Source organism: Urocitellus parryii, chromosome 16, assembly GCF_045843805.1.
Source record: "Urocitellus parryii isolate mUroPar1 chromosome 16, mUroPar1.hap1, whole genome shotgun sequence".
NCBI lineage: Eukaryota > Metazoa > Chordata > Mammalia > Rodentia > Sciuridae > Urocitellus > Urocitellus parryii.
The window spans coordinates 21,410,797-21,676,344 of record NC_135546.1 but is presented as its reverse complement, the minus strand read 5'-3'; the positions used below and the strand labels follow the sequence as shown (position 1 = coordinate 21,676,344).

Sequence of the window (265,548 nt, the reverse complement as noted above, 5' to 3'; positions counted from 1 at the left end):
CCTCCCCCCACCCCATTATCCCTCCTCCAAAACTCCTACTTTCTCATCTCCACCCTCCTCCATCTCATCACTCCTCCTCCTCCATCTCCTCCTTCATATACTCCCCTATTCTCCTCTTCCTCCTCCTTATCCTCATCCTCCTCCTTTTCCTCCATCTCTTCCTCCATCTCCATGTCTTCTGTCTTTTTCTACTCCTTCCTCTCCTTTTCCTTCCTCCTCCTTCTCTTCTTATCCCCTCATCCATCTCCTCTTTCTCCTCCTCCCTCTCTTCTTCCATCTTCTCTCTCTCCTTCTCTTCCTTCTCCACCCTTCCTTCTTTCCTCTTCCATCTCTTCCTTCTCCCTCTCCATTTCTCCTCTCCTTCTCTCTCTCCTCTTCCTCCTCCTCATCTCTCCTCTTCCTTCTCCTCTTCCTCAACATCTCTCCTCCTCCTCTTCCATCTCCATCTCCTCCAACTCCTCCACTTTCTCCTCATCCCTCCTCCTCCTCCTTCTCATCATCATCTTTCCCTCCATCTCCTCCTTGTCCTCGTCATTCTCTTCCCCCTTCTCCTCCTCTTCCTGCTCCTTCTTCTCCTCCTACATCTCCTCCTCCTCCTCTTGCTCCTTCTTCTCCTGCTAATCTCTTTCCTCCCCTCCTTATTCATCTCTTACTCCTCCTTTTTCTCCTCCTCTTCCTCCATCTACTCCTCCTCCTTCTCTTACTCCTCCTCTTCCTGCTTTCTCCCTTTTCTCCTCCTTCTCCATCTCCTCCTCCTTCTCCTCCTTTTTCTTTTCTCTTTCCTTCTCATCCTTCTCCTCCTCCCCCTCTCCTCCTCCTCCTCTATCTTCTCCTCCATCTCCTCATCATTCTCCTTTCCCTCTTCCTCATCTCTCCTACTCCTCCTTTTCATCATTTTCTCTCCTCCATCTCCTTTTCCTTCACCTCCTCCTTCTTCTCTGACTCCTCTGTCACTTTGTCTTCCTTCTCCTTCTCCTCCCTCTTCTCCTCCTCATCTTTCCTCCTCCTCTGCATCATCTTCATCTTTTCTCCATCTCCTCCTCCTCCTCCTCCTCCTCCTCCTCCTCCTCCTCCTCCTTCTCCATTTTTTCCTCCTATTCCTCCTCCTTCTCTTCCCCCTACTTCTCCATCTTTTCCTTCTCCTATTCCTCCTTCTCCTCCACCTCCATCTCCTCCTCCTCCTCCTCCTCCTCCTCCTCAGCCTCCTTTTTCTGCTCTTCCATCTCCTTCTTCTTCTTCTCCTCCCTCTCCTCCTCCTCCTCATCTCTCCTCTTCTTCCTCCTCTTCATCTCTCCTGCATCTCCTCCTCCTTCATCTCCTCCTCCTTCATCTCCTCCTCCTTTTATTCCTCCTCCTCCTCTTCTTCCTCCTCCTTCTTCCCCTCCTTCTCCTCTCCCCTACCACCTCCTCCTCCACATTCTCTTCCTCTTTCTCGTCCTCCTTTTCTCTTCCTTTTCCTCTTCCCCATCCTTTTTTCCCTCCTTCTCCTCCTCCTCCATCTCCTCCTCCTCCTCCTCCCTCTCCTCCTCCTCATCTCTCCTCTTCCTCCTCATCATCAACATCATCTCTTCACCTACTCCTCCTCTTCCTCCTTGTCTTTCTTTTTCATTTCCTTTCCTCCTCTTTTGTCTCTTCCTCCTCCTTCATTTTCTTTTCCTCCTTCTCCTCCTCCATCTCTTCCTCCACCTCTGTCTCTTCCTCCTCCTCTTCATCATCATCCCCCCCACCTCCTCCGTAGTCTCCATGCTCTGGGACCTCCGATGCGGACTCCTTTGGCTCCCTGTCTCTGTCCCTCCCCGTGGCTAGCCCCTCACCTCTGTAGATCCCGTTGCACCTCCCCAGCTGCTGGTGTTCATCTGTGGCCTCCAGTAACCCTCCATGATCAGAGTCCTAATAGGTGATCGATCATGGAGTTCTTCAGACAGTTCTAATCAAGGGTTTGGAGGGCTTTAACTGTGGAGAAGGTGGAAGGTGTCAGAGAGAGCACCCACACGGGTATCAGCTGGGGGCATGCGCTTCCCATTTTATGCATAAGCCACCTTGTATTGGACCGTCACAGAAAGAGCCCCCTGCCCAGAGACCACAGGGACATGTGTGATCACGGTGCTGAGACTGTCGTGCCCAGGTCTGCTTAGCACCGCGTCACCTCGAAAATCAGGAGAGACTTGCAAAGAAATATCCAGGACGTCGTCAGCAGGCATGGTTTTGATGTGCAGTGCCGGTGGGGTCAAGTGCCCTAATAAAAAGGTGAGAGGGTGGCCGGGGCGGGGAAAAGCCATGACAGATTCCAGCCCACATGGAAGGAACCACAACCAATAGCAGGAAAATTTATGATGGCCATGATTAGCAGAGCAGGGGACACCTGCAAACCCAGCAGTATCGCCCTGCACCGTGGAGACCAGCAGTCCTTCTTACCCCTGAAGGCACAGAGGCCAATTCACGAGGGATGTGAGCTGCTGTCCTCCTTGGGGACATCTGCCTCTCACATAGTTCAGATGTCAGGATATTCGTGCAAGGACATGTCACCTGACCAGTGAGGGCTTCCACGTCTCCAGGAAACCCTCGAAGATGGAAGAGTCTGCAAGTTCTTGCTTCTCTCTAGCCTGTCCCCAAGCCCCGAAAGCAGAGCCCTTTTCCTTCACGATGCTGAAAGCTAACGTTGTCTCTCTGCTTCCTGTAACCACTAAGGGTGACGCTGAATGACAGCTTCTCACAAAACTGAGTGCTAACGAAATGATTTTTTTTGTGCAAAATTAGACTATCACTGGAAAGAAATGAACAAACAAGTGACACGAGTGGGGTGTACTCTCCCCTGTTCTTGATCTTGACTTACCTACAAACCACTCCATCCCCTCCACGTTGTCTCTGTATAAACCATGGCGGCTTCTCCTGAGGAAGGCTTTCAAGGTCACCAGAGGAGTGTGGATGTGCAGCTGGGACACAAAGAGGAGAAAGGGCCTGTCCTTATTTGTGAAATTAGAAAATCACTGGAATTATGGACGGGAGATGATGGTGTCCACAGTGGACCTTGAGTGTGCTGCGTCTGTGACCTGGGTTCACCTGCTGGGATTTCACTGTGAGGGGTCCCCTCAAAAACTCATGAGTGAGACCATGCAAGAAAGTTCACAGGTAAAATTATTAGATTATGAGAGGTTTGACCTAAAAGTGGATTAATCCACTTGGATGAACTCACTAGGTGGTGACTGTAGCACGTGGGGTGTGGCTGGAGGAGGGGATCCCTGGGCTGTGCCTTTGGGGTCTCTATCCTGTCCCTGGTGAGCAGAGCTCTCTCTGCTTCCTGGTGCCCTGTCCTGAGCTGCTCTCCTCCTCCAGGCCCTTCTGCCATTTTGTTCTGCTCCCCTTGGGCCAGAGCCATGGAGTCAGTCGGCCAACCATGGACTGAACCTTGGAAACAATGAGCCCCAAATAAACTCTTCCTCCTCCAAATGTTCTTCTTGGGATCTTTGTTCACAGTGGCAATTTTGTCTGAGTAAAACAATATCCACGGTCAGTATACTACAGGAAGATATTTTGAGAGGGAGGGATGGGACACCCCACCCACCCACCCTGTGTTACAGAACATTGCCATCATTATTATTTTATTATTAGGTGCTGCTAATTTCTGACTTTCCCTAATTTATAAATTAAATATCTTCATAGGTATGTACGCATAGGGAAATAGCTATATATTGTAGTATATGTATGAATATTTATTTATTACTTATATATGAATGGTTGGGTACTCTCTCTGGGGTTTCAGGCATTCCCTGGGCCTTTGAAGGAATCCCTGATGCACGACCACTACTTGGATACTTTCCAGTGCAACCCGGTAACTCAACACAGAGATCCGAGTGTGGAAACCAATTCATACAAAGAGGTTGGACCTTTCCTTTTTCTTCTTCTTTTTTTTTTTTTAGCACCAGAGATGGAACCCAGGGGTGCTTCACCACTGAGTCCCTTCCCCAGTCCTTTTGATATTTTATTTACAGACAGAGTCTCACTGAGTCTCTTATGGCATCTCTCAGTTGCTGAGGCTGGCCTCCCACTTGCCATCCTCCTGCCTCAGCCTCCCCAGCTGCTAGGATGACAGACGTGGGCAAAGTGACTCCATAAAGAAATCCTTCAGCATATACACTGTGGAATACTATGTAGCCATGAAGAAGGATAGCTTCCTTTCATTTGTGAATGAAGTGTGAGTTTGGAACTTTTCAATGCACCTGCTGCTATGGGACCCCAGGGTAGCTCATGGCTCAAAAACTGCCCCCCCACCCCGGATCGTGAGGGTCCCCACCTTTGAATGTAGGCCGAGGCTTCCTGCAGCATCTGTCTGGTGGTGCTCCCCACATCCATGGGCTGCTCGGTGACCTGGTGGTTCCGCATGAGCACACAGTTTTCCAGAGTCGCAGGAACCCACAGCTAGAGAACCACGTGGTGAAGACGATGCTGGCCGTGCGCCTGAACTGCGGTCTAGGGATCCGAGAGGAGGCCACTGAATTTGGCAGCCAAGAGCCTCAGGATGCCCAGAGCCAGGATTCGAGTGTAGCAGCTGAACCGGGCAGCCACTGTGACCCCCAGCTCTGGGGGCCTGTCAGGGTCGCAGTTGTTGATCAGGTTGAAGGGCAGTCCATAGAAGTAGTGGAAGCTGTAGTTCAGCGGGTGGTGGCAGTGGTCACCGCGGGACGTGCAGCTCACGCCCTGGTGCCACTTTCCTGCGAGTGGGGGTAGGTGGTCAGCCACACAAAGGGTGCACGCTGTTGCCTGGGACAAAGAACCTGGGTCCATTTGGATGCGGTCAGGGGAAAGAAAACCTCCAAAGAGCAGATCCTGAATCAGCAGAGGCTATGAGTGACCTCAACCAAGACTTGCTTTTGGTTTTGGGTACCAGGGATTGAACTCAGGGCCACTCAACCCCCGAGCCCCATCCCCGACCCTTTTTGTGTTTTATTTAGAGACAGAGTCTCGCTGAGTTACTTGGGGCCTCGCTAAACTGCTGAGGTGGGCCTCTAACTTGCGGTCCTCCTGCCTCAGCCTCCCAAGCTACTGGAATTACAGGTGGTGGAGCCAGGCTCTGAAGAGCTTTCTGATTTCTTGGGGCTGAAGAAGATAGACAGGTACATAGAAGGAAAGAAGGCAAAATATATATCAAAGAACCCCAAACCTCTGCAATGAGGAGAACTTCTGAACTGAAAACCATCCGAGAGGGCCGGAGTGGAGCCAGATACCAACTCAGGAGGTGGAGAAGGATGAAAGTTTTTTTTTTTTTCCTCTAGAGGAAATTGGTCCCTTGACAATTGGATGGGAGGGGAATCAGGTGTTCAAATACTTACAAGGCTGGTGGCATAGCCTTGCTCCTTTGGGATTTTTGCAAAAGTGGTTTCGTTGGCAGGAAGCCTGCCTGAGCCTGCATTCCAGCAGAGGACCAGGTACTCATCGTTGTCCATTCCTGCGGATCCCACGGCAGAGCAAGGTTTATGTTCCCTTTGCCAGGAATAGGTCTTAGCAAAGGGATTCTGGCCACCAGAGGACAGTGGGCAAGAATCTGGCTGTCAGCACTTGGGGAAGGTGGGGAGGTGGTGCTCTGGGTAGGGAGTGGGTGCAGATCAGAGAGGTTGTTGAATGTGCTATTGTGCACAGCATGACCCCACCACTGAGCATCATCTGCCCCAATGTCAGCTGCATAAGTTGGACACACCTTGCCTATCATGAGGACCAACCCAGTATATCTATCTATCTATCTATCTATCTATCTATCTATCTATCTATCTATCATTACCTATCATCCAGGTACCATTACGTTGCATCTATCCCCTTTCTATCCACACATCATTTATCTGTCACCTGTATGTGCATTATGCATCTGTCACCTCCATATACCTCTATAACCCATCATTAGCTATCACCTATTCCTCTATTATCTATTGACAGGGTTGCTATCAATTGAGCATCATTAATCCATCTTCCTTCATTGATGGTATCACCATCATCATTTATGGAGCATTGTATCTCACTTGTCAATCACCGTATTTCTGCTTCTCATCTACCAATGATGGTGGTCATCCCGTCCCAGAAAGCTTCCTCTGCACAGCCTACCAAGGGCACCTACCTGGCAATTTGATGAGACAAGAGCTGGTACGTGGAAAATACCAGAAGGAAAAGAACCTTTCTCCTGTACTAGACATGCACAGACATTTGTGTTGGGTGTTTTTTCCCTGAGCATTTTTTTTCTCTGAGTATCAGCACGATTCCAGCAGAACCTGCAGCGTGCTGTGTGTCCCAGATCAGCTAGGGACGATCTAGACCTCAAGAAGAGGTGTGTGGTTATCTGTGACTCCCATTTGATTAACCCAGGGGTACCTAACCCCTGAGCCCCCTCTGTAGCCCTATTTTGCATTTTACTTAGAGACAGTGTCTCATTGAGTTGCTTAGGGCCTCCTTTTGGCTGAGGCTGGCTTTGAACTCGTGATCCTCCTGCCTCAGCCTCCCAACTGCTGGGATGACAGGCATGCGCCACCATGCCCGGTATTGTGCGTGGGTTTTAACGCCCACGGGGGCTGAGGGTCATGAAGGGTGAGGGCATACGAGGTCCTGTTTGGAGCACACACTGCAGGAAGGAGACAGGAGGGCACATTAGCTTTCAATTTTCCAGTCTCTGCGGGATCCCTACCCAGCCAGAGCAGTGATGGGTCCAGGCTGCAGCAGGGAGCTGCTGTCCACAGTCCCTGAGACACCCACCTGATTGGAGTGACTCTGTTCCGGGTACAAAGGGGGCGGGGGGGGCCGCCAGGTGCTGGGTGAGTCTCACGCCCTCCTTCTTCAGCCGGTCGATATTGTGAGTCCTGAGAAAATCAGATGAATGTAACTTGGGAAAGGTTTGGGAATGCTCTGGGCTTCAGAAGAGGCCTGCATGGAACTTCCCGGGGCTGTGTGGCACCTGTCTTAGTGCGCCCACTTCTCTGACTTTGCAAAGGACAGATGAGGCTCACCCTGGGCGGTTCCTCCTACAGCCCTCCCCCCACCTCAGCTGTTGCCAAAGCTACAAAGGGCACCCCAGATTTTGAATTTTGGCTTTGGCCTGGGAGGCTGGCACAGAGACACCTTGGCCGTTTCACTTTCTGGGAGTCATGAATGACAGATGTTGCACAGTGATTATAAACACGGGCTGTGAGAGACACTTTTGTCCAGCTGGGGAATGATGTGGGTTCTGAGCCCAGGCAGTCTGGGCTCAGCCAGGACCTTAGGTGGGTTCGGGATACAAAATGCACATCTGCATGGTGTCATTCTCCTCTTAGGGTGGGTTATGGGGGACCCCTTGTCACAATAACTCTGTGGTTACATCGCAGGGCTTCTTATAGGAAGATGGACCCCACAAAATTACATTTGAAGGAAGAGATGACCGATATCACACACAAAGGCAAAGTTTTTGGCTTTTTCTTATTTTGGAGGGGGTATGCAACCCAGGGGTCTTGTATGCTTTAAATATCCCATCAGCATCCACGAAGGGTGCACCCTGAGTTTCCTACCAGGTTTCTCAGGTGCAAAATTCAAAGAGAAGATAAAACACTTCACCTAAGAGCTTTTGCAGTCAGACGTGCAAAAATAGATTGAGAATCTTACTGTGGATAAGAATCCCAAAGGCAGTGACCCAGCCCCTAGAGCTCAAGGAATTCCCCACGGACTGTCAGATGACAGGTGCTACTCTCTTCCCTTCTCCCTTGGAGGAGGCTGCATCTGGTGGGAGCTAATCTATAAAAGCTCAGACTTTGTTCTTCATGCGCCTAAAGCTGACCTCTCAGTGACCTCCCATAAGAAAAGTTTTGCTCCCCTGAGGACAACTGGAAAAGTGCAGAGACACTGGAGGTGTCCCACTTTGAGATGTGGTGCTATTGGTGAGCAGCAGGTGGAGACCAGAAATGTAGGTCAACATCCTACAATGCACAGGATGGGCCCATCACACAGAGTGATCTGGGTCACTGTACCAGTAGGACCAAGGCTAAAGAAACTTGTCAGTCCTTCCATCCATCCATCCACTCACCCACCCACCCATTCATCCACCATTCAACCATCCATACATACATACACCCATTCACCCATTTGCCCATCCACCCACCCATCTGCCCACCCATCCACCCACTCATCCATCCATCCACCCACCAAGCCACCCATCCATCCACTCATCCACCGATCTATCCATCCATCCACTCACCCACCTATCCACCCATCCACCCATCTATCCATCTATCCGTCCACCCACCCACCTATCCACCCATCCACCCATCTATCCATCCACCGACCCACCCACCCACCATCCACCCATCCATCCATCCATCCATCCATCCATCCATCCATCCAGGCAACCATCCATCCATCCATCCATCCATCTATCCATCCACCCATCTATCCATCCATCCATCCATCCAGGCAATCATCTATCCATCTACCCATCTATCCATCCACCCACCCACCCACCATCCACCCATCTATCCATCCATCTATCCACCCACCCATTCATCTATCCACCTATGGTGGATGGGCAAATAGACAAATGGATGATGCCTGGATGAAAACATGGACAGATGGGTGGGTGGAGGAATGGCTCATTCATAAATGGATACCTAAGATTCAGGCTGATGGATTTGGGGTAAAATTCTAGTGATTTGCTAACCCTGAGAATAAAGGACTCAGAACTGAGTACAAATTTACAAGCCTGTGTGTAACCCTCTACCCAGTTTAGACAAAATAAGAAAATACCCCACACTCTCTAAGATCCTCTGGCCTCCAAATACCCCCATTCAGACCTTCTCCTGGACACCATTTTGGCCCTGGGTCCCCCCGCACCCCACTAAGACATGCGTTTTGCCCTAGTCCCCAGTCATACTGGGGATCAGGGTTTCTGTGAACACAGGATATGTGAGTATCTTTTGGACTCACTGCTTTCAAATCCTTTGGGTCTGAACTCAGCAGTGGCATTGCTGGGTCATATTGTGATTCAATCTTAAGCTTTTGAGGGGCCACTATATTGTTCTGCCAGGGGCCACCTGGAGCCCCAGGAGCTGGAGAGGCAGGAGGAGCCTCCCTGGAGCCCATGGAGGGAGCTCAGCCTGGGACTCTGGTCTCAGCCTCCGCCTCCAGGGCTGGGGGAGGGGTGGTGGTGCCTGGATTACATTTAAGTCTCTGTGTTTTTGGTTATTTATTACAGCAGCCCCAGAAAAACCGTTACACATCCAGCAGGGCTCTCACCTCGTTTGAGTGGGCTAAGACCCTATTTTTACTGTTGGAAAATAATCATTTTTGGTGCTGAGTTCTGCAGCACTAAGAAATTTCATTTGCACTGGATTTTAAGTGAATTATTCCACGAAACTGCACACAAGGCAGCACCCCACCACCCAAACCACACTCTACCTCAGTGTAAGGTTCCCATAGCAACCAACATCCCTGATGCCCAGAGCATCTGCCAAGTCCAGCAGGATGTTTGGCTTCAGTGATTTCTGCTCACAGGTCTGCAGAAGCCAAAATACAAGGAGGAGAAGCAGAGTGGAGTCCCTGCAGAGGAAATAAATGTACAGGATTTGGCATGCAAAGTTTACACCATGCATATGTAGAGGTCAGGGGTCTGGTGAGGGATTGAACCAAGCTCCTATGACGCCAACTGAGCCCCAAGAGAATTATCCAGTTGTGGGAAGCCTCTGGTTTTGCAGGGAATCCAGCAGCCCAAAGATAACCAGGGTGGAGTCCCTACTGCTAATGGCTAATCAAGACCAAAGCTGAGAGAGGTCCATTTCCCCCCTGCACCCAAACTGGAGATTCTCAGCAAGCAATAAGACACTGAGGCCTCCTAATAACAAAGTTCCCTCCACTTTTTTTTTAATATTTATTTTTTAGTTTTCCGCGGACACAACATCTTTGTTGGTATGTGGTGCTGGGGATCGAACCCGGGACACACGCTTGCCAGGCGAGCGCGCTACCGCTTGAGCCACATCCCCAGCCCCAAGTTCCCTCCACTTTAACCTCATGCAAACAGCAGAGGTCCCCTCTTTATCCTCTGGGGACACATTCCAAAAATCTCAGAGGATGTTGAAAGTTCAGTTAGTACCTAACGCTATATAGACTATACTTTTCAAGTATATATAGATGCCTGTCATTACATATAATTTATAATCTAGGCAGGGCACTAGCAGGACCAGACTCACAGGGACACTAGGATTTTAAACCACAGATGGGGGATTCAAAGCAACCCCAGAGACGCAGTGCAGCCGGCAGAGAAGAGAGTCCCTGAGCCTCTGAACAGGGGGCCAGGCGCCCCACCGCCCCAGCGACTACTAGGAGCTTCACTGACGGGTCCTGGGCTCCACCCGCCCCAGAACCCAGAGGGACTCAGCTATCCAGGACGCGCTGGGGGTGGGGCAACCGGGGAGAGCAGGTGGGCGGAGTCACTATGACGTCACAATGTGGGGGGAGGGTAGCCAGAGGAAAGGGGCTGGGGCTGGCATAGAACTTGTGCGCCCTGGGGCAGGGGGACTGGAGGAGGCCGGTCCCACTGCTGGAGGATCAGGCCACGCGAGGGCGCAGTGGGCAGACTGGAAGACCCAGAGCAGGACTGGCGTGTCCTAGCGTGGGGGGGTGGGCAGCTGTGGCGGGGGGCGGGGATGAGGGAAAGTCAAGGGTCCGCACCCTGTGGTTTTTAGTGGGCGGTGGGGGAGGGTCATAAGGCCATGCACAGCTGCGCTGCGGCGGGATGGGGGACTTAGGGGCCAGGAGCAGGGCGGGGCGTGTCCTAAAGTGGGGGTTTGGGCGTGCTGGGGGTGGGCCAGGGACGGGCCTGAGCGTTGGGCACCCTGGAGCTGGGACTGGGAGGGGGACGCGCCCAGGAGCTGGATGGGGCATTCCTAGGGGGACACAGGGTGGAGGGTGGTGCCGGGGCGTGTTCTAAAGTGCCCAATGGACTGCAGGGGGAGGAGCAAGGGGCGTCTCCTAGAGGGGGATGTGCTGGGGGTGGAGCAAGGGGCGTGCCTCAGTGTGAGCGGGCAACACACAGCTGAGGCTGGGAGGGGACGTGCCCAGGAGCCCACCAGGGCCTGTCTAGGGGAAGACTAGGCCTTAAGGTGGGGTGGCGCAAGAGGTGTGCCCTAGGATGGGGGACTGGAATGCTGGGGGCGGGCCTTAGTGTTGGGCACCGTGGAGCTGCCTCAGGGTGGACACTTGGTCCCAGGAGCGAAGTGGGGAGTGACTTAGGAGGGGAAGGGGCGGCGCAGGGGTCCAGTGGCTGCCCTAGTGTTGAAGGGACCATCAGTGCTAGGGGGGAAGGGAGAGAGGCCCAGGAGCAGGACAGCAGTGGCTTACACTGTTCCTGGGGACTCCCCAGCAGCATCAGGGAGGGGGCGCGGGGTGTGCGGGGGGGGGACTCAAGCCGAGCCCAAGTGGTATTTGGGGAGTGATAGGGCCAGATGGCCATATGGGGAGGGGACCGGACAGGAGTCTCAGCCAGGGTCAAGACCCTGTTGGGGGAGGGACAGGATTTTGTCTTAGAATGTGTGACAGGCCATGGCTGGGGGTGGGGACCAGGACGCGACAGGAAGATTTCGAATTTATTGGGGAGACACGGGCATCGGGCTGCGTGTCTTTAAAAATGTGTATGTGGAGGGTGTCACAGCTGTGTCAGGGTGGGGCAGGGGACTTGCCTTATAGAGATTGTGGGACTTGGCCCTGGGGAGGGGTCCTGGCTCCGAATGGGAGGGGGCAGAGCGGGTCTTAGTGGGGGGACACTGCAGCGCATCTTTGCCGACCTGGTGTGGGGGACACAGGCCATGAGGGGGCAGGGAGCGGGTCTTGGAGGCGTTCCGAGGCCCGAGGGTCTCAGCGTGGGGAGATGTGTCACCCCCTACGACCCGGGAGCAGCCCCGCTTTAGTCGCAGGCGCAGTTTCCACGGCTCAACCAGGGCCCCGCCTCCTGCTCAGCCTGCGCCCCCTCCTCCTGCTCGCCCCCTACTCCTGCTCGGCCCCCCCACCTCCTTCTGAGCCCCACCCCAGCGCTGCTCTCTGGGCCGCACAGAGAATGCGCCTGGGGCTGGGTTTTGGTTACTCGCCATTTCGGAGCACCTCGGCTTCCTTCCCAGGGTCTCGCGCTCTTCCCCTCCCCAGGCCTGAGTGGCTCAGTCCCAGGGTCCCGAGCACCTGGCGGTGGCCTAGGCACGTCCCCTGGGCCTGGGAGCGCACCTCTGCATAGATCCCATGGCTGTGCGCTGGCACCAGGGAAGGACTTTGACCCCAGATCTGGGCGCAATCCTGCCTGGGCTGGTGTCTCCGCCTACCGGGCTGGTGGGCGCGCTCCTGGACCCCGATGGGTCACTTCATCTGATTAACCTCCCAACTCTGGGCCTGGGGAGTGGCGCCTGGAAACAGATTCTCCAGGGTCCCCACCTCTTGGTGAAGCTGGGGCTTCTGGAACTGCTTATTCTGGATGGGGCACAAGCAGGGTGACTCCCCAGGCAGCCAGGGCAGCTTAGGGAACACCCCCCCCCTTTTTTTATTCCTTCCAAGGGTCTTGGGACAGCCACTCCCCCCTCATAGAATTGGTGGGAATTCAGCTCCACCAGGTTCCACATTTGGAATATCTAGGGGGCTGGACTCTTGCTCCTTTGTGCACGCAGGGCCTGGGGTGAAGCCAGAATTAAACCAGTCAGTCTAGACAGGGAAAAGGGGTGAGGCCAATTTTGCTGAGCCTGGCAAGTTGGAGACTGTTCCCTGAGGGATTGAAATGTCAATTCCTTCAGTGCCCTTCCTCCACCCTTATGGGGAACCTGCCCTTGAGCCAATCTGCTGTTAAGATAGCTTGTCCCTGGAATTGCCCCCTCCCTACAGGAAGCTACAAGGTTTTTGATTACTGTGTCCTGGGCTGCTCCATACTGTCCTTCCCCCTTCAGCTCTTCTCCTTCCCACCTTTTGAGCAGCTCAGGAGCATCCCTGGGCCTAACAAGCTCTTAATGCTTAAGTGCAGTTAGTGCAGCTGCCACTCTTCAAGACTGGGGTGAAAGGCTTCCTGGCCTAGGCAGCTCTCAATCACCTGTTCAGTACAGAGCAGGCATGTTGGGTTCTGCTGAAGCGACTTCCCAGTTCTTTTTTTTTTTTTTAATTAAATTTATATTTTTTTTTCCTGGGGTTCTTTCACAATCAGGCGTTGGTGAAGGGGTTCCTGTCATCTGCTGTCTGACAGAGTCACAGTGTGGGGGATGCTGTGGCAGGGCCACACCATCTGGAAACCAAAACCATGGGGGATGTTAAGTGTTTGGTTCATGATCCTCCTGATATGCAGAACAGGGCATCCGTCAATCAATAATAAAAGTATGTCAATCAATAATAAAAGTACGTCAATCAATAATAAAAGTACGTGTTCCCTGAGAATGCAGGAAAATTCCCAGAATGAGACAAAGGACACAATTGAGCCAGGCCCCAAGGTATGTTTCAATATCTCTCAGGATGCAAACAATAGTGTTATTCCTTAAGAAATTCACAGGGAAAAGATTACCAATCAAAGTTGCTGAGAAAAGCCTAATCCACAAGAAATGTTTATCCCAGGGTTAACAATGTACACTAATGTCCCCTTCCCTTCCAAAGCCACAACCTGTACAATAGAGTAGTTACAGAAAAACAATCACTGTGCCAACAAGGACCACCCTATGTAACTTGCTAATTAAAGGAAGATTATAGTATTCCCCTCAAGGACAAGAGGCTCATAAAAATACATTCCCCCCATTAACACCCCCTCCTCTGCCTCACACAGGAATTCATGATGAAAGTGGAAAACACAGAGTTAATATTAATGGCAAATGGGTTGAGGTGCAGAACCTGCCCTTTAGTTAAAAGATTAAAAAGACATGAGATTTGGTGGGCTTTGACCAAGGATCAAGGAAACTTTAAGAAAAGAGTTAAATAGGTCATATGAAAAAAAAAAGGAAATTACTTGGGAAATTCAAAATAGAATAATGTAAAATTAATATAGATATATTTTAGAGTCACTTGGAATAATAGGCTTTCACTATTTTAAGTGTGTTTCACTATTTGAAGTGTGTTTTACTGGGACTTTAGATTAAAAGTAAGAAAGCTTACTAATAATTATAGGTGTGCTTTAAAGTTAAAAGTTAATGAAATAATTTATGTATGATTTAAAGTTAAAAGTTAATAATAGAACAGGAGACATGTAGTAGAGTTGTGTAGTATAGTGTTATGGGCCAGGTTATATGGGCAATGACCAAACAGACTCCAATTTACCCTGAGACTTAATATCATGTAAGAAATGCTTCTCTCCTGCTCAGGCTTGGGGGTATTCCTTGTAGAGACAGTTATGGGTCCTGCAGGGAGCTGTCCCTGGCTGGCCAGCTAAATTCTGTCCATTTGTACAGAACAGGGAGTTGGTGTGTTTTCTGAGTGACCTGCTCCACAACAGTGTGCACCTAGTGATTAAGGTGAGAATGTACAAGTTTAATCTTGATTGGCAAAGGTTACAGGAAAATATTCTAAATCATGTCCTCAATATATCTTAGGTAATCAATATGTCAGAAAAGATTGTGACTCCTGAAAAGTATGGACATCAAATAAGTTTTGGGCTTTGAGACTATTTATTAACTACCTGGAAAGATATCTACAAAAATGATATAAAAATAAAGGTCCTCCTAAGGGCAGCAGATTCCTTTTGAAGACTGCTCAGAACTTGCAACCTGCTGTCCTTCAGCACCACATAAAAATGAATAAAAATTAAATAAAGGTATTGTGTCCAACGACACCTAAAAAAAATTAAAAATAGGGACAGAGTAATATACTGAGACAATATCAGTGAATATGTTTGTTTCTTTGTGCACCATGTCGCCCCTTGACATGTGCTGAAAACTTTTCAATATATTGCTGAACCTCACTCCTCAACCTGGGCCCAGGGCTGTTTTGTGTCACGGATGAGGCCTCCTTGGTCCAGGTCCCAGAAACACCCTTCATGAATAAAAGCAAATTATTGGCTTCAGCCCACAGGTGAAGGGAGAGTGTCCCAAGTCTCCACGAAGTTTCCTAAAATGTGAGGATGAAGAGGAGCAAGGAAGAGGTACATGTGCTTGAAAAAGAGTCAAGAAGTTCAAAAAAACCCAGAAAGTGACTTGTTCATTGGACACGGGTTAGCAAGGCAGTGAGATTTGAGTGTGGGGGTAATTAAATATATTTAAGCCATTTCCATGTTTATATCATTCTTCATGTGGAAGGAGAATTGTTTTCTTCAGGAATAGATCTGAAGTGGAACTTGAGGACAAGTGATTAAATGTTAGTCACAGCATTCAGCAGAAATCCTGGGGCAGGAAACTCAGAAAATAGGAAGAGTTTGCAGCCCATTCAGAAATGCACCCTGTGGCTGGGCAGAGAGACGCAGTGCTTTGACGGATAGCTGAACTCCCAGAGTCCAAGTTCACATTAAGGATGTGATTCCTATTTCCTACTTGGATTCTGAATTATTTTCTTTCTGTTATTATTGTTTTCTACATTAAATTTGCTCTGAGTGATGATTGATTCAAGACTCCCATTATAATCTTAACTGCTTTCTGCTTGCTAAATGACCTTCTATGAATCTTCATTATTTCATTTAAATACTTGGGAATTATTTCCCAAGTACTCGATACTGTTTTTATACAAAAATGTACAATGAACTTTTGAAAAGTTTTTTATTGATTCTAATTAATTACACAGGACAGCAGAATCATTTGGTCATCGCATTCTACATAGGTGGATTATACCTCCTCATTCTTCTGGTTGCACATGATATAGAGTTACACTGGTCATGAAGTCATATATGTACAGAGGGTAATGACATCTGATTTATTTTACTTTCAATCTGCCTCCATAACCCCTCCCCTTTTTTCACTTCCCTCTGTCTAATCCAAAATTCTTTTATTCTTCCCAAGAACCTCTCCCTTATTGTGAATTAGATATGCATATCTATGAAGACATCTGGCCTCTGATTTATTGGGACTGGCTTATTTCTCTTAACATACTATTCTCCATTTCCTTGTATTTGCTGGCAAATGCCATCATTTCATTCTTCATTTAGGCTGCGTAGTATTCTATTCTGTATATATACTAAAATTTCTTTATCCATTCATCTGTTGTAGGGCACAGAGATCAGAGATCCTCCATCCTTTGTTACAAAAATGCCATTGAGTCTGAAAAACCAGTCTGCACCTCAGAGCAAAGCCTGTCAAAGGAAGGGGGCATGACCCTTGTCCTTGAGAAGACCCAGGGAGCACTCTTAGGCATAAATGCACCCTGCTGAGTTGTTTGTCTGCAAATAACAGGAGATATCCACTGTGCCAGGTGTCCCTGACTCAATCGAGGTGGGGACCCATAGTAACCCCCTAGCAGCCACCAATCAGCATGAGACACGGAAACTACCTGGGATGCCAGATGACCCCCCAGTAGTTTATGGTGTTTGATAACATGTTGGGAAACCACGTAGTTCAGCACATACAACCCTCATGGCCTAAACCAACCAGTTCAAGTGAATCCCCCTCTGTACTAATCAATCACCCCTACCCAACTTGTTCCCACCAGTGAATGTGCTAATCATGTGTTAGAGTTGTTTTATGATTTTCCTGCTGTGAGTGATGATTTGCCAAGAGATGCTATGATGTATGTGGGGATCCCTGCCTTCCCCAAAGAGTTATAAAACTGCTGCAAACCCTGGGCTAGGGGCCTCTCAGCATCACCAGTTGCTGGGTGCACATGGAGGCCCGAGCTAGCTCCCAATAAACACTTCTTTGCTGCTTACATGGATCTTGGTCTCTGGTGGTCTTTTGGGGGTCCTGAATTTGAGCCTAACAAGTCTAGGAAAGATTATTGTATTAAACTTCAATTGGGCTTGAATTTTGTTAAATCTTTGTGAATTCTATAATTGTTTTGTAGAAGTCAGATAAATTTTTATAAATATATTTTTAAATTTCCAAAAAAGTAAAACAAAACAGTGCACCACAAATTGACATAAGGATTCAGTGTATTCTCCACAGTTGGAGAGAAATTGACAAGTTCCGTAAAACCCACATCAATTTGTAAAGAAAATCACAACTCTGACCCACTCTTTCAAATACATGACAAAACTCTGTGGTTCAGCACAGTGAAATCAATTCTTACTGAAAAACTACAGTGAACAAACCACAAAGTTCTAGCCTGAGATTGGATTCTTATAAACCTATGGGAGTATTTGAAGATGGAATGATCCACACAATTGTGAACAATTCATTATAGTAAATGGACTGAGAACTTCAATGAGGATAGAAGTGTTTCTAAAATGATTCTAGAAAACTCAAAAGTTGTCCTGCAGAATGATGAAGCTGCAGCCCCAGCACCAGTCACACACTAAACATAAAGTCATCCATGGTTAACAAATATATGGAAAAAAAAGTTCCATATCTCTAGCAATTAGAGAAATGTAAGTTAAAACTATTCCCTCTCACTCCAGTCAGGAGGGCCATTCTCAGGAATACAAGTATCATTAAATATTGGTGAGTAGGTGGGGAAAAGTTTCACTCACCCATTGTTGGTGGGACTGCAGATTGGTGCAACCACTCTGGAAAGCAGTATGGAGATTCCTTAGAAAACTTGAAATGGAACCACCATTTGACCCAGCTGTGCCACTTCTCGATTTATATCCAAAGGACTTAAAAATCAGCACACTACAGTGACTCAGCCACAAAAATGTTTACAGCAACTCAATTCACAATAACTCAACTATGCAATCAGCCTAGTTGCCCTTCAACAGATGAATGGATAAAGAAAATGTGATACACACACACACACACACACACACACACACACAGGGAGGTTGAGGAGGGAAAAAATAAAAGTGTATTGGATTAGATAAAGGGAAATTATGGAAAGGGAGGGGTATGGTATAGGAAAGAGAGTAAACTGAATGGGACACATTTTTATGTTCATATGTAACTACAGACCAGGGTAACTCCACATCATGTACAAGTAAAAGACTGGGATCCTAATCAGAAATAGTTACACTGTATGTATATATAATGTGTCAAAATATACTCTAGTGTCATGGAACACAGAGAAATGCAAATACCGAAATTACTCGAATTATCAGGGTGAAAAACAAGAGGGAATTTTGGTGATCTTGAGAGAGGAAAGTGTCTTAGAATTATACTGAAGGTACAATCAGGAAGCACTTTTAAACATTTTTTATTTTATTTTCTTGGTAGGGAGGATTGAAACTATGGGCACTTAACCACTGATCCACATGCCCAGCTCTTCTTTATATTTTATTTAGTGACAGGATCTCACTGAGTTGCTTCAGGCCTCACTAAGTTGCCAATGTTGGTTGGGAATAATGTGAAAACAGTCTCTAGATTGAAGCATTCCAAAATCTAGGCATACATCAATATAACATTATTTTACTAATTAATGTTTTAAGTTATAACAATACAAATAATTCTAATGTGAAAATACTTTAAAAAAAAAGCTGATGAACAGGGAGACACTATTTCCCATTACATATTTGATTAGTTTCTTTCTAGTGTCTAGATTATAGTGAACTCTAGTGAGTTCATAATTAAATGGTGGTTGATCAATTAAAAAAATCAGTTCAGAATCATGAAACGCTGAATATGGCTATTGGTTTGATGGTGTTCCCTGAGGATGAAATTCAAAATGATAATTGGCAACCTTCGGTCATGAGCATGGGGATGATCCTACAGTAAGGCTGCCCCTGTCCTGGATGAGAACAGAGTTTCTGCAGTGTTATTTTAACTCACCAAAGGTTATTGATATGCTCTGTGCAAATACCCCCATCTCTAAAATCTGGGGGATCTTAGAGTATGTCTCCACTTGCTGCTCAGTGACACAATCTGAGGCTAACAGGGACCCTAAGAACTCTGCAGCTGTGTGTTCCTGCAAGAGTCCTACTCCTTTGCCCCATTTGGGATAGAATTTTCCATGGAAACTACCTTTGGGTGTGGCCTTCCTAGATATCAGTCAACCTGCTGACAACAGACATCAGGAAGCTAGACTCAGCCCCCTGAAACCTGACCCCTGGCCTCATTTGAATGGCTTCTCCTCAATTAAAGGGTTCAGCCTATGTGTGTGTGTGTGTGTGTGTGTGTGTGTGTGTGTGTGTGTGTGTTTGTGTGTGTGTTTTCTGAATCTCCTACTAGATCACATGGCTGTGACTCGGGGATGCATTTGCTTATCATAGAAACAAAGCCATCCATGTTCCTGGGATGACCCCCAAAATCCTTCTTCTTGTTCCTGATTATATAATTACAAGAAAGAAATGAATGTATACACAAGGATCATCAGCTACATCATGTGACGTCACATGCAGGCGTGCACTCTTAGTTAAAAACAAATTGAAATGGATCCAAAATATCTTAAGAACCACGTGGTTACATAAAGTTAATCAATTATACTGTGTTAATTATAGGTTATGCCCTTGTCTACAGAAATATTCAAGGACATTAACTATATTTTCATTGATATTTCTTTTCTTTTTTTTTTAATATATTTTTTTAAGTTGTTGATGGGCCTTTACTTTTTTTTTTTTATTTGTATGTGGTGCCAAGAATCGAACCCAGTGCCTCATTCATGCCAGGCAAGCGGGCTACCACTGAACTCCAACCCCAACCCTCATTGATATTTCTTTTTATCAAGGTACAAAGATAATTATTTTTCAGATATTATTTTCAGAAATTATTTCAAAGTGTAACCAGGAAAAATTCTAAAAGGAATTACAACAGAGGAGAAGCACACACATTGGAGGTCCTAAGAAGAAAGAAATCATCTTTAGGTAAACCAAGATCTTTATATTCTAGATTTTTCTGATAAAATATTTTCCTAAATAGAAATATTTTTTATAATATTAATTAGACAGATAATATAGAAATGTAAAAAAAAAAGACTTATATGTACTTGACTAAAAGTTTTAACTGATTAATTCAAGGATATTTCACGCTATTTCCCTGATTTTACTCTCTATGCTGATACTGAGCTAATATTTCTGTTCATATTTTGACATGATAAAGAGCTATTAAAATATTAAGTTTAATTCCTTTAAGCAAGGTCTTTATTGCCTAATTATTCTTATTGTTTAAGGCAAGGAGTAATTTGGGTGAATAAATTCACATCCTTGATTAAACACTAAATACATTAAACTGCTGACTTAGATTCTATTTTTTCTACAATTCTCCTTGGAGACTAAATTTGATTGATTCAGACTGTCCATTCTTGCATATTTTTTTTTTTGTTGAATCATTTTGAGATCTGAGAATTTTATTAGGACTGAGGTTCTCCAAATTAAAGTTGTATGTTAGTTTTGAGCAATAAAAGTTGCAAACCTTTTTGAAAATTCATGGACATGATAGAAGTTCTCTGACTGGACTATTATCCATAAAAATATGTTAGGATTTATATAATGCTTAATGACATTTTTTAAAAAGACAATTGAGAGACACCAATTTAAAGGATAATATTCTGAGACATAAAGATATTTTGAGACCTTCTCTCAGAAAGAGATTGAGGATTCCTTTTAAATTGTTAGGATGGATAAACTAGCATATATATTGGGAAATTACAATAATCAATACAAGATAAATCTGATCATTTAAATACTTGTACTACTATCTATAACTTAAACTGATAATACTATGGTTTATACTAAGTCTTTACTCAATTTTATTAAAGAAAAGGGGGAACACAGGACCCCAGAGGCACACACTAGATCTTACAAAATATTTATTTATTTTTTTAATTGTAATATTGAGAATCTCAGGGGATATAGCTCAGTTGTTAGGGTGCTTTGCTCACATGCACAAGGCCCTGGGTTCAATCCCCAGCACCATCAAAAAAATAAAAAATAAAAACTGAGACTGCTGCTGAATTTACTGAATCATGTTCACAGCTGCTGAATATGATTCAGTAAATTAAATCAGACTTGAAAAGATAGAATTTAAGCCTGTCATCATGGAAATGACTCAAAAACCTGACACAAGAGGTAAATCTTCTAGCTGCAGAGTTTACAACCACACAGCTACATGAGCTTGTCAGGTAAGTAAAAATTATGAAAAGACTTCTATGGACCCATTCCCAGATCTATTTTTTTTAATTTGTTTTTTTTTTTTACTTGTAGATGGAAACAATCCCTTTATTTTGTTTATTTTCTCTTGTCGTGCTGAGGATCAAACCCAGGGCCTCGCACGTGCTAGGAGAGCGCTCCACCACCGAGCCACCACCCCAGCCCTCAGATCCATTTTTAATGTGCATTGTAGTGTGGACTGGAAAGTCCACCCATGAAACTAGATTCATCTTACCGACTGTAGTGGTCAGTTATTTGTTGATTTTATGGCAAACAGGTTGTCTGGGTTTCTATTTAAGGAACAGACACCTAACGAGAAACCTAAACCAGACAATCATGCTGCCCTTAGAAATTAAGACTTCTTATCTGGACCATTGTCCAAATAGAAACATTGTTGAAATAGAATTTTTCTCTACAGGCCAGTTATTTACATAAGGTATCCACCAATGTAGGGTTGCCCTGATCATTCTACAATAGAAATGGGCGCCTTTCCTAAGTATTATTCCTGAGTATTCTTGAGTATTATGCAAATGTCTAGTCAGTACCACACAAGAGTTCTAGAAATAGTGCATGCATTTTAGGCTGGTCTCCTAGAAATAGTGGATGCATTTAGGCTGGTCTCCTAGAATGGACAAGAACAATTACAGGAGGATGCCTGTCACCTGGAGGTTTTATTGGTAATACCCTAATACTCAGTGAGATAGCACCCAAAAGGATATTAGGATGTTTGTCTTTTGCCTTCAGAATATCTACATCACTGACAGACCTAACAGACTTCTTAAATGTGAGAATTAAGAGAAAGGATGATGACTATCCTGTAGCCTGTATGAATACAGCTCATCTTAGTTATTATCAGCTGATGTTTCAGAGCTACACTCTGCTGAAGTTAAGGTTCAGGTCTGAAACAGGTGCATGCCAGTTAACCAGATCTAGGCCAGCTCCTGGTCTCATGATCTTTGAAGTCCTTGCTTCTATGATACAGTCTTTATGGCTCTGATTCAAACTTACGACATAGGGATTCTCTTAATGTTGGACTTAAATTACTTCCAAGAGCTTTCATAGTCAGATAAATGCTGATGGAAAAATCAGAACTGATTTAAAATGCTCTAAAAAGCCACTGTAATAAATATTGTGACTGAACCCTCTGCTCCGTGGTTTGTGGAGAGGCTGAAGCATCATACCAAATGAAAATGTCTGTGTTACCACTGCCAAGTGCAAGGCTTCCCAATAAAATCGAGAAAAGATGAAGATCCTTCTGATGAATGTTTGGCAGAATAATAATAATAATAATCATCATCATCATCATCATCATCATCTGGATCTTCCAAGTTGGTTATGTCCCAGAGATAGTATGTTTTCTACTAATGCCTTTTTTGTTTCAATAGTAGATCATTAGTAGTAGGCTCTTGGCTTGGCCCTTCTGCTGGAAGAAGAGCCCACCTCAAACCCCAAGCCCTTTGTGGCTATCCTGACCAAGGGGAACCTGGTCTCTCGCAGGGCTTCCCCATACCTCTTTGGGTCTCCCCTTCCTGATCAGAGTCTTGTTGGAAGCCAGATCCCCAACCTGCATTCACTCAGGCAGCCAGGAGGGAGATCTGGGGCAAAGATGGGACTAGTTTGCTCATTACATTTCCTGATCTGGGTCTCAGGTGCGTAGAATTGGACATTGTTTTATTTTTAGTTTTTCTGATGACTTCTACCTTTGAATAGGATTGCTCAGTCAATTCCCATATAATGTCACTGTTGATGTCCTTAGATTTATATCTGCCCTTTAACATTCTATTTTCTTATGTCTTTTTTGAGGGGGGTGGGGACTGGGGATTGAACACAGGGGCACTCAACCACTGAGCCCCATCCCCAGCCACATTTTGTATTTTATTTAGAGAAAGGGTCTCGCCAAATTGCTTAGGACCTCACAATGGCTGAGGCTGGCTTTGAACTCATGGTCCTCCTGCCTCAGCCTCACAAGCTGCTGTGACTTGAAGTGTGTGCCACCATGCCGGGCCTCTGAACTACATCTCTATTGCAAGCTTTATTTTGAGATAGAGTGAAGCTAAATTGTGGAGGCTGCTCTAGCAGGTTACTAGTCTGCTGAGGAATGGGACATCTCCTGTGCACTTACTCCAGGCAGAGTTGCAGGTAAATTGCTTTTTGGAAAAGAATGCATGTGCAGGTCAGCACGGTGGGCCCATTTTACAGGATTATTCTCTTAACCGTCTGTTCCCACCATTCTTGCCTGTGTCCCCTAAAAGACTAAGAGACACAGGTACAGAAAAAGCACAGCTTTTGCTGACAGTGTTACAGGATGGAACATCTGGGTAAGCAGGCAAGTTGCAGTCAGCATTTTATCCTCTGGTTCACAAGGGTCCCCGCTTCCCACCCAAGTTCCTCTTTGGCAAAGTACTATGGGGTGCACCAACTTCCAGATCTTTATCTGCATTTCCCTGTGTCCCACTGGGCTGTTTAAAGAAGTACGCTGCAGGGCAGAGTGGCACATGCCTTAAATCCCAGTGGTTTGGGAGGTTAATGCAGGAAAACTGCAAGTTGGAAGCCAGCCTCTGCAGCTTAGGGAGGCCCTAAGCCACTTAGCCAGACCCTGTGTAAAAGTAAAAGAGAGCTGGAAGTTTGGCTCAGTGGTTAGGCAGCGCTCAGTCAAATTCCTGGTATCAACCCCCCCACACACATATTTTTATATAAAGCAATACACCCTTAGTTGTCCCCAACTCCCTTTGTCCTTTTGTGCCAGGAAAGTCTTCTTGGATTGAGTGCATCTTAGACCTAGATACTTTTGCCTTTACCTAAATCAACACTGTTCCTTTCTCTCTTGGTCAGGGTGACCCCTCCCCTACCTCCTGTGTGGGTCCAGGGTGGTTCAGGTGCATGGACTCGGGATCTGCCACATGGACAGTCTGGGGCTGTACACGTGACTCTCCATTTTGCTCTACTTGCCCTCAGGCTGCCTTTCTTATGTCTCAATTGTACATGTAAGGCAAAATACTATATTCTCATACCCAGCCATATTTGGTATTTGATTTAGAGTCAGGCTCTCATTGAGTTGCTTAGCACCTCATTTTTGCTGATGGCTAGATTCAAACTAGCCATCCTTCTGTCTCAGCCTCCTGAGCCTCTGGGATTACAGACATGAACAACCATGCTTGGCCTCACCCTCTGATTTGTCAACTTCTTCATTGGATTGATAGTAGGTTGGAGTCAACATCTGGAGTTATTCTCTCAGGCCCATTACAGTTATGCTCACACCCACCTTCTTTGAACCACAATAAAAGGAATGCTCAGTGGCAAAGTCCCCCTGCCCTCAATTCAATCTCTACCATGGGGGACAATAAAGGCACCTGGAATTCAATTCTCAGCCCTGGGCAGCTATGTGTCCACTTTTCCACACCTGTGGGAATATGACTTTTTATACAATAGCCCCCCCCCTTGCCTTGGGCAATATTGTTAGGTAGAATGAACTTGCGCCAGTGAACAGGATGTGATAGACTTCACAACGCCCAACTTAAGAGTTGAGAATAAAGTTGTACTTAATTTCCAAGACGGGGATAGACATGACAGGCAGTATTGGCCCTAAGTGGCAATATTTTATGGTTTATATGCAGGGTTAATGGGCCCAGCTGAGCAGGGTTTTGGTTTCTTTCTGATTGGACTATCAGTTCAAACCCAGGATGCTGAGAGTGCTGGGTCAGCTACTGGGGGTATGTTGCTTCCTAGGGCTTGTGGCTTTTCTTGAAGACCTTGACATGGAAAGAATACACAGGAGGCGGACTTCCTCCTGACAAAGTGAGGTCAGTCTTTGCAATAGAGTGACATGTGTCAAGGGGGCAAGTGAGTGTGAGCTCACAGACAAGTTATAAGACCACAGATGCCTGAAGCTTAAATCCTACAGATAATACTGAATCCTAGATACGAGTTCCTCTATCCATGCATGCCTATGCTTACCCTTTCTATAAAATCTCAAAGTCCTTGTCAGCATCTGAAGACAGGGTAAGGACAGGGTTTCCTTGTCTTCCTGGTGTAGCTGCACTGGTCAAAGTTTCTTTCCTGCTTTGCATTATAACGTTTTCTGTTTGGTTTTGGCTGAACACCTGACCAGACCTGCTGGGTCACCAGAGTCACATCTCTGCAGAAGGCTTCCTAACAGTCAAAGTAGAACATCTACACTAAGCCCAAAGCACCCATTTTATTTCCATGGCACATTGCTGCCCTAGAGGATCGCCCTCCTTCCTCCCCCACACTTTCTGCTGGGGATGGAACCTTGAGTATCAGAGCAAACCCCAATTGCTTCCTTTCATAGATCAGGAGCCTCCTCAAAGCAACAGAGGCCAGGAGGTGAGGAGAATTACTAAATAGTTTTCATTTTTAGATATTATATATGGGTCATATATATGATATCTTTAAATAGTGTTTCAAATTTTGGAGACCCGTGTCTTTCTAAGTCGCTTGAGGTTGCGCATCAGCTGGGGGGAAAAAAAATATATATAATATATATATATATATATTTTATAGATATGTTATATATAATATATATTATATATAAAATATATATTTTATATAAAAAATATAAATATATTATACAAAATATCTATTTTATATATAGAATATTATATATAATACATATTTTATATATAAAATATATAATATATACTATATATTTTATAAAAAAAATATATTTCATATATACAAAATGTATATAAAATATATGTATATATATATATATATATATATATATATATATATATATATATATATTAAAATATCGCTCTTTCTTTTTTAAGGTACTGGGGAATAAACCCAAAGGGGATTGACCCTGACCTCTGAGCTCCATCACCACCTTTTCATATTTTAAGAGAGGGTCTCACTCTTTGCAGATGCTGACCTGACCTTAGGCTCCTCCAGCCTCAGCCTCCTGGAGAAGCTGTGCTTTGTTTTTGTGTTGAGGTTAAACCCAGGTCCTCGCCATGCTCGGAAAGCACTCTATGGCTGAAGCCTAGCTCAGCGCCAAGTGTCACCTCTGTCCCAGAGGCTAAGCCAAAGCTTCCCACCTGGATTTGTTCCCAGCACAGCCCAGAAGCTCCTCCTGAAAGGGGTTGGGGCCAAGAATCTGTCACTCTACCCAATTTCAGCCAGTGATTGGATGATGTTAGCTGTCATTCACGATCCAGAGGCGGGCTTGGAGGCCATACATCCGGGTTGTTGGGGGGGAATTGTCCAATCAGTGCGCAGAGGCAGGGGAAGGGCGGGCTTCCGCAACTTCGCGGCTTTTCTTCCTCACCGACTGGGCTACTCCTGCTCCAGGCCCCCTGTTCTCTGCTCCTGGGACCCAGATGACTCTGCGCTGCCCGTGTTCCCGGAGATCTTGGGTGCCCAGAGGTTCCTCCAGAGGATGCCAGGTCACCAGAGAAGCCAAAAATGGTGAGTTCGCTGAAGGTAGGCGGTCAGCACCTGCCTCGGGGCGGCGCGCGGGTGAGCTGCCGAGTGCCCCGGAGTCCCCACTGTTGGGTGGCCCTTGGCTCCGTCTCCTGGTTTCCTGGGTTTGGAAGTGTGGCTCAGGTCCCAGGTGTCCCCTTTGCTCCCTACTGGTGGCCCTCACTCACTTTTCCTAACGTGTAGGAAGCAGTGCCACAAATGCACCTTCCTTCTCCCAGTGGAGCTCCACCCAGTGGAGGTCCTCCAAATTGCAGGCGCCTCTTGCCTTCTAAAATGCCACCTTCCCTCCACCTCACAGCTCGGTCAGACATTCTTCTTCCCACTCGTTTCAAATGGACACCTTCTGCTAATTGTCATTATCGCTTAGTGAAATATTGGAAAGAATCAATCTCCCATCCCCCCTCCCTTCCCCTTCACTTCCCTCCTCCCTTCCCTCCTCCCTTCCTCCCTCCCTTCCTCCCTCCCTTCCTCCCTCCCTTCCTCCCTCCCTTCCTCCCTCCCTTCCTCCCTTCCCTGTGTTTTGGAATCTAGGCTGGCCTCCAACTTGTGATCCTCCTGCTTCAGCCTCCCGTGTATCTGGGATTACAGCCCTGTGCCAATGTCCCTGGCAAGAAGAACACTTTTGAAAGCATTTGTTTTCTATTTGTGAATATTATCCTTGAGGGGAAAGAATGATCACTTAACACTTCCTTGTGTTTGGTCAAAATAACTGCTTTAAAGGGAATAAGGATGTTGTTTATAGATCCCAGGGATATAGAATTCTGGGCTACATCACTAGAGTATAACTGCTCCCTTTTCTGATAGTCCATGATTTTCAGAAGGGATCCGGCTATGGTGCCTGGCCTGAAAGTTGTGATCCTCCTGCCTCAGCTTCCCAATCTGTTGGGATTAAAGGCATCGACAACCCTAGCTACAGAAAATAGTTCATTTTAACCCAGATATTAATTATCATGCTAAGGAACATGGATTCAAGTTACCATGAATGATGTGTGTGACCCTGCTTGGAAGAGATTACATCCATCCATCCATTCTTTCTTTTCTTTTCTTTTCTTTTCTTTTCTTTTCTTTCTTTCTTTCTTTCTTTCTTTCTTTCTTTCTTTCTTTTCTTTTCTTTTCTTTCTTTCTTTCTTTCATTCTTTTTTTTTTCCTTTTTAATATACCAGGGATTGAACCCAGGGGAACTTAAACACTGAGCCACATTCCCAGCCCTTTTTATATTGTATTTTCAGACATGATGTCACTAAGTTCCTGATGGTCTCACTAAGCTGCTGAATCTGGCTTTGAATTTAGCAATCCTCCTATCTTAGCCTTAGCCTCTCAAGCTGCTGGGATTACAGTTTTGTGCCACTGTGCCTGTCCTCCATGAACTTTTATAAAAGAAACTGTGTATCACTGCATTAACCAATTGCATTGGTAGGAACATCAGATTGGTGGGGTACAAAAAATAATTAAAGAAAATTTCTTCTGTGTGTCTGTTACTGCACTCTGAGCTTTGGTAGATATTGGAGACGTCTAGTAAGGTCAGTGATATATTCTGAGAAGTTTTGAGATTGTGGTCTGATACAGAAATCAAGATGATTGGCTATTAAAAGGCTTAAAATAGCCCAAGATAATGTTTGATCTCCATACAGAACCCTGCCTTTCCACCCTCATGGTGGTCTAGTTAGCCAAAGTCAAGTACTCTGAAGGTTCTTTGATGTAGATGCAATTGTATAGAGAACTTGAGTTCACAGCTGTAAAAATCTTGTGCTTCTCCTTTTATCTTCCTTAGGTGTAGGCACCATGTCAGATTTCTTGGGCAGAGGTTCCCTTTGGACACCTCCCAGAGTCCCATATCCTCAGCCACTATCCTCTCCTGGAGCTGCCACAGAGTGCACACAGCTGCCCTGAGCCTTGCAGGGTGAACAGAATTTCAGGCCCTGGGTCAGCTCCTCCTAGAGGGCAGCCCGAGGTGTGGGGTGCAGCCTCTCAGGGAAGCTGCTGGGGGCCCTGGGCTGAGGAATCTCCTGGAAAAGGCCTCATCTAAACAGCTACTTCCTTGGGACCTTGTTTTCCCCAAGCTCTGTTCCCATTCCTTGGAGACAGGTGGACAGTCAGCCTGTGGATGCTGGTGCTGAGGGGCCAGGTCAGCAGTGACTCCTGCCCTTTTAGTCTCTCATGGTGTGAAGGAGCAAAACCTCTCCCAGAGCATAAGGACCACCCACCCCAGTGCAGAGCTGTGCAAACCTGAAACTCCTCATAGACTGGAGTCATGGTCCAGGTGCCTGGGAGTGTGATCCTGAATGCTTTCCATGAGCAAGACCAGGAGGAAGCATGTCCTGCAGTCAGGGACCTTCCCTGCCCCTTGAGCCTGACACATCTGTGCTCCCTCAGCACCAAAGCTTTCTGTGTATCACTTTGAAATGATGTGCTCACCTATCTGAGGCCCAGGTTTATTTATTCAGAGCCAAATGGGATGGACTATTATTAAAGAGGCAAGAGAGAGGTGGATTAAAGTCCACCTTTTTGTTGTTGTTGTTAAAAATCCCAACTTATAGCCAGCCAGATACAGTGGTGCACTTATGATCCTTCCTGCACCAGAGGCTGAGACAGGATTGTTGCAAATTTGAGGACAGCCTTAGCAACTTAGCCGGGCCTTATGCAACCTGGTGAGACTGCGTCTCAAAATAAAATATAAAAATGACTGGGGATGTGGCTCAGTAGTAAAATATCTCTCGGTTTAATCTTGGGGGCATCAAAGAAAAAAGAAAAAAAGAAAAAGAAAACATCTAATTACCTAATTACCTTTTGCTACCCCTGAGTATGTATAGAAAGTTTGTAAGATTCAGATTTGTCTTTTCAGTGGTTTCAAATTGAAATCCAACCCTAGATTCCAAAATACCATGTAAGATACAGAGAAACTCTGTCTTGCATTATTGCTGCAGAATTTGAGTCCAATTCTACAAAAAATAGTGGTGGATAAATTTATGAATGTGATTTCATGAAAACTTGTATCTGTCCTTCACAAGGTGATGAATTTGACAAAGGATGACAGTTTTTCACTGTTGTCTGGACTTGGCAGGTTCATGTTAACTGTGTGGTTTTTTTGTATTCAGCAATGGAACCCAGAGGTGCTTAACCACCAGCCCCTTTTAGATTCTTTGTTTTGAGACAGAGTCTTGCTATATCGCCTAGGGCCCCAGACTCCTGAACTGCTGGGGTTACAGGTGTGCACCATCACACCGGTCTTCATTGTAAATTTTAAGGACAATTTTGGCAATACCTTGAATACCCAACTGTAATCATTTAATCACTGAATATCAGTGAAAGTGTAAATGACATCTGTTTTCTGCAAAGGAGAGATCCATGTGTCTAAATAAGGGTGTTGATCCCCTCATCATGTCACCTAGTTCCTGTTCCCTCCCAACTGCCTCCTCATAGGGCCACCCCTTTTGGAGCTAGCCTTTTAGCTTATGAAACTTGGGAGTAACATAAATGCTCTCTCTATTCTCTCTGTCCTGTACAACATTTTGGCTGGTCTTAGATACAGTTTACTATTTCCAGTTTTTTGAAAAGTATTTTTTGTTGTTGCTGTAGCTGGACACAATACCTATTTATTTATTTATTTTATTTTTTTTAATATTTTATTTACATTTTGGTTTTTTTTGGACACAACATCTTTGTTTGTATGTGGTGCTGAGGATCGAACCCGGGCCGCACCTATGCCAGGGGAGCACGTTACCGCTTGAGCCACATCCCCAGCCCCTATTTATTTATTTTTATGTGGTGCTGAGGATCAAACCTAGGGCCTCTCATGTGCTAGGCAAGCACTCTACTGCTGAGCCAGAATCCCAACCCTACTATTTCCATTTTTAGATATAGTTTTTCTTAAGTTTACCTCCAAAATACAGTAAACCATGCCCTAAATTTCACAGAATTTACTGAAATGCTCAGTGTTTTTTTCAGAGTTTAGATCATGGGAACATTCAGTCTTCTTTGTGTCTTTCCACTGATTTGTTCTGTTTTTATGCCTCTAATTGTGTATCTTTTGTATCATAATCATTTTTATCTCTCATTACATATATTTTACCAAGCTACTCTCCAGCCCAAGAGAATTAGTATTTTAGACTGTTGTTTATTTATTTGCTTACTTATTGAGTGCTGGGAATTTATGCCATGGGCTTGCTCATGCTTAGTTATCTTCCAGAAATAAATTTCAATTTGTGAGCAACGTTCTGGAGGTGGGCAAGTGTTTTACTGTGGAATAAACCTACAGGCACTTGACCACTGAGCACATCCTCAGCCCTTCTTATTATTTATTTTTTCTTTTTCTTTTTTTCTATATTTTGTATAGTTGTAGATGGACAGACTACCTTTATTTTATTTATTTTTCTGTGCTGAGGATCATACCCAGTGCTTCACACATGTTAGCAAGTGGTCTGCCACTCAGCTACAGTCCCAGACCCCCTTTTTATTTTTGATAAAGACCAGTCTCACTAAATTTCTGAGTGTCTTGCTATGTTGCCGAGACAGGCTTCAAACTTTTGCCATTTCCCTGCCTTGACCTCCCTAGTGGCTGAAATTACAGGTGCACACCACTACACCAGCAGTTGGAATGAGTTTTGAAGACTTATCATCCGATTTCTTTCCAGATGAAAATAGTATTGAAAATCAGTTTTCTTGCTTTTGTTCATACTTTTGAAATTTGTAACTATGACTCTTCCTCTTTGCTTTATTTTTTGCATTATTATGAAAAAGGTATTTAGCATATAATATTGTTTCTTATGTATACATTTTTAAAACTTCATGGCTTGACAGTTTATTTACTTCTTTATTAGATAAACTTTGTTTTTCTGAGCAATTTTAGGCTTACATAGTTCATTAGTCAGTGTTCTTTAGAGGAAAAGTATCAAGAGGAAGTGTGACTTTTCAAAGGGGATTCATTAGATTGGTGCTTCCTAGCTTAAGGAGGTTCTCCAGTTTGGCTCACTATCCCATATGCCAATCATTTGTAGACATACCCTCAAGCTCATTAATCATTGGCATATTTTAATCCAATCAAGATGACAATTAAATGTGCCATTACACATAGTATCAAATACCCCTTCTCTCCAGCTGATAGTCACCACTGTTTTCAACATATTGCATTGGTGTAGGTTGTTAGTTATTAAACCAGTGTCGAACATTTGATAAAGAGAATGGATGAAGCAACATGTTAGGATAAGCCAAAGTTCATCCTTTACCTTAGGGCTCCTTGTCTGTGTGATGTGATTGTGTGTGTCACATCGTATACAAGATAATGTCATACAGAAGAGTTTCACTGCTCTGGGAATCCTGTGTTCCACCTGTTCATCACTCCTCCTCATTCCTTCCTCCCTCTCTGCTCCCTAAGTCCCTGGCACCCATCAGTTCTGCTAGTGCATCTATAATATTGTCTTTTCCAGAATGTTCTTGACTTGGAATCTTACTGCACTTGGCCATTTCAAACTGACTTCTCTCACTTACCAGTCTGCCTTTAAGGGTGCTGTATCTTTCCAGGCTGCAGAGCTCATTTTCTGGGTGATGCTCTTTGGTGTGGTTAAACTGCAGCTTGTCCATTCAGTATTGAAAGGTGCATCTTCCTTGCATCTAGCTTTGGGCAGTTCTGGATTTGGCTGCTGTAGTCACTGCAGTGAGGGTTCCTGTGCCCATAATTTTCACATCATTTGCATAGACACCTGGAGTGTGATGACTTAATTGTACATTTTTTTGCATTTATGATTAAATTTTGCATTTATGATTATGAGCATCATTCATAGTCTTCTTTTTAATACTTTTCCTTATTTATTTAGTTTGGATAATATCTTAACTTATGCCTCATAAAGACCTAGGAGGTGTTAACTCAGCTTCTATGTTCTGGAAAAAAAGTAGAAAATTGGTGAAAGAGCCTTGCCTTGCCTTTTTGGGAAGTAATTAGTTACTGAGTGTGTTTTTTTCAGCAGCCATGGGCTCATCTATTTTGTGTATTTCCCCTTGTGTATAAGATGTAGGAGATTGTCTCTCTCAAAGAAATGGTCCAGTTTCTGCAAGTTGTCTAATTTGTATCAAGCACATTTATAATAATCTTGAAGTCCCAATGCATTGTTGACGATGACACTTGTAAATCTGTTAGTAGGTTTTCAGTCCTTGTTGTTTTTTTCTTTAATATTATTGTACATTTTACACTTTTTATTTCTTTCTTTTTATGTGGCAGTGAGGATTGAACCCAGTTTCTCCCAAGCACTAGGCAAGCCACAACCCCAGTCCCTGTCCTTTTGTCAGTTAATCAGTGATGCTGATGTTCATGAAGAACTTGATTTTGCAGACTGTGGATTTCCTGATTGTGGTTTCTTCCACACTTTTTCTGTTACCTACCTGTGGTTAATTTAGGTTTACCTTGCTCTTCTTTCTCTGGTTTTCTGAAGCGGCAGATTCATTGGTTGCTTTTAGCTCTTCTTTTCTGGAATGTGTGTTGGATGACTTAGATACAAATACAGCGCCACCTCTGGTGTTCTCTATGAATTCCCTATGATGGACTTTTACATTTTTTTTCTTTCAAAATGGTCACCTTTTCTCTTGAGTCACCTCTTTGTCCTGTGTCTGTTCAGAGCCCTGTGTTTCATGTCCCCTTCCCTGGAGGCTTTTCAGTTTCTTCTGATCTGATTTCTGCTTTAGCTCTCATGTTCTTTGAGCATACATGGGATTTCACTGGTGGTGCACTTGTAGGGGTATGGTTTATGTCTTGAGGAGTGTTGCTGTGACCCTGAGACCTCAGTGTGCTTCCTGTTTGGTTGAAGGTCCATGAAGCCCTCCTGTCTGCATCATTGTCCTGACAGAGTTGGGCTGATGTCTCTGAGGGTAATTGTGGGTTCTTCATTGTTTGGGGTGGTTCTGTATGGTTTCAGTCCTTGAGTTTGCTTCTGTGTAAGTGTCAGGGACATTTCCTTTTTGTCTGTTCCATCACTGTGCAGACATCATAGAATGCTTACAGATGTGAATGGTGACCTCTTTCACACCCAGACTGTGTGGGATAGTTCAGAATTCTGGGCTACAAACTTGTTGCTTTACCACACTCTGGAAGAGCTTCTGCCTTAGGTTTGTTTGTACCACCATTGCTATAGGCACAATGAATCTGTTTCACCACAGACAACCATTGCATATGTTGCTCAACCTTGATCAAAATGTCCTTGAGCAGAACATTGGTATGTGTCTCATGACTGTATATTATGGTAGTGAACCGGCTGCTGTTAAGAAGAGTTTGACAATCATTGGACATTCATTGTTGCAGTGAGACTTAGAAAAGTAGTGCCTGCTGTTTATTAAGAAGATTGTTTTGAGAGTTATAAAAGTTTGTAAGGTTGTTGTTTGGACAAGGTGACATTTTTGTGTTTTTTTTTTAGAGAGAGAAGAGAATTTTTTAAATATTTATTTTTTAGTATTTGGCGGACACAACATCTTTCTTTGTATGTGGTGCTGAGGATTGAACCCGGGCCGCAAGCATGCCAGGCGAACGCGCTACCGCTTGAGCCACATCTCCAGCCCATGGTGACATTTTTATTTTTAGGTCATTGAGTTTTTTCTTTCTTTTTTTTTTTTCATTTTTTTTATTGGTTGTTCAAAACATTACAAAGCTCTTGACATATCATATTTCATACATTAGATTCAAGTGGATTATGAACTCCCATTTTTATCCCATTTACAGATTGCAGAATCACATCGGTTACACATCCACGTTTTTACATGATGCCATATTAGTGACTGCTGTATTTTGCTACCTTTCCTATCCTCTACTATCCCTCCTCCCATTCCCTCCCATCTTCTCTCTCTAACCCATCTACTACAATTCATTTCTCTCCTTGTTTTTTTTTTTTCCAATCCCCTTACAACCTCTTATATGTAATTTTGTATAACAATGAGGGTCTCCTTCCATTTCCATGCAATTTCCCTTTTCTCTCCCTTTCCCTCCCACCTCATGTCTCTGTTTAATGTTAGTCTTTTCCTCCTGCTCTTCCTCCCTGCTCTGTTCTTAGTTGCTCTCTTTATATCTCTTTATATCAAAGAAGACATTTGGCATTTGTTTTTTAGGGATTGGCTAGCTTCACTTAGCATAATCTGCTCTAATGCCATCCATTTCCCTGCAAATTCCATGATTTTGTCATTTTTTAGTGCTGCGTAATACTCCATTATGTATAAATGCCACATTTTTTTTTATCCCTTCATCTATTGAAGGGCATCTGGGTTGGTTCCAAAGTCTAGCTATTGTGAATTGTGCTGCTATGAACATCGATGTGGCAGTATCCCTGTAGTATGCTCTTTTAAGGTCCTCAGGGAATAGTCCAAGAAGGGCAATAGCTGAGTCAAATGGTGGTTCCATTCCCAGCTTTCCCAGGAATCTCCATACAGCTTTCCAAATTGGCCGCACCAATTTGCAGTTGCACCAGCAATGTACAAGTGTACCCTTTTCCCCACATTCTTGCCAGCACTTGTTGTTGTTTGCCTTCATAATGGCTGCGAATCTTACTGGAGTGAGATGGTATCTTAGGGTGTTTTTGATTTGTATTTCTCTGACTGCTAGAGATGGTGAGCATTTTTTCATGTACTTGTTGATTGATTGTATGTCCTCCTCTGAGAAGTGTCTGTTCAGGTCCTTGGACCATTTGTTGCTCCCCGGATCTCTGGTAGCTAGGGCTTGAGCTAAACAATAGAGTTTTAATCTTTTTTTTTAAATTTAATGTTGAGTTTGTTTATGGGCTGTATTGAATTATATAAATAAAATCTGTGATTTGTGCTCATATTCTCATAGTACCCCATACCAATGGAGGGGGTAGACATCATAATCCTACCACTATGCTCAAGGCAAAATTACAAATAAGTGTGTTTTTAATTGCTTATACTCCAGAGTCTGGGATACTGACAGATCTAGAGATCTAGCGCACTCCATCTTTTTTTCCTTTTTATCGTTAATACTAGAAACTTTGAATTTTATTTTTGCCTCATTTTTTTAAGGAAGTAGAAACATTGCTGCCTCAAGAAATTACTTATGAGTAGAAATATCAGGCTATTTTCTCATAAGACCATAGAACACAAGTATTAAGTAAAATTATAAAATTGCGATATTTCTTTTTTATAAAAATATATACATACATATGTATTCATAAATTGATTTAACCTAATATACAGTGATAAATTTACATGCATTTCTGTCTGAGCTGGGTCTATATACTGGGAGAAAATACTGCCATGATCTGATTCCATCCTGAGACACTTAATGCAATTCACAGCAAATTAAATAAAAGATTCCAGGGCTGTGGAACATTATTGTTATATCAGTTAGTTGAAAATCAACCTCAGGAGAATTTGAGACCCTGTCCCAGAAATCAATCTATCTATCAATGTTTCAATCTGTCCATCAATTTATCCATCAATCTGTGGTCATGGGGCTCTGTAGTAAGTACCCATGCTCAGAATCCCTGTTTTTTTTTTTTTTTTTTTTTTTTTGGTGTGTGTGTGTGTGTGTGTGTGTGTGTTTTGCTATTGGGGATTTAACTCAGAGCCACATGACTACTGAGCCACATCCCAGCCATATTTGTATTTTATTTAGAGAGAGTGTCTCATTGAATTTCTTTTTTTCTTTCTTTTTTTTTTTTTAGAGAAAGAATTTTTAATATTTATTTTTTAGTTTTTGGCGGACACAACATCTTTGTTTGTATGTGGTGCTGAGGATCGAACCCAGGCCGCACGCATGCCAGGCGAGCACTCTACCTCTTGAGCCACATCCCCAGCCCATCATTGAATTTCTTAATGCCTAATCATTTGTGAAGCTGTCTTTGAACTTGCAATCCTCCTTCCTCAGCCTCTCCAGTTGCTGGGATTACAGGCATGCATCCCGGCACATGGTTGATCCTCATTCTTTTATCAACAAAAAAGAGCAGCCAACAACCTGTCTTCCTGACATTATTTGTTTCTGGGTTGGATCCAATTTATTGTCACTCAAACAATTGGCCTACTAGGCTCTGTTTAGGGGAAGTGCCTGAAGTCCTTTCCAATCTGTGTCTTAGGTGAGAACTGTCCAATCCCCAGCAGCCAGTGATGAGGGGGTGGGCTTGTACAATCTTCTGTTCCTTTTGTTTATGGAGCCTGCATTCTTTGAATCCATTTCTATGCTTCCAGTCCTAGATCAGCCCCAGGTTTCTGCTCTATGCACAAGCTGGAAAAAACTATCAAGGGGAAAGAATGTAAGCATACTGAAAACTAAGAAATGGTAAGTGTGTGTTTGCATTTTGAGACTGGGTGGGTAGTCTATTTGAAGCCAGTGGGACTGGCGATGTCAAGAAATGGAATTGGTGGTCAGGGACTCATCAGAGTTCTCTCCAGAGTCTGGTGGCCAGAAGGTCTCTCTGTGGCAATTCAGTCTTCAGTTTGCTCTGACTAGTCTAGTGGAGCTTAGATCAGCATTTGAGATACCTCTGGTATTCTTTTCCATCATTGTGTGGTGTTTTAAGGGCCTTTCTAAATTCCTATGTGGGAATCTGTGTGCCATTAGCCTGGCATGACCCCAGATTGTGTGGTGAAGACTGAGATAATCATCAAGAGAGACTCTCCACTCCATTGGCTGTGTTCCTGCATGAGAGAAGCTGTGGTTTTTAAGAACCCCTAGTTTTGCTCCTCCTGAAGTTTGTTGTTGTTGTTGTTGTTCATGTTTCTTTGTTACCAGGAATTTATTCCAGAAATATTTATTTACTGATTCACAATCACAGTCATTTTTTAAATATTTTTATTTAGAGACAAGGTCACACTGGGTTGCTTAGGGCCCCTGTATGTTGTAAGGCTAGCTTTGAACTTGCCATTCTCATGCTTCTTGAGCTTTATAAATGTAGGGTTAGCAGTATCTCAAATCCAGAACAGCTATCTGATATCCAGAACTCCAGTTTAGCTATACTTAGGTCTGAGAATAAATCTCTAAATTTCCAGCTCTCACTTCAAATTCCCAAAACCATGATTCCAAAATGACCAGGCTGCTGTATAATGTAGAGCTTTCTCCCACACCTGGAGGCTAATGAATAGATATGTTAATGAGCACCATTAAGGCCTATTTCAAATGTAAAGCACATTGAGACTCATTTGAGGGAATACCTTCCACCAAATTATTTGTCCCTGGGGTGAATCCAGATGAAAGTTTCAGGAAGCAGAATGGGATTCAGAAAGAACAGATGTAAACCGAGGTGGTAGCCTGGATGCTTTTTAAAATATTTATTTTAAGTAGATTTTGTCTCATGCTCTTTCCAAACCACACATATACTCCAAAGCTGGCACTGAAAAACCAGCCTCTATCTCAGAGCAAAGCCTGTCCAAGGAAGGGGCATGACCTTTGTCCTTGGAAAGACCCACAGAGCACTCCTAGGCACACACCCACCTTGTTGAGTTGTTTATCTACAAATAATAGGAGAGATCTCCTGTGCCTGGTATCTCTGACTCAGTCAGGCTAGGTGGGGACCCTAGCAGCCACCAATCAGCATGAGAAAGGGAAATACCTGGGATGCCAGATGACCCTCCCAGTAGTTTATGGTGGCTGATTACTTGTTGGGAAACCATGAAGTTCAGCATGTACTCCCCTCCTGGTTTAAACCAGTCAGTTAAAAGAAACCCCCCTCTTGTACTAACCAATCACCTTTACCCAATTGTTCCCACTAGTGAATGTGCTAATCATGTTTTAGAGTTGTTTTGTGATTTGCTTAGAGATGCTATGATGTATGTGAAGTCTTTGCCTTCCCCAAAGAGTGTATAAAACTGCTGTAAACCCTAGGCTCGGGCCTCTCAGCTTCACCAGTTGTTGTGTGCATGCAGAGGACCCAGCTAGCTTCCAATGAACACCTCTTTGCAGCTTACATTGATCTGGGTCTCTGGTGGTCTTTTGGGGGTTCTGAATTTGAGCATAACAACACACCAAAATGGGTTTTTCTTCTATTATGCCCTTTCCCATGTCATGGAGTTCTATTTTTTCTTGCTAAAATAAATTTTATTGTTTTTACTCTTACCTTCCCTGAGTGTCCATAGATTTTATTCTTCAAAATTTGTGATACAGGATCCCAGTGAAAATTGCTTAAATGGGAAATTTTAGTTTCATCTCAACACTCCAGTTTTAACATGATTAATTACTTTTTCCCATGTTTAATTTTGAAGGGATGCCTTATTTGTAATTTTTATCTCCAAAAACTGAGGGCTGTTTTAAAAGATTTTGCTTTATCTATGTGAGTCTTTCACATAAAAAGAAGAAAAAATTAAAAAATTAGGTGACATTAAAAATAATGATTCTTTTCTAAATAAAATACTATAGTTAATATGTCCTAATTAAATATTTTCCCCATATATTTGAGACCATTTTATAAAAATGACCTGTAGAATCATTCTGAACATTCCAGCTAATATCTTTGTGGTGGTGTGGAAGAAAAGAGTAATGAGACTAGACTTATTATTAACCAGGAAAGGGCTACAGTACACAGTGACTTTGAAGGATAAAAGCCATGTAAATATCCTGGTACACTTTAATAACCTGTTGTTACTTCTGTTTACCAGTGAGTAGTCCTTGCCTCCCTGAATGCTGAAATATAACACTAGAGAAGCATGCCTAGGCAAGTGTAGAGTGGAAAGTGTAAGGCTTTATTAAATAATAGCTTAAAAGATTTCCTCACAGAGAAGGGACTCAAAAGGTGGATTCCATGGAAGGGATTGGTCTTTTCTTTTTTGTAGTTAAAGTCTTCCTTTAGTTCTTTCACATTCCTGTCCTTTGTTTTCCCTGTATCCTGCAGGGATAGAATGCTACTTTGAAGGCCAAAAGAGGGGAGATAGGTGGGCTGGTGGAGTAATATGGGCAGGAAGTGCATGGGGTGGTTTGATCACAACTTCCCTGTTTGCTGGGAGCTATGTCATTAACAGTGCTTTAGGTTGGGTTCAGGGCCTTGGGAACATTAACATTTCCATATCCGCAGGTGGTGTTCTAGTTTCCTGGACCCCATTCTCAACAATGGTCTCCACTTTCTTTATCTTATTCAATATTAGACCCATTTAACTTACTACACTAGCTACCTATCTTTTGATCTGGCTTCAGTGGTTTACATTAATATTAACTAGTAACTTTAATACTTTTTCAATAACTGTTTAGATTGAATCAATAACCCAGGAATCAGTGAAGCAGAGAATCTAGTTTTATCTGAATGTGGTTTCAGTTATCACAGTGAATGAGTTAAGATTCCCCATTGAAGAGTTTACTGTGTGTTGTGCTCTCATTCCAACCTTCAATATTTGTTCAGTCTTTTGTTTTAGAACAATCTGAAAAAGGTGCCCACAGATACCAAAGTCTCTTGGCCTACATAGAAGTATCAGTTTCTGAGTCTTGCCTTCTAGAGATCAGTTTGAACTGTCAGTGTGTAGCCTCTAAGGGGAGTAGTTGGATATTGTGCAGATGGAAGGAATCTACTGATGTTCCTTTCATCTAAAAGGAAGTTCATTTGGGGGGGGACCAAACCAGGAATTCAACTCAGAGATATCCAACCACTTAGCCACATCAACAATCCTATTTTACATTTTATTTAGAAACAGTTTGTTAGTGCCTCACTATTGCTGAGGGTGATTTGAGCTCTCCATCCTCCTGCCTCAGAATCCCAAGTCCTTGGGATTATAAGCATTCCCACCATGCCTGACTGAAAGTTCTTTTTTCTTTTATTAAATACTGTGAATTGAGCTGCAATGGAAATGGAACTACTGTTATTTCTTTGAGAAATAATGGATTTTATGTCATTTTAAACCCAGTTTGATTATTATTTTAATTGATTTAGATACTAGAGATTAACCCTTGGGCATTTTGTCACTGTGCTATAGCCCTATCTGTTCCCCTTTTTTGAGACAGTGTCACTCATTTGCTTAGGACCTTGCCAAATTGCTGAGACTGGTCTTGAACTTAGGAGCATCTCTACTTATCCTCCTGAGCCACTGGGACCACAGGCATATGCAGCCTTACTCTGCTACCTCAAAATTATTATTAGTGGATTATATTTCATTTTTTTTTTAAAGAGAGAGAGAGTGGGGGGGAGGAGGGGGAGAATTTCAATATTTATTTTTTAGTTTTCGGCATACACAACATCTTTGTGGTGCTGAGGATCAAACCCGGGCCGCACGCATGACAGGTGAGTGCCCTACCGCTTGAGCCACATCCCCAGCCCTATATGTTATTTTTTATCTTAAGGTTTTGAAAAACCTTAACAATTTTTCAAGAATATATTTATTAATTTTTTATTTCCCCAATATTTTTCATGTATATGTACTCTGGCATCCCTGTAATCTTTCATGTATTTGTTTGCTTTGGTTTGGTTTGGTACTAGTAGCTAAACCCAGGACGGCTTTCCACAGAGCAACATCCCCAGTCCTTTTTATGTTTTATTTTGAGAAAAGGTTTTACTAAGCTGCTTAGAGTCTTGCTAAGATGTAGAGACTGTGTTTCAAATCACAATTCTAAACCTCTGAGATTAGTTCTCTCAGATTTTTTCTAAAGCTATTCTAAGAGCCCTGAAGAGGTGTAGGAAATCTATTGAACTCTTGTCTTAAATGCTCCAGGCAAGTTTATGTGAAGTAGCCAGTGTAGGAGTGTTCTGCAAAGATTTGTTTGAGTAAACAGGGATTTCTTGTTTCTAATGCCTATTCTGAACCACTATAGGGTATCATAGTCCACAAAGGTACTAGAAAAACAATGTAAACTCATTGGTTTTCAATCCTTTTATTTGCTTATGCTCAGTCACCTTTGCTTCCAGAACTTAGAACTTCAGGACATAGTAACTTAAACAACATATGTTCAAGTTGAGAAACTCAGTGTACAAGCAAACTCCTTTTAGGAGCAATTTATAGTTCTCGCCTTATTACTAGGGTGAGCAGGTTTTGGCCTGGGCTCATGAAGTGCTAAAATCTCACTCAGGGTATCAGTGATTTATTGTGTTCCCTTCTGTTACACCCACAATACAAACTAGAGAGAATCTCCTTTGAGAGCAATAGCAACTGGGAAAATATGTTGGCAAATGTCTTCTTGAAATAAACTTAAAGCTTTGGTATTTGGCTATTTCTCTGCCTTGAACCCAGATGATAAAACACTTGCAGAGCCCTTCATGGTCCCTAGAAGTCATCATATTTTCTGTGGCTTGGACCCTTGTGTATCACTTCTCCTACATTTTTGTTTACTGTGGGTGACGCTGGCCATTGGGGATTTGGTCCCTAATGCAGTGCTTTGCTTAAGAAAGGACTAATATTCAGTGTACCCCCATTTTTTCATTCTGATTGAAGGTAGATATTTTCTAAATTGTTGAATGTATTTAAGTTTCTCTACTCATTTATAACTTGGTCAAAGCGACACTCAGAACATGAGTAACATTTTTATTAACTGATGGAGAGCCCAGCATTTTAATATTCTGCTTTATTATCAACATAATTCCCCCCCTTGCCTTAACATCTGCCTTTTATTGTGTTTCTAATTTTGGAACCAAGTACATTCTGCACACACACTTTACTAGTGAGCTGTGCTACCAGTCCCAAATTCCAACATCAGATTGGATAATTTCACCATTCATGTCTAATATTAATTTTCATATGGATGTTTTCATTTGGGCCTTTCTATTGCTCTTAACAATGCCAAAAAATGACATATATGTATGGATTCAGATTTGAATAATTTATGATTCATTTGTCTGTATTATTGCCATATAGTTTCATAATAAACATTAATGTTACATAACAATAGCAAGTTTATTTGATCTTCAAAATTGAAGGTTTGGGACTATTTTACATATTTTTTACCTAGACAAATTTCAGAAAAACAACATAAACATACTAAAATTTTAATGGAAGAATATTATACATTAAACTCTGATAAATAGATTTTTTTGTAATTATGAGTTTTATTTACACACATAGTATTTAAAATGGAGTATTTTATGTCCTCTGTAAATTTTTGTTTTTTTATAAGTTGCACATATTGTCCTTGAAAGCCTCTATATATGTGTTGTGTTACACAAATATTACTTGATATGTTATACAGATATCACTTGATGTGTTACAGGGATATCACTCCTATACTGGATATATGTTTGTGAGAAACTAATAAGGGGGTGTCCAGCACCTGGAGTGCTGATTTGTTGATAGTTCATAAGGTATGCCTCAGCAAGTAGTAAAACACCTTATCCAAGTACCTTTACACTTTTTCAAGGCTACAAGCTGTCTTTCACAATTCTAGTCACATTACATCTTTATACTTTTTAGTTATCCATTCATTCATTCATTCCATTGTTTATTTGTTTCTTTATTCATTCACTTTTTCTTTAGTTGTCATTATTTAGAAATTCCTGGTGATTATATAATGATATAAATATCCTCAATGTAAACTTCTGTAATATTACTGTGTGTGTTTGTTTATATAGTTACTTGTTATTTAAATGTTTTTTTTTCATTTTCCAAACCTGATTTATATTAGATCTTAATCTTGCTTTATGAATACTTGATAAAAACACATTATTTCAGACAGATTAAGGATCTATCACCTGGGCATAACTCCAATTTCCAACTAAAGTGGTCTCTGGGTCAACTAAAAGCTGTGCCAAAACTCCTCTTTGTTCCTATAAACACCTTAAAATAGGATTCCTCTCCCACTTTTATATGAGAGCAAACTAACTTCTCAAAGCAGCAGTTAATAAACCTAGATGTGTTTCCATTGACTAAGCCACTATTGTTTTTAAATTGTTTAAATTATTGACCCTGAAAATGTCACTGATTACCTTTTTTAATATTCTCTCTCCCTCTCCCTCTATCCCTCTCTCTCTCTCTCTCTCTCTCTCTCTCTCTCTCTCTCTTTCCCTCTCTCCCTCTCTTCCTCTCTCCCATATTCCAGATTGAACCAAGAAATGCTTTTCTGCTAAGACACATCTTCAGCTTTTTATAAAATATTTTATATAGAAAAAGGGTTCTGCTGAGTTTCTTAGAGCCTCACTAAGTTGCTGGGGATGGCTGGCTTTGAGATAATGATCTTACACCCACAGCCTCAGAAGATTCCAGGAATATAGACATGCATCATTGCACACAGCTTTTGATACTCTCTTTAAAATAATCAGTCACAACTCTAAAAGTTGAAATTGCATTTATAAGACTCTTTTCTAATGCAGTAAGATATTATAAACTGAAATATTTTTGAAACAAATTTAATTAATGACTACTATTTGATTCCCAGAGTTTACTTTTTACCTCTTTACAACTTGGTGAATGGTCTTCTTCCTTGTTTTTAGAATATAGGTGTATTCTGTTATCAAATGAGTCTAGGGTAAATATGTTGAAAATTATAATTCTAAACTTATCACCAATCCCCATATTTATAAGAGTTTTGAGGGCAGAAAAAGAATGATATTCGTAACTAATGAATCAATTTCAGTAAATGAAATTCAAGTAATTCAGTAAATGAGTTCAAGGTGGAATTCAATTAAGATGCTTCATGGTAATGTGATGTCTGAACCACCATCCTAAAAATTTAGGAACTTCTGAAGCACCATGTAAGACTTGGAAAGCAGTCATTTCTTTGATTTACTCATTTTAACTTCTTGAATTTACACCTAGAATTAATTTAACCATATTATATTTTATTTCTGTTTAAAATGGTTCAAGGAGTCTACATTATTTTCACAAATGAATTTCCTAAGCTTACATTTTCACCAACAGTATGCAAGCATTTTAGTTTTCACATATCCATAGTTTCTTCACCCTTTTTGGTTATTAGTTTGTTGACAAATTTATTCTCTCTCTTTTGGTGGGGGGTAGGCACTGATGATTGAACTCAGGGGCACTCAACTACTTAGCCACACCCCAAGCCCTAGTTTGCATTTTATCTAGAAACTTGGTCTCACTGAGTTGCTTAGTGCCTCACTTTTTCTGAGGCTGGGCATTTAACTCAAGGTCCTCTTGCCTCCACTTTCCAAACTGCTAGGATCACAGTCATGTGCAACCATTTCTGGTGACAAAAGCTACTCTAACACCTGTGCTCAGTATACAAGTGTCCACATTTTGACTTGTGCATCAAATCTGTCATGGAAGATTATAGAGTCCAGTCTGTTAAATAGCCACAGAGAGAGTGTGTGGAAACCTTTTCTGGGAATTAACAACTGTATATGCTTTCTAACCCTTGCTTAGGATTTTAGCAGCTCATTGAGATGCTTAACAACCAATGGAAAACCAATAGTTTGTGATCTAGGGAAGACTTGCATATCATCAGTCAGCTTTATTCCCAGAACTTGAGCATTTGGAATGGCTTTCTGTTTGAGGTCCTCCTGCCTAAGCCTTCTACATTTCTTTTGCAGAGTGTTTTGCTATATGTGAGATAATTAGTTTCTTCCATTGACTAGAAGATGTTAAGAGATTAACAACCTTTGGTGGAAAAACCCAAAATCTTGCTGGGAAATATTGGCTGTCATGGAATCGTTAGAGGAGGAAGCTGGAGACTGGAGCTCTTTGTGTGATGAACACCCATAAATGCATAAACCACATTATTTGTGATTTAACTTCTCTCTCCTGATCCCAGGATTTGAAGACCATGGATTCCCTTTCATGAATATAAATAACTATTACTTTTTTTGTGTTCTTAACACTTACATATGTGAAAATCCTTCTTTAGCACAAACAAAATTAAGATCTAAAGCACAGAAAATTATTTAGAGGTAGGGTGTTATATATATGGTCCCAATCTTGCTCTTCTCGGGGTGACACTGGCTGTTGGTAACTCTGTTCCAATTACAAAGTATATTGCCTAAGGCTGGAATAAACCCCAAATCTACCCTAGCTTTTTGAAATCATCAAGTGACAGATATTTTCCCAGTTGTTCAGTTTATATAAATCTCTCAAGTCATTTTTTTACTTTACCTAAGAGGAACTTGAAACATAACATTTACATTTAACATATCCATGGTTAGAGAGAAAGTCAGTAGCTTTTATTCATTTATATTCCACGCATTGCCCACACTTAAAATATGCCTTGTATCTTTTGGCTTTACAGATTGTATAAACAAACTATACAAGTGAATTCTGCCCCCTAGTCAATCATTCCTTAGATTTGGCCATGTCAACCATTCATTTGTGATGCTGTTCTTGAGGCATTTAAGTTTATGTTGGATATTCAATTTCTATTAAATATACATAAAGTGTTATACACATATACATTTATCTATGGATTTTCTTTTGTATTATGATTCTTTGTATTTTATTGTTGTAAAATAATTCTTCTTTTAATTCAGAATTTGAGGGCTGAAAATCATGTATAACATATAACATTCCAAATTAATTTTACAATATTTGCACTGGTAACTTCTTCCATTAAAGTAATATTTGCTAACATTTTAATGAGGTGATGTTTTAGATTTAAGGGAAATTTTACATCTTGGAAATGATGATTTTTATCATGTACACAAGTCTTTTATGTTCTTTTGTATAGTTTTATTTTCTCATACTCCATATTTTTAAACATGCATGCATGCAAAATATTATGTTTGTGACATTTATATAGAATTATGTAACGACTGACATTTATCAAACTAGATATATTTTGATAAAAATGGGTCCTGGAAATTATTTTTCTCTCCCTAATCTCTGTCTTTCACACCCTATTCTCTTTATATCCTTCTGATGTACATTGCCTTTTCTGCATGTCATGGATTTTATCTGTTTGGACAAATATTGCCATACCCTTATATGTTATCGGGGTTCAGATATGCAGTAATTTTTATAAGCATATGCTTCTACTGGGGAATGAACATGTATTTTCAATAGTTAGTTTCTTAAAAGAAATAACAAATTATACTCTCTCTTTTTTTCATAAGAATTTATTTGCTCCATGTGTTTGCTGATACTATTTAATTTTGTCTCACAGATATGATTTTATTTGTCATTTTCAAATTGAGCTAATTTATAATTATTGAACACTTATGTTTCCTATTGAAAGATGGTATTGAAGTCTATTCCCTTCCTTTTATTACTACCAGGGATTAAATCCAGAGGCACTTTACCACTAAATAACATTCTAGATTTTTTTAAAATTATCTTTTGATATATGGTTTTACTTAATTGCTTTTTACCTCAATAAATTCCTGAGACTGAGATTGAGCTCACAATTCTTATTTCTGAGTATCCCAAGGTGCTGGAAGTATAGAAATGTACCAACATGAATAGTACTTACCTTCTCTTTTTTTTTTTTTTTTTGAGTCTCTGTGTTTGACACTTTCTTTTTAATTTTTTTTTACTTTTTTGGTACCCAGTTTTAAAATCAGGCATGCTTAACTGCTGTGCAACATACCCTGCTCTTTTTATTTTAATTTTCCTCCTTTTTCATATGTGAGATATACATTTTGTCCTACATGAGGCAATTAGTTTTTCCCAATTGGTTACTTCAGTTTGTACCCTTCAATAATATGGTATCATAAATATAAATTGCATTTAAATATTTTTCTGTTTTGTTATAAAGGTATCATGTAACTTTTAAAACAAACAGGCATAATTCTCTCTATTATTATTATTATTATTATTATTATTATTATATTTTAGATGATTAAACTAAAATGTACTGTACTACTCCACAACATTTACAGTTTCTAAAGTATATTTTGAGTAAGCATCTCACTAACCTGCTTAAGCTCATCTTGATTTTGCAATTTTTTCTTCCTTTTCCTTCCAAGTTTCTAGTTTTATAGTCACCCACCACTAGATACACTGTATAAATCTCTTTGTTGTAAAAACTTTGCATATCTTATATTTTTCTTTTCTATTAAATTATGATTTTTGCCATTGAATGCTTTATTAAGTCATACCAGTAAATGATACAATGGAATTTTTTGTGATTCAGATACTGCATTTTTTTTGTGCAGCTTTCTTTGGAAAGTTTGTCATTTTTTTTTCCCCTTTATGGTAGTTCAGTTTCTGTGTTTTATCATTATCTAAATGGCCAGAGTCTTTTTAAGTATTCTGTCTTTAGTTCCACGGGGCTGATTATTCATCTCATTTATGAGATCTATATTGATTGCTATAATGTTAAATCCCATAGTCATATGTGGCACAATGTGTTCATTAATGAGGGACTTTATGTACTCCAATGGCTAAATAATAACCTAGGTATATAGTAGTCTATACCATCTAGAATTATGTGAGTACTCTGCATCATTAGCAAAATAACAGAACCACCTTACGATGCATTTTTCAGAATGCATACACATCATTAAATGAAGCATTATTATACATACCATACACTTTACAAGTATATATAAATAATATAAAATGTTACTTCTGAAATTTACCAGTGTTCTGTTAATTTTACTTGTATTCTCAATGTAAAATTTGAATTACTGATACTGTCTATGCTATATTCACTATTAATATGTTTAAATATTACTTCTTTGTTAGTATTTTCCCTCTATTCTCTACCTATACAAATTTCGTGTCTCAAAATATTGAGATGAATATTTAGCTAATGAGTTCTTAGTTTTATTTTTAATTAATCATTTAATAGTGTAATTTCTTTTTAACCATAACTTAGATATATTTTTCAGGTTTATTAATATAGTTACTGTACCTTTTTGTTGTTGTTCTTGGAATTGAACCCAGGGTCTTGTGCATGTGAGGCAAGCACTCTACCACAATTGAGCGCTAATTACTAACACCCTAATTACTATACCTATTTAAGGTGTATAATTTTAGCATTTGACATACAAACACATACTAAAAAAACAGCTCAATAATTAATTGATTCATCCATTACCCCAAATATTTTCAAGTATTATTCTATTATTCTATTCCCCACCACCTATTGTGAAATTAATTTGATCTTATTTAACAATGCAAGTACATTACCAGCATCAAAACTACAGATCAATGAATTATGACAAGTGGAACACACAATGTAACTACTATTTCTATTAAGAAATAGACCTAGGTACACTTAAGCACTGAGCCATATCCTGAGCTCCCATGCAGTTTTTATATTTTTATTAGAGACAGTGTTTTGCTGAGTGACTTAGAGCCTTGCAAAAAACAGAGTCAATATTTGTATTTGTGATCCTCTTTCTTCATCCTCTCAAGTCACTGGAATTATAGGTGTGTGCCACCATGGCTAGCATATATTATTAAGCTTATGATTGATGCTCCTTTCTCTTCATTTTATAATAATTAATGATTATTTGTACAAAAATCATAGAGTGTATTTTGAGATGTATAATATGTACATAAACATTTATAGTAGTTGCACAAAGTGTACAAGAAAATAAACAGTCTGTGGTAATTTTGTATTATTAATTTTATATTTATTAAACACATATAATATTGACTCTAATTAAATTGAAATGATAAGATGGAAATTAAAATTTTTATACCAACCAGCAAAAATAAAATATAGTGTCACTGAAATTTTAGGAAGAAATAAGCTTAGTGGAATAATTATTTGTTTAAAATTATTGATGTTCCCACTCATCCTAAAGGCCCCAAAAAGGAAATACCTCAAATGTTTTTTTAATGTTGATATGAATAATTTGTAGTGCATCCATAAAATACAAAAGCAGTCATCAATATAAAGTAACACTTTACTGATGCACACATGCTTATTGGATCTCACAGATACTGTATAGCTCAGCAGCTATATTTAAATTATATTGCATGATGTGAGGATAATTAAAATTGTCATTTTATAATCCATTACAGTAAGATCCTTCTGGGAACAAAAAGTTGCCTGTAAAAGAGAATGGTTATTTTGAGGGGATGATGTAAATATTCTATGCTTAAAAACAGTGAAGATTCTTATTATTCTATTTGTTAAAACTATATAATGTTTATTAGTTGATTATCACAGGTATTTCATCTCACTGGTGGAAATCTAACACACTGACACATACAGTGTTGATAAGGTTATTGGCTACTTGCACACTTGTGAATTTATCTGTAACTTTTCTACGTTTTAGGATTAAAGCTAATATTGTCATGACTTGATCCCTGTGAGGGATACTATTCCATATATATAATTTATAATAGACCTCACGGGAGGGTTTAGTGGGTCTCTACACTCCATCAACTGCTGGGTTCTTTTAGAACAGAGTCAATGACTTACATCTCTGTGAATTCTGAGTCTACCTACCTTTAGTCTATCTATCTCTTTATCTTCTCCCTCTGTCTGTGTCTTTTAGTCTGTCAATAACAAGGATTGAACTGAACACAAGGCCTTGTGCATGCTACACAAGTACTGCACCACTGAACTACATACACAGCTCTTTTGAAGTTTTTACTTTAAGACAGGGTCTCTATAAGTTGCCCAGGCTGGCCTCAAACTTGCCATCCTCCTGCCTCAAGCTCCCAAGTTGCTGAGATTGCAAACATGCACCACCATGCCCAGCCATTTGTAGACTATCAATAAAGGAATAATCTATAATTACTTGAAAATGCATGTATGGGGCTGGGGATGTGGCTCAAGCGGTAGCTTGCTCGCTTGGCATGCGTGCGGCCCGGGTTCGATCCTCAGCACCACATACAAACAAAGATGTTGTGTTCGCTGAGAACTAAAAAAAAATAAATATTAAAATTCTCTCTCTCTCTCTCTTTCTCTCCTCTCTCACTATCTCTTTAAAAAAAAAAAAAAGAAAATGCATGTATGGAGCTGGGGGTATAGTTCAGTGGTAAAGCCTTTGCCTAGCTTGTGTAGGGCCATGGATTCAATCTTCAGCACCACATAAACAATATGTAAAATAAAGGTATAGTGTCCATCTACAACTAAAAAAAATTTTTAAAAAGAAAATGTATGTAAATACACTTAAAATATTATTTTACATTTGAGTTATTACTTTATTTATTTATTGAGAGAGAGAGAGAGAGAGAGAGAGAGAGAATTTTTTTTTAATATCTATTTTTTTTTTAAGTTTTTGGAGGACACAACGTCTTTGTTGGTAAGTGGTGCGGAGGATCCAACTGGTCTGCAAGCATGCCAGGCGAATGCGCTACCACTTGAGCCATTTCCCTAGCTCTGAGTTATCATTATAATCATTTCAAGTAATAATTTCTTTTAACTGCTCTGGGTGTATAAAGCAACATAGATATTATGGATTAAAAGACAGTTCACAATGGAAAAAAAAAAACTATATAATGTTTTTCTATGACATTCAAGATGCATATTACCTCAACAAAAAGTAAATATACAAGGAAAGGGGCTGGCCTATGTTGGGAAATGGGTAGAAGCATAGAAAAAATTAAAAGTCAGTATTTAATCCAGGTATTAAATATAGGTAACTCGTAAAATATTCACTTTATTTTTATACGTTTTACATTTATACAATAAAACATCCCCATGGTAATTATTAAGAACCTCTTTGGTTTTTGGGACTGTAGATGAAAAAACTGATTTAGTCTGTCCTGAGCAAGGCTGATTCAAAATGTGTTTAGTTTTGAATAATTCATGAGTCTCTACATAAATGCTTTATGTGTTTTTATATGTCCATCATATTTTAATAGAAATTATAAAAGTTATGTTTGTAAAATAATTATGTATCTCAGAATAATAGCAAGATTTTGCAATTCAGTACAAATCTCAAATTGGTTCACTTTCTATTTTAATATTTAATTATTTTCAGACATTTAACCATGTTCTAACACTTGGACATAAGTTTATTTCTTTCTTTCTTTATTTTTGAGCAACAATTTGGTAAATATTTTTTCAGTACAGGGGACAGTAGGAAATATTGCTTTACCACTGATATATACATATATATATATATATATATATATATATTTTTTTTTTTTTTTTGAAATGATACTATACTATGTTACCAAGCCTATCATTGAAGTTGCAATCCATCCATAGCAGAAAGCTGCCGGGTTTCTGTTCTGGCGACTAAAAGGCTCAGGGCTCACTCTAGTTAAACTGGGCTAACTGGGCTGCATGAAATAACCACACAAGAGACATGAATACCTTTTTCTTTGGGGTCGATGTGATGGCTCCTCTGACCTTAAGGGTCTGCAGAAAGAGAGAGCTCGAGAGCACGCACTGACCCCTTTTATTGAGGAAAAGCTATTCAAATGAGGCAAGGGGTCAGGTTTCAGGGGGCTGAGTCTATCTTCATGATGTCCATTGTCAGCAGGTTGACTGACACCTGGGTAGGCCACACCCAAGGGCACAGTAAGAGAAGGGGACACACACAAGGCACTTCCATGGAAGATTCTATCCTAAACAGAGCAAGGGGTTAGATTACAAAGGAACAGATGAGCATAGCTTCACCCATGGGGCTGTAGCAAGACACACCCATTTCTGTGACTGAGCTCCTCAACACCCCGCAGGGGAGTGTAACTTAGTCACCCATAAGGTTTCTCCCACAGAAAGCTTCAACAGAAAGCTTCATCGTAGGATTATTTGCATCCAACTAAACCCATGTCTTTTTTTTTGTAAAGAGGGAGGGAGGGAGGGAGGGAGGGAGGGAGAGAGAGAGAGAGAGAGAGAGAGAATTTTTTTTGTAGATGGACACAACACAATGCCTTTATTTTTATGTGGTGCTGAAAATCGAACCCAGATCATGCCCTTGCTAGGTGAGCACTCTACTGCTGAGCCACAATCTCAGCCCACAAACCATGTCTTAACACATTTTTTAAATATTTTTTTCCCAATTAAATTATTTTATAAAATGATGTGGTTCATGATGAAGGCACTTAGAACTGTGTCCTGTGCCTGGTGTATTCTCAGTAATTTTTAACTGAGTTGAAAAGGCAAAACTGACTCTCAAATATCAGTGTATGCAAAAGATATCAATAATACAATACTGGTGCTCTGGTTTGGATAACTGCCCCAATGGTCCATGTATTAGAGGTTTGTTCCCAAGGTTGTTTGATTTAGTGGAAACTTTACAAGAATAAAGCATTTTGGGAATTGTTTAGTTCATTGTAGAGTATGGACTTGAAATAATTTGTTGACACCTGGTGCTTTTTTATACCGTATGCTTCTGCCATAATGTGCTCACTCACTTCAAACATAAAGCTGTAATACCAAGCACTTATCAACAAGAATCTCCAGAACTTTCATTAAAAATTAGATTTTTCTATTTGTTAGTTGATTATCACAAGTATTTTTCATAGCTAAAAACAAAACAAGACAAAGAAAACCCCAAAACTGCCAAATTGGGTGGCCAAAGTTATGAGCACATAACATATGTCTCTTTGAAGCTCATTCATTAAAAGATGTTAATTTAAAGTATTGTTTTTTAGTTTTATTAAGCATGATAGTTTCTTTCCAATCTTTCAAAAACACTGATGCCTGGCTTTCTCTCCAGGGATATGAATTCCATGAATATGGATTACATTGTTTTAATGATTTTTTTTTTAATTAAAGAGCCCTTAGGGTGACCATACACTTAAGTCAGAACTGGGAACCACTGAATCACAGTTGAAAATACATTAGCTCATGTGGTTTTTTTTTGTGTGCTGTGTGGATTTGTCCACTTAAGCCTTTCATGTGTGAGTTTATAGAGAACAGGTTTTCCATGATGAAAAAACTAAAATGATCTTCTTAAATCTTCAGGTGTTTAGTCAAACTGCTGGTGGAGGAAGTACTTTTTCAGTATATGTATCTTGTTCTCTTGCTTTCATACTAAGAAAGTATTTTATGAAAAGAATATCTAGGTTTAGTCTAGGTTAAAAATCATAAGTAGACTACAAACACCAAAGAAAAACATAAACTAAGTTGAAGATATACTGTGTGTTAAGCACATTCTTAAAATTATCTCATGGTGAGAAATAAAAATGAAGCATTTAGCTTTATTTTCAAACATAGTCCAAATTGATTTACCCAAATTATACCCTATTAAAAAAAATTGAGTGTTCTTGAAAGTATTTGAATAGTTAAAAACTAGTAAATTATATGAAGCTTAAAAAATATGCTTCTATAACAGAGGTGTAATTCTTCAGTTCCTAAATTCCTAGAAAATTTTATGAATTTTTTTGGTGCTGGGGATTCATCCCAGGGTCTTTTGCATTCAAGCCAAGCACTATATCAATTGAACTATATCAAGAGCCCAAGTTACCAACTTTACTTCATTGTAATAGTAGGCAGGGGGAGGAAAGAAAGGGGAGGAGAAGTTCTCCTTGTCTCAGGTGTTGTCCTTGAAGTGGTAACATGCACATACTAGTAAAGAATAAAGCTGCTTTTATGTGAACTTCTGCAGACTGTGAAATTCTGTGCCACTGCCTTTACATGCTGGGTATAAAACTCTGAAACTCCCTCAATTCGGGGTTCAGGGGATTAATTGATTACAGAAAAACCTGTGCCCTCTGAACATGGCTGCAGCCAAATAAAACTGTTTCCTGCTGTCTTTTGTGCCTTGCCTCCTTTGTCCCTACAACAGAAGGTGGGTCTTCCTGCCCTCTGAAGTCTTTAGCTACTACTTACTTGAAACTCCACCTCCACTGGCATTCCAAGTGCCTGGGGAAATTCCAATGCCTGTGCAAAGATGTCATGGAATTTCTAGGACCTTACATTCTTATGACACCTAGGGTTCAATTTGTCTTGGCTGACGTCTTGTTGATCCTCTGAGTCCTGTGACTTTTTATGTGAATATAAGGAGACCTAATTTCAGGTGAGGGTATATTTTTTTACAGCTCCTTCCAATGGTTTATTTTTTCTGCCTCTTGCACACCTTCTGTTTTCTGCTTAATTCAGGGCAGCTCCTAAAGAACTGGACTGTGTCATGTCCATCTGTTCTTTGTTTGGATCTCCAACACACACACACACACACACACACACACACAAACACAAGACATACAGGCTCAGACAAACATATGCACTCACAGATGCACTCTTATAGGTAGACCCAAACACATAAAAATAAAGACACACAAATGCACACACACAAACATGGACTGTCTCACAGACACACAAAAGCATAGAATTATAGACATACATACTTGTAGACACTGAAATACTTATACATACATACACATACAAATTGATAAACGCACAGAGCCCCATGGACACTCAAACCAGGCCTGTGTGTGCCACAGACTTTAAAAGGGTCTGGGAATCTGGAAGAAATTTTCGATGCAAACAACTTATATAAATGTTAGCAATATTCCTTCAAAGCTCCCTTAACATTTGCCCCTTTCCAACTTTTATATTCCCTTCCCCTCCCCAATATTCTCCTCCACTTTGTCCCTTATCAGAACAATTCTTTTATTTTCAACTCCCTAATTTCAAAGGCTGCTCTGGACTTCCCTTTGCATCTTGCTCTTCTGATGATCGAACTCTGCTGAGAAATACCCTCTGATTTGGTCTCCTGTGCTCACATCAGATTTTGCAAGGGTAAAAGGGCAGCAGAGAGATTTATTTGTCCACTGATGTGAAGTATGTCACACACCCTCACAGAGACCTAACATAAAATGCTGGTGGGGAGCTCACCACTTGGTTACTACACTTATTAATGAAGGGTTTTGACCTGGTGCTGTTGGAAGTTTCCTTCCCCCTCTGCAAAACCACAGAATATTCCCATATTTCTTTTACCCAGTTTCCTCTAATATTGACTCTTAAAAAATTAAATAGCATGGGCACAATGGTGCATGCCTGTAATCCCAGCAACTCAGGATGCTAAGGCAGGAGGATTGCAAGCTTAAGGCCAGCCTCAGCAAGTAAACAAGGCCCTAAACAACTTAGCAAGACCCTGTCTCATAATTAAAAAAAAAATAATTGGAATGTCTCTCAGTGGCCAAGCACCCCTGGCTTCAATCCCCAATATAAATACATAAACAAATAACTATAGTGTAATGATAAAAAAAAAAAAAAGACATCAACCTGGGTACAAAACTATCAACTAACCTATAGACTTTATTTGAATTTTACCAATTTTCACCATACATAAACACCAAACCTAAGGTCTCTCCTCTTGGGTTTGGTGTTTACTTATGACTGGGCCAGGTTATGGATTTTGTAGGGAGATGCCACAGAGGTGAGAGGTCCTTATGGGATTATTGGGTAGGAAGGTGGATACATCATCAAGGCTGGTAAGGAGTGATGTTAATTCCAATCATTTGATTAATGTGATGCTTCTTGGATTTCTTACAATAAACTTACTATCTCTCCCTTTGTGATTAATACATATCTTGGGGGAGATATTTTGAGAATATCTTATTTCTCTTCCATTTTTTACTCACTTAGCAGATGTGGCTCAGTGGTAGAACACTGGCCTGTCATGGGTGAGACCCCCCCATACTAGAGGGAAAAAAAAAACAAAAAACTTTGCTTTTGCTCACTTAAATATTGACATCCATTCATAGATCTTACCCATAAATATTATTATTATGGTCTCCTAAAGGTGATTTGATTTTCATTTCCCTCATTCTTTCTTTATTTATAAACTGTAATTCTCTTTAAGAAAACAAATCTCTCTTTCTCTATTCTTTCCTTTCTTATTATTTTCTATTCATATAGGTTCATGGTTTTCTGTTAAATTCTATCACTTATAATCCAATACTATCATTATTTAGTTGTTCAAACTGTTCCAACTTTGACTGTTGGGAACTCTTTCAGATTGGATCCTGTATCCTTTCAATAAGCCTCTATCATATTGACGAAGTTATGCTGCATGCATTACAAATATGTCTCAATGAATCCTCCTGAGATATATAATTATAATGTATCAATTATTTAAAAAAATAAGCCCCTATCCCTTATTAAGCAGCTCTCTATCTTCTGGCACCTCAAGGTGTTCTAGGATTATTTTACATTTTTCCTGTTCTGGCTCTGGGAGCAACCATTTCTTCAAGAGCCCTGGTCTCTTTTATTGGAGAATGGTATTTAGAAGCCAGATCTGGGTGGAGAGGTGTCCTGCTGATTTCTATGGAATAAGAGTTCTAAGTCCTCTTAGTGTTCAGAATTTGGAACTATGTTATGTCTATAAATGCATGCGTACATGTACATCTCTTTTTCTTTATTTTCTTTTTTCTTTCATCAAAAATCTTTAGTTCATAATGATACTACTGATTTCAATTCATCACCACAGTGTTCATCCTAATGCCATATTTTTTCTTTTTCTTTTTTTGTAGAGGGGACAATACTCAGAGGTAATCTACCACTGGGCTACATTGCCAGCCCTTTTTATTTTATTTTGGGACAGGGTCCCACTAAGTTGCCTCAGATTTTCTATCTTGCTGCCTCAGCTTCCTGAGTAGTTAGAATCACAGGCCTGCACTTTCACACCTAGCTAGTGTCCTCTTTCCTTACTTGTAACTGTGGAATTTGTTCTTCCTTTTCTTTTTCTTTCTTTTTTTTTAAATTAAAAGGCTGTTGCTTACATATTGCTAAATTGTGAAAAATGTTCCTTGATCATGCCACCCCAACTTTTTTTCTCCCCTATAAATGGCTGATATGAGAACATAAGATAGGTTGCTAGATATTGCTGTGCGAAGCTACACAAAAGAGAAGCCAACTGATTTAATGGTCCTTCTTTATGCAAAAAGAACTAATCACACTCTTTATGGTTTATTGGCAGTGGGGTGCAGGAGGTTCAGCCCAGGCTGTAGAATGTAAGCTTATTGTTCCAGCCAAATGAGTCAGATGAGATGCGAATAAAAATTTATTTAAGCAGTTGTGTGTCTACATGATTCTGGAAAAAAAGGCTATTTCTTGCTCCAGCTCTCTGGGGAAACTTCCCACTCTGATGTCCTCTTACTTTTGCCACTGGCTTCCCTGGAGGCAATGTGCCTCTTGGGCTACTCTTTATCTCTTCATTTATTTCTAGTCTCTTCTCATTCCAACAATCTCAACATACCTGCCACTTCCTTTTCTTCCTACAAATGGGAGTCTCTTTCTTTTTCCACAGACCCCCTGAGTGTTCATCTCAGTGTGAGGTCTCATCAAACACTGCTCAATGAACTTGGGTCCTCAGAATCTTTTTAATCAGAAAAGGCAAACTTACATTTTCTATTTTGTGGCTTGAGCTTTGGTTTCCCTCATAGGTTGCCTGTTCTGATGACATTTGGAGTGTGGGGAAATGATCTGTTTTCCTGTCCTTTTATAACAGCCCAGACTCATTCAACAGGCAACCTCAACTGGAATGCTTCACCAAAACCCCAATTTTGCCTACTGTGTTTCAGATATGTGAAAGATGAGGAGGGAAGGGAAACAAGATTAGATCACTCTAAGGGCATTATAATTCCCAACTGAAATCCCCATTCTTTGAGTTCCTTCTAGTAAGAAAGAAAATGAGCTTGGTGTAGGTATTATTCCTTTTAGAGTTATAAATGATTCCAGAAGCCCACAGGCCTGTTTGACTGCCATCCTGACCCTCCCACAGGGAGAGGTGGGGGTCACCTCCAAAGTGCCTGGACTGACCATAAATGAATTGGAAACACCCATAGTAGGGAGAATGTCAGTGAAAGTGGGAGCCTAAGGAGAACCCGTGTTCTCTTAGCCATATCAAAAGAGCCTGAATAGAACTGTTTAGCAGCCACAGACTTCCTGAGGATGCACTGTGCAGCTTCCTGGAGGTACCAGGGAGATAATTCATGATTGGGACACCGAACCATCACAAGACTGTGAAGAACTCATTTTGAGGATTCTGAAAATACTATACATTCTAGGAAGGAATGTTTAGCACAGTAACAGACTTGGTTGGATGTATGAGTGATAATATTAATGATTATGTCTTTGGGGCATGTTGAGTAGGGATAATAGCAGTGGTTTAATAAGAAGATACTCATAACAACCAAGATGGTTGGGATTTAGTTCATGTCTCCCTTATGAACCAGGCAAGACACATAAGTTTACATCTTAATAAATTCTCACAACCATGAGGCAGGTACTCCATTTAGTTCATTTTATACCTGACAACTGAGATTGACAAAGGTGGAGAATTGTACAGCAGTCACAAAACTACAAGAAAACAAAGGCCTTTCATAAATATTTCACTGTGCTCTTGTTGGAAGGATCTGTCTTGTGGGTTGTAGGGATTTGATTTAGCTGAGGTAAGAATTGATGGGGCCATGGCTGGTGCTTTAACACAGTGTTCCCAATGGTAGTTACATGTCTCAGAGAAAGGAAACTGAGACCCAACTACAATCTAATGATGGAAGTGTTCAGTCAGCCAGTAAAGGAATGTGCTGTTGGGGGCAGTCATAGCACCAAGGATGGGGCCATCCAACCAAGTATTCAATGTCATGGCTGGGGTTCAGAAACAAAGTTGTGAGGATTGAAGTAAGGCACTCCAGACAGACATAACAGCAGGAGCCAAAGCACTGTAGTGTACAGTAAGTAGCATGGTGTGAGCCTGCAGTGATAGACAGTTAATGCAGCAAGAATACATGGTTCAAGGTAAAGGGGAAAAAAGAGAAAACTGGAAGAGAAGCAGGGGCCTTAAATGAATCAGCCAAGGCCTTGCTCCCTAGATAGATAAAAGCCTGGATCTGGAGTTCAATTCAGCCATGTGCTAACTATTTTGACCCTGGGCCACATCTTTAGAGGTTTTCTAAGCTTTGTTTTACATAACTGGAAGCATAGTGACAGATAATAGTCTACATGTTAAACTGACAGCTTGGGTTCTTGGTGTGGGGTCACAGAGTTTATGAATGGATTTCCCAAGAAGCATATCTACTTTCTATTACATGTGTTGAATGGATTTGCCATGAAGCATATCTACTTTCTATTACATGTAAAACTTTATTGTTCATCAATTGCTTATATATTCCTACTTATTTTTACATATTTCAGATCATTTACCCTGTTAGTAGTGTAGTTTTTCTGGCTCTGGGCTTGTTCTCCCAATCCAGGTAACCCTAAAAGGTAGGCACCATATTTTAATCTATCATCACAAGATGTAGCCATGCAAAAATCTCAGTGTTGCTAGACCATTAGAATCACTTGGGAGTACCAGACAGCTGCACAGGTGTGTTCCCCATCCCAAATCTATTAAACTAGGACCTTCAGGACTGTGGCTTGTGCTTTTACTCTCGAGCAGCTGGGCAGAAAAATGTTTGAATCAATGAGTAAACAATCATAATTTATGTACAGTTGTCCCTCGGTATCCTTGAGAGTCTGGTTTTAGGACCTCTCCTGGACTTCAAAATCCATGGATGTTCAACTCTTGATACAAAGTGGCATAATATTTGTATAACCTATACATATTTTGGTACATTTTGAATCACCTCTAAATTACTTATAAGCGTAGTACAATGTACATTCTTTGAAAATAGTTGTTATACTGTATTGTTTAGGAAATAGTGACACGAAGAAATATCTATACATGTTCAGTATATATGCAGTTTTTAAAATATTTTTAGTTACATATGGACACAATACCTTTATTTTCTTTGTTTTATCTAATTTTTTAAAATGTGGAACTGAGGATCAAACGCAGTGCCTCACATATGCTCAGCAAGTGCTCTACCACTTTGCCACCACCCCATCCCATAGATGCAGGTTTTTTTAAATTATTTTTTTATTTTTATAGTTGTTGATGAACAGCATGCCTTTATTGTATTTGTTTATTTTTATGCAGTATAGGGATCAAACCCTGTGCCTCACACATGCTAGGCAAGCACTCTGCCACTGAGCTATAGCCCCAGGCCTCAAAGCAGTTTTTTTAAAGAAAGTTTTTGATCCTCAACTGGCTGAACTATGGATATAGGAGGCCAGCTGAATCAGTCAGGATAGACTACAGCATGCCATGATATTTATTAACCTCCAAATTTCAATGGCTTAAAATCAAAAAGGTCTCTGTTTTGCTCACATTATGCAACCATGATACTTTGGTTGAGGGCTCTGTTCAATGGAGAAAACACCATCAAGGGCATTATTGTTTTACCTATCAGAGAGACATACCTCAGGCTCATCTCTTACTAGCATTAAATGCTCCACCCAGAAATGGCAAAAACTCCTTCTGAGCACACTCTTTGGTCATGACTAGTCACGTGACATGGAAGTGCAATCCTTCAGGTTCCCAGAAGGTGGAAAGCCAGAAGTTATTGGTGAGCAGTGCAAAAGACTACCAGGCTCTACAAAATTGGCACCATCAACTTTATTTCACAGCAATACTTACGAGGTGTGTTCATGGCCAAATAGAAAATATGGAGTGGAATTTGAGATTTTTTCTTTTTTTTTTTTTGGTTTGCTTAGGGCACTATTTTTTTTTGTTTGTTTTGCTTTTTTTTTTCTTAATTTAATGAGGCTAGATGGCATATGGCTTTAAATTTGGTGGTTAAAAGCCTGGAATCTGGATGGTGTCGAGACCTTCAGCTCTGCCACTAACCTCATGTATGAGCTGGGCAAATAAAAGACCATTTATAACCATCAAAAAGATAATCAAAGGATGTGAGAGCCCAAGGAAGGAGGTTTTTTCTCAAATCGAGTGCTTAGAACCAGACAGCACTTACCTGAGTAGGACTGATGGGGAGAGGGCTACTTTAGGAGGTTGTACAGGAATTGTGGTGGCCCCAGGTGGCAGAAAGGATGCATGTTTATCCCCCATAAATTGCTGCCTTCCTGCCTGACCCAGTGTGAATATTTGGGCTGTAAGAAACAGAAGACAAGTAGAGTTGGTTTAACCACATGAATTAGCTAAGGAAAGGGGATGTACTGGCTTCCTGCAGGTTTTCTCTATCTATCTATCTATCTATCTATCTATCTATCTATCTATCTATCTATCTATCCATCCATCCATCCATCCATCTATCTACCTACCTACCTACCTACCTGCCTACCTATCATCATTTTGCAGTAGGGGATTGAACCAGGAACTTGCCTGTGCACTCTACCACTAAGCTATATCCCCACCCCTTTTGAAAAGCATTTATATTGAGATATGGTCTCACTAAGTTGCATAGGCTAACTTTAAACTTGCCATCCTCCTAGCCAAGCCTTCCAAGTAGCTGGGGATACAGACAGGTGCCACCTCATCTGCCCAGGGCTCTCTCTTAAAGCAGATAAATTTTCTCTTAACACTGTCTCTAGCAAGCTTCCCCAAAATATTTTGTGCTCTAATGGGCTTTGGCTTATCAGAGGCCAGTGTTCTTGGGTAGAAATACTAGCTGCTATAAGTGGAAAGGGTAGAGCATTAGAGGATGTCAGGCATCCCAAAGAATCATCACTGGGGCTGGAGAAATGAACTTGAGGCTAAGCTTCAAAGAAAAATGCCCCAAACCACATGTAGGCTTTGCCAGATGAGCTAATAACCACCTCTCCCTTGCTTCCCTGGAGCGAAGGTGCCAGGATCCTACCCTTGCTTCAATTCCTGCTGCTGTCAGCCCAGTGTTGCTTGTGTTAACTGATATAGTATTATCAGACTAAATGAGTTAGTCAGTGGACAGCACTTGGAGCTGTTCTAGGCACCTTGTAGCTGCTCCATTGATGTGATTTTGCTTCCTTACCCACTCCTTCAACTGGTGGATTGGGCTGGGTTGATATGTAGAAGGGGATTCATATGCTTTGGATCATAGAGCAGAATTATTTCCTGAAGAGTGGAAAATCTTGGAGAGTGAGTGGACTTGCATTTTCTAACAGACATAACTATCATGTAAGCTGCTGTAGCCCAGGATGACCCCAGCAAATGGGTAAACTGACCTTAGAGGCTCATGATTTTACAGAACCTGACCCAGAAGAAGTAGACTATACTGTCTTGTGGAACAGGATCAAACTCAGACTCAGGTTCAAATTCTGACTAACTATGAACACTTATGCTAGTTTTTTCATCTCCAGGACTGGAAGAATGTATGCTTTCAATAAATGTTAGCTCCTCTTCTTTAGAAACAATTATTACGATTTCCCCTGGGAAGAAGTTCCATGTATCTTCTCCCAAATATCATGTATATATTCTATGTTCTGTATGCCATTCCTTTGTACTTTATTTCAGCAAAATGACACCCAAGAGGACTACAGAATTCAATACAGTCTCATCATTTTCTAGGTCCTGCCCAAGAAATGTCACAGTGAGGCCTTAGGAAATTCATGCAATGAAGTTGAAACATTTTATTCATAAAAATTTTATCAAGACCAGCAGTATTGTAGCAGATGACCTCCTGGGCATGACTCTTTTCACCTTGGTGAATATTGGGGCCAGGGATGGGGTGGGGAGTGAAGACTGAGGCTAAGAGGCAGTCCCCTTGGTGCAAGCAGGGACAGGGCCTGGGGGTTGTCATGGAGGGCACTGGTTTGGGCATCAGAGGAGCCCAGATTCCAATGTGGGCTCTGGCCACTTCCTAGCTGTGTGACTTGGAGCACATTGCTTAATCTTGCCAAGCCAATTTTTTTTTCTCTGTGAAATAGGGAGGATGGTAATACTCTCTTAGGGCAGTTGTGAGGACACAAGGGGTGTTGCCTAGCACCTGGGTTTTAAACCTTTGGGGTCAAGGAGTGGGTGGAGTGAATTTAGGGGCGGGGATATGAATAGAAGGTCAAAGGAGTTACTAGTCCTCACTGTCGGGCAAGGTGGGTGGTTTAAAGGGGAGGGACCAAGCTAGTTCCAGGCCAGGTTTGGGAAGAGGTGAGGGCGGAGTAGTAAAGGCACAGGAGGCAGCATGTGAGGTGTGTGGCAGGCTGTGGGCTTGGTGTTGGCCCCTGGGGGGTGAGAAGGGTGAGAGAAGGCAGAGACCAAGGCCTGTGCGAGGGAGGCGGGGGTGGTGAGAGGGGAGGCCAGTGTCATTGGAGGCAGTCCAGCATGCCTCACGGCTGCAGCTTTGCCACCAGCCCCAGCCACCCAGGATTGCTCAGGGTGGCTGGGCTGTAGGCCAGACCTCGCCCTCAGTGGGACCCCGGTCCCGCCTCAATCTCCCAGGGCCTAGGTGTTGGCACTGTTGGGCATGGCCACTCCACTTTGCTGTTTGCCAGGGGCTTAACTTGTGCACTTCATGCTCTGGCTGCACAGAGAGGTGCGGTGCCCTGCCCAAAGTTGCACTGCTGGGACGTGATGGGATGGGGCTTCCACCGCCCACCCAGGCCTGTGCCCCTTTCTTGCCTCTGGTCCTTCTCCCAGCGCTTGTATCTGGTTTCCTGGGGTCCTGGTGGGACTTCAGAGGGTGTGTCTGAGACCCACTCTGAAATTGGATGCAGCATGGTATGTGAGTTCTTTGGGACAGGCTTTTTCCATGCCTTTTGTCTGATTCCTGGAAGGACTTTCCACCCCTGAACTATCATTTGGCCCTGAGTGAGAGAGTAGAGGTGGGCTTAGAGTGACCTTTGTACACTAGGGGTGGGGTCAGTAGCCCATGGCTTGCCTCAGGCAAAGGAAAGTTTGATTCCCATTGAAGCACGTTATTCTAGCCTGGAACAGTTGGTTATCACCCACAGAACCAAGGCCTCTCTCTTTGTTGTTGAGCGTTTGTTGAGCCCACTTTTAGTACTGAGGAGTGAGGTTGGTAAATAACAGAACCTACCTACACACATAAGTGAAAGTGGGTATGATACTTTCACTTACATATAAAAGAAAAATAAAGGGAGAACTGTAAGGGGGTCCTGCGGAACGTCGGAGGGAGAGACCACACAAGAGACTTACTCCATGCAATTGGCAAAAAGGGGATTTATTGGGGATCCATTGTAGCGCGCTGGGACTCTGTGCTCACTCAAGAAGGGAGAGCAGCCCAGAGCCCTGAGCAAAGGTTGAGCAGAGCTTAAGTACACTTTTTGGAGAGGGCAGTGGGCTTTGCATACATCAGAACAAATCATCTTGAGGCGCGGGGAAATGGAACAACAACTCTTGAGACGTGATTGGCACATTCATTGGTGGGAACAGATGGGGGGGGGTGATTGGTCATTAGTAAGCGGGTTACACATTCAAACTGATTGGTCCAGCCCTGTGACGAACTGCACAGGGCCCTAGGCTAAATGGCCAATAGGGTGTTGTCTTAACTATCTCAGGAATCTGGGTGTAACAGAGGAACTTAATAATACCTAATCTTTTACATTCAAGCTTTCCAGCTTAGAAACTTTACCCTTTCAGAACAATGTATGATATGCAGTGCTGTCTCACTTATAACCAGAACTTTCAGCTGTGGTGGAAGACAGCATGCATTCAAGTGCTTGCACCTACTGCTAAAGAAGGAGTTTGAGTAGGTTTAAAAAAAAAAAGTATTAGGATCTACTTTAAACAAGAAAATCAAAGAGGGAGAGGAAGATGGAAACTATGGAGAAAACAGTGTTGGGATAACCTTATTTAATAAAACAGGAGAGGTTAGATTGAAGTAGGGCTTATCAGATCAGGTGAGGTGGGCAGCAACCAAAGGAGGCAGATTTAAAAGGACCACTGAACAAGGCTTTATTGAGATATCTCCCCCACACGGAACTTGGTAAGACCCACAGAGTGGACAGGAGAAGGTTCTGAGGTGGAAGCTCAAATGGACTGGACTTTTATGGGGATTACAGCAGGAAGGGAAAGGCTTGGGACAGGAAAAGGTGTTTTTAGGGCCCTTGCCCCTTTGGAGTTGGTCAGGGGAGTTGGCTGAACTCCAGGATTGGCCAGGGAGTCCTGCTGATTGACAGACATTAGTCAGAAGATCTGGTGATTGACAGGCATTTCCACTGGCATCTGATTGATGTTCCTTTCCCGCATGGGCTGCTTTGTTCTAAGTCGCTACTAAGTCGCCACCACTGACATAACAGGGATGACATGCCAAGGTAAGTTACAGGCTGCCTCAGTCTACCCACAGGACAGGTCATACTATGGCCCTTCCATGGATCCCTTTTCACACCATGTTGCAGCACATCCATTGTGTCTTGTGCTTTGAGGTACTGCTACTTGAAGGAACACTAATGAATTCCTTCAGTTGCTAGTAATAACAGTAAAATATTAACAAGATTGAAATTTTTGGATTCATTATGGTGAGATGTATATGCCATCTCATACTGTTAGGAAATATACTAATCTATGTGTACTTTTTATAATTTTAAATTTATGTTGAGTTAATGTGTAATGTGAAGAAATGAGCACGGATTTTCAGTTTCTTTATTCTCCTGAAGCATCCGTTATTACTTTGTCTTACATAATTAGAGGCAAGCTGTGGGGTTTCCTATAAAAACTTTTAAATATTGTGTCTTATTAGAAATGCTCATTTAAAGTGGGCTAGATTAAACCATTTTAAGATCAAAATTCTTGTGACCAGGATGAATCTTAATGATACAGATTCATCCCACATTCATTGTGTGAAGCCTAGATCCTGGCCCCTAAACACTAAATGCCCCAGGGTGTCCCCCAACCTCTTTGATAACTAAAAAAATTTTAAGGACATTTCTGCCTCTTTGAGAATACTATTAAGAACATATCCATTATCTACTTAATTTTAACAAGAAAGGGGTGACAAACAACTTTTTTTATGGGAAAATTATCTTTTTTTCTAAAGTGTCTGACATATAACAAAGACATGGTCTTGGTTAGTGACACTTTTGTCAATTATTCTAGAATCCTGGGAGGCAAGATTATTTCCTGTCACAAAATTTTGTCTGTGTTTGATAGGAATTCACATTAGAAATGTTGACCACTAAACACTAGAATCATTTTAGCAGTTTCATGTGAGAAAAGAGTTGGAAAATGACAGCAGTGTGTACTATAGCAGGTCTGGGTTGAGTAGAATATACATTCATGTTATCACTTAGGGGCTGGGTTACTTATAGGGATTGGATTGAACCCATAGGCACTTTTCCACTGAGTTCCAGCCCTTTTTCCCCTTCTTGAAATGGGATCTTCTGAAGCTGTTGAAGTAATCTCAAACTTCGGATCCTCCTGCTTCAGCCTTCCAAATTATTGGGATTACAAGTAAGCAGCACCACACCCAGCTGTAATCACTTTTAAAATAACCTTTTTACTTACTGGTGTTCATATTAGCAAATTTGGAAAATGTAGATAAATCTACATATGTCAGTCTTCATGGTATGACTCATTATGTATCTTTTCATTTGAAACACTCTTAGTTATGATAGAGAAAAAATTAAAATAAAGTTTAGCTTAAACTAGCTACAGTGTAACAAAAATTACTTCAACTTGTTTAACACTACAAAGAATATTTATTTTGATTTTTAAAAAATCTTGTATGGTGTTTGTTGCTTATTACTTTTCAAACATGTTGTGAAAACAAACATGTAAGTAAAGACGTCTTGGAAGAGGATATATCTTCAATTCTCTAGTGATATATTGAATCTCTTTGACATGAGAAGTCAGCCAAGTTGAAAATAATTAATTTTTATTATTTTGAGCAAGTAAAATGTTCCAGAGTAAAAGAGGTCAGTACTGTTAAAAATCATTACTTTTTTTCATATTCACATGTCCCTAAGTAAACTAAATAAATAACAAATTACAGTGATTTTGAAAATGTTTCAGTTTCTAAGCAGAGAGGATATGTTTTCAATGGACAAAACATGCATGCCTTTATGGTGTTTTACATTTGACAGACATAAGAGTTAGCTAGGAGGAAAACAAATAATTTACCATACAATTCTGTGGTTTATAATTAAGGCATTTTATTGATTTTTAAGACTCACAACTGAGATTGATGGAATCTTAAAATTGGCATGTTGTAACCACATGGCAGTTTTTCTTCTGAGTGGTACATAGAATAAGAATGTTCTAGTGTCTTACAGGTGATGGCATCTCAAAGGCAATGAAATAGGAAATATATAAAAATGTCACTTCATTGATTAATTTTTAGCACCAAAAGCTATTCAAAGGTGACTTGCAAAATAAAGATATACATTTCTTTATCCTTTTTTTGGGGGGGAGGAGGGGTGGTAAGTACCAGGGATTGAAATCAGGGGCACAGAGGCATACCCAGCCCTATTTTATATTTTATTTAGAGATAGGGTCTCACTGAGTTGCTTAGTGCCTCACTGTTGCTGAGGCTGGCTTTGAATTTGAGATCCTCTTGTTTCAGCCTTCAGAGATGTTGGGATTATAGGCATGTGCCACTACATTTGACTTCTAAATACTTCTGTCTAAACTAGAATTCTTTATTCAGAAGATTTCTATAGAGATCTTTCTCTTCATGTAAAACAAATGGAAGACCAGCGTTCATAAACATGAGTACCTTTTTTTTGAAAAGGGTTTGAGGGAAACAAACTTCTTGGTGCTTTTTCATGGAGAGCACATTTTGGGCAGTTAATGCATTTGAGGTTGAGTTGTTCAGAAAACACAAGCAGAATTTATGAAATATGGATTATTTTTGTTTCTTTCTCCTATTTCTTAAAGCTTTTAGGTCCACTTATACTTTTTATCAAAAGATCCTTGAGTTGAATTTTGATGATTCATAGTTGTTATTGTTTTTATAAGAATATATTTGAAAACATTTACTCTCTATGTACATAGTTTATGTGGGGAAGTAGCTCCATGATATATTGGCTAGGAAGCCTATAAAAGGACTTTTTTCATTTGATACTGAGGACCGATTTCATAGGAAACTCAACCATATGAAGGTTACATACCTTTTTCCCCCAGGAGAACTTCAGCTTTACTTATCCAAGTGTGGTCCTAGATCCTGGAGCTTGTTTGAAATGCAGACTGGTGCTGTTATGAACCTGTGGAAAGAACCAGACAACATATGTGACTCTCAGGCTTGAGGGTATTACCAGGATTGCTGGACTAGTACAAAGTTTCTGATTCAGTAGTCTGGGTGTGAGCCTGAGAATTTTAATTTTAACAAATTATCACATCATGCTGATGCTACTGGTACAGGAACCACACATGAAGAACCATTATACTAGAGTGTCCTCATTGTACATTTCTCTCCTCTTTTCTAATTTTTTACTCCTTCAAATAGCTTTTTAAAAACAGATTATCATATCCTTTAACTTGATTGAAAGAGGAAAAAAGCATTTTTTTTTTGCAATGACCATACAAAGATTACTTTTCAGCATCAAATTTCAGAACAAAAAAATCTCTTTAAAGCTTGGTTTTAAGTCTTATTTATAGATGTCTCTTTCTCTTCTTTCTTTAAGTATTCTTTTTAATGTTTAAAAATTCTTTTAATATAGATAACATATTTTTATGGTTCAAAAGTTAAAATGACACAGGCATGCTTGGGAAAATCTGAATTCCAACTGCTTCTCCCCCCCTTCACTCCTCTTAGATAACCTCTTTTAATGTATTTCTCATAGATGTCAATTGTTTCCTTTTATAGTAGGAGAAATGCCAGTATACTATATTCTTTTTATATAAAATGTAGCATACTATGTAACTAATTCTGTTCCATCGCTTTTTCTTTATATGCTTTTGAGATATTTTTCTTTTAGTATTTATTTAGATAGAATATAATATTTGTTTATAGAAAACACTTTTTTTTTTTAAAAAAAACAGCTTTGTTTAAACAGTATCTATTAAGTTCCTTGTTTATTTAACCAGCTCCCTTGGTGGGTATTTTGGTCATCTCTATGTTTATCACAAACCATACTGTGGTGAAACAGCTTGTATATGCATCATTTTATACATGTGCAGGTACATCTGTGGGATACATTCCTAGAAGTGGGATCACTGCACTAGTGGGCATTGCATTTATAATTTTGTTAAATACTTTCTTTCTTAAGTATTGTACCATTTTGAACTCCCACAAGTACAGTTTCTCCTGTTATCCATGGAGGATTGGTTGTTTGTGGATACTGAAATTCAAGGATGCTTGAGTCTCTTTTATAAAAAGGCTTAACTTATGCACATCCTCCACATACTTTTAAATTATCTTTTGATTTCATAGAATACCTAATACAATGTAAATGCCATGTAAATAGTTGTTATTGTTTAGGGACTAATCACAAGGAAAAAATTTGGTATGTGTTCAGTATGACAATTTTTTAAAAAATATTTTCACCTCTGATTGTTGAATCCAGTCTGGATACCACAGATATAAGAGGGCAGATTGCAGTGTATGAGAGAGTTTGTATTTTTCTGGCACCTTTCCAATGTACTATGTTTACAGCCCTTGAATTTGTTAACAGTTTGATAGATGAGAATTATCAATATAGAGTAGATTTAATGTGCATTGCTATCATTATTAATGAGGCTGAGCATTAAAAACTAGTTGTATTTCTTTTTCTGTGAATTCTCTGTTCATGTGTTTTGCACATTTTTGTTTTGGATTCCTTTTTTTCCCTTCTCAATTTCTAGAAATTTATAAATTGGAGAGATTAGTCTTGTGTGATATAAATTGTAGTTTTCCCCAGATTTTCACTTATTTTTCATTTACCTTCACATATTTTAATATACAGAAGTCTTACATTTTTTTTCTTTTAATTTCACAGTTTATATTACTTATTTTTTTAAAGAGAGAGGGAGAGAGAGAGAAAGAGAGAGAGAGAGAGAGAATTTTTAATATTTATTTTTTAGTTCTTGGCGGACACAACATCTTTGTTGGTATGTGGTTCTGAGGATCGAACCCAGGCCGCACGCATGCCAGGTGAGCGCGCTACGGCTTGAGCCACATCCCCAGCCCCTATATTACTTATTATGGTATCTGGATTTTAAGTCACTGAAACGCTTCCAAGATTTTTAGAATTTGCCCATGGTTTCTTTTAGTACTTTCATGGCATCAATTTTACATTTAAATGTTCAAACTAGGATTTATTCTGGTTTCAGAATGATGTGTAGGTTCAAATTTATCTTTTTCTCTGTGTGCCTGTTATTTTCATCTGTTGGTTTTAGAGCCCTTCTTTGAACACTCTTATTGCATTGTTAACTTTTGGATGTACTGGAGTGTCTCTGGGTTTGTATGTTATTAGTCTTTTTCTTCATATACCACTATCACATTATTGGTTTTATAAAAGTTTTAATATCTTTTAAAACTAACTAGTTTCCCCTTCTTGCTTTTCATGTTACTGGCACTTCTTGCTTGTTTACCTTTTCATGAGTAGTTTAGAACTGTTTTTTTCTAATTCCAGAAAAACAAAAACCTAAAAGAAATAAAAATCAGATTAAATGTATACATTTAAAATCTATTTAACTTCTCCAAACTTCAGCTTCCTAATCTGTGAGAAGAACAATAATGTCTTTATAAGAATTTTGGGAAAATTAAAGGCAAAAATGTGTGGAACTCATCACTGTCTCTTCCACCACCACCATGTGCTGAGGGGGTGGTTCTTTTTCCTGCTTGTACTTCTCTCACTTTTAAAGAGAGAAAGAAAAGAAAGACAATAAAAAGATATTGGAGTTGAAGTTAAAGCTAAGATTTTTCTCAGTTTTCAGTTTGAAGATAATCAGTGCATTTCAGAAAGGAAACAAACAGTCTTGTCTGCAAGGCCCTCCTGTTTATTGCTCTCTTGTGTGCACCCTAATAACAGTGCTAATCAGCATTCTCCAAAGGCCCCATGTGTCCTATGATGCCATCCTTTCCACCCAGAATCTTCCACACCTAATTCTGCCACTTAAGATATGTTATACCCCCAGCCCAGGAAAAACCAGTGTCTGTCACTTCAAGCAGCTTTCCTGTGTTGTGGTGTGAGCCTTGGTAGATAGGACACTTCTTGCGAGAAACTGGGTCTGTTCTGTATAGGAGAGAATTGCAGAACCCAGCAAAATACCTGACAAAGTTTACATTGAGATGTTTGTTAAACAAACAAATGAAGACTTCACTTTGGACTTTCTTTCGCCTTACATGTCTGGGTAGCTCATCTCACCCATTACACTTTTTCTTTTTTTTTTTTTTAAAGAGGGAGTGAGAGAGGAGAGAGAGAGAGAATTTTTAATACACTTTTTCAATAAGAGTTATAAGAAACACAATAAATAATAGGGGTAGATGTGGTAAGTGGCAGAGTTTTTAATTACATGGGAGGCTATAAGAGTTAAAACATTGAAAGTTTGTTCTAAGAACATACTTTAGAGCCTCTGATGTGGATTAATCCTTATATTACTTAGAAATCTTCCTTATGGGCATTGTTATTATGCATATAAGGAACAGGCTCAAAGAGGGGGGCTGACATGACTTGCCTTTAGTCACAGGCAAGTGGGAGAGGCGGGGTCCAGGTGCAGGTCATGAGCCTGCCATGGTACCCCAGACACATGCACTGAATGTAATCATTTACATAGGTTAGATTTGTAATAGTGCCCAACTTTACTTCCCAATTGTCCTATTCTGTTAACTTCTGTTTTGTTCTGATGGATCTCAGATGTTCATATCCTCCAGGAGGCTTTCTCTAACTGCCTTTAATGCTGACATGTGTTTGATAGAAAATAATCTTTTCTTTTCTTTTTTCAGGTTCCTAATGAAGGTGATAAGAAAGAATGTAAGGCAGGAAAATAATTAAATACTTTTTTACTGTGGTAAGTGTTTTATGATTTTACATTTTAAAAAATCTTTAATTATTATTTGTTTAGTCTGGTTCATTAAGGTGTAAAAGGGATATTGTTTTAGGAGTGTTTGAGTTCATAGAACCTATGGGTGGTAAGGTGAATGCCAGGAATATGGGCTGTTTGAATAATGATGTTTGACTTTCTCTTTCTCTTTGACTCTAATATTTTATTTTCTATTATCTTGTCATTTTTAAAGTGTGGTTTTGAGAAGGAGAACCTGTGTTACATCTCCTTGCAATATTCAATGAATTCTTTTCTTTTAAAGAGGAAGTTGAAAAGATTTGAAGTAATTTTGGTGATATAGAGACACTTCTTTATCTTAAAACCTTGTTGTGATTTTTTATTATAATAATTAGAAAAATTTCTACCCATATAAAACAACATAATGACAAAAGTAAGTCCTCATCTCCTACACAAAGAAATGGCCACCATTAACACACTTTTGGAAACTTATTGATGGATATAAAGGTATATATAAGACTTTAAACAAACATCAGTCTCTCTCTATATATGAAACTATGTGGTCATTTTTAATGTGTTTTATATATCTCTATTTGTGAGTTGAAACTGATTTGCAAAATCATGGGTGATCATTTAACTGGCTGCCTAGTTTTTCAAAAATTTTTTTTAGTTGTCAGTGGATCTTCATTTACACATGTGGTGCTGAGAATTAAACCCTGTGCTTCACACATGCCAGGAAAGTGCCCTACCACTGAGCTACAAGCCTATCTCTGGCTGTCCATCATTTAGAGCCATCATACTTTATGTATCTACTCCTTTGATAACCATTTAGATTGTTACTTGTTTTTTCTTTCTTGTGAATAGTGGTATGTTGATGATAGTATACTTATTCATTTATGTTCTTAGAGGTATAGCTGCCAGGTCAAATATTATACAATTTAAATATTGATAAATATGGCTAAGCTGTTATCTGTAAAAACTACCCCCCCTCAATGTTCATAAGAATACTATTTTCAAAACCCTTGCTCATACCAAGTTTTGTTAATTTTTTTAACCTTTGCTAATCCAATAGGAAAAAAAGAACATTTTTGAGGTAACATTTTTTTATTGGTACTGGGGATTGAACCCAGTGGCACTTCACCAGTAAATTAGATCCCCAGAACCTTTTATTTTATTTTATTTTGAGACAGGGCCTGGCTAACTTGCTGAGGCTGTCCTAGAACTTTTGATCGTCCTGCCTCAGTCTCCTGAGTTGCTGGGATTACAGGTGTGTTCCACTGTACCCAACTGTTGAAGAAAACATCGAGTTATTCAAAGACTTCTTTTATTCAATATTCCTATTAACATAAAGAATTCTCTTCCTTAAGAACATACTTGTGATCCTTATGTGTGAGATATTCTTAGGCATTAAATGTAATGAAAATATTTAAACATATTGAGTTGTTTTTAGGTCTTTTGCCTTGATTTTAACTTATTATAATATTTGAAAACTTGATTGTTGGGGATGTGGCTCAAGTCATAGCATGCTAGCCTGGCATGTATGAGGCACAAGGTTTGATCCTCAGCAACACATAAGAATAAAATAAAGGTATTGTGTCCACCTTAATCTTTTATTCTTTATTTCTCCTGTTAACTTCATTTGTTAAAATTTTTATACTACATTTAAATAGACATTAAGACATAATTACAGGGCTGGGATTATGGCTCAGTGGTAGAGTAACTGCTTGGCATGTGTGAGGCACTGGGTTAGGTCCTCAGCACTGAAAGAAAGAAAGAAAGAAAGAAAGAAAGAAAGAAAGAAAGAAAGAGAGAGAGAGAAGAGAGAAAGAGAGAGAGAAAGAGAGAGAGAAAGAGAGAGAGAAAGAAAGAGAGAAAGAAAAGAAAGAAAGAAAGCTATTATGTCCATCTACAACTACCAATAAAAGACTTTATTACATATTAAGTGGGTTGAATTTTGTGTATTCGAAACAGTTTATTCATATATTAGGCAAAAAGCTTACTTTAGACTGGCATAGCAAGTGATCATTTGATTGAAAAGTTGGGTAGATAGAGAAGTTCAGTCTTCCTGTGCACAATTTGAGAATTTGTACTCTTTGAGATGAAACAGCTTTGCAATCAGGGTGATAGTACTGAGCTGCAGTGGGAGGAGTGATGCCAAGTGCTGATATACAGTGTAGATGAGAGCCGCTCAGGTCTTCCTTCTGTAAACTCTGCAACTGACCAGGTCTCCCCCAGGGTCACTGTTAACTCAAAGTCTTATGGGTGAAGTTTTAGAAAAGGGAGGGAAGAGCAGTAGCTTTGGGGCACAAGGTCCATAATGAGCTCAGAGTTTAGTGAAACTCCTTAGGGATATCCCAAAGTTCTGAGAAATTGCCATCCTTCTAAGAAATTTTTTCTCTTCTAACACTAAAAGTTTTTTTCCAGTGTGTGGCATGATGCAAATTTGTGTGGAGCTAGGCAGAGAGAGTCTATTCCTACAGAGTCTAGATGATGTCTTTAAATAGACATCAAGCAAGGGAATATGGCTGAAAACCACTATCCCCTTCCCCACACCTTATCTATAGAAGTGCAATTGAAATTTCACACAAGCTTTTCCTTCCTTGGTTTGTTTAGAGACGACACCTAGGTAAAGCTTGTGCTTGTGTATGTTAAACCCCATGTGTTTTGTTTTAGATATATTTCAGTCTGCTCTAATATAAGAAAGTTTTTCAGTCTGAACATTCTAGCAGCCATCACTCAAACATTAATTGCTGTCAATGGGAAAGGATATCTTCCCACATCTTCTCTTGGTGCTTGAAACCATCCCACTTCCATTTTCGTTTACCTTAAGAACAGATAACTGACACTTGGGAATTATAATGAGATTGCATCTGTCTTTATGAAAAGGTTACCAATTATCAAACTGCAAAATAGCCATTTCTTTATAATAGAGAGTGTTTCTCTCCATGTCTCTCTTTCTCTCTCTCTCTCAGTTCAGTGCTCTCAAAATACCTGTTATGTGAATGAATGCTTTGTGTCATGCCCTGATTTAATATGTTTAAATGAGACTTTATTAACAGCTTTTTCAAAAACCCATGTGGGAGGTGGATGAAGGAGAAAGATTATTCATTCAATGTGAAATCTTCATAGATCTTTAGATGTCCACAAGGTAGAAGGATGGCCAGTGTTAATCATCCCTACTCTGATATAAGTCCTGAAATGAGTATTTGCTGTGAAGAGTTGTGAACAGTGAGGATATTTGTGGTGGGCTGTGGATTGAGCATTGCACTGTGCTCTTTGTGTGCATTACTTCATTTTGTTCTCAATACAACAAGGATTCAGTAAAATTGTGAAGTTTGTCCTTGGGTATGTAGCAAGCATGTTTAAAAAAATAAAAACAAACAAACAAAAAAGTATCACTTGAATTCAGTTCTCTCTATCTCTAAGGTCCAGTGCTTTCTTATGCATACAGAAAAGGGTATTGGTAGAATCTTAGAAAGTTCTATGTGACTTCAGAGGTTGCAACAGGGAGATAGAGAGTAAAAAGTCAGTTTCAGCAACTTAGTGAGACCTTGTATTAAAATAAAAAGGTCTGGGGATGTAGCCCAGAGGTAGTACATGTCTGTGTGGTTCAATCCACAGTTCCACAAAAAAAGAAGAAAAAAAGTAGAAAGTTGTTTGAATGTTTCCATGGTTGTAGACTAGATAATGGAAGTGTTGAAAAGACTGACAATAACTTTATTCTGTCATCACCACTGCCATTATTAATAGTATCCTCTTTATTTTTAATGTACTCCAGCACCAACTAATGAAGTGTAGGAGCATGCCAGGGTGTCTGGCTCATTGTGTTCAATACAACATAGGCTTGTTTAATTTAGCAGCACTCCAAAATGAAAGGTTCATGCTGCCAAGTACAAACAGACATTCTGTGGATTGTTAATTTGGTTATAGGAGAGAATGCTTATTTTTCCTTGCTATGCGCTAATAAAGAATCTGGAAGATTTTCTTATAAATGTAAAGGATTTTGACTTGTTTAAATCCATGTAATTGAAAAGAAATTGGCAGTCCTAATAAACATTTTTTCTTTTGTAGTGTTTGGTTAGTTTCATTCTGTAACCTGCCAGCTAATTGGGAATTGCATGCTCTTTTGTTCTTTGCTCTTTTTACTTTGGATCTGGTTTTATGATTGGTTGCAATAGGGATTTATTGGTAGGAAAATAGATTATTTCCCCCGTTTTAACAGATTGTGTGTTTTTATGACAGAATATTCTGTCACAGGCAGAGTGATTCAATGAGACCCTTATGCAGAAGGGTTACTATATGACTTTGTGCAACCATTTTAAAAAATAACAGTTTTATTGATATATAATTCATATTACCATCAAGATCACTCCTGAAAAGTGCAATTCACTGAGTTTTAGTATATTTACATAGTTGTGTGCCTATCTTGCTCTCTAATTCTGAAACACTTTTGTCATCTCCAAAGAAAACCCATACCCTTTAGCTGTCACTCTCCACTCACTCTTGCTTCATGTAGCTATGAATCTCCTTTTTCTCTTTGTGGATTTACTTGTTCTGGATTTGTTATACAAATGAAATCATTCAAAATATGGCCCCTTGTGTCTGGCTTCTTAGCCTATTTTGAGGTACCACATATCAGAACTTTATTCCTTTATTATTGCTAAATAGTGTTCTGTTATATGGATACCCTGCAGTTTATTTATCCATTTATCAGTTGATGGATATTTGGGTGACTTGCACTTTGTGGTTCTTATGATCATGCTGCTGTGAATATTTGTGTTTTTTAGTTGACTTATGTTTCCTTTAGGTAGATATTTAGGTGTGAAATTTATGGACCATAAGTAACTGTGCTAGACTGTTTTATAAAGTGACTCTACCATTTTACATTCCCATCAGCAATGTTTGAAGATTTCATTTCTCCATATCCTTGCCAACAGTTTGCCATGGTATTTTTCCATAGTAGTCATCCTAATGGGTATGAAGTGGCATCTCATTGTGGTTTTGACTTGCATTTCCCTGATAACTGATATTGAATATCTTCATGTATATTTTAGCCATTATTTATGTTTGTTAGACAAATGCCTATTCAGATTCTTTGCCCATTTTAAAAATGAGCTGTCCTCTTCTTGTTCATTTGTAGTAGTTCTTACGTATTCTGGATATACACAAATGTACTCTTATGAGATATATGAAGTATAAGATTTTTCTTACTATATTATAGTCTTTTCACTTCTTATGAAGCAAATAGATTTGCTGTTGGAGTCCAATTTACCAGTTTTTTGACTGCTTATGCAGTTTTCTCTGAAATTTTCTATAAGTTAAAAAAAACAGACCTTATTTCTCAACATCTCCTATTAATTTTTTTTTCTACAGAAACAATGATCATTTCTTTAACTATAAAATAGGTTAGAGATATTAGAAAATATTTTGTGTTTTCAAATATTTTCTTCAAATTTAATGGGTGAAGCCCAAGTTTTCAAACCTGATATCCAGTGTACTTTTTTTTAAAATCAGAAAATTTCTTTGAGTGTTCTGCTTAGCTCAGAATGTACATATTCTGTAAACATTTATAAATGTCTAATGTATTCTAAGAACTTGACTGGGCTTGGAGATCCAGGGATGCTGGGAACATGGTCCTGTCCTTAAAAAACAAGAGGTCATGTGCCAGGCTACAGATTTCTACTGAGTGTAGTGGCTCCAGTGGAGGAGGAGGGACACTGTCTGGGTGAGAAAGCCTCACAGGGAGTCAGTGTTGGTACTCTGTCTGCAGAGATGTGTGGGTGATCAGAACCTTTAGTTATAGTATATGATTCTTTCTTTCAGACAATTGCTGTTGTGTGTTGTATACCTTGGCGCCAGTTACCTATAACAGCAATATTTAGGGATATTGATGTAATGAAATGTAAATATCAATGTGATGACTTTGATACCTAGAGGAAAGCATGAAGAAAGCCACTTTTCTTTGACTTCTCCAGGTTTTCAAGAATGGGAACTTCCTACTTACTAATTAATTCAGTGTGGTGTATGTGTGTATCTGAGTTCCAGCCCAAACCCAGGAAGTTCTGGGTAATCAGAGCTAAAATGTGAGTCAAGGAGGAACAGCTTTGGCTGGAGAGAAGATTGTATATAGAGAGTGGGGTGAGTCCTTTTTAGGAATTTAGATCTCTCTTTAATAATGGAGAGCCATTGATGAGTTTGGGTGTATGTGAGGAACATGGTCTCTCCTGTTAACTGTATCACAGATGATGGTTGTGAGGACTAGAGATAGGAGAATTCTGGGGCTGTTGGACTACTCCAGATGAGAACCAATGAGGACCTGAGCTAAGGCACCGATGATAGAGGTGGATACACAGTCTGGAAATGTTTAGAAGGTGCAAGTTGGGATGCTTGGTTGAATCAACCTTCGTAAATTAAAATGAGGATTAGTGAAGAAGGAAGATTTCTGAAGAAGGATTAAAGGAATGAAATGCCACAGAAGCCAGCATGATTTTAGGCCCTTGGGGGTAAACAGTGACAGAGCAGGGGGTCATTTTCAGGCTCTCCCACAAGAGGGAGGAAAGAGAGTCTCCTCCCAGCTGTGCTTTTTAAAATCCCAAGAGCACTCTTAAAAATATATATATATATATACATATATATATATATATATATACACACACACACACACACACACACATTATTTTCTTTACTTGTTGATGAACTGTATTTTTTTAACTTTTATGTGATGCTGAGAATCAAACCCAGTGCCTTATACATGCTAAGCAAGTGCTCTAACACTGAGCCAAAACAACAGCACTCAAGAGCACTCTTAGCCTTGGGTATTGTGGCCCCTGCTCAGGCAGAAGCTTTGCTGGGAGTTCCTGCCATCATCACTGGCATTCCAAGAAGAGGGGAAGGATTGTGGAGCAGAACCATCTGTTTCTCTTTGGTAATTCAAGCTGGCTTGGGCAATTGTTGAGATCTGAAGAGGAAAGTTGAGAATACTTCAGAAGTTTGTGACGTGAATAGCCCATGATGACAGCATTTCTGTGCAAGAACAAGGTTCACAAGTGAGTAGACTAGAATGCAGAAAGTAAACAGAGTTCACCTTTAGACCAGCTTTGTTTGGGATGTGACTGTCCAGATGTTATGTTTTTGTGACTATTCCCCTCTAGAGACTGGTTATTTTCTTTGCTATGACTTTCCAGCATGGATTTTCAGAGGTACCCTTATCAGCTCCTAGAAAAAGTAATTAAAATTCATTTTATACAGTGTAGCTTATTGAGTTTTTTGTTTTCTGCCTATTTTTGTACTAGGAATTGAGCCCACAGTGCTCAACCACTGAGCCACATCCCCAACTTTTTTTTTTCTTTTTTCTTCAGACAGAGTTTTGTTAAGTTGCTTAGAGCCACACTAAATTGCTAAGGCTGGGTTTGAACTTGCAGTCCTCCTGTTTCAGGTTTACAAGCCATTGGGATTACAGGTGTGTTCCACCAACCTGGTTGAACAATCTTTCTTAATGGACAAAGAACAGTAGATGCTGTTCTTGCTCCTATGCTAGTGAAGTGTGAATTTAAATTTCTTTATGCATCTCAAAGAGAACACAATATTGTACAGCAATTCTAAAAGGGTGGAAGTTATGTGGTTTCTGTAAACTACTTTTCTTGATGTTATCCATGAAACATCAGTGTGTTTAGCAGTTAAATAAAAATTTTTGTCACAGGACATTTGTCAGGCTGGACTGGCACTACACTGTTAAGCCAACAGCATCATTCAAAAACAAGCATTCTTGGCTGGGGATGTGGCTTCCCTCACATGTGTGAGGCTTTGGGTTTAATACTCAGTTCCACAAACAAATCACTGTTCTATGTTTTCATTAATGAAATACAAAGTCATTTTTAGAGGAATGAAGTATAAACTACTCATTTATGTATCTTATTTGTTATAACATGGCACGAATCATTTGCTTATGTGATAAAAACTGCTACAGTTAAGATCAGCATTGTCTTGAATATTTAATGCCACTTTAAACATGGTCAGGATTAATAATAATACTGCTGGTAAGGCCACTCTATAATGTCATTTTACTAAGGATCTTGATCTTGCCTATCTTTCCTAGATATAACAATAAAGGCTAGCTGAAAGCCAAAACTTGGAAGATAAATTGTTGCACACACCCAGCTCTGCCACTATGTTGTTTCTCCTCCATGCCAAGACAGATGGTCAGATTAAGGTGAATTAGAGAAAAATAACTGTACTGAGATTAAATGGGAGTTACTCATGATGGGATTGATCCAATTTCTCTGGCAGGTTTTGTCCAATTTGGGGCCCTCTTGTTAAAAGGTTTAAGATATACTCTGTGTTGTCAGTAATGGGAAGTAGCTCAGTGACCCTGGACAGGTTATTTAAGGTCAGTTACATTCTACCTTTCTAAAATATTCTCCATTGTAGCATTGTTTTGAGGATGAGCACAGCTGCTGCATATAAACTTGTAAGCACAGTGCCAAGCACATTACAAATTACAAGTAGATCTTACTTCATGAAACAGTGTTTTTCTTCAAGGTAAAATGCAACAGGAGGGCAGTAATTGACATTGGATGTATCTTGAAGAACCACAAATTGTCTCTTAGCTTCAATGGAACTCAAGCTGTAGCAGGTATTATTTTACAATTTTAATTAAAATCAGTTTCAGAGGTGAGATATAAAGTTTCATAATTTTAATTAAAAGTGGTTAAATGTCTTTGCTTTTTTCACCAATTTACCTAAAACAAACCATTTGCATTTCTAAAACTCCAAAAATCAATAAATAGAAGATGCAATAACTGAATATTATGGTTTGTTTCATCTTTTGTTTAGTGGATACTGCTTCTCCATGAAGATGAGAATACTTGGATATTGTGCTTTCAGAACTCGTGTTCTGCATTCCATGGTTACTGAACACTCAGGATTAGTAGTGTTTAATGTAGATATGAATTTGGGTAGGATGTGTTTAGAACACATGCAGAGGAATCATGTCAGTCAAAATTTACTAAAAGCTTATTGTTTAGCAAAACTCTATCTTTGAGAACACAAAACATGACAGTTCTGAAAAACCTGAAGAATTTTAGAAGAAGAATGACTTTCTAAGTGAATCAGAAGCACATGCCATCCATAGTTATTGCTAAGAAGGGATTTTTATAGATTTTTGTGTACCTGGCATGGGTTCATTGGATTCTTTTTTAAATTATTCATTAGTTATGATCAGTTATACATGACAGTAGAAAATGCTTAAATTCCTTGTATACAAGTGGAGCAGATGTTGGGTTCTTTTAGAGAAACAACCTTAAAGGATAGTATCATTTCAAGAGAAAAAGATAGTGGAAAGTTTACAAATGGACTCCCTTGCTAAGCTGTAAAATGTCTTGTATATTGTGGCAGAGCTATGGATGATTTTATTTGTGATCAATAATTAAGCTTGTATCTTCTATAAGATATAGTAATTTCCATTCTTGGTCCAGTTAACTGAACTCAGTAATGAAGAATATGCTTCTACAGAGTATTATCTTTGATAACAGCTGTTAGAGAATTCACTTAAAACTTCCTATTTGTTATTGGTATAAAAAAATCATTTGGGGTCTGTCTTTTCACATCCTTTCATATTTCTAAGCCAGAATGACCTCTTAGAGCTGGCAGACTTCATACTCACTGTGTGAGGAAGTAATTTGTAATCTTTGTTCTGAGTTCACTTAAGATATGAGAAATGCTTGTAATGTTGGAATTAAGCTGTTAGGATACAATTCTTCAGTCATATTATCATTGAAATTTATTATTTTAACCTTTAATTAGGAGAGTCACTGTTCTTGGCTGTGTGTGGCCTGTTTCCATTGCTATTCTTTCATCATGTGATTTAAGTGTTTCTAAATCTTACATATTATTCCAAAAGAAGACATGGAATAACTTTGTAGTTTGGTACTGTCCATTCTGCATGAAATCCAGCCCTTTCAACAGTGGCATACAGAGAGCACATGTGCATTAAACATTTATTTGAATTAATGAATTGTTTTAGGGCAGCTTGCAAAAGTAGTGTTTTCAGTATTCAGTGACTGAGGCTTCAGTACTGGTAGTTCAGCTAAACATTCAGACTTCATTTGAAGCCAGTAAACAGACAACTGTGCACTCCAGGGAGACCAATTTGTTAACATTTCTATCCAATAGTAATTTACTTTTTTTTTTAAGAGTGGGGAGAGAGAGAGAGAGAGAGAGAGAGAGAGAGAGAGAGAGAGAGAGAGAGATAGAGAGAGAATTCTTTTAATATTTATTGTTTAGTTTTTGGTGGACACAATATCTTTATTTTATTTTTATGTGGTGCTGAGGATTGAACCCAGTGCCCTGAGCATGCCTGGCAAGCCTGTTACCGCTTGAGCCACATCCCCAGCCAGTAATTTACTTTTACAATTGTGTTTATGTGGAGTAAATGTCAAAAGAAAAGGTGTATTTGAAGCAGTTACATGAGTAAGTTTGCTACAGTGAAAGATTTTTGGTATGCTGATGGAAAAGGGACAATTTAAAATTGATATTGTAAAATTCAGGTAGCTCTTTTTAAAGAAAGTTTTATTGAAGTCTAATTGACATCCAAAAAACTTCATGTTCAAAGTGTATGATTTAATCAGTTCTGAGACATGTGCACACCCAAGAAACCATCATCACAATGAGGAGAATGAACAGATCCATCACCACCCCAAATTTCTTTGTTCTTCTATCCTCAAGGTCCTCTGTCCCTTTCTCCAGGCAACCACCAACCTACTGATCTGCTATCACTGTAGGTTAATTAGCTTATTCTAGGGTTTTATGTAAATGGAATTATAAAACATGTTCTCTCTCTCTCTCTCTCTCTCTCTCTCTCTCTGCTCTTTCACTCAGTGTAATTATTTTGAGATTTGTCTCTGTTTCTGATTATATCAGTAGTTTGTTCCTTTAAGTGCTCAAAGTATTCCACTGTATGGATGTGCCTGTTCACCACTGACAGCCATTTGAGTGTTTCCAGCATTTGGCTCTTAGAACTAAAACCCATCTGAACAACTGTATTACAGATCTTTGTGTGGACTTAGGCTCTCTTTTCTCTTTGGTAAATACCCAGAAGTGAAATGAGTAGATCATGTGCTAGGTGTATTTTTAGTTTTTTAAACTGCCAGACTGTATTCCAAGTTGTTGTTTCCTTTTACATTCCTACCAGCAGTGAATGAGAAATCAGTTGCTCCAAGTCTCTATCTTAAATATTACTATGGTAGTCTTCTTAAATTTTAGTCATTTAAAAGATACATAGTATTACCTCAATGTGATTTTTTTAAAAAAAATTTATTTGGATATATACACAATGCCATTATTTTATTTATTTATTTTTATGCAGTTTTAAGGATTGAACCCAGTAACTTATATGTGCAAGGCAAGTGCTATGCCACTGAGTCACAACCAACCCCAGCCTCTCATTGTGATTTTAATTTGCATTTTCCTATTGGCTTAGTATGATGTTGAGCATATTTTCATGTGCTTATTTGCCATTCCTTTTTAAAGAATCAAATTTTATGTTATTATTTATTGAGGTATTTGATTTTCTTATTAAGTTTTAAGAGTTCTTTATATATTCTAGATACAAATTTTTTATTAGATTTATGATATTTTGTCCCAGTCTGACATGTTTTACATTCCCCTAGCAGTGTCTTTCAAAGAACAGATGTTCTTAATTTTGATGAAATTCAATTTATGAATTTAATAAATTTATGAATTTAATAAATTTCTTTAATGCACTTTTGGTATCATATCTAAGAACTCTTTGCCTAACCCCAAGTCACAGAAGTTAGCTCCTGTTTCCTTGAGGAGGTTTATTGTTTTTGGTTTTACACCTAGGTATATGACCCATTTTGAGTTAACTTCTGTATGTGGTGCAAGGCAGGGGTCAAAATTCATAAGTTTTTGTATATGGGTATTTAGTTCCAGCACCATTTGTTAAAAAGGGACATTGTCTCGTTGCTGAATTGCCTTTATACCATTGCCAAAAATCAGTTTTCTGTGTACATGGGTCTATTTTGGCCTCTATTTTGTATCATGATCTACTTGTTTATCTTTATATCAGTACCACATTGTCTGAATTACTTTACCTTTGTAATAGTGTTTTTATTCCAGATTTTTTCTTTTGCAAAGTTTTTTTGGACTGCCCTGGGTCCTTTGTATATGCATTGGAAGTTTATAATCAGCTTACCTGTTTATACAAAACAACCTTCTGGGATTCTGAGATATTGGATCTATGAATCAACTTGGGGAGAATTGACTTCTTAACATCATCGAGTCTTGCAAATTTGTCTTAAATATTTGACATTTTTGGTGTTATTATAGTATGTTTAAAAAATTCAATATAAAATTTTTCATTACTAACATAGAACAACAATTCAGTTTTGTATCTAGCTCTTGTATCATGCACCTTTGCCAAATTCACCTTCTAGCAGTAGCTTTTTGGGGAGCATATTTCATCAGATTTTTCTATATAGATAATCTCATCATCTAAAAAATATAGTTTGAATTCTTCCTTTCTCACTTGAATGTCAATTTTTTCTTGCCTCTTTAATCTAAGCAGAATCTCTGGTATATTGTTGGATAGAAATGATGGGAGTGGTCATCCTTGTCTTGTTCCTTATATTAAAAGTAAAACATTCTATCTTTTTTATTATGCGTGCTGTCAACTGTAGGTTTTTTTTTTTTTTTTTTTGGATTCCTTTTATCAGAATGAGACTGTTCCATTCCTAAGGTTTTTATTGTTCTTGTTTTTGAACTAAGAATGGGTATTGGATTGTTATTATTTGTTTGCTAATATAATGATGTGCATTGTGTTTTGAATGGCAAACCAGCTTTGTAATATTAGCATAAATCTCATTTAGTCATGAGGTATTATTCATTTTATATATTATTATAATTAATTCATTAAAATTTTGCTGGGGATTTGGATGTGGTGGCATACACTTATAATCCCAGCTACTCTGGGGCAGGAGGGTCACAAGTTCAAGCTTAGGCTGGGTAACTCAGTGAGATCCTGTATCAAAATAAAAAGGACTGAGGATGTGGCATTAGCCTAGCCACATTAGAGCATTAGCTTAGCATGTGTGAAGCCCTGGGTTCTAAGCCTTTTTACAACCACCCACCACCCTCACAATTTTGTGTAGGATTTTGCACCTGTGTTCATGAGGGGTATCCCAACCTCTTGTAATGTCATTATCTGGCTTTGATAGCAGGTTAATGCTGGCCTCAGAATAAGTTAGGAAGTATTTCCTCCTATTCAGTTTTCTTATTGAATTTGTATAATTTTTTTTTCCCTACATGTTTGTTGGAATTTTCCAGTGAAGCTATCTGGATCTGAAAAAAAAATTAAGAGAAGATTTTTAAGCTACAAATTTTCTTAAATATAAACCTGTGACTATTCAATTCAGGTTTTCATTGTAGGTGAGTTTGGTGGTATCTTTCTAGAAAATTTGTTCTCTTCATTTAGGTTGATGGATTTATTGGCATATATCCTTTTCATATCTCTACAAACTATGGTGATATCATCTTTTCTTTCTTGATTTTAGTAATATGTATATTCTCTCTTTTTTTCTCTCATTAGCCCAACTGGAGATTTCCACTTTTTTTCTGTCTTCTCAAAGAACCAGTGGTTGTTTTTTGTTTTTTGTTTATTTATTTTTGTTTTTGTTTTTGTTTTTTTTTAGGGGGGGCTTGGGATCAAGACAGGGCCTTACACATGGTAAGCACACACTGTACTATTGAGTTATACCCCAGCCCAAGAACCAGCATTTAATTAGTTTATTTTCTCTATTTTTTATGTTGTTTATTTATTGATCTTTCTGCTCTTTCTTCATTACTTCTCTTCCTCATTTGCTCTCTACATGTGATTTAATTATTTCTTTTGCCATGTTTTAAATTTTTATACATAAAATATGGTTCTTTGAAGATCAAGATTTAAATTGTTTCCTCCCTGAGAAATAAAGATATTGAGGCACAGAGAAGTGTGCTGTAGCTCAGTGGTAGAGTGCTTTCCTCACACATATGAGGCACTAGGTTTGATCCTTAGCACCACATAAAAATAAATAAATAAAGATTAAAAATAAACAAATAAAGATTAAAAAAAGAGAAACTAGGAGAAACTAATGTCTGAGGTACCTTACTTTGTTGAAATCTGTGGAAAAATTTCTGAGAGCAAATCCTAAGTGTTACTTTTTTTGTCACTTTCTTTTGCTTTTTTGCAGTGGCAGGCATTGAACTCAGAGATGCTCTGCCACTGAACTACATCCCCAGACCTTTTTATTTTGGGGCAGGGTCTCAGTTGCTGAAGTTGGCCTTGAACTTATGATTCTACTGCCTCTGTCTCCCGAGCAGCTGGGATTATAGGTTTGCACCTGTGTGCCCAGTTTTCCGGTGTTACGTTTTTTTTTGTTGTTTTTGTTTTTTTTTTTTAGATGGAAGCAATAGCTTTAATTTATTTATTTTTATGTGGTGCTGAGGATCTACACAAGAAGAACATGGCTCTCTGAAGACTGGAAGGTAAATAAAATTTGTGATTTCAAAGCAGTTTCCTGGAATTAGTGAAAATAGTAATTAAACCACATCTAATGAAAAGGTGGCATAGCACATTTGAAAGGAACCCTCTTTTATGATTTTTATCTCCAGAATATGATGTCTATTAGATACTGCCTTTGCCTTATTGAGAGATTTGCATCCCCATGCAACTTTATTCTGGCAAGGGTGACACTGACATAGCTCAGTGGTAGACTAGCTTTGTTTTCAACATGTAGTAATATAAATAAATAGGCCCAACATGTTGACCCCATGCTTTATTTTCCAAGATAATTCTGGCTTAACTGGACAGGATATGTTACATTCCTTAACAAACTGTTATCTGCTGAAGAAATGCAGTTTCAAAATAATGTTTATAAGAGCAACTTAAGTTACCCTGAAGTGAAGAGTTTTGTGACCCTGCTATAGACCAGATTCTGGAACTCAGAGAAATAAAGATAATTCTTACTAACCATAAAATTTGTGAGAGTTTATGCTTAAGAATTCAATCAGAAATGGTGAACATGAGCGTAATTAACCTAAAGTTGTCATGGCAGAGGATACTTGAGAGTTTGATGTTATCCTGCTGTCAGTCCATAGTCAAGAAGTGTACCTGGTCAGGAATCTTTGGGATCTTGTTATAGATCTTCAAAAAAACTGAAGTTCAAGAGAGCTATGCTATTATCTTTTCAGGGAGAACACACTTTCTTCTGTCAGAGTGTCACCCTGTTCTTCCTTCACATCACTTCTAATAAACTCATTGCCTGCCACTCCGATTGATAAGTTTGGAAAGTTATGTCTTGATTGAAAAAAAAAAGTTTGCATTTAAAGGGAGTGGTCTTCATTCTACCTCAATTTTTCAGAGTGTCCCAGCCCTGTATCACTAAAAGATCCTTGCCAGCTGAAGGGCTATCAGAGACTCCTTGGAGTGTCTTCACTTCATAGTTTATACTGCTCTCTAGAGGGAGTAGACCAAGGGAATGATATTCACTAGACACTCCAAAAGAATTTAGACATGGTGGAGAGACCCAGGAATGATATTCACTAGGCACTTCAAAGGAGTTTAGACATGGTGGCTCTTCAAACCTTTTGTTAAGCAGTTATGAAACTCACAAGTAGGACAATATAGGAGGTTAGAATGAGGACACATCACACAGGAAAATCTTAAAGGAGGAATTTCAAATCAGATATTGTGATAAGGTGTCTGTACCTGGGAAGACAGAGAGCAGAGAAAAAATGTTCTTATTTTTCAAACTGTCAAGTTACACTTGTCTGCTTTTCTCTAATGTGAAATGCTCACAAAGAGAAACCAAAATCTTTAATCAGTCATCCAGTTCTTGGAGAAAAATTAGAAATACTGCATTCATTTGAAATGTAAAATAGAAAAAAGAAAACAGTTGAAAAGACAAAGAGGGAATGCTGGCATTAAATATATGAACATAGCCAAATGCAATGGTGCACTTCTGTAATCCCAGTATCTTGGAAGGCTGAAGCAGGAAGATTATGAGTTCAATTTTAGCTTCAGCAAAGATGAGGTGTTAAGCAACTCAGTGAGAATCTTTCTCTAAATAAAATACAAAATAGGGCTGGGGATTTGTCTCAGGGGTCCAGTGAGTGAATACATTTTAGAATGACTTGTTAACCAATGACAGATAACTAATCCACTCATTATTGACTGGATTCCATGATTCAATCAGAAGATACCAACTAGTTTCTATGTGGAAAATAGCTGGTATCTTATAGACAGTGTGGTGAAGATGTTCCTACAACTCCTGTCTGACAGGGTCACAGTGTGGGGGATTCTGTGGCAGGGCTGCACCACCTGGAACCCAGAACCATCTAGAATGTTAAGTGTTTTGTTTATGATAATCATGAGATAGATAATAGGGCATACAACAATCAATAATAAAAGTACATGTTTCCTGAGATTGCAGGAAATATCCCAGAATGAGATTATGGATACAAATAAGATATGTCCTGAGATGTATTTTAGTATCATTGACAACACAAACAATAGTGTTTTTTCTTAAGAAATTCACAGGGAAAAGATTGCAAATCAAGGTTCCTGAGAAAAGCTTCACAATTTACACTAAGCCCCTCATTCTAAAGCCACAACCTGTGCAACATAACATTCCCTTTACTAACAGAGCCTTCTTTGCCCTACACGGGAATTCATGATGAAAATAGGAAACACATAGTCAATACTAATAGCAAATGAGTTGAAGTACAGAGCCTGCTCTTTAATTAAAAATTATAAAGACATAAGAATTCATAGTCTGATGAAGGATCAAAGAAACTCTTTTAAAAAGCAGTTAAATATGTCATGTGAAAAAAGAAAATTACTTTGGAAAAACAGAATAATGTAAAACTTTATATAGATATATTTTAGAGTCATTTCAGAGGAGTAGGCTTTTAAGTAATAGGCTTTCACTGTTTTAAGTGTGTATTATTAGGACTTTAGTTTAGAAGCAAAAAAGCTTACCAATAATCATACATGTGCTTTAAAATAAAAAGTTAATAGGTCATGATACAGGTAGTCAAGTTGCATAGTCTAGTACTTAGTGATTGAAGTGAAAATGTAAAAGCTTAATCATGATTGGCAAAGGTTACAGGAACATATTTTAAATGATGTGTTCAATATCTTATGAAGTTAATATATGTCAGAAAAGATTGCAACTCTTGAAAATTATGTAAATGTAAAACGTTTTGGGCTTTGATGCTATTTAAACTATATGAATTAATACCTTTACAAAAGGTATAAAGATAAAGGTCCCTCTATGGGCATCAGATCCTTCTGAAGGCCGCTTGTAATTTGCAACCTATCATCTTGTCTCCTCTTCTTTTGCTGAGGCCACATATCCATCAGTACCCAATGCCATTCATACTTCAGGACCCCTGGATTCCAGCTAGGGCTGGACCCTGGCAATAATAATTAAAGTTTTCTTCAGTTAAATTAGAAGTTGACTCTTTTGATGGGCTGTATTGAATTGTAGAAAATATATATATATATATATATATATATATATATATAGACATAATGCCTGTGATTTGTGCTAATATTCTCATAGTACCCCATACCAAAGAAAATACAGACATCATAATTCTATTATTATGCTCAAGGCAAAATTGCAAATAATTTATTTTTTAATTCCTTATACTCTAGGTTCTGGAATACTGAGAGATCTAGAGACCTGGCACCATTCACCTCTTGTTTATTTTATTAAACTAGAAACTTTAAAATTTTATTTTTGCCCTATTTTTTGTAGGGGAGTAGGGACAATGCTGCCTCAGGGAATTACTTATGAGTTGAAGTCTCAAGCTCTTTTCTCATAAGGCCAGAGAACAGAAATATTAAATAAAATTTTAAAGTAATTGTGATATTTAACTTTTATATAAATGCACTTCTGTCTGGGCTAGATTTAAATATTGGGAGGAAACTCTGCCATGAAATAATTTTATCCTGAGTCACTTAATGCAATTCACAGAAAAAAAATAAAAAAATAAATAAAATAAAAAGATTCCAAGGCTGTGGAGCAGTCCTGTAATATTGTAATATCAGTTACTTGAAAAGCCATCAGAGGAGAATTTGTGACCCTTCCCCAGGACTCTATCTATGTTTCTATCAATTCATCAATCTGTGGTCCTGGGACTCTGTAGTTAATAATACCCATGGGTCTGATCTCCAGTATTTTTTTTTTCTACTGGCAATTGAACTCAGGGGCACATGACCACTGAGACTACATTCACAGCCCTATTTTTATTTTATTTAAACACATCATCTCAGTGAGGTTCTTAGTGCCTTGCCATTGCTGAGGGTGGCTTTGAACTCACTGTCCTCCTGCCTCAGCCTCTCCAGTTGCTTGGATTATAGGCATGCACCCCTGCATGTGGTAGATCCCCCGTGTTTGAGCAACAAAAACAGAGCAGACAAAACCTTTATTTGTGTCCTTATTTGATTCTGATGTGGATGAAATTTACTATTACTCAAACAGTAGGCCTACTGAATTAGACAGGCAGTCAGTGTAGATAGGTAAATCGAGTCAGGTTGAATCTAGGAAGCCAATTTTGAGTGAATCTGGGAAGTTGGAGACTGTCCCCTGAGGGATATTATCAAGAACTTGCCCCTGCTCCAACCTGTTGCCAAGGTAACCTGTCAAAGGAATTTCCCCTCCATACAGAGAGCTATAAGATTGTTAATGTGTGCTTCTGCTCCATCCTGCCCTTCCCCCTTAAACCCACCTATTTTGCAACTTTAGGCCATTCCACCAAGCATTTTTGGGCCTAGATATGTCCTCAAGAAGAAGAAAGATATGGGGGGAAAGGCAGGAGAACAAAGGAAGCCTAGGACATATTAAAAAGGGCAGAACACCTTGCTTCTTAGGATACCCAGATACCAACTATGGCCCCATTCTTCCTTGTGGGAGAAGTCTCTTAACCCTTTTCTAAATAAACCCTGCTTCATATGCTTCCCTCAGCATGCTTCTCTAATGTTCAGACTTCAACATGTGGAAAACTGAGACTTGTCACCAATAACCAGTGGTATCTCTACCAGGCTCAATTTGGAGGAAGTTCCTGAAGCCCTTTCCAATCTGTCTCTTGGGTGAGAACTGTCCAATCAAGATACAGCCAGTGATGAGGGTACGGACTTCCACAGTCTTCTATTCCTTTTGTTTTTGGAGCCTGTGATTCATTGAATCCATTTCTCTGTTTCCAGGTTTTTGTGCTACACTGGAGCTGAAAAAAAAAAAAATATAAGGGGAACACTAAGCATCCTGAAATCCAGAAAATGGTAAGTGTGCTTATTTTGAGACTGGGTAGGGAGGCTGTTGGAAGCCAGTGGGATTGGCAATGGTGGCTGGAAACTCCTCATAATTGTCTCCAGAGTCTGGTGGATAGAGGGTCTCTCCTTGGCAGCTTAGCCTTTAGTTTTCTCTGACTAGTATAGTGGAGCTTAGATCAGTATTTTAGACCTCAAGTCTTTTGTTCCATAATTGAATGGTGTTTTCAGGGCCTTCCTGAATTCCTATGTGGGGATCTGTGTGCCATTAGCTCAGCATGTCCACAGAATGTGTGGTGAAGACTGGGATAATCATCAGAAGAGGACCCCAACTTCATTAGTTGTGTTCCTGTGTTAGAGAAGCTGTGGATTTTTTAGGGACCCCTGTTCTTGTTCCTCCTAAGTTTTTATTTTTGTTGTTTTTATGTTTGTTTATTTTAGACCATGAATTATTCCCCTGGGTCTTTATCTACTGACCCACATTATCAACCTTTTTCTATATACTTTTGTAGAGACAAAGTCTCACTGAGTTTCTTAGAACCTCACTAAGTTGCTCAAACTGGTTTTGAACTCAACATCCTTATTCCTCCTGAGCTTTCTAAATGTTGACTAAGAAGTATCTCAAATCCAGAATAGTTATCTGATAGTTTAGCTATTTATAGGTCTGAGATTAAATCCCAAATTTCCAGCTCCCTTCACATTCTCAAAGGCAGGGTTCTTGCTCAACTTGAGAAAAAATAAAATAAAATAGATAATAAAATTCAAGGCAGCTGTATAATGGACATCTTATTTAACCATACCTGAATATTAAGGGATAATATGTTAATGAGCACAATTAAGGCCTATTCAAATTAAAAAAAAAAAAAAAAAAAAAACACTTGAGACTCACTTATGGGAATACCTTCAACCAAATTCTTTTTCCTTGGGGTGAACCCAGTTGGAAGTCACTGGAAGGAGGATGGGATACATTAAGGACAAACTTGAACCTAGTTGGTAATAAAAATGCCTTTTTCAATACTCATTTTAAGTAGATATTAACCAATGCTCTGCCAAAAACCATATTTAAACTTTGAAATTGACACACACCAAAAATGTGTTCTTCTGCTATCATGCTCTCTACCACATTTTGGGAGTTGTATTTTTTCTTGCTAAAATAAATCCTATTCTTTTTCCTATTACTTTCCCTGAGTGTCCATAGATTTTATTCTTCAAAACTTGTGAGACAAGATCCCAGAGAAAATTGGTTCAATGGGAAATTTAGTTTCATCTCAAAACTTCAGTTTCAACATAATTGTGTTTTCCCATATTTTGTTTTAAAGGCATGCTTTATTTGTATTTTTTCTCCAAGAACTGGATGGCAGTTTTAAAAGATTTTGCTTTATCCTTGTGAGACTTTCACTTAAGAAAAAAAGCAGGAAAAAAATTAGATGACATTAAAAATAATGACTTTTTTCTTAATAAAATAATATAGTCAATGTGTCCCAGTTGCCAGGGGCAAGATTGCGACATATGCAGCCAAGGAGAGAAATAAAAAATGTCCAAATGCTTCTGCCCCTTTTAATGCTTTATTCATTCAAATTGCTCAATGCAATTATACTCTATAGGTTCTTACTCAAGAAAATAAAAATCCTGAATGCTAGGCACTGTAATAGAGATAATCCATTCACAGCAAAAAAAGGTTGATTTTTTTACAGCTATATGACAGGCTAATGACAGACATTCCCACTGTGTACTAAGTTTAAATGTCAGAACAAAATTCTTAAGCTTTAGGCCTTTAGTCTAGCAGATGCACACTCACTCAGACCATGGTGACCAGGTCCGGAACCAAGGCAGGCTTCTCCTCCCTTGGAGTGGACAACAGGTTGAGGAGAGAACCTATGAAGAAGTTGTGGCTTTCGCCAAAGTTCAGATGAAGTGGTAGAGTTTGAGAGATGAGAAAATCATGCAGAGGATCAGAAGAACAATGACAAGTGATGGGATGTAAGGTCCTCATCAGGCTCTTCAGCTTGAGTGCATGCTAGTTTCTGCTGGCTAAATCTCTGCTCATTAGCTCTATTATTTATACTAAATTTGGGGGCTTTTAACCTCTCTTTCAATTCTTCTTAGCTATCATGGGATTTCTCCATGACATCATTTACCCTGGGGTCAGAAACTTCTGGTCTTGTGGTCTCAACTCTGATTTTCTTGTCTTTCTCTCTTATCAGGCAAGTATATCCTGCCAGATATTTCACTCTGTTTATCAAGTTAAGGGGAAGTAACTTTTTTTTTTTTTAGGCCATACTGGAGGACTCTGTGAGTGTGCCTGGTGCCACTGCATGTTTCAAACTGGAGTTTTTAAAATGGAGTTGTTTAAGCTCAGGGCTAAGGCCATCCTCACAGTCCCAATTAAACACTTTTAAAAAATGTAATGGGACCTTAGTTGAGGTTTTTCCCTCCATATATGTAAGACCACTTTATTAAAATGACCTGTAGAAGCATTCCAAACATTTACAGGAAACATCTTTGTCCTCTTGTGGAGGAAAATAAAGATGGTACTGGACTTGATTTAAAGTATAAGGAAGTTTAATCACAAAGGCTATAGTACATAGTGAATCTGAACATCAAAAACATAACTGCCGCAGTCTGGCTGGGTTGTTTGAGAATGTGAATTTATAAGAAGGGTCAATGGTTAAAAAAGAGATATAAAAAGATTCAAGATGTAGAAATATATTTTAATATAAAAGGTTAAAGGAAAAAGAAATGTTTCTAGATGAGATAATCTCTGTGTGGTAAAGTAAAAAGTTGTAAAATGCCATTTAAAAAGATTTTGAGGAAACTAGACTTACTTTAAAAGCTTGAGAAAGGAAGAAAGAAAAAAAAGGTATTTGTACATGGCAGATTGAGACAAAGCTTCTTAATGGAGTATATGAAAATAAAATGCCTTTAGTTGAAGGGCAGCCATGTAAACTAACATTAAGTGATTTAAACAGAATCTAATCCTCATTTAAAAGAGTGAAGCTGTAGGTGGTGAAAAAGTACATTTAAAAGTACAGTATAGATGATAATTGCAAGGCTTTAAAAGGTTAAATTGAAGGTGGTCGAGATACCTTCATGGTGGAAAAAAGATTGCTTTACTCTTCAAACTATTAAAATGTACTTATTCAACCAAAAAGAGGGAGATGAGATAATCTTTGTGTGGTAAAGTAAAAAGTTGTAAAATGTCTAAATAAGTTGTAAAAGGCTTTAAAAGGTTAAATTGAAGGTGGTTAAGATGCCTTCATGATGGAGGAAAAAAAAAACCATGAAAATGGGAAGATAATAAGATAAAAGATATTTAGATAAAGAAGATTAATAATTTGAAGTGAAAAACTTTTAAGACAGAAGTATAGAAAGTTAAAAAGAAAAAAGATAAAGAAGATGTAGACAGATAAAAAAGATGTAGGAAGACAAGAATTTTAAAACCACAAAATAGGAAACAAAAGAAAACTAAGAGAGGAAAAAAAGCAACTAAGGGTAAATGTACAAACCTTAGAAAAAAACTAAAAGATAGAAATAAGATAGAAAATGGTTGAAAATGTCAAGTAAAGGTATTTCAGATAGAAAATGCAAAAAGCTAAGACAACTATTAGATACAGACATTCAAGATAGAAAAAGGTAGTAGAGAGAAGTTTAAAGTGAAATATTGGATAAAATAAAAGAACAAGGAGATTATAAGTAATTTTTTTCAAAAGCCCATCAACTTTAATTTCTGATGGTGCAGAAATTAGAAGTCTTAGATGAGGGTGTTAAAATTTATAAACAAGAGCAAATTTAGAAAACATTAAAACAGAAGGAAATTGGTTTAAAACCACATCAAAAAATTTAAAGAACTAAAGTAATTCTAAAAAACTAAGGCAGAATGCTTTTGAAAGACTTAAATTTAAAAGGATCTTAAAGGGGTATATATCCCTCAAAGATAAACTTAAAATAACCCTTTTTACTCTAAACTTTTAAAATTTGGATTCATCAGGACTTAGTGCTGCAGAAAGGCATATATATCCAAAAAATGTACATAAGCCTAAGGTACTTTGGAAATATATTCTAACAGGACAATGGAAAGGTCCTGACCCAGTGATTGTCTGGAGTCGGGGTTCTGTGTGTGTGTTTCCACAGGGAGAACAGCAGCCGATTTGGATTCCAGAGAGATTAACCAAAGCAATTTCTACAGACCAAAAAGAAGATGATTTGACTCAAATCCACAACAGCTGATATCCAGAGCTCCAGCTTGGCTATTCTTACATCTGCAACAGTGATTAACCAGGGTGCTTTTTTCAATATCTATTTTATTATTGCATTTTTCCCACATCATAAAGTTCTATTTTATTTTTGAGCTCATACAAACCTAGGTTAATGTTTTTCTGATCAGTTTTATTTTTTGACTGTGGAGTTTTTAAACATTGCAATGGAGATTTCACCTAGGTAAAGCTACAAGGCCTTTACTATTGTCTTATGTGTTGTATGTTATGTGTGCACACTTCTGTTTTGTGTTGTATGTCTCTATGTGCGTATGTCCATTTTTCATATATGAGGAGTGCTCATGAAAAAATGGATCCGAATTTTTTTTTTATTCACGTGATTTAAATGGTTTAATTTAAATTAGGTAAACAGCTGTTAAGGATTGTTTTTAAAGGAGGTTAACAGAGCTGTTTGTTTACTTTCACCTTTCCTTTTCATTATATTTAATAATTCTGTTCAGGATAATGTCTCTTTAGTATCTTTGCCAGAATTCCCTTCTCCATCCCAGTGCTGGTGAAGACTAAGATAAAACCAAACTACAGCTTCTATGATAGCTATCACAGTAAACTGTATAAACTGATGCATCAATAAATATAACTCAACAAGTAATGCTCAATCAAGGACTCGATTTACTTTGGGAGGAAATAGACATATTGATAGACTCCTCTGCTTTGAACTGCTTGCAGAACTTGCCTGGACTATATATTACTTGTATGCATTGTGAACTATTGTGTGGTGCAGCGAATTGTGGTAGTGCTGGCATATTGTTGCTGATGGTGTCACCAGTGATGCAATTTTTCCTTGCCAGTGCACCCCATGTTAATTTTTGATTTTGGGTAATATAATACTGTAATTGAAACCCAACTGAAACTTCTTATACTCTTTGTATATAAATTACACCTGATAGAATCTTAACTCTTAGTAACCTTGTTTCAGCAAAGACACAGCCTAAAGCAATATTAACCTTTTTTTTCTATTTACCAATTTATGAAAACACACATAATGTTTAAATATATTACCTTATGTAACTTAATAAGTAAAGAGTACTTGATTTTATATTTAGTAGTTGATATTTTAACACTTTAGCTTTGTAAATTAATCAGATGTCTGTAAAAACCAAGATCTTAGACAAATATAGTAAACAGAACTAGCCATCTCTTTCTTGTTGAAGAAAAATCCTTCTACAGGATAGCATGATGGTCCCATTGATATACTTAATAACTCATCTTTATAAAGCCATGGGATACATTTTTATATAGTATCAACATATGCCTTAACCTTTCTTGGTCTTACTGGGGTGCTTCCTTCCTCTAACAATTTCTCTTCCTTGGAGGCGAACAACTTCAAACCTTGAGTCAACCATTTTCCCCAGTTTGCCTGAGAAAGTTCTAAGAACAGGCAACTTGAAATAAAAACAAAATGAATCAAAACAAGAACATATTGTTTTTTGAAATGGGCACCCATTCTTTTGCTCTTCCTCAGGGGCGAGCAATTTCACTTACCTTCTTTTCAGATGTTCCACGTAAGGACCACCAAATGCCACAGTCTGGCTGGGCACAAGATCACGAGCCACTCACAGCTTTGTAGATTCAAACAGCAATTCTTTATTCCCGAACTCATACCGGCCTCTACACACGTTCTGGGGAAATCCCAGTTCTGCCCACAATTCACGTCCCAAATACTTTCTGAATTCCACGAGAACTCAAAGGGAACTCAGGCAGCAGGATACACCCTATTCCCAGCAGGAATAACCTTAAACCTGGAACTGCCTTAAACTCAGATTATCCTAAACCGGGAACACCCTAAACCCAAGGAGCAGCATACTTCCTAAAACCTGCAGGATACACCCTAAACCTGGATCCACCCTGGTCCTTGAGCAGGGTCACCTTCTCAAACATACATGCGATGTCACAGCGAATGTCCAAGGCAAGTCCATTTCCACGAGTCCTTCCTCTAAGCAACATGGGGTACGCTGGCAAGGAAATTTTGTTGCCTCATTCCTACTTGGCAATGGCCCTCAGCACTTAACTGTGTGTTGTGTTCTCATTCCAACGTCCCTTATTTGCCCAGTCCTTAGTTTTAGAACAGTCTGACATAAGGTGTCCACAGATATCAATGTCTCTTAGCCTATTTAGAAAATATCATTATCTGAGTCTTCTCTTCTAGACATCAGTTTGAACTATAAGTGTGTAGCATCTAAGGGGAGTAGTTCAGTGCTGTGAAGCTGGAAGAAATCTTTTGATATTCCTTTCATCTAAAAGGATGTGTTTTTTGTTGTTTTTTTTTTTGGGGGGGGAGGTGCATACCAGGAATTAAACTCAGAGGCACTCCACGACTTAGGCTCATCCCGAGCCCTATTTTACATTTTATTTTTTTTTGGAAAGAGTTGCTTAGTGCCTTACCATTGCTGAGGCTGCTTTGAACTCTCCATTCTCTGCCTCAAACTCCCATCCCCTGGGATTAGAGGCATTTCCCACCATGCCTGACTGGCATTTCATATTTTTTATTAGATACTGTGAATAAAGCTAAAATAAAAATGGAATTGCAGATATTTCTTTGAGAAAAGTTTTCCAATTCATTTAGATGTATGGCCAGAAATATATATATTTTTTAAGAGAGAGTGAGAGAGGAGAGAGAGAGAGAGAGAGAGAGAGAGAGAGAGAGAGAATTTTTAATATTTATTTTTTAGTTCTCGGCGGACACAACATCTTTGTTTGTATGTGGTGCTGAGGATCGAACCCGGACCGCACGCATGCCAGGAGAGCGCGCTACTGCTTGAGCCACATCCCCAGCCCCGCCCAGAAATATTATTACTGGATTGTATGGCACTTTTTTGCCAGATTTATTATTATTTTTATTTATTGAGTCACTATAGATTAACCCATGGGCACTTTGTAACTGTGCTATACACCAACTTGTATCCCTTTTTTGAGACAGCATCTCACTCATTTGGTTACAACCTTGCCAAATTGCTGAGACTGGTCTTGAACTTGAGATTCTCCCTTGTTATACTCCTGAGCCACTGGAGCATAAGCATGTGCAGCCTTGCTTTGCTACCCCAAATTATTATTAGTGGATGATGTTTCATTTTTTTTTTTAAAGAGAGAGTGAGAGAGGAGAGAGAGAGAGAGAGAGAGAGAGAGAGAGAGAGAGAGAGAGAGAGAATTTTTAATATTTATTTTTTAGTTCTCGGCAGACACAACATCTTTGTTGGTATGTGGTGCTGAGGATCGAACCCGGGCCGCACGCATGCCAGGAGAGCGCGCTACCCCTTGAGCCACATCCCCAGCCATGATGTTTCATTTTTATCTTGAGCTTTGGAAGGACCTTAACACTTTTTTCCAAAAAAAAATATTTATTAATTTTTAAATTTTCACTAATATTTTTACATGTATATGTACACTGGCATAATTGTAATCTTTCAGAAATTGTTCACCTTAGTTGGTTTGGCACTGGGAGATAAACCCAGGAGTGCTAACCACAGAGCCACATCCCCAGTCTTTTTTATGTTTTATTTTGAAACAATGTGGAGAAAACAGGAGCCAATTCAATGAAACTAAAAATGTGTCTGATCCCAAGAAAGCAATTTTTTCAAACTATAGCATTTATTTCATTTTGAATGTACCTCCTCTTTTCACCTACTTTTCTGGTTTCAACAGCATGGACAAATATATCTGTAGCCTTATGCTATCATATAACTACATATTATCAGGATCAGAAACACAGTATTTTATATAGGCTTTGCTACTGTTTGAGGAGTATCATATATATTAAATAAACACTTTACACAAAATATAATAGCAATTTATATTCTTTCTCTAATTTAAGAGAAATTATTTCTTGTCATCAATACTGTGAATTTTTTTTGGCATCTGATGTTAGCTTGCATTTTTATAATTTGTTAATATATTAAGAGGTTTTAATTTTTGACCATTTCTCCTACCATAAGTGTCATTTTCTTTTTTATTAAATATTCTTAACTTTTATGAGAGCTCATGAGTTCTCCCACTTCTCTTTATACCTTTTCTTAAAATTATGTTATTATTTAGTTGTGGCTGGACATAATACCCTTCTGTTGCTTAATTATTGTTATGTGGTGTTGAGGATGGAGCCAAGGGCCTCACATGTGCCAGGTGAGTGATCTGCTACTGATCCAGAACTCCAGCCCATTTTTGTACAACTTAATGAAAAAAAGTTTATGTATTAATATTGCCCAATTTATAATTTTTTAACATATTTATGTAACTTTCTAAAAATAAATAACTGCTCTGTTTTGTGGTTCTTGAGATTTTAACCAAAGTTGCCATTACACTCATCAACAACCCCAGGTATTTTTTAAAAATCTTTATATAGAGACAGGTTGTTGGCAAGTGGCCAAGGTAACCTTGAAATTTTAAGCTTTCTGCCTTAGTCTTCCAAATAGATGGCATTAGAGGCCAGTAATATGCATTTTCAATATAAATCCCTTTTATTCATGCTGGGCATTGAATGCAGGGGCAACTGACAAATGAATCACATTCCCAGGATTATTTTATATATTATGTAGTGATAGGGTCTCACTGAGCTTTTTAGTGACTCTTTTTATTGTGGCTGGCATTGAACTCACAACCCTCCTACCTCAGTCTTCAGAGTTTTGGAATTGCAGGCTTGTGCCACCATACCTAACATAAATTCCTTGTTATAGTAACTTTTGACAGATATACATGGGTTATTAAATCTAGGGGTGGCATACCCTTAAGCCACAGCTATATACCCAGGCCATTCAATATTTTATTTTGAGGCAGAAACTTCCTCATGGTGGTCATGGCCTTCCTGTGTTGACGAGGCTTTCTTTGAACTTTTGGTTCTTCAACCTCTACCTTCCAAGTCATTGAGATTATTTGTGTAATACCATCCACAACTCTATTTTATTTTTATATTGAAGTATATAATACTTCTGAAAATGAGTTTCTTCCGGTATTAAGAAAGAATATAATATAGTTTTCCCAAAAAATAATTTCTTGTCCCAATGATTTTTTTGGAAAGTATGTCATATTTCTATTTCTGCAAAACACTTCAAACTTTCTCTAAATTTCAAGTTTCTTGTTGTTTGTTTTGTTTTGTTTCATTTTCTTTTTATTAATAAAGGTTCTGTGTTACTTACACACATCTATTTATTCATATTATTATAAGGTATGTAATTATTTCTATAAGTTCATATTGTACAACAATGTGTGGTAAAATCCATGTGTTGTTCAGTGATGTACTTCAAGTAAATGTAATATGTAGCCTGAACATTTGGCAATACAAAATTCTAGATGTCAGTATTCACTATGACATATAAAAAATAAATCAGATAAATTTTTAAAAAAAGTTAAAAAAGTTTAGAGTTCATTTCTTTCAATGTATACCTATTATTAAATGAGGCATATTTGGTACAGGTACATATATATTATTATGTATAATTAATATTTTATTGCTACATCTCTAATTAATCATATCTTTCAATTTAATTTGTCTTCTGGAAGCACCCATGCATGACACTCTATGCAGATGTACATTTTTTGTGTCGTGAAAATTTTGCTTTTGCTGGTATGTTCTGCCCTTTACTCTCCTTTTTATGAAATTGTCATTTCAAAATTATTCATTTTACCTTTTGTTTTAACTAGTGAAGTCTGTAGATTTTCTTTTTATCTGCAGCTTTAGGTGCATCCCACTATATAACGTTTTAATGTTGTGTAATTGACCTGTAATATTCTGTCAAAATTTACCCCCAATTCTGAGCACTCTGGACTATTGATGTCTGAATGAAAAAAATCTAAAAATTATTTATGCAAAAAGCAGGAAATGGATGGATCAGAATGTAAGACTGGTGGATGGTAAGTATGTAGGTGACATTATTTTTTTTTTAAAGTATTGGTGGAGGGGCTGGGCTCAGCTCCAGATTTCTGACCTGTCACATAAGAGGCCCTGTGTTTGATCATCAGCACCACATAAAAATAAATAAATAAAATAAAGATATTGTGTCCAACTACAACTGAAAATAAAGACATTAAAAATTGTGGAATATATGGGGGTAGGTAGAAAAAGATCAATGAAAAAAAAAAAACTTGAACAGCAGAAGGGTTCAGATGCAACAAGTCTACAATGGCATCATGAGGATAGAGAGGTAGTGTTCTTGGAAGCAGAAATAAAATTTGGGAAGAAAGAAAAAGGTAACTGTTACACTATTCCCAAGTGAGAGAGCCAGTTGAGTGGGTTCTATTTTTAACTTTTCCCATTTATAAGTGGAATTGACAGTTCATGAGGTATGCCCCAGTAAGTAGTAGAACACCATATCAAAGTACCTTTACACATTTTCAAGGCTACAAGCTCTCTTTTACAATTGCAGTCACATTAAATCTTTGTGCTTTTTAGTTATTCATTCATTCATTCACTTATTTATTTGTTTCTTTATTTACCCACTTTTTCTTTTCATTGTTTTTACATTACTAGTGATTATATAATGGCATAAATATCCCCAATGTTAACTTCTCTAATATTGGTTTATGTGTTTATGTATATACTTATTATTTGAACAATTTCCCCCTTGCCAAGCTTGATTTATATTAGATCTTAATCTTGTTTTATAAATACTTGATAAAAACACATTATTTTAAACAATTTAAAGATCTATCTTCTGAACATAATTCCAATCGCAAACTAAATTGGGCATCTGAGTCAATTAAAAGCTGTGTCAAATATTTTCTTTGTTCCTATTTATACCTTACAATAGGACTCCTCTCTCACTTGTATATGTTTGAGAACATTCTAATTTCTGAATGTAGCATTTATAAATATAGATGAGTTTTCATCAAAAAAACCACTATTGTTTTTAAATTGATTAAATCCTTGACCCTGAAAGTTTCACTGATTACCCCCCCCCCACCTTCTCTCTCTCTTTCATATTACAGATTGAACCCAGGAATGCTTTTCTGCTAAGAAACATCCTCCGCCCTTTATAAAATATTTTATATAGAAAAAGGGTTTTGTTGAGTTTCTTAGAGCCTCACTAAGTTGCTGAGGATGGCTGGCTTTGAACTAGTGATCTTTCACCCACAACCTCAGAAGACTCCAGAATTACAGGCATGCACCACTGCACACAGCTTTTGATACTCTCTTTAAAATAATCAGTCACAACTCTAATAACTGAAATTGCATTTACATCACTCTTTTCTAATGCAGTAATATATTACCATCTAAAATATTTTTTGAAACAAATTTATTAGATGACTACTATTTTATTCCCAGAGTTTATTCTGTTACCTCTTTAGGATTGATAAATGGTCTTCTTTCTCTTCTTTCTTCTTCTTAGATATGTGTGGTCTCTTGTTGTCAAATGGGTCTATGATAAGTGTGTTGAAAATTTTGATTCTAAACCTATCATAAATCCCAACATTTCCAAGAGTATTGAGAGCAGAAAAGGAATAATATTCATAACTAATGAATCACTTTCAGTGGAAGCATAGTACCAGTGTCCAAGGTGGAATGCAATCAAGATGCTTCAGTGGTAAGGTGGTGTCAAGGGTAAATTCAGTGTACATGAGTTGTATGTACAAGGTAATATAACAGCATGAGTTGTATGTACAAGGTAATGATGACACCTAAAAGATGAAGAAAGTAGTAATTGAGGTGATTCAGAACTCTATAATTGTGGGGAATAATAAAAAAAATTTTAATAAAAATAGACACTGTTATATCCGTTTGGGTATGCCTCTTTCCTCTGCTGTTCATCTGAATTTGATTTTCTCAAATAAGCTTATGTGGGTAAAGTGCTTTCTGAATTTTTGTTTTCAGGATTTTGTCAGCTAAGTCTTGTAATGCCCAGTCCTGAAATCACTTTTGTTGCTTTTTTACAACTTATTCTCATCTGCAGAGGCACAAATCCACTTCACTCATTTTGTTCAACTAACTGACTTTTTTATATCTTTGCAAACAATGTTTGGAATAGTCAGCCTACAGGAGGGTCTTCCATATCATATAATATGGTTCTCAGACCCTGTGGGAATTGAGGGTAGTTCCCTGCTGTTTTCCTATCTTCCCTGTGAGAAGGCTTATCTATCTTCTATATTCCACCAACTCAGAAGAGAAGTGTTTGTGGTCACAAGCTAAAGAACACTAGAAGCTATAAGATTTGAGAAAATGCAAGAAATAATTTTCTCTTAGACTTTTATAGGAAGTATGGCTATTTCATCAATTGATAAAAATTTATATACTCACAGTCATTCACACTGTGAAAGTCATGTATTTAAATAATCCATAATTGTAAGAAATAATTTCTGGTTATTTTATTTCAATAAGTGACTCAATTTTTTAGCCATATTAAAATCAGAAATTGCTGAAAATTAAATCTATGTATTCAAATTTCCATCATGATAATGTGATCAGAATCAAGTAGGAATTAAGAACATTGAACAAAGTTGCTATAAAACATGATTGAAACTTCCCTGCCTTTTCTGAGTGTAAGAAACAGGTTGATAAAGCAACGTTAAATTTCTGAATAGTATGTAAGTTTAATTGTGATTCATTTTTCAGTACTAGTTTTCGGGGCTGAGGATATAGCTCAGTTGGTAGAGTGCTTGCCTTGCCTGCATAAGGCACTAGGTTCAATCCCTAGCACGAGAGAGAGAGAGAGAGAGAGAGAGAGAGAGAGAGAGAGAGAGAGAGAGAGAAGAGAACTGTTTCTTTGTGATGTAACTTACTGGAGTTCTTTGCTAAACCATTCTCTTCATGTTAGATACTCACATGTTCTCTTTGCTTTTAGTTACGTCTGATAACTTCTGCCTTAACTATTATTTTCTTATGAACCTAATAGGGATACATTTTATTATTTTGGAACTAAAAAACTGATTTTCACAAAAGGAGGTTTTCTACTGTATATATATATATATAAATATTTTCTGATCATTCTTGTTTTATATTTTGGAGATTGGCTGTTACATTTTCAGCTATTTAACTACTCAATTTAAACTTGGTCAATTTGTTGGACAGTTTCCTATCATTTGTTTCATGAAGTGAATGTAATTTGATCAATTTTATGGTCCCATTCTGTACTTTTCTACCTCATTGATATTGGTTTCTTCAAAGTTTCCCATCAATGTCTCTGATTGGTGGTGGGAATAAGTATAAACTAAGCTGAGGGCTACTGGAGTACTGAGCCTCATACCCAGACCTTTTTTGTATTTGATTCAGTGGCAGGGCCTCACAGATTTGCTTAGTGCCTTGTTGCTGAGGATAGCTTTGAAGTTGAAATCCTCCCTCCCTCAGTCTCCAGAGCTACTGGGATTCTAGGCTTAAGCCACCTTACCCAGCTAGATCTTGCAAGTTTTAATTTGATGTCATTTTAAACTTGCAAATACAACCATGTTGCACTTACAGAAATATATTTCCATTCATTATGCAACTATTATTGTGGTAGCAATTTTTTTGGGGGAGTAATGTTTATATTTTTTCTGTTGTGCTTATTAAATTAAGTATATATCATGTTAATGTCATGTTATTGACAGTGTTTCACAACATTTAATATTTTTGTAGCTTTGTAGTAACTAAAAATGAATAAGCTCATATTTTTTCAATCTTATATGACCCCAATGTAGCTAGTTTCAGACACACTTTTTACTGTTTGTACTCAAATTTGTCATTTTATGATGAGTAGGCCAATGACAAAATTTAGTTTCATTCAAAAATAAATATTTAATTGTATTTATTCAGGTTATCATCACTTCTGATAAGCCTATAAAGAAAATAGTAGTGTGACTACTTCATAGGTGATTGTGGGTTGTTTTAATAATTAATATGTTACCACAATGTGTCCATTAGAAACAGCTCATAATTTACTCAGTGTGCATTCATTAAAATATGATATTTTGAGAGATCTTTAGCATGACAGCATGAAGATATTCATGAAAGGTTAGCCCAGCAGAACTAGTGAACAGGAAAAGCAATTCCAACTATTTATAATTGCTGGTCCAGAAAAGTAGCTCAAGAAAATAGACAAGTAATGGTACAAACAAAAGTATAAAAGCCAATAGAAATACATATTTTCTACTTTCTTAATGGATATTGAAAACAACATATAAAACTGCATATTTAGAATATATGTCCCTAGTTCCTCAAAAACCCTAACCTGAAAAATAAAAACAAAAACAACAACAAAAAATACCTCTTACTATGTGGTAAGCATTCCTAGTATTCTTCTTTATATTGTTTGACACATATTTGGAGGTTTCTAAAGAAAAACATGTAGAGTGTCTTCAGACTGAAGTGTGTCACGTTTTTCTTCATCACCCACCCACATACATTTGGCTTGGTACAAAAATCCTTGTTTAATTTTACTAATTTGCACTTTTTTTTCAGAGTGCAACCAAAAGTTTCAGGATGTGTATCTTCTAGTCTAGCATGTACTTAGTGCCACATTAGTTATTCACCAATGGAAATAAGTCCTCAAAAGGCACTGATTAATTAATTAATTAATTTTTAATTTTACTGTGGAATTGACTTAAGTAAATGTGTGGCTCTTTATTTTATTCTACTTATTTTTGTTCTTCTTTGTACTGGGGAAAAAATCTAGCAGTGCTTTATAATTGAGCAAAATCATCTCTGCCTAAGTTGCCCAATTAGTTTTGTACTTTATTAGTATCAGGAATTAAACCCAGAGGAACTTAACCCCTGAGTTACATGAAAAACTTTTTTTTTTTTTTTTGGTTAAATTTCTGAGGTTGCCTTTAACCTTGAGAATTACCCGCTTTTTCCTTCTGAGCTACTGGTATTACAGAAGTTCACCATCATAACAAGGAATCTTGTACTTATTTGGTTGGCCTCACCATCACAACTTACTAAAATTATAGATGTACACCATCATGCCTGGTGCTTGCTGAGCAAGTTTGAGGTACTGGGTTCAATTCTAAGCATCACATATACATAAATAAATAAAAATTAAAAGTCCATCCACAACAAGATACATACTTCACATTTGTTTTTTATTTTATTACTAAATTAATATTTGTTAATAAAACTGGTCATTAAACCCATACTATTATAATTAGGCTTTATGAAACTGGATAATGAACTAGAAGTAATGTATATGTCCTGGTCTCAGGAGATTACAGTTCATCAGTTATTTACAATATATATCATGTTCCTTTGATTTGCAACTGTAAGTTATCTCCTTCAAATAGAAATTACAGTAGAGGCTAAAAAACTTGTAGGCCATATTTGTTTCACCTAAGTGCTAATTTTGTAATTTAAAGAACTATTAGATGATTAATTCATTTTTAGTAAATTTCAGGTATTATTTATTTTAAGGGTTTTGGTGATTGACCCCATTGACACAGCCTGAGAATTTTCAATTTTAAGACATGGTCTCTCTATGTTGCATAGGACCTCACTACGTTGTTGAAGTTGGACTCCAACTTGTAATCCTCCTGACTCAAACTTCAACATTTCTGTGATTACAGTAGTGTTCCACTGCCCCCTAAAGTTATTAGATTTTAAGAGAGCATAATTGGAAATAGAATGACCTTGCTTAGTTTGTTTGTATTTGTAATCCTCTGACCTCAGCCTCCAAAATTGCCAGTTTTACCAATGTATGATAAATTGTGTAATTTGCATCTTTGTGAATTACTCATATAACTTATGTGTAAATAACATGTCAGGAAACTTTATGCTCAGGATCTTATTTCTCAGGTTTCATTTTGTCTTTTAGTAAATGCCTTGTGACTTCTTTTTCATAAATCTGACTGTCCCTATGCATAGTTTCTTCTGTCTGAAAACATGGCTATGAGTTATAGATGATTTTTGTTTGTTTTAATGAAGACTTGTTCCTTGCTATGTTAGAGTAAGAACCATGACATATGCAAGAGCATAGGTAAGAGAGATTGCCGACACTGAACTAGAGCAAAAGCAGGAGTGAGGAGCCTGAGGAGCCCAGAGAACTGAGGATTGTGTGAGACTGAGCACACTAATCAGCAGGGAGATCAAGTTTATATTTTACATAAAATAAATAGGCAATACAAGAAAGCATATTTGTGAAGTATTAGAAGATACTAGTTAATCATGTGAGCTTTTTATTCACTCATAAAACAGCAACAACAATCAATAGAGTATTAGCAGAATGTTAATTAGAACATAATAAATGTTCACATTTGCAATAAGAAATATATATAATACAGTTGAAAATTGCCATTAGATATGTTTTCAAAAAGAGATAAATAGGCAGATATAGCAAGACATGCCTGTAATCCCAGGACTGAGGGCTGAGGCAGGAGGATTATGAATTAGAAGCCAGCCTAATACACTTAGGAAAACTCTCTTCCAAAAAATTTAAAAGGACTAGGGATGTAGTTCAGTGGTAAATTACCCCAGGGTGCCATCTGTGTCCAAAAATACAAAACAGAGAGAATGAGAGAAAGAGAGTGAGGGGCTAAGAGAGAGAGAAAGAGAGACAGAAAGAAAGGGGGAGAGAAAGAGAGAGAGAGAACCAAGATTAAAAATATACATTTTACATGGGTTGTGGCAAAACAGTCAAACACCTGCCATGCTTGTGCAAGATCTTGGGTTTGATCTCCATTGGTGCATGCACACACACACTCACAAAAAATGAATATTAATTCATATAAGAATATTAAAAACTTGACAACTTTACAATAGTGGTTGATGTATAGACATAGTTTTCTTATATACTTATTACAAATTATAAAGTAAAAATGAAAATTAAAAAAGTCACAGTATATTCACATAAATGTAAGTGGATCTCATAATGAAAGCTCAGTGTTTTTTTTTAACTGTAATAAGTTACATTTTTATTTCCCTATTTTGCAGGCTTTAATTTTGGCTGCTTTATTAATTCCATAAATTATTTATCTTTTCATTCCTAGAAAGCACATGTGAACTTAAAATTAACTTTATAAATATTTTCAGGGTGTAATTCTTTATCATTTAGTATATTCACATGTTTACCATCCCCAGCATTTAGCTTCAGAAACTATTTTAGATGAAAAGAAATTACTGCCCACTACAAGTTTTTCCATTGTTATTTTTGACATAGCTCTAGGCAATGACTTATATGTCTTTTGGATTCATGAATTTACTTGTGCAAAAAATTAAATATAATATTAATTGTAAATCACATTATAGTTTCTCTGCTTACTTTCAATTAGCTTTTCCTTGTACATATTTATTGTAACATTTAGTGCTCTCATGAATCCTACTTGCTCAATATGGCTGGGATAATAACTCAGAGTTAGGGTGCTTTCCTAGCCTGTGTTAGGCCCAGAGTTCAATTTCTAGGAACACAAATATAATATTCCTGAGTAACAGTCTACTATTAGGATATACATGTTTCCATTTGTCTATTTACCTTGCATTGATTTTACATATTGGTTCTTATGTATAGTTCAGTAATATATATTCCTATATGAATGACAGTCTCAATACATTTCCAGTTTCTTTTGGTATATTTCAGAAATAAATGCTTCTTCATCTAGTATTTCTTTATTTTACCAAGAAACCATCAATGTAATTTTACTTTTGTATCAGAGAGGCATGGAATTTTTCAATATTCTGCATATTTACATTTTTTTTCTTTACCACATTGTTTTATTTTAGGGTATTTGGCAAATATTTATAATTTTTATTTACATAATATAAAACAGTTGCTTTGGATAGGCAAAAGGACCAAAAGAATAATGTCAAAAATAAACACATAGTTGTTCATTCAATGGTATAACAAAGACATATTAGAACTGTGGTATCAGTTCTATGTAATCTGTACTATATACTATGTACTATGAAGTCATCTAGATTTTAGGAATTATCATTGACTTAACAGCTTAAAAAATTTGGGGTCTCTGGGATGTATAACATTTTTTTCAATGGTTTAGTCCCTTATTGTTGGGTAATTATGAAGGGTTCATTTTGGCACTGGAGTATGAGAGCCTAAAAAGGTAATTATTTGTGCTCTGGGCTCAATCAGCCTCTCAGTAAGGAGAAATGACTGCCCTCTAGCCAAGGCTAAAAACTTGGAAAAGATAGGTCTTTGAAAACAAAAAGGAAAACTTGATTATTATGTCTTCACTTTCATGGTGAGGTTATTTTTTGTACAGCAGTTTTTTCAAGTCCAATTTCTTATTTCTTATTTTTACTTTGGAAGCATGAGGAAGACTCCACAGCTGAATCTGATTTATAAATATGTAATTGTTTTCTTCTTAATTTTTTATAGTTTTAGTTCTTATATTCTAGTGTAAAACACATTTTATGTTAAATATTGTACATAATCTCATGTAAAATCCAATAACATTACTTGAAACAGAAACATGCATTTATATCAGTCTACATTAATGAAGAGACTACTTATTCTCCATTTAATTTTTCTGACAAAATTGTCAAAATTAAATTGACCAGAGGTATGGAGTTTACTTATAGACTTCTAGTTTTCTTCATTGTTGTGTTGTTCAATCTTATTTGTATAAATACTACCTGAATATTCAAATAATTATAATGATTAAGGTAATAGGATATGTCAATGTCAGTAAGATATAATATGTAATGACAACATTTTTACTTAATTTTATGAGACATTAACAAGAACAACTAGTGAAAAAAATTGAAGCACAACATTTTTATAAAAAAAAAAACAAAACACTTTTTTTTGTTTTTACCTTGGATTTAACCAGAAGCACTTCACCACTAATCCACATCCCCATACCTTTTCATATTTTTTTAGAGACAGAACCCCTCAAAGTTGCTTAGAGCCTCACTAAGTTGCTAATGATAACTTTAAATTTATTATTTTTCTACCTTTACCTCTTGAGACACTGGGATTTTAGATATGTGCCACCATGTTTTGTTAGTTTTTGTATTTTATAAAGATGAAATATTGTTAACTTGCATTATTGAAAATCATTCTCACTTATTAACCGAAGTGTTAATAATCAGAAAACTTTATGATAAATGTGGCCTCTTTAGTTAATAACTGGAACTGAATTTTTATCTGTATACCAGGGATTACTCTTGTGACAGAGGGGGGGTTTACGTACCTCAGGTTTCTTTTAGAATTGATTTTTATTTAAATTATTATTTGTTTTCTATTCATTTATATTTATTTTTTTACTCTAACTCATATATGGATTTCTCTTATGATATTTAAAATAATTCTTGCAATTAAATTTAAAATAGTGCTCTATCAATGCATATTTATCATAATCATGGAATGCATTTCCCAATTATGTCTATTTCAAATGCTTTTGTATTGAAACAAGTTCCATGTAGCTTTATGTTCTAATATAGAAAGGTACAGATAATAATCCCATCAGGGAATTCTAGTGTATTCTGTAGTATCTTTTTAAAGGTGCTGTGTTCTTCTACACTCTTTTATGGGTTTTTAAATTTTCATTTTTAGCACTTCTGGGACACAGATGATGTATTCTTTTTCTAAAATTTCCATAGAATATTTTAATGCCAAGCCTGTGGGATGCATTGCAGCATTTTTATATTTCTCACATGGTAAGAAATTAAGAATATATTGTTGATTACTGATTTTTTTTTTAAATTGAGACATCAGCCATTACTCAAAATTATTCCAAGTTCTTTTTAGAAGGCTCAGAAGAACACTCTTGAGTATATTATCTCCACTGGTAATGTACACAATATGGTTACATATCCTGCTCTTTTTGGTATGTCTCTGTCCAAAACCTCAGAGAGTAAGCAAATTTGCATGTAGTATGTGGTTTAGTGGAAATCTTTGGGATTTGGAGTCATGCATAGTTGATTCTGAATTGTACCTGGTCCGCTTAATAGCTGTGGATATACAAACACATTTTTTCCTTCAAATCATTATAGAAGCTTCATGTATAAAATAGGGTTGAATGATATAGAGTGCTTGATATCAGCAATTCTTCCTTATTTTCTGCCTTTATAAACTACGTATTGTGTTTTTCATCTTCACCTCTTAAAATGTAGAATCTATTCCTAAGTTTATCTAATATTTATTTCATTTTTTCTTTCTTTTTTTTTTTATTGGAGTGGGGGTGGAGTACTGGGAATTGATGTCAGTGGCACTTGGCTTTTGAGCCACATCCCCAGCCCTATTTTGTATTTTATTATAGACAGGGTCTCGCTGAGTTTCTTAGTTTCTCAACATTGCTGAGGCTCAGTTTAAAGAATGTTTTTAAGGATTCTCCTGCCACAGTCTCCTGAGACACTTGTATTATGTTCAGGCACCCACCACTGTTATTTGCATTTTTTAATTTATTGTGGCTCATAGGAACCAGTAAAGATGAAAGTGAATAGTATAGTACCTACACTCAGAAGATCTTGATTTCTTTTGATTTTACTTTTCAAATCTTGTTGTGTCCAAAATAACAAGCCTACATTAGTGGAGGAATTATCAAAGCAGAGAATCAAGGTGCTGCTTGTGAGGATGATAGCTAACCCTCTGAAGTTCACCAGCCATCAGCTATTTTTTTCTACCAGAATAACCAAGATGAGCCCAGCTTGAATTAATAAAGCAGCCCACTCAAAATCTAATAAGCTTTAGAGTGAATCATTCATCATTTATAATTAGAAGCCAAGATTCTGTCACATACTTGGAGAAAATTCTGTGGAAAACAGCAGTTGCCTTATTGGTACTGTTTTCCTTTTTCCCTGAGTTAAGTCTGGACCATTATTGAGGTGCTATTAGCTTATGCAGACATGTATACATCAGATTGATGCAAAAACTGTCACAATACCTCATACAAACTGAGGAAACAATATCACAGCCTAGGTAGGCATTAGGTCAAAGGCTAAGTTACAAAATAATATGTTTGTCTTTAATATATTTAAGTTTTAGAGTCAAGGCTGTGAAAAGATATACCAAAATGAGACATCCAACTCTTGGAACTCTCTGTTATGCTATCTGACATCTGAAATGGGAATGAGTCTGTGTCCAGCATCAAATAGAAAAAAAAAATCATTATCTTTTATACCTTGTCTTTTGGTCTTACTTCTCTTTCTGAGGGCAGTGCCACTACTGCTGTTTGGTTTTGTGGAAAAGCATTTATTAGAAAGTGTATTCTCATATCTCTTGTTTGGAATGCAGGGGTCCAGGCACTTTGACTCCCCAAGTACAGGGAAGCCATATTCTCAAAATGGAATGTGATCATTATGAATTAATTTGTGCTAGAGCATTAAAATTGAGGGAGTTGTGAGGATGGAGTTCTAAATACATATATATTCTTTATTAGTAATTTTATATTTGTCTCATAATAAGAATACTCTAGATATGTTCAGTTTTGTGATTAAAATAAATTTCAACTATGTCTTTTTTTAAATTTTATATACTAAAATAGTTAAATCTACACCTGTGCCTAACATATTATTTGTAGTTGGAGATTAGGGGAGTGCTTCCCAGTTGAGAGCTCTAACTGTCTTCTTAGAAATTAGATCAAGAGATTTTAATAAAAAAATTATTGCCCATTATATAGTTTTCAGTAATTAACAATATGTGTGCATTTAGTTCATACATTGATATTATCCTATATAAAAGGCTTAAATATCCTATTGCCAGGCTAGACTCCATAACTTTTGGATAAACTTGCCTTTTAAAAAAGCTGCTGTCTGTACTCAATTATAATCACCTTTAAAAAATGAAGTAAATGCACACAAGAACATGCCTATCTTGACTCATTCTGGCCTCATTCATTCATGGAGTTGATGCCATCTACTGTTATTAGATAATAGGCTCAGTGGATTCAGACTAGAAGAGAAGCAGTTTCCAATCAGGTGCTCTTGGATGATAATTGTTTAATCCAACATATGATAAGTACAAAAGCTATGACTTACACTATCTGATCGAGTTTTAATTTCTGGAGCTTGTCATTCTTTCAGATTCATTTCTAGGCTTTCTTCACAGTGCCCAGGAGACTGAGGTTCTGCTTCCACCTAGATAATAAAAAAAATCTATTGGGAAAATGCAAGTCACCCTGAAAGCCAGGCAATAGTTACTGTTCAGGGTATTGAGTCCGTATGTGTACACTGGAAAGGGAGAAGCACTCAGAAATGTTGTGTGGAGATTATCTGGAGAGTAGTTGGATGCCCTGCACCTGAAATAAATCTCCTGAGACTCCCTTCACTTAAGTCTTTTTTTTTTTTCTTTGACTATTGGCAATACTGCTACATGATAATGGGCATGCAGTCATTTCTTTTACTTACTCATTTAAACTCCTTGAATTTATATCCAGAATTAATTTAACCATGTTTTATGTTATTTCTGTCTTAAATACTTCAAGGAGTTTACATTATTTTCACAAGTGACTTTTTTAAACTTACATTTTCACCAACAGAGTGCAAGGGTTTTCTTTTTTTCCATATCCATTGTTTCTTGACTCTTTGTTTGATATTAGATTATTGACAAAACTATTCTCTTTTTTGGGAGGTAGGCACTTGGGATTTAACTCAGATGCACATCCCAGCCCTATTTTGTATTTTATTTAGAGACAGCATCTAACTGAGTTGCTTAGTGCCTCACTTTTTCTGAGTCTGGGCATTGAACTCGAGGGCTTCCTGCCTCAACTTTCCAAGCTGCCAGGGTAACAGGCATGTGCAACTGTTACTGGTGATGAAAGCTACTCTAACACCTGTGTTCAGTATACAATTGTCCACTATTTGACTTTCTTATCAAATATGTCAGGGAAGATTGTGGAGTCCAGTTTGTCAAGTATCCACAGAGAGAGTGTGTGGAAACCTTCTCTGGGAATTAACAAATATATGTGCTTTATAACCCCTTATCTGAACTACTGCTTGGGATTTTAGAAGCCCATTTAGATGCTTGCAAATCAATAGTAAAAAAAATATTTTGTTATCTAGGGGAGATTTGCCTATGATCAGTGAGCTTCATTCCCAGAACTTGAGCATATGGAATGGCTTTTTATTTGGGGTCCTCTGCCTAAGTCTCCTACTTTTCTTTCTCTAGAGTGTTTTCTTATATGTGAGGTAACTAGTTTCTTCTATTGAATGGAAGATGTTGAGATATTACATCAGTCAATAAAGAAAAAAATTCCTGCTGGGAAAAATTGGCTGTCATGGAAGTTTTAGAGGGGCAAGCTGAAGACTGGAGCTCTTTGTGTACTGAACACCCATAAATGCATAAACCAAGTTATTTGTGATTTAACTTCTCTGTCCCAATCTCAGTGTCTTAAGCCCATGGAAGCCCTTGGAAGAACATAGATAACTATTTTTTTTTCTGTATTCTTAGTGGTATTAATGTGAGAATCCTTTTTCAGCACAAGCAAAATTAAGATCTAAAGCACAGAAAACAGTTTAGAGGTAGGGTGTTATATATATATGGTCCCAATATTCCTCTTCTTGGGGTTTCACTAGTTGGTGGTAATTCTGTTGCAATTACATAGCACATTGCCTAAGGCTGGACTGAGATCCCAGCCTACCCTAGCTTTTTAAGATCATCAAAGGGTAGACATTTTCCAAGTTGTACAGTTTATATAAATTTTTAAACTCATTTTTTTACTTTGCCTAAGAGGAACTTGAAATATAATATTTCCATTTAATGTATTCATTAATGGAAAGTAAGTCAGGAGCTACTACTTATTTATATTCCGAACATTGCCCTCACTTAATGTATGCCTTTTATCATTGTTCTATTATTGTAATCGTGTGTTTTGCAGATTGTACACAAACTATACCAGTGAATTCTGCTCCCAAGTCGATCTTTCTCCAGGTTGGCCATGTCAACCATTTACATGTGATGTTGTTTTTGAGGTGTTTAGATTTATGTTGACCTTTCAATTCCTATTAAGTATACATAATGTTTTACATACATACACATTCATCTATGGATTTTGTTTTTCATTATTGTAAAATAAGTTCTTCTTTAAATTCAGAATTTGGGGGTTGCTGGTTTCATATATAACATATAACATTCCAGATGAATTTTAGAAATTTTTTCTTTGGTCACTTCTCTCATTAAAAGTAAAATATGCTAATATTTTAATGAAGTGATATTGTAGATTTAGGGGAAATTTTGCATCTTGGTAATGATCAGTTTTACCATGTACACAATGATGTGTATGATAAAGTCTTTTATGTTCTTTTGTATATTTTTATTTTCTCAAACTCTACATATGTTTATACATGCATGAATGCAAAATAACACATGTATGTGACATCTACATAAAATTATGTGATGACTCACATATTTGTCAAACTGGATGTATTATGATGATAATGGGTTTTGAAAATCATTTTTCTCACTGTATTCCCTTTGCCTTTCTAACCCTATTCTTGTTATATCTTTCTCAATGTACATTGCTTTTTCTCCATGTCCTGGATTTCAGCTGTTTGGACCAATACGGCCATATCCGTATATGTTATCATGGTTCAGATATGCAGTAATTTTAATAAACATATGCTTCTGCTGGGGAATAAACATGTATTTTCAATAGCCATTTCTTAAAAGAAATAAAAATTTTTACTCTATCTTTAGTTCCTGAGAATTTACTTGCTCCATGTTTTTACTTATACTATTTAATTTTTGTGCCACAGATATGATTTTAATTGCCATTTTCAAATTTCTAAAGCTATTGAGCTATTTTTATATTTATTGAACACTATGTTTCCTTTTAAAAGGTGGCTATTGAAGTCTCTTCCCTTTCTTTTATTGGCACTGAGGATTGAATTCAGAGGCACTTAACCCCTGAACAACATCCTAGATTTTTAAAAATATTTTCTTTTGATACATGGTCTCACTTGATTGCTTAGGCCCTTACTAAACTTCTGAGACTGGGTTTGGACTCACAATCTCTTTCCTGAGTATCTTGAGCTGCTGGGAGTATAAAAATCTGCCACCAATCATAGCTCTTACTTTCTCTATTTTGGAGTCTCTGTGTTTGATATTCTTTTTATTTTTATTTTCTATTTTGGTGCCCAGTTTTAAAATCAGGGATTCTTAACTACTGTGCAACATCCCCTAATATTTTTATTTTATTTTTTAAGTTTTAGCCAGGGTGTCTAATTTGCTTATGGGCTTGTATGTGTTGCTAAGGCTTGGGATCCTTTTGCCTTAGTTTCTGTTACTCCTTTTTCATATGTGAGGCATACATTTTGTCATATGTGAGGCAATTAGTTTTTTCAACAAATTTGTTACTTCAGATTTTTCCCTTTAATGGTATCATATTATAAATATGATTTGAATTTAAGTATTTTCCCGTTTTGTTATAAAGGTATCATTTAGGGGCTGGGGATGTGGCTGAAGTCATAGCGTGCTCACCTGGCATCCATGGGGTGCTGGGGTTGATCTTAAGCACCACATAAAAAAATAAAATAAAGACGTTGTGTCCTTCAAAAACTGAAAAATAAATATTAAAAAAATTCTCTCTCTCTCAAAAAAAAATAAAGTTGTCATTTAACTTTGAAAATAAAAATAAAACATATTTCTGTCTCTTAATGTTATTATTATTTTATTATTCTTCATGATTTAAAAAAAGATGTGTCATACTACTCAGACACATTCACAGCCATTTCTAAAGTTTATTTTGAGTAAGCATCTCACTAAGATGCTTAAGCTGATCTTACTTTTGCAATATTTCTTTCTTTTTCTTCCAAGTAGCTGGTATTACATTCACCAACTATTATGTACACTGTATAAATTTCTTGCTTGTAAAAACTTTGGCATAAATCATATTTTTCTTTTATATTAAGGTATATTTTACCAGTGAGTGATTTATTAAGTAATATCAGGAAATGATACAATGGCATTTTTTTTTATGCACATACTCCGTTATTTAAGCAGATTTTTTTTGGAAAGTTTATCTTTTTTTTCTCTTTTATGGTAGTTCTGTTTCTGTTTTATATCATTGTCTAAATGGCCAGAGTCTTCTTAAGTATTCTGTCTTTAGTTCCACAGGGCTAATAACTCACCTCATCATGATATCTATATTGATTGCTATAATGTTAAATCCAATAGTCATATGTAGCACAATGTTTTCATTAATGATGGGCTTTATGTACTCTAATGGCTAAATTATAACCTAGGTGTGTAGTGGTATATACCATGTAGAATTATGTAAGTACCCTGCATCATTCACCTTATGGTACATTTTCTATAATGTATCCAAATAATTAAATGAGGCATCATTATACATACCATATGTTTTACAAGTATATAATATATAAATAATATGAAAATTTTACTTATAAAATTTACCAGAGCTCTTTTAATTTTTGTTGTGTTCTCAATGCAACATTTGGAATTACTGATACTTTCTATGCTATATTCACAGTTAATATGTTCAAGTATGACTCCTTTGTTAGTATTTTCCCTATACTCTCTACCTATAAAAATTGCCTTTCTCAAAATATTGAGACTGATATTAAGTGAATGAATTCTTACTTTTATTTTGAATTAATCATTTTAATAGTGTAATTTCTGGAACCCTAATTTTTTAGTCTCCCTTATGCTCTTCCCCACCAACTTTTATAAAATTAATTTGATTATATTTAACAATGCAAATACTTGATCAGCATCGCACTCTACCAATCAATGAATTATTACAAGTGGAACATACTATGTGACTGCCGCAGGCTTCTCTCAGCCCGGGCCGAGCGAGCTGGCTGAGCCCCGTTCCTGCCGCTGCTATCTCTGAGCACTGCCTGCGGCACCCCTGCTGAGCGATTCCCTGCTGAGCTGTCAGTGCACGCGGGCTTGCAATCTTGCAACCCGGTTGGGCACAAAAACACAAGCCAGTCAAACTGAGACAAAGTTTTATTTTGAGAGAGGCCGTGTGCGTCCCCTAACAAGTGGGTCCACCACGTGTGTTCTACCTGAGCCGGGGGGCTTCCACTTCCCCAGGAACACCCTCCTATCATCCTTTCCCAACCAATGGGAACTCTCCCATTACAAGAGTGACATGAGTAACCTGAGTCCTGAAATGGGCCCAGCTAAACAGCATGAGTCCAATTACCATATGAATGTGAATTGCTGGCTGGCAGTCATTAAATCCAAAGGTGCCTGTATCAATATTTTTGCTCTGGCTCCTAACATGTGACTACTATTTCTATTAAGAAATAGAACATTAATGATGCTGTAGAGAACAGCTTCGTGTCCTCTTGCCTTCACTATACACTCCAGTCACCCTAGTGGTAACTTCAGCATTTTTGTTTCAACTAGTTATTTTAAAGTATTTTTCTTTAAACAAACAAAGAAATAAACAAAAAACAAGTGGGACCATTTATTTATTTTATTAATTGTACAAGAAATGAGTAAAATATGTTTCTCATTGTGTAGGAAACAAAATCTTACACCAATTATGCCTGAAGCTTTTTCTTGGTGGAGCAAATAGGAGGGTAATCCAGGAGTCATAAAAAAGAGGGGTAGCTTAAAATGTCAGGGATGGAGCATTAACAGTTCAGTTCTGAGAGGTTACCTGAGTATAAGGATTGGTGGGATGATTCGAAGAAAAAGAAAAAAAAAAAAAAGATTAGGTATCAGTTACTGGAGTCAATCTGAGGGAGCTCAGATGGAACAGGTTCAGAAGTAGAGGACCAGCAGATTTAAGTTGGATGAGCAGTGCCTGGAGAGGGATAAATTCAAAGTCTTGAAAAAAATGAGAGTGACATTTCTGGTAAAGCTCTAAGAGCAGGAAGCCAGGTGTGTGGCATAATTGTTTGATTACAGCATTCTGGTTTTCAGGAATGTCCAAATATGATGCCACTGGGGTAAGTATCTGTCTCAATAGTCATTATTTATACTCCTTTTTGTAAATTTACATAATGGTTTAATATTTCCTCTTTTAATTAAGTGAATTTAGAAATATTTTGACTGTAACATAGTCTTTTGGTATGCCTTCTTTTCCTCACAAATATAAACCACTTTCATTCTGTCATATCAACTTTTTGCTACATATATACTTTGGAAGTATTTTCTCTCACTTTATATTTCAGCTTGGATACCTGAGTGTTCCTCATCTACAATATTAAAAATTAGCCTTCACATAAATCCATGAAAATAAACAGGAACTGGTCTTAAAAATTGAGTAATATATGTCACTGATATAGTTTCTCTTTTCCCAGTATTCAAATAAGTACCATACACATTCATTTTAAGAGGATGACCAAGGACAGGCAGAAAGTATAAATAGTGTATTAGTTGGAATAATCCAAAGCTCCATGTAATTGAGTGGGTTTACAGGGTTGCAAGAAAAAATAAATAAGACTTCCATTCTGTACACAGCTCTGTCCTCTGCTCTGCATCTGGAGACAGCATATGATGTCACATTTTAATCTGTCATAGTCAGTTTTGTGCATAATTAACCTGTCTTGCTACATTCTCCTGGATCAGTGTCCACTCTCTTCCTTCATCCACTGTGCATGAAATTTTATTTTTTGTCATCCTGTCAAATACTCTGTGCAAGAATACAAATAAGCTTAATGGAGGATCTAACATCTATGTTGCTATAGTTTTCAGATTCTATGAGGCTTGAATGTTGTAACTTGTTATGACAGCACGATTCTCTCTCTCTCTCTCTCTCTCTCTCTCTCTCTCTCTCTCTCTCTGTGTGTGTGTGTGTGTGTGTGTGTGGTCTCACTTTATTCTTTTGAAGGCTGCATCACTACTAGGAGAAGGGAAACATTTGTAACTACAGAAAAAATACAATAGCCATTAAAAGCTGGAATGATTTTCTTCCAGAGTTTCTGAAGGAGTTTGTCTTTGCTAAAATTTGTTATTAATCCTCTGTTTTGATAATAAAAACATCCATAACTATAAAAGAATGAGTTTTTTTTATTATTTTCAGCTGTTATATTTGTGATTATTTCTTTTAGTAGCAATAGGAATCTAGGGATTTTTTTGCAAGTTTAATTGACAATGTAACCAAACTGAATCCTCTTAAAGTGGTAGGTATCAAATATAAATACTGGTTGTTCAGGTTGTTTATATATATTTGCAAGTTTAATTGAAAGCTGCCTAGCATATTTTCAGAAACAGAATGAGCTTGGTAAGGGAAATTCTTCAGTATTTCATTTATTTATTTATTTAATATCTTACCTGCTGCTTACTGCAGATGTGACTATCTTTTATATAACTTCTCATTACTTATTCTTTATAAAATATTTTGTTCTAAAATACTTTTTAATATATTTTATTTTCAAAATTTTCAAAAGTGTAGGGCTGATTCTGACAAACTTCCTGAAAATATGTTTTTATTTTTAAAAATTGGAGGAATTCTTCATTGCTTCTGTCACCTACTTAATTGAGAACAGAAAATTTACTGGTTCATGTATCTTTCATTTCTTTCACTGAATGGATGTATTTGTGTCTCTTTGGTGGTCTTGGTTTTTTGTTTGTTTGTTTGTTTGTTTTGTTTTGTTTCTGAATTGTAGATTTTTGAGATTCAAATCAACGTTTTTAATATGGTAAAAGTAAGGAATATACCAAGTACCTTACTTGTGTCTCTTGCTATTTAATTTTGTTTTTTTCCCTAAATGAGTTATAAAAGAGCTAAAAAAAAAGTAGATATTTTCAAGGTCACCATAAATGAAGTGTATAAAAATAGAAAAAAATTAGATAAAATGGAAAAATCAACAAAGCATATGCACTTGGGCTTCTGACTAATGTGGTGAATTTCTGGCTGAATGTTACCTAAAGTGTGCTGTCATTGTGTACCTAAAAATTTGAGAGCAAAGACTTAAATTCAGAATGGTCACATAGAACTGTTTTTCATCTCTAATGTGTCTTAGAGTTTTTACCAGGGGTATTAAAGGATCTCTATACTCCTTATTGTGTAGTGTTCAGTGACTTTGAAACCGTTTATGAATTCACTTTCCTGAAAACATTAAAAAGCTGAGAAAAAGTGTCTTGTAAAACATAAAACAATCAATATAAAAGAATACTATATTTTGTTGTTTAAATGGTACCTCAACCTATAAATAGTGACATTAAAAATGTATACTTACAAATATGTGCACATAGCAAAGAAAATTTACCAAATACTACATACCTATTAATATTGCAGCCAGAATTTCACTAATAACATTTTATAATTTCTCAGTATTATCTATTACATTCTGTATGTGCTGTATTATTGTCAAAGTTTTACCACACTGCCTAAATTTTGTAATATATTAGAAATCTTTTTTTTTTTTTTTGGTACCATTGATTGAACCTAGGTACACTTAAGCACTAGGACAAATCCTGTGCTCCCATGCCCTTTTTATATTTTTATTAGAGACAGTGTTTTGCTGAGTGACTTAGAGCCTTGCTAAATAGCAGAGGCACTATTTGTCCTTGTGATCATCCTGCTTCATCCTCCCAAGTCACTGGAATTATAGGTGTATACCACCATGGCTAACATATATTACTAACCTTAAGATTGACACTTGTTTCTTTCTGTTTTATAATAACTGATGGTTATTTTGTACAAAAATTATGCAATGTATTTTGGGATGTATAATGTGTACATAAATATTTATAGTACATGCACAAAGGGTACAAGAAAATAAAGAGTCTGTGGTAAGGTTTTTATTTTGTATTTAGTAAACTCATATAATATTGGCTCTAATTAAATGGGAATGATAAAATGGAAATTATAATTTTCTTAGCAAGCAGTACAAATAAAATATATTCTCATTGAAATACTAGGAAAGAATAAGCTGCGTGGAATAATTATTTGTTTAAAAGTATTGATGGCCCCACTCATCCTAATGGTCCAAAATAAGAAATAACTCAAATGTTCTTGAATGTTGAAATGAACAATTTGTAGTGCATCCATAAAATACAAAATCAGTCATCAATATAAAGGAACACTTTACTGATGTACACATGCTTATTGACACAGCAGCTGTATTTAAGTTATATTGCATTACACCAGGCAAAATAAAATTATAGTTTTTATAATAAATTACAGTAACATCATTCTGGGGAAAACAATGTTACATGTAAAAGAAAATGTTTTTTTTTTTTTGGGGGGGGAAAGGGGGGGAGCAATGATATACTCTTTGCCTAAAAGCAGTGAAGGTTTTAACATTCTAATTTGTTAAAACTGTATAATGTATTTCTATGACATTCAAGATATGTACATATGACTTCACCAAAAAATAAATATACAAGGAGGATGGCTGGCCTATGTTGTGAAATGGATAGAAGCATAGAAAAAAAAATGGCATATAATACACAGGTATTAAATCTGGGTAAGTGGTAAAGTATTTACTTTTTTAAGACACATTTTTACATTTATGTAATAATACATTTTACATTCATGTAATAAAACATTCCCATGCTAGTTATTAAGAACCTTTTTGCTCTTTGGGATAGTAGATGAAAAAACTGATTTCAACTGTCCTGAGTGAGGCTGATTCAAATGTGTTTACTTTTGAATAACTTCTGAATCTTTACATAAATGCCTTATGTGGTTTTATATGTGCATCATAGTTTAATGAAAATTTTAAAAGTTATGTTTCTGAAATAATTATGTTTCTTAGAATACTAGTAACAATTTATGATTTGGTATAAATCTCAATTGTTTTTTTTTTTTTCATTTTAATATTTCATCATTCTCAAGCATTTTTTCATGTTCTAACACTTGGTTGTAACTTTATTTATTTATTTAATTCAGCACCCATTTGGTAAACATTATTTTTTTATTCACTTTTTTCCCTCAGTACAGAGGATGGAAGTAAGTATCACCAAATACACACACACACACACACACATACACACACACACACACACACCCCAGTGGAAAATATATATATATTTTCACTGGTAAAATATTCACTTTGTGAATATAATTTTTTTTTCTTTGAAATGACACCATACTATGTTATGAATTCTGTCATTGAACTTGCAATCCAAAAGCATAAGGCACATTTATTGCTAGGATTATTGCCATGCAGCACAACACATAGCTTAACACATTTTTAAAATAATTTTCTCCAGTTAAATTATTTGTTTTTTTTTTGAAAGTTTATTTATTTATTTTTTTTTATTGGTCGTTCATAACATTACGTAGTTCTTAATACATCATATTACACGGTTTGATTCAAGTGGATTATGAACTCCCGCTTTTACCCCGTATACAAATTGTGTATCACATCAGTTACCCTTCCATTGATTGACATATTGCCTTTCTAGTGTCTGATGTATTCTGCTGTCTGTCCTATTGTCTACTATCCCCCCTCCCCTCCCCTCCCCTCCCCTCCCCTTTTCTCTCTCTACCCCTTCTACTGTAAATCATTTCTTCCATTTGTATTCTCTTGTCTTACCCCTCCTTTCCTCTTATATGACATTTTGTATAACCCTGAGGATCGCCTTCCATTTCCATGCAATTTCCCTTCTCACTCCCTTTCCCTCCCACCTCTCATCCCTGTTTACTGTAAATATTCTTCTCAAGCTCTTCGTCCCTACCCTGTCCTTGTTTACACCCCTTATATCAAAGGAGTCATTTGGTATTTGTTTTTTAAAGATTGACTAGCTTCACTTAGCATAATCTGCTCCAATGCCATCCATTTCCCTCCAAATTCTATGATTTTGTCATTTTTTAATGCAGAGTAATACTCCATAGTGTATAAATGCCACATTTTTTTTATCCATTCATCTATTGAAGGGCATCTAGGCTGGTTCCACAGTCTTACTATCGTGAATTGAGCTGCTATGAACATCGATGTAGCAGTGTCCCTGTAGCATGCTCTTGTTAGGGCTTTAGGGAATAGACCGAGAAGGGGAATAGCTGGGTCCATTCCCAGCTTTCCAAGAAATCTCCATCTGCTTTCCAAATTGGCTGCACCAATTTGCAGTCCCACCAGCAATGAACAAGAGTGCCCTTTTCCCCGCATCCTCTCCAGCACTTATTGTTGTTTGACTTCCTAATGGCTGCCAGTCTTACTGGAGTGAGATGGTATCTTAGGGTAGTTTTGATTTGCATTTCTCTGACTGCTAGCGATGGTGAGCATTGTTTCATGTACTTGTTGATTGATTGTATGTCCTCCTCTGAGAAGTGTCTGTTCAGGTCCTTGGCCCATTTATTGATTGGGTTATTTGTTATCTTATTGTCTAATTTTTTGAGTTCTTTGTATATTCTGGTTATTAGGGCTCTATCTGAAGTGTGTGGAGTAAAGATTTGTTCCCAGGATGTAGGCTCCCTGTTTATCTCTCTTATTGTTTCTTTTGCTGAGAAAAAACTTTTTAGTTTGAGTAAGTCCCATTTGTTGATTCTATTTGTTAACTCTAGCGCTATGGGTGTCCTATTGAGGAATTTGGAGCCCGATCCCACAGCGTGTAGATCATAACCAACTTTTTCTTCTATCAGATGCCGTGTCTCTGATTTAATATCAAGCTCCTTGATCCATTTTGAGTTAACTTTTGTGCACGGCGAGAGATAGGGATTCAGATTCATTTTGGTGCAAATGGATTTCCAGTTTTCCCAGCACCATTTGTTGAAGATGCTATCCTTCCTCCATTGCATGCTTTTAGCCCCTTTATCAAATATAAGATAGTTGTAGTTTTGTGGATTGGTTACTGTGTCCTCTATTCTGTACCATTGGTCCACCTGCCTGTTTTGGTACCAGTACCATGCTGTTTTTGTTACTATTGCTCTGTAGTATAGTTTGAAGTCTGGTATCGCTATACCGCCTGATTCACACTTCCTGCTTAGTATTGTTTTTGCTATTCTGGGTCTTTTATTATTCCATATGAATTTCATGATTCTTTTATCTATTTCTACAAGATATGCTGTTGGGATTTTGATTGGCATTGCATTGAACTTATAGAGAACTTTTGGTAATATCGCCATTTTGATGATGTTAGTTCTGCCTATCCAAGAGCAGGGTATGTTTTTCCATCTTCTAAGGTCTTCTTCTATGTCTTTCTTTAGGGTTCTGTAATTTTCATTGTATAAATCTTTCACCTCTTTTGTTAGGTTGATTCCCAAGTATTTTATTTTATGGGGGGATATTGTGAATGGAGTAGTTGTCCTCATTTCCGTTTCAGAGGATTTGTCGCTGATATACAGGAATGCCTTTGATTTATGCGTGTTGATCTTATATCCTGCCACTTTGCTGAATTCATTTATTAGCTCTAATAGCTTCTTTGTAGACCCTTTTGGGTCTGCTAGGTATAGAATCATATCATCTGCAAATAGTGATAATTTAAGTTCTTCTTTTCCTATTTTTATGCCTTTAATTTCTTTTGACTGTCTAATTGCTCTGGCCAGTGTTTCGAGGACTATGTTGAACAGAAGTGGTGAGAGAGGGCATCCCTGTCTTGTACCAGATCTTAGAGGGAATGCCTTCAATTTTTCTCCATTCAGAATGATGCTGGCCTGTGGCTTATCATAGATTGCTTTTACAATGTTGAGGTATGATCCTGTTATCCCTAATTTTTCTAGCGTTTTGAACATAAAGGGATGCTGTACTTTGTCGAATGCTTTTTCTGCATCTATTGAGATGATCATATGGTTCTTATTTTTAAGTCTATTGATGTGGTGAATAACATTTATTGATTTCCGTATATTAAACCAGCCTTGCATCCCAGGGATGAATCCTACTTGATCATGATGTATAATTTTTTTGATATGTATTTGAATCCGATTCGCCAGAATTTTATTGAGGATTTTTGCGTCAAGGTTCATTAGAGAAATTGGTCTGTAGTTTTCCTTCTTTGATGTGTCTTTGTCTGGTTTCGGAATCAGGGTGATGTTGGCCTCGTAGAATGAATTTGGAAGTTCTCCCTCTTTTTCTATTTCCTGAAATAGCTTGAAAAGTATTTGTGTTAGTTCCTCTTTAAAGGTTTTGTAAAACTCTGCTGTATACCCATCCGGTCCTGGGCTTTGCTTAGTTGGTAGTCTTTTGATGGTTTCTTCTATTTCCTCTATTGTTATTGGTCTGTTTAGGTTGTCTATATCCTCCTGGCTCAATCTGGGCAGATCATAGGACTCAAGGAATTTATCTATGCCTTCACTATCTTCTATTTTATTGGAGTATAAGGATTCAAAGTAATTTCTGATTATCTTCTGTATTTCTGAAGTGTCTGTTGTGATATTGCCTTTTTCATCCCGTATGCTAGTAATTTGGGTTCTCTCTCTTCTTCTCTTCGTTAGCATGGCTAAGGGTCTGTCAATTTTATTTATTTTTTCAAAGAACCAGCTTTTAGTTTTGTCAATTTTTTCAATTGTTTCTTTTGTTTCAATTTCATTAATTTCAGCTCTGATTTTAATTATTTCTTGCCTTCTACTTCTTTTGGTGTTGTTTTGCTCTTCTTTTTCTAGGATTTTGAGATGAAGTATGAGATCATTTATTTGTTGGTTTTTTCTTTTTTTGAGGAATGAACTCCAAGCAATGAATTTTCCTCTTAGAACTGCTTTCAATGTGTCCCATAGATTCCGATATGTTGTGTCTGTGTTTTCATTTAACTCTAGGAATTTTTTAATTTCCTCCTTGATGTCTTCTAAAACCCATTGATCACTCAGCAAGCTATTGTTCATTCTCCAGGTGATGCTTGATTTTTCCTTTCTTCTTTTCTCATTGATTTTCAGTTTCATTCCATTATGATCAGATAAGATGCATGGTATTATCTCTACCCCTTTGTATTGTCTAAGAGTTGCCCTGTGACATAGTATATGGTCTATTTTTGAGAAGGTTCCATGTGCTGCTGAGAAAAAAGTGTAGCTACTTGATGTTGGGTGGTATAGTCTATATATGTCAATTAAGTCTAGGTTGTTAATTGTGTTATTGAGTTCTATAGTTTCCTTATTTAACTTTTGTTTGGAAGATCTGTCCAGTGGTGAGAGAGGTGTGTTGAAGTCTCCCATGATTATTGTATGGTGGTCTATTAGACTCTTGAACTTGAGAAGAGTTTGCTTGATGAACACAGCTGCACCATTATTTGGGGCATATATATTTATGATTGTTATGTCTTGTTGGTGTATGGTTCCCTTGAGCAGTATGAAGTGTCCTTCTATATCCCTTTTGATTAGCTTTGGCTTGAAATCTATTTTATTAGATATGAGTATGGACACTCCTGCTTGTTTCCGCGGTCCATATGAGTGATATGATTTTTCCCAACCTTTCACCTTCAGTCTATGTATATCTTTTCCTATCAAATGCGTCTCCTGTAGACAGCATATTGTTGGGTCTTGTTTTTTGATCCATTCTACTAGCCTGTGTCTCTTAATTGGTGAGTTTAAGCCATTAACATTTAGGGTTATTATTGAGATATGGTTTGTTCTTCTATCCATATTTGTTTATTGATGTTACTAAACCTGATTTGTTATCCTCTTTGACTACTTTCCCCCCTTTACTGTCCTACCTCCCATTGTTGTTTTTCAATGTTATTTTCCATTTCCTCTTCCTGTAATGTTTTGCCAAGGATTTTTTGAAGAGATGGTTTTCTAGCTGCGAATTCTTTTAACTTTTGTTTATTGTGGAAGGTTTTAATTTCATCTTCTAACCTGAAGCTTAATTTCGCCGGATACACGATTCTTGGTTGGAGCCCATTGTCTTTCAGTGTTTGAAATATGTTATTCCAGGATCTTCTAGCTTTCAGAGTCTGTGTTGAGAGATCAGCTGTTATCCTGATTGGTTTACCCCTAAATGTAATCTGCTTTCTTTCTCTTGCAGCTTTTAAAATTCTCTCCTTATTCTGTATGTTGGACATCTTCATTATAATGTGTCTAGGTGTGAATCTCTTATGATTTTGCACATTCGGCGTCCTGTAGGCTTCTAGGATTTGGGATTCTGTCTCAATCTTCAATTCTGGGAAGTTTTCTTGTATTATTTCACTGAATAGACTGTTTATTCCTTTGGAATGGAGCTCTGTGCCTTCCTGTATCCCAATGACTCTTAAATTTGGTCTTTTGATATTGTCCCATAATTCTTGGATGTTCTGCTCATGGTTTCTTAGCAGACTTGCTGAGCTGTCTATGTTCTTTTCCAGTTGAAATACTTTGTCTTCATTGTCTGATGTTCTCTCTTCTAAGTGATCTACTCTGCTGGTAGTATTCTCAATTGAGTTTTTAAGTTGGTTTATTGTTTTCTGCATTTCTAGAATTTCAATTTGTTTGTTTTTTATTACCTCTATCTCCCTGTGAAATTGATCTTTTACTTCCTGGATTTGTTTGTCAATGTGATCTTTCATTGTCTGATTTTGCTGTCTCAAGTCTTCCTTGAGACTCCAGATCATCTGAAGCATATATATCCTGAACTCTTTATCTGATATTCCATCTGTTGCAGCTATTACCTCTTCTAAAGTTGAGTTGACCTGCATTGCTTGTGGTCCTTTCTTTCCTTGTCTTTTCATACTGCTCGCGTTTCTTTCTGCTTGGTGCAACTGTTGTGTTTTGAAATTTACCCCCTATTTATTTATGTTGCTCTTGTATACTTGAAAAGTCTCCCTTGCAGGTGCAGGCGGCGGCTGTGCCCCTACTCCAATTGGGGTGACGTGTCTACCACGCTGGCGGCTCTCTGGGCCTGTTCCGGGAGTGGAAGGCGGCTCTGCTCTGTCCCTATTCCAATTGGGGTGTCGTGACTACAATGCTGGCAGGTCGCTGGGCCTGTTCCAGGCGTGGGCGGTGGGCTTGGCTGGCGGGATTCCACCTAATGGCAGTCCCTAACTACCCTGCTTGCTAATTAATGGCTTCTCTGAGGCGCCACGCCTTCTGTAGCTGCGGGGCAGGCCGCGCGAATCAGTTGGCCTGGATCTCCAGGGTCCTGCTGCTGGCTGTTTTGATGTTGCAAGCTGTTGGAGAGTGGTGGTGTATTCTTCAGCTTTCCCGGATGGTGGCCGCTGACTGCCTGGATGGAGTGTCCGCTGTTTTGATGTTGCACTCTGAAGGAGAGTGGCGGTGTATCCTTCAGCTTTCCCGGATGGTGGCCGCTGACTGCCTCGGTGGAGTGTCCACTGTGGGGGATGGGACTGTACCGCTTCCTTCCCCTTCTGAGATCCCGTGCTCGGTCCAAGGGTCCGTGTGGGCTTGGCTGGTGGGATTCCACCTAATGGCCTTCCCTAACCTCCCTGCTTGCTAATTAATGGCTTCACTGAGGCGCCACGCCTTCTGTAGCCGCAGGGCAGGCCACGCGAATCAGTTGGCCTGGATCTCCGGGGCCCTGCTGCAGGCTGCTGGGATCCCTGGCACTCTATCACTTTGATTTTTTCTGCTTGCCCCTCCCCCAGCGCTGGCTAGCCAGGTTTAGTTTTGGCTGCCACTGGGAGGAGGGGTTGGAGGTCAGGTGTCTCTGGTTTCCCCCTAGTCTTTATGGAGGCTCAGCTTGATACTCCCTCTCCCGGCAAGCCTAGGAGAGATTTTATGCGAATTCCCGCTGTCTGAGGGGTGAGCTGAATGACACCGACCTGTTTTGATGTTGCACTCTGAAGGAGAGTGGCGGTGTATCCTTCAGCTTTCCCGGATGGTGGCCGCTGACTGCCTCCCAGTTAAATTATTTGAAAAAATGATTTGGTTCATAATCAAGGCACTTAAAACTGTGCCTGGTGTATTCCCAGTAATTTTTAACTTGAGTTGAATTGGCAAAATTAATATCAATGTTCAGTGTGTGCAAAGGATATCAATAATATAATACAGGCACTCTGGTTTGAATAATTGTCCTATAATAGTCCATATATTTAAGGTTTATTTTCAAGGGTGTTTTATTTAGTGAAAACTTTGCAAAAATAAATCATATTTGGAATTGTTTACTTCATTGTAGAGTATGTACTTGAAAGGAATTGTTGACATATGGTTATTCTGTTTGCCATTGGCTTCTGCCATAATGTGCTCATGCACCTCAAACATAAAGGAATGACACCAAGCATTTATCAACAATAAACTCCAAAAATTTGATTTAAAAATAAGATTTTTTATTTGTTAGTTGTTTATCACAAGTGTATTTCATAGCTAAAAAAAACACAAACAAAAAAATACTGAGAAATTGGGTGGCCAAAGTCATGAGCACATATCTTATATGTCTTTGCAACTCATTCATCAAAAGATGTTAATTTAAAGTAGTAGTTTTTTGTATTTACTACACATGGTAATTTATTTCATATCTTTCAAAAAGACACACATGCCTGGGTTTCTCTCCAGGGATATGGATTACATTGTTTTAATGCAATATTTATTTATTTTTATTTTTGGAAATTAAGGAGCCCTTCAGGTGATTGTACAGTTTAGCCAGAACTAGGAACCTTTGGTTCATAGTTGAAAACACATTAGCTCTGTGTGGTTTCCTTGTGTGTTGTGTGGAGTTGTCCACTTCAGCCTTTCATGTGGGGGTATATAGAGAATAGATTTGCCATGTTGAAAAAAAATCAAAAATTTTTTTAATATCTCCAGGTGTGTAGTCAAACTCCTTGTGGAGGAAATATTTTTTTCAGTATACCTATCTTGTTCTCTTGCTTTTATATTAAGGAAATTTTTTATAAAAAAAAAATATCTAAGGTTATTCTAGGTTAAAAATCATAAGTAGACTATGAACACCAAAAAAAAGAGATTAAACTAAGTTGAAGATAAATTGTGTGTTATGCACATTTTTACTATTATCTCATGATGAAAAATAAAAATGAATCATTTAGCTTTATTTTCAAAACATAGTCCAAATTGATTTACCCAAATTATTCCCTATTAAACACACACACACACACACACACACACAAACTTGAATGTTCTTAAAAGTGTTTGAATAGGAAAAAAATAGTAAAGGATATTGTGCTTCTATACCATAGGTGTAATTCTTCAGTTTCTTAATTCTTAGAAAATTTTTTATGATTATTTTTTGGTGCTGGGAATTAAACCCACAGTCTTTTGCATTCAATTGAACTATATCAATAGCCCTAGAAAAGTTTCATGATTATTGTGTCCTGGGGAAAATCTGAATTCTTAAGGCAGGCTGTTGTGATTCTAAGTTTAAAACCTGAATAACCTTTTAGTACCTGTGGCATTGTAAAATTTTATTAATTTAGAAAAAAAATAAAAATCGTTCTCTGAAAGAAAAGAAAAAAAAGCATAAAATGCAAAAATATCTCCAGTTCCATATCCTTCCCTGTATCTCAGCAATTGGCAATACTCTTTTATAACTGTCCTTATGAAGAGGCAGTATCTCTTTGCCAATATGTGAATTTAAAAATGGCTACTATATTACACCAAGTAGAAGAGAGAGAATATGCAAATGTACTGGTATTGTGCTTAGATCTAAAGTGTCTTGAATTCTTCCTGTTTTTGTCTTTGTAAACCTCATCATGTTGAGAAGAATAAACTCATATTAGGCTTATGAAGGAGAAGAGGCTATGTGGATGAGAATGAAAAGACCAGAGTGGACAGCCATCTCTCTTCCAGAAACAGGGTAACCATGTCAAATAGCTGAGCTTACACTTGTAAAGTATCTGCTGAAATCAGAATAGCCCTGATAAACCCAGTCCAAATTTGGCTTGCTCATAAACTGCTCATTTGAATCATGAATTAGTTTGCTGGTAGTTTGTGATACTTAACAGCTTTGTAATATTTAATAGCTTAAATGCATTTAATAGAAACAGGAACCAGAATTCAAAACATGCTAATTTCAAGTTAACTGCATAGATTTAGGCTTGGAAAAAGCCCTGAATTTATTTTTCTTGATTTAATGTTGAAAGTCCTATAAAATTATATTGAGTAATGCCAAAATTCATGTAGACATGAAAATTTTATTAGTACTTTAACTCAGAGCATAATCTGCAACAAATATAAACCAGACAACCATAGCTGGATCACTAGGATGAAGGCCCAATGGCAAAACAAAGAAAAAATTGATCTTTTTTTTCACAACTAAATTTCAGTTTCAAGGTGTAGACAGATATGAAGACACGAGGACACTTTTCCCTGGATTTGCATCATTCTTTGTTTTCTGTCTAATATATGAAAAGGCTACTGACCTTAACAGTTTTCAGTTTGGAAGAATGGCCTGCCTTAGGCAACTCTCACCTTATAGCACACTCCTGGGTCTAAAAATACCATTTCTTTCTCATTTGGTTTAAAGGAGAAATATTGTTAAGGAAGACGTATTTCCTCACCTCTGATAAGAAAGGAGGGTTTTAGTCATTCAATTATCTGCAGTCCAGAGAATCACAGCATATCAGATATACACTTGTAATGTGACAGCCATTTGTCACATGTGCTAATGAGTTCTAGGAATGTGGTTGATCTTCATTGAGAAGTATTAGAAGTAGAAAGAAGTGTGAGATTTGAAAAATTAATAAAAAATACATGTAGTTAACTAACAATTTTCATTGTTTCTATATTGGAATGATAAAATTATGGATATTTGGGTTAAAAATATTTTAAAAAATTACTTAGAAATTATAAGCATGATTTTATTATATAATGTAATGTTTAATTATTTTATAACTTAAATTATTATAAAGTACCAATTATTTGTAACAACCTATAAGTTATAAGATTTTATAGGAATTTATTTATACATTCTTATAATTATTTATTTTATTTGTTTTCCTTACAAACTCTAAAAGTTCAGTTACACATATACTTATCATTTTATTTCTTCCAACTATGATGCTGTAGAAGATTGTCTACTTTTTCTAAAATCTAGTTGCTTCAAAATTTCTGAACATGAGCTGGGTGTGTTGTTGCATACCTGTAATGCTGGTGAATCAGGATACTAAAGAAAGATAATCATAAGCTTAGGGAAAGCCTGAAAGACTTAGTGAGATTCTGGCAAAAAAAAAAAAAAAAATAGAAAAGAACTGGAGATGTTCCTCAGTAATGCATCCCTGGGGTCTATCTCTGGAACAAAAGCAAACAAACAAACAAACAAACAAAAAGCCTTATTTAGCCAGAGTATGAAGGTTATGAAATCCAAAAATGTAAAGTAATTCTTACTCTATTATTTGCATTTGTGAATCTGTCATTGGTATTACTGTCATTGATAATTTATATAAAATTATATTCGACATTAAATACTTATGTCCCCTTAAATGGCCAGGTGTTCTTGCACATAGAAAGCTCTGAGAAGGAATATAATTAATGTTTTGTTATTTTTGGGTCCTACAGCCTGAATTGAAATTACTCACCTTACACTCTCAGGCACAGGGGTCTAAGCATGGTATTTTTCTATTCAGGTACAAAATTATAAAATAAAAATGATTGAGGTGATAATTATTGAATCAGAGGAACAACCAAAGAAAAGAGGTAAGGCTTCAAAATCTGGGAAACAATTCATCTCTGTCTCAGGCAAATCTCTTGATCCATCTCCAGGTTTTTGGATGCCTGGGTGGCTCTGTAATGGGCCCTTTCCTTCTGACTTTCAGGGTCTAGAGTATTTAAAAATAAGAAGACTTCAGGGCTGGGCATTATAAAATAAAAACAAATGGGCTGAGTAAAAGTATTCATAACTAATTGTGAGAACCTGCACTTTCCTGAGGTCACCTTTGTAATCTTTTCACCCTAGTCTAAATTTGATAGAGCTCCATATACTGCCACATCTGTCCCTAAGAATGGGGTTGACAGTCAGGATTCTACCTTTTGTCCTCTGAATGGTGACCTCTGACTGGCCTGAAACCAGCTCTGTACTTTCTTACCTACACCCCTTCAGAGTGGTTATTAAATACAGGATAAGGACATGAGAATTTTGACTCATATAAATAATTCATATTTGAGAGGAGTTGTGGTCCAAGGAGTTTTCAGTTTCTCTTTCCTTATCAGGGGGCACCCACTTTTTTAAGTGCATCTTCCAATGTAGGCAAGCATGATTTTCCTAAATGCCATATTTTCTCTGGTATATATTATGAAGTATTGTTCCCTGGAATATTTCAAATTACACAGAGTTTTAATTCATTTTTTTCTCTTAGTTTTGTGTGGAATTTTAAAAAGTGAGTGTGTGTGTCTGTGCATTTGTGTGGTTGTACTTTTACATGAGAGGAACATGTTATTATAACATGAAACTCTTTAAAAATTATTTGTACCTAATGTCAGGTGTGAAGATGCAAGTTCATAATCTCAGCATTTTAATATGCTGATGTGAGAGAATTAACATTTTGAGAATAAAAAATATAAAGGGGAGGTGAATGATGCTCAGTGTGTAGGCACTGCTGAGTTTAATCATTGATATTAAAATAAAAAAATCTTTGAACTTTTGTTTATTTGTCTTTCATAAGCATAGACAGCAAGTTTAGGTCCCCATTAAGAAAGTTTAGAGTGTGATGTCTCTTCAGTATCTGCCATGTCTTTGAGTGGCTATGGGGTAAAAATTACATGAAGTTGACCCAAGGTGTCCACAGGTTCCATATTTGTTGAATTACCTAGAGAATGCTAACCTGTTTGTAATCCTCTCTTCCTACAGAGCAGCTTGTGGTCAGGGAATGGAACACCTTGTTGGACTAGCTGGATACTCTAGATACTCTAGAGATTACAGGAATATCCTTTATAGGTTTCATCTAAATAATTCAGATATTGGAATATTAATATTATTTTCCCCAAAACTTAGGTTCAGCTCCCCAGAAACACATTACTGCTCAGATCTATTGATTCTGTAACTGAAAAGAAAGGGAAATATGATTTTGGTCCTCCTTTTTCTTAATGATGTAGGGAAGATTGAGTATACAGGGCCAGAATTTGAAATGAGAATAATTATTCTGTAGCAAGGATTTAGGAAAAAAAAAAAAAAACTAGTGTGTTTGTGCAAACGTCTTCAAGGAAAAACTCAGTATATGCTAATTGGAAGACATAATGTAATGCCTCAAGTTTGGGGTGGTAACTAAATATTTAAATAAAAAGGATGGTGGGTTTAGGATGTCTCACTTAGTCTAATATTTTTATTTCCTATAAAATGCAATTCATCACTAATATTTGAAAGATTAAGAAAAGTTGCCAAAGAGAAAAGATAGAGGCAAATTTCAAATAAAATTGTATTCAAACTAAGGTAATTTTTTGAGCCTGAAAAAGAACATCATTGAAGGTTAAGTGAGATCTTAGTTGTATCTGTGGCTATAATTTTTATTGCTGTGGAGCTATTTCTAGAATGTCAGATTGGAAAAAATTCAGAGATAGGTAATAAACAGCTTTTGTTTTTTTAAATCTATTTTGCAATACTTCAAATTTATCAAATATAAGATATGGATGCATCCAAAATCTTAGGCTGTCAAGGGTTTCTTTTTAGAAGAAATAGCAAATAAATAAGGTGAAATGAAAATGGACCAAAGGAAGTTAGAGCATTCATATCTTTCTGGGCATATTGTGACATGCTAGTAATCACAACAACCTGGAGGTTGAGGAAGAAAGATCAAAGCTGAAGCTTAGTGTAGCAACTTAGTGAGAGACTGTCTCAAAAAAAAAAATAAAAATAAAAGGTCTAGAATATATCTTAGTTGTAGAATACCCCTATACCAAAAAAAAAAAAAAATTAAAATTCCAAATGAAGTATCCTTTTCCCTGAAGCCAATGAATACTTAGGAGTTTTAAGAAAATTGTGTGTATGTTGGTTTGGGCTGCCATGAGACAGCTTAGTATTCTTAGAGTTTCATACAAAGGAAATTATCTAAAGAATACCAACCTGTTTTTTAACAAATATTTTGTTCTTACCCCTGAATGTAAAAGTGTTCAATTAAATATTATTTTATGTAAAACAATGGGAATATTCAGAATGAGTATCTGAATGAGCATATTTAAAATAGTGAGGATCTTCTAAATCTTATTGGGAAAGGGGCTCTTCTATGGCAGAACATAAAAATTGGAGGTAATATCTTCAACCACTTATTTCCTCAAATGGCCTATATAGTGTCCCATTTTCCTCTGACATTTTTTTTAAATTCTATGCAATGTTTCAATTGTCAACTTCCAGATTTATATAATTTATAACAAGCTGGTATACATAAGTGTTCTTTTTTATCAGAATAAGTAACTTGAGTGAGTAAATGTATAGACCCCTAATTTATAGGAAATTAATTATAAATATGAATATTTTTCTGTTCTAGGGCTTCAAACTGGCGCCTAAATTAGTAAAATTTGATAGTAGCGAACACCAAACTTGTGGGATCTGTACTAGATGGTATCAGAACTGAATTATTGGACTACTAGTTGTTGAAATATTGGTTATTGTGCAAGTTTGCACATTTGGTATCAAAAGTGGTTGCAGAGTCAGGAAAGGTGGCACAAACCTGTAATTATAGTGATGTGGAAAAATGAGGTAGGATAAAAGTAAATATGATTCAAGACTCAGTAATTCAGAGACCCTAAGCAACATTGTAAGCCCATTTATCACAATAAAAAAAATCAAAACTTCTTGAAATGCATTTCAGGGGTAGAGTGCCCCTGGATTAAATCTCTAAATTAAAAAAAAATAATGCTGAATCAGAAGAAAGGCTTCACAGATCAGAATGTTATACTAATTTCATGTATGAGTTTGTTCACTAGTGATAACTGAGACCCTGGTAAAAGGAGTATTTCCAAGCTGTCAGAGAGGCATTTAGGGTGCAAGAGCCTTTAAGAATTTTTTTCTTAACTGCTTAGTATTCTCTCAATTTCTACTTTGAAATGAGCCAAGTGAGGATACAGTTTCACAGTGAGAGTGGTTTTACAAATCTGGGAATGTTACACCTGATATGTCAGTTTCCTTATGAACTGAGAGATTAATAGTCTATTCACTTAATTTGCTTTTTTTATTTTTATTTTTTGTTATAACTTTGTGCCATGTGATTCAAGTTGACCCAAGTACCTAAGTGTTTTGTAATAGTTTGATAGTTAAAAATTTTATTCTTTTGTTTTAGAAGTGAGTTGTGATGTTGTAAATGTAATTTTTAAAATACAGTATAGATTTATGGTATATTTAAATAATGAGAAGATAGACAACTTTGGAGATAAACATTCAAATAATTATGTGGACTGTTGAAAGTTTTGGTGTGTCTTTAGTGATCTCTTATGTCTTCTACACACTAAGGTGACCACTGTCATATGAGTATAGTTATTACTTACAATTTTGCTATGCAATTTTGCTATGCATATCTCAAGTATCATTGATTTGTTTGGTGGTTCTTCTTTTGAATATTCAATAACTAATTGCAACTATTACTTATCCTTTGAAATTATGTTGGATTTTTTCCACTTTTTTTGCTTCAGTGTTTTGCTTTACATGTGCTGCTGGCTGGGTTTCATTATACCAAAATTATCCACCAATTTTACTGCTTAAAATGAATTATAGGAGCTGGGGATATAGCTCAGTTGGTAGAGTGCTTGCCTTTCATGCAAAAACCCTTGAGTTCAGTCCCAGGCACCACAAAAAATGTATCTTATTGAATGGTTGACATCACTACCATTTGTGAAAGCCACCTCTTTTAACTCTCATTAAAATTTGTATGAAATTAAATACTATGTCATTAATCACATGGTTTATGTGTTATGTATTTCTTCATTTTTATTTCAGGAACCATTGACATTAAGGGATGTGGTCATTGAATTTTCGGAAGAGGAATGGAAATTCCTGGACCCTTCTCAGCAGACTTTATATGGAGATGTGATGTTAGAGATCTGTAAAAACCTACTCTTTATTGGTGAGCCTAAATTTCAATCAGAAATTTTAATTAAAAACCAATATTTATTTTTTAACTTTATGCAGTATGTTATGGTAGCTTCTATTCTGCATTAAAAAGTTTGTTTCTTGTTTTTAGTACAAAGATTGGGCATTTGTTTATGTAGAAAAGAAAATGTTAAAGATTTTTTTCTTTTTAGGTGTAACTTATCTTTTCTAAGTAGTGATTACAATGTAGAGAATGAAAATGGTTTCAAAGTATTTTAGTGTTTTTGTCTAGAAAAAAATGTTTGAGAAAATAATTTTGTAGACTCTCATAGGATATTTTCTCTTTCTTTTTTTCTAATGAGGGTAATGTTAAAAAGACTTCTTTAGTTACCAAGAAAATAACAAAATGTGACATATTCCATCAAAAAAAATATTGATGTCTTTATGTAATCTTGGGTCACCACTTGGTCTCCAATGAAATAACCTTGGGATTTGAAGAGAAAAGTGACAGTAGACATATCAAATTGGGTAGAAATCAATGAAGCATAGAATACAGATAAGAGACCCAAAATTAAAGAGGAATTCACATTTAAAAATGTTAATTGATAAGCTAAAATCTGACAGAAAATATTTTTTCAAGCCAAGGTTTTATTCAGTTGCAATCATTAAAGAGCATTTCATACTCTCTGTTTACCATGCATATCAATTATTTAAGCTCCTTCTTGTTCTTCAGTGATCTCCCTACATTTCAATTAACAAAATATTGTAGGAAAATCAAAAGAAGAGGGGCTGGGGATGTGGCTCAAGTGGTAGCTCGGTTTCCTGGCAGGCATGCAGCCTGGGTTCGATCCTCAGCACCACATACAAACAAAGATGTTGTGTCCACCGAAAAAAAATAAATATTAAAATTCTCTCTCTCTCTCTCTCTCTCTCTCTCTCTCTCTCTCTCTCTCTCTCTCTCTCTCACTCCCACTCCCACTCCCACTCTCTCTTTCTTTTTTTAAAAAAAGAAAATCAATAGAAGACACAGATAAGTGACAGGAAATGTGGCATAGTGACAGAGAGGCCAAACTGCCAAGCTTTATTTATATCAACAGGTTAATTTAGGTCATTGGCATCACTAGTACATACTGTTCACTTTATTACTAGGCAGATTACAAACTTAGCAACATTATGCAGCTTATTTATCAGTTATATACTAAGTTGCAATGTGCAGTGTTAGGAGTTTTGTGTAGCTCTCAAGAAAGTCCATTGTATAAACTTACTGTTTTATGGACAGGTTTAGACTCAGTGAACCATTGTGCTTGTCTAAAAAGAGTTTCTTTATTCCAAGGAGTTGTGTGCCAGAGATTATGTTTCAGGCTGTTAATACTCTAGTGCAGAGCCTTTTCAAGTAGGGCACTGCCATAGCAGCTTTACATTGTACATGTATTTAATTACTTGACTAGTTCCTAGGGAAAATTACAGGGCATTCTAAGGCAGGGAAACAAAGTCTTGTCACCCCTACAAATTATTCCACAATGACTGTGAGGATATGCATAACCTGACATTTATTTGCATTTGGAGACTGCCTAGAAAATCTGCTCATTTCCAAATATCTCTAGGCAAACCGTTGTAAGATATTAATATTACAGGAGAGTTTCTTTAATATAATTTAAATATTTATTCATTCAAATTTTTCTCATCAGAACTTTATTTGAATGCTTATATTGAGTATTCTGTAAAGTTTTTCTGCCATGTAATGAATAGCAATATTTCACAATACCTGCTCCTAGTGGTTCTGTAAGTATAGCTGATCAATGTGGTTTGAAGAAGAATATTCAGGACTTGGGCTGTAGTTTAGTGGCAGAGGGCTTGCCTCACACATGTGAGGCATTGTGTTTTATCTTTAGGACTACATAAAAATAAATGGATGAAATAAATGCATTCTATCCATCTATAGCTACAAAAATTAAAAAAAAGATTTCTATTGTAATACAATTATTCATAATATTGTAGGTAACATTTCTCTAATTCTTGTGTCTTTTTTGACTCTCACTCTTTAGAGAGCTTCAGTGTTGTTCATTATGTTTTCTCACATTAGTGATACTGTTTTTGTTTTTATATCTATATACAATAATTGAATAGAAATTATCATGACTTGTCACTTTAGGACAACATTAGGTAAAATTAAACTGCATGTGACCCATATGCCAATTTTCAATCAAGTTTTCTATGCTTTTACTTACAAGTACAAATATTACCCGTGTTTTATATATGATTGTATATTGCCTTGATTATTTACTCTGCTTTTGTGCTTAATCATGTAATGTATCTAACATTTGCATGTGTGTATATGTGTGTGTGTATATATATATATATATATATACACACATACACACACACATACATACATACACATACACACATACACACATACACATACAGCAGATTGAACACAGAGGTTCTTTTAATATTGAGCTACATCATCACCCCCTTTTGACTTTTAGTTTGAAATAGACTCTTGCTACGTGGCAAAAGTTGGAATTGTATTTCCATGTTTCAGCCTTCCAAGTAGCTAGAATTAATGGCATATTCATCATCTCTACATACATAAATCTGTTCTTTTGTCTAGGAATAAGACATTAGCTTTTAAAATGTACCATAAAGATGTTTACAATTCTTTTATCTTTTATATATTTGTCAAATATGTAATTGTGGTCAAAACTGTATATCTTTGCTGAACGTATTATCTTATATATTTTAAATTTACTGGTCAGTTCTGTTCATTCAAAATTTTTTGTAACATTTTTTTTCTAGAAAATTTATATCACATTTTTTCTTCAAACAAGTTCTCCTTTTCCTTACTTTTTCATCCCTAATGCCATTCATTTTGGTAGATATCTCTCAGAAGTAGAATTACCTGGTATTTTTGTTGGGGGGGTGAATTACTATTTTACTTAACATACTCTCCTGAATGTTGATCATTGTAGATATTATATAGCTTATTATCTTTGAAAAGATTTCTAACATTTTCATTCCAAATTGCCTTCATGTAGTCATTTGAAATGATATTTGATTTGCTTGCCACATTGGTCTCTTTTGAATGTTGTTTAATGAGGTCTGTAAATATATTTTGATTTGACCATCAAGTTGAGTGCTAATTGATATACTTTCAATTTTATTACCCATGGCTTTCTCATTTAACCTCATTCCATTGAATATTGTAACTTTTATTATTTTATATCAGGAATTACTATTTAAATTTTTTTAGTCTGTGCAGTTATTGATGTACCAAGAATATTCTAAAGAATAGTTCAAATAACTTATTTTGTTTACACAAAAATAATATTGATTGTTTGGTATTACATAGTCTTCTTAGATTTTTGGGGGTGCTACTGGCACTTTTTTTTTTTTAGAACAGGTGCTTAACCACTGAGCCACATCAACAGCTCTTTTGGGGGAAGGGTACTAGGGATTGACCTCAGGGGCACTTGTCCACTGAGCTACATCTAAAGCCCCATTTTTTTATTTTACATAGAATCATGGTCTCCTTGATTTGCTTAGCATCTTGCTGTTTATGCGGCTGGCTTTGAACTCACAATCCTGCTGTTTCAGTCTCCCAAGCTGCTTGAATTACAGGTGTATATTACTGTGCCTAGCTGGCAGCTGTTTTTATATTTTATTTTGTGACAGTGCCTAGGTAAGTTGCTTAGGGCCTTGCTTAATTGCTGAATTTGGCTTTAAACTCATATTCATAAATTTTGAATATCACTTTCACTTTTGCTTTCCAACTTATTATTTTATGTTACAAAGCAACTTCAATATTTTAATATATTTAACATTTGTCTTGTATTTTTAACCTGATCTCTTTGGAACAATATTCCATACACTATAAAGAAGATTGCCTCTGTAAACCTAATTAGTTTTTAATGCTTTTTGAAGTTTTTTCATTCCTGAGTACTAATGCAATGATTTTTTTTAATTTACATCAACTGGGGATTGATGTATCCTACTATTACTGTGTTGCTTTTTATGCTGTTGAATTTTTTTCTGTGATTTCATTCTATATATAAAAAATATGATTGGAGTTACAAATATTTTGATTATGATTGTATTCCAGTGATTAGTCGTATTTATCTTTATATGATATTGTACTTTGTCTCTCATTTATATAATTATTATCACCTTTGCAATTTTGAATGTAATATTTGTTATAACTTTTTGTTTTTAGACTTTTGTGACCTTATATCTTAAGAAAACATTATGTAGATTTGCATCTGACATAGTTTGTTAAGGTCTGTAAACAAGTCAGGATGGCGCCTGGCATTTTGCCAGAGAAATGTTAAGAGTGCATAAACAAGCCTGGATGGTGCCTGGCAAAATGCCAGAGGGAGTGGTTTGAGAAGTAACAAAAGCAAGCCATTAAGTGTGGAGATTCCTTATTGATTGACTGATGTATTTAGCTTATGCTAATTAAGATAAGCTGTGTAAAATATATAAATACCTCTGTTGTCCTACAATAAATGGCTCCTACTCCTGCTGCATCAATCTACACAAGTTGTTCGTCACCCCCCAGTTATTTTGCTGCAGCCGGACTGCGGCAGAAGATTTGCATCTGACATAGTTAATATATTTTTAGGTTTAATCTTGTTAATCACATTGTTTTCTGTTTAGTTTTTTACAAATTAGTTTATTTCTACTTAAATTCCTGATGAGAAAGAACTTATTTCTGTAGATTTCAAATTTTTTTGATTATTTATAAATTTTTCTACTATAAAAAAACTGCCTTAATTTGTATTTCATAGATTTTATGGTGATTATTTTATTTTATTACCTTCAATGTTTATTTTATCATTACTTTGGAATTATATTAAAGTACATAGGATCTCACTGAGGTGCTTAGTGCCTCACCATTGCTGAGTCTGTCTTTGAACTTATGGTGCTCCTGCATCAGTCTCCCAAGATACTGGGATTACAGTCATGTACCACATCTTCCAGCAGTACCTGTGTATTTTAATTAATTCTAGCCTTTGATATATTTTCTTCCTCAAATTTCTAATTCATGAGACTGTGTGTGTGTGTGTGTGTGTGTGTGTGTGTGTGTGTGTGGTGCTGGGGATTAAGCCCATCCCTTTGCATGTGAGGCAAGAATTCAAACATGTGAGCTGTGTCCCCAGCCTGATACATTGTTTTTAAAAGAATATTTTTAGTATATAATTTCTAACTTTTCTGTTGCTATTTTTTCTAATTTTTTTCAATTTTCTACATTGATATTTAGTTTATTAAATACGTTTAAGGTGGTTTTCTGGCATTACTTAGATAATTAACAACATCAATTTTTGAACTCTCAATTACTAGTATTACATTGTTTGCTTTAGTTGATTATACTTTTTATTGTGTGAGCTATTATTTTCATTGGGATATTTCTATTCAAAATCTGTTCAATTAGATCATTATAGTCATTTTGGAAAATATTTGGAAGTTACAAAGTAAACAAAAAAAAAGGTGATGTGCAATGATATATAAATTTAATTCCATATAACTGGAAAGCTGAGACAGTGGAATGCCATTTTAAAATAAATTTCAGCATCTTTTTCATAAACTGTCTTTAAAAAAATATATAGATATAGAAATGCCTGTGGATCTAGTTTGGTGTTAGAATACCCCTGTGTTCTCTTATGAAATAATCCCCCAAACATAAAAATATAAATAAACAAATAAGAGATATTCATTTCCTGAAACATTTGAGTCATTGGTGGATTCTGAATATGTTGAACTGAAGGGATATGATTTGACATTGTTGTAGTAATATTAGTCAGTTTGCATTTTGTCCTCATCTATGGTGCTATAATTTCTTAAGATAATTTTCAAAATTCTCAAAGCTTTTGTCATCATGTTGTAGTAAATTCTATGTATTTCTTGAGTAATAATCACCTTGAATCATACTGTTCTGCGGCTATTCCCCCCCACTTTGATAAAGTTTTATATAATTTCAGAGTTATTCACCATAGTAAGTGAAATAACTTCCTATTATTTTTTTAGGTATGTCTCCTAATCAAAACCAAGAATTTTCAGGAGAGCAAGAAATACAATATTTTTTGCAAAACTTGAAAAAGCAAAGGTATGGAAAGCAGGACAGTTAATACTTGGTTTTAAACAAGAAATTGAAATTGAAAGAGAGGGAAGTTCAGAATTTGTCTTAATGAATGGAAAAAACATGAAAATTATTTATTCAAAAAATTACAAGTTCATCAGGTTATATTATTACAAAAATCTCAGAAGACTGACTGCTCACCTAGTGCCATTCAGTTTTTCTTTCATTAAAACTTTAAATTGCACTATTGTAATTGTAAAAGTTTTACTACTCAGTATTTTTCGTAAAACCACTTGCAATACACAATACTTTAAATTGCAAAAACATGTATCAAATTACATTTACACAATGTTTACAGGGCATTATGAAGCTGTATCTTAAAAATACCTTTAGGATAATAAAGACTCAACCAGTTTGCTCAGCTTTAGAAATAGAATTAGAATAGAAATAGGCATTTTAATGAAAAAAAAACTCAAAAAGTTATAAAATGCTTATAGTCAGTTATGTTTTTAAAACTTTTAATAATCTCTACATAAGCGCAGGTTAGAGAAAAGTGTATAGATCATTAAAGTTGCAGCATTCTAATCTGTCTTTTTTATAAAGTAAGGAAAAGAGATTTTCTACACAGTATAGACAAATTGTCTAATTTAAACACATGCATACTATTTGTACTTAAAAGAAATACATGCAGATTAAGGAAATGCTGAAACAAGCCTTAGTAAGACATTTCTGTTGAAAAGAACAATTCAGTAATTAAATGTGCTTACAGTGAAAGTTTGGTAGGTATTGCTTTTAAATGCAATAATAATTAAGCAAAAAAAAAAGAGAAGCAGTTGAATCTTTCTAAAACACATCAAATAAGCATACAGCTCATCTGTCATGTATGACAATCCAAACACAGGAAAGTCCCAGGAAATTTCAGCACAGTCTCCCAGAAAGCCCACAGCCCAAATGGCTTGCAGGAATCACACCCACAGCCCAAATGGCTTGCAGGAATCACACCCCAAAAGCAGACATGAGGGTCTTGTGAGAATTTTTAAAGGCTTCTGACACTTTTCTGGGATCTTGCTAAGAGGTATAAAACAAGCCTGAGATAGAAATAGTAGGGATGGTGTGGGGCAAATGAAGAACAATGAAGGGCTTAAGCTAATAATTGTATAACCCTTTGAGAAAAGTAAAGCAGCCACAGTGGTGATTTAAGACAACCTTTGAATGAGGAATGGCTTACCATTAAACTTCTCCTCTGTAAGAAAAAAAAAAAAAGATCTATAATGTCTTTGTCATTTCATGATTCTGTCTACCATTGCAGAAGCCCACTTTTGTAGAACCTTCTCCCTGAAACTTGATAGTTTGAGTCAAAGGTGCTTGTAAATATTTATTTATAATTTCAATTCAAACTGAAGCAGTCTTTGTGTAGTTACCAATGTATTTATGGCTCATAAGTTAGCATAATTACTCCATGTCATGGGACATCAAGCATCCCACCTGAGTAATTTCTTTTTTGGAAGGTGATGAGGCATCTGAAAAAAAAATAAATATCTGAAATAATTAGTAAAGGAATATAAGACCAGGCAAGAACTTATGTTAAAAGCGGTAAAACATCTTATAGATTCTCTAGACCACATAAGTTCTGCTAGATAATTTTTCCAGTTCTTTATTTAAGGGAGTGTGCATCAAAGTAGGAATAAGATTTCAACAGGAAGAGTCTTTCTTGAGACAGGTTGATTGGCATTCTGACATGTCTTACCCATCTTTGTGATGCTAAGTGGCTATATGGCTCCAATGGATGATACCATCTCCAGTGCCATGCTTAATTTAGACAAAACTAGGTAATATATAACATGTACTGGATAGTCTCAAACCAGCTGGATTTCAACTGTGAGTTCCCAGATACTAGACTTTTTTCCCTAAAGGCTTCCATGCTTTTTTTTTTTAATTTCATGCACAGTTTATAGATATCTTTCAGCAGCTCCATCTGACATGCACTGCTTCATCTTTCATATCAACAGGGATTTTGACCAGATTCCAAGTGAATATCCCAAAAGATTTATGCATTTTTGTGGTTTTGGGTGGAATGAGAAAAACTTTCCAAGTGTGAGAAACAGAGACTTCTTGGATCCTATACATGTCCCTAATGAACTAAATCCTGTTGCCACTTGATTTTTCTGAGGCCTTAGGACTACTTATCTGAATCTCAAGGAATATGTTTTCAACAAATCAAAAGTATTCTCTAACTTATTTCAGTGAGCTAGTTACATAGAAAGAATTTTAAAAACACCCTCAGTGATAGATATTTTTGCTGGAAAGTTGAGCAGCCCAGCTCAGATGAAGTTTGCTCTTTGGCTTAATGAAGAATGTTCTGGCACATCAGGGTAATAATATGTCCCAGTGCCTGCAGGACTCCCCACAAATTAAAACTAGACAATAGTGTGTTGGAGGAAAGGTGGAACTGTAGGGATGTGGGGCATTGGCTAAGCTGGAGAGAGACAAGAACACATATGGCATTCATATTTCAGGACCTGTGTGTGCTTTCAAGTATATTTGAACAGCATTCCTCTAAAAAATGAAAAATTTGCAATGGAGTCTATTTCATGCTTTAGTTAGTCACTGGAATAATTTAAAATTCACAATTGAGTAAATATACACAAATATTTCTTTAGACAAGATTGAAGAAAAAGAAGGACAAGGAAAAGAAGAAATTTCTGAGTTTTAGTAGTCTCTCTGACTGTTACTTTACAAAAATGATGAAATGAACAGTTTCTCCTTGTGGCAATGCATGGAAGTATAATGAATGGGGGAGTATTTGTACTTACCTAGTATTGCTTAATTTAAAAGTAGAAAGAATTTTAAAAACACCCTCAGTGATACTCAGAGAGACCTATATTTATGATAAATCTTTTAGGAACTGTAGACAGTCTCTACCCTAAGTAATTCACAGCATAATAGATTTGGTGTAAAACAATGTAAATTCTGTGAAAGTCATTAAAATTTTCTTCTTTTTTTAAATCCTAGAAATCACCCATGTGATCGTTCAAAAGAGCTTTTCAATGAGAAAAGTGAAAAAGTTTTTAATCCATACCCAAAATTTATTTATCCAAGCTTTTATAATCAAGAGACAAATTACAGCTATAAAGTACGTGAAATCATTTTTAATAAAACTACAAGAATTTCTGAACTCCAGAGAATTAATATTGGTTGGAAGCTCTACAAGTTAAAAAAAAATGTAAAAGCATTTAAAAATTTCTCAATTCTTCATCAGAGCAGTGAAAAATCCTCCATAAGTAAAGAATGTGAAAAATATTTTACTCAAATTCTATGTGTTACTAAAAACAATAGGCTTTGCAATGGAGATAAACCTTACAAATTGAAGAAATGTGAAAATGTATTGAAGTGTTGCTCAAACCTCTTTAAACACTATAGTAATCATACTGGAGAGAAAATCTGGAAATGTAAAGAAATTGTCAAAGCTTTCAATAAAAAATCACACCTTCCTGAACACCAGAAAATTTATACTGGAGAAAAGCCATACAAATGTAAAGAATGTAGCAAAGCTTTTAATAAAAAATCATGCCTTACTCAACACCAGAGAATTCATACTGGAGAAAAGCCATACAAATGTGAAGAATGTGGCAAAGCTTTTAATCAAAAATCATGCCTTACTCAACACCAGAAAATTCATACTGGAGTAAAGCCATACAATTGTGAAGAATGTGGAAAAGCTTTTAATAAAAAATCATGCCTCACTCAACACCAGAGAATTCATACTGGAGAAAAGCCATACAAGTGTGAAGAATGTGGCAAAGCTTTTAAACAAAAATCATGCCTTACTCAACACCAGAGAATTCATACTGGAGAAAAGCCATACAAATGTAAAGAATGTGAAAAAGCTTTTAATCAAAAATCACGCCTGGCTGAACACCAGAGAGTTCATACTGGAGAAAAGCCATACAAATGTAAAAAATGTGGCAACGCTTTTAATCAAAAATCAAAACTTACTCAACATCAGAGAGTTCATACTGGAGAAATGCCATACAAATGTGAAGAATGTGGGAAAGCTTTCAATAAAAAATCATACCTTATTCGACACCAGAAAATTCATACTGGAGAAAAGTCATACAAATGTAAAGAATGTGGCAAAGCTTTTTATCAAAAATCAAACCTTACTCAACACCAGAGAATTCATACTGGAGAAAAGCCATACAAATGTGAAGAATGTGGCAAAGCTTTTCATCAAAAATCATGCCTTACTCAACACCAGAGAATTCATACTGGAGAAAAGCCATACAAATGTGAAGAATGTGGCAAAGCTTTTAATCAAATATCAAAACTTACTCAACACCAGAGAATTCATACTGGAGAAAAGCCATACAAATGTGAAGAATGTGGCAAAGCTTTTAATAAAAAATCATGCCTTACTCAACACCAGAGAATTCATACTGGAGAAAAGCCATACAATTGTGAAGAATGTGGCAAAGCTTTTAAACAAAAATCATGCCTTACTCAACACCAGAGAATTCATACTGGAGAAAAGCCATACAAATGTAAAGAATGTGAAAAAGCTTTTAATCGAAAATCACACCTGACTGAACACCAGAGTGTTCATACTGGAGAAAAGCCATACAAATGTAAAAAAATGTGGCAAAGCTTTTAATCAAAAGTCAGAATTTACTCGACACCAGATAGTTCATACTGGAGAAAAGCCATACAAATGTGAAAAAAAAGTGACAAAGCTTTTAATAAAAAAATCACACCTTTTTTGACACCGGAGGCTTCATAGTGGAAAAATGCCATACAAATGTAAAACATGTGGCAAAGCTTTTAATCAAAAATCATGCCTTACTCAACACCAGAGTATTGATACTAGGGAGAAACCATACAACTATCTATAGTGTAGCAAGTCTTCTAATTGAAGGTCACTTCTTAGTCAACACCAGAGACTTATTATGGGAGAAAAGCCATACAAATTTGAAATTGTGGCAAAGATTAATCAAATATAACTTATTTGACACCAGAGAATTAATATTAGGAAAAAGCCATACAAGTTTAAAGAATGTGGCAAAGCTCTTAATCAAAGATCACACATTTCTCAACACCAGAAAATTCATACTGGGGAGAAAACATACAAATGCAAAGAATGTGGCAAAGCTATTCTATTAGATAAAGTATTGTTGTTCACCAAATATTTATACTGGATGAGAACCATGTAAATGTTAAGAATGTGGCAAATTTTAAGTATGCTTCAAGTGTTAACAAGAAACAGGTCATTCATACTTGCAACAATTCTCACAAATCCATAGACTGTAAAAGTCATTTCCTGTAAGATCAAACCTCATTGGTCACCAGAAACTTCATACTGGGAAGAACAATTACAATTGCCCAGAGATAGCTCCACAGCACTGACTCCATAAAATTCCAACCCTTGCCCAACTGGCCATTATTCATTAGCCAATGGAAGTGGGCAGGAAGCACGATTGGATGCTCCGGCTTCTTTTCTCCTGTGGACCTCTCTAGGTTCACTTGTCATTTCCTCAGTTTCTCTGTATTGATTGAATTCAAATCATCTTTTTTTTTTCAAAAGCAATATTTGGACTTAAAGGCCTATTTATACCAAACCAACACATTAATAAAATTATCTTATGCCTGAAGTTTATGATCACATCTATGGTTTTCCCATAATCTCAGCTGGACAGAATAGTCCTATGTCAATGTCTTATTTATTTTATTTTGGGTGTATACTGAGGATTAAATTCAGGTGCACTCATCCACTAAGCCACATCCCAGCCCTACTTTGTATTTATGTAGAGACACAATTTTACTGAGTTGCTTAGGGTATCACTTTTACTACTAAGACTGGATTTGAACTTGTGGTTCTCCTGCCTCAGCCTCCTGCACTACTTGGATGCAAGGCATGCATCCCTGAACCCAGAAATCCATGTCTTTGCTTTGTAGTTAATTAAGAAACTTTACTCAGGATTTCATGTCCATAAAAAGCATTCAAAAGATGGTTTTTTCACACTTCAGGCATCAGATTCTGGCTTTTAAAATGTCCTGCATGATACATCTTAGCTTTCTACATCAAATGTAGAGTTCAAAAGTTTGAAACCAGGTGGCTGAGAAACAAAGATATAGAACAGCAAAATGCAACACATGTTGTGGTTAAATCCACACATGTAGTGGGTATAAATGCTCACACTAAGTAGACATCAAGAGGCCTGTACATGACCCCTGAGGGTCCTGAGCCTCCATTCAGACTTTGAGCCCCTGAGAATTCAGAGGGTCTGCACAAATGAGAAAGAAGCATACTACCTTTTCCAACCCCTAAACATACTATAGCGTTTACTAGACAGACCAGAAGAAGAACTGTGTGTCTTTGTACCAAAGTGTGGTTCTACTTGCATATATATGACATCTGTTTTAGAGAACACTGGGACAGTACCTGATGAAACATAGTTGCTTTTTTTTCTCTTAATAGAAAACCACAGCCCTGCACATTTTTTAAAACAATTTTGTTACAGTTGAAAAAAAATAAGAATGGTTAAAAAATGGTGTCAATGAAAAGCATTTGAACTGATGAGTCCATCCTTCCAGTAGCACTTACAAGGAAGGATACAGTTGTGTCACCCAGAAAAAGGCAGGTCTGTCCCAAGCCACACTGTGAAAGCTCAGAAAGTTATATCTTTCCCTGGACCCATCCTCAGCTCTTCAAGTTGCTTTACCATGTGAATGATGTTTTTAACAGTTAATAAAGTATGAGGAAATCTCTTCTACTGCAGTACTTCAGGTTCTTTCAGGATTCTGGAAGACTCAAACTTTAGCTGGGCACACTGGTACACACTTTTCATCCAAGCAGCAGGGGAGTTCAAGGAAGGAGAATCACAATTTCAAAACCAACCTCAGCAATTTCACATGAATCTAAGCAAACTTAGGAAGATCCTAACTCTAAATAAAAAGATTTTGGGATGTGTCTTAGTGGTAGAGAGCACTTTGGTTTGATCCCTAGTACAAAAAAAAAAAAAAAGACAAAGAGGCTCAGGTTTTGTGGTCATCAGACTCAGTTTATGCTGTACATAATTCTGAACAATTGCATTATTTAAAAACTTTTTTTAAAAAAATTATACTAGCTATAGTTACTTAGTGATTACCATAGTGCTATAAAGCACAGATACCTCCACTAACTTTTACTGTCACATAAATACCTCCATAATAATCCCACAATATTAAGATGATGCCTCTGTTGATGGAGGGATTCATTTGGTAGCCTCTGTTCAATTACTCTCTCACAACAGGTGTGCACTTAACCCCTGAAAGTTTCAGTAATTCAGACTCAAAAATCATGCCTTACTCAACACCAGGGAATTCATACTGGAGAAAACCCATATAAATGTAAAAAAGGTGGCAAAGCTTTTAAGAAAAGATTATGCCTTATTCAACACCAGAGAACTCATACTGGCAGTGGTTACACACAGTGGACATTGGGCATTCTAGAGACAGTTTTATTTTCAAGTAGGGAATAGGATTACTAAACATCATCATGATGGGCAAGCCTCTTACCAAAAACAAGCCTTTCGTCTCTAAGTTTTACCATGCTGAGGCTCAGGGTAGATCATACATGCTGAAAAAAAACTGGTATTTTTCTAATTTATTTTTTCTCCCAGTGCTTTAAGCACAATGATTGTCTCCCAGTAGTGAGGAAGGGAGGAAAGAAACAAGAGAAGGAACAGAAGGAGACACACAGCATATTATTGGAAGAAACCTAAAGCCTTCAGGCAGGAGAATTATTAATTTGGGCCTGATTGTGGTGCTACTAACTCTGTCAAAGAGTTCTACCAGTCTTCCCAAACTTACCAGTCTTGGGTCACTTGTCACTATCAAGCCAGATGCCCCTACTTGAAAAACATGCAAGATTCTTCCTTAGCAGAAACCCCATTGAGTAAGCAGTCTTTCCACCTCTTCTTTTCCAAGAATTAATAGTGAGTCATTGAGGACTTCACCTGCATTTTTGTGCATGTACGTGCGCACGCGCACGCGCGCACACACACACACACAAATTAATATTCAGGCCATCAGAATCTGCAACCCCATGCTGGAGCTGGTGACCTGGGACATTATCTTGCCATCTCCAAGAAAAACCTTTGACTTCTGATCCTGCACATTCCAGAATTTTCTGTGCAGTGTTTCACTTTCCCTTTCCAAGATGCCATCTGAGAGAAAAAAAGCTACAGTGAGATTCAAAGCCTTTTCACTGCCATCTTCTCTGTATCTGAGTAGTCTTTCCTTGTCCCATACATCCTGAGTTTGTGCCAGGCAGTTATCACCTGGTGTCAAATTGAGGATAAAAGGACAGAGGAGAGATTGTTGAAAGGCATCAGAATTCTCTGCTCTGCTGGCCAAGATTCATGGCTCACTGGAAGACACTCTATTAAAACAAAGAGTCCTGTTGCTCTGCAGTCACTCACAAGGCTTCATAGGGTCCATTAAAAAATGATCACAAACAGCGTCCCTTGCCTGAGGGAGCAGAGAGCAAGCCTCAAGAAGAACCTACAGAGTCATTTTCTTTTTTTTTTTCTGGAAATACAAAGCACTTGTGTTACCAAGGCCTTTTACAGTTGTGACTCTCTTCTTTGACAATGGAGCTTTTCTTACCATCAAGGGGATAAATTCTTAAACTGTGTATGTGTGTGTATTTTGGGGGCAGATGAAGTTACTGTGGATTTAACTCAAAAGCATTTTACAGCTGTTCTACTATACCTGAAGAAGATCCCTAGATGTGTTTTTGAATTCTACTGTGAGCCAGATCTCACTAAATTGCTCAGGCTGACCTTGAACTTATAATCCACCAGCTTCAGGCCCTTGAATCACTTGATTTATAGGCATGGACCACCTCACCCAGGCATGCATCATTTCACCCAGTCATGACCTTCTGGAGAGAGCTAGTTTTTACAGACTGTCAGCCATTTTCCCAAGTTGTTCATGTCAAAATTAACTAATATAATTATCATACTACAAATATCCTTCTAATTTTGCTCCCAGCATCCAAAGTCAGTCTTTGTGTGATATAATAATGGCATGTCCAGTTACCAGAATAACAGAGATGGCTCATGCCCCCTAAAGCTCACTGAAAATATAATAACATAATAACCCTAAATCCACTTATGCTGTATCATCTTTTCTTCCTGTGCAAATAGAAGAAAGTCTCTTTTACATGTTCTCCATCACCTCCCACACCCCTATTTCCTGACCAACCCTGGAGCTTCCCAAATGGCTCTTCACTACTGCTTATAGAAAGCTGTAGCTCTCTGTGACAGTGCATGTGTTCATGTGCATCTCCTATATATGATTAAAACAAACCCTAAGGACTCTTACGACAATGGCAAATCTATAAATCTCCTCAAAAGGGCCAGAACAACTGCATCTGTGACTTGTACCACTTAGACTTGGTCATAGGGAGGCACCGAAGCCCCTGCTTGCTGTTAGGCCTTCCCCATCTTAGTGCTGGGGAACACAAAAGGCTTCCAGAGGTGGGAGGAAAGGAAGGGCTCTGCACCTGGAATGTGGGAATTGTGCAGGCACTGTTCCTGTTGCATACAGTCTCTTCCAGCATTGTTGTAAATGTGGGTTGCAGAAGAGGTACATTAGCAGATAATGTCCACAATAGTCTGGAGTAGAGCTAGGCTTAGATTCAAATTCGAGATGTCTTCCCACCTTCTCAGTTACCTTCCTTATAAACACTTTAAAGCACCACAAAAAGGCAGGCCATATGTTCTGGGTGTTCCTAAAACAGAGTATACCTTTCAGGAGAAGAAAATATTGTCTCTACTTTTCTCTTCCAAATTGGTATTATTAGGGCCTATGACCATATCTCTGCCACTATCAGGACTTCAGGCTGTGGGCAAATAGTCAGCCTTTCCTGTATGAGGAGGAGGACCTGCACCATTTTAAATAAATTTCCTGCTACAGTACTATAGTAGTAGTACTGTGGTTGAAGGTCTTAATGAGGTCATTGCAACAGTATTCCATGAACATCTCAGCAGTAGAGATCCATGCACCCAGGCCCTTGGATCTCAGGGTCTGTCAGCCAGGGATGGAACTAGAAAATTTTGGGTGCAGGTCATTAAGGTGTAAGTTAGTGAGGTCATAATAACTTTTTTTTTTGTAAAGTGGTGAAAAAAATTGTTCTGGGAGGAGAGACCAAATCAGGGCACAGAGTGTAAGCCCCAACCATGCAACTGAATGGATCACAAATATTAAGATTTGTGAGCCACTCTGAGTCTCATATAATAAAGTTGAGCTGCAACCTGAGAACCCACATTTCTATCCAGTTCTCTGGTAAAACTGATGTTTGTCTGGGGCCCAATCTTTGGAACATAGGATCAACAACAGTATGATTTAGGATAAACTACTTCTTGCTAAATGATAGGGGACAGATGTGAGTGGTGAGAGCATGAGGTTCAGAGAATAATTCTATAAAGTGGGGGTCACTGTGCTGACCCCCACATGCTTTTCTCTTCATGAAGAAATTAACCTGCTACCCTGCCTTCCTTAAGTGGACATGGTAGATCACATTTATCAGTAAACTGTTATCTTCAGGAGAAAGTCAGGTATAAAATAAATGTCCATAAGAGGAAGACATGTTACCCTAAGAAGGGAACTTTTGTGACTCTTTCCACATACCAGATTCTGAAACCCAGAGAGATAAAAATATTTTTCCTAGCTCTAAAATCTACAAGAATTTATGGTTAAGAATCCAATTAGAATCAGTTGCATTGGCCAAGGTCACCAAAAGTTATCATAGCAATGGGGACTTGACAGTGGGATGCCATCCAGCAGTCAGTTCAAAGTTAAGTAGTAGGCCTGTGTGGGACTCTTTGGAAACTTCTCTGGGATATCCAACAAAAGTGGATTGTATGAAAGGCACACTGTCTTTCTCCCCTCTCAGAGGACCCATTATCTACCATGAGAGTGTCATTTTTTCCTTGTTTATCTATTCAATAAATTCATGCCTGTTATTCTGAGTGAAATGTCTGAAATCTTTCTGACTTAGATATAAGAATTAGAGTTTGAAAGGGGGCCTTCTTACTCTCTCAGTTTATATGAAGTCACCAACCTTGTATCATTAAACATTTACAAAGGTCTCATGATCTACATTAAGCTTGCTCCAGCTACACTTTCAAGATTTACAAAGTTGTAGTTTCCAGCTCTTTCAGGAAAAGTCAAAAGATAGAGCTAAGATCAGCTAAGATAAAGCTAAATGGTGTGACTGTCTTTTTCCTCATACTCTAGTGGTTAGGACCACCAGGAGATAAGGTTGAGCCCAGTTCCTGGGCAGCAAAGACCTTTGTTTCCCACTTCTGCATCCAAATTACCAATGAAGTTAGAATGGTCATCATCCACAGTATGTGAGGCCAGATATGAGATGTTTTCAAAAGATACATGTGCATTTTCATCACTTTCAAATACAGATTTGCATGTGAGGTGTTTTATGCTAGAAACTCACCAAAACAAATGGTAAGCCTGTACACTGGACAACCAGAAGAATTTCATCAGAGGATCAGTTCCATCCTGTATCTCCAGCATAAGGGGCTCTGGTAAATGCTTGGCTCAATAAACCACTCTTAGTTTAGAAATAAGCAATAATCTGATCTCCACCCACAAATTCTGTTCAGCCTATTCAAACCACTAGTACATGTAGCCAATCAGAAGTTATCCCTGTTCAAGGGACACTCAAGAAACTGGAATCCATAACCTGGCTTTACCTGTTCAAGAAATGTATCTCAGTTGATATGGTTTTTAGTATGCATTGCAGAACTAGTAAAAAAAAAAAATAATGTGCCTGAAACTAGGAACAAATTATTGGTTATAAATATACAACAGTAAAACAAACAAACAAACAAAAAACAACACTTTTAGAGTTAGTTTATCCACTGAGCAACATCCCAGCCCCATTTTTTATTTTATTTAGAGACAGGGTTGCTTAATACCTTGTTATTGCTGAGGCTGGCATTGAACTCAGGATGCTCCTTTCTCAGCCTCCAGAGCCTCTCGGATTACAGGCATGTGCTATTGCACCTGGCCCCAAATTTGTTTTCTTTTACATGTAAAATATATGTGGATAGTTGTGACTGAGGCACATCTGACTTCAGGAATCATTGTTTTTTCATCTCTCACTTTCCATTTTATTTTCTAGCCTCCCCTGTAGTCATAGTTGGCAATAAACTTTTCATGCTCACTTTCTATTTTTATTGGTGGCCCTCTGGAAGAGTATGTTCAGACCAGCTCAAACCCCCTTTGCAGGTTATGAGTCTCTTGTTCAGGGGGCTTCATGCTATGAATTCCTGGTCTGGGTAACGTGTCTGACTCACCCCACATGGAGTGGAAAGCAGAAGGGGATTCCCAGGAAAAAAAATACAAGCAACTTCTGGAAGAAGAGAAAAGAGATACTGGTGATAAATAACACATCAGACTCCATTCTGATATCCAGGGAAGCCATTGTCTATACAGTAAATCTGAGAATCTATGTTAGTTCATGACACTGTCCAAGCACTCAGGGCTCAGAACATCTCCACTTTATAGATGAGGAGACTAGCGCTCACAGGGAGTTTAAACTTCCTGTCAAAAGCCATTGGCCTTGAAAGTGGTAGACCTGTATATGAAGACAAATCCAGACTGTTTTGAATCAGTGTTGACCTCCCAGCTCAAGGCTACTCTCCATCAAGTACAAGAAGATTATCATTGACATAGAGGAGGAAGAGGGGAGGCAGGAAAGATAAATATCCCCTGATAGAACTTCACATAGACTCCGTACTGGTAAGTTTGTTCCTGAGTTTGGGGGGTTTCCTGCCTACTAATATCTTCTAGTGGTTGATAAACATATATATTTCCACATCACCTTTCTAATTTTGGCATTCATATTGTTTTTTTGTTTACTTATTTTTCTTAAGTCAACTTCCCTGGTATACTTACAGAAATGTCCTCAAAATCTTAAGTGTTTGTGGCAGTTTTAAACCCAAATGAGTAATGCTTGCCTCAAATAAAAATTACCTTAAAATTATATGAAAGAATTTAATAAAAGGCTAGCCATCTGTTCGCCATTTAATATCATCCCACAACTAAGGTAGGGTCTTCTGAATCAATTTGAATAATTAGAGCTACCAGGTCACAGAAGAACACAAATGACCACTATGCTTCTTCTCCACATGCGGTTTTCCATTCCTGTAATTTCCTCTGCACTCTAAGAGCAAGTCAAAGGAATTACCAGGTCCTCTAAACCAGGATTCCAGGTTATCCTACCCCAAATGTGGCCAAGTCTCCACACCTTTCCTAAGGCACTAGATCCTGGCCACTGCACCCCTAGTTTCTGAACACATACTTTTATAGGTGTATAAATTTATTTAGGGGCCTTGGTTTCTTCCAGCACTATTTTGTGTGAACACTGCATCATGTTGTAACTCCTATTTTACCTTTAGTGTGATTATTGCTTTAAGTGCCATTGGAAGAAGTCAACAGGATTGCATTGTGTATCCAGGAAGCCAGGCAGTGCTAGGCCTTGCACATCTTTTCCCACTTCTGCCTATCTGCTTCACAAATGTCTGACTTAGACCAATTTTCAGGGGGAAGACACAGAGGACACCAAACCCAGAATAAAAAAGGGCCTTTGAGAGTAAGAACAAATACCAGTCACTGTGAAGAGAAAAAAGTCAGTCCTCAGGGACCTGGTCTAACTATCTTGCACAAACAGCTAGGACAGAGCTTTTTTGATCAATATTTCCTGATTCCTTGCACAAAGTTTTCTTTTATTCAACTGAGATTATTTCTATCACAAATGACATTGATCTCCTTTCTCTAAGGACAGAGTGTGCAAACTTCTCATTCTAAAATTGTCTAGTCTGTGAAACAGCCATGTAGTCACAATGACTTTCTCTCACCTAGGAGATGAACCACGTGACCTCCTAGAAGCTAATGATCCTATAGAAATAGAAAAAAAAACTTGGAAAAACAAAAGGATATAGAGAGCCCCACCACACCTTGCCTTCATCCTGAAGACTCCAAGACATTTCATCCTGTGGATGGAGAAGGCTTCATGTGATTGCATAAACCAGAAGGTTGCACATAAAGTAATTTCCTCTGTCTCAGAAAGCAATATGAAGTCGTTGTGGCTTGAATTCTTTTCTCTCACAGTTGGCCACTCAGCTCCCTTCTGCTCAGCCCTGTTTCACAACTGGGTTTCAGTCTGGCTCCTCTCTCAGTGCTGGTAAGGGTCATCCTTAGGAGGTCAATGCATCCCACCTGCTCAAAACCTGTACAGCTACACCAGAAAGATACCAGAGTATGGGTGAGAGACACAAAGAGTCTACGAGTTGAGGTCCCAACAATTTAAGGACAGATATTATCCCCAAAGCCTATACTTCCAAGAAAGTGTGGTCCTGTGAAAAGGGAAGGGAGAGGAAAGAAATCATTCCTTAATCAAGAATACTTCCTCTACACTCACTTCTTGTTTTATTATTTAGTGTAAGATGTTTATTATGATTATTTTTAGAATGGCTAAAAACTATAAGAAACCCAATCACCCAATATAGCAATATGGCTGGGTATCTATGGTGCAACTATTCTATGAGCTCTTCTGCAGACCTAAGAATGATGGTTTAAAAGTATGGATGGTTTATTTCAGATAATGTTCATATGTAAAAACAAATTGTTAATTGCATGTGTGATGAGATTACTACTGTGCTGGTTGATGCTGAATTTCTTGAGCAAAATGTTTCGATGCATATACAACTATAGTGGTCCTAGTGAACTTCTTGCTAGTGCATACAAATATAGAAATACATGACTGAAGTATAATCCCTGTTTCCACTCAGTGCCTCAGAGTGGCCTGGGATACTCAACTCTGGCCTGCATGCCCTGTACAGCTGTCCCTAAGAATTTATGCTAGGAAGCTCATCCAGGTACCAAACCTGTCCTGCTTCATAGAAGGTGCCACACCAAGAAGAATGACACTGTATTTTTCAGAGTGCATGTGGTCTTTAGGAAAAGTTTTTAAAAATTTAAGGCTTGGAATGGACATTCCTATGAGAATGAATGTGTCAGTGTTGCTTGGGGGTTGAGCCCTGACCCTAACCTCAGGGGGTTTACAATTCAGGATGACTATTCACAGGTCTTGCTCCTTCTCCAGTATTGTAAGAGAACTCAAGGTCACTAGTACCTGTCAAGTACCATGACCACAGTTCTCTGTGTCTGTTTCTCTGTCTCTCTTCTTGCTGCCCATTTTTTTTTCAGCAGGATCCCACAGGGAGTTCCTTCATCAGCACTGTGTAAAGCCATATTTGGCATGCTTCTTGTTAACACTGGGATGAAACTAGAGCTTCCTTGTTGGGGCTGCTACCTCTACTGGTTAGAAAATACAAGGGGAGTGTGGGTCATGTCTGCCATTACCAAGAGTCTGTGCCAGCATTAATCTCAGCTCTTGGACCAATGTGCCCAAAAGGGGTGTGTGCATTAATTAAACCTTGAAAATTCATGAGGATACTTACCTCAAGTTGTGACTTCCACAGATACATTTCACACCATAGCTGGGAGCATCTTGGGCACATTGCTACCAGTCTCAGCTTGGCTTAGCTAAGGAACCGGTCTTTGGAGAAATGGCCCATCCCTCTCCTAAACATCTGAGGACCAGGCCTGGTTTGGATTCACTTACACTTAATTGAGGAAGGTGTATTTTTTGTCCCCAATATGTTTCATTTCTTTCTTGCTCCCTATTTGTTTTCCCTCTTCTCACCCTATATTTATTTTTTCCATAATCATGATCATGACAACAGTGTTAAAGTCATCCATGGACTCATGGTCATGTGTATTAAGCTTCAGAGTCATTCCTTCAAGTGAAATCTTGTCCACACTTCATAAATAAAGCAAAACTGGTTCCCAAAATGCCATAGATGCTGCTACCAAGAAGCAAAAGTCAAAAACACTGAAGGCAGCACCTCTAGCAATTAGAGAAATGCAAATTAAAACTACACTGAGCTACCATTTCATTCCAATTATAATGCCAATTATCAGGAATATAAGTAAAAGCAAATTTTGGTGAGGATGTGGAAAAAAAAAAGAAACACTCAAACATTGTGGTGAGACTGCAAATTTGTGTATCCTCTCTGGAATGCATTGTGGAGATTCAAAAAAAGAAAAATCTAGTATTGAATGCCCCCCCACTTTGAACCAATTATCACTTTCTTCAATATTATATATATATATATATAATATGTATTATATATTGTAAGAGAACATATATGTTTATTTTATATATATATATATATATATATATATATATATACACACACACACACACACATATATGACTTGGTATCAGCATAATACAGTGTGACAAAGTCACATCAATGTTTATAGCAAAACGATTCACAAGAGTTGAGCTATGGGACAAAGCTAGATGCTTATCAACTGATAAATGGATAGAGAAATTGTTGTATATATAAGCAATAAAATACTACTTACCCATAAAGAAGAATGACTCTATTACATATCCCAGTAATTAAATGGATATGGAGACTCTCATTGTGAATGAAACAAGAAAAAAATAAACAAACAAACAAAAAAAACAAAACAAATGTGGAATGCTTTTGCTGATATGTGGAGGCTAAATCACAATAAATGAGAGAGGAAAATGGGAGAAGTTCTGTAGATTATCCAAAGAAACCTTCTAGAAAGGTAGAATAGATAGGAATAGGAAAGACATTAGAATGAATAATTAGAATATTTATGAATTATTGTTTTAACGGCAAAATATCATTATTTATTTTTCTGGTGCTGAGGATAGAACCATATCTTTACATGTGAGGCAAGCACTTTACCAATGTACTATATTCCCAGCTCAAAATAATTATGAATTATAAATAAGAGTTTCTATGCTTGTATAATTTTATCAAAATGGATTCTATGCCATTAAACTTAAGAATAACAACTAAAATAAATTAAAAATAGGGAATAGGAACATGAAACAAAATTGATAGAATAAAAGTCTGATGATTAAATGTCTTTAGGTTTGTTTCAAAATTTTTTGAATCTCTCCCTATGTGGAGTCTGCCAAAGGTATTCAGGCCTGAAAAGACAAGAAGAAGGGACTGCACCCCTTCTGCATTGATATACAGGTGAAGGGATCCAAATGAGAAGATAATCTCAAGGTCCCCCATGTTTAACTAGGGCAGAGAGGAGCAAGGTGCTTGATTATATATTTATTTAATGGCACATACATGGAGATATATATAGAATTATAAAAATCTGGAATTAGTTTCCTGGATTTACAATGAAAGCCAAATGTTTTTTTTTCCTTGAAGAAAGAAATCCTTGACCCTCTTTTAACAATAAGTCTCCTCTGTATTATATGACTTTTTGCACCCCTGATATTTGGGGAGCAAGATACAGAGCTCTCTTTTGAATCGTATCAAAACAAGCAGGCAGAGGTGAGAAGTAAGTAATGCTGTTTTTTTTTTTTCTTTGTAAAGTACAGAGTGTCCATCTACAATTACGGATGCACCCTTTGGCAGGGCTTTTTTGACTGTTGTAGGAAGGCAGGTGAGAACCCAGGTCCCAGGATCCAGGTGAGTGGCGGGAGCCAGAAAGATTACCCAGGTTTGCCTTGTTCTGTGGAAAGCTGCCATCATGTGGACACCATAGGTATTTCTTTCAAAAAATGTCTCACCAGTGACCAAGGGAGCCCAGGGACAGCTGGATTTTACACGTCTGTGCTCTCTGATGTCTCTTCTGTGCTAATCTTCTTATTCTGCCTCCAGATTAAACCACTTAGAGAAAAATCAGGCTCTAATGCGTACATCCACATCCAAGTCTACTACAGGGCACCTGCCAAGCCTGCTGGAAGCACTCACCAATGTGGGCAAAAGGCAATGTGTTTATTTGGCACTGAATATTTCTTTTCTGTTTCTACTGTTTTTGTTTTAGCTACCTGCCCCAGGTAGCCCATGTATCAGTCAACTCTGCTGGCCTTCCAGTACATTTACAAGATGTATTGACAACTTTCCAACAAACTGAAAGGCCATATTCATTTGCATATGTTTAAATATGTAAAAGATAAAAAGTCAGCACTCCAAAGAATGCTTTGTGATAGTCTTATTATAGGAAGTGGCCCAGGTAATGAAGCTTTGAAATCAACCTCAATTTTTTAGCATTAGAACCAAATAGAACTTAGAAGTCTGGTAACCAGGCACACACATTCCATAGAGGGTGCATTATTCATCTCATTTAAAGGGAGATGCACATGATAAAGAGATGTTTTCATGGTGTATTCAAACCTTCCAGGGTTCTAGGCACAAATATGTCCAGAGCACATTTGCATGTTGGCTCAGCCTTCACACCAGGACCTATGACTATTTATCAGAAGGCATTTATGGGTAAAAGAGAGCAGTTTAGAGAAGACCAATCCAGGCAAGTCCTCATCTGGGATCAGAGCTGGAATGTTTTTTGACATTCCCCTTCTGTGTGTGTGTGGGGAGGGAAGTAATTGAGGGGCACCTTCAATGGCAGAATTAGGACATGGGTGGTAAGGTGGATATTTAAATATTGGACTCTAGTTTTTTTACTAAAATTACTATCCAAAGATCTTATTCTGTAATCCAATGTGTGGAGGTCTATGCATATATTTCATCTATTTCTAATCTGTGTATAAAATTTTTCAGTGGGAATGTTATCTTTGGAAACAGCCAGTATTAATTATTGTCCTACATGTAAATCAAAATTTTTGCCAAGTTCCTTGCAGACCATAGTAAAGCTACTTGTTAATTCTGTCTCCTGGGGAAAGAGGAAGTGCACCAGAAAATTCACAGTGATATCTGTGTTGTAAGGTTAGCTAAGCCTTCTGGAAAATTGTCTCTTCAAGAGAAAAAAAGCTGGAGATTTCCAGAATATGCAGAACAAATACCCAAGATGAGGAATCTCCTAAACTCTAAGAATTTCACCACTTGAATCATCTACATGGCCATTCCAAAAGAATTCTAGATTGTATTATTCTCCCTGACAACATAATACATGTAAATCTTCATATTATATATGTGGAGAAATAACAGAGAAATCATTTTCACTTTGTTGTCAGTATTTATTGGGCACTTATATTTCTTTTCTGTTGCTACTGTTTTTGTTTTAACTACCTGCCCCAGGTAGCCCATGTACCAGCCAACTCCACTGGCCTTCTAGTCCTTTATGAGACTTATATATGAACATCCTTACTAAGAAAGTTTTGACACAAAGAGAAGTGGGAGTTACATAAACAAAGGAGGTAAATGTAGTCTATATTGTTTTATGGACGTGCCATACCAGAAAACAAGTCTCTATAGCCCCATCTGGTAAGAAGCTATGTCCTTGAATGCCTTTAGAATATTCTAGTAAGAAATTTATTTATTTATTTATTGTTGTAGCAGGTCAGCCTTTCAATGCTATTGGAATGTGATTTGATCCAATTGTACATTCATTCAACCAAGGGGCAGGGACAGTATATGTGTATTCTAATGGGCTGCATCAGTGTCACAGGGATCTCATAAGACAATGAATAGACTGAGTTACACAGGTATTTATTTGTCCTAATTCTTGAATTTTTACATTAAGATACTTGCTGGAATTATTTCCTTTGAGACCCACTCTTTGAGATGTAGATTGCCATCTTCTATCTCCATGTTTGCAAGACATTTTTCTGGGCTTCTCTGTGCTCTAAACATTAAAGCTTCAAATACAATTGATTTACCTCCTGGCACTATTTGCATATTAAGTGAACCAATTAAAATTACCAATAATTTGAAAAGAATATCCTCATTTAAGAGTCCTAACTCAGTCTTTAATGAAGAGCTAATTTGAGAATTGCTTGGTTATTTTTCAGCCAGTGCCCATGTAACATTATTCTTTGCAGCTCATAGTTCCGTTCTTCAATAGATGTTTAGGTGTCACTCTTACACCTGAATTGTGTCTAGCTTCTAGTATTAATTTGGCCAGGCCTGTTGTTTACTAGTACAGCTGTGGGCTTTCCCTCGTTTTTTTATTGTGCTGTGTTTGATATTACTTTCTCTAATGATAAATCAGTAATCACTGCTTATTTTTCTTTATTCTTTTATAAATTTTATTTATTTTTGTCTAATTAGAGGTAATCTATTACAGAATAGTCACTTTGTGATTGGTTAAGCATTATTTCAAGGTTTTCTTGTCTATCTCTAATTCAAGATATTTTTATAATGCCAGACAGGTTTTCTTTATTTCGAGATTTAAGTTGTTAACAAGAATATTTGGTATACATTTTAAAAGATTGTATTTTTAATCTAAAGACAATATTCTGAATATTAAGGTTTTAAAAATAATAATTTTCCAAAGAATCATGAAAGCTTGGATTAAAATATAGTTATGCAGCCAAGTGGCTTCACTTAGGTGAAGAATTTTTATGTAAGAAGATTTTGCTTTGTTGTTGAAAGCAGATATTCCCTAAGACAATTTTCTGGATAGATTTTATTAAAATTATGAAAGTAACTGTGGCATCAACTTTTTTTCTCCCCTAACGGATCACCAATGGAATCTCCTCTTTATGCCCAGTTTGGTCATTTGTCCACCCTGGCCTTCAAATACTGTTTGAATCTAGAGTATTTTTAAGCATATTTAGCAAATATTTCCATTTTGGTTATTGAAACAGGAAAACAAGCCTGAAATATATGTAAAAGTCATAATTAAAAATTTTAAAAGTACTAATTTCCTTAGAAAGTGTGATAAGTGCTATCACTTTTTATTTTTTATGAAAAGTAATTTAGATATACACTTTATATCAAACTCAATCACAAGAGATGCCTTTTTTGTTTGGGTGAAACAAAAGAGAAAGAAATAAAGACTCAATATCTCATTGCCTTAGAAAATTGTTAGGCTGAGCAAATGGCAGTGCAGAGTTTTATAGAAATGTTCTGGCAAACACCACTCAGAGTTACTGGAGATTGAACTCAGGGGCACTTAATCACTGAGTTACAACCGACCCCATTTTTGTATTTTATATAGAGATAGGGTCTCACTGAGTTGCTCAGTGCCTTGTAATTCCTGAGGCTGACATTGAAATTGTGATCCTCCTATCTCAGTCTCCTGAGCCACTGGGATTAAAGGCATGTTCCACCATGGCTAGCTGTGTAAGATATTATAAATCAGTATATTCATGACATTTTTTTACAAGTTTATGTGTTACTCAAAGATGTATAGCTTTTTTGTTTCTAATGAAATTTTACTTTTAATTGAAGATGGAAAGACAGTCCTGCATTGCTCCTGCCCATATTGTTGACAGGAAAAATCATATGTCATCAGATGTGTTCTGTACCATCAGAGGTTCTTTTTAGCCTGAAAGATGTTGGTAACCACTCTGGATAGTACAAAAATTTAAGTTCTGAGAAAGGGGTACTGAATGGTTATTGCACCCCACAATATATTTGACTTTTACCCTCACTCGAATAATGAGGTGTGGTTCCAATTTTGGGAATCACTCAGTGAGGTTGAGTTACACACTCCTGTTCCTTAGGAATCCTATCCCTTTTCACTTTTTGGGATAAAATGTTCCATGGAACTTCCCCTTGTGTGTCCCCTATATAAGAATAAAAAATTCCAGTGGCTCTCACTCTTTCCATGGAAACTAAAGGTTGGAGAGCCATCCCAAAGTGTATAACGGTACTTTTTTGTCTTATGTGCTTCTTTTACCATTTTCTTACTTTTTGAAATAGTCAGAGTTGTGAACACAGCATACGTCAACCAGCTCCATTGGATGGCAATAGGAATATTTGTCTGGAAGCCTCCTACACATTGAAACACTGTATCAGCTTTAAATTTCCTCAGTCAGTTCACAGACACAACAGGAGTGAGAGATTTTTATCGAGGGAGAGGAACCTCTTCTTCACTCCTACTTCTTGTTAATGTTATCTCATGTTGAGCTTTTATGCTTACAGGTAATTTTTTTCAGTTTGAAGAGAAACAGTAAGTCTTATTTTCCAACTTGAAAAATTACTTAAATAGCCTACTAATAGTTTTAGTGGCTATTATATATTGAGGACCTCTTGAAACATATCTTTTTTAATTCCTCCAATTGGATTCTTAGGCAAGTATAGTTAGTTTCCCTTACAATCCTCACAACTGCAGATTAGAGCTGATAACTTACCCAAGGGCACAAATGATGAGCTAGGATTCCAACCCTGGTCTACACACCATGCTCTCTTCTGCATCAGCCTAATTCTTCTTTACAATTTACTCGCTAAACTTTTTTCATGCTCTTGATAATTTTTTTTCTCATATTGTTTTCTTTTTCTTCTTTTGTGTAGAAGATTGGCTTTCAATTTGAAAAAATAATTTCCAGTTTTGGCATTTTACTTTTACTTCTGCCCAAATGGTTTTCAGGCAAAAATCAGATGGCTTCAGCTGTGTTCTGCACCACCAAATGTTTCTTTAAAAAATATGAAACATTTGACCAAAAGTTCATTGTGCAAAATAAAAAATTTATATGCTTGTTATGTAGGTTATATTTAGACTAATCTCAGTTTGTGTAGCAGTGTCAGTTATTGCTATAATTCAAAACTAGAATCAATAATATTTTTTGATATGATAATGGCAAGCAGCCATGGATAACACTTAGGATTTCTGGCCTGATCAACTGATAGGATAGATCTTTTCCTGAAATGATGAGACCCTTTTTATATTTATTTATTTATTTACTTACTTACTTATTTTGCGATGCAAGTTTGTGTTTGTGTGTGTGTGTGTGTGTGTGTGTGTTTTGATGGTTGTGTATGCAGTTTATTTTGGAGATTTGAAATTTGAAATATATATTGCTTAGTGAATGTTTAGAGAATTGTATGTATTGAATCCAAAGTAAGCAAAGGTATCTAGGTTAATTTTGTCATGTTAATAAAATTTAAAGTTTTTTTACAAACCTTTAAAACATGTGAGGCAATAGGTCCAGCTCAGGGACTCCCATTGCATCAGGCATGCTCTTATCTAGGAGTCACAGTGTTGGGTTTGGTTATATTTTGTAAAAATAATTTTTTCGAGTATATAGGGAGTTGTATAACTGAACAACAGAAGAGGACTCAGCAGTTGTAAGGGTTGCTCTTTTGTTAAGTAAGCGAATAAACAGTGAAATGGTTTCCCAAAAACATAAGTGCCTAATTTCTGAAAATTGTGAACATGTTAGGTTACATGGAATTAAAGTTGAAGAAGCAGTGATAAAATGACAAGGATGGAAAGAAGGAATAATTGAAAAAGGGAGTCTTCATGTTAGTGTGGCAAGATTTAGTATGTCTTACCCTATATCAGACACACACTCAAATGCTGGAATCTCTTAGTCTTCACATCTTGATCAAAGGCTTTAGCCCTGAGAGTCACATTTCAATGTATGTTATGTATACACAAAGAGGGAGAGGTCTAATTCTCTCAAGGTTCCTCTTGTCCCTCTGGAAAGGGAAAGGCTTAGCATTTCTTATGTAGTTCATGTAGGAGAGGTAGTAACTGAATCCTCATACCCACCTTATAGCTGTTCTCATTTGCATTTTTGGGCTCTTACAACATTACTGTTCTAAGATTATGATTTTCATTAAAACTCTGAGGTAAGAGAAGAATCTTTTATTCTTTTTAAATATCCTGGTTATTTTATATTGGAATAATTCTGTTTCAATCTGTAATTGTTTTCTAGTTTTTGTTTGTTTTCCTCACTCACCTCTCCTGGTACTGAAATTGAACCCAGGGAATACTATATCTACATCCCTGATTTTTTTTTTAATTTTGAGAAAGAGTCTTACTAAGTTGCAGAGGCTGGCCTCAATTTTGTGATTCTTGTGCCTTTGCCTCATGAGTCACCAGGTTTAGAAATGTGTGACACCACACCTGGCACAGATAGTTTCCTAAATTTACCTAGCCCATAAGCCTAGGTTTTGAACCTCTAAAACATCTTTCTTTTTATAACTATATTTGTCCTGCTGATGTGTATAGCAGATATAAAGAATTGGTGCAGCTGAATGAATGAAAGGATGTGAAGGAAAGTCAGGTACTGTCTGTAAACTTCATCAGAAGAAGCAAAACTAAAAGAGTAACTAACCTCAAGACAAAAAGTGTTTAGAGCAGAAAAATATCCTGAACGAGCAAATGATATTTAGGAAAAAATGAGAATAAGATACAAAAAAATGAGAATAAGTTTTAGTTAATCATGGATTATATTTTTTCTGAGAATATAAAGAATGCATGTTTATTTCCTTGATTTACTAAAATCAAATAGTTAATTTTCTATCATTGCATTTGCATGTTGGCTCCTAGTCTCTTGGGTCTTTCTCCTCTCCCTGGTTGGGAGCTTGTATAACTCTCCAGAGTTGTAGATCCCTTAGGGTGTACTGCTACTCTATAAGGTGAAATGTTAAACTCATAATTCAAACTATGGATATCTGGACTTTATTTTAGTATCCCTAGGTCCTTCCTATAACTCTCCTAGTTTTCCCATAATTACAAACAAGAGAGTTTATAATTTACATAAATAATATTCTCCAAATAATACTTGATTAAACATGAAATAATTAATGAAGACATTATAGCATTATTTACACAATAGAATGTTTTACTATTGCATCGATTCATTAGCAAAGTGAATAGTGGGAGATGTGTGACCTAATAACATCATTAAATGCATGACAAGGTTAACATTAAGAAACTCACACTTTATTTAGCAACAAATTGCATCTAAAATGAAATATAAGTAAAAACGCATGGTGGACCATGCTGTGACCCTAGGGATGTAAGAAGCTTTGCAAGTTCAAAGTCAGTCTCCATAACTTAGTGAGGCCCTATGCAACTTAGCAAACCATATCTCTAAATAAAACAGAAAAAAATCTGAGGATGTGATTTACTGATTAAGTGCCCCTAAGTTTAAGGGCATTGAAAATTTTAAATTTTAACTTTCATATAAATCTTAAGAGACTTCTGAAATAATCAACTCTGAGAATTATTATTTCTACAGTTGTGAAAAATGAGACTATTTAGTAATTGTTGATTTATAATAAACTTATATCCTTTTAGGGATGCACAATTCTATACTTGTATTTCATTATTTATACAATATCAGCTAAAGATGTTAAGAAAATTCTCAGCAAATGTCAAAAGCAATTACCAATTTTCTACATTTAAATGATTTTTTTCCACCTAGTTCCCAAATACTTCAACGGATGGGCTATACATAAGAAACTTATTAAATATTTATATTTGTCAAGGTGTTTTTGTAAATATTTTGCTGTTATCTAAGGTACACACTTTGGACAAATGCTACTCCACATTTGCTACAGATATGAGGTCAGAAATAAAAAAATGTCAGAAATTTGAATACAGTCATGGACACATTCTTTGGGTTTCTATATGGTAAAAATTCTCCAGTGTTTTAAAAATGTTTGTTCAATGGCCAAAAGCTTTGCAAAAATTTTTCTGCATGTCCTCTCATATGAATTCTGAGGTGCTGAGTAGGGTGTGAACAACTATTGGAGACTCTGTCACCTCTTTTACATTTATATAATTTTTGTGCTATCATGGCTCTGGTGTGAAATAGTGTTGAACTACTGTGAAATAAAGGTTGATTCATCCTTAAAGACACCGATGCAATGTTTTCATTGTAAAACTTCTCTCCAGTGTAAAATCTATAATGTTTAGTAAGATGTGATCTTCAATATTAAAAGCTTTGCCATTCTTCACATTTTTAGGAGTTCTCTCTAGTATGGGTTCTCTGGTGTCGAGTAAGTGATGGTTATTGATTAAAATCTTTGCCAAATTCTCTACATTTGTAGGGCTTCTCTCCAGTGTGGATTCTCAGGTGCTGAGTAAGTACTATTTTTTTGATTAAAACTTTTGCCACATTCTTTACATTTGTAGGGCTTCTCTCCAGTGTGGATTCGCTGGTGCTGAGTAAGTGATGACTTTTGATTGAAACTCTTGCCACACAGTGTACATTTGTAGGGCTTCTCTCCAGTATGAATCCTGTTGTGGCAATAGAGATGTGAGTTTTTATTAAACTCTTGCCACTCACTTTACATTTGTAGGGCTTCTCTCCAGTATGAATCCTTTTGTGACAATTATGCTGTGAGATGCTATTAAAAGCTTTGCCACACTTTTTACATTTGTAGGGCTTCTCTCTAGTGTGGATTCTCTGGTGCTGAGTGAGTGATGACTTTTGACTGAAACTCTTGCCACACACTTTACATTTGTAGGGCTTCTCTCCAGTATGAATCCTGTGGTGGCGATCAAGATTTGAGATTCTATTAAAACTCATGCCACACACTTTACATTTGTAGGGCTTCTCTACAATATGAATTCTCTGGTAATTTTTAAGGCTTGGTTTTTGACTGAAACCTTTGCAAAATTGTTTACGTATGTAGGGCATAACTCCAGGGTGTGTCCACTGGTGACAAATAAGATTTGAGATTTTATTAGAAGTTTTGTCACATTCTTTGCATTTGCATGGCATATCTTCTGTATGAACACTGTGATGTTGTGTAAAGTTCTTGAGTGCATTGCATTCTTTACATTGGAAGGTCTTCTCGGCAGGATAAATTTTTTGGTGTTGCGTAAGGGTTGAAAAACTTTTTAAGGCATTACCACACTTTTTACATTTACAGGTCTCTCCTTCAGTATAAATCCTCTGACACTTAACAAGTTGTAACTTTTCACTAAAAGTTTTTTCACATTCTTTAAATTTGTAGAATTTATCACTGTCATACTATCTGCTGTGTTTAAAAAATATATCAAAGCATTTGCTTGCTCAATATCTTCTATACTGTCTTTCTCTATAAATTCTCTTATGTTAAGAAAGCTCTGCACTGTGGTTAAGAGCCCTTTCACATATCTACACTTGCAGGTTTTTGTCTTGGCTATGAATATTTTAATGAAAACTAGTTTTTGATCACTGAAGCAAGACTTTTTACATTTTTCATCTTGGTAAATTTCCTTTAGAAAAGGACTAGGAGTTTTCTATAGTCATAATTGTTATCACCAATGTAAATATACTTGTCATTACTCAGGGTAGAGACATGGCTTATTGTATTACTTATAGCATTATCTATATAGTGCACTTTCCAGAAGTCTGTATCAGAATTGTCATTGAGCAGTAGTGGGGAAGTAGAAACTTTTCTAAAATTCTTAATATCATCCATTTGGGCAAAAGGAGAAATTAATCTTTTGTTTCAGAAAAATGGACATTTTATAAAGAAACTCCCAAAAGGATCACTTTTAGAAATATCTTTTCTGTGCAAGTGTTTGACTGGAATTTAAACTCAGTGCTACTTTTATAATTGGCCAAGTTAAAAACTGTTGCATGGACTAGATTTCAAATTTTCCACATTGCCTTTCAGTTAAAAAATGGCTATGGATTTATTCTTAAAATACATATAAAACTCCTCAAAATAATTGGAATACATTGAATTTTTTGTTTCAGATATTAATTTTCTCTGATGTCTTTTGACCATAAAATTTTTATCATAAATAGGGACTAATGATTGATTTTTGTCTATTATAATACAATTTTTGAGCTTTACTCTCACCTATATTTTCCCATTGTTTTCTTGGTTGTAAATAGTCAAAGTCACATTTTCCATATCTTCCCTCTCTCTCTTTTATTCCATGCTCTAGTAAAATTTCTCGAGGATGATGAGAAGTCATTGCTGTAATAAATAAAAAAAACACACATATTTACTTACTGTACTGGGCTGAGTATGTTTTGCAGACCTAAGAAATTACACCAAAAAATAACATCAGCAGGGGAGTGGATTATTAAGTTCAAGTGTATCATTACTGTAGAAATATATAAATCAAAGAAAAATACACACTGAAAATTACTTTGAAAAATTTCCTAATCATCTTTGTGTTCACAGTATCCAAGATGAGTACATTACTATGGAGAGTAACATAGTAGAGAAAAATACATTGTGTTACACAAAGATTTTCCTCCTTCAGAATATATTTTCAAAATCTACCAACTTTCTTCTGTTTCATTAAAATATAAAAATATGAAACGTGAATATTTGGGGACTGTTCAAAAAGGGGTTCCTGCTTACCAACAGAAAAAAAATGGCTAAATCAACTGTAAGCAAAGTTATGAATTACTCAAAGGGAATAGTCAATTATCATTTAAAAGAAGTTTACTGAAATAAACCAACACACAAAAAAAAACAGAATAAAAATTAGTCAAGAAGTGTTAATAGTAATAAGCAGAAAATGTATGTTTAAAGACTTTCTTTAGAAAATGTCTGAAAGAGTCAGGGGTGGTTGTGCATAGCAACATAGGAGGTTGAGCTAGAGGATCAAAATTTGAAGACCAGACAAAGTAAAAAATGCAAAGTGCTAAATCGCCCTTAAGTTCTCTTTTTAGTACTAATAAACACATCTGAGAAAATAGGAAAAATAAAACATCCAAGCAGCTCAGTTTTCTCCAAGTTGTAAAGACTCCAAGTAGGTTTTAATCCAAGTTTAAAAACTCAGAATACTGAGAGCATCCAAGAGAAAAAGATGGGTCACCTAGAAATGTGTAACTATATAATTGTGAAATCCTTAGTCAAATCTTCACAACACAGGAAGGAATTCAAGTCTATCTATATTCAAGGGATGAAAGAATAAAATTATCAACCAAGACATTATATTCACAGCTACTACCTTTCAAAAGAGAAGGAAAATGAAGACTTTAAACATATAAAAATACACACACTATTCATCATCACTGGATATGTTCTCCAAAAACTACTAAAGGTGATCCGTCATAATAAAATGTAAGTGCACAACATCATAAGTCATATGAAATTTTAAATATTTCTTGGCAGAAACAAGTCTATTTTATTGTAATGACAGGTCTCCAAACATGTGATTTTGCAATATAATTTGAAAGGAAAAAGCATAACAACAATACTGTCAATAGGCATATATGCCTGTAACAATAATATAATTTTAAAAGGACACATAAATATATTCAGTTTAATAAAGTGAAGTCAAGTTGCTACTCACACAAAGTATGAGTAGGAGATTCTTCATTTTTAGAATTTTTTGTTGGCAAATGCAAGATTACAAAATTCTGATCAAAGCAAAACTTGGATATCTGAATTAACTCTAAATATTGCAACTGTAGGTACTCTACAGGATACTCTAAATCTAAGAACACACACATACTGAAAGCAAAAGGATATAATAATGACACATACAAAAGTGATCGAACAAAACCTGGGCTGTCTAAATTATAGTACACAAAACATAGTTGAAGACAGTTATAGGACATAGAAGATGTTTTAAATTAAAAAAAAAACTCTGAAAAGAGGCAAAATAGAGAAAAGGACCCTTTCCCTAGGTTCTGAATTAAGAGTAAATACATTCGCTACGTACTTCATACTTCCCAAACACACAAAGAAAACACTGAGAGGGTTGAATGAAAACAAAGAATCACTGTGATACTAAGAGACATAAATCCCCACTTACTGAAAAGGGAAATACAGTAAAGCAAAATGGTAATTGCAAAGCATAAGACTTTGAAAATATTTTGAAACTACTATAGACTTATAGAATCCCTGCTTTTAATCCCAAGTGGGATATTATGCTGTTTAGATCAATTTTATATATTAAAACAAAGGTTAATAAATATTTAAGTGATAGTTTTTTTGTAACCAACATTTAAAGTCAAAAGTGGTAGGGAATTTTCAAAATTCCCTAAATATGTTTCAGTTGATTGAACACTCTTTTGCATGCTGTTGTTCAAAATTGAAAGATTAAATTTAAAGATGTTTTTACTACTTAAAGTTAACTAGAGGCTCCATGTAGTATTCATCAACCTCCCATAGTTAATTTTTTTTGCAGAGAAATCTATGCTTTACATTGTATGGATATCCCCCAAAATACAAATAAGACTATTTTCCTGCTAAAAAAATATACTAAAAGTTACAGCATTCAATTGTAAATGCAAACATGTAGTCAGGTAGACAGAGTTCTTAGTGAGTGTGGCAATAAGCACAAAACACAGGACAGGTTTTTCTATGATAAAAAGAGAAAAAATTCAAACCTTCTAAAAATGTTTTCTACTGGATAATGTCTCAATGAACCTTTTTGAATTTAGACTTCCTCCTCTACCTCGACTATGTCTTCTACTATATGTGGGCCACAGGATTTGACATCACTGCATTCCTCTAAGACAACCATATGTCAAGTGAAAGATATATATCATGCCAAAGGAAAATATTAAGAATGAAAGTAAATATCATTAACATTTTCTTGTCAGAACCAAGAACTACCCCATCTTTTTTATTGAAAGCAAAAATCTGCAACACATTCTTGTGGAGAAGTTCCCAAAAGATATACTTTAAGGGAAGAAAACTAAATAGTGATAATTAGGAATTTTGAAGGAAAGTTATGCTCACCCACAAAGACTAGGTTGCTGTAGTTCTCCAACATCACTTCTCTATATAAATTCTGCTGAACAGGATCCAGGCATTCCCATTCCTCCTTAGAGAAATCATTAGCCACATCCCCGAATGTCAATGCCTCCTGAAATCAAAATTGTTAGATCAATAGAACATGGACCAAACCATTATTCAGTTTTTAATTTGAATTAAGAGTTAGTAGAACTGACTGTCATGTAGGAGAGTGACTTGAATTATGTAATAAGATACTTTGCATTATCTAATTTAGAGGAAAATAGATAAGTCCGAAAACAGTATATACATTCCATATCAGAGTGAAGTGAAGTATATATACCATAATACAAGCACTGAATAAAAGCCTAACTCCTAACTTTTCTGCCATCAGTGAATGTGAAATTTGGCAGACATTCCAGATGCAAATCAGACTTGTCAAAGATATTCTCATAAGGTGATTGTGCACACGGGAGTCCAAAAGACTGGTAAAAAAGCTTTTGAAAACAGTCTGGTTCCTATTCTCTCTGCTTTCTATCCATGAGATAGATTGAGCTCCCTAATACAATTAGTTTCAAGTATCATCCATGACACATTCCCAATGTGTAAAATATTCATAAAATATGAATATTTGGAGACATGTAAAGTGACACTTTCACCTCATGAAAAGACAAACTTGAAGTATTTCAAGTTCTATAAGCAGTTCAACGAGTGAATCAATTTGGTACAATAGAATTAATAATGGGTTACAGAAGACTTCAAGGAGGAGATTAAAAAATTCTTAGAGGTAAACAAGAACATAGACACAACATATCAAAATCTCTTGGACACTATGAAAGCAATATTAGGAGGAAACTTCATTGCATGGAGTTCATTCCTTAAAAGAAGAAAAAGTCAATCATTGATCTCATACTTCATCTCAAAGCCCTAGAAGAACAAATCAACAGCAAAAGCAGTAGAAGGCAAGAAATAATTAAAATTAGAACTGAAATTGAATTAAAAGAAACAATTAAACCTTGAAAAAAAGTTAGTTCTCTGACAGACCCCTAGCTATGCTGATGAAAAGAAGGAGAGAGAAAAATCAAATTACCAGCATACATGATGAAAATGGCAATATCCCAACAGACACTACAGAAATAGTGAGGATATTTAGAAATTATCTTGAAAATGTATACCCTAATAAAACAGAAGATATTGAAGGCATCAACAAATTTCTTAAGTCATATGATATGCCCAGATTGGATCAGGAAGACATACACAATTTAAACAGATCAATATTAAATGATGAAATACAAGATGCCATCAGAAGCTTACCAACCAAAAAAAAGCCCAGGCCCAGATGGATACACTGCCGAGTTAAACAAGACCTTTAAAGAAGAAATTCAAAAATACCAATATTCTTCAATTTATTTCAGAAAATACAGAAAGAAGCAGCACTTCCAAACTCATTCTATGAGGCCAATATCACCCTGATCCCAAAACCAGACAGGGACAAATGAAAGAAAGAAAACTTCAGACCAATATCTCTAATGAATATTGATGCAAAAATTCTGAATAAAATTCTGGCAAATTAAATACAAAAACATATTAAAAAGGTCGTTCACTAAGATCAAGTGGGGTTTGTCCAGGGATACAGTATTGGTTCAACATATAGAAATCAATAAAGCTAATTCATCACATCAATAGACTTAAAAATAATAATCATATGATCATCTCAAGAGACCCAGAAAAACCATTTTACAAATACAGCACCCTTTCAAGTTCAAAAAATTAGAAAAAACTTGAGATAACAGGAACATACCTCAACATCTTATTGGCTCTCTACATTAAGGCTAAAGCCAACATCATTCTAAAGGGAGAAAAACTAAAGGCATTCCCTCTAAAAACTGGAACAAGACAGGGATGTTCTCTCTCACCATTTCTATTCAACGTATTTCTTGAAACACTGGCCAGAGCAATTAGACAGATGAAATAAATTAAAGGAATAAGTACAGGAAAAGAACTGAAATTAGCACTATTTGCTGACAATATGATTCTATCCCTAGAAGACCCCAAAAGCATCACCAGAAAACTTCTGGAACTGAAAAATGAATTCAGCAAAGCAGCAGGATATAAAATTAACATATATTTAAAAAAAACATTTCTGTATATCAGTGACAAAGCCTCAAGAAGGAAATAAGAAAAACTACCCCATTTACAGTAACTTCAAAAAAAGAAAACATAAGATACTTGGGAATCAACTTAACAAAAGATGTGAAAGATCTATACAAGGAAACCTACAGAACCCTAAAGAAACAAATCAAAGAAGACCTTAGAAGATGGAAAGATCTACCTTATTCTACTATACTACAGAGCAATAGTAACAAAAACAGCATGGTATTGGCACTAAAACAGGCCGGTAGACCAATGGTACAGGATAGAGGACACACAGACTAACTCACAAAATTACAATTATCTTACATTAGACAAAGTTTCCAAAAACATGCATTGGAGAAAAGATAGCCTCTTCAACAAATGGTGCTGTGAAAACTGGAAATCCATTTTCAAAAAAAGGAAATTAAAACCCTATCTCTCACCATGCAGAAAACTCAACTCAAAGTGGATCAAGGACCTAGGATTTAAACCAGAGACTCTGCATCTAATAGAAGAAACAGTAGGCCATAATCTTCATCACATGGGGCTAGGCCACCCCAACTTCCTTAGTAAGATGCCTATAGCACAAGAATTAAAACCAAGAATAAAAAATGGGATGGATTCAAACTAAAAAGTGTCTTCTCAGAAAAAAAATCTGAGTTGAAGAGAGAGCCGAAATCCTGGGAGTAGATTTTTATCCCTCACACATCAGATAGAGAACTAATATCTAGTATATAAAGAACTCAAAATGCTAAGCACCAAAAATCCCAATAATCCAATCAAAAAATTGGCCCAGGACCTGAACAGACACTTTTCAGAAAATGATGTAGAATCAATCAACAAATATTTTTTTTTAAAAGTTCATCATCTCTTGCAATTAGAGAAATGCAAATCAAAACCACTCTAAGATATCATCTCACTCCAGTCAGAATGGCAGCTATCATAAAGACAAACAACAAGTGTTGGCAAGGATGTGGGGGAAAAGACACATACACTGCTGGTGGGACTGCAAATTGGTGCAAACAACATGGAAAACTGTGTAGAGATTCCTTCAAAATCTGGGAATGAAAACACCATTTGACGCAGCTATTCCTCTTCACGGACTATTCTCAAAGGACTTGAAAACAGCATACTACAGGGTCACAGCCATGTTAATGTTTATGGCAGCACAATGCAGAATAGCAAACTATGGAGCCAACCCAGATGCCCTTCAGTGGATGAATGGATAAAAATATGTGGCATATATACACAATGCAATTTTACTCAGCAATAATAAAATCATGGCAATTGTACGTAAATGGATGGTATTGGAGAAGTGAAGTTAGGCAAATCCAAAAAATAAATGTTGAATGCTTTCTCTGATATAAGGAGGCTTACTATAGTGGGAGGGGGAGCATGGGAGGAATAGATGAATTCTACATATGGCAGAAGGGTTGGAGGGGTGGAGAGGAGGCAGGGGATTAGCAGTGATTGTGGAATGTGATGACACCATTATCCAAAGTAGATGTATGAAGACACAAATTGGTGCCAACATACCTTATATACAACCAGAGATATGAAAAATTGTGATATATATATGTATTAAGAGTTGTATTGCAGAAAGAAATGAGTACATATATAATGGCATAAATTAGCATGAATATACTTTCTATATAGATATACAAAAAATTGTGCTCTATGTGTGTAATAAGAATTGTAATGCATTCCAATGTTGTGTATTTAACAAAAATGAATTTTTAAAAAGAAAGGTATTGAAACCCATTGTGGACACTATAAGCCTACATGGCTATATATCTCAAAACACAGAGCTGGAAGGGAAGATGCATGAACAACATGAGAAACCAAGAATGAATATGCCCCAAACAAAGATGCTACATTATTAGAATCCATGGTCAGAATAGCAGGATAAATGGGAGAAGTTACATAATTTTCTGTGAATTAAAGGATGATATGAGAGAAAATACAAGGAGCAAAGAATCATTTTGATAAAGAGCTACATAAGCAAATACAGAAAGCAAAAGATTCCTTCAATAAGGAAATAGGGATTTTGAAAAAAAAAAAAAAACAACAGAGATCCTTGAAATGAAGGAAACAGTAAACCAAATTAAGAACTCAATAGGAAGCATCTCCAACAGAACAGATCACTTGGAAGACAGAACCTCTGACATTGAAGGCAAAATATATAATCTTGAAAAAATAAAGTTGACCCTAGTGGAGATGGTAAGAAACCATGGGCAGCAGATTCAAGAATTGTGAGATAATATGAAAAGACCAAATTTAACAACTATCGGGATAGATGAAGGCATAGAGGTCTAAACTACAGAAATGGACAATATATTCAATGAAATAATACCAGACAAATTTCCAAACATGTAGAGTGAATTGGGAAATCAAATACAAGGACTGTATAGGACACCAAATGGAAAAGAACACTACAGGTCTACAACAACGCACCTCATAATGAAAACACCTAGCATACAGGAGGAGCAGAGCATTTCAAAAGCCACAAGAGAAAGGAATCAAATTACATATGGGGAAAACCAATCACGATCTCTGATTTCTGAACTGAGACCCTGAAATCAACAAGATCCTGCAACAATATAAACCAAGCTCTGAAAATAATGGATGCCAACCAAGAATCATACCCAGCAAAATTAAATTTTGATTAGCAATTAGATTTCGATTCAGATGTTATTTTATGACAAAATAAAAACCTTCCATCATACACAAATTTAAAAGAATTTACAACCAGAAACCTGCACTACAGAACATCCTTGGCAAAATATTCCATGAGGAGGAAATGAACAACAATAAAAATCAGAAAGGGGTAGTATCACTCTAAAGGAAAAACCTATCAAAGAGAAACTGACTTAGTTAAATACCAAAAATAAACAAAAGTAACTGGGAATACAACTCTTGTCTCAATAATAACCCTGAAAGTTTAGTTCCAACTCAGCAATCAAAAGACAGGCAGATTGGATAAAAAAAGACCAACAATATGCTGCCTCCAAGAGTCTCATATCATAGGAAAAGACATCCACAGACTGAAGGTGATAGGTTGGAAAAAAATATATCACTCAGGCTGGGGCTGGGGCTCAGTGGTAGAGCACGCACCTAGCACATGTGAGACCCTGTATTCAATCCTCAACACCACATAAAACTAAATAATAAAGGTATTGTGTCCATATACAAAAAATAAATATTAAAACACATACCACTCACATGAAATGTGGTGGCAAGAAGGGGTTTCCATTCTTATATCAAATAATGTGGAATTCAAGTGAAAGATAATCAAAAGGGATAAAGATGGACACTACATACTGCTTAAAGGAACCATATGCCAACAAGACAGAACAATTATAAATATACACACCCCCAAAACAATGGAGCATCTATGTTCAAACAGACTCTTATCAAGTTTAAGGGCCAAGTAGAGTAGACCACAAGACAATAATTCTGGGTGACTTTAAGATACCTTTTTTACCACTGGATTGATCTTCCAAACAATATCCAGACAGAAACTATAGAACTCAATAATACCATCAATAACTTAGATTTAACTGACATACATAGACTATTTCATCCTTAAACAGGCGAAGACACTTTCTTTTCAGCAGCAAATGGATCCTTCTCTAAAATAGACCATATGTCATGCCAAAAAGGAACTCTAAGCAATACAGAAAATTAAAAATACTACCCTGCATTCTATCAGATCATAATGGAACGAAATTAAAAATCAATGATAAAAATAGAAGCTACTCCTATACCAGGAGACTAAATAATATGTTAGTGAATGAACAATGGGTTGCAGAAAACATCAAAGAGGAGATTTAAAAATTCTTAAAGGTGAATGAGGACACAGATACAATGTATCAAAATCTCTGGGACACTATGAAGGCATTACTAAGAGGAAAGTTTATTGCATGGAGTTCATTCCTTAAAAAAAGAGAAAGTCAAATAAATGACCTAAAATTACATCTCAAAGCCCTAGGAAAAACAATTAATCAACACCAAAAGCAGTAAAGGACAGAAAATAATTAAAATCAGAGCTGATATCAATGAAGTTGGAACAAAAGAAGCAAATAAAAATTGACAGAGTGAATGGGAATGGAACCACCATTTGACCCAGCTATCCCACTCCATGGTCTATACCCAAAAGGACTTAAAAACAGCATACTACAGTACACAGTCATAATGTTTTAGCAGCACAATTCACAAGAGTTAAACTATGGAGCCAACATAGATGTCCTTCAGTGGATGAATGGATAAAGACAACGTGGCATTTGTACACAATGGAATATTACTCAGCAATAAAAGAAAATAAAATCATGGCATTTGCAGGTAAATGGATGGCATTGGAGAAGATAATGCTAAGTGAAGTTAGCCAAACCTGAAATAAAAATGCTGAATGTTTTCTCTGATATAAGCAGGCTGACTCATACTGGGGTAGGAAGGGGGAGCATGGGAGGAATAGATGAATTCTATTTAGGGCAGAGTGGTGGGAGGAATAGGGCGGGGAAAGGGATTAGCAAGGATGGATAATGATGTCTATTATCTTCCACCAAATTACACGTATGAACACACAAATTGATGTCAACCTACTTTATATATTGAGATATGAAAAAAGGTGCTGTATATGTGTAATAAGAATTGTAATATATTCTGCTGCCATATATATTTAATTTTTTTTTTTAATTTTCAAAAAGAAAAGTTGGCTCTTTGAGAAAACAAATACATTTGATAGAACCTTATCCATGCTACTGTAAAGAAAGAGAGAAATACTCCAATTACTAAATCCGTGATGAAAAAGGAAATATCACCATGAACACTAGAGAAATACAGAAGATAATTAGAAATTATTTTGAAAATTTGTACTGCAATAAAACAGAAAATATTGAAGTCATCAACAAATATCTAGAATCACGTGACTTACAGAAACTGAGTAAGTTAAACAGATCATTTTCAAGCAATGAAATAGAAGACACCATCAAAAGCCTACCAACCAAAATAAATAAATAAATAAATAAAGCCCAGGACTCAATGGATACAAGACCTTCAAAGAAGAAGCAACACCAATACTCCTCAAATTATCCCATGAAATATAAAAAGAGGGAGCACTTCCCAACTCACTCTATAAGGCCAATATCTCCTTGATTCTACAATCAGACAAACACAGAAATGAAAGTGTACTTCAGACCAATACCTCTAAAAAGCAGAAGCAACAATTCTGAATAAAATTCTGGCAAATAAAATACAAAAACTTATCAAAAATGGTTCATCATGATGAAGTGGGGATTCATCCCAGGGATGCAAGTTTGGTTCAATATACAGGAATCAATAAATGTAATTCATCACATCAGTACATTTAAAGATAAGAACCTTATGATCATCTCAACAAATGCAGAGAAAGCATTTGACAAAATACAGCACCCCTTCATGTTCAAAACACTACAAAAACTAGGGATAACAAGAACTTCCCTCAACATTTTAAAGGCTATCTATGCTACATCTCAGGCCAACATCATTCTAAATGGAGAAAAAGTGAAGGCATTCCCTCTAACATCGGAAACAAGACAGGGATGCCCTCTCTCACCCCTTCTATTCAATATAGTTCTTGAAACACTGGCCAGAGCAATTAGACAGATGAAAGAAATTAAAAGAATATGTATAGGAAAATAAGAACTTAAACTAGCACTATTTGCTGATAATATAATTCTGTACCTAGAAGACTCAAAAAACTCCACTAGAAAACTTCTAGAACTAGAATTCAGCAAAGTGGCAGGATATAAAATCAACACCCACAAATCAAAGGCATTTCTGTATATCAGTGACAAATCCTCTGAGACAGAAATGAGAAAAACTACCCCATTCACAATATCCTCAAAAAATAAAAAGAAACTTGGGAATCAACAAGAGGTGAAGGATCTATACAATGACAACTATGAGACACTAAAGAGAAATCAAATGCCTTAGAAGATGGAAAGTTTTAACTTGTTCTTGAATAGGCAGAATTAATATTATCAAAATGGCCCTACTACCAAAAGCACTCTACAGATTTAATGCAATTCTGATCAAAATCCCAATGGCATTCCTCATAGAAATAGAAAAAGCAATCATGAAATTTATCTGGAAAAATAAGAGACCCAGAATAGCTCAAGCAATCCTTAGCAGGAAAAGGGAGGCAGGTGGCATTGCTATACCAGACCTTAAACTATATTACAGAGCCATAGTTACAAAAATAGCATGGTCCTGGCATCAAAACAGGCTGGTAGACCAATAGTACAGAATAAAGGACACAGAGACCAACCCACAAAACCACAATTATCATATATTAGACAAAGGTGCTAAAAATATGCACTGGAAAAAAGATAGCATCTTCAACAAATGGTGATGGGAAAACTGGAAATAGATAGGCAGCAAAATAAAATGGAATCCCTCTCTCTCACCATGCATAAAAGTTAGCTCAAAATGGAACAAGGATCTAGGAATTAAAGCAGAGACTCTCCAAATAGAAGAAAAAGTAGGCCTTATCTCCATCATGTGGGATTAGGCTACAACTTCCTTAATAACACTCCTATAGCACAGGAATTGAAACCGAGAATCAACACATGGATGGATTGAAACTAAAGATAATAATCAAAAAAAAAAAAGAATAGAGAGCCTACTTTCTGGGAGCAAATTTTTACCTCTCATACATCAGATAGAGCACTAATCTCTAGGGTATATAAAGAACTCAAACATCTTAACACCAAAATTATAATAATAATAAGAAGAATCCAATCAATAAATGGGCCAAGGACCTGAAAAGACACTTCTCAGAAGAGGATATACAATCAATCAACAATTATATGAAAAAATGCTCATCATCTCTAGCAGTCAGAGAAATTCAAATTAAAACCACTCTAAGATACAATCTCACTGCAGTCAGAAGGGCAACCATTATGAAGACAAACAACAATAAGTGTTGGCGAGGATGTGGGAGAAAGGCACACTTATACACTACTGGTGGGACTGCAAATTGCTGCAGCCAATTTGGAAATAAGTATGGAGATTCCTTGGAAATCTGGGAATGGAACCACCATTTGACCCAACTATTTCTCTTCTCGGACTATACCAAAAAACTTAAAAACAGCACACTATAGGCACACAGCCAGGTCATTGTTTATAGCAGCACAAATCACAATAGCTAAATTGTGGAGTCAACCTAGATGCCCTTAAGTGGATGATTGGATAAAAAATTGTGGCTTATATACACAATGGAATATTACTCATCATTAAAAAAGAACAAAATCATGGCACTTGCACGTAAATGGATGGATTTGGAGAAGATAATGCTAAGTGAAGTCAGCCAATTTCCCACTCCCACCCCCCAAAAAAATGCCAAATGTTTTCTCTGGTATAACGAAGCTGACTCATAGTGGGTTTGGGAGGGGGAGCATGGGAGGAATAGATGAATTCTAAATAGGGCAGAGGGGTCGAAGGGAAAGGGAGGGCACAGGTGATTAGCAAGGATGGTGGAATGTGATGGGCATCTTTTTACAAAGTTCATGTATGAAGACTTGAAGTGGGTGTCAACATACCCCTTATATATAAAGAGAGATGAAAAGTTGTGATATATATGTGTATTAAGAGTTGTAATGCAAAAAAAGTACATGTATAATATCACAAATTGATGTGAACACACTTTATATACAGAAATATGAAAAATTGTGCTCTATGTGAAATAAGGATTACAATGCATTCCACTGTTGTCATGCATTTAAAAAAATAATAAAAACCATAAAAAAATCATGATCTAAAAAACATCTAGAAAGAAAGAAAGAAAGAAACTAACTAACTAACTAACTAACTAAGATAGGATGCATTTGGTGCTACATACCTGATATATCCAGTGGTCTGGAGGCTGAGGCAGGGGGATCACAATTGTGAAGCTTACTCTAGCAACTGAGTGAAACCCTGGCTAAATTTAAAAATAAATAGGCAGTAGTAATTTTAAAAAATTAAGAAAAAATTAAATATTTTATATGAAAAATTTAAAAGGATTGAAGATATTATTCAGTAATAGGACACCCTGGTTCCAATCCCCAGTTTCACAAAAGGAAAACAAAAGAACGAAAAAAGTCCTTTTCAAAGTTACAGAAAACATATTTTTAAATTTATAAATTGTATATATGAAAACAAAAATTCTATTCTTCAAATGACTCCATTAAAGAGAACAAGGAGAAGTGACAGATGAAAGAAACCAATTGTCTCACCTTTACCCAACTCTCCAAAGAAAGGAGAACAGAGACTACAAGAGAAACACAAGCAAGAGCCATGAACAGCCCCTTCAAATAGCAGGTATCTAAATGTCCCTTCATCACAAAGCAATCAACGTCTTTAGAAAGGAGGGACTGTACGATAAAGTCACATTGAACACAAATTGAGACAGTGTTGAAGAACATGTGGGGTTATCATGAAGGTCCATGAAAACAGATGTGGACACTACAGCACCTGTTCATATGGGGACACAGCACACTCCTCCAGAGCCGAGACCCAGGGCCTGGTGACAAAAGATGTCCATTTGGTAATAGATAAAGAATAAACTATAAATATAACCATTTCTGGCAATCAGCCACATTTTGTTTGCCATATTGCATACAGTTTGACAAATACTATGAAACACCATGTCAGTTTTATATCGCTGTCACATAAATGTCACATTTCACATATAAGCATACTTAAATAGTGCATCTGCAGAATTTGAAAAAATACAAATACAGATAAGCACATAAAAGATTGAATTACACACCCTGGGTATAGATGATAGGACTCCTCATTATAAAGAGGACAGCTTTCCTCAGGTTCATCTATGACAACACCCCATCAAGATTTCACCATGATTTCCTTTCCACTGAAGAAGGGACCAAAGCAAACAATTTGAAAATTCTCCTGGAAGGTTGAATTGATATGAAATTAGCCAGAAATTCTGAACTCTAAGAGTAAAAGCTGGAGCTGTCATTACCAGGCAATAATGCATATTATAAAATTATCATATTGCAGTAATTTGAGGACCAAGAAAATCACAATGCAGAAATTTCATAGATGACTCCATATGTATGTAAATGTCAATTTCATTATGAAGTGCAATGAAAAGGCCTAGCTAAATGCTACCATCTCCAGCAGAGGATTTGATGTGAATGAACAAGACAACCCAACAGGAAGGGAGGTGTGGGAACTGGAGGCGCAGAGCACTGGTAGGGCTTGGGTGTAGGACGTGCGTGGTACTGGATTATACTCCAGCAGGCCAAAGAAGCACATATTGAATAGGATTATGCTTCAAAATTATACCAGAATAGGAGGCTCTTGGATTCTCTCCACACATGGATACACCAAATAAACACCTACTTCTGTTTTGAGTCCCTCTTAAATAAAATTATACATGGATTGAGAGACCTATGCATTGGACCACTGAGAAAATCTCTACCATCCAAAGGTCAGGCAAAGTTGGGGGACAGGTGGGCATTAGTCCTTCCTTGAGCAATGTGCCACATAATTGGGAAAGATTACCTCCATCCAGTGTCACCCAGATTAGAGGAAGACTGATTGGGGTCACAAATGGAGCACATTGGACACTAAATGACTTGTAGCTGGAAACGCAATTTGTCTGGTTCTCATAGAAAAACAAACTGGATATACACAAGTATCAGGACGAGAGGAAAGGGGTGGTTTTCTATGGCTGTGGGGGGTCATGAGCTTTATCCTTGGGACCAGGGCACAGGGGGAGTGAGATCAAGGGTCCCAGTTTATACCCAGAAGGGATTTGCCAGCATGATCTGCAAACTATGGTTGCTAACAAATGAGATCCTTTCTTGCCAGTCCCTAAGGGTAGACAGGACAAATGCAATGCACCCTGGCAGCCCTGCCTGAATCCTCTCCCCCCTACCTCAGTAATAACTCCAGGTCTGACCAGTTCTTTCTAGAAGGAGTATGTCCAAACACTCAGGGTCCCGGCATTTTTTCCCATCTCATGGACTCCATCCTAACCCACCAAGCTTTGGGAGCAATGGCAACTGTGCATGTGCAAATCTCCCTGGATCACAAAGGAGGGGCTTCACATTGATGTCTGAGTATTTCCCTGTGCAACAATCCACACCAGGAGTGAAGCAAAAGGGGTCAAAACCCTGTTTCTTTCTAGAATAGGCTCACACCACCTTCCTGCAGTGAGCACAGGCAGCCTGGGTTCTAACCAATTGCGTCAGGAATTCAGTCACCAGCCAAGTAGGAGAGTTTCTGCAGCCTGATCACAGCTGTGGGAAAGGCTCCTATCAAATAGGAGAAGGAACTAATCCTCCAACGACGTGGGTATGGAGAAAGAGACCCGCTCACATGGGGCTAGAATATCAGTTTAGTGCAGCCATCTTTAAAAATAGCATGGAGTTCTTTAAAAGCTAACAAGCACTCTGGATGCATTTCCAAAGGAACTTGAACCAGTGTGTTAATAAATGGCTGCATGCCCACTGATGTTCAAGTATCCACAGGAGCCAGGACAAGGGAACATCTGAAGTGGCTTCTGAATAAGGAGACTCCTCCCAGCTGCAGGACCATCACCTACTCCCCTGAGAAACTACTTCCCCTAAATGCACCTACTCATAGGTCAGCAGGTGGCTGATATTTACCAGATGCTCAGGAGACCTCAGATGTGTCAGGTATGGGATCCTCGTGTCAGGCAGAGCCAAAACAGGACCAGGAAAATATCACAGAGGGCAGGAGACCCCTGGGACATGCAGTCCACAGGGGGGACACTCAGCCCAAAGACATTCTGACAATGTGTCTGGCCTGGGAGAGAAAGAGGGAGTACACATGCATGCATGCGCACACACACACACACACACACACACACACACACACATTTTTACTGGAAATGGGGACAGGGGACTGGAATTTTAAAATTTTATTGATATAGGTGTCCAGCTTTCGTCTGGGAAACGGGGTTCTGGATCTGACATTTTGCTTCCCTTACATTTAGAACTTTCAGGGGGACCCAGGCAGGAGGGTACATACCTGTAATCCCAGCCACTCGGGAGGGTGAGGCACAAGTTCAAGACCAGACTCAGCCTCTGTCTCAAGATAAATTATAAAAAGTACAAGGGATGTAGCTCAGTGGGAAAGGAGCTCTGCATTCAATCCACTATGACCCCCTGCCCCCCAAAAAACAAAAGCTCAGGGGGAAGAAAAACCTGAGACCCCTGCAGATCCCAGCCCCCTTGGGAAGGAAAAGGGCACATGGAGTGGTGATTCTCATGGTCAAGACACTCAAATCCACCACAGAAGAAATTCAGGGAGGAGATTTCAGCTGCCAATTTGTCCAGGAGATACCTATGTGTTCAATAATAAGAATAAAAACAATCCAATATCTTTAGAAACATGAGAAATGTAAAATAAAACCGTATCAGAAAGAAAAAGAAATAGTATCAATGAAGATAGGAAACAAAAGAATTCTAATAAACTCAAGGAGTTTAAGTGCTTCTTAACTATTTGTGGAAACTGTTTTGCCATTAAAGACACATGATAGTCCCACACTGCAGGGACTTACTCAAATCAGTTCATATGCCTAGGATAATACGTTAGTAGTCATGGTACATTCAGCTCAAAAATAGTATAAAATACCATGGGTAAGTTTTACAGGGTGCCATATGCATGTGGTATTATGTGTAACTATGGCACACTAATTAACAATCCAGCATGCTTTACTCTTAATGGAATATCCAGTCCTAAAATTCATCCACAAAGTTAAGTATATGTAAACTTAACCAAGAAACTTTTGAATTATAACAGAAAAAAATATAAGAGAAAAAAATTAATAATAAGAAGAAGTTATTACCCAACCTGTGCATTGGGAAGCTCTACTGTTCCAATTGTCATCGAGGAATCACGACGTCAACAGTCCACCCACGAAACCACGTGGTTGTAAAAATCATACACTTAATTGCAAGGGAAAAGTCATTATCAATCAAACCGTAACAAGCCCAATCTCAGCAACTTAGATAGACCAGCGGGCAGAATAAAAACTAAAAACTACCAGGGAGAGAGCTCAGTGGTAAAGCAACCTTCTCTTAACTACCAAAACACAACAACCACCAAAATAATAATAATAATAATAATAATAATAATAATAATAATAATAATAATAAATAAATAAACTCCACAAAACTAGCTTAGGAATAGGCAAGGTCCCTGTTCCCTGCAGCTTCCCTCCTGCAGGAAAATGGTGTTTGGAAATTTGATTTTTTTGGGGGGAGGGGGGTGCTGGGCATTGCACTCAGGGGCACTCTGAGCCCCATCCCCAGCCCTATTTTGCATTTGATTTCCAGGCAGGGTCTCCCTGAATCTCTAAGTGCCTCACCCACTTGTGGAGGCTGGCCTTGACCTTGCAATCCTCCTGCATCAGCCCCCACCCCCACCCGCTGGGAATGACAGGTGTGCGCCATTTCCTGGCTTGGAATTGGATTCTTCTAGTGGTCCCACTTGTCAATCACCACAGTCCGGGAAGACGCCAGGCTGCCGCGCTCACCTGCCAGATAGATAGGACTTGAGCAGGGGCTGAGGCTGCCCCAGGGAATGGGGAGGCTGCCAGGAGTCTCCGCCACTGTCATGCTCTCCACCCGGCTGGCCAGGAGGACAAGGGGGCACTGTCCCCAATGGGCTCAGGCCTGTGGTTGCAGAGAGCCCCCAGAGTCAGGGTCGGCCAACTAGGGTTCTCCCAAAAGCTGGTCCCACCAGACAGACTCCTTGCCCCGCCTCCCTCCCGAGCCTCCCTGTCCAGGCACCAGGTGCCACTGCACACTCACCATCTCCTGGTGCCCAGCAGCCAAGCCTGCCCTGGGGAGCTTCGGCCCCTGCATGGCAGGGCCACCCGGGATCCTGGGCACGAGCGAAGCCTGGAGTCCAACTGCAGGAATCTGAGTGGAACCGCGGACCACGGAGAAATAAATCCCATTCCGAGTTCGGAGGCCCGCCCTCTGCTGCTGGCTACACTCAGGATTGGACAGAGCTCAGCACGGGGGCTTCTGATTGGACAGGGAACCAGTCAGTCTCCACTCTCCCGAGTCTGAGCCCAGCGAGCTTTTTTTTTGATTGACAGGGGGGTGATCTCTGCTCCAGGCAAGGAGGAAACAAGAATGGCAGGGTTTGGGTGCAACATTTTTCTTTTTTCTTTTCCTTTTGAGGTCTCGGCATTGGGTCAGGGTTAGGGTGACCAGAATTCTAAGTTCTGTTGGGTTTTGATGTTAGGAAATTGAAGTCATTTTTTGACAGTTTCACCACCTGGGCCTTCTCCTATAACAAGACCTCCCAGAGCGTCTTCGGGAGCTGACTTGTCCTCTTTTCATCTGTGCAAAATTCTCCAAGCAGAACTGGCATTTTGCCCAGTAGGAACTGCCCAGTGCGTCATGGCCAGCGTCATGGCCAGCGCTGGTGGAGGCTCCCTGGGGACCTGGCAGGGGCCCTGGAGGAGTTTACCACCCAGTTGCCAGTGTGAGAGCTGATATTCCTCCAGCTGAGTTGAATCTATCTCGAGCCCACATTGAGGCTGGAGGCAGAGTAAGGAGATCATCACAGAAGAGACCTGGAGAGCACAGACCTGGGTAAACCCCAGCTGCACCCGGGCTCCCTCACTCTCTGGCCACTGGGGGTTGAATTCAGAGGACTCCACCTCGGAGCCCCTTCCCCAGCCCTAGTTTGAATTTTATTTAGAGACAGGGTCTCACTGAGTTGCTTAGCACTTGCTTTTGATGAAGCTGGCTTTGAAATTTGCCATCCTCCTGCCTGAGCCTCCCCAGCCACTGGAATGACAAGCATGTGCCACTTTTTTTTTTCTTTTTGAGAAATACCTGCGGTGGCCACAGGATAACAGCCTTGCACAGATCAAGGCCACCCTGAGTGTTCTCCCTGGTTCCCACCAGTCCTCAGGATACCAGACAATGGGATCCTGCCTCCTCCAAAAACCAGAGATACCCTGCCGAGGTTTGCATCCTTAGTATCAGCTGAATATGCTGCACATACCAAGAATAAAGAAAAAAAAAGAGACATACCCTACCTGTTTGTCTTGATGCAAACAAAGCCAATGTGTTTCAAAAGAGAGCTCTGGTCTTGTTCCCCAATTCAGTGGTGAAAAAGTCACACAATACAGAGAAGTCGAGGGACTCAAGGGTCTGTCTCTTTAAGGAAAAACAATTTGGTTTTGATTGGGAGTCCAGGAAAGCCAATTCCAGGTTTTCCTAATTTGGTAAATAACTCCATAGACTCCAATGCACCCTGCTCCTCTCTGTCTTACTTAACCTTGGAGAACTCAAGATTACCTGCCCCCTGGGACCCATGCACCTGCAGATGAATGCGGATGGATCCTTTCTTTTTCATGTAGCGTCATGAACTTCCATCTTCCCACAGACTCTAACACCTTAGGCAGCATCCAATGGGGGAGCGGTTTAGAAAATTCTGGAATGTACCTAAAGACATTTCCTCATCCGAGTGTGATGCTATCAATTTGATCCTATGGTCCTCTTTAGTATGTTTTATGTTTTTTTTCTATTTTATTGATTCTTCTTAGTTATACATGACCATAGAGTCCATTTTGGTAAAATTATCCAAACATAAAATATACCTTATTCTCCTTAGGACCCCATTCGTGTGGGTAAGCATGATTTTTACTGTATTCTTGATAAATGCCATTTTGACTTGAGTGAAAGAGAATGTTAGTGCAGTTTTAATTTGCATTTCCCTAATTGCTAGATACATTGCCTTTTCAGTATTTATTTTTTTAAATATATTTTATAGTTGGAGTTGGATCCAATACCTTTAATCTATCCATTTATTTTTCTGTGGTGCTGAGGATGAAACCCAGTACCTTGCACTTGTTGGGGTGAGCACTCTATGGCTGAACCCCAGCCCCAGCCCCCATTTTCAGGATTTTTTACTTTTGTTTCTCAGTAACAGCAGCCCAGGTCTTTGGGGAACCAGTTTTGCTGCATTTGTGAATTGGGAACATTTGTCTTGAAGAAAGACTGAGAAGGTCAGGGCACATACCCAGGATTCCAGGGATGAGCAGTACATGGTTGTCTTGCCCAGGATGAGGAGAAGATTATGTGGGTGAGAAGAGGGAAAGAGCTGGGGACACCTTTGGGCCAGAAACTCTCCTTCCTCCATGAGGGAAATTATTCTTGCTGTTAGTTTTGTTAACCCAACTGAGAGATTTTCTTAAGCTACCAGTGCCACTAGATATAGGTCCCGGGATGGAGCTCAGATTTGTCTTGAGAGGCAAGGAAAAGTGAATAACCAACCCAGTGGTTCCAATAACCAACAAGCTAGACCTTGGGCTCCTAGGGGGCAAAATACTGGGTTTTACCCAATAATTAACAATCCAACAGCACCTGACACCCAATTAATGGGGGATGGAGAATTGGATGGCTGGGTGTGGGGGTCTGTGGGTGGCCAGCTGCAGGAGCTTGCCTCTGGGGTGCATTCCTTGCATCTGGGAGGTTTTTCAACACTAATGAGATAAGCAGAGTGGCAAGAACACTGGCAAAACCATCTGCAATATTGTAGCCAGGAAAATTCATGAGCACTTTAAAAGCATCTTAATGTTTACCCTCGGTGGAATGTGCCTCCATCAGAATTCAACCATTTGAAAATAGCTGTCAACATGAAAAGTCTCTGAAATCTGCTGGTTTGTGGACCACATTTGTGGATGACTGCAAAAACCACATGAGTCCATCACTAATACATAAGTAAAAATAGAAATCTAATAATGAGCATTCTCTTAAGACTTCTGTCCTGAAAACACTGCCCTATTTGCTTTGATAACTAAATGATCATTTAATCATTCCTCTAGCAACACTTGAGGTCCATAGAGAACTGTGGAACATGTCTGGTTGGGGCAGAAATGTTGGGATACCAAGAAGAATGTTTCACTGAACCTCAAAACAGAAGGTTCATAAATCACCAGAATGCAGGAATGCCCACAAAAACTTGAAATTAAAAACAAGGGACTGGGGTTGTGGCTCAGTGACAGAGCACCTGCCTGGCACCTGTGAGGCACTGGGTTCGATCCTTAGCACCACATAAAAAAGAAATATATAAAATAAAGGTTTCCTTTCCAATTAAATTAGTTTTAAAATCTATTTTTAAAAATAAAGATCAGATTAAAATAAAAAAATGAACTCCCTGCAATGCAGCATTTCTCCTTGACCAGCTTCTTGGACCCCCAAATACTAGCATGATATGAGCAAGCTTAGAAAAATGGGTGAGAAATTACAGAAGTCTGATCTGGACCCATCTCTGTTCCAGCCCCACTTAAATGTCCCTCTCCAAATAGCAACACCTCAGACCACGTATTTCCTGTCTCTCCCTTTAGAGCTTTCTCACATTTTTCCTTTCTTTCTTTTTGTGGTGCTGGGGATTGAACCTAGGACCTTGTGCATGCAGGGCAATCACACTACCAACCTCACTGAATCCCTGGCCCCTCAATTTCTTTCCTGAATGTGCATCTGTTTTCTAAATAGGTCTGTTCAGGCACCTGACAATGATGAAGTTGTTTTCTGCTTTGAAAACCAAGGAACCTACTTTTTCTAAGCTAATGTCCCTCTCTCTCCCTGAAATCCCTTCCCATTACACAACCTCACGCAGCAAAAGTCAGATTTGAGCTTTGTAATTGTGTGGGGTTTTTTATTGTTTGGGGTCTGATATCACATATATCACAGGAGGGAGGTAACTAGCAGCCATGCAGTTTTTTTAATAAGCAAAGGACAAGGTTTGGTAGCACATGTTGTTAAGGCCAGGAATTTGGAAGGCTGCTTCAGGAGGATATCAAGTCGGAGGCCACAGTTGGCCTCTTAGCAAGACCCTGCCTCAAAATAAAATATTCAAAGTTCTGACACTGGGTGAGTCTTCATGAACAATGAAGGGTCAGAATTCCTGTTTCCACAGTCTCCCCTTAAGTTGCTGTGTGTAGGTATGTGACTGTTACCTTCCAACAGGACCTAGAGCTGTTGCTGGTGTCCACCTGCATTAATAAATAGATTAAATGAAGTGAGTAACTAACTAAAGCAAAAAAAAAATCTGACATTGTTGCTGGTTGTGATCCAAGAGATGCAAAGGTTATGTTGTGTTTCTTGGATCCTGTGTTCTTGCAAGAGTGAATTTTAGATAATACATAAAATGTAATCAAAGTAGAGCAAAGTTTATTGGCCCAGAAATCACTATCAAGAAATGGGGACGAAAACAGTGAGTCTTCTCTGACATCTCTAGGCCTCACACCGCTTTGATCCTCAGGTTTATGGGAGATGCTGTGGGTGATTCCAGAGGCCTGCCCATGGACCAATTTCTACTCTTAACTAGCAGTAGGATGACATCGTGTTTGTAGGTTCCTAGTCCACATGGTCTTGTCCAGAGACACCAAAGCAAAACCTGAGTGTGTGTGTGTGTCTGTGTGTGTGTGTGTGTTTGTGTGTGTGAATTTTACTATAATAAAACTTTATTATGGCAGCTACTATGAAGACAAAAAAACAATAAGTGTTGGTGAGGATGTGAGGAAAAAGCACACTCATACACTCCTGGTGGGACTACAAATTGGTGCAGCCAATATGGAAATTAGTATGAAGATTTACTGGAAATCTGGAAATGGAACCACCATTTTACCCAGATATCCTGTGGAGCCAACCTAGAGGCCATTCAGTGGATGAATGGGTAAAAAATATGCATTATATATACACAATGTAATTTTATTCAGCAATAAAAGAATGAAATCATGTGATTGTGTGGGAAATTATGGTCTTTTTCTCTTGGTTTCTGACTTTTAGAGAATAGAGTTTTTCTGAGATTCTCACCAGAATCTTTGCCTTTGTCAAAGGGATCTTGCAACTTACTTCTGTTTCTTGCTGTCTAATTTTGTGGTTTTCCAATATGAGGTATGAGGTCGTAGTGGATTTTAAGTGGATATTTTTAATGTAGGATTTCACTAATTACTATTAGAAGCAACAGATGAGCTCAAAACAGTAATAAAATTTAATATCACCAGTAATTTATGTGCATAAGAAAATAAGTAGCAAACATAAAATTAAAGACAGTTCTACTGACCATAATATCAAAAGCAAAATACTTGGGAATATTTCAAGAAATGTGAACACTTGAACATTTAACATGGCTTGTTTTTAGAAAATATACCATTATCCCTAAGCCACCTTCTTTTTTGTGGTGACCCTAACTCATAGAAAAAAGATAGGAATTAAAAACTTTCCCCTGTTATCCTGAGGACAGGACTTCGGTATGGTCTACCAGTGAGCTTTATCATCATCCCATTTTTATTTTTCTTTGAGATATGGTGTTGCCAAGTTAGTGAGGCTAGAATCAAAGTTGTGACTCTCAAGGCTCGGCTTCCAGGGCAGCTGGGGTTACATGCATGTGCCATCACAACCCTGGTAGGGATTAGTATTTTTTGTTTTCTTTAGTTGTAGTGGACAGAGTACCTTATTTTATATATTTATTTTTATGTGGTGCTGAGGATTTAACCCAGTGCCTCACATGTGCTAGGCAGGTGCTCTCACCCTGAGCCCCAACCCCAGGGAATAAATTCTTGACTTTCATATTACAGGTTGGCTCAGGATAATATCTAGGTTGCAAACGTGTATAATGTCCCCATTTTGTGAGTAGAAGGTAGAGGCCACAATGAGAGAAAATGTCTATCCTTATCCTTGGAAGAGGAACATTAACTGTGGATTCACCTGCAACTTAGTATTTGAGGATTTCCCAGATATTACAAATATAAGAAAAAAAGACATGAGGTCAAGGCTCTGAGGAAGGGGGACTAGGTATTTCAAATTGTTAGGCATCAGATTGAGAAATAAAATGCTAAGGTAGCTGGGTATGGAGAATAGGGTCCCTCACATTTAACTGTAGGATTAGGATCGAAGAAGATATATAAGAAAATAAACCATTTACTGTTTACATTTTAAAAAGATGATCATGGGTAGGACTTGGTCAGAAGTCCTCATTATCACACCCCACACACACGCCCACACACATTACTTCCCTTTTACCTCTTCCCCACTTTAGCAGTCAACATCCACTCCTCAAAGTGCATCCTTGCATGAAGTTAAAGGACTGAGCCACAGTACCCTGGGGATCACAATGGGCACATCTTTGCCTAGCTTATGGCAGAAACTAGCAAAGGAATGGCAGAGTTCAGGAACATCTCTGTCTCTTTTCTCTCACAAACAAATAACTAGAGATTTCAATTATAAATTGATGGATGAAGTGAACTTGGGAGTATTGGGCCAAACATTTGCAACACTGAAAATATAAATGTTCAGCACCCTAATGTCTTATTTCTTTTTTATCTTTGTTTTTGTTTGTAATGCTGTGGATTGAGCCCAGGGGCACTCAACCTCTCAGCAACATTCCTGATCTTTTTTTGTAATTTAGTTAGAGACAGGGTTTCACTGAATTGCTTAGTCCCTCCCTAAGTTGTTGAGGCTGGCTTTGTATCAGCCTCCAGAGACTCTGGGATTACAGTCATGCACCACCACACCTGGCTAAGGTTTTATTTCATTATTTGCACAAGAGCAGTTTTTCATGTAATATAACCTACCGAATGCTCTCAAAATTTTTCAGTTTGTGAAAGATTCAAAGAGATGGCTTATTAACTTTATATTAACAAACTTAAAGAATATGATTTTTCTTATGCCTGGCTTCTTTTCATTTGATAAAATCAGGTTAGGACATAGTTTTCTAGTTTCTTTATTCTCTTTTTTTTGGGGGGGTATACTAGGGATAGGTCCCAGTATCACTCAACCACAAAGCCACTGCCCCAGTCATGTTTAATTTTTTTTTTTTTTTTTAGAAACAGGGTCTCACTGAGTTGTATAGGTCCCTATTAATTTACTGAGTCTGTCTTTGAACTCGTGAATTTCCTGCCTCAGCCTCCCAAGCCATTGGGATTGCAGGTATGTGCCCCACTCCCAGTATCTTCATTTTTTGTAGTTGTTGCTTTCTTTTGTTACATAAATTCAAGTTGAATAACAGTATGTTTAACAATACAGACATAGAGAAAAGCCAGTGGTGTAGGTAAGCAATTGAACACATCCACCAAAAAGTATATTATATATTCACCATGGTGTATTACTCAGCCATCAATACAAACTCCTCTAATGGTCAGCAAAATAGATGAAATTGGATGATGTCATGCTAAGTGAAGAAATACACAATAGTGTCACATGTCATATGTTAACTAATATAATATCATGCGCAAGTACAATAATGATTAGTAAGGCTGAGGAGTGTGTGGGGTGCATCAAGGGCCGAAGAGGATGTTTGGATATTATAAATACATGTATATGCATATATATATATAAACATCACACTGAATCCCATAAGTATTTTCAATTGCTATGTGATGATAAAAACCATCATCTCTCATAATTATCAAATTTTTCACTAAGAACACAATCCTGCTGTCTTTTGAAATTTCCATTATATGATGAGATATTATTGATGAAGCTCCCTGATAACAACTAGTCTCTTCCTACACATCCATACTATTCTATTCCAGGCTCTGAACATAGAGTATACAATGTATTTCTGTATCTGAATCATCTCACTTAGCCTAAAGTCCTCCAGTTTGTCTGTGTTATTGGAAAATATTCTTTTGTTTCTGGGGTTTGGACCCAGGGTTGCCTTACCTGTGTCAGAGATCCACCATCATTATCTTTTTCAGTTTTAAGACAGAATGTTACCAAACTACTAAGGCTAGCCTTCAAATTTTGGCAACACTGCCATATACACCATCCTTATTTTAAAGTTGAGTAATAAGTGAGGTGTGGAGCCACATTTCTTTTGTCATGCTAGGGACTTGATAGGCTGAGGGAGGAGAATCATGATCTTGGAGCCAGCTTCACATCTTGGTGACACCCACTGCACCTTAAAAGACCTTGTCTCAAAATAATTTTTTAAAAATTGAAAAGGTTATATATGTATGTTGATACATTTGTGTGTAAACACAATGATAAATCTCTCTTTCACTATTATCTGTAATATAGCATTGGTTCTTCTTCCTGAGTTACTCTTTGGGAATTTAGGTTGTGATAGTATTGCAGTTAACTTGGGAGTGTAGATATTCCTAAAGATGGATTTTATTTCCTTCAATTGTTGAAGTGGTTAATGTCAGATGTCCATTTGAGTGGATTGAGATACCCAGAGAATTGGTGTGGACGATCTCTGCAGGTGTCTGTGAGTGTGCTTCCAGAAGGCTGAGTCAGAAAGCATGGGGAATACGTGTAATGAAAATATATATTGGTGTTCAATAGGTTTGATTTTTAAAAAGCAAGAGAAGCAGTCACTCACTTATGCTCCAAGCTTCTTGAAGTCCCCTTTGGGGACTTGCACCATTGGCTCTACCTGGGTCTTTTTAAAAATTTTTATTTGTTTTAGTTGTCCATGACAGTAGAATGCATTTATATACTTTGATATATCATACACAGATGGGATATAATTTCTCATTTTTCTGAGTATACATATTGTAGAATCACATGGGTCATACAGTCACATACATACATACATACATAAAGCAATAATGTCTGTTTCATTCTCTTTCTTATTCCCACATCCCCTGCCTTCCCCTCCTTTCACTTTCCTCTACCTAATGTAATTTAATGCGATTCTTTTTTATTTTTGCATTACAATTCTTAATACAAAAATATACCACAATTTTTGTGTCTTTTTAATGTAACATATGTTGACACCCAATTCAAGTCCTCATACATGTATTTTGGATGTATGACACATTCTACCATCCTTGCAAATCCCCGTCCCCCTCCCTTTTCCTCCCACCCCTATGCCCGATCTAGAATTCATCTATTCCTCCTATGCTCCCCCTGCATACTCCACTGTAAGTCAACCCCGTTATGTCAGGAAAATATTCGGCATTTGTTTTTTGTTTTTAGAGGGGGGGGCATTGGCTAACTCCAGTTATTATCTTCTCCAACTCCATCTATTTACATGCAAACGCCACGATTTTATTCTTTTATTGCTGAGTTAAATTCCATTGTGTATGTATGCCACATTTTTTAATCTATTCATTCACTGAAGGGCATCTATGTTGGCTCCATAGTTTAGCTATTGTGAGTTATAGTGCCATAAACATTGATGTGCCTGTGTCCCTGTAGTATGATGTTTTTAAACCTTTGTGCTTATACTGAGGAGAGGGATAGGTGGGTCGAATGGAGGTTCCATTCCCATATTTCCAAGGAATCTCCATACTACTTTCCAAATAGGCTGCATCAATTTGCAGTCCCACCAGCAGTGTATAAGTGTATCTTTTCCCCACATCTTCACCAACACTTATTTTTGTTTGTCTTCATAATAGCTGCCATTCTGACTGGAGTGAGATGATATCTTAGAGTAGTTTTGATTTGCATTTCTCTGATTCCTAGAGATGATGAGCATTTTTTCATATATTTATTGATTGTATATCCTATCCTGATAAGTATCTGTTCAGGTCTTTAACCCACTTTGATCAGGTTATTTGTTTTTTCATCTACCAGGATCATTTAAGTCCTCTGTTTTGGACAACAGCTGCTTCATTTGCTTCCTCATATTGTGAAGCTTCCAGCTTCTTGGACTGAGCTGTTACCAGTTTCCCAGTGTTGCCATCCTGTAGGCAAACATTTGGTGACTATTACTCCCATGATTATGTGAGTAAATAAAATAAGCTCCCTTCTGTATACACATGTACATTTTTTGTGTATTATATTTTTTTGAAGAATCCTAAAAATACAGGCATATTCTCAATGTCTGGGTCATATTGCATCTCTAGTTATAAGTTTTTGAAAAAAACCCTTATAAATTTTTTAATGTCTATTCAAATTTATATTCCTGGCAAGGATGTCCAAGTGTTTCTTTTTCTTTATATCCTCTGCAGTATGTGTTACCTACTAACATTTTGAGGATTGTGCCCTCAAGCGTGTGGTTATATCTCATTGTGATATAACGTTAAACCATAAAAATTGCAGAAGAAAATGAGAAATTTTTTTTGCCATTTGTATTGGCAATGGTTTTAGATAGAATATGCAGAGACTGTACAAGGAAAAACAGCTGAGACTATATAAAGCTAAAAATGCTTCTATACAGCAAAGGAATCAATCAATGAAATGTAAAGTAGACTGGGTTAAAGAAAACCGATTCTAGCCCCATGTCTGAAAAAGCTTAACATCCAAAATATAAGAATCTTACACAACTCACCAAAATTTAATATAAACCCTTCATAACCTAATTTAAATATGGTAAAATACTTAGGTTCTGCCCTAAAAATTAAACAAGTGTGTAAAGACATATGAAAGTTACTCAAGATCACGTATTAGGCTACATAAAATGATAATTTAGCTTTTCTGCTTTATTTGTCTCTCAGGATTATGGGTGCACACTCTCCATCCTTCATGGGGCATCTTGAGATCAATTAGCAAAAGGCCAGGTTCTCATTTTCCCACATTATGCTTCCTCATTATTCCACCTTAATTGCCAAGAAAATCTCGAGCTGGAAAACAACAAAATATAGATAAATTGCTAGATAATCATCAACTTTGAAAATTACTTCAGAAATCAATAAATACATTAGAGGATCCAGATGTGAAGAAATATAAATTAGACCTACAAATCAACATTTAACTTTACAACTGCTCAAAAAATACTTGCAGTTATGCTGATATGGGAGTACATGCCACTAGTCTTCACTACCTTGAGGCCACAGAAGGAAGAGGATTTAGGCTAAGGAATTTGAGGCCAACCTGGCAAAAACCCAGCTCTAAAAATTTGAGGCCAACCCACCAAAAAACCAAATAGTAATCACATTTTTAAAAAGGAGCCTTCACAGGTGATTTCTATGAAACATGTAATAAGGATCAGTAACAATAATTCATGATCACGTCTAAATGTAGAAGAAGAAAATTGACTAATTCTTTCTGTAAGGTCAGAAATATCAGCTAACACAGCATAAGAATGGAAATTGCAGAACATCTTTTTATAGATGTTGATGCAGATATTCAAAACCCCTAGGAAACTGAGAACAACAACAAAAAGAATGATTGGACTTCATGACCAAGAGGGACATTGTCATATGGGAAGTTCCCAAAAATCATTTTGATAGAGCAAAGCTCTGGCAAATCACTTACCAAATTACTGTAAAACCTATGGCCAATTATGACCAGAGGAAAATTCTTTTTCAATCCACTTAATGGCAGCTATGAACTGTTTTCATATTTAAAGGTGTGAACTGAAGTGTTTCACAATCTAGTTTTAGAAAAAGAAAAAAATGTTTGCTTTTCTGACTTCTAAATATTGTTTGAGAATATTAGATGGGATTTTTATCAAAAATCAAATAGCATATGCAGATAATACTATTATTTCTAAAATGTTTCTAAGCAATTTCCATGAACTAATGAAACATAAGAATAAGTTCAATAATGTCGTGGGTTAAATGGTCAACATTAAATCATTTAAATTATATACAGTAGCAATGAGCAGTGTTAAAATGACAAATATAGGAAAAATAATCTGAATGAAATTATTAACAAAAAATTGTTCACTGCAATGTAAAAAGGTGAAAGTAAAATGCAAAAAAGATCATGGAAATGAAATGGGAAAACTGTTAATATTCAATGATCAAAAGTTTGATTTGGGGTTTTAAGGGTTGATAGGCTTCCTCCAGACTAGCGCACAGGGTGGAGCCGGACTTCTTTCTCCCTCTGGCCTGGCATGGTGCAGAGCTTCCTCCTCCGGTCTGATATATATTCTATATATGTCAGTTAAGTTATTAATTGTGTTATTGAGCTCTATAGTTTCTTTATTCAACTTTTGTTTGAAAGATCTATCCAGTGGTGAGAGAGGTGTGTTAAAGTCACCCCAGATCATGTTGTGGTCAATTTCACTGTTGAACTTGAGAAGAGTTTGTTTGAACATAGGTGCGCCATTGTTTGGGGCATATACATTTATGATTGTTATGTCTTGTTGGTGTATGGTTCCCTTGAGCAGTATGAGATGTTCTCCTTTATCTATTTTGATTAACTTTGGCTTGAAGTCTACTTTATTTAATAAAAGTATGGAGACCCCTGCTTGCTTTCAAGGTTCATGTGAGGGATATGTTTTTTCCCAATCTTTCACCTTCAGTCTGTCTTTTCCTGAGTCTCCTGGAGGCAGAATATTGTTGGATTTTTTTAAATCCAGGCTACTAGCCTATGTATTTTGATTGGTGTGTTAAGCCACTAATATTAAAGGTTACTATTGAGACATGGTTTGTATTTCCAGCCATCCTTGTTTATTTTTACTACTTGGCTTGAAGTGTTAATTATTGTTTCATTTTTCATTGGTATCTACATATAAAATCCAATATTTTAATTGAATATGTGTAGTGTTCAAATTAGTGCAATTTCTACCTTTTAAAATATCATTTTGATGTTTGAAATGTGTGAACTCTTTTTAGAATGTCCACAGTCTAATAATTACTTATACATTTCAAACTATGTGCTATAAAACCTAAGAGTTACTTTTCCCTCTGAACTGCTTTTTGGCACTCCTTGCCAACTGTCTCTTATAACAGACATAAAAAACTTTTCTCTTTTGTGGTTCTTTGTGATCAACTTTCTCAGCTTCAACATATGAGTGAAAACATACAGGATTTGTGAAATATGAAAAATCACTAGAAAAAGCAGTCTCCCATGGTAAATCCAGAAAAAAAGAATATACATTTAAAAATTGTAGACTATAATCCCAGTGCCTTGTGAGGCTAAGACAGGAGGATGATGAGTTCAAATCCAGCAACAGCAAGGCCCTGAGCAACATGGTGAGATGCTGTCTCTAAATAAAATACAAAATAGGAGTGAGGATGTGGATCACTGGTTGAGTGCCCCTGAGTTTAATCCCTGGTACACCCTGAATATATTAGGCTTCACATTTAATCACTAGGCCTTAGTTATTTTTGAAACATCTATATATAAATGTCATATGCCAATTCTTATGAATTTATTTTATGTAAGTCAAATATTATATAAATATTTTTATAGTATAAGCTTAAATTCATCTATATTATCATATAAAAAATAACTTAAAAATTGTTTTAGGTGAAGCTGAATGCCTGCAATCCCCTTGGCTCAGGAGTCAGAGGATTTCAAGGCCAAAGTTCAGTAACTTAGCAATATTTTTCCCCAATACACAAAATGGCTGGTGATATACTTTAATGACTAAGTGCCCTGGGTTCAATCTGTGGAACAAAGGAAAGGAGAAGGGTTTTAAAATTGCCTTGTCTCAACAACAAAAAGACATGTGAAATTTAAAATCAAAAACTGCATTCTATCACTTTTCTGTGATACACAGAATCTGCTTTAATTCATTTTAAACATTTGAATCCTACATCATCCAAGTTTTCTAACTCTCAATAAATGACATGTTTTAATCACATGTGTCTCCAGGCCATTAGATGAATTTCAGATCTGTGTAGCTGAGGAAAATGCAGTCATACAAACTGGAGTGTGCAGGTGCCATGAATTTGCAGTAATAGTCAAGAACTCATGGATGGGTTGTTTATTGCCTTGAAACTGTTGGAAAATTGTTTTCTGATGATCAACTTCTATACTAATATTGGGAAAAACGTAGACCCTTTCCTGATGGTATGCTTCAAAGAAAGGGACACAATTTCATGTAATAATGAGGAGAACTAATCTTCATACAGGTAGTGGCCAGGAGAAAACACAGTCTGGTCATTCTGCTAGCTCCAGTTTTGAGTCACAATCATCACTAAATGATGTGCATCAATTATATATGGTTAAAATTGTGTAAATGTACCATGGTAGTGTTGTGAAGAAATATCTATACTAATGTCCCTGCTGAGGCTCCATTGTTGTTAGGAAGCATGCTGGGGAATGGGAATGATTCATAGATGACTGAAATCCTGAGCTATGTACCTTCCCAGCTGTGCACATAATGCCTGGCACAACATAGTCCAGGAGATCATGAGACATAACACAAGCTCTCTGACATCAGAGAGGTAATCTGAGAAACATTCCTCAAACAAGGATCTACTGAGTGATACTTCCAGCTTGGTCCATGGATGCCCTATTGTACTGGGCACTCATGTCCTTTATGCACTGAAGAAATCAAGCTGCCCCCTGGAGGGCATTCTGTGTGGAAGAATATGTAAATCACAGGGAATCTACACAGATTTCTGAAATAGTTTACATTTGAAGAATTCACATATGGTAAGAACAAGGAAAGGCCAAGTGAGGAGATGAGAAAAAACAGATCACACATGAAAAGAAAATTTTCAAAAAAATTAGAAGTTTTGTTTGTTAGAGCTTATAGTAATGACTCCCTTTAGTATCTGGATCCAGGAAGGAGTCATGTTAGATACGGTGCTGTCACTAAAGTCAGGGGAGTCTGTGTGATACATGCACCATCATCTGTGTTGCAACCATCTAGTGAGGACTGCTCAGGCAGCGGACACGAGCTGGTGGTCAGGACAGAAGTAGAGAGAATTACAGGAGAAGGATACCCTGCTGCAAGTTAGGGTTATTTGGACCCTCTGGGTGGGCACATTCCAGGGTGAAAGTGAGAGGAAGAAGCATCTCTTCTCCCATATGCAGTGTGAGCACCATCCTGTTCATAACGGGAGAGGAAATAGGATCTGTCACCCCTAACAACATATGTGCAGACTTACAGCTTGGGGTTGTCCTCATCTCACAGCTCAGCTTCACCACTACTGCCAACCCTCCCCATGTCCTCTTGGTATTCACCAACAGACAAAGAGGAGATGGAGAATTGAGACTGGTCATGCTTCAAACAAGTGGGCTTGGGACTGATGTCAGCCTCGGCAAAAACCTCTGACCTGTGGCTCTTTGTGTGCTGGGAATCTATGAAGAGCACTAGGGAGAAATGACTGACATCTCAGAGAGGGCAACACCATCACCCAGCACCTCGGGTGAAAAACACACCCTCCAGTAACACGATGAGCAAACCCTGGGCAATACCTGACTGAATGAATGGCAGCTTTTTGTGAGAAGTAGATATGAGAACCATGGCTTGCTTTTGTAAATTGTCAGGGTTTGAAAATACAGCTCAGGTTTCACACTTAAATCTATGATATTTATATTACTTATATTTTAAATTTCTCCTGAGAAAAGGAACTAGAAGTGAAATTGTTCTTAAAGTCAAGAAAGAAGAAGCCCCAGAGGGGCTTCTCTGTGGGGACAAGTGCATGGAGTACTGCATACAGTGCATAGGTTAAGGGCGTCTGCGTGGCCACCCCCTATGCTAGGCGTGTGAAGTGGCAAACTGCTTACCCCATCAGCACAACTCTGGGCACGAGGCCATGTGTTGCAGTCCCACTCTTTGATTGTTCACTGCAAGGACAGTTAGCAAACATTGCATTGATGGCTGTCTATATTTTGCTTAGGCACTTCCTGAGTACATATACATGGTAACTGCACAATAAAATCAGGCCTGCTTCCTTCTTGGTCTCTGGAGGACTTGATTAGAGACTCCACAGCCACACTCTCCTCTACTCTGTTCTGTGGACATCCTCAGGGATGAGAGAGCAAAAGCACTTCTCTGCAGACCCCAAGCTCTCATCACTGGGAAATCCACACGATCCTGCAGGAGGGTCCATTTTCCCTGAGTGATATTGTGATGGAAGAGTCAAGTTCCTTTTTCAGCTTTCCTGCTTTATCTTGTTCTCTGTGTCTTGGGGTCACATTTATCTATGCATGTTAATGACATAAAAAATTGAATTTTGGAAAAAAATCTGAAAGTGACCAGGGCAGGATGGATTTCAAGTGTTCAGAATGTTCCTCTAAGCAAAATTGAATTTACAAATTTCCATTATTAGATATTGCAAAATGTTTTTAGTGATTAAAACAGAATGGACTAATACATAAAAATATTCTTCCAAATTCTTGTGAATTATAAAAAGCCTATAATATGCCACCATGAATTGGAACCTAACAGCACATTTATTTGATTTTCTAAAAGACTTAATGTACTTCCTTTTGATCATGGTCCCTTGTTTGACATTTACCAACTGAAAATTCTTAACCATGTGAGATTCCATTCTATAAAATGAGGTTTTCAACATAGAACCTCATTTACCTCTAAAGATTTCAAAATGTACAATTACGCAAATCATAATTGTTCTATGAGTTAAGAAGATGACCAAAGCAAGATTATCAATCAAAATATTAAAACTTATTAATTCCCTGGTAATAAGTATACAAATTATAGTGTTTAAAGTCTACACATGACATACCATATGTAAGTTATGTCCCATGAAGTTATTAAATTGAAAAATGAAGAAGTAAAACTGACATTCACTAAAAGAAAAATTGACTCTTTTTAGCAGGATCTCAAAGAAACAAACATCTTTAGAAGACAATATCCTCATTGCACCATATAGAACATGATACCCTTGGCTCCAACAGTCCAAATAAGCTCAGAGGACCATGTTCTGTATGGTGCAATGAGGATATTGTCTTCTAAAGATGTTTGCTTCTTTGAGAAACAAAGAAGCTACTGGGAAAGCTCACTAGTAGACTGAATTTCCTCCTCCAATGCCCTTTTTAGAATCCACACTAACTCTGCATCTGAGGACACAGAGGTACTTTGTCATCTGAATAAGCTAAGCAGAGCACAAACACTTGTAAGTTTTATGGAAAGGATGTGTTTAAGTTCCGTCTCTGCAGATTTGTAATTTTAATGTCTGCAGAAAGGCAAGAAGTTCCCACTGGAGAACACAGAACTGTGGCTGCCCCAGTGGGACATGTCATCTCTCTCAATTTTATTGTCTTCTCTGATGGATAACAGCAATCCAAGAGATCTGGGCTTCAAATTCTCAAAGTTTCCTGGACACATCTGGAAAAGGATCTTGATTGAGATCATTTTCTCATGCTGATAAGGAAACTTAAATTACTCTAATTCTGGTCCTAAAATCAAATTAGTCCAAACCTGTCCCACAACCTATAATGCCTCTACTTTGATGTGAGGGACTACTGGCACCCCCATAATTTTCCTGAAGCCCTGAAGTGTGTGATGGGTCCCTCTTTTCTAGTTTGCACATGGAGCACACATTCTTGGGGGTAGTGATGGTTTGGTAAGTCATCCTTTCGAAAGTGACAGTCCTGTGGCTCAAGCTCTAAGTGAAATATCAAAATTAAGAAAAGAAGAGGAAGAGGTATAGGTCACATGTTGTAGAAATCACAGGCAGATGGAAGCTAGTCAGAGCTGAGGCAGAGTCTGAGCTGGAGTCGACTCTTAGAAACCTACATGATCAATTCCACCTTCTCTGAGAGAAAACCATGTAAAAAGTAGGCTCAGTCTCCTGGGTACTGTATATAAATATACATAAAAACATTAACACACTATATTAAAAAGGATCCCCCTTATCTGGAGTCAAAAGAAAGGACAGTCATTTCAAGCAGACTCATTTATGTTCCAGTTGTAGAAATCAGAAGATAGTTCTTGAACACTGCCATTATCAACATGTGAAGGGTAAGTACAAGCATGATAATGAATAAAACATTTATTTTTTCTAGAGGTAATGGAAATTTGGACTAAATGGAAATATATAAAATGAAAACTAATATCCACAGACAGAAATTCCACATGGATGGGATGAGGGAGGTTGGAAAATTGAAGAAGAAAGTCACAATAATTGCCAAAGCATGACACCTCCAAAGCCACATGAGAGGGAAACATAAAACAGGAAAAGAGTGCAAGTCATTCAACAAGTATTCAGCATATGCACAGTTAGGAAAGACACATCAAGGGTGGAGGAAAAGAATCCCCTCATGCAGCCCCCATTCTGGACCAGCCACATGAAAGTTTTGTGCCTTTGGTGAATTGGGCTCTGCCTTACTCCCTGGCATAGCCTATTAATCACCAACGAGCCACCTGAAATTCTGTCCCTCATACACCCTGACTTCCTTGGAGGCTTCTGAATGAGCCATGGCAGAAGGTTGGCCAGTACTCTCAACTTTGTGGAGCCAAGGAGAGCTCTTTGGAGAGGTGGAGAATTGCATACCACACCTTGGTTGTAATGTGGACATGCTGTGTAATTAGGTGTTGTTGAGTCCAATCTCTTTGTAGCCATGATTTTTCATAGAGAGGAAAATAATTTCATCTCTAATTGTGAGGATTAGGCCAAAACATACTGAACAAGTGGGTTCCAACCAGTTAAAGAAGGCTCTCTGGGGAGCTCACATGGTGGTATTTGCCTATAATCTCAGCAGCTTGGAAGGCTGAGGAAGGAGGGTCATGAGTTCAGAGCCAGCCTCAGTGAAAAAAATTTACTAAGCAGATCAGTGAGATCCTGTCTCTACATAAAATAAAAATAGGGATGTGGCTCAGGGGTTGAGTGCCCCTGAGTTCAATATAAGCCATTAACAAATATGTGAAAAAACATTCCACCTATCTAGAAATTAGGAAAATGTAAATCAAAATTACTTTAAGATTTTATCTCACTTCAGTCAGAATGGCAATCATTAATAATACAGGCAACAATAAATGCTGGTGAGGTTGTGGGGAAAAAGGAACACTCACACATTGCTCATGAGATTGACTCCAAATTGGTGCAACCACCATGGAATGCAGTATGGAGACGCCTTGAAAATCCAGAATGGAACCACCATTTGACCCAGCTATCCCTCTCTTTGGACTATACCCAAAGGACTTAAAAACAGCATACTACAGGGAAACAGCTGCACCATTGTTTATAGCAGCACAATTCACAATAGATAAACCATAGAACCAACCTATGTTTCCTTCAACAGATGAATGGATAAATAAAATGTGATATATGTACATATATATAATTTCCCCCACCAATGGAATATTACTTAGCTTTAAAGATGAATGAAACTATGTCATTTGGTGGTAAAGGGATAGAGCTGAAGAATAGCTTGCTAAGTGAAATAAGCCCCACCACACACACACTCACACACACACACACACACAATCACAAAGACCAAATGTTCTCTCCAATAAGTGTATGCTAATTCACAATGGGGGTGGGGAAGAATACTTATGTAGATTAAGTAGAGAGGAGTGCAGGGAGGGGAGGGAATATGGGGATAGAAATGATAGTAGAATGAAACAGACATTACATATAATACATAATATATATAGATGCTAAAGCACTCAACAAGGGAGGGGGAGAGAATAGAAATCCAGGGGATTTGACAAAGTTGGATTGAAGGGGAAAAAAGGGATATAGGAATACAAATGACAGTAGAATGAATCAGACACAACTTTTCAATGTTTTTATATAAATACACCACCAGGGAAGGTCCATACCACGTACACCTCAAGAATGGAATGCTAACTAAAATGAGTTTTACTCCATGTATAATATGTCAAAATTTGCTCTAATATCATGTATAAAAAGAGTAAGAAATTTTAAAAATGACAAGGGAAAATTTGTATACCGAGAAGGTTTGTGAGTCAAAAACTCTTCAATGAATGGTAATGTCATTAAGGTTAAATAAATGTATAAAAGAGTACCTTGAGCCCATACAAAACAACAATAGTAAATAGAGTTGCCCAAGTCAGTCTGCGCAACTATGTATAATCACAAAATATTTGGTTTACAACTCTTTTCTATTTGTTTTACAAAGCAGCACAAGAACAATACTTACAAGTTGAGCAGAGAGGAAACATAACATAGCTGTGTTATGAATACTATGAATAGTGCTGTGGGCACTCAAAGAAAGCATTCTCAATTCCCCCCCCCTGCAATAAAAAATCATGCAGTTGAAAGATACACTACTTACTGATTAGATAAGACATACATGTGTTTGTGACATTCAGTATGTGGGCAGCTGCTCAACTTCGCAGGTCAGATCCAATAGATAAGGAACACACTCTCTTCACACAAGACAGTGTTTCCTTGAGTAATAGTATGAAAGAAAGGGAGAAGGCAAAAGTAACAGACACAGGCAACTTTATTGCCAGACTAGGAAAACCCAACCACTGAACCTATGTACTGGGGAGTCCCAAAGAGCTTTTCAGGGTCCTGACTGGGAAGTGCTGGGCAGAGCATCCTCTCCACAGGTGAGAGTCTGAAGTCTTTTCCTAACTTGTATTGAAAGTGAGGCTGAATAAATACAAGTTAGAACAAAGAAAACTTCATTCTAACATCTTGCATGACCTGGTGATCCCCTGAAGAACATCAAGTCCTCCCAAGAACAGATTCTAGAGGAGGGAGTGATAGCCTTGAGATGACTAAATAAATTGGGATTCCAATGGGTGAGCCACCGAGCCAGATGCATTGAGAAATCAGCATTCTTTATCTATTTCATCAAGGACTGCAAACATCATTCAATCAAGGAAAGGGAAGATCTTTAATATTTTCCTTAGACCTCTAGGACTGAATCTTCCCTCCTGGCCTTATAGTTAAAACTCTGATATGTAAAATGAAGCCAGTTTTCTGCATAAAATAATGTGGAGATAAGCATGAAACCTAGATATTTACCCTTTGGAATAAAGAATGGTGTGAATATTATTCTCCTAGAACTTATCATTATATTTCAATATTTATTTTCCCAAATAAAGTTAAATGAAATGTTGGTGGGTGGTGTTTTGTTGACCCAAAAGGCTCACATATGAAGAGAATATTGTGTTTTTACTTCTTGAACAAGACTTGTAGATGAGAGTCTAGAGGTTTATTTCAATCAAAATTGTGTTTCTCTCTCTCTGTGGTGTCATGGGCTCTTGGAGCTATAAGATCTGAGGAGGGACAGGGTTAGTTTATAGTATCTTATAATTACTGGTTTGCAGAGGGTTCTGGGAGACCATGACACATGCTATCTATCGTATAATCCAATAAGTATAACAAACATTATATTGTAAATTATTAAGTAGAACCAAAGGGTCTACACAATCAAAATATATAATGAAATAAAAAATGTGGGGACATAAATGCTCCTATAGTATGTCTGTTTCTTTTTACAGTCATCATTTTACATGTTTCTAGTTACACTTTTCTACTGGGTATCCAAAACTAAAGAAGTGGTCACAAATTGTGATGTTTTTCCTATACTAGAGGTGAGTATAGTCACCTCAGTGATGAAAGTCATAGAATTCATGAGGAACTGCATGGTTTCTTCAGTCCAAGAGTCAGTATGGGCCTATGGACCATGTGGATTCCCCAGGAAACATTAAGACTATTTCCCCCTTCAGCAACCCTCCTTTATTGCCTGAATACACATGTTGGCTCCTAGTCTCTTGGGTCTTTCTCCTATCCCCGTTTGGGAGCTTGTATACCTCTCCAGAGTTGTAGATCCCTAAGGGTGTACTGCTACTCTATAATGTAAAATGTTAAACTCATAATTCAAAGTAGGGAAAGCCGGGCATTGTTTTAGTATCCCTAGGTCCTTCCTGTAACTCTCTTAATTTTCCCATAATTACAAACAAGAGAGTATATAATTTACATAAATAATGTTCTCCAAATAATACTTCAGTAAACATATGAAATAATTAATGGAGACGTTATAGCATTATTTACCCAATAGAACGTTTTACTATTCCATCGATCCATTAGCAAACTGAATACGGGGAGATGTGTGACCTAATAACATCATTAAATGCATGACAAGGTTTACATTAAGAAATTCACACTTTATTTAGTAACAAATTGCATCTGTAATAATATATAAGTAAAAATGCTCTGTAAAACGGGCATGGTGGACCATGCTGTGACCCTAGGGACGTGAGAAGCTTTGCAAGTTCAAAGTCAGGCTCCATAACTTAGTGAGGCCCTATACAACTTAGCAAAACCTATCTCTAAATAAAAATGAAAAAAAATCTGAGGATGTGGTTTTCTGATAAAGTGCCCCTAAGTTTAAGAGGCTCTTAAAAATTTAAATTTTAAATTTCATATGAATCTTAAGAGACTTCTGAAATAATCAACTCTGAGTATTATTGTTTCTCCAGTTGTGAAAAATGAGACTATTTAGTAATTGTTGATTTATACGAAAATTATATCCTTTTAGGGATGCACAATTCTATACTTGTATTTCCTTATTTCTACAATATCTGCTAAAGATGTTAAGAAAATTTTCAGCAAATGTCAAAAGCAATTACCCATTTTCTACATTTAAATGATTTTTTTCCACCTAGGTCCCAAATACTTCAAGGCATGGGCTATAGATAAATATAAAGATGGTAGTAAGTTTATTGTCAAGGTGTTTTTGTAAATATTTTGCTGTTATCTAAGGTACACACTTTGGACAAATGCTACTCCACATTTGCTACAGATATGAGGTCAGAAATAAAAAATGTCTGAAATTTGAATAGAATCTTCGACACATTCTTTGGGTTTCTATATGCTATAAATCCTGCATTGTTTTAAAAATGTTTGATCAACAGCCAAAAGCTTTGCAAAAATTTTTCTGCATGTCCTCTCACTCATATGAATTCTGAGGTGCTGAGTAGGGTGTGAACAACTATTGGTGACTCTGTCACCTATTTTACATTTATATAATTTCTGTGCTATCATATCTCTGGTGTGAAATAGTGTTGAACTACTGTGAAATAAGGGTTGATTCATCCTTAAAGACACTGATGCAATGTTTTCATTGTAAAACTTCTCTCCAGTACAAAATCTATAATGTTTAGTAAGATGTGATCTTCAATATTAAAAGCTTTGCCATTCTTCACATTTTTAGGAGTTCTCTCTAGTATGGGTTCTCTGGTGTCGAGTAAGTGATGATTGTTGATTAAAATCTTTGCCACATTCTCTAAATTTGTAGGGCTTCTCTCCAGTGTGGATTCTCAGGTGCTGAGTAAGTACTATTTTTTATTAAAAATTTTGCCACATTCTTTACATTTGTAGGGCTTCTCTCCAGTGTGGATTCGCTGGTGCTCAGTAAGTGATGATTTTTTACTGAAACTCTTGCCACACAATTTACATTTGTAAGGCTTCTCTACAGTATGAATCCTGTTGTGGCAATAGAGATGTGAGTTTGTATTAAAACTTTTGCCACACACTTTACATTTGTAGGGCTTCTCTCCAGTATGAATCCTGTAGTGACAATCACGCTGTGAGATGCTATTAAAAGCTTTGCCACATTCTTTACATTTGTAGGGCTTCTCTACAGTGTGGATTCGCTGGTGCTCAGTAAGTGATGATTTTTGACTGAAACTCTTGCCACACAATTTACATTTGTAAGGCTTCTCTCCAGTATGAATTCTGCTGTGGCGATCAAGATTCGACTTTGTATTAAAACTTTTGCCACACACTTTACATTTGTAGGGCTTCTCTCCAGTATTAATTCTCTGGTGATTTTTAAGGCTTGGTTTTTGACTAAAAGTTTTGCAAAGTTGTTTACATATGTGGGGCATCTTTTCAGTGTGTGTCCACTGGTGACAAATAAGATTGGAGCTTTTATTAGTAGTTTTGTCACATTCTTTGCATTTGCATGGCATATCTCCTGTATGAACACTGTGATATTGAGTAAAGTTTTTGGGTGTGTTGCATTCTTCACATTTGTAGGTCTTCTCTGCAGAATAAATTTTTGGTGTTGAGTAAAAGTTGAAAATTGTTTAAAGCTTTGCCACACTTTTTTACATTTACAGGTCTTTTCTTCAGTATAAATCCTCTGATGCTTAACAAGTTGTAACATTTCACTAAAAGTTTTTCCACATTCTTTAAACTTATAGGGTTTATCACTGTCATAGTATCTACTGTGTTTAGAAGATGTTGAGCAAGCCGATGCTTTGATATTTTCTTTAAAACTATAGGGCTCGCATTCTCTATAAATTCTCTTGTATTGAGCAAGCTCTGCACTGTTATTAAGAGCCCTTTTACATACCTTACACTTGAAAGTTTTGTCTTGACTACAAATATTTGGCTGAGTAATAGTTTTTGAGCACTGAAGCAAGACTTTCCCACATTTTTCATTTTGGTAAATTGTTTTTACAAAATTACTAGGAGTTTCTCTATATTCATAATTTTTATCACCAATGTAAATATCCTGTTAATTACTGAGGGTAGAGACATGGCTAAAGGTGTTACTTATAGCATTATCTATATAGTGCTCTTTCCAGAAATCTGTATCAGAATTGTCATTGAGCAAGAGTGGGGGAAGTAGAAATCTTTCTACAATTCTTAATATGGTCCATTGGTTTTGTTGCAGAAAAAAATGGACATTTTGTAAAGAAACTCTCAAAAGAATCACTATTAGAAATTTGTCTTAAATATTGTCTCTGTGCAAATGTTTGATGGGAAGTTTAACTCAGTGCTACATTTATAATTGGCTAAGTTAAAAACTTACGCAAGGACCAGATATCTTTTCAAATTTTCCCCATTTCCTTTCAGAAGAAATATAGTCATCAAAAATGGCTGTGGATATATTCTTAAGTATAATATATATGTTTAAGAATATATATATCCTTAATACTAATGGAAATACATTAAATAATTTTTCAGAAATTAATTGTTTATGGTGTATTTTGGATATAAAATTTTTATCGCAAATACAGACTACTAATTGGTTTTGTCCATTATAATATGATTTTTGAACTTTACTCTCACCTATATTTTTCCATTGTTTCCTTAGTTGTAAATTGTCAAGGTCACACTTTCCATAACTTCTCTCTCTCTCATTTATTCCCTGCTCTGGTAAAATTTCTCGAGGATGATGAGAAGTCATGGCTGAAATAAATAAAAAATAAATAAAAAACAAACATGTTTACTTACTGTACTGGGCTGAGTATATTTTGCAAACATGGGGAACTACAGCAATTAAGGAACATCAGCAGGGGAGTGGATTATTAAATCCAAGTTCATCGTTATGGCAGAAATATATATGAACAAAGAAAAATCTACACAGAAAAATACTTTGAGAAATTTTCAAATCATCTTACTGTTCACAGTATCCAAGATGCGTACATTACTGTGAAGAGTAATACAGTAGAGGAAAATACATTGTGTTACACAAAGCCTTTCCTCCTTCACAATATATTTTAAAAATTTACCAACTTTCTTCTGCTTCATTAAAAAAATATGAAACATGCAAATATTTGCAGACTGTTCAAAAAAGGGGTTCCTGCTTACCACCAGGAAAAAACACAGCTAAGTCAACTGTAAGAAAAGTTATGAATTAATCCAAGGGAATAGTAAATTATCATTTAAATGAAGTTTACTGAACTAAACCAACACACAAAAACAGAATAAAAATTAGTCAAGAATTGTTAATTTTAATAATCAGAAAATGTGTGTTGAAAGAATTTCTTTAGAAAATGTCTGAAAGTGTCAAGGAGGACACAGCAACATAGGATGTTGAGCTAGAAGGATCAAAATTTCAAGGCCAGCCAAAGTAAAATGAAAAAAGAATGAAATGTGGGAAATAATCCATAAGTTTTCTTTCTAGTACTAAAAAACACATCTCAGAAAATAGGAAAAATAAAACATCCAGCCACTTAATTATCACCAATTTGTAAAGACTCAAAGCAGGTATTCAACTAAGTTTTTTAAACTCAGAATATTGAGAGCATCCAAGAGAAAAAGATGGGTCACCTAGATATGTGTAACTATACAATTGTGAAATCCTTAGTTGAAACTTCACAACACAGAAAGGAATTCATGGCTATTTTCAAAAAATGAAAGAATAAAATTATCAACCAAGACATTATATTCACAGCTACTATATTTCAATAGAGAAGGAAAATAATGACTTTAAAGATATAAAAATGCACACACTACTCATCAACACTAGCTGTTCTCCACAAGTACGAAAGGTAATCCTTCATTCTACAATGTAAATGTGCCCAGCAACACAAGTCATATGAAATTTTAAACATGTCTTGGCACAAACAATTGTATTGTATTATAATGATGGTTCACAAAATATGTAATTTTGCAATAGAATTTGAAAGAAAAAGCATAAAAAGAAAAGTGTAAATAGGCATATATATCTGTAACAATAATATAATTTTGAAAGGACACATAAACATATTCAATTTTTAAATAAAGTGAAGTCAAGTTGAAACTCATACAAAGTATGCAAAGGAGATAATTCAGTTTTAAGATTTTTTTTTTGCCAAATGCAAGATTACAAAATTCTGATCAAAATAAACCTTGGCTATCTGAATTAACTCTAAAAATTACAACTGTTGGTAGGCCGCAGGATACTCTAAATCTAAAAACACACACAAAGATGGAAAGCAAGAGGATATAAGAAGGACACATACAAAGGTGACCGTACACAATCTGGGCTGTCTAAATTATTGTACACAAAACATAGTTTAAGACAGTAATAGGACATAGAAGACGTTTTAAATTTAAAAATAACCTTTGAAAAGAGGCAAAATAGAGAAAAGGAACCTTTCCCTAGGTTCTTAATTAAGAGTAAATACATTCACAACAAACATCCTACTTTCCAAACACACAATGAAAACATTGAGAGAGTTGAATGTAAACCAAGAATCACTGTCATTCTAAAAGACATCAAACCCCACTTACTGAAAAGGGAAATACAGTGAAGCAAAATGGTAATTGCAAAGCATAAGACTTTACAATAGGTTCAAAATATTTTCAGACTTATAGAATCCCTGTTCTTAATCACAAATGGGATATTATGCTGGACAGACCAATTTTATGCATTAAAAAAAGGTTAATAAATATTTAAGTGATAGTTATTTTTTAACCAACATGGAATAAATATCTGAAGTCAAAAGTGGTAGGGATTTTCAAAAATCACTCAATATGTGTCAGTTGATTGAACACTCTTGGGCATGCTGTTGTTCAAGAATTGAAAGATAAAAATTAAAAGATGTTTATACTATTTAAAGTTAACTAGAGGCTCCAGGTAATATTCATTAAACTCTCATTGTTAAAAAGCTTTTGGGTTTTTTTTGCAGAGAAATCTGTTAAATTGTATGAATATCCCCCAAAATACAAATAAGAAGACTTTTCCCTGCTAAAAAAATATACTAAAAGTTACAGCATTCAATTGTAAATGCAGACATGGAGTTAGGTAAACGGAGTTCTTAGTGAGTGTGGCAATAAGCCCTCACATCATTAGCAAATTAAAAACATTACACATCAGTGTTGTTATAATGTTATTCAACAGAGCCATCATGGGGGATGCAAACCAAATATCCCTTGAAAAGAATGGATGAGCCAATTTGAAATATAGAAACAATAAAACTTTGAAGTCAAGGAATTTATTCTAATTATATATATTACAAAATATATGTACACTAGTTTAACTAAAATGTCACAGAAAGAATACTGCACAATTCTACAACATGACATCTCTAAACTAAAGAAGCAGCTTTCTGAACAAAAGAGAATGGTTTTGTGATGGGGAGACAGAAATCAGCCCTTGCTTCCTAGGCATTGTTGTTGTTGTTGTTGTTGTTGTTGTTTTTGAGATGCAAACTTTTTAAAGATATATTGCATAACAATTTGAATTAATGTTACTGAAATGTATATTTAAAATTTTGGAGGCAGTAAGTTTGTCCAACTTGACATTCATTCCATGGAAGATAATTTCACAGAAAATCCATTACACATATCAGAAAGAACACTGATAAGGAAATTTTAGTGAAAAAAAATGTACAAATAAGATTAGAGAAACTTACTTATGATAGTAATGTATTACAATGGGTCGACCTAGAGGTCTTGAGAAATGTGTAAATGTGTAAAAACTTCCTGCAAATAATGGAAGAAGGGCTGGAGTTGTAGAGTAGTATTAGAGAGCTTGCGTAGCTTGTGTGAGGCCCTGGGTTCAATCCTCAGCACCATATATGAATAAATGGGAAATTCATTAACAACTAAAAAATATTTTAAAATGTTATGGAATACTGTCAGATAATATTGACATTTACAAGGCAATTGGTAGTGTTTTGTTGTTAATTTGAGTTTATGGAGACATTACTGGAGGAAAAGCAGGAGACTAGGTAATTTTAAAGCACAAAACACAGGACAGGTTTTTCTATGATAACAAGAGAAAGAAATCAAGGCTTCTCAAAAAATCTTTTCTGTTGGGTAACTTCTCAATCAACCTTTTTGAATTTAGGCTTCCTCCTCTACCTCAACTATGTCCTCTGCTATATGTGGGCCACAGGATTTGACATCACTGCATTCCTCTAAGGAAACCATATGTCAAGTGAAGGATATATAACATGCCAACAAAGGAAAACATTAAGGATGAAAAGAAGCACCATTAACATTGTTTTGTCAGCACCAAGAACTACCCCATCTTCTTTATTGATAGCATAAATGTGAAACTCATTCTTGTGGAGAAGTTCCCAAAATATATACTTCAAGGGAAGAAAATTAAATAATGATAATTAGGAATTTTGAAGGAAAGTTATGCTCACCCACAAAGAGCAGGTTGCTGTAGGTCTCCAACATCACTTCTCTATATAAATTCTGCTGAGCAGGATCCAGGCATTCCCATTCCTCCTCAGAGAAATTAATGGCCACATCCCCGAATGTCAATGGCTCCTGAAATAAAAATTGGTAGATCAATAGCACATGGACCAAACCATTATTCAGTTTTTAGTTTGAATTAACATTTAGTAGAACCAACTGTCATGTAGGAGAGTGACTTTAATTATGTAAAAACATATTTTCCATTATCGTTCCATTATCTAATTCAGAGGAAAATACATAAGTCCAAAACAGTGTGTGTGTGTGTGTGTATGTGTGTGTGTGTGTATTCCATATCAGAGTGAAGTGAAGGATATATACCATAATCCAAGTGCTGAATAAAAGCCCAACTCCTAACTTCCTGCTATCAGTGAATGTGAAATTTGGTGGACATTACAGATGCAAATCAGACTCATCAAAAATATTCTCATCTCTCTCGATAGTCTCTTCTGTAAACCTCACCACCGCATTAGGTGGCTGGAGGCAGGAGCTAGGAGAAGCCGTCTCGGAGCTGGTGTTTAAGATCCAAGTGAGTGCAGTGGCACTTGCCTACAATCCCAGCTACTTTAGATGCAGAGGCAGGAGGACTGCAAGTTCGAAGCCAGCTTCAAGCAAGACCCTATCTCAAAAGGACTGAGGATGTAGCTCAGTGGATTAAAAAAAAAATACATAAGAAGAAAGTTGTAAGCGAGGCGAACCTGCAAGCCACGGGCGGGCGGGTCAGGACCAGCAACCAGCCAAGTGACAGCAGCTACACGCGCCGGCGGGGAACGCGGACCGGACCCACTAGGACAGGTCCGGCGGACGGCTGAGGGCTAGGCCCGTCCCCTCCCCCAGTGTCTGCAGGTAGGCGGGGGACTGTGAACACCAGCAGAGCGGGCCCAAAGCCTGCTGAGGGGCGGAACCGGCCCCTCCCCCAGTGCCTGCAAGCGAGGGGAACCTGCAAGCCACGGGCGGGCGGGTCAGGACCAGCAACCAGCCAAGTGACAGCAGCTACACGCGCCGGTGGGGAATGCAGACCGGACCCACAAGGACAGGTCCGGCAGATGGCTGAGGGCTAGGCCCGTCCCCTCCCCCAGTGTCTGCAGGTAGGAGGGGGACTGTGAACACCAGCAGAGCGGGCCCAAAGCCTGCTGAGGGGCGGAACCGGCCCCTCCCCCAGTGCCTGCAAGCGAGGCGAACCTGCAAGCCACGGGCGGGCGGGTCAGGCCCAGCAACCAGCCAAGTGACAGCAGCTACACGCGCCGGCGGGGAACGCGGACCGGACCCACTAGGACAGGTCCGGCAGATGGCTGAGGGCTAGGCCCGTCCCCTCGCCCAGTGTCTGCAGGTAGGCGGGGGACTGTGAACACCAGCAGAGCGGGCCCAAAGCCTGCTGTGGGGAGGAACCGGCCCCTCCCCCAGTGCCTGCAAGCTAGGCCAACCTGCAACCCATCGGGAGGTTAGGCCCAGCAACATATGGAGTGACACAGGTGCCCCTGGCGCCTGCTGGGTAGGTGGACCTTTGACCGACCAGCAAAGCAGACCTAGGGCCTGCCAGCATGGTAGACGGATCACACTAATTGGAGGAGGATCACAGCCACTACCTGCCCTGCAAGGGTGATTTTTCAACTATACAAGAGCAATATAAATAAATAGAGGGGGAAAATATCAAAGACACAACAATTTCACCAAGCAGAAAGAAACGCCAGCAGTATGAAATGACAAGGAAAGAAAGGACCACAGGCAATGCAGGTCAACTCAACTTTAGAAGAGGTAATAGCTGCAACAGATGGAATGTCAGATAGAGAGCTCAGGACATACATGCTTCAGATGATCTAGAGTCTCAAGGAAGACATGAGACAGCAAAATCAGACAATGAAAGATCACATTGATCTTTTACTTCCTGGATTTGTTTGTCAATTTCACAGGGAGATAGAGGTAATAAAAAACAAACAAATAGAAATACTAGAAATGCAGGAAACAATAAACCAACTTAAAAACTCAATTGAGAATACTACCAGCAGAGTGGATCACTTAGAAGATAGAACATCAGACAATGAAGACAGAGTATTTCAACTTGAAAAGAACATAGATAGCTCAGCAAGTCTACTAAGAAACCATGAGCAGAACATTCAAGAGCTATGGGATAATATCAAAAGACCAAACTTAAGAGTCATTGGGATACAGGAAGGCACAGAGCTCCAAACCAAAGGATTAAGCAATCTATTCAGTGAAATAATACAAGAAAACTTCCCAGACTTGAAGAATGAGACAGAATCCCAAATCCTAGAAGCCTACAGGACGCCGAATGTGCAAAATCATAAGAGATCCACACCTAGACACATTATAATGAAGATGTCCAACATACAGAATAAGGAGAGAATTTTAAAAGCTACAAGGGAAAGGAAGCAGATTACATTTAGGGGTAAACCAATCAGAATAACAGCTGATCTCTCAACACAGACTCTAAAAGCTAGAAGATCCTGGAATAACATATTTCAAACGCTTAAAGAAAATGGATTCCAACCAAGAATCTTGTATCTGGTGAAATTAAGCTTCAGGTTAGAAGATGAAATTAAAACCTTCCACGATAAACAAAAGTTAAAAGAATTCGCAGCTAGAAAACCATCTCTTCAAAAAATCCTTGGCAAAACATTACAGGAAGAGGAAATGGAAAATAACATTGAAAACCAACAATGGGAGGTAGGACAGTAAAGGGGGGAAAGTAGTCAAAGAGGATAACAAATCAGGTTTAGTAACATCAATAAACAAACATGGATAGAAGAACAAACCATATCTCAATAATAACCCTAAATGTTAATGGCTTAAACTCACCAATTAAGAGACACAGGCTAGTAGAATGGATCAAAAAACAAGACCCAACAATATGCTGTCTACAGGAGACGCATTTGATAGGAAAAGATATACATAGACTGAAGGTGAAAGGTTGGGAAAAATCATATCACTCATATGGACCGCGGAAACAAGCAGGAGTGTCCATACTCATATCTAATAAAATAGATTTCAAGCCAAAGCTAATCAAAAGGGACAAAGAAGGACACTTCATACTGCTCAAGGGAACCATACACCAACAAGACATAACAATCATAAATATATATGCCCCAAATAATGGTGCAGCTGTGTTCATCAAGCAAATTCTTCTCAAGTTCAAGAGTCTAATAGACCACCATACAATAATCATGGGAGACTTCAACACACCTCTCTCACCACTGGACAGATCTTCCAAACAAAAGTTAAATAAGGAAACTATAGAACTCAATAACACAATTAACAACCTAGACTTAATTGACATATATAGACTATACCACCCAACATCAAGTAGCTACACTTTTTTCTCAGCAGCACATGGAACCTTCTCAAAAATAGACCATATACTATGTCACAGGGCAACTCTTAGACAATACAAAGAGGTAGAGATAATACCATGCATCTTGTCTGATCATAATGGAATGAAACTGAAAATCAATGATAAAAGAAGGAAGGAAAAATCAAACATCACCTGGAGAATGAACAATAGGTTGCTGAGTGATCAATGGGTTTTAGAAGACATCAAGGAGGAAATTAAAAACTTCCTAGAGTTAAATGAAAACACAGACACAACATATCAGAATCTATGGGACACATTGAAAGCAGTTCTAAGAGGAAAATTCATTGCTTGGAGTTCATTCCTCAAAAAAAGAAAAAACCAACAAATAAATGATCTCATACTTCATCTCAAAATCCTAGAAAAAGAAGAGCAAAACAACAGCAAAAGAAGTAGAAGGCAAGAAATAATTAAAATCAGAGCTGAAATTAATGGAATTGAAACAAAAGAAACAATTGAAAAAATTGACAAAACTAAAAGTTGGTTCTTTGAAAAAATAAATAAAATTGACAGACCCTTAGCCATGCTAACGAAGAGAAGAAGAGAGAGAACCCAAATTACTAGCATACGGGATGAAAAAGGCAATATCACAACAGACACTTCAGAAATACAGAAGATAATCAGAAATTACTTTGAATCCTTATACTCCAATAAAATAGAAGATAGTGAAGGCGTAGATAAATTCCTTGAGTCTTATGATCTGCCCAGATTGAGCCAGGAGGATATAGACAACCTAAACAGACCAATAAAAATAGAGGAAATAGAAGAAACCATCAAAAGATTACCAACTAAGAAAAGCCCAGGACCGGATGGGTATACAGCAGAGTTTTACAAAACCTTTAAAGAGGAACTAACACCAATACTTTTCAAGCTATTTCAGGAAATAGAAAAAGAGGGAGAACTTCCAAATTCGTTCTACGAGGCCAACATCACCCTGATTCCGAAACCAGACAAAGACACTTCAAAGAAAGAAAACTACAGACCAATATCTCTAATGAACCTTGATGCAAAAATCCTCAATAAAATTCTGGCGAATCGGATTCAAATACATACCAAAAAAATTATACACCATGATCAAGTAGGATTCATACCTGGTATGCAAGGTTGGTTCAATATACGGAAATCAATAAATGTTATCCACCACATCAATAGACTTAAAAATAAGAACCATATGATCATCTCGATAGATGCAGAAAAAGCATTCGACAAAGTACAGCATCCCTTTATGTTCAAAACTCTAGAAAAATTAGGGATAACTGGATCATACCTCAACATTGTAAAAGCAATCTATGATAAGCCACAGGCCAGCATCATTCTGAATGGAGAAAAATTGAAGGCATTCCCTCTAAGATCTGGTACAAGACAAGGATGCCCTCTCTCACCACTTCTGTTCAACATAGTCCTCGAAACACTAGCCAGAGCAATTAGGCAGACGAAAGAAATTAAAGGCATAAAAATAGGAAAAGAAGAACTTAAATTATCACTATTTGCAGATGATATGATTCTATACCTAGCAGACCCAAAAGGGTCTACAAAGAAGCTATTAGAGCTAATAAATGAATTCAGCAAAGTGGCAGGATATAAGATCAACACGCATAAATCAAAGGCATTCCTGTATATCAGCGACAAATCCTCTGAAACAGAAATGAGGACAACTACTCCATTCACAATACCCCCCCAAAAAATAAAATACTTGGGAATCAACCTAACAAAAGAGGTGAAAGATTTATACAATGAAAATTACAGAACCCTAAAGAAAGACATAGAAGAAGACCTTAGAAGATGGAAAAATATACCCTGCTCATGGATAGGCAGAACTAACATCATCAAAATGGCGATATTACCAAAAGTCCTATATAAGTTCAATGCAATGCCAATCAAAATCCCAACAGCATATTTTGTAGAAATCGATAAAAGAATCATGAAATTCATATGGAATAATAAAAGACCCAGAATAGCAAAAACAATACTAAGCAGGAAGTGTGAATCAGGCGGTATAGCGATACCAGACTTCAAACTATACTACAGAGCAATAGTAACAAAAACAGCATGGTACTGGTACCAAAACAGGCGGGTGGACCAATGGTACAGAATAGAGGACACAGTAACCAATCCACAAAACTACAACTATCTTATTTTTGATAAAGAGGCTAAAAGCATGCAATGGAGGAAGGATAGCATCTTCAACAAATGGTGCTGGGAAAACTGGAAATCCATTTGCACCAACATGAATCTGAATCCCTATCTCTCGCCGTGCACAAAAGTTAACTCAAAATGGATCAAGGAGCTTGATATTAAATCAGAGACATGGCATCTGATAGAAGAAAAAGTTGGTTATGATCTACACGCTGTGGGATCGGGCTCCAAATTCCTCAATAGGACACCCATAGCGCTAGAGTTAACAAATAGAATCAACAAATGGGACTTACTCAAACTAAAAAGTTTTTTCTCAGCAAAAGAAACAATAAGAGAGATAAACAGGGAGCCTACATCCTGGGAACAAATCTTTACTCCACACACTTCAGATAGAGCCCTAATAACCAGAATATACAAAGAACTCAAAAAATTAGACAATAAGATAACAAATAACCCAATCAATAAATGGGCCAAGGACCTGAACAGACACTTCTCAGAGGAGGACATACAATCAATCAACAAGTACATGAAAAAATGCTCACCATCGCTAGCAGTCAGAGAAATGCAAATCAAAACTACCCTAAGATACCATCTCACTCCAGTAAGACTGGCAGCCATTAGGAAGTCAAACAACAATAAGTGCTGGAGAGGATGCGGGGAAAAGGGCACTCTTGTTCATTGCTGGTGGGACTGCAAATTGGTGCAGCCAATTTGGAAAGCAGTATGGAGATTTCTTGGAAAGCTGGGAATGGAACCACCATTTGACCCAGCTATTCCCCTTCTCGGTCTATTCCCTAAAGCCCTAACAAGAGCATGCTACAGGGACACTGCTACATCGATGTTCATAGCAGCTCAATTCACGATAGCAAGACTGTGGAACCAGCCTAGATGCCCTTCAATAGATGAATGGATAAAAAAAATGTGGCATTTATATACTATGGAGTATTACTCTGCATTAAAAAATGACAAAATCATAGAATTTGGAGGGAAATGGATGGCATTAGAGCAGATTATGCTAAGTGAAGCTAGTCAATCTTTAAAAAACAAATACCAAATGACTCCTTTGATATAAGGGGAGTAAACAAGGACAGGGTAGGGACGAAGAGCTTGAGAAGAAGATTTACATTAAACAGGGATGAGAGGTGGGAGGGAAAGGGAGTGAGAAGGGAAATTGCATGGAAATGGAAGGCGATCCTCAGGGTTATACAAAATGTCATATAAGAGGAAAGGAGGGGTAAGACAAGATAATACAAATGGAAGAAATGATTTACAGTAGAAGGGGTAGAGAGAGAAAAGGGAAGGGGAGGGGAGGGGTGATAGTAGAGAATAGGACAGACAGCAGAATACATCAGACACTAGAAAGGCAATATGTCAATCAATGGAAGGGAAACTGATGTGATACAGCAATTTGTATACGGGGTAAAAGCGGGAGTTCATAATCCACGTGAATCAACCGTGTAATATGATGTATTAAGAACTATGTAATGTTATGAACGACCAATAAAAAAAAAAAAGAAAGTTGTGTAAAAAATTAGGTCTTCAATCTGTTAAGAGAATTTAAAGTACTCTAGAATACAGAATATATCAGTAATCACATTTGCTTAGCATTTTTTTTTCTGCAAGAACAGGAGGAAGGAAAGCAGATTTCTAGTAGAAACTGAAATTCTCTCCAAGATACCTTTATATATATACTATATGGCTAATTTAGAAAGAAAAAACCTCTATGATTCAAAGTGAGAAGAGACAGAAAATATATTCAGGTTTAATTTTTTCACAGGAGATTTTGGCTTTACCTTTCATGTATAAAATCACTAGACTAAAAAAAGGAAACTCTCCAGCTCTCAGATACTTTAAGTTGCCATATATTTTGTAAAGTAGTATAATAAAACAGTAATTTATTCTGAAAAAAAAAATTCTCATAAGGAGATTGTGCCCAAGGGAGACAAGAAGAGTGGTAAAAAAGCTTTTGAAAACAGTCTGGTTCCTATTCTGTCTGCTTTATACCCATGGGATAGATTGAGCTCCCAAAACAATTAGTTTCAAGTATCATCCATGACACATTCCCAGTGTGTAAAATATTCATATAATATTAACATTTGGAGACATGTAAAGTGACACTTCCACCTTGTGAAAAGACAAACTTGAAATATTTGAAGTTCTATAAGCAGTTCAACGAGTGAATAAGATTGGTACAATAGAGGCCCAGGCAACAGCACATATGTGTTCAAAGGACTGAGGCAAAGAAATGGTTAATAAAAGAAAAAATACCTTTTGATATAATTGTTATGGAAAAATAATAGTAACAATAAGTTACTTAAGACTCATACAACCAAGTAAATATAACCAAGGAAAACGATGGTTTTGAGAAATACATAATAAAATTATTAGTCATAAGAGGCACAGGACTGTCAACATCTGTGTGTGCAAAAGGAAGATGAGATCAGTAAGACACACCAGAAGTGTCCACACGGGTTTTCTGCATGTGGATGAATCATAATTACTTAAACATAGCTACTTTATTGGAACAATTACCTTGACACCTGCGCATAATCACCCCATCTACACAAATAACTAATTAAAAATCTTTGATAGCAAAATGTTTAAATAACTGAGCAAATTGGAATTTTAAGGTATCAAAATTTTATGAAAGAACAACAACAAGAAGACAAATCAGGTTAGTAGATGATTAGAGTCACTGTTCACAAAACACAAAAAATAAAAATCCTGACATGTTAGAATAAATATATTTTCAAAACTGTGGGGCACCCTCACTGTAACACTGTAGCCTTCTGTGGCTCATTCCTAAGAAGTGAGTGAGGTAATTCTGGACAGCTAAGAAAATAAAGTCCACACACCTCAGATACCTTTGGCAAAGAAAGGAAATGCTTAGTCTTCCAGAGTCACAATTCTCACCAGTCAACAGACACATAGCTGCATTCAGTTATAAGTCACTTATAAGTCTGATGTCACTTATAAGTCCCAGAATGTCATCTACACTGCTGATCAACTTCCTGTAAATTGGTGGACCCTACAACTACCAAACATAGAAAGGAGCATTCAATATTAAGTGTTAGTTATCTACAAGTCTAATAAATGATTAAACACAACCATGATAAAATCCTAACAAGTTTTTGCATAAATATTGAAAAATTGGCTTCTAAAGGCTATATGGAGAAGGCAGGCATATAGAATGGTCAACAATTCTGTAGAATAAGTTTACAGGACTGAAATATCAGATACTGAGATGTACTATGAACTTAAAGTAACCCAAAAGGTGAGATATGTGGCAAGGAGAATACAAACAGATTAGTGAGATAGAACAAAGCCTAGAAAGAAACTCAAAAAAATTCACGAAATGAAGGACTTCACTGGAGATGATATAATATTTTTAATTAATTATGAATAACTTGGCATCTGTATGCAAAGAAATGAATTTGACCTAGAACTTGCAACTTTTACAAAATGAAATCCTTCATCTGAAAGAACATGTTAAATTTGTAGCTTGTGTCAGACAACATAGCAGAAATTCTATATGGCTTTGTCCTTGACATGAACATTCAAAGCCAGAAGTACCATCTATAAATAAGAAACTTAATGAATTTTTATTCTGTTGAAAACTATTCTGTATTTTGAAGTATGCTATAAACTGAATGAGAAGAAACTAGATGAAGTATTTGAATATATATATATATATATATATATATATATGTATATGGCATATATATATATATATATATATATATATATATGGCATTGGGTTTGATCTTCAGAACCACATATAAACTAATAACAAATAAAGGTCCATTGATAACTAAATAATATTTTAAAAAAACACTGAGCAAGAAAACAATGAGTTTCAAAATGGCACTATCACATATAATGATATTAGAAACTCATAAGGAGCAATAGTAAGAATAATATAATTAGAAACTATAATATATACAGATCCATGAAGATGAGATTTGTGTATCAATCTATATCTGTTTTTCTATAGACTTCTGTATATGTACATACTTAGATTTATAATTATTGATATATAAAATACAGAATTACATAGTTTAAGCATATATCTTAAAAAAACCTATATTATAATTCATTCATTAATGACTCATTGTATATAATTAATGCATAAATACAGAATAACTTGTAAGGTTTTCACTTAGAGATATTTACACAATAATATTCTATGGAGTTATGGTTGTAGTTAAGTGGTGCAGAATTTGTACAGCTTGTGCAAGACCTTGGGTTTGATTGCAGCAACACAAAAAAAATGCAATAGTTTCCACTAAGGCCATGATAACATAATGATATTTGACAGATATTTCAGTCATTTTCTTGGAAAACCACAGAATTTAGTGGGTTTCTGTGTCTCCTATATGTAGTAGAAACTTCAATATCTGAAAACTTCTACTTGAAATATTTTTACCAATCCCCATTAATTTCTAATGTCATTAAGTTAAAACATTCAATCATGATCCTCGTGTACCTTAAGCATAATTTTTATTTAAACTTTCATTTTTTGCTTTTCTTTGTTTCTACCTAGTGCCCAGCCTTTTTTAGTATGGAATTCATAAAGTCCCCAAGTTATTCCTCCTGTTCAAACACCATGGTTCCAAGAACTGTAGCTGAAATGTACAAACTGCCCCCTTAGGGAATCTAGACTGATAGCCCTGCCCTGGATGAGCCCATGTATCAGTACATTCTTAAAAGTCAAAGCCATAAGGAACAAATTGTTATGCCTTTTATCTTTCTAAAGGTTGTTGTCTAGTGAACAAACCAGTATTAAAATTTACACAAATCTAAAAATTTAAGAAAGCAGATTTAAAAATGACAAGGGATGCAAAAATTAAAAATAATTCTTTGGGAGAATGTAAATAGGTGTTAGAAGGAACTGATTTTTTTATGTATAAAAATATCAGAAACTAAACAATGGTGATTGTTTTACAACATTGTGACTACTGTATAATCTATGGGATTGTAACCTTAAAAATTGTAAATTAGATTTTAATTATATTTTGCCAGAAGAAAAAAAAGTTTTTGTAAGAGGAACAAGAAAAATGTCAAAACCATAGCAAAAATAATAATTATAAAATAATAAAAGATTTCAAAAGGCAAACAAAAATGCAAGTGATATTTGCCCAATAAATAACACTATTTCCATAATGAGAAACATTTATTTGAATATGCTACTGCCTATATATAATGATCAACAGTTGATTGTTTTCTTATGCCTGACATATTTGTATCAGAAAAGCATGTCCGAGTAGCCATGAATATTGCCTATCTGTAATTTTAATTAATAGTTTATTTAGATAGAGCCACATTTTTTCCCCCAACATCCCAATTCACCATAGCCAAATTATGGAAGCACTTCCCATTATGGATGCAGCTCCCAATAGATGAATTGAGTAATAAAATGTGATACACACAATGGAGTTTTTAGTCAGCTATAAATAATTTTATTGACAAATGTCACAATTTAAATGGACAGAAATGAACAACATCATGCTATGTGAAATAAATCAGACTGATCAAGGGTCAAATGTTTTCTTTCACATGCAGCAGCTACAGCAAAACAAAGGGAAAGGAGAGTTGGATATCATAAATATATAGGAAAGATTAGTGGAGTAAAAGGGGATTGGGTGGGAGTGACAGGAAAGGAGAATATCAAATGTAATACACACATACCACTGTGAATTCCAACTTCCTGTATATGTAGAAAGCATCAACCATAAATGAATAAATAGATTAATAAAATAGACGAAGGAGAATATTGGGGAAAAATAATGAAGGGAAAAATAAGGTAATGAGAATTGAAAGGGATTAAATTAATTTAACAAAAGAGGTGAAAGCCTTGTACAATGAAAAGTACAACATGGTAAAGAAAAAAAAATTAAAGAAGACCTAGAAGATAGAATGTTCTACCTTGTTCTTAAATAGGTAGAAGTAATATTGTCAAAATGACCATGCTACCAAAAGCACTGTACAGATTTAATGCAATTCCAATCAAAATCCCAAGACATTCCTCATGGAAATAGAAAAATAAATAAAAATTAATCCTGGAAAAACAAAGAGACCCAGAAGAGGCAAAGCAATCCTTAGAAGAGGAAGGCAGGTGGCATCACTATACCACACCTTAAACTATACTTCAGAGAAATAGTAACAAAACAGTGTGGTACTGGCACCAAAATAGACAAGTAAACCAATGGTATAGAATAGAGAACACAGAGAATAACTCACATAAATACAAACATTTCATACTAGACAAAGGTACCCAAAACATATTGGAGGAAAAATAGACTTTTCAACAAATGGTACTAGGGAAAGTGCAAATCCATATGCAGCAAAATGAATTTAAGACCCTCTCTTTTATCATGCACAAAACTCAAATCAATGTGGATCAAGGACCTAGGAATTAAACCAGAGACCCTATACCTAAGAGAAGAAAATATAGGTCCAAATCTTCATCATGTCCGATTAGGTCCCGACATCCTTATTAAGACTATTATAGCATAAGAATTAAAACCAGGAATCAATAAGTGGATGGATCAAAACTAAACAGCTTTTCAGCAAAAGATACAAGCAGTGAGGTGAAGAGACGTCCTAAATCCTGTGAGCAAATTCTTACCACTCACATGTCAGATACAGCCCTCATCTGTAGGGTATATGAAGAACTCAATGTTGACACCAAAAAAACAAAAACAAAAACAAAAACAAAAACACACACACACAACCATATAACCCAATGGATAAATGGACCAAGGAACTCATCAAGCATTTCTCAGAATATTATATACAAATGAGCAACAAATATATATGAAAAGTTCAGCATAGCAATTAGAGAAATGCAAATCAAAGCTAAGATTTCATCTCACTCATCCAGAATTGCAGATTTTATGCGTATAAAGAATAAGTGTCAGCAAGGATGTGGGGGAAAAGGCACATTGATACATTGCTGGTGGGGATGCAAATTTGTGCAGGCAATATGGAAAGCAGTATGGAGAGTCCTTGGAAATCTGGGAATGGAACCACCATTTGGCCCACCTATCCCACTCCTCAGTCTATACCCAAAGGGCTTAAAAACAGCATACTATAGGGACACAGCCACATCAATGTTTATAGCAGCACAATTTACAATAGCTAAACTCTGGAGCCAACCTAGATGCCCTTCAGTGGATGAATGGATAAAGAATATGTGATGTGATATATATATATATATATATATATATATATATATATATATATATATATATATATATATATATATATAATGGAATATTACTCAGCACTAAAAAAGAATAAAAACATTGCGTTTGACAGTAAAGGAATGGAGTTGGAGAATATTATGTTAGGAGAAGTTAGCCAATATTCCCAAAAAACTAATGCTAAGTATTTTCTCTGATATATGTGGGGTGACTCACAGTGGGGTAAGGAGAGACAACTTGAGAGGATTAGATTAATTCTAGATAGGGAAGACAGTGAAAGGAAAATGGATGGGGAAGGGGATTAGCAAGGATTGTGGAATATTATCAACATCATTATTCAAAAACACATGTATGAAAATTTGAATTTGATGACAACATACCTTATATACAAACAGATATGAAAATTGTGTTATATAAGAGTTGTAATGGAGAAAGAAATAAGTATATGTAAAATGGCATGAATTAGCATGAACATACTTTTTTATACAGAGATATGAAAAATTGTGCTCTGTGTGCAATACGGATTGTAATGCATTTCACTGTTGTCATGTATTTAAAAAATAAATAATTTTTTAAAAAAGAAAGTTATTGGAACCTGTTGGGCACACTATAAGCCTACAGAGTAAAGATTGTAAAACCTTGAAAACACAGAGATGGAAGAGAAGATGCATGAACAACATAAAAAAACTAAGAAGAATGTGCCCCAAACAAAGATGCTACATTATTAGAATCCATGGTCAGAATATCAGGAGAAAAAACAGAGAAGGAGTGGAGGACGTACATAATTTTCTGTGAATTAAAGGATGATATAAGAGCAAATACAGGTAGCAGAGTATCATTTTGATAAAGAGTTACATAAGCAAATACAGAAAGCAAAAGTTTCCTTCAATAAGGAGATAGAAATTCTGAAAAAACAAACAAACAGATATCCTTGAAATGAAAGAGACAGTAAATCAAATTAAAAACTCAATAGGAAGCATCTCCAACAGAATAGATCACTTGAAAGACAGAACCTCCGACATTGAAGGCAAAATATATAATCTTGAAAAAATAAAGTTGACCCCAGTGAAGATGGTAAGAAACCATGAGCAGAAGATTCAAGAATAATGAGATAACACGAAAAGAGCAAATTTAACAACTATTCGATAGAGGAAGGAATAGACATCTAAACTACAAAAAATGGACAATCTATTCAATGAAATAATATCAGAAACATTTCCAAACATGTAGAGTGAATTGGAAAATCAAATACAAGCAGCATACAGGACACCAAATGAACAAAATCACAACAGATAAACACCAACGCACATCATAATGAAAACACTTAGCATTCAGGAGAAGCAGAGTATTTTAAAAGCCACAAGAAAAAGGAATCAGATTATATATGGGACAAAAAAAAATGGAATCTCTGATTTCTCAACCAAGACCCTGAAAGCTACAAGATCCTGCAACAACATATACCAAGCTCTGAAAGAAACAGATGCCAACCAAGAATTATACCCAGCAAAATTAAATTTTGATTAGCAATTGAATTTGGATATAGATGTTATTTTTCTGACAAAACAAAAACCTTCCATGATACACAAAACTTGAACGAATTTACAACTAGAAGGCCTGCACTACAGCACATCCTTGGCAAAAAAAATCCATGAGGAGGAAATTAAAAACAATGAAAATTAGAAAACAGACGTATCCCTCTAAATGAAAAACCTATCAAAGAGCAAGTTAAATACCAAAAATAAACAAAAAATAACTGAGAATACAAATCATGTCTCAATAATAACCCTGAATGTTAATTTCTAAAACTCAGCAATCCAAAGACTGGCAGATTGGATTTAAAAAGAAGACCCAACAATATGCTGCCTCCAAGACACTCATTTCATAGGAAGACACCCACAGACTGAAAGTGACAGGTTGGAAAAAATATATATCACTTGGGCTGGGGCTGGGGCTCAGCGGTAGAGTGCTCACCTAGCATGTTTGAGGCCCTGGGTTTGATCCTCAGCACCACATAAAAATAAATAGATAAAATAAAGATATTGTGTCCTTCTATAAAAAATAAATATTAAAAAGCATACCATTCACATTTACTGTGGAAGCAAGCAGGGGTTTCCATCCTTATATCAAATAATGTGGACTTCAAGTGAAAATTAGTCAGATGGGATAAAGGAGGACCTTTCATACTGCTTAAGGGAACCATACACCAACAAGACAGAACAATTATAAATATTTATGCCACAAACAATGGAGCATCTATGTTCAAACAGAATCCTCTCAAGTTCAAGGTCCAAGTAGACTACAAGACAATAATTCTGGGTGACTTTAACACACCTCTTTTACCACTGGATAGATATTCCAAACAAAACCCAAACAGAAATTATAGAACTCAATAATACAATCAATAACTTAGATTTAACTGACATACATATACTATTTCATCTTTCAATAGGTGAAGACACTTTCTTCTCAGCAGCAAATGGGTATTTCTCTAAAATAGACCATATATTATGCCACAAAGCAACTCTAAGCAAATACAGAAAAGTAAGGATACTACCCTTCATTCTATAAGATGATAATGGATTGAAATTACAAATCAATGATAAAAATGGAAGATTCTCCAACACCTGGAGACTAAATTATATGCTATTGAATGAAAAATGGGTTGCAGAAAACATCAAAGTGGAGATTTAAAAATTCTTAGAGGTGAATGAGAATACAGATACAACATATCAAAGTCTCTGGGACACTATGATCGCATTACTAAGAGGAAAGTTCATTGCATGAAGTTCATTCCTTAAAACAAGAAAAAGTCAAATAAATGACCTAAAATTGCATCTCAAAGCCCTAGAGAAAAAAAATGAATCAATATCAAAAGCAGTAAAGGACAGAAAATAATTAAAATCAGAGCTGAAATCAATGAAATTGAAACCAAAGAAGCAATTAAAAATTGACAAAATGACTGGGAATGGAACCACCATTTGACCGAGCTATCTCACTCCCCAGTCTATACCCAAAGGACTTAAAAACAGCATACTACAAAGACATAGCCACAATTATTTTAGCAGAACAATTCACAATAGCCAAACTATGGAGCCAACCCAGATGTCCTTCAATTGATGAATGGATAAAGAAAATGTGGCATTTGTACACAAAGAAATATTACTCAGGAGTAAAAGAGAATAAAATCATAGCATTTGCAGGTAAATAGATGGCAATGGAGAAGATAATGCTAAGTGAAGTTATCCAATCCCCAAAAACAAATGCCCAATGTTTTCTTTGATATATGGAGGCTGACTATATTGGGGAAGGGAGGGGGAGCATGGGAGGAATACATGAATTCTATTTAAGGCAACGGGGTGGGAAGGGAGGGGCCAGGGGATTAGAAAGGGTGGTGGAATGTGATGGACACCATTATCCAAAGTACATGTGTTAAGAAATGAATTGGTGTAAACATACTTTATATACAGAGATGAAAAATTGTGCTGTACATGTGTAGTAAGAATTGTGATACATTCTGCTGCCACATATTTGTTAAATTAATTAATTTTTTTAAAAAAATTTTCAAAATGAAAAGTTGGCCCTTTGAAAAAATAAATACATTTGATAAACCCTTATCCATGCTAATGTAGAGAAAGTAAAAAAACTCCAATTGCTAAAATCCATGACAAAAAAGAATATCACTATGAACACTAGAGAAATGAACATAATTTGAAATTATTTTGAAAATTTGTACTCTGATAAAACAGAAAATATTGAAGACATCAACAAATGTCTAGAATCATATAGTTTATCCAAACTGAGTGAGGATGATATATATAAGTTAAACAGATCATTTTCAAGCAATGAATTAGAAGACACCTTCAACAGCCTACCAACCACAAAAAAAAGCCCAGGACTTAATGGATACAAGACCTTCAAAGAAAAACTAACACAAACAATCCTCAAATTATTCCATGTAATTGAAAAAGAGGGAACACTTCCAAACTCTCTATGAGGCCAATATCACCTTTATTCTAAAATCAAAGACACATCAAGAAAGAAAACTTCAGACCAACCTCTCTAAAAAACAGATGCAAAAATTCTCAATGAAATTCTGGCAAATAAAATACAAAAACATATCAAAAAGATGGTGCATCATGATCAAGTGGAATTCACCCCAGGGATGCAAGTTTGGTTAAACATACAGAGATCAATAAATGTAATTCATCGCATCAGTAGATTTAAACATAAGAATCATATGATCATCTCAATAAATGCAGAAAAAGCATTTAACAAAATACAGCAACTCTTCATGTTCAAAATACGAGAAAACTAGGGATAACAGGAACTTACCTCAACATTGTAAAGGCTGTCTACACTAAGCCCCAGGCCAACATCATTCTAAATGGAGAGCAACTGAAGGCATTCCCTCTAAAATCTGGAACAATACAGGGATGCCCTCTCTCACCATTTCTATTCAACATAGTTCTTGAAACACTGGCCAGAGCAATTAGACAGAGGAAAGAAATTAAAGGAATAAGTATAGGAAAAGAAGAAATTAAATTAGCACTATTTGCTGATGATATAATTTTGTACCTAGAAGACCTAAAAAATTCAACTAGAAAACTTGTATAACAAGAATTCAGCATAGTAGCAGGATATAAAATTAACACCCATAAATCAAAGGCATTTCTGTATATCAGTGACAAATCCTCTCAGAAGGAGATGAGGAAAAACTCAAGGACATAAAAATGAAACCAGACACTGCATATAACAGAAGCAAAAGTAGGCCCTAAACTTCATCATGTGAGATTAGGCCACAACTTTCCTAATAAGACTCCTATAGCACAAGAATTAAAACCAAGAATCAACAAATGGGATGGATTCAAACTAAAAAGTTTTTTTATCAAAAAAAAAAAAAACAGAATAGAGAGTCTACTTCCTGGGAGCAAATTTTTACCCCTCATACATCAGATAGAGCACTAATCTCTAGGGTATATAAAGAACCCAAAAATATTAACAAAAAAATAATAATCCAATCAATAAATAGGCCAAGGACCTGAACAGACACTTCTCAGAAGAGGATATACAATCAATCAACAAATATATGAAAAAATGGTCATCATCTCTAGCAATCAGAAAAATGCAAATCAAAACCACTCTAAGATACTATCTCACTCTAGTCAGAATGGCAGCTATTATGAAGACAAACAACAATAAGTATTGGCCAGGATGTGGGGGAAAAGATACACTCATACACTGCTGGTGGAACTGGAATTTGGTGCAACCAATACAGAAAGAAGTATGGAGACTCCTTGGAAATCTGGAAATGGAACCACCATTTGACTCAGCTATTCCACTTCTCAACTATACCCCAAAATTTAAAAACAACATACTACAGGGACACAGCCACAGCAATGTTTATAGCAGCATAATTCACAATAGCTACACTGTGGAGCCAACCTGTTTGCCCTTCAGTTGATGAATGCATAAAGAAATGTGGCATAGATACACAATGGAATATTATTCAGCACTAAAAGAGAATAAAATCATGGCATTTGCCAGTAAATGGATGGAGTTGGAGAATATTATGTTAAGTGAAGTTAGCCAATCCCCAAAAAACAAATGCCAAAAATTTTCTCTGATATATGGGGGTGACTCACAGTGGGGTAGGGAGGGATAGCATGGGAGGATTAGATTAATTCTACATAGGGAAGGGGAGTGGGAGGAAATTGGAGGGGAATGGGATTAGCAAGGATGGTGGAATGTGATGGTTTTCATTATACAATGATATGATCAACATCATTATTCAAGATACATGTATGAAGACTTGATTTGGGTGTCAACATATCTTATATACAAAGACATGAAAATTGTGATATATTTGTGTATTAATAATTGTAATGCAGAAAGAAATGAGTTCATATATAATGGTACAAGTTGATGTGAACATACATTATATACAGAGATATGAAAAATTGTGCTATATATGTGTAATAAGGATCATAATGCATTCCACTGTTATCGTTTATCTTTAAAAATAATAAAAATATTTAAAAACATAAAAAATAAAAAAATAAATCATGACTTTAAAAAATCTGAAAAAAAAGAAAGAAATTGTGAGACGGGATGCATGTGGTGCTACACACCTGATATATCCAGTGTTCTGGAGGCTTAGGCAGGCGAAATCACAATCGTGAAGGTGACCCCAGCAGCTGAGTGAAACCCTGCCTTAATTGTTAAAAAAGTAATAGTTATTTTAAAAAATTAAATTCAAAATCATTTAAAAATTTAATTTTTTAAAATAAAAATTTAAAAAGGGCTGAGGATATAGTTCAGTAATAGGATACCCTGGAAATTCCATCCAGAAATAACCATTTCTGGCAATCAGCCACATTTTGTTTGCCATATTACATCCAGTTGGACAAATACTATGAAACACTGTGTCAGTTTTATATGGATGTCACATAAATATCACATTTCACACATAAACATATTTCAAAAGGACACTTGCAGAATTTGAAAAAAATACAAATACAGACCATCGCAAAACAGACTGAATTACACACCCTGGGAATAGATGATAGGACTCCTCATTTTAAAGAGGACTGCTTCCCTCAGGTTCATCTATGATAACACCCCATCAATATTTCACCATGATTTCCTTTTAATTGAAGAAGGGAACAAACCAAAAAGTTTGAAAATTCTCCTGGAAGGCTAAATTGATATGAAATTAGACAAGAATTCTGAACTCTAAGAGGAAAAGCAGGAGCTATAATTACCAGGCACTAATGCATGTTATAAAATTATCATAATACAGTGATTTGAGGACCAAGAAAATCACAATGCAGCATTTCCATGGATGACTCCACATGTATGTAAATTTCATTTTTATTGTTAAGTGCAATGAAAAGGACTAGATAAATGCAACCATCTCCAGCAGAGGATTTGATGTGAATGAACAAGACAACCCAACATGAAGGGAGGTGTGGGAACTGGAGGCACAGAGCACTGGTAGGGTTTGGTTGCAGGACGTCGTGGTACTGGATTATACTCCAGCACCCTAAAAAAGCACATACTGAGTAGGATTATGTTTCAAAATTATACCAGAATAGGAGGTTCCTGATATAATTAGGATTAACTGTTACAATTCTCATCAAGGAATCATGACGTCAACAGAGTATACCCACGGACCCACGTGGATATAATAATCATACACTTAATTGCAATGGAAAAGTCATTATCAATCAAACCCTAACCAGGCTATCCTCAGCAATGTAGCTAGACCCGCAGTCAGAATAAAAACTAAAAACTTCCGGGGTCAGAGATGAGTGGTAAAGCACCCTTCTGTTAATTACCAAAACACAAAACAAATAAACTCCACAAACCTAGCTCAGGAATAAGCAGGGTCCCTGTACAAAGCAGCTCCCCTCCTACAAGAAAAAAGTGTTTGAAGGATTTTGCATTTTATTTAGAGGCAGGGTCTCATCTAGCTGGTCTCTAAGTGCCTCGCCAAGTTGCCAAGGCTGGCCTTGACCTCGCAATCTTCCTGCATCAGCCTCTCCCCCACTCCCCAGTCTCTGGGATGACAGGTGGGTGTCATCGCTGGGCTAGGAGATTGGATTCTTCTAGTGGTCCCACCTGTCAATCACCACAGCCCGGGAAGACTCCAGGCAACCTCGCTCACCTGCCACTTAGGACTTGAGCAGGGGCTGAGGCTGCCCTGGGGGAAGGGGAGGCTGTGAGGGGTCTCCGCCACTGTCACGGTTTCCACCCTGCTGGCCATGGACACTGAGGTGTCCTGTCCCCAATGGGCTCAGGCCTGTGGACGCAGACAGCCCCCGGAGTCAGGGTTGGCCAACTCGGTTTACCCCCACAGCTGGTCCTGCTAGACAGCCTCCCTGAACCGCCTCCCTTCTGAGCCTCCCTGTCCAGGCACCAGATACCACTGCACACTCACCATTTCCTGGTAACCAGCAGCCAAGCCTGCCCTGGAGAACTTCAGCCCGTGCATGGCAGGCCCACGCGGGATCCCGGGCACGGAGTGAAGCCTGGATTCCAACTGCAGGAATCCTAGAAGCCCGGACCTCAGAGAAATAAATCCCATCCCAAGCGCGGAGGCCCGCCCCCTGCTCGCTGACTGCGCTCAGGATTGGACAGAGGTCAGCACAGGGGCTTCTGATTGGACAGGGAGTCAGTCAGTCTCTGCTCCCCTCCCCAACCCGAGCACAGGGTGCCTTCTTATTGCATGACAGTGGGGTGATATATGCTCCAGGCAAGAAGGAGGCCAGAATGGCAGGGTTGGGTACAGCTTTTTTTCTTTTTTCTTTTCCTTTTGAGGTCTGGGCATTGGGTTACGGTCAGGGTGACCATAATTCTAAGTTCTGTTTTTTTTTTTTTTTTTTTTTATGAGAGAGGGAGAGAGAGGGAGAGAGAGAGAGAGAATTTTTTTAATATTTATTTTTTAGTTCTCGGCGGACACAACATCTTTGTTGGTATGTGGTGCTGAGGATCGAACCCGGGCCGCACGCATGCCAGGCGAGCGCGCTACCACTTGAGCCACATCCCCAGCCCAGTTCTGTTGGGTTTTGATGTTAGGAAATTGAAGTCATTTCTTGAAAGTTTCCCCACCTGGGCCTCCTCCTATAATAAAACCACCCAGAGCGTCCTAGGGAGGCTGACAAGTCCTATGTTTATCTGTGCAAAATTCTACAAGCAGAAGTCCCCTTTCACCCCTTGGGAACTGCCCAGTGAGTCATGGCTTGCGCTGGTAGAGACTCATGAGGGGCCTGGAAGGCTCCTTGGAGGAGGCTCCCACCGGCTTGGCAGCATGAGAGCTGATTTTCCTGCACCTGAGCAGACTGTATCTGGAGTCCTCATTGAGCTGGAGGCAGAGTAACGAGATCAGCACAGAAGAGACCCGGAGAGCACAGACCTTAGTAAACCCCAGCTGCACCAGGGCTCCCTCACTCTCTGGCGATTGGGGGTTGAATTCAGAGGACTTGACCTCTGTACCCCTTCTCCAGCCCTAGCTTGAAGTTTAGAGACAAGGTCTCACTGAGTTGCTTAGTACCTTGCTTTTGCTGAGGCTGGCTTTGAATTCCTCATCCTCCTGCCTCAGCCTCCCCAGCCACTGCAATGACAGGCGTATGCCACTTTTTTTTTCTTTCTTTTTGAGAGAAATACCTGTGGTGGCCACAGGATAACATCCTTGCAGAGATCAAGGCCACCCTGGGTGCTCTCCCTGGTTCCCACCAGTTCCCTGGATCCCAGGCAATGGGATCCTGCCTCCTCCAAAAACCAGAGGCCCCCTGCAAAGGTGTGCATCCTTAGAATCAGCTGAATGCTCTGCACTTGACAAGAAAAAAGAAACAAACAAAAAATGACAGACGCTACTAGCTTGTCTTGATGCAAACAAAGCCAAAGTGTTTCAAAAGAGAGCTCAAAGTCTTGTCCCCCCCCAATTCAGTGGTGCAAAAAGTCACATAATACAGAGAAGACTGCTTGTTAACAGGGACTCGAGGGTCTCTCTCTTTAAGGAAAAACAATTTGGGTTTGATTGAGAGTCCAAGAAAGCCAATTCCAGGTTTTCCTAATTTGGTAAATAACTCCATAGACTTGAATGCACCCTGCTCTTCTCTGCCTTACTTAACCGTGGAGGCCTGGAGATTACCTGCCCCCTGGGACCTCTGCACCTGCAGATGAATGGGGAGGGGAGTCCTTATCCAAACATAAAATATACCTTATTCTCCTTAGGACCTCATTCTTGTGAGTGGGCATGATGGGTAGATTCACTTAGGTATTTTCATATAATTAAATAGAAACATTATGGTCACTTCATGCTACTGTCTTTTCTGTTCTTATCTCCCCTCCCTTCCTGTTGCTCCCCTTTGTCTCATTTACAGAACTTCTCTTCTTGCCCCCCACCTTCCTTGTGTTATAGATAATGTGTGTCATGGAAAACATGTGACCTTTGGTTTTGGGGGATTACCTTATTTTAGTTTGGCATGATAATCTCCAGATCCATTCATTTACTGACCAATGTTTTGAAGTCATCCTTTTTTAAAGCTGAGTAATATTCCACCATGTATACACACCAAAAATTCTTTGTCTATTTATCTGTTGATGAGCATTTAGGCTGGCCCCAAAGCTTAGCTAGTGTGAGTTGTTCTCTCATAAACATTGATGTGGCTGTTTCCCTGTAGTATGCTGATTTTATCCTCTGGATTTATGCTGAGGAGTGGGATAACTGAGTCAGAGGGTGGTTCCAGTCTTAATTTCTTGAGGAATCTGCATACTGCTTTCCAGAGGGGTTGCACCAATGTGCAGTTTCTCCAACAAAGTGTGAGCATTCCCTGTCCCCCACATCCTCACCAATTTATTATTACTGTATTCTTGATAATTGCCATTCTGACTGGAGTGAAAAAGAATCTCAGTGCAGTTTTAATTTGCATTTCCCTAATTGCTAGATACATTGTCTTTTTAGTACTTAGTTTTTAAAATATTTTTTATAGTTGGAGTTGGACCAAATACCTTTATTCTATCCATTTATTTTTCTGTGGTGCTGAAGATGGAACCCAGGGCCTCACACGTGCAAGGCGAGAGCTCTACAGCTGAGCCCCAGGCCCAGTCCCCATCTTCAGTATTTTTTTCTTTTGCTTCTCAGTAACAGCAATCCAGGTATTTGGGGGACAAGTTTTCCTGCATTTGTGAAATGGCAACATTTCTCTTGAAGGAAGACTTAGAAGGCCAAGGCACATGCCCAGGTTTCCAGGGATGAGCTGTACATGGTTGTCTTGCCCATGATGAGAAGATTATGTGGGTGAGAAGAAGGAAAGAGCCGGGGACACCGGGGGCCAGAACCCCTCTGTCCCCCATGTGGGAAATTATTCTTGCTGTTAGTTTCCTTAAAGAAAATTAGAAATTTTCCTAAGCCATTTGATATAGGTCCCTGGATGGAGCTCAGCTTTGTCTTGAGAGGCAAGGAAAAGTAAAAACCAAACCAATGGTTTTTGTCTTGTCGTGACAAAAAGACAAAACCAACAAGCTAGACTTTGGGCTACTTGGGGATAAAACACTGGGTTTTACCCAATAATTAACAATCCAACAGCACCTGACACCCAATTAAAGGGGGATAGAGTATTGGATGGGTGGGTATGGGGGTCTGTGGGGGGCCAGCTGCAGGAGATTGCCTCTGAGGTGCATTCCTTGCATTTGAGAGGTTTTTCAACACCAATGAGATAAACAATGAGGCAAGAAAACTGGCAAAACCCTCTGCAATATTCTAGCCAGGAAAATTCACAAGCACTTAAAAAGCATCTAAATGTTTACACTCGGTCAAATGTGTCTCAATCACAATGCATCCATTTGAAAAGAGCTGTCAACATGAAAAGGTTCTGAAATCTGCCGGTTTGTGGACCACATTTGTGGAAGACTGCAAAAATCATATGAGTCCATGGCTAAATACATAAGTAAAAATATAAATCTAATAAGGAGCATTCTCTTAAGACTTCCATCCTGAAAACACTGCCTTATTTGCTTTGATAACTAAATGATCATTTAATCATTCCTCTAGCAACACTTGAGGTCCATAAAGAACTGTGGAACATGTCTGGTTTGGGCAGAAATGTTGAGATACTAAGAAGAAAGTTTAACTGAACCTCAAAGGAGGAGGCTCATAAATCACCAGAATGCAGGAATGTCCACAAAAACTTGAAATTAAAAACAAGGGACTGGGGTTGTGGCTCAGTGACAGAACACCTGCCTAGCACCTGTGATGCACTGGGTTCTATCCACAGCACCACATAAAAAAGAAATATATAAAATAGAGGTATCATAACCAACTAAAATCTATTTTTAAAAATAAAGATCAGATTTAAAATAAAAAAGCAATTCCCTGCAATGTAGCATTATTCCTAGACCAGCTTCCTGGATCCCCAAATACTAGCATGATGTGAGCAAGCTTAGAAAACGGGTGAGAAATTACAGAAGTCTGTTCTGGCCCCATCTCTAGTCCAGCCCCACTTAAATGTCCCTCTCCAAATAGCAACACCTCAGACCACGTATTTGCTGTCTCTCCCTTTAGAGCATTCTCACATTTTTTCTTTCTTTCTTTTTGTTGAACCTATGAACTTGTGCATGCAGGGCAAGCACACTACCAACCTCACTGAATCGCCAGCCCCTCATGTTCTTTCCTGAATGTGCATCTGTTTTCTAAATAGGTCTGTTCATGTGCCTGACAATGATGAAGATCTTTTCTGCCTTGAAAACCAAGGAACCTACTTTTTCTAAGCTGATTTCCCTCTCTCTCCCTGAAATCCCTTCCCATTACACAACCTCACACAGCCAGAGTCAGACTTAATTGTGTGGGTTTTTTATTGTTTGGGGTCTGATATCACATACATCACTGGAGGGAGGTAACTAGCAGCCATGCACTGGTTTTTTAATAAGCAAAGGACAAGGTTTGGTAGCACATGTCGTTAAGGCCAGGGATTTGGAAGGCTGATTCAGGAGGATCTCAAGTCTGAGGCCACAGTTGGCCTCATAGAAAGACCCTGCCTCAGAATAAAATATTCAAAGTTCTGACACTGGGTGAATCTTCATGAACAATGAAGGGTCAGAGTTCCTGTTTCAACAGTCTCCCCTTAGGATGCTGTGTGTAGGTATGTGACTGTTACCTTCCAACAGGACCTAGAGCAGTGTCTGGTGCCCCCCTGTATTAATAAATAGATCAAAGGAAATGAGTAAATAAGTAAAAGCAATAAAAGATCTGACATTGTTGCTGGTTGGGATCCCAGGGATATGGAGGTTAGGTTGTGTTTCTTGGCTCTTGTGTTCTTGCAAGAGAGTATTTTTAGATAATATAAAAAAATGTAATCAAAGTAGAGCAAAGTTTATTGGCCCAGAAATCACTATCAAGAAAGTGGGAGGAAAACAATGAGGCTTCTCTGACATCTCTAGGCCTCACACTCCTTTGATCCTCAAGTTTATGGGAGTTTCTGTGGGTGATTCCAGAGGCCTGCCCATAGACCAATTCCTAGTTCTTAACTGGCAGTAGGATGACATTGTGTTTGTAGGTTCCTACTCCACATGGTCTTGTCCAGAGACACCAAAGCAAAACCTGAGTGTGTGTGTGTGTGTGTGTGTGTGTGTGTGTGTGTGTGTGAATTTTACTATAATAAAACTTTTATTATGGCAGCTACTATGAAGACAAAATCAATAAGTGTTGGCGAGGATGTGAGGAAAAAGCACACTCATACACTGCTGGTGGGACTGAAAATTGCTGCAGCCAATATGGAAAGCAGTATGGAGATTCCTTGGAAATCTGGGAATAGAACTACCATTTGACCAAGCTATCCATCTCCTCGGTCTAAACCCAAAGGACTTAAAACACAGCATACTACAGGGACACAGCCACATCAATGTTTATAGCAACACAATTCACTATAGCTAAACTGTGGAGCCAACCTAGATGGCCTTGAGTGAATGGAAGGATGAAAAAATATGCATTATATATACGTAATGGAATTTTAATCAACAACAAAAGAGAATAAAATCATGGCATTTGCAGGTAAATGGATGGTGTTGGAGAAGATAATGCTAAGGGAGGTTAGCCAATCCCCTCAAAACAAATGCTGAATGTTTTCTCTGATATAAGGGGTGTGACTCATAGTGGGGTAGGCAGGGGGAACATGGGAGGATTAGATGAATTCTACATAGGGAAAAGGGGTGGGCGGGAAAGGGAGGAGGCAGGAGATTAGTAAGGATGGTGGAATGTGATGAACATCATCTTCCAAAATACATGTATGAAGACTTGAATTGGGTGTCAGTATATGTTATATACAGAGATATGAAAAATTGTGCTTTATATGTGTAATAAGAATTGCAATGCATTCTGCTGTCATTTAGTTTTTTTTTAAATGAAAAGTTTAACATGATATTCTAAATATATAAATGCAACTCTTAATTCACTTTGGTCTGCACTGACGGGTTCTAATTGGAACTTTTCTGGGACCAGTAGGAAATAGGGACACAACATACTATCAGAGAGGACACTCCCTCTTAAGAGTGTCCCTCTTTACCTTCCTTATGTCTTTAAATAAACTAATACTTGATAGAAATAGTAGTTAGCAGATGCACACTAGTGACAGGAACAGGAAGCTCACATGCCAAAGATCCAGGACAACTCTAGGTCGCTTTGGCCCATGCTGGTCTGGAACGGTTCTTACATATTTGATGGTTAGGTGAAATCATCCTATCTCCTTGAATTCTGGAATCCAGTCTGTGAAAGTGTCCCACAACTTGTCCCCTCCAGGTTAACTTGTGTTCTCACTGGCAGAGAAGACCCATATTGCTCAAAGAAATCACAGATTGTTGGCTGAGGGATGAAATATAGCCCATTTTCTTGGCCCAGGCAGGGCTCTAGGTAAGTTACTTTTCTAAGAAAACACATGTGGAGGTTTCTGCACAGGGGGCCAGGTTCATACAATGACTCCCTGACCTGCATGATCACATCAATCATGTCTGCATGCTACCTATTACTATCAATATATAGCTGAGTGATAGATTCACCATGAATACTGAAAATAAATAAATAGATAGATAGATAGATAGATAGACAGACAGACAGACAAACAGATCAAGGCAGGGATGAGCTGCATCTTTGAGAACCAATTATATATCACCCCATAGAGTTCCCTAATGATTTTTAAAAAACAATCACTAGCTTATAAAATTTAGTATCCACTGGTAGGCCAGGTGTTAGATATTCATTTAAAATGGAAAAAAAGTAGAGACCAATACAGTGTGACCAGAAACTCGAGAAAACCTTATTCAAGCGCCATAAATCATCTTTCAAAACCAGTGAACACTTTTACCAGTTTTCTAAAACAAATACAAAAACAAAAAACATCCCCTGTGCATTCTGCTCAGAAAGGGAAATACAATCTTCTGGAATGGAGGAGGAGTTTGAAGGTCAAGACTTCCTTAACTTCTAAATCTATTCTGGCCCCATTTTTTTTTTATTAATGGTGACATCTTTTTTCTCCATCTGCTTCCCCAAGCATTCAGTGTTTCCCTGTTTCAACATCTGCCCACACCCCTGTGTCCCCAGAGGTTCTGCCTGTCCTCTTTGCCATCCCACCACTCACGGCTCTGCCTGTCAACCCCTGCTTTCCCAGGTGTCATCTCTGACCCTCTACTTGCCTCTCTCTCTGGTCCAGATGTTATTGGAATTCCTAAAACATATTTCAAAGCCTTTTCCAGACAACCTGCCCTGGGTGTTCTCCAGGGATTGGAAATACCTCTGGCCATAGGCATGGATTCTGCACCCAAGGTTTCAAACCCTGGTTGATGGGAAGGATTGGAAAATGATTTGCACATGTACCAAGTAAATGTACAGACTTTCTTCAAATTAATGGCAATGGTACAATGGCTATTTACATAACGGTTACTTTTTATCAGTTTTTTTAAAAAAATATTTTTAGTTGAAGATGGACACAACACCTTTTTTCTTTTTATTTTCATGTGTTGCTGAGCATCAAACTCAGTCCCTCAGAAGTGCTAGGCAAGCACTCTTTCCAGTGAGCCTGAGCCCCAGCCCTGTAGCAAATTGTACTCGTAATCCAGAGATTATTTTAACTTATCAGAGGAGGTGAGCAGGCTGTCTGCAAACTGTATACATAAATTGATGCACTTTTCAATCCTTTGGAGATTGCTGGCCTGGATCAAGTTACCCACCTACGCTGAATGAAAACTGCAAGACATCTGTACTTCTGGACTCAGTCTTCATTTTTCTCCTCCCACAAACATGTTTTTTACCTAGGTTCTCACACTTTGTCACCAAGGACTTTGAAGGGGCCTTTGACTCCTTGTCCTTGTCCAACTATCCATTCTATTACTTGCAATTAACTTCACATGGAAGTGTTTCTGTAACTCTCTTCTCATTCAGCACTGGTACAGATGCTTACTGGCTCTTGCTTAAACTGGTGGGGGGCAAAACAAAAGAAAAACAAATTCTCTCTGACTTCTTGACTTCAACCCTTATCATCAAAAGCAATAATTATTTACATCAATAAGAAAAATTAACTGAGCCAGGCAGAGTGTTGCATGCCCATGATCCCAGCAACTTGGGAGGCTGAGGTAGGAGGGTCATGAGTTCAAAGTCAGCCTCAGAAACTTAGTCAGGACTAAGCAACCAAGTGAGACCCTGTCTCTAAATAAAATATACATTTAAAAAACGGGAGGGGCTGGGGATGTGGTTCAGTGTTTAAGCAGCCCTGGGTTCAATCCCTAGTGCCAAAAATAAATAAATAAATAAATAATGAGCAGAATTGACAACTGAAATTCCTTCTAAGAAGCTTTCAAACTCTCACAGTCTAGTGATCAGTGGCGGTTGGGAAAAATTAGCCCAAAATCACGAGAAATATGTGCTTCTACATGCATTACATGGTTGGAGAATTAGGCTTAAATTCTTCTATGGATTATAACTATAGCATTTTCCTTTTGGCGAGAACAAGGGCTTCCACTGGCTCCTCATTATGCCCAGGGACTGATACCTCATCCCTCAGATCATGGTGGCATTGTGGGGTGGGGGGTTACCTTGCATTGTCAGATGAAACCAGGTTCCATCTTGGGAGTTAGGCATGCACTGGACTGCCTTGGTTACACTTGAGCCATTCTTAGGGACACTTTGGCATACAACCATACACTATGGAAATGAAGTTCAACTTCCTTCCTGGTGGACATTTTAGCAAAATAATGAAGTGGAATTGACTTCTTAGTCACTGGTTCTTTCTCTTGAGGTTATTTGTGAAAGAGGTTTGTCCTAATCATTTTAAACACATCTCAACTTCTTGGGTCATAGTCTCATGGGAAATCATGTTCTCCATTAGAAGAGGATCAAGGTGTGTTTTCTATTCTTTTTTTGTATTTTTTAAAAATTTTTATTGTTGGTTGTTCAAAACATTACATAGTTCTTGATATATCATATTTCACACTTTGTTTCAAGTGGGTTATGAACTCCCATTTTTACCCCGTATACAGATTGCAGAATCACATCGGTTACACATCCGCTGATTTACATATTGCCATACTAGTGTCTGTTGTATTCTGCTGCCTTTCCTATTCTTAAGATCCAAGGTGCTAACAATGCAACATGGACACAAGCAGAATTTAGTGCATGAGTAATTGGAGAGATGTTATCTTCTACACAAATAGAGCAGTAACATGACAGTCAGTCTCCAAACAAAGATGGCAACTCTCCACTAACAGAACGGTATTACAAAAACAGTATAACAACAGGGAAACTTCTGGAGAAGGCAGAGGCTTATGCCCTGGATGTCTAGGGTGTGATAGGGTGAGATTGCATCATGCTATCAGAACACTTTGCAGCATAAAATTCATGAGTAGCTCAATCCGGAATTTTCTACAGCTTACAGAAAGACAAACCACAGATAAGAGAAACTATGAGAGTTGGATTGTTGTAAAATAAATACCAAGAAGCAATCTTGTGCGTGGTCAGAGAGAAACTGTTTTTCAGGAACAAGATAGCATTAGTCAGATTCCCTACAGAATCCAAGAAGCTAGAAGGCAGTGGGAGAACATGAAGAAACTAGTTTATTAACCATCAATAATTTTATACCTTGCTAAACTGTGCTTCAAAAGATAAAGGAATATTTGTAAAAGGAAAGTTTTGTGATGAGGAAACAACTCTTCAAGAAATGCCAATAGAGCCATTAAAGTTAAAGGAAATGAAAAAAGACAGAATCTTGAGTTCACATAAAACAATGAGAAATAATGGTAGATGTAGCTCAGTAGCTCAATATAATAGCTAAATATAGCCAGTACCATGGAGTATTTAGTTTCTAACACTTTTCTATTAGTTTTAAAAATATAAGTGTAAAAAATTGTACTCCATATGTGTAATAAGAATTGCAATGAATTCCACTGTTGTGTATTTAAAAAAAATAAAATTTAAAAAAAAATTTAAAAATGTTCAAAAATAACACTTAGAACACTTAGAACACAAAAATAACACTTAGAACCAAATATTGATGCTGAATGACTACAAGACTTTATTTTTTATTTTTATCAGGCCCCTAAGTCTGAGTAGTTTATGATTGAAAAGTCATTTAGGTCAAAATTTTAGTGTCTGAGAGTCCAAGATAAAGAGGTGCCATCCACCTGGCTTCTGCAGAGTACCGACTTTGCTCTACTCCAGTATGGTGGCTGTCATCAGAGTGGGGACAAATGGAAGAGGAAAAATCATATGGACCAATACAAGCCACAGAGCAGAGAGGGGCAGTCATAATTTTTCATAACAACTTATTTTCTCAAAAACTCATTTAAAAGAGACTAGTGTCCATTCCTCCTCAGGGTGGTGACCAAATGACTGAATTAATGCCCAGTATACAGCACATTCGAAAGGTTCCCCTGCCTCAGTGCTACCATAATGATGATCAAGTGTCCAAAACATAAGCTTGTTTTGGGACAAATGATATCCAAGCCATAGAAGACACACATTGCATGAAGTTATAGTCTATGACAAAGGTAAAAACTAGAACAGAGGGACATATCTCTAAGATTAGCAAAACTAATCAATACTATTGAAACTAACTTGGCATGAATAAAAACTGATTGTCAATAAATGTAAGATGTTAGAGCTCCCAGAAAAATCACTAAGGAAAAACTAAAACATGTGCCAATAGAAGAAAATAAAATGAAAATGGTACACAAGAAAAATGAATCATTAATAGGGAATAATGGGAAAATTGATGTTCCAAAAACATGTAGGTAGAAAACAAGTGGCAACATAGAAGAAGCATTTTGTTCATTACTATTACTTTTTTCTGCAAATAGATCAAATTTTTTCCAATTTTAGAAAGTATATTGATCAAGTTGGGCGTACCGCACACCTCCATGACTCTAGAAAATCAGGAGGCTGAGGTAAGAGGACTTCAAGTTGGAGGTCAAACTCAGTGACTTATGTAGAGAGCCTGTCTAAGTTATCATCATCTGGGCACAGTAGCGCAATGCTATCACTAAACTACTTGTGAGACTGAGGCTTGGGTATCACAAGTTTGATGCTGGCATCAGCAATGTAGTGTAACACTGTCTGAAAATAAAATATAAAAATTTTAAAAAGTGGCTGAGGATGTAGCCCAGTGTTACACCTTTGGGTATAAGACATAGAACCAAACAAAATTATTCTGCTGTCTACATCAGATTCACTTTAGATTCCAAAACAAAGATGGAATAAGAATAAAAAGTCCTAAATAAAAATAGCAATCAAGAGCCACCCCAGTGGTTCAAGTCTATAAACCCAGTGACTCAGGAGGCTGAGGCAAAAGGATCATGAATTCAAAACTGCAGGTGGTAAAAATAGAGTTCCTCTTGGTGGAATGGTCTGGCTGCAAAATAAAAGCTAAGAACAGTAAAGCAGAAAAAAACACCACAGGATACAGAAAGTAATTTTAAGAGCGGGGGCAGGATGGGCAAGCCGACTTTAGGGATGAAGTTTCCTCACTCAAAAGAGCAAAATGGAGCCCATATTTGCTTTATTTATATCAGGGAATATCAAAGGTTTTCCATGGAATGTTCTTTGCCAAATAAGGAAGAGTTGGGCTTTGCAGTTCCCAATGGGTCATGCCCAACTCCAAAGCTACAAGAGGGGTCTCCCTAGTAGAGCAGAGATAGGTTCTTGTGCCTTGGGCAACCCAGTGCACTCTGGGGAGCTGTGGATAGTTCTCAATGTTAGACCTAAATCTCCATGGCTCCATACCGAGAAGACACTCAAGTAATTTATGGGTGGCACCCTGCATACTCCCTCTTTTTACTTTGCAATAGAAAATGATGAGCCATTATTTCAAGTTCCCAGAACCTTGTTCTGAGGGAGAGACAACCTATTATCACAATACAAAAAAGAACTAGTAGCAAACATCTCATTCCAATAATATACCATGCAGAGTGTTTCAGCATGTTTCCAGGGTTAAAGCCATTCCATTCTTGAAGAATTTCCAGTTAGAGAGGTACAATCGATAAGATCAATTTTGCTTTTTTGAATATCCTGGATGTTGTGATGTAACTCCATAAGATCCAGGCTATTATTATTTGCTATGCCAAATGCCCATTTGATGATTTAACCTTTTCCCAGTCCCATAGGGAAGTATTATATTTGGCTACAGTAACAGAGACCTTTATAGTCAGATGACATTTAAACCTTTCCTTAAATATGCGAGAGGAAAGCTCTTTAATCAATATTTACAATACAAGTTTCTAAGGCATTCAAATTAGTTTCAATATTTTCATTAATATTTATGTATTGAGGGCTTTGAAAATATTTTGCGCCAAATCATTAAGAAAATTTGCCTGTTGAATATTGTGAGATATAGCCACTGAAGCTGTAACTATAGAAGGGACGAATGAAATTAAATGAAATTTTAAAAATTATAACCAAGAATTATGAGTCCAAGAGCTCCCTTAAGTCTTGTCAACTGAACATGCATCTGTTGTAAAACCTGAACACCAGCATCAGCATACCATGACTCTGAAATGTTGACTGCTAGTAAGACAAAGGAAGATGGGTGAAGAATTAACGTTCCTTTCCCTCTGTTATATCTAGTCATGAAATTAGGTAAATTGAAGTTTTACAGGCTACAAGATATATAACATCCTTTCTATTAACTCTTACATTTCCAGTAATTAAAGCATAAGGAGATTGAACCAGGACTGCAGCCCATACCAGGAACCCTCTTTACACTCCATGCCTACAAGTCAGGCATAGGGATGTCAGTGTAATATAGGAAATCTGAGGCTGCAATTAAGCTCCAAACATCTTTTTGGATACCACCTTCACTGAAGGTTTGGAAATTACCAACAAAACCTCCAGGGATCATGACATCCTTATGTGATTGTCTTTTGTCTATTCTTGGAGAGTAGTCTAAAATATATCCAGTCTTTCTAGAACCTTTTTGTTGTCCTGGCAAGACATTTGCATAGTCTATCCATTTAGGAAAGGTGCCAAATTCTATTGCAGAATGATTTGGACAGTAAGGTATTGGCAGGCATTCTGTGGCAATGACTGACTTGTTATGAGAAAGTCTAATTTTAGTAACTGTTTGGATATATTGCTTAGAGTCCCAGGGTCCAGTATGATTGTCTGATCTAGACCATTGAATATGCTGTCTTTTCGTTAAAAAAAATAGCCACCATGCTTATCATGGGACCAATATATAAGTAGTTGTCCACTGTAACCAGTATAATTAAATTCAGTCACAGGGATGGGTGCAATCTGAATTATCTGTAAAACGACACATTACATGAGTACCATTGGTAAATACTGGGATGAATTCTCTGATCTATCCCACTGGGTGTACCAAAGGTGGGTCTGGAAAATATGTCCAATTGGTTTCTCTCTGGACCCCATTTACCGGACAGCTCAACAGAGCTAACATGGCCACAAACATTGTGGCTGCACACTTAGTTCCTCCTTGTGTCAAACCATCTGTTCAGGTTGTAGCGTTATAATTCTACAGTTGTTTCCATGATGGTAGATTCAACATTTGGTCTATCTGGGCCTTCTTAATACTCTTCCTCCTTCATAGCTTTCTCTTCCTGCTGGGTGTCAGGGGTGACATCTCTGGATCAATCTTCAGTAATCTGAACCTCGGTTCTCGGTCCTCCATGGCTGCAAGCATGTTCAGGTACATCAATAGGATGAGAGGTACCTTCTGGGAAAACACAAGCATGACCTCTACCCCACATTGTCACTAAATCTTATCCTTTCTGTTGTTATGTTTGTAAATCTTTCCACCAAACATGGCTAAAGGGACCTGCTGCAGTGGAAGAAATGTGTCTTTCAGCTGCAGTGTGACTTTCAGAGTCACAATTTTAAAAAAAAGCATGATTAAGGTTATTTTGTGGTGCCTTATCCCCCACTTTTTTATAATTGTAGCTTAATAGATAAATGAGCTCATTCTACAATGGCAGAAGCTTGAGGCTTCTATGAAATACCTGTTTTATGATCAATACAAAATTGATGGCAAAACTACTGAAAAGAAAAATTAGTATAAGCTGGAGTACTATCAATTTCAATCTGTAAAAGACATCCTAATGCAGCAAAAGTAGCTAGACAGTGAGAAATAACATGCTGAATATTTTATTTTACACAGTCAGTGGCAAAAATAAATCTAGAGTAAGTATCAACAATAACATGAACTTAATTAACACTGTTTGCCAAATTGAGTGATGTGAATTACATCCATTTGCCATAACTGATTTGGTCATAAACCATGGGATTAACCCCAGTTGGTGAATATAAAATATGTATAAAACATTGTGAGATTTGTTGAACAATTTGACAAGTTTTCCCCAGAAATATTAAATTTTTTATATAAAGTAGAAGCATTCTGATGATGTAAAGAATGTGAGGCTTATTCACAATCATATAAAAATATTTATTCACAAACAGCAACAAGTTTATCAATATTATCATTACCTGATGATAAAGGACCTGAAAGATTAGAATGTGCCCTTATATGGCTAATAAAATGTGGATGGTGACACATTTGAATTGTCTTTTGTAAGATCTGAAACAAATTAAATAACTCTTGCAATTGTTTCTTCCCATTAGTTGATGTTTCAATATTTTTTATAACTCTAACTGCAACATAAACTATCAGAATAAATTGTTATTGTCTCTTTTGCAAAATGAATTAAAGCACAACTGAGAGCTTGAAGTTCTGCTCATTGTGCAGAAGTATATAATGTCTGTATTATCTCTGTATCAACATGGCTATAGAAACCTGCTTTTCCTGAACTAAATTCATCAGTAAATACTGTTAGTCCTCCAACTATTGGTTAAGCACATACAATTTTGGGAAAAATAAATATAGTCGCAAGAAGAAACTGAATAACTTTATCGTGAAGGTAATGGCTTTCCATTTGACCAGGGAAATTAGCAAAAGCTATCTGCCAAGTATTAGAAGATGTCAAAAGCCAATCATGCTCTTCAGTAGAAAAGGGGGTAGCAATAATATTAGGCTATGACCCAACTATCTGCAAAACTCATGTTCTTCCTTTAATAACTAACTAAGCAATAAAGTCATAGAATGGAGTCCATGAATTTTGAGGAGAATGAGGTAGGCAAGGCCACTCAATAATTCCCAATTATTGCCACATTGCTCCTGTAGGAGTATGAACATTGGAAAATGTTAATCAATATATAGGCTTTTGTGGATTAATTCTAGTAAGCTGTGCAGTCTTCATGGAAGATTCAACCTTTGTTATGGCAATCCTTTCTTCTACCAATAGTTGATGAGAAGGTATAGAAGTATCTCCCTGTACAATCTGGAACAAATGACACAAATCTGCAATGGATAGTTTTAAACTTAGTCACAGCCAATGAATATCACCTAGTAACTTTTAAAGATCATGTGCCTTGGGCAATTTAATGTGTTTGGGGGAGCTGCAATAGTTCTTAAAGTTAAACCTAAATCTCCACGGCTTCATACTGAGAGAAGGCTGCCAAGTAATTCATGGGTGGCTCCTTGCAACTTAGTGAGGCCCTACCTCAAAATAAAACATAAAAGTGGCTGGAGATAGGTCTTAGTAGTAAAGTGCTCCTGGGTAAATCCCCTAGTACAAGAAAAAGCAAATAAAAAAACAACAAATAAAACAGCTGGGGGCTATGCACATGTTAGACAAAATCAGCTGTATCAGAAACTGTTATATAGAGGCAAGAACATTATATATACTTCTAATTACATATATTAAATTAAATGTATAACATAAATGCATATTTATGATAAAAATTAAAATATATAATACATATCAATTGAGTGGACATTCTCACAAGCTAAGTTATAAATGTATACCTGTCAAAAAACAGTGTACTCGGGGCTGGGGATGTGGCTCAAGCGGTAGCGCTCTCGTCTGGCATGCGTGCGGCCCGGGTTCGACCCTCAGCACCACATACCAACAAAGATGTTGTGTCCGCCGAGAACTAAAAAAAAAAATAAAACATTAAAAATTCTCTCTCTCTCTCTCCCCTCTCTCACTCTCTCTTTAAAAAAAAAAAAAACAGTGTACTCATCAATGATTATAGCAGCACAATTCACAATAGCTAGACTTTGGAACCAACCTAGATGCCCTTAAATAGATGAATGGATAAAAAAATGTGGCATCTATATACAATGGAGTATTATGCAGCACTAAGAAATGACAAAATCATAGAATTTGCAGGGAAATGGATGGCATTAGAGCAGATTATGCTAAGTGAAGCTAGCCAAGCCCTAAAAAACAAATTCCAAATGTCTTCTTTGATATAAAGAGAGCAACTAAGAACAGAACAGGAAGGAAGAGGATGAGGAAAAGACTAACAGTAAACAAAGACAAATGGGGGGAGAGAAAGGGAGAGAGAAGGGAAAGGATATGCAAATGGTAGGAGACCTTCAATGATACACAAAAGTGTAAGAGGTTATGATGGGCAAGGGGGAGGGGGAAAAAGGGAGAGAATTGAACAACAGCAGAGGAGGCAGAGAGGGAAGGTGGGAGGGGAGGGGACGGGGGATAGTAGGGGATAGGAAAGGTAGCAGATTACAACAGTCACTAATATGCCATTAGGTAAAAATGTGAGTATGTAACAGATGTGATTCTGCTATCTGTATTTGGGGTAGAAATGGGAGTTCAAAATCCAATGGAGTCAAATGTATGAAAGATGATTTATCAAGAGCTCTGAAATGTTTGGAACAATCAATAAAAATAAATAAATAAATAAATAAATAAATAAATAAATAAATACCAGTGTACCAAAATACATGAAGTGAAAACTATCAGGATTAAAGGAAGAAAAATTTCTCAAAAAATGGGTGAATAATTTGTGATATCCCATTTTCAAGAATGAATGAAATGTCTAGCAAAAAGTCCATGTGAAACAAAACGACTGGAACAATAATATAACTACACTAGGTCTAGATGACTATATAGAATATTCTGCTCCAAAGAGTAGAATACACATTTTACTCCAGTGTGTAGGAAACATAGTGCAGAACTTGCCATTTTAAAGCCATAAATATGTCAATAAATTTAAAAGCATTGAAATCAGGACAAGTATCTTTTGTAACTACAATGAAATTAAGTTAAATATACAGAAAACTTAAATATTTGCAAACATGTAGCAATTAGACAGTGTACTCTTTAGGAAAAAGAAAAAGAAAAAATAGAAGAGTTTAGGTGCATAAAAATGAAAAGCCAACATAAAAATGAAAGCAAACATGCCAAAACTGATGAGATGCAGCTAAAGGAGCCCTCAGAAGAAAATTCATAACCACAAAGGCCTACATTATAAAAGAAAAACTGCCCAAACAAAAACCTAAATTTACACAGTAACTAGACAAAGAGAAGCAATCTGTAATCAAATTGCACAGAGGATAAATTTTAATAAAGAATAGAGTAAGAATAAAACAAATAGAAAAAAGAATTAAGAAAACAAACTTAATTTTTACTCCTCACACTTCAGATAGAGCCCCAATATCCAGAATATACACAGAACTCAACAAATTAAACAATAAGATAACAAACAACCCTATCAACAAATGGGCCAAGGACCTGAACAGATACCTCTCAGAGGAGGACATACAATCAATCAATAAGTGTACGAAAAAATGCTCACCATCTCTAGCTGTCAGAGAAATGCAAATCAAAACCACCCTAAGATACCATCTCACTCCAGTAAGATTGGTAGCCATTATGAAGTCAAGTAACAATAAGTGCTGGTGAGGATGTGGGGAAAAGGGTAGACTTGTACATTGCTGGTGGGACTGTAAATTGGTGCAGCCAATATGGAAAGCAGTATGGAGATTCCTAGGAAAGCTGGGAATGGAATCACCATTTGACCCAGCTATTGCCCTTCTCGGTCTATTCCCTGAGGACCTTAAAAGAGCATACTATAGGGATACTGCCACATCAATGATCATAGCAGCACAATTCACAATAGCTAGACTTTGGAATCAACCTAGATGCCCTTCAATAGATGAATGGATTAAAAAACTGTGGCATTTATACACAATGGAGTATTATGCAGCACTAAAAAACGACAAAATCATGGATTTTGCAGGGAAAAGGATGGCATTAGAGCAGATAATGCTAAGTGAAGCTAGCCAATCCTTAAAAAACAAATGCCAAATGTCTTCTTTGATATAAAGAGAGCAATTAAGATCAGAACAGGGAAGAAGAGAATGAAGAAAAGACTAACAGAGATGAGTGGTGTGGGAGAAATGGAGAGAGAAGGGAAACTGTATGGAAATGGAAGGAGACCCTCATTGTTACACTAAATTATATATAAGAGTTTGTGAGGGGGAAGGGGGAAAAAAACAAGGGAGTGAATTAAACAACAGCAGATGGGGTAGAAAGGAATAATGAGAGGGAAGGAGAGGGGGGTTAGTAGGGGATAGGAAAGGTAGCAGAATACAACAGTCATTAATATGGTATTATGTAAAAATGTGGATGTGTAACCGATGTGATTCTGCAACTTGTATTTGGGGTAAAAAATGGGAGTTCATAACCCACTTGAATCAAATATATGGAAGTTGATATGTCATGAGCTTTGTAATGTTTTGAACAACCAATAAAAAAGACAAAACAATTAAGAAAACAAACTTAATTGTTCAGAAGATTTACAAAATTGATTGTTCAATTAACCAGAGAAAAGAGAGAGTACTCAAGTTAATAAATATCGAAAATAAAAGTGAGACCTTCAAAACAGACTCCACAAAAAATTTAGAGAATTTTAAGGGTATATTATGAACAACTGAATGTGAACAAATTCCTATAAAACATCCATCAAAACTAACTTAGACATAGAAAATTTAAAAAGACTTAATAAGAGATTGAATCAGTAAAAAACACAATACAAACATCCATATCAGAGCTGAGTATGGTTGGCACACACCTATATCCCAGTGACTTGGGAGGCTGAGGCAGGAGGATTCTGTGTTCAAAGCCAGCCTCACCAAAAGCAAGGCACTGAGCAGCTCAGAGAGACCCTGTCTATAAATAAAATACAAAATAGGGCTGAGGATGTGGCTCTGGAATCAAGGGCCCCTGAGTTCAATCCCCGGTACCCAACACAACAAAAATCCATATTAGAAATGTGAAGTAAAACTATCAAACTGTATCTAACTGTAAAAACAGATGGATGGCTTTGTGTGAATTAAATCCTAAGGTCTCTATGAAAGAACTATTTAAATAAAAAATGTTCAGCATTTATGCAGGATATAGCACCAATCAATGAATGCAGTTTTTGTAGTTGAACAATAAATATTCAAAGCAAAATTACTTCAAAAAATTCCATTTATGGTAGTATCAAACATTAAATACATAGCAAAAAATTGCAAACAAATATGTCTTATAAGCAGAAAATATTATAGAAAATGTTTAAAAGACTAAGTGGACATCAACTATTTATTGATAAGATTTAATATTGCTGAAATGGAAAATGCAAGTTGATTTACATACCAATGTAAACCTTACCAAAATTCCCACATGTCATTTTTGAAAAAAGATGTAATGGTAAGCCTAAAGTGAATATGAAAGGTCAGTCAACCTCAAATACCAAATACACATTTTTTTTCAAGAAAAATATAAAGAACAAAATTGGAAGACTCACACATCCCAATTTTAAAGCTGTATATAAAGTTTCAGTACTCAAAGAAACTGGATCCCTATTTCTCACCCTGTTCAAAATCAATTCAAAAGAGGTAAAAGACCTCACTGTGAAACTATAAAATAAACAAGGGAAAGCAATTTAAGACTCTGGTAAGGACAACAAATATTTTGGAAATAACTTCAAAATCATAAAAAAACATAAAAATGAAAAATGGCATTAAACTAAAAACCTGATTTACAAGCAAAGAAAAAAAAAGTGGAATCCCTATAAATTGAAAGAAAATTTTGCCCAGTATGCATTTGATACAAGCTTCACATTTAGAATATAGAAATAACAAAAAAATCATAACAACAAACAATCAAAAACAAAGTAATGCCATTCAAGTGGGCAAATGAAGTAGACAGTATTTAAAAGAAGAAAGAAAAAGTTCTAGCAAACATAAAGAAAAATGTTCAATATAATTAGCCTTCAGGAAAATGAAAATAAAAAATATAATGAAAAGGGCTGGGGAAATACCTCAGTTGGTAGAGTGCTTGCCTTGCATGAACAAGGCCCTGGGTTCAGTCCCCAGCACCACAAGAAAAAAAAAATACATGAGGTATCATCTCATCCCAGTCAGAATGGATAACTTAGAAAAGTGACAACCACCGATGGGGATGTGGAGAAAAATCAACACTTATACATGGTGTGTGCAAGTAAATTGGGTAGCTGATACGAAAAACTGAGCATATTACTCAAAAACTAACAATAACTGGGATCATGGCACACAATTAATCCCATAAATTTAAGAAGCTAAAGGAGGAAGATTATAAGTTTAAGGCCAGCTTGTGCAAGTTCAGAGTCAAACAATGCAAAACCCTGTCTCCAATAAAAAAGAAATATGCTGAAGGCCAGGAATGGTGATAAATACCTGTAAAGTAGGCAACTTGGGAGACCACAGTAGGAGGATCCTGAATTTGCTGTGAGGATAGGAAACTTAATGTAACACTCTCTCAAGATGATGATGATGATGATGATGATGATGATGATGATGATGATAATAATAATAAGGCACTGTGATGCAGTCTAATGGTCAAATGTTTGCCAAGCACATGAAGGCTTTGGCTAAGTCTTCTGTATCTCCACTAAATAATACTAAAATAGAAATACATTGTGATTCAGGAATCCCACTTGGGGGGTATGTAATGAAAAACAATAAAGCCCACATCTGATACCTGGATGCCCATGTTTATTGGGGCACATCCCAATGGAAAAGATATGGAATCAACTAGGAATTCTGGGACAGATGGATAAAGAAAATATGGCTTATAAATCAAATCCTGCCACCTGACACCAGTTGGGTGAAATTGGAGGGTAGCGTGGTAAAATGAAATAAAACCAGACACAGAACTACAAACACTGCATGCTATCCCTCATTTGGGGGAAGCTAAATCTGAATTTAGGTTGGTGAGTTTTAAAGGTTAAAGAGTGGAGGTGGGAAATGAGAATGGGATTTCATCAGTGGATGTTGCATATGTGTTAAAATACCATGCAGAGACTCTTTATTATGTATATTTAGTACATCTTCATCAAAGATATTTTTAAAATGTTACTGTAATCAGTACTGAGTCATACTTACAAAATGATTAAATGGAATAATATTGCCAGGCATGGTTGTGGATGCCTATAGTACCTGCAACTGAGATGACTGAGGCAGGAGAATTGACATTTTGAGGTCATCCTTGAGAACATAACAAGATCTTGTCTCAAAACCAAAGAAATAATGAACTGGGGATAAATCTCAGTGGTAGAGTGTTCCTAGATTCAAACTCATTACTGCAAAATAAATAAGTAAATGGAATAGAACTTAGAAATAGATCCTTATATTTATGGTCAATTATTTTTCAAGGAGAATGCCAAGATGTTATAGAAAAAATGTTTTCAAATCATTTGGAACAACTATCCATCTAAAACTTGGTATACATTCTCAAACACTATCTCACACTTTACACAATTAATTTTAAATGAAAGAAAAGTGTAAATATGAGAATTGGAACCATAAGATTCTTAGCAGAAAACATTTAAACCTCTTGACCCTGCATTGGACAATAGATTCTTAGAAAAGACTATATTCTTGTTTCTTTTTGGTACAAGGGATTGAACCCAGGGGAGCTTAACCACTGAGCAACACTCCCAGCCCTTTTAAAATTTTACTTAGAGACCAATTGCTAAGTCTGGCTTTGAACATGTGATCCTCCTGCCTCAGCCTCCCAAACTGCTGAGATTATGGGCGTACGCCAAAAGATACTGCTTATAATGCCATATATTTAGAAAGTATCTACAGGATTTTAGATATGAGGTTTATGATGTGGCATAATAAATTGTGAAGGGTAAAGAAAAACATATTTATAATTTAGTCACTATGTTTCTTTTTGTAACTATAGACTTCATCTAGGCTTCTGTATATACTATTTAAAATTTTACTGATACTGAAAAACTCCAACCACATTTATCTTGTATAAGTCAAATCTGGACATCCATTTGTCTTAATCTATAGACTTAAATAAATTTGAAATTTCTCAAGAGTAAAGATTATTACTCTGGAGCCAAATGATCCATAGTATTGTGTGGAATCATATTAGCTGAAGGGCTGTCAAGCAAATAATATTGACTAATTAACTCCTGACCCCAAACTAACAGCTATATACTTGTGACTTCTTAATGTATTCATGAATATATTGTTGAGTCACAAAAAAGAGAAATCTTATAATTTGGTGGGCAAATGTTTTAACAAATTATGAATTATCAGGAAAATGGTTCTCATTTTCACCGAACTCACAGAAATGTCAACAGAGACAAGATTAAGCCTATTACATTCAGAAATGTCTTTGTTCTTTTAATAATTATTTGTTGGTACTGAAAATTGAATGCAGGGGTGCTTTACCCCTGAGCTACATCTCCAGTGCCTTTGTACATTTTTCAATTTTATTTTTTATAAATTTATATATTTATATATTTTTATTAGTGAATTTCAGTTACATGTAACATTAAGGTTTATTTTGACATGAAATCATACCAATTTTAAACGGGGATTATTCTAATTGAGTGTCGTGATTAAAATAAATACAAAATATTAAATAGCGATCACCACACCCAAAGTAACCAAAATTTCCTCAACTGTTTTTTTGTGAGTTTTATGCTTCTAGCTATTACACAAAGGCATTTGATTCTTTTTAAAAATTTTACTTTTGTATGTTATGTGAGGTATGTATGCAAATATATTTTTTTTCTTCTTGTGGATATCTAGTCATCCCACGGCCGTGTGTGTGTGTGTGTGTGTGTGTGTGTGTGTGTGTGTGTGTAATCCCTCGGAACACCAGTTACAAATTGCTGCCCATGCAGGTCAGGCAAATTGCCGCCCCTGACCTGCACAGTCAGCTAAATTTATGGTCTCTCATGTGAATTTACAGGGACACTAAATAAAACACAGACATACTTTACCTTTACACAAGCTTCGGGACTGCTTCTCCACTCTTGAAACCTCAGGCTCCCCAAAAGGGAGGCCAAGAGAAAGTCACGAGAGGCTGGTGAGAAAGTGACTGCATTCAGAAGAGAGCTTTTATTGGAGGACTCTTGTTCTTAGAAAGTTCTATTCAAAAAGGCCAGAGGGGGCAGGGTTACAAGGGACACATGAGAGTAAGTCAACCCTCATGGGTAATGCCTACATCTGAAGATCTGCCTCTCTATCTGAGCTGGGACAATGCCCAAGTCACCACAAATGTAATGACTGCTCAGAGCCTCCTGCTTCAGGACAGGAAGGCATGGGTCACTCAGAGGGGGTTCCCACATATCCGTCCTTCTTTCTTTGGAAAAGTGGATGATGGGTCATTATTTAGAGTCCCTGATTTATTCTTCTTGGGGCACAGTATCCTACTATTATAACACAAGAGTGATTAAGAATGTTTCCAGGGTTAAAGCTGTTTAACTCTTCAAGTATTTGATCAGCTAAAGAAGTAGGATCTGAAAAATCAATCTTACTTTTCTGTATATCTTGAATCTAATGATGCAGCTCTAAAAGATCCAAACTGTTATCATTATTCTGTCAAATACCCAACAAATGGTTTTGAACCTTCTCCAAATACCATTAAGAAGCATTACATTTGCCAGCAATAACACACACATACTTAGAGCTAGCATGGCATTTAAGTCTTTCCTTGAATTTCAAAGTGGAAAGTTCATTATCTATATTCATGACAGCAGCCTCTATGGCATTTAGCTTGGTCTCAATTGTTTTATCAACATTTATTTGATTGTGAAGAGCCTTGGAAGTATTCTGAGCCAAATTATTAAGAAAATTTGCATGTTAAATATTTTTGATATGGCCACCAAAGCTGTGACCACAAAAGCAATAAAAGAAACGAAGGGAAAAAACCCCACTATTATGAGTCCAAGAGCACATTTAGGTCTTACTAGCTGGCCATGTATTTGTTGTAAGACTTGAAAACCAGCATCAGCCTGCCATGGCTCTGAAATATTTCCTGGTACTAAGACAAAAGAGGGCTGATGAAGTGTCAATGTTCCTTTTTCGCTATTATTTCTCGTGAAACAATTAACTAAATTACATTTACTACATGTAACAAGATATCTATCATCTTCCCTTTTAACTTTTACATTTCCTGTAATTAAAACATAAGGAGATTGAACAGAGTCCCATAAGCCATAGCAAGAACCTTCCTGTTGCAGTTCTTGCCTACAAGTCTGGTAAAGATTTGTCAGTAAAATGTAAGAATTCTGAGGCAGCAATTAAGCGCCAAACATCTTTCTGAATGCCACCCTCACCGAAGGTCAGGATGCTACTAACAAATCCTCCAGGATTCATGGCATTACCCTTGCATAACTGTGTATTGTCAATTTTAGGAGACCAGTCCAAAATATACCCACCATTTCTACACACCTTATGGTGTACTGGAAAAGTATTCATACATTCCATCCACTTAGGAAAGGTGCCAATTTCTATTGCCAAATTGTTAGTAGAAGGAGGTATTCGTTGGTGTTCTGCTGAGATGAGTGGTTATGAGAAATTCACATTTTAATAACTGATCAGATCTAAGGCTTTTAGTCTCCAGGACCAGTATAATTAGTTGGTCCCCCAACTGCTGTCTTTTCCCCAAATACATTTTTGGACAGCCAGCATATTTATCGTGGGACCAACACTAGAGTAGTTGGGCAGTATAGCCAGAATAATTAAATCCAGTCACATGGTTGAGAGTAAGAGGGGTGTCTGTAAATCCTCCATCATGAATGAGTCATTAGCAAACACTGGGATGGATTCTCTAGTCCACACTGGTAGGTGTACTAGAGGTGTATCTGAAAAATATGTCCAATAAGTATCTCCCTGATTCCCCTTTACCTGACTGCTCAATAGAGCTATTACTGAAGCGAGCATCATAGTTGGAGATTTAACTTTTTCTTGCTGTCTAATCATTTGTTCCCTGAAGTGTCAAATTCTTCAGATCCTTCCATGAGGGTGGCCTCACCATTGGGTCTCTCAGGGCCATCTTTCTTCCTCTCTTCCTTCGAGTGTTCCTCTTGTTGGAGAGAGTTAGGTCTGGCATCTCTGGGTCACTATTCAGTTGTTTGAATCTTGATTCTAGGTCCTTCATGTGCGATGGCAGGTTCAGGAACCCAAATAGGATGAAAAGCACCTTTTGGGAAAATAAAAGCATGACCTCTGCCCCACATGATCCCTGGATCATGTGGCCTGTCTGCAAGTCCTTCCACCAAACTCGGCTTAAAGGGCCTGTTGCTATGGAAGACATGTCACTCAGCTACAGTATGACCTTCTGAGTCACAACTTAGAAAATTTTAAAAAACAGAGCATGACTGAGGATATTTTGGAGAGTCGGAGTGCAATCTCCCCCTTTTAGCTTTTGTAATTGTAGCTTAATAGATAAATGAGCTTATTCTACAATAGATAGACCTTTCTCATTTGTAAGTTTTGAAGACGGATTGTATGTCCTTTAATCACGTGACCTAGATATTAAAAAGGAGAGGTCTTTAGCACCTTTTGAGGTGCAATGCACAAACCCATTGCTGTGAGTGACATCTCTAATTGGCCTAAAAGTTTTAAGAGTACATCTGGGTTATCATGAGCTAAAAGTGTGTCTTTCATAAAATGAATAATATATGCATCTGGAAATTTATCCCTCATGGGCGTGATAGCCTGTGTTGCAGCACTTTGACATATTGTAGGACTGTTACACATTCCCTGAGGCAACACTTTCCAGCAATACCTTTTAACTGGTTCTTTAAAATTAATTGCTGGGACACTAAAGAAAAACCTTTTACAGTCATCTGGGTGCAAAAGTATAGAGAAGAAGCAATCTTTCAGATCTATTATTATCAAATAATAATCTAAAGGAATAGCTTTAGGAGAAGGAAGCCCATATTATAAAGCTCCAATGGGCTCTATAAGACAATTAATAGATCTTAGGTCTTGTAATAATCTCCAGTTACCAATTTTTTTCCTAATTACAAAGATGGGTGTGTTCCAAGGGCTGAGTGTAGGCTCTAAATTATCAGCTTCATGTTGTTCTTTAACTAATATGTGGGCTATTTTAACTTTTCCCCTGTTAGGGGTCACTGACAAACCTAGACTGGCTCTTCTGTGAGCCAATTAATTTTTTTCTGTTCTCTGAGTAAAGGATAAGGTCAGGGCCCCTTCCCAAATTTGGGCTGGTTGCATTATTTACCCTCTGTTGGAGAGATTGGATTATAGACAGGTACTCTTCCTGTAAATTTCCCTCAATTTTACTAGGAGAAAACCCTTAATTAAGTCCCTCGAATGACATGATAGTCTCTTGTAGAGAGCTGGATGGCATGTTCTTATTGCACAGCGATTTTAATCTCATAATTCTCAAAATTTTGAATCAATCACTCCTGGCAGTACCTGAACTCCATTTTTAAATGGTTTAATCCCAACACTAGGCCTGTGGTATGGGGGTAATGGCCCACGAGTCACCACAAATGTAGTGACTGGTCAGAGCTTCCTGCTTCAGGATGGGAAGGTGTGGTCATTCAGTGTGGCTCCACACAACATATCTTAATGTGAGACTGAAAATTTAAAAATGCAGAAGCTCCCTAGTGACCCAAATTACAATGTACACTTTCCATAGAAAAAAATTAAAATGACTCCTCAGAACTAAGTTATCCTGTGTGAAATGACATGGAATGAATACAAGAGGCAAGGTATGGGCACGACACCTGGAAGATAAAAGAATG

General features: G+C 37.3%; 2 protein-coding genes and 2 pseudogenes across 2 annotated transcripts; 2 read left to right on the top strand and 2 right to left on the bottom strand.

The window, feature by feature from the left end:
* LOC144250621 (arylsulfatase D-like) overlaps positions 1-1,872 on the top strand; it is a 7,255-nt pseudogene extending 5,383 nt beyond the window's left edge.
* A 152-nt stretch (positions 1,873-2,024) lies between these two features.
* LOC144250620 (arylsulfatase D-like) lies at positions 2,025-12,083 on the bottom strand (annotated as a pseudogene).
* Positions 12,084-26,119: 14,036 nt separating this feature from the next.
* On the top strand, positions 26,120-149,621 carry LOC144250585 (uncharacterized). The gene is given in 8 exon segments (XM_077793478.1): positions 26,120-26,524; positions 71,747-71,811; positions 86,256-86,340; positions 91,067-91,141; positions 137,777-137,903; positions 143,894-143,972; positions 146,958-148,574; positions 148,576-149,621. Coding segments are annotated over 5 exon segments (1,956 nt in total). The 5' UTR covers positions 26,120-26,524; positions 71,747-71,811; positions 86,256-86,340; positions 91,067-91,138; the 3' UTR covers positions 148,706-149,621.
* Positions 149,622-212,219: 62,598 nt separating this feature from the next.
* LOC144250619 (uncharacterized) lies at positions 212,220-212,899 on the bottom strand. Its single transcript, XM_077793523.1, is given in 2 exon segments — positions 212,220-212,338; positions 212,341-212,899. Coding segments are annotated over 2 exon segments (678 nt in total).
* Between the last annotated feature and the right edge of the window lie 52,649 nt (positions 212,900-265,548).